A 288,358-nucleotide genomic window follows, 5' to 3' on the forward strand; every position below is an offset into this window, starting at 1 on the left:
ATCAACAGTGTTATAAGAACACAAAGCAACAGGCACGGATTTCTACATTTTCCTCTTTATTGATTTTATTTCTCAAAAAATATATACGCTGACACTGCTGTGATAAAACAAAAGATGCAATAAATCAGGCCCTTCGTCAAATCAATAACTTTTCATATTTGAAAGGACTTCTTCAGAAATACCATTTAGTCTCCTACCCAGCTTGGACAGAGTGAGAGCTAGTTTTTGTTTTTGATGTTGTTTTTCCAGTCCAGATTCTCTTTAGGGAAAACCTACAGGGAGTCTCTTCCGGGGAAAGAGACAGGAGGTCCTTCTTAAATCTTTGGAAGACTTCCTTCTATGGGTTATAACTGTCCCACTTCCGGCCTTGGAATCACTTTCAACAATGCCTGCTCCCCAAATCCTCCGTCACCACGCCTTTTAAAAGGCTCCCCAATTTGTCTTTGTCTTCCTCCCTCCTCTTCAATGATGATGAATGCAAGTCCCTGTTGCTGAGTACCTATTTCTCTAACTTTCCCCCAAACTGTGCCCTGCTTAATCAGTTTTGCACACCGAGGCTGCTTTCGTCATGAACTCCCCTCCCAAGACCCTACAGGAAACTCTATGGCTTGTGGCCGCAAGCCCAAATTCTTCTGTTGAGCTGTCAAGGTCCTTCATTCTGTTCCCATGACACTTCACCCATCTTATTTTTGACTCCCCTCTACTAACAACCTGTGTTTTGTCAGAAAGACCTTCTGCCTATTCTGCCGCATTCCTATCCTAATCCTACTGAGTCATGCCAACTGTTTATCTATTTGTGCTGCTCCCCACATTTAAAATTTCATTTCCTCATCGTGACATATTCAAATGCTGAGGCTCAAAGTCCAGTTCAACTGTTATCTCCTCAAGGAAGTATTCTCTGAGCGTGCCAACCTTCATTTTTCTCCTCTGAATTCTGAGAGTGCGCTTAACATCCACACCCCAGGACTCCTCTGGCTTGATCAGATGCTATTGTTTTTTCTCTCTGTCGTTGCTTTGAGTAAGTTAGCACTACGGTCCAAACGCCCCCTTAAGCTCTTCAATTACAGTAAAACTGCACACCACACGTCAGTATAATTTTCACAGGAAAGGACACTTAACAGGAGCTCAGAAAGTTCTTAATGCTTGACATACAATCCACAGATCCATAATTTAGACCTAATATAATTGATTCTCCTCAGTATGCAAAATCTGTCCTCATAGGAGACTTTCTGAAATTTTGTATTAGAACAGAAAGAACGTTTTTCTGGAGAGAAGCCCTCATGGACAGGAATTCGGCTGTCTAGTGTTCTGGAACATTCTTCTGATATGTCCACAAAAGCATACATTACCTAGGGAATTTTCTCCCCACCACGGCAATATTGAAGAACAAGAGTTGAGATCTTCTGTAACTCAATGGTGATGATATTCACTGGTGAATATCATCTCTTTTGCCTGTGATTATTTCCAATTCTACCCTAAGTACTACAGAGCCAGAGCAGTGATACATGGGGTCAATACTTGCTCAATTATTAATAGATTTGGGGGAAAAAAATCCTCACGAAAACACTAACTACGCTGTGCTATGAAAACGGCCAAAGGCCTGGAAGGTCAGAGTGGCTCTGCCCCGCATTCAAGTTTTCTGGCCACTTTGCTGGAGATTCTCCCTTTGATGAGCTTTTTACAGAATATCTGTGTACAGCTCTTAAAATAGCGATCCCAGGGGCAAAAGGAATATTTGGTTGGAAATGAGAGGCTAAACCTCTTCGTAGCTTTTCTGCTTTCTTTTGGAAACTTTTTCATTTAAATAAACAAATTAGACATTCTGAAATTCAAAGGCCCATACAATGAAAGCAGTCTCTGTTCATGATGGATGAGTCTGATGTTTAAAAAGAAGGCAAAAAAATGCAAAACAAGCTGCCACCCCTAGTTACAGAAGAAATAGATCACAGGTGACACTGGCTTCCCTTCCATCTGTGGGAGTTAAGGAATGCATTCAGAAAAGAATACATTTCACTCCAGGTATAACTGGTGGGAGGCTTCTGGGCTATGTTTTGTGTTATTCTTTTGAGAACATGTATACACCCCCTGAAATTCTAGCTCTTTAGAATATTTTTCAGCCCCAAACTCAAAACCAAGCTCGGATTTATTTATTATCACTAACTACCACATTTGTAATGTGTTTTCTAAATCCCCAGGCCCTAAAAGACAATGGTGGGTCACTTTGTTGAACACTCAAGTGTTTTAAGGGTAAAGAAGTCTTGCCGCGTTGCTTTTGAGTTCTGGAAATGGGTTAATTGTTTATTCGCCGCATCTGAGGAATGCAAAGGGGCACCTGGGTGGCTCAGTCAGTTAAGTGTCTGACCCTGGATTTCTGCTCGGGTCATGAGCTCACGGTTCGTGAGTTGGAGCCCTGTGTCGGGCTCTGCGCTGGCCGTGCAGAGCCTACTAGTGATTTTCTCTCTCTCTCCCTCTCTTTCTGCTCCTCCCCTGCGCCTCTCTCTCAAAATAAATAAATTAAAAAAAAAAAAAAGAATATGTAGGTCTGTAGGCTGCATATGTCTAGGTTACTGGTCTGAGATAGTGGTATTTGTGGCTAGTTCAGGGTGGGGTAGCACAGACACAGAGTGTATACAAAGACCTCCCTAGGGTAGTTGTTTACCCTCCCAAATACTCTGACATTATCTCAGGTGGACTGTGGCAGCTTCTAGCAAATTCTGAGTTGATGTCTTCACTTCCTGTCATCTACCCCTAGTAGGGTTGCAAGTAGGGCCTGGAGAACTGCCGCCATCTTTAAATAATCTTTACTTCTCCAGCCAGCCCATCTACTGCCAGATTGAACCTCCTAAAGACAATTTCTAACCAGCTGCTGCAAGATCAACCCCCCAGCCCTCCACTTCTATCAAATCCATATTGCCTACAAAAGCATTCGGGAGCCTCAACCATCTGACCCCGGGCCAATCTCACTTTGACTAGCTTAAGGGGAAATTACATTAGCATCACCTTACCACTGGCTGGCTTTCTAGATGCCCTGGGTTTTTATGTTCTCCTGTCTCTACTTTTTTTTTTTTTTTTTTTTCCTGGCTATTGTGCTGGAAGTTTTAGATTCAGATTCTGCTGCCAGCCTCTTAGGTACGGGAAAAACAGCATATTTGAAGGGAGACACGTGAATTTATTCAGGGATGGGAGTTTGTTCTGTTAGCAAGGGATTTCAACCTCAGCACTAATGATATTTCAGGCTGGATACTTCTTTGTGATGGAAAATTACCGTGGGCATAGTAGGGCATTTAGCAGTATCCCTGGCCTCTGCCGACTAAATGCTAGAAGCTACCCCTTCCCAAAGTGGTGACAATTAAAAATGTTTCCAGACACGGCCCAGTGCTACCCCTATTTTATTTCCAAGGCAGGGAAAAAAAATCAACCTACTAAGAATCACTATTAGAAATTTAAGAGACATATTATGTCCGCATAACTGTCCTAATACCTTGAACACAATTTTCTAAAAGGACATAGTTCCTGCCTCAAGGGCCTTATGAACTAGGGGGCAGACAGATATGTAAGGAACTCCCTGTAAAACATGTCCAAAACAAACGAATGTTGTGAAAGAAGCATAAACTCAAGGTTTGAGCCGTTAGAGGCACAGAAAGAAGGAGCCATCCAGATTTGGAGAGTGGAGGTTGCAATGCATGGAAAGGACAAAGAGACATTGGCCTCAGCCATCTGTCTGGAGATCAGAAAGGCAGCCTTTGGCTCCTGGCTAGCTCACCATTGAAAGCCAATTTCAATACAGTTGTCGCTAAGGGAAGATTTTCCGGAGACTGAACAGGTGAAAGTTTTTGCAGAGGAATTGAACTCTAAAAGAAGCAAGGGCAGAGAGGAAGAATGGAAATGGAAGGGTCCAGGAGAAATGTCAGACTTTGTAGAATCGTCATATTTTAAATTCCTTAACTCTTGTGTGAAAGCGATCATCCCTGCCCATTCTGGTAGTCCCTTTTGCTTTGCTTTCCTTTTCACTATTTCTCCTTCCTACAAAATGGTTTTTATATGCTCACAGTTCAGGTTCCTGAAGCCATTGATACAATCACGCCTTCCCCCAACACGCGCGTGCGCACACACACACACACACACGCCCCTTGAGGTTATCAGAGTGAATCTAAATTACTGAAACCTTCAGGTGAGCCATAGTGGTGGCCTTTCCTATTTTGTCACAGGCAAGGAGACAATCAACACTGAGTGTGCAGAGTGAGGACAGTTGGAAACTCAGTTTTAATGTGACTCCTCTATCCTTATCTATAAGAAATTGGAGAGGTAGTCAGTTTAACAATGGGGGCTAAAATACACTTGCGAGTGCATAGCAATGTATCTGGTTGTCAGGTGGGGATTAAAGAACAGGAAGCTGGAGAACATGCCATAATTGACAGGGCCCAGCCCAGGGTTTTTGAGGTCATGGCTACATGATACCAGCCTTTTATCCCACCCTGCTCAGAGAATGCAGAAAAAGCCAGGAAGGATGGAGCTAGTGTGATGCAAAACACAATCACTGTAAATATCTCAGCATGCGTCTTGCTGACAGTGGGAAGTCCAGCTCTGGAAGAAACACTGTCAGCAGTAGTATCTATTTATGTGAAGGATTAAGCTAGAAAATGCTTATTCTTGTTGATATTTTTAGTAGTTCTCTGAGAAATCTGAAACTGTTTTCTATATGCTTTTTTGCTTGTTTGGACTTTCATACTTATAACTGATTCTATCGAATGCATCCATAAGGTTTAGATTGAACAACAGACTTTTAATATCTAAATTAAATAGCAGTTGGGTGGTTAGAAATATTGGGGGGGGGGGCGGAATCCTGCCTCAAATGTTAGGAAACCTGAGTTTGAAACTCAGATATATCAACTATTAGATACTTGACCTTGACAAAGTCACGATTCTTATTTGTAATACTCAAGTATCATTCTTGTGGTCGTACTTCTCACAATTTCTATGAAGGTAAGATAAATTGATATATGTGAAAACATTTGGGAACTTTATGGCTAGAAAGGAAGGAGCCCACACGGTTCAATATTCTATTTTAAAGGCTTGACCAACTCAAAACACTCTTTTTTTTCAGCTTTATTGAAGTATAATCAACAAATAAAGCTACAATATATTTGAGGTGTACAATGTGATGATGCGATATACATATCCATTGTGAAAAGGTCCTCCCCATCAAGTTAATTAACACATTGACCCATCCATCACCTACCTCACATATTTACTTTTTTTTTTTCTTGGTGAGAAATTTAAATTCCACTTTCTTAGCAGAATTCAATTAGAAAATACGGTATTGTAAACCATGGCCACCAATGTTATACACTGGATCCTCAGACTTTATTCATATTATAACTGGAAGTTTGTGCCCTTTTACCAGCCTCTCCCCATTTCCCTCACCCCCCACCTGCCAAACACTTTTTAGTCTTTGTATCTGTGAATTCAATTTTTTAAAAACATTCCACATTTAAGTCATAGCATGCAGTATTTATCTTTCTCTATCTGGCTTATTTCACTTAGCATAATGTTCTCCAGGTTCATCCGCATTGCCATAAATGACAGGATTTTCTTCTTTTTTTAAGGCTAAATAATATTCCATTACACACACATCACATCCCCTTGACCCCGTTCATTTACTGGTGGACACTTACATTGTTACCATACCCTGGCTATTGTGAATAATACAGCAATGAACAGAAGAGTACAGATACCTCTTTCAGATGATGTCCACATCAAACGAAAAATCTCCTCAGCAAAGGAAACCATTAACAAAATGAACAGACAACCTATGGATTGGGAGAAAATATTTGTAGACCCAATATCTGATAAGGGGTTAATCTCCAAAACATATAAGGAATTCATAGCAATTGAAAGCAAAAGCAAAACAAAACAGAATACAGTTAATAAATGGGTAAAAACTTGAAGAAACATTTTTCCAAAGAAGACATACAGATGGCCAACAAGTACATAAAAAGGTGCTCAACATCCATCGTCATCAAAACCACCATGAGATACCACCTCACACCTCTTGAGATGGCGATTATCAAAAAGGCAAGCGATACCAAGTGTTCATGACGATGGGGATTAAAGGGATCCTTGTGCAGGTGGGATTGCAAATGGGTGCAGCCAATGTGGAAATCAATATGGAGGACCCTCAAGAAATTAAAAATAGAGCTATCATGTGAATCAGCAGTACCACTGCTGGGTATGCATCCAAAAGAATCAAAACTCTTTATAGTGAGATGAGAAATCTTTCTGACAGAGAAACTCTATCCGGGTCAATGGCCATCCCGTTACACACTGTGCGTGTATTTTTAGGTTGTGGTTTTTATTCACCTTACTCTATTGTCTTCACCGTATTTCTTGGAGAGAAGAGTGGGTAAGCAACTTCCTTTTCATTTGCGAAAAGCCTGGTTAATAGCAAAAGTGTCACCTCCAACGCAGATCTGCAACTTGGCTGATGGATCTTCACCGATGGGTGAAGCCAGTCTACCTAAGTGAGACCCTTTGGGGAGACTTATTGTTAGTAGATGCTCATGTTTCATGTGTTTCCTTTAAAGGGTAAACAGTAGCTACAGAGCTAGGGTAGTAACCCCATTTAATATGACTGAAAGGGTCAGTTCTGACACAGTTTTGTTAAACTGTTTGCGCCCCAACGATTTTTGAGAGTAATCTCTTAGAGCATTTAAATTTTGAATAAGCATGGGGCGCCTGGGTGGCGCAGTCGGTTAAGCGTCCGACTTCAGCCAGGTCACGATCTCGCAGTCCGTGAGTTCGAGCCCCGCGTCAGGCTCTGGGCTGACGGCTCGGAGCCTGGAGCCTGTTTCCGATTCTGTGTCTCCCTCTCTCTCTGCCCCTCCCCCGTTCATGCTCTGTCTGTCTCTCTCTGTCCCAAAAATAAATAAAAAACGTTGAAAAAAAAAATTAAAAAAAAATTTTGAATAAGCAAACTTCAAAATTATATATTATTTACTCATAATAATAGGGGAAGGAGGCACAGAGTGACAAAACTGGTTTGTAACACCGTAACAACGGATTGGGGTTTTTTTTTTGTTTCTTTGCCTGATTGATTGAGTGTTGTAGTTGTTTATATTTTCTTATAAGTGACTGAGGACATTTTTTTTTCCATTTTACTTTCCCATCAAAGGAGATTCCTACCATCAACCAACAAGATCCAGATGTAATTTCACTGCTGAGCAAGACATCTCTGCCACCTGAATTCCTATTGATTAGCATCTGATTTTGTTTGTCAGCAAAAAGAAAACCTTATTCTTTAATGGCATGTTTCAGTACATAACCAGCGGGTGTACGTCAGGGGGAGGGTGCAGACGGAGGGGTGTCTTTCAAAAGCTGATGAAAATATATTAGCGTGTATAATCATTTTTGCTCGCAACCATATAAATAACATCCATAATCTTAAAGCAGCCAACATCTTGCCCTGAAAATGAAAAGAATAGTTGGCTTGATGTTCTTTGGAATTGGAAGCTATCATGGGTTGGGATGGAGGAGACACTTTGCTGGCTCTGGGATCAGTGTCACTGTCCATACACCTCATGGGTTCCTCCTCCCTGGAGGGCTCAGAGGGGCCATACACAAGCCAGGCATTCTCTCCAGATGGGAAGAATGACAACTTCTAATGACCGAGTGTATAGGTGTTTTGGGAGATAGGTTTCTCACCAGAATAGTCTGAAGGGGATTTTTTTTTTTTTTTTTTTTTTTGCAATCAGAGTAGACCTAAAGTATTATAAGCACACCAAGACAGATTCCAGTTGCAGAATATCTCAGCATTTACCGAGAAGATTTTCACATGTTATTTCGTTTGATCATGACTACAATCCCATGAGGTAATTATTATTATCTGTACTTGAAAACTGGAGAAAGAAATCAAGACCCGGAGTGACTCAATGACTCATCCAATATTCTACAACTTGTAAATACAACTTGTTATAGACTTAAGGTTTGAGCCCATGCTTATGGCCCTAAGTTCAGTGTTCTGTCCAATACAACAGGCTTTCTATCTGGTTTTACTAAGGGAATATATATATATATTTTTTTCTTTTGGAGAGAGAGCACGCAAGCTGGGGCAGAGAGAGAGAGAGAGAGAGAGAGAGAGAGATCTTTAGGCAGGCTCTGCACTCAGCACAGAGCCCAACAAGGGGTTGGATCCCATGACCCTGGGATCATGACCTGAGCTGAAATCAAAAGTTGGCTACTCAACTGACTGAGCCACTCAGGCACCCCAAGGGAATATATTTTCTACACTTTTCAGGAAAAACCTTAATTTCCCATGGGTAAGATTTTTTTTTCTCTTAATGAGGACGTTTTATCACTCATCATATAAAATTTCAATAATTTATGAATGCAAATAATATATTACTTAAGCATCATAAGGAAAAAGCATAAGGAGTCATTGTTAATATTACAACTAACCCATACACAGCTGTTACTTAAAAAGCTTGATTTCTTTGTCAAATGGATATGCTTCTGTCATATTAACCTGTGTGTCCTTACATGACAGGGAAGCAAAAAGGTGCACAAAATACTTAAGTAATATAGAAAAAAAATTCCAGGAATGACTTCAACGAAATAGATGTTCTTTTTTTTTTTAATTTTTTTTTTAACGTTTATTTATTTTTGAGACAGAGAGAGACAGAGCATGAATGGGGGAGGGTCAGAGAGAGGGAGACACAAAATCTGAAACAGGCTCCAGGCTCTGAGCTGTCAGCACAGAGCCCGACGCGGGGCTCGAACTCACGGAGCGCGAGATCATGACCTGAGCCGAAGTCGGCCGCTTCACCGACTGAGCCACCCAGGCGCCCCGATGAAATAGATGTTCTTAAGTGATTGACCAAAGACCTCTCAAGGGTTCTTTTCAACTCCCCATGCAGTTGAGGGTATTTCCAGTCAATTGTAGCCCTGGAGGAATGAAGAGGCCAGAACGCCCACACAGGGCTAAAATAAAATACAGAGTAACAAGAGGAAAATAGAGAAATTGGCATCAAAATGTGGGACCATCCAGGCTGTACAAGTGCGAGATTTCTGACAGACCCCACCTGCTCTCAAGTGGTAGTAAGAATTTAGTTAGCTGAATATCAGCAAGCTATCTCCTTCAAGCCAATGAAATCCTATTTCATATAGCCTATCAGGAAGCACAGTTCAATAGGGAAAAGATTTTTGTCACAGAATTTTTACAAATGGAATTTTAACTCTGACAGCATGCAGGAGACTCTCATCTTGGCTCTTCAACCCGACTCCTACTCAGATAATCTTTCCCAATAATCGGGTCACTTACTGTCCATTAAGACGATATCCTCTTAACAAATTCAGACATCTCCAAGCCACACCCGTTCTCTGTAGCTCCTGCTGGAATTTCACAGTGCCCTGCCCATGATCTCGAATGATCTGCCTTTCTTGGCCTGTTCCCTCAGAGACCCTATTTCACTAGATACCCTTCTCCTGCTGCCCACCCCACTAGTCACGTGCCTAGCTTACACTTTTTCATTTTTTGACTCCTTCTTCCCATATCCTTGCCTCTGCATCTAATGTTTTCTCCCTCTACTTTGCCCCTGAAGTTGATGTCTTGCTGGCTTTAAGGCAGCATAAACATGGTGGCAAAGCACCTGTGGCAGTTTCAAAGAGGTGGCTAATTAAAATTTTCAAGTGTCTTCTCTTGATTTAAAGAATCAGCTAAGGTTCTGGGTGTAATATTGATAGCAGGGAAGTTCTTCCTAATTAGAAAACCAAGAAGTTATATATATATATGTATATGTTACTATATGTATGTATTTGTATAAATATAAAAATAAAAATAAATATGAAACAAAAATATATATATACTTCTCTGTATAATTATAATGTATACATATAATAAAGTTAGAGTGGAATACAGAGAAGGGAAAAGGGAGAGATAGAGAGAGCTACATTAGGTACCTAGGAAGGTATTAAAAAACAGAGTATAAAAAAGATCTTTCCCTAGAAGATCACTCAGTCTTACTGACTTGCACTTCAGTATTATGTTTTGAACTTTTTTCCATATAAATTTCATGTTTGTATTTCCGTGAAGCCCTCATTGAAAATGTTATTATACACCTCAAATGTGTCTCCTACTAATACAATATGAAAAATATTTTTGGCATGGAGTCTTGGGAATAAAAACAAAATAAAATACAAATTTTCTTTTTTTTCTTTTTTTTTTAATTTTTAATGTTTATTTATTTTTTCGGGGTGGGGGGAGGGGTAGAGAGAGAGGGAGACACAGAATCCGAAGCAGGCTCCGGGCTCTGAGCTGTCAGCACAGAGCCCGATGTGGGGTTCGAACTCACAAACTGTGAGATCATGACCTGAGCTGAAGTTGGATGCTCAACTGGCTGAGCCACCCAGGCGCCTCTAAAATAAAAATTTTCTAAAGACAACCGCCAATTTATGTAACCTGTCACGTCTCCATCTTCAATTTGGCTGTTAGGATGCATAGACCCAAATATTGTGATTAATTACAACACACATTTACACTATGGTTAGCATATGTGTGTCCTCTTTTTCACAACTGTGTTTTCCTCTTTTTTTTATTTATTTGTTTATTTTGAGAGAGAGAGAGCACATGCACGCGCACAGCATGAGTGTGGGAGGGCAGAGAGAGAGGGGGGGGAGAAAGAGAATTCCAAGCAGGCTCCCTGCTGTCAGCATACAGAACCCCGACTCTACTCGGGGCTCAATCTCACAAATCACGAGATCATGACTTTAGCCGAAATTAAGAACTCAGATGCTTAACCATCGGTGCTACCCAGGCACTCCTGTCTTTTTCTTTATTTCAAGCAGCTTAAAATCACTTTCAGAGGAATCAAAGTATAACTAAATTGAATAAATGGATTGAAAGTGTGCCTTCAAGGAGAAGAAAAATATCAATTAAGGGAAAGCGTTTATTACGGGATGAGTATGTATATATTGAGAAAATGTAGATATAGTACATTATAAAAATGGAAGGAGAACAGAGAGAAGCAAAGCTTTTAATTGTTAGCAATAATTATATTGGTGGTGATAGTATGAACATTATTACTTAGAGACCATGTATGTGACGTGGAATAAAGGTAATGAATAATTACGGAATGTTCTCTTTCTATAACCTTCAGTGTCCAAGGGAACCAGGTCGTTTGGTGTGGAAGAAGAAAAACATGTATGAAGAGGTTAAGTGAAAAATCTCTGTAGTTTTCCATTTGAAATGGAATTGAATTCAATAGAATTCCAATCCAAAATCCCGGCAGAATTTTTTTTGAGGAAATTGATAAGCTAATTCTAATGCATTTCCATTTGAACTGGAATTGAATTCAATAGAATTCCAATCCAAAATCCCAGCACAATTTTTTTTGAGGAAATTGATAAGCTAATTTTCAAATGCATGTGGTAATACAAAGGAACGAAAATAGAACAATTTTGAAAAAGAGTAAAGTTAGACAACTTACATTACTTGATTTCAAGACTTACTCTGAGCTATAGTAATCAAGCCAGTGCAGTAATAGCAAAAGGAGAACGGTGTTATATCAGAGGAGTGGAATAGAATCCAGAAATAAGCACACATATATATGGATTAATTGATCCTTTTCAAAGTTGAAAAGGTAATTCAGTGCAGAAAGGATAGTTTTTTTCAGCAGACGCTGTCAGAACAATTGGATACCCATGTACAAATACAAACCGTGATCCGTATCTTACTCCATATATAAAAAATTTACTCGTGGTCACTTCGGCAGCACATATACTAAAATTGGAACGATACAGAGATGATTAGCATGGCCCCTGTGCAAGGATGACATGCAGATTCGTGAAGCTTCCATATTTTTACAAATAATCCAGTGACGAAATGGGCAGAAGACATGAATAGACACTTCTCCAAAGAAGACATCCAGATGGCCAATAGGCACATGAAAAGATGCTCAACATCGCTCTTCATCAGGGAAATACAAGTCAAAACCACACTCAGATATCACCTCACGCCGGTCAGAGTGGCTAAAATGAACAAATCAGGAGACTATAGATGCTGGCGAGGATGTGGAGAAACGGGAACCCCCTTGCACTGGTGGTGGGAAAGCAAACTGGTGCAGCTGCTCTGGAAAACAGTGTGGGGGTTCCTCAAAAAATTAAAAATAGATCTATCCTATGACCCAGCAATAGCACTGCTAGGAATTGACCCAAGGGATACAGGAGTGCTGATGCATAGGGGCAATTGTACCCCAATATTCATGGCAGCACTTTCAACAATAGCCAAATTATGGAAAGAGCTTAAATGTCCATCAACCTGATGAATGGATAAAGAAATTGTGGTTTATATACACAAAGGAATACTACTTGGCAATGAGAAAGAATGAAATATGGCCTTTTGAAGCAACGTGGATGGGACTGGAGAGTGTGATGCTAAGTGAAATAAGTCATACAGAGAGAGACAGATACCATATGTTTTCACTCTTATGTGGATCCTGAGAAACTTAACAGAAGACCATGGGGGAGGGGAAGGGGGAAAAAAGTTACAGAGAGGGAAGGAGGCAAACCATAAGAGACTCTTAAAAACTGAGAAATAAACTGAGGGTTGATGAGGGGTGGGGGAGAGGGGAAAGTGGGTGACGGGCATTGAGGAGGGCACCTGTTGGGATGAGCCCTGGGTGTTGTATGGAAACCAATTTGACAATAAATTTCATATTAAAAAAATTTACTCAAAACAGATCATAGACTCCATGTGAAATCTAAAACTGTAAAAGTTCTAGAAGGAAGCAAAGGAGAAAAATCTTGGTTCTGCCGTGTCTTTATAGCCCCTCCAGAAATGAGGGAGATTTTAGTCTATTTATATCGTCTCCTGAAATTCGCTGGATGTCGGATCCACAGGTAGAAGGAAATGGTGTTTCTGGGGGCACCTTGTGACTGTGGGGACCCTGTGGTCTAAAATAGTTCCAGAGTGCTTCAGCTTTTATGACCCAGCTGCGGCAGGTGTAATATAGCCGTTGATTTGGCACAGTGGAGAACATCATATATTCTCTAGCTTTTCCCATTTGTGCAAATGGCCCTACTGGGCCTAAACGGCCATTTGGATGGAGCCAGCCTACTTTCTGTCCTGTGAGTGAGAGGGAAGAGTTCCTCTTGCCCCATGATGGAAGAAACGTGTGGCGTTCCTCACTCCCTTTCTCGCCGATGATTTGTTTTGCAGCCTCTCCCCTGGTAGCGTCCTGCAGCATCTGTTCCTTGTCTTTGCTGTGTATATGTCTCCTTTTTATCTTGGCAGACAAGGCAATTTCTTTGAAATAAAGGCCCCTTCTCTGTAGCAAGTGACCTTGAGACATTCGGCGCTATCATTTCCCAGCTGTATTAGTGACTCCAAATTCAATTTCAAGGTTCTTGAAAGCTTTCCCTTGTCCACCTTGTGCTCACTTGCCTTCGTTTAAGTGTCCTCCAAGGCAATTGCTTTGGGATCCTTGTATCCATTTTAGCATGTGTCTAACTTAGCCAAAGAGAATGGCAGCAAGCGTGGCTTCAATGCCTGGGGCCTGGCAGCGATCAGGGCATCACAGTTGGGGCCTCTGTCATGTCTTTGGATGCTGTGAATAGCCAGTAATGAGAAGAGAGGGAAATGTCAGGCTAGGACCTCAGGGTCCAGATCATGCAAATCACTTAACAATATATAGTTGAGACTCAATTACTCACAGTATATGGGACTATGAGTGCTTTTCCAACAGTCAACTTGAATAATAAGCAATTATAAGCATATTTTAAAATGCAGATGCTTGCTTCTGATTGATGGGTGGGATGGTGTACATGGTGATGCCATTGAAACAGGCTATTTATGGTTGTCATCAATTATGTTGGTGTTCGTCAAGGAACAGCCTTCTGAAACTTAGCTTCCTCGTTTGTAAAATTTATGTCTAAGGCATTTTTCAAATCAGGCCTGCTGGGCCACCTGCTTAGTGAGTATTCAGAAATATATTTGATTCAGTTGTCCATGATTTCTCATCTTTTGTCCCATAAATCCTATCCAAAAACAAACAAACAAACAAAAAAAAAACAAACCAGAGAAATGTGTTCCATCTCTAGTGCTCAAGATCGTTGAGTGGTTTTGGCTGCCTGAGTTGTGAAGGATTCTGAAACTGCACTTGGGATCACCTAGGCACAGGATGGAGGTGATCCCAATTATATTCTCACTTCCCACGTCTGGTCCATTTTACCCCTCTCCTCCATCTTTCTCCCTCTTGGTAGAGTTCAGATTTCCTGAATGAAAGCTATCCCCCCGCCTCCCCTCTGGTAACCAGCAGTTGGCTCTCCAAAGTTAAGAGTCTGTTTCTTGGCTTTCCTCTCTCTCTCTTCTTTTTCCTCTTTGCTCCTTTGTTTTGTTTCCTAAATTCCACATATGAGTGACATCATATGGTATTTGTCTTTCTCTGACTGACCTAAGCAGAATACTCTCTATCTTAGCAGAATACTCTCTATCTCCATCCATGTCATTGCAAATGGAAGGATTTTATTGTTTAGGGCTGAATAATATCCCATTGTGTGTGTGTGTGTGTGTGTGTGTGTGTGTGTGCGCGCGCGCGCGTATATACATACATACATACAAACATACATATACCACATCTTCTTTATCCATTCACCAATCCACGGACACTTGGTCTGTTTCCATGATTTGGCTATTGTAAATAATGTTGCTATAAACATCGAGATGCATATATCCCTTTAAGTTAGTGATATTTTATTCTTTGGGGAAAGGTCTAGTAGTGCAATTGCTGGATTGTAGGGTGGGTCTGTTTTTAACTTTTTGAGGAAACTCCATACCATTTTCCACCGTGGCTGCACCAGTTTGCATTCCCATCAACCGTGCAGGAGGGTTCCTCTTTCACCACACCCTCGCCAACACCTGTTGCTTCTCGTATTTTTGACTTTAGCCACTCTGACAGGTGTGAAGGGATACCTTACTGCGGTTTTGATTTGCATTTCCCTGACGAGGAGTGATACTGAGCATCTTTTCATGTGTCTATTGGCCATCTCTGTCTTCTTTGGAAAAAGTCTGTTCATTTCGTCTGTGGGAGGGGAGGGTTTCGGTATTCCCTAGACAAATACACAGGGTGGGTGTTGGGTGGACGAAGGTGAAATGGAGCAGTGAGTCCTAAGGCATCCCAGGCTGGTATAGGCTTGGCCCTACACTTCTCCGTCCCTATGCCTTCCAGGGTTTATTCTATCCCATTCTAGTAGCTCTGCTAGTAAGGGTGGGGAAGAGACCTATTTCCAGATGTCAAGATACCTCAGGGTTATGGGTAAGTTCCTAAACTTACCTTTAAATATGGAGATTACTAAAAAATAAGGCAGACCCCATTATGAGGTTCTTCAAAGAGTCTTGCGAAACATTGATATGTGTCATGAGAAAGTATCTATATGTATTTTCACACCTAAATAAGCAATTCCCTTTAGCTGTGGGTCCAGTGTCTGAAATTAAGCAAAGTGCAGAGCAGACGGTCAATAAATACCACTGAATGGATACGATTATTCAATATTGGTGATATTTTTAAATGTTATTTTCTTAGAGTCATAGAATTTCAGAAATTCAAGAGGGCTTGGGGTTTATCCCGCCCAGAGCCTTTATTTTTAAGTTAAAAAAAACTCAGAGAGCGAATCTTGTTTGTAGGTCTTGATAGCATAACACGAATTTACTGTTGACTCTGAACAACACAAGGGTTTAGGGGTGCCGATACCGTGTGCGGTCAAAAATCCATAAAAATGACTGCTTGAAGGGATATCCTAAGTGTAACAATCCTATCACTTCAATATATTTGGTATATAAAAGTCAGAAGCGCTGGAATGAAGGCATTAGTGAGTTATTTTTGTTTAAACTCTCTGCATTTTCCCTAGAGATTCTGCCTTCTGTCAAGATTAAGTTGCCCAGGCCTTAATATTTGTTGTGAAATAAATGGCTTTGATCTCGCAGATGCCATGGAGACAGAGGGTGGAAGAGCCCCATTACTCAGGAAGAAAACAAATTTCATGGGCTGTAGGCATACATTCTGCATGTCAAGCCAGATACAGTAGTCATTCTCAAAACAGAAATGAAGGACCCGCAGAGAAATGGCTTCCCTAAGAGGCAGTTCATCATGGAAAGCATGACAGATCAACCTCCACATGGTCAAACTGGGCTTTACTGATTCGAGGCCAATCTGTCCGGGGAACCGTGAGACGTTCATGTGTACCACCAGCTTTCTTCTTAGACACATTTCTGTGCGTCAACGAGGCGCAGCTATCTAAGGCCAGAACCAGATCTTTTCCTTTCCCCCCAGCCTGGGATACAGTGAGTACTCAACAGAAGAGTTCAGAATGAACCGATCTATAACAAAGAGAACCACAGTCTCGGCCGGTGGTTCTCAACCGAGGCCAATTTGACAAGGCCTGGAGATATTTTTTAGTTGTTGCAACTCAGAGCAAGGAGGTTATGGGCTATTAGTGTCCAGTGAGAGGGGCCCGAGGATGCCACTAATATCCCACAATGTGCAGGACAGGGCCACAGCAAAAACGTATCTGGTCCAAATTGCCAATAGGGCTGAGGTTCGGAAACTCTGGCGGGGGCCATTATAAGGACAAAGTTGTTTCTCACCTTCTTAGCTCTTCTCTCCACTGAAGGTAGCTCCACGTGCTTAACACCCAATTCCGCACAGAGGAGAGTGGGTGATTTCTCAGGCTGGTGAGACCTGGCTGAGGACCTGGGAATGAGAAGACCAGCCCTTCCTTACCCCTTTTGAGGATGATCAGCCCACAGGCTCCTGCTCTGTTTCTCCACACCACAAGCTTCCTAGTTCAGACCCCAAGAAAGCCTGCCCAGCCTGGGCCTGAGGGAATGAGTCCAACTTGGCATTTCAGTATCAGGGGGCCCATTGTTCTTCCTGACTTAACACACGTCATAAACCTCGCACTTGATTCAGAATTCAGACGGGAAAAAAACCAGTCTATGGCCATCCCAGTTTCCCCACTAAATCATGTTTGCTATTCATTAAGACGTGTGAGTTGTTCCATTAGGAATATCCTGTGCTATTCCATCCTGGAAAATTGTGGGTATTTTCTCAGTGGACACTCCCTTCCAGGTACAGGCCCTGCTCAGACAGGTGCAGTGAAACACTCTCGCTGCCAGGAAAAGACCCTTAAATTATTTGGAAGCACAGGGCTTGAAGGTATGTTTGAAGTCATTGTCCAGCCAGCCCTGCTGTGACAGTGTCCTCACAGACATAAGCCACAGGGAAGTGAAGTTTTCTGATTAATGACTGGATGGGTTGGGCGAAGTAGAGACTATGGCCCTCAGGGACAAGGTGGTGATATTCTCTCAGGCTACACAGATACAGAGGGTGGCAGAGAACCAACCTTTTCTAGGACGTGGCCGTGCACGTCCTCGCTGTACTGACAGCAGAGGGTGTAACTTTTCAGGACACGATCTAGGCCTGAGAGATTTTGTTCACTCTATCACTCTTCTATAATAATGAGACTTACAAAAAAAAAAAAAGCATCTGAAAATGCTCCCACCAAAAAGGGCAGAGAAAAACGACTCTAGTGATTTTGAATTCTCACAGCTCGGTTCCCCGAAGACACATTTGTTTTTATTTTTAGTGCTTTCCCTATAGCATCATTGATTATATCTGATTCATAATTAACTTAGAAAATATGAGGAAGGCTTGCGATTTCCATTTAACACTTAGATTTAGGAAAGAGAATACCGATGATTTTGTTTGCTTATGTGAGTATATCTCAGTGAACTTGGAGCAGACATCAGTTTTACGTTACCCTTTCTACCACATGGAATAAAAACAGACCAATTTATTCTGTAGGAAGTCTTCCCCTAGTCATTACTGTTAATTTGTTTTGCAGCTTCCGTTCTTTCTTTCAGTTGGTAAGACTAAGCTAGGATTGGGGCGCCTGGGTAGCTCAGTCGGTTAAGCGTCCGACTTGGGCTCAGGTCATGATCTCGCGACCCGTGGGTTCGAGCCCCGTGTCGGGCTCTGTGCTGATGGCTCAGAGCCTGGAGCCTGTTTCGGATTCTGTGTCTCCCTCTTTCTCTGACCCTCCCCTGTTCATGCTCTCTCTCTCTTTCTGTCTCAAAAATAAATAAATGTTAAAAAAATTTTTTTAAAAAGATAAAGCTAGCATCATCAACGTCCCCAGCGTCATCAGGACCACGGTCACAGCTCTTATTACTTGAGTACCTACTTTGTATCCCACATTGTGCTGGGTTCTTTACGCAGCATCTCTTCAAAACCTTACAATAATCCCATGCAATGGGCATTTTATTCTAGATTTTACAGATAAGGAAATGGAATCTCAGAGACGTTACGTAGTTTGCTCAAGGTCACATTACTATGAGGGACGGAGTCAGATTCAATTGAGGTTTGTCTGACGCTCGTATGGGGAATCCAGGCACAGGATCATCTCAGTCAGGCACAGAGCGATTCAACCAGTATCAGTTTTTGAATGCCCTGTGCCAGCCACAGCGAGGAATAATCAGATGGCAACTGCAAAGTAGCCTGGCCTCAAGGAATGCCATGAACAAGGAGGTGGAGGATAGCAGGTATGGCAGTCACTAGCAATGTTTCTCGAAGTTTTTACCAATGGGGCAGAAAAGATGACTGAAGTACTGTGTTAAGTTCTACAATATGTATCACATTCTTCTCCACAGTATATCCATGCTGTATTAACATAAAAATACATTTAAGAACTGCTTACCATTGACTAGGGGTGCCTTGGTGGCTCGGTCGGTTAGGCGTCTGACTTCCACCTAGGTCATGATCCCGCGAGTTCAAACCCCACTGCAGACTGTGTGCTGACAGCTCAGAGCCTGGAGCCTGTTTCAGATTCTGTGTCTCCCTCCTTCCCTCTCTCTCTCTCTCTCTTTCTCTCTCTCTGCCCCTCTCCTACTTGCACCCTGTCTCTCTCTCTCTCAAATATAAATAAACACTAAAAAAAAAAAAAAAGGTTTTTAATTACTTACCATTGACTAGAAAGGGTGGTCCCAGGAGATGGAGAATTTTCTCCTTGTGATTTCAGGTACCCTTGGCACATCGCACAGCAGTCAAGTTCTATATGGTGAGTCATCAAAATGGACACCCAGGAGAACAGATCATTTTGAACACAGGCAGACTTGCGACTGATATTTCAGTTCAAAGGCAGTCTTGCAGGAGTTTTCTCTCAGCATTTTTATTCTATCCCAGGTCAACTGATTAGACGAGGCCCACCCACGTTAGAGCAATCTACTTTACTCAAATTTATCTTTTTAAAAGTTTTTTTTAACGTTTATTTATTTTGGAGAGAAAGAGACAGAGCATGAGTGGGAGAGGGGCAGAGAAAGAGGGAGACACAGAATTGGAAGCAGGCGCCAGGCTTTGAGCTGTCAGCACAGAGTCCAACGTGGGGCTCGAACTCACGAGCAGTGAGATCATGACCTGAGCTGAAGTCTGACATTCAACTGACTTGAGCCACCCAGGCGCCCCTGCTTTCCTCAAAATTAAATGTTAACCTCATCCAGAAACACCCTCAAGGATAAAACACCCAGAATAATATTTGATCAAATATCTGTCCACCTCATGGTCTAATCAAGTTGACACATAAAATTAACAATCACAAAGCAAAACAAAAAAAAAAAGCAAATTGACAATCACAAAGCACAACAAAAAAAAAAATGAAAATAAAAAATGAAAAATATCAAAATATCTTAAAATAAAAGCCGATTAACAATCACAAAGCAAAACAAAAAAATGAAAATAAAAAATGAAAAATATCAAGATATCTTAAAATAATAAAAGCTTTCATTTTTTTAAAAGTGAAAAAAAAAATATCTGTAGATTAAGAGAAAGTAAATCTGGACCTGATATAGATAATAAGATCCCGGACTTGGAGCTTGATGCTATGATTGGATAAGAGTTTGGAGGTCTTGGGATGGGGGTGGGTGTATTTTTCAAGGAGAAGGGACGTGAATAATCGTGATGAGTGTGGACAGTACTAGGTTAAATGATTAGCTTCAGCTTTTCACTCCCTTCTGCATCCATATTGCCATATGACTTTGTAGCTCTTTCAAGTAGACTCAAAGGACCCCCTCTGCTCCCTGTCTTTGGCCTTGACCATCGGCCTTTTCTTTAGCAATGGGATATTCACAAATATGACACAAACAGAGGCCTGAAATCTGCTCTTGCTGATGACCGGCACGCTGCCCGTACCTTCACACCAGCCCCAGCTGAACCCAGCGTCAGTCACTTGACTCAACTGATCTTCAAAGATACGAATGAGAATCATACAGAGATAGTGTCACGTCTTCGAGGCATAAGACCGAGTGCTTCTGTGGTGTGCCCTGTGCTAGCTACTGCCACGAGTAATGGCAGCTACAGGGTTCCTTCCAGATTGTTGTTAGCCATTGAATTTTGGGCCACCTAGTTTCGCAGAAAGCTAACTGATCCTACTAAGTTAAAATACTGTTCTTTTATTCCATAAATATAGGAGTACATACTCCATATCAGGAACATCTGGGAAATGGTTGTAAATAAGATGGACGTGTTACCTGCTCTCCAAGAGCTTATAGTCATGAATCTGTCGTTCTTTGTGTGAAAGAGAAAAAGAATTCTTCCACGTTGAAAATAATCGCCCTCCACTATCTACTGCTTTTAAAATTCAACTCAGGTCTTGGAAGTATTCATGGTCATAACGATTCGGGAAAAGGCTACGGTTCCAGAAACTAGACAATGTGCAGAGTTTTGGCGTTTTGGTTTTGTTTTCGTTTTCTGCAAATCAGAGCAGTATAATCGGGAAATACGTTGGCTGAATGTGATAAATAGCACAGTGGGTTTCTGGGCGTATAAATCTGAGTGTGTGTGAGTGTGTGTGTGTGTGTGTGTGTGTGCATATGCATATAGAGAATCTCAATAAGTGGCATCATCTACTAATTTATTCAACTGGAAAACCTGTGTTACCTCTGACTCGTCTTTTCCCCAATGTTCCTAAATGTTCCTGGAATATGTGAATGTCTCTCTCATAGTGTCATCCTAACCAAGTCATTACCATCTGCTCCTGGATTATGAGACAATAGCGTATTACCAGGTCTCTCTGTCTTTGCTCAGTCTGCTGTCCTTGTTCCTTCTGCACCAGAGAGATTTATTAAAACTGTGAAACCGGCCTTTCACTCCCTTGCATTGATGCCTTTTGATGTTTTCCTATTCCTGGAGAACGAGGTCCAAGTTTCCTAAGACACAAAACAAGACCTTTCCTTATCTCACCTTTGCTACCTCACTTCCTACTACTCTCCCCTTCAGACCCATCCACCAGGAAGTAGACACATCGTTAGGATGGGAATTGGTTGGTGCTGCCTCTTGGCATCCTGTAAGGACACGTCCGCAAATGCTGTGCCTTAGGAATCTCAGGTGCCTCACTTCCTCGAGGGATCTCCACCTTGCCCTGCATGCTGTGTGACGTGTTCCACTCCTTGGCTCCTACTATTTCCCTTGCCAGAATATCATTCTCACCTTCCTTTTCCCATCAACACGCATTCGTATATTTTAGACTTGCCTTCACCTGGCATTTTGGGGGAAGCATTCCTTGACCCCCAGGTAGTGGGAGTTTACTCATAGCCTCTATGCTCCCATAGGGGGTTTACTTCTATTTTAGTTCTTAGCTTTATCAGGTCACAACTGTTTATTTACCCCGCCCCTTGACTCGAAAATCTCTTAAGATGGAATATTTTGTCCCTCATCTTTGTAGCATACAATGCTAGGCCAGTCATTCTTCAAACTCTCCCTCTCCCTAGTCTCCCATACGTAACCCATCACTAAATTATGTGGCCGTTACCCCCAAACATTTTTCAAGCCCGGCTACGTTTGTTCATCTCCATCCAAACCACAAAGCTAATATCATGTCTTACCTGCACCGTTATAGTAGCTTCTTACTGGCCTTCTTGTGTGCCGTAGCACACCCTCACCCCCACCGCACCCCCCTCATTCATTTTTTCATCGTAGCCAAGGTAATCATCTTTGCAAAATGCAAATGCGATCTTATGCCTCCAAACTTTAAAGGCTTCTTATTATTCTTAGGACGAGACTCATATCCTCAGATTGCCCTAAAGCACCCCCTGCATGGTCTGGCCACGTTTGACCTCGACAGCTAATCGCACGGAACTTGTGCCATTGTTTTTTTAGAGTCCAGGTTTCTTTCAGTTCTAAAACATTCCGTGCAGTCCTCTAACGAATGGTCTGGACACAGGTAGGTCTCACTGCTTGGAATGTTTTACCCGCTCCATTATTTCACCAAATTAACAGTTCCTCTTCCTCAGGTGAGTCCAGGAGTCACTAATCCAAGCCTTCTTGATGACTCAATCTAGGTCAAGCTCTCTGCTATTCATTTCCTAGTTCTATGTTCCATTCCTTCAAAATAGTCCTCTCAGTTCATATGTTTCATGTTTCCAGGCAATTGTTTTTGTTTAACGGCATCTAATTTTCTTGGTGCTCAGAAAAAAAACAAAAACATTTTATTATAGAAATTTTCAAGCACGCACAAAGTAGAGAAAATATAATGCACCGCATTTCTTCCTCCTGCTTTAACAATTAACAACCTATGCATCTTTTATCTCTTCTGTCTTTTATACTGCCCTACTTCCTCCCCAAATATCATAACTTGCCCTTAAATCCCTTAGTCTATATCTCTGGACAATAAAAACCGTTTTTTAAAAAACCCACAAAACACTTTCACACTCTCACACTGCCAAAAATTAACGAGTGTCCTAAAATCATCAGCTAGCCTGTCAGTGTTCAAATACTGTATAAGATTTTGATTTAAGTTTTGACTTCCCATCATATCGGAGACAGAAACAATCAGTCTGCCACACTGCTTGCCACATAGCAGACAGTCAAAATATAGCTGAGTAAGTGACTGACTGAATGAATTATTACTTAATGAACTGGACACCGGAGTTCAAGGAGACCTGGGGAGCAAGACCGGAAAATGGCCAGTTAACTATGCATCTACCACTTTCCTTACTCCATCTGGGCCAGACCTCCTCTTCAGGTGGCATTCTTGGGTCTTGGGGCAAGATGGTACACTGTCACGAGGGATTTTCCTTTTTTCCTTCCCCTTGTTCCCTTTCCCGGTCCCAAAGAGCACTGGACGCCTACAAGTGCCCACTAGTCAACCGGGCTGAACTGGGCATGGCAGGGGTTGGTGTTTGATCAGGAGGCTTCGTGTTTCTGCGCAGACACTCGATCACTGGCTGAGTGTGCTATGAAGTACCCCAAGGTTTATGTGATGTCACCACTGGGGAAGAGAGCTGTTAGAGTCAGATTTGATCAAAGGGAAAGCAAACCTTTGATGCTTGTTACTTCTATTTTCTTTTCTTTTTAAAATACGCAGTTGATATGATATTTTTACACAAATAGTACTTAACCTTAGTTGCAATGTTTCACTCTTTTGTGAGAAGTTTTCTATGTTATTATAAACCCTTTGCATTATCTTTTACTCCATAATATTCCATGAAGTGGCATTTCCAAACTTTATTCAGCGAATATTTCAGTTGCTTCCAATTCTGAACTATTATAAATAATGATTTGATAAACAACTTTGTACGCAAAGCTTTTTCTGCATCAAATTTTCTTAGGGTAGATTCCCAGAAGTAGAATGACTAGGTCAAAGAATACAAACAATTTAAAAGTTTATGTATGCACATTACCAAATTGCTTAGAAAGCATGTTGTTTGCTTATAACATTAGTTTGCCTTTAAATTTAATTTAATTTTGAAGTAACTTTTATTATTTTTCTATTGCCTAGATGGTGCATATTCATTATAGGAAAAACTAGACAACACAGATATGTAGCAAGAAGGAAGCAAAGAGCATGAACTACTCCAGTACTCAGAGTTAACCCCAGTATCTTACTGCATAGACTTCCAGATCTTTCTTTATGCATAGAAACAATGAGATTATGTTTTGCATATATATCATTCGGCTCTATAAAGTCTCAAGGAAGAAACATCATAGATGACTATTGATAACAAGGATATGTTTCAGGGGTAACACAGGGTCCTGGATGGTGAGGGAAGTCAAATCGAGAAGCAGACCAGGGCTTTCTCTTTGTACATCTAATCCCAGTTCAGTAAATGCTTTTAGCATTTTTACTTCCTGAAAAAGAGATTCAGTTGGGCTTTTTGGTGTCCTCCAGATAGAACACTTGTTTTTCTTTCCCCAAAACTTTATTATTATTTTTTTTTTAAATAAACCACCCAGTGCTCACCCCCACAAGTATCCTCCTTAATGCCGTTCACTCATTTGGCCCATCCCCCCACCCACCTCTCCTCCAGCAACCCTCAGTTCGTTCCCTGTATTTAAGAGTCTCTTATGGATTGTTTCCATCTCTGTTTTTATCTTACTCTATTTTCCCTTCCCTCCTCCTATCTTCATCTGTTCTGTTTCTTAAATTCCACATATGAGTGAAATCATATGATACTTGTCTTTCTCTGACTGACTTATTTCACTTAGCATAATACATTCTAGTTCCAACCACGTTGTTTCAAATGGCAAGATTTCATTTTTTTGGATCACTGAGTAATATTCCACTGTATATCTACACCACATCTCTTTCTCCACTCATCAGTTGATGGACATTTGGGCTCTTTCCATACTTTGGCTATTGTCAATAGTGCTGCTATAAACATTAGGGTACCTGTGCCCTTTCGAATCAGCATTTTTGTCTCCTTTGGATAAATACCTAGTAGTGCAACTGCTGGGTCATAGGGTAGTTCTATTTTAACTTTTTGAGGAACCTCCATACTGTTTTCCGGAGTGGCTTCACCAGTTTGCATTCCCACCAACAGTGCAAAAGGGTTCGTCTTTCCAGATGGAACACTTCTGCCTCACTGTTGGGGAGTGCTCACCTCAAGCCATCTCTAAGCAGCTGTGTTCTCTCATACCCATATCCATTTATCTTGTGCTCTTGTATGGAGCCTTCCATCAACTGTGGAGAGAGTTGCGTGACTGGTTCTTCTCCCATCAGGCAATTTATGATGCAAATAACTAAGTCAAGCCACTTTTCTGGAAGTGCAGGATCTCCGGAGGATGTCCATTTTTGAACTGTCATTCATATTGGTGTCAGTATAATATAACACTAAACGTCAACCCTGGCTTCTAGCCTTCTATGGGAGGAGTGTGCCGGATATGAATGATCCAGTCCCTTGCAACTGGATACGAGGCTGCTTCCAAATTGGGGCCATAGATTTTTAATAACAGAGAATCTTTGTAAACAAATTCTTTTTGGTTTCTTTCTATCCTATAAATGTTTGTCCATCTCTTTGATTTTAACCCTTATAAGTCATTTCTTTTCTTCTGCTTTTTTTTAAATTTACTTAGAGAAAGAGAGAGAGAGAGAGAGAGAGAGAGAGAGAGAAGAGAGTGGGGAGGGGCAAAGGGAGAAGAAGAGAGAGAATCCCATGCAGGCTCCTTGCTGTCCATGCAGAGCTCAATGTGGGGCTCAATGTCACGAACCATGAGATCATGACCCGAGCCCAAATCAAGAGTTCATAAATAGCAAACTCAGCCACCCAGGCACCCTTGCTGTCATTTTTAAAAAAATTGAAGTATGGTTGTACGTCATGTTATTTTAGGTGTATATCTTAAACTAATGTAAAGTTTTTGTTTTTAAATTAGAAAGTTTGGCCTATTCACATGGATTTTAATAAGCAAACATATATTATCTGTTTTCTTTTTAAAATGAACCTCTCTTTTTAAATACAGCAATTTATATAAACAAAAAAAAATAAATTCACCCATTTCTCTCACCCTTACTTTCTGTCTATGTGGTTTGTTGTTTCCTTGTGCATCCTTGATTATGTTGTTCCTTTTAATCTTATTTATTATGTCACTTGAGTTTTACTTGGAAATAATACAGTCTCTGATTTGGAAGAATACATTTCATTTTTCTGCTAGCTATCTTTAAAAAAAATCTATGCTTCCCTAAAAAATGAGAAGTAGAACCTTCTAATGTTTCTCCTAGAGGCTCATACATTTAGAAAAAATGTAATTCTTCTGCCTCTTGAACTTACCAACCAGATTTTTATAGGAATAAACTGATCATGATGTGTAAATAAGCACATTTTATTCCTCCTTACTCAAGAAATTCAAGAAAATGTAAAATCCCAAGAATTTTAATGTCTTCACTAAGTTTTATAGTGAATCATTACTTCTACATAAGTTATGATGTGTTGACTTTATTTATCATCATCATTTTATATACCTTCCTTATTCTTTAGTGCATTATTTTTATTAACTTATTAGTCAGCTCTAGTGTTTCTTCACTTAATTTGATTAGTAAAGCTACGCGGCTACTATATTTTCTCAAGGCTTGCTCGTCTCAGAATACGAGGATTTCTTGGTTTGATTTTATAGTATCTGAACGGTTTTTCTGTACTAGTCAGTCAGCTACCTGTGGCCCCACTTCCTTCTAGAATTAAACTTTTATGGAAACCCAGTCTTCTCTGGCCGTACTTCTCCCCCTTTTCATGACTCAGTGTTAGAAGGAATTATATTGATCCTATTATGTATTCGATCATTTCGAGAGATTGGTTTCTCTTTCTTATTAGTGGGTTCCACAGAGGCATGTAATCTCTTTCCTCAGGTTGGTCCTTCAGAGTCTTTTAACACCTTGTGATTTTTTTTTCTGCATTACTAATTTATGAATCTGAGTGTGGATGCATGAGTATATATCAGCGTGGGGTGGAGGTTGTCTTTATAGATCCAGTTCTAGGAGCTTAGATGGCTTCCCTCATAGAGTCTGTAAGACTCAGATAAGGGGAAAAGGAGCATTTACGTGTGTAGTATGTGTTTCTGTTCGTTATTGTGCCATTTTGTTTGTGTATGTGTGCAGTTATGTCTTTGAATCGGTGTTTAAGTTATGTATACAGATGAAATGATCCTACAGTTGGAGGCAGACCTGTCAGGACCTATTATTAAGATGTAGGGGTTTTTTCCCCTCATTTTTTTTTTTTTTTACGAGAGAGAGAGGAGCAGAGGGAGTGAAAGAATCCCCAAGTAAGCTCCATGCTCAGTGCAGAGCCCGACGCAGGCCTTGACCCCACGACCATGAGATTATGACCTGAGCTGAAATCAAGAGTCAGATGTTCAACCGACTGAGCCACTCAGAGGAGCCCCTCCTCCATGCTTTTGTGGCATTCTGAGCTCTTCTGGGGGCACTCTTCTGAATCTTTTCTCTCATTCTGTCTTCTAGCTAAGCTGTTTCCACATCAACTTTATGTTGTTACAGACTTAAACTTATTTTTTTTTCCAATTTTTTAATGTTTATTCATTTTTGAGAGAGACAGAGAAACAGAGTGTGAGCAGGGGAGGGACAGACAGAGAGAGGGAGACACAGAATCTGAAGCAGGCCCCGGGCTCCGAGCTGTCGAGAGGTCAGCACAGAGCCTGTCGCAGGGCTCAAACCCATGAGAAGCGAGATCATGGCCTGAGCCGAAGTTGGACGTTTAACCGACTGAGCCACCCAGGCGCCCCTAGATTTAAACCTATTAATCTTCCAATAAAAACATAACTAACTTTCTTATCTTGCTTAGGAAGGTCCCCTTCACTTCAACGTTTAACAAATATTTGCCTATATTTTCCTCTGATATTTAAAAAAAAATTTTTTTTTTTAATGTTTATTTTTGGCAGACAGAGAGACAGAGCATGAGCGGGGGAGGGGCAGACAGAGAGGGAGACACAGACTTGGAAGCAGGCTCCGGGCTCTGAGCTGGCAGCACAGAGCCCAAAGCGGGGCTCGAACCCACAGACCGTGAGATCATGATCTGGGCCGAAGTCGGACGCTCAATTGACTGAACCACCCAGGCGCCCCGTGGGGAACTATTTACCTTTGAGAGAGAGAGAGAGACAGAGAGACAGAGAGAGCAGGGGAGGAACAGAGACAGAGGGAGACCCAGAATCCGAAGCAGGCCCCAGGCTCCGAGATTTCAGCACGGAACCCGACGCGGGGCTCGAACTCACAGACCGAGAGATCGTGACCTGAGCCGAAGTCGGAAGCTCAACCGACTGAGCCACCCAGGCGCCCCCCCCCGCCTCTGGTATTTTAAATTTACACAGATATTCAAGCCTTCTCTGAGTTATTTTTGTGTATCTTATGAGATGGAAGCCCTTCATTAGTTTCTCTCAGACAGCTAGCCAGTTGTTTCCATGCTGTATTGAATAATCCTTCCTTTTTCCATTGGCCTGTGGTGTTACCTCTGCCCATATACATCTCCATATGGACATGCCTTTATTTCTGTGCTTGAGATTTCAGTGATACCTAATGATATCTAGATTTCAATGAAATATTTTGCTGATGAGATGCCCGCATCAAACTCTTGATTATACTTGCTTTTAATGCAGAGAATTATTAAGTTTTCTTGTAAAGTAAAGCTAGTCTTCTGGGACACCTAGGCGGCTCAGTTGTTAAGCATCCGACTCTTGATTTCGGTTCAGGTGGTGATCCCAGGGTCGTGGGATCAAGCCCTGCACTGGGCTCCAAGCTGAGCATGGAACCTGCTTGAGATTCTCTCTCTTGGGGCCCCTGGGTGGGTCAGTCAGTTAAGTGACTTCAAAGCGACTTTGGCTTGGGTCATGATCTCACGGTTTGTGAGTTCAAACCCCGCGTTGGGCTCTGTATTGACAGCTCAGAGCCTGGAGCCTGCTTCGGATTCTGTCTCCCTCTCCCTCTGCCCCTCCCCTGCTTGCACTCTGTCTCTGTCTGTCTCTCTCTCTCTCTCAAAATAAATAACCATTAAAATAAGTAAAAAAAAAAGAGATTCTCTCCCTCTCCCTCCACCCTTGCCGCTCTTCCCCACTTGTGGCAGTCTCTGTCTCTCTCTAAAATTAAAAAAAGAAAAAAACTTCTCTCCCTATTTTAAAAAGCAAAAAATAAAGTAAAGCTAGGTTTTTTTTTTTTACAAAAATTCATTTTTATTTATTTATTTTTTTTTAATTTTTTTTTTTCAACGTTTTTAATTTATTTTTGGGACAGAGACAGACAGAGCATGAACGGGGGAGGGGCAGAGAGAGAGGGAGACACAGAAGCGGAAACAGGCTCCAGGCTCCGAGCCATCAGCCCAGAGCCCGACGCGGGGCTCGAACTCATGGACCGCGAGATCGTGACCTGGCTGAAGTCGGACGCTTCACCGACTGCGCCACCCAGGCGCCCCAAACATTCATTTTTAATATGGGATTTATTATCATTATTCAGCCAAATTTTACTCTACATATTGCATCATTTTTTCATATGTTGTCTTTCTCCATCTTAAGTTCTTGATCTGACTCATTTTTCATGAAGCGGAAGTAATTCCCCGGTCTTTAGCAAGAATTCTTTGGCGGTATACTTTCTGAAGTTCCACCTATCTGAAAATATTCTCCCTCCCTCCACAGGTGAAGGACATCCTCACTGGTTACAGAAATCTTGGGATTCACAAGTTTATGCTTCCAGCTTCCAGGTTTACAAATACGTGATATGTTTACAAATCTGGCATGTCTCTGATTTTCTTTTTTATGTAACCTTGTTTTCTTTCTTTCTCTCTTTCTCTTCCTTCCTTCCTCTTTCTTTCTTTCTTTCTTTCTTTCTTTCTTTCTTTCTTTCTTTCTTTCTTTCTTCTTCCTTTCCCTTTCTGCCTACAAAGAGGGTCAGATCTGGCCAGCTGCTTCTTTCTGTAAATAAAGTTTTATTGGGACCCAGCTACAACCATCCATTTCCGCATTGTCTAACGACCGCACAGGCAACAAGGCACAGTTGAATGGTCGCCACAGGGACCATATGGTCCACAAAACCTAAACTATTTACAATCTGGCCCTCTACAGGAAAAATTTGCTGACTCCTTTCTTTAACCTAACTCACGGAACAGACCTCGCAGAACAGATCTCCAGTGATGGCATTTCAGACCCGACCCAACTGCGACGTGATGGACTTTTTGGAGCTTGGCGATCTTAGGGCGGTGCTTCTCACCCCACGCCCAAATATGGGAGACCAAGCTTGTAAACCCTCCTCTGAAAGGGTGAACAAGCCAGACATCTGATGCCCAGATGGGTCTGTACCAAGTGTAATTCCAAGCAGCCTGCAGGTGCCAATTTCATTCTCTGGGAGTGAGGTGGGCGCCAGGCAGAGAGAAGAGGATGACCTTTCTGAATGGCTTTATAAATTCCGTGGCAGATCCAGCTGTCGCGTTATCGAAGCTGCTTATTGCCTGAGAGCAACACTTCCTTCAGGGCAGTGCAATCTTGCTAGTGGAAGACGTTTAATTTATAAGCAGTCTAATTTCATTTTCTCTGTTTGGACAATCTGTAATTTGGTGCTAGACAGAAGCCCTTCGAAGAGCTTTGTTGTCTTAGCTGACAATTACATGGCTTTAAGTTGCCCCAGCTCAGAGGCCCGGCACTCACACTTACGTGGCAGATTTATGTTCTTTTTTTCCTTTAGGTGCTATTTCCAATCAGCACTTGGGCGATAGCAATTTAGGCAGACAAGGTAGCTCGTCTAATTCTACTTATGCCAAATTATGTTCGGTACAAGGGAGCAGAACATTTTAAGTCATAGAATCCAAAATCTACAGATTCTTTTAGAGCTCCTAATTGGGGAAGGTAACATATTCAGGAACACCCTGGGACTCTGGCAGAGCTAATTCGTCTCACCAGAAGGAGCAATTATTATCAAAGACCAGTGTGCCTGGCTCACTCCACATAGGACCAGGCTCACAGAAAGGAATCAGGCTTTTTTAGAATACTGCATTATTCTAAATTTGCTTTCTGTTCCATCTACGAGAATTTAACTTTCGTAAACCACAGAGCAAGCAACACAAGTTTCAAGACCATTCTAGAGTTCACTGTGTTCATATGTGTCTAGAAATAGTCCAACAGTCTTAGCAGAGGGAAAAATCAAACCCATCTGTTTTGGAGACTCAAAAAAGCTCTCCTTTTCCATCACTCAGTGTTTTGAATTGAGCTCTGGAAAAGCAAGTTCATATGGGTCAAGTCAGGCACTGCAAGGTCCTTATTTCTTCTCTGTCTAGCAAACACTGGCATAGCACTTGCTGGACTGACAGGCTCTGTGGTAAGCACTTGAAAAGTTAAACTTTTAATCTTCACAATAGCCCTATTAGAACAGGTAGTATTATTAAAATCCACTTTGATGAGAACACAGAGACATGAAGCGGTTAAATAATTTGTCCAGGATCATGGAAATAGGAAAAGCCAGGAACAGGATTTATACTCAACAAGCCTGGATCGCAAAGCCCAAGATTTCATCCACTCAACCCACGCTGCCATCGTGCCCTCTCCACCGGCATCGCCAGCCACAAGAGAGAACTACTCAAGTCTCATGGCTTCCGGGAAGCATCCTTGACTCACCCTGAGCCACCAACGGCAAGCTCTCCCACCACAGAACTCCTACAGCATTTATCTGCTTCTCCAAACCTCCACTGAGGATACTTGTCTTGGAAATAACATTTCAGAGGTATGCTATAAATCTTACATTCTAAATTTCTTGGGGAGAGTGTGAGCTCAGCACTGTGCTCACTGAATACTTAGTACTGACTTCTGCATTGATCCCTATTGTTCTTAGAATAATTGAGACCCTGTGGATATTTTATTTACTAAAAATGGAGGTGTCCTTTTAAGGTGAGTTGTACGGGAGGCGGATTGCTGGATAGCATTACAGCTGTCTCCCAGCGAGATGAAGAGCTCTCACTCAGTCCATGGTGATCTGAGGGCTGTGGCCCCCACTATTTTTGAGTGGACATTTGTAGTTCTTATTCTCTGTTGATAAACCAAATTCCACAGTTTATAATAATCTTTCCCCTCCCTAGCATGAACTAAAATTGCACGTGTTCAAGGTTGGTGTATGAAAAGAAAGTCACTTAGCTATAGAGAGACTTGCTCATCAACCAGTTTTCCTTTCAATGCAGCATGGTGGTCTCTCTTTTTTTCACAATATGACTGCATTTAACTCCCACAGCCTGTGATGTAATCATTATTGGGACCACTTTGCAGAAGAGAAAACTGAGAACACTAATTGTGTGGTGGTTATTCGCAAATACTACTTTGAGACTCGCGAAGATCTCGGGATCCAATTCTGGAGACTACCAAGATTTTCTTGCAGTTAGCAACCTATAGACTGATTCTGTCTTGAAAAGACCACACCTTTTCAAACACATTGATGGCAGTGGAACTTTCTGTAAAACGAAATGTACACGGAACCAAAACACAAAGCAAACAAACAAACAAAAAAAGGCAGAGCTCCTCAACTTGGCCTCTAGGACTTTATAGGTCTGAAAAGTACTGCTATAGGTCAAGGATAGCTAAGGGTTTTCTGTGTTATTGGTTAGAAAGGATACAGGCAGGAGCAGGGAGTGGGCAGACTGCATTTTTGATAGCTTTGTGAGTATGTACCTTTTGATTTTCATTGAATACTTTCACATGCAAAGGTGCCAAGAGCAGAATTTGTTGAAGTTGCTTAGAATTCCACTTAGATTGTTACTTAAACATCGATTTAGTTCTACTCAAAGCAGATTTTTTACAAAGCAGAGACATGAATTCATACTCTCTTATTTCACTGGGAGGACATTTTCATATGAATTAATGGTAGTCTGAAGGATCTCTGTCTACCAGGATGGCTCCATACGTTCATAGTTTGAAATACCTTTTCATCTCCTTGGCTCCAAACATTTCACTAAGACTGATGGAAAGCAGAAAGGGGGCAGAAGGGTAGCAATGAATAGAGCTGAAATCCCTGTCCTGATGGGTTCCATTGCTGGAAGCTAACAGTAGTAGCTGAGAGTGCAACTTAGGAAGGGTAGTAGGGACTAAAATAACAAAATGGAGAATTAAAACTCAGTGCCCAAAGATAAGAGTTGGGTTTTAACAAGGTTTGCAGACTTGTTAAAATAGACCAAGGGGGGTTGGGGGTTGAAATGCTGCCCAAATGAGTTCTGGGCTTAGGGCTTTAAAAGAAGCTGTGTAGTAGTTATTTGCAAATACTACTTTGAGACTCATGAAGATCTCAGGACCCAATTCTGGAGACTATCAAGATTTTCTTGTAGTTAGCAACTTATAGATTGATTCTGTCATAGACCACACCTTTTCAAACACATTGATGGCAGTGGAACTTGGGTGCCTAGGTGGCTCCGTCCATTGAATGATTCGATTTTGGCTCAGGTCATGATCTTGTGGTTCATGAGTTCGAGCCCCACACCGGGCTCTGTGATGATAGCTCAGAGCCTGGAGCCTGCTTCAGATTCTGTGTCTCCCTCTTTCTCTGCTCCTCCTCTGCTGTCTCTCTCTCTCTCTCTCTCTCAAAAATAAATAAACATTAAAAAACAGTTTAAAGGAAGCTGTGTCCTGACATTTGTACAAACAACCAGCAATGAGGCAGCTCATGGCACTGGATCTGTGACATCTCGATGCCACTGCAGAACAGGTACTCCTAATTGCATAGTAAGGCATGTTTTGAAATCAGAGACAAAATGCCTCAGTGCAGAAAAGTCAAAATTATGAAAGTGATAAAGGCATAGAAATAGAAAAACAAAAATAAAACAGAAATTAACATTTCCCTGAAAATGAACCTGCAAAGCCGACTTTCATGCTGAAGAAGAAAACTAATGCTATGAAAGACAATAATATTGACAGAGGTTTTCTATTCTGTTCCATGAGTTTCTCAGTCCCTCTCTTTGCCAATATCAAACGCTCTTGATTATATGTTTTACCATATGTATACATTTTACCATATAGGACAAGTTCCCAATCTCTTACTATTTTTCTTCAAAATTGTGTTGGTTTTGACCCTTAGCTATTCCGTCGTACTTACTAGATAAGCTTGCCACATTCCATTCCAATCATGTTGGGATACTTATTGGAATTGAATGGAATTTAGAAAGCATTTATATTTTTACAAAGATATAAATGAGATTTGCTTACATATGAAGCTGGACTATTTATGAGGCTATTCAAGTCTTTCTGTAAATGCTTTGTAATTTTCTTCGAAAAGTTCTTGGACATATAGTTTTTTTTTGCTATTGTGAATTAGACTTTAAACATAACATTATAGATTAGTTGCTACTGTTGTGTACTTTACCTTACATGAATGACCACTGAGTTGACAAAGAATTCTTGGGAGCTGTAACAGAGACTAGGAGACGATGAACTAATATGGTCATAGTGCCAAGGAGAAAAAAATGGCCAACTTAGAATTTTATGTTCTGCTAGACTGACATTCAAAAGAGAAAAATAAAAGAGATGCTCTTCAGAGTACAAAGGCTATGAGAATTTACCACCTACAGATCCCTGCCAAAATACAGATTAAAAATTATGGCTTATTTTAGCAGAAAAAAAATAACCCAGTGAAAAAGTGGAGGAAGCAAAACCATAGGAGATTGGTAGATTGGTTTTTTTTCCTTATTGTTCTTCAGCTTCATTATCATGTTTCTAGGTGTGGATTTATCTACATTTATCCTGCTGAATATGCAAAATATACTTTGTTCTGAGATCCTTTCTTTTCTTAATTCTGGAAAATTCTCAGTTATTATCCTTCCACATTTTCTCTTTTTTTTTCTTTGAAACTTTTTTTAGAGTACCCTAGAAAATGCAAACATGCTATATTTTTGGCAGATGTCATTCCTTTGCCTTCTCCTTTTAAGCGTCTTTGACATGGTCACTTTAAAATTCTTTATCAGACAGTTTCTCAAAATTGGTTTAATTTGGAGTGAATCAATAAAATAAAGACAAATGACCAGATAGTGAAACGGGCAAAGGTTATATGCAAAATAAATAAATAAATAAATAAATAAATCACAGGATAAGAAATCTAAATGGCCAAATAAACATACAAATGTTTGCTCTCATTATAAAAATAATGAAAACACTCACATAGCATTTACTGATGCCAAGCACCATTCTAAACCCTTTATCTTAACTCATTAAAACGTCAAAAACTCCTATTTTTTGATGAAAAGGGAACATAGAAATGGAAAGACTAAGTAACCTGCTTAAAGATAAACATGGGGTAGTGACCTGGGATAAACCCAGGCAGAATGGTTGGCTTAGAGCTGTGCTATCCAATATGGTAGCCATGAGCTATGTGTAGTTATCTAATTCAAATTAAAATTAGTCAACATTAAATAAAATAAAACATTCAGGTCCTCCATTGCACTGGCTACATTTCAAGTGCTCAGTAGCCACATGTGGCTACATGCTTTACCATACTGGAAGGAGCAGGTATAGACAATTTCCATGATGCAGCATCACTGAGAAGGGAAACTGAACCTCAGTTTTTCTTCCTGCCAAGTAAGACTGCTTATGGGCTTTACTTTCTTAAATTTTTACAATGTGAAATATACATTTATATTCTTCTCTGAGCCTTCTACTCCTTTCTATTCCTCCCCATGTGGACTAATGAAATTAACTAGGCAGCCTCTGCCAGATTTGATGACAAAGTCCGTTTCTCTACAGTAGACATGAGCCCAGGGATTCAGGGGAGCTGTGTGATGCCTAAGCTCCCACTTCTGGCATTTCAGGATAAAGTCTCATCATCTGGTACCTGAGGCGTCTCTTACTTTCAACCTGTAAGAGCCTACTAAACTTAGAATACTTGGTCTTCCATTTCAAGCTGGTGCTCACACATTCACTACTCATTATTTTTAAAAATGTTAAATATATATATATTTATATTAAAAGAAAATATTAAAAAACATAAACTGTTGTCAATTCTGGTTATTCAGAACCTAGATGTTTGTTATATTATGTTTCGTACCGCTCTGTAATTTGTAAATTTTCCCTTCAGAAAATAAATATTATGAGAAAAATGTTGTAATACCCATTTTACAGATATGACTCACGAGCCCCCAGAGAAATCAAATAACCCACGCAAAGTCATAAAGCAAATAAGTGATTTGAGAAATGGGGTCTCACCTGGGCGCCTGGGTGGCTCAGTCGGTTGGGCATCTGGCTTCGGCTCAGGTCACGATCTCACAGTCCGTGAGTTCGAGCCTTGCACTGGGCTCTGTGCTGACAGCTCAGAGCCTGAAGCCTGCTTTGGGTTCTGTGTCTCCCTCTCCCTCTGCCTCTCTCTCTCTCGCCCTCTCTCAAAATAAATAAACGTTAAAAAATAAAGGGTTCTTACCTTTCTCAGAGCCAAATTAGCTAGCTACCCCACAACTGAAAGCTCCTAGAGTCAGTAATTTATTTCTTCTTTGCTGCCACGTAGAAATAGCCTGGTTTTACTCTGCCTTTGGAGAGCCTGGAAAAAAGGAAATGCATGATTTCCTCTGGGACTGAAAGGTGATGGGTCTCTCAGAGGACAAGTGCCTCATGATGGGCTGGTGCATGGTAGTCACACTGTAAAGATTTGTTGGGTTGAACTAAACCGAACTAAATTCAATTGAACTGAGCTCAAAGAAGAGGGGTGGGGATTCCCCTTCCCGAACATCTTGGGTGAAACAGCAATCACTTCTCCAAGGCTGGTAGAATCCAGGCATCCACAAGTACAATGTAGCTACAGTGTTTATAGCTGAGGTGAGTTATGCCTGTTGAGTAAACCAGTCATCTTTCTAATTTCATAAACAGCGATGGAACTCAGGAAAAAGAAAGAAAAGACTCAGGACGATTTGTCACTGAAAATTTATTTCCCTGGTTTTGCTTCTGTTTTTGTTTTACTAATAACTTCTTTACATCTGGGAACAAATGTGTCAAAGCATTTATTAGAATGGATTCTTTCATTTTGTTCAAAACAACTTGAGGAAATATTTTTTAGATGTCTAGAAAAGACATCGTAGGTAACTTTGGAATTAGCATCAGAAAATCCTTTCTTTTATTACAATCTTCCAGTATTTGCTGGTTTGTCCTTCACTCTCTATGTACATGTTGCCTTTAACATGTCACTTTGCCAGGTGACAACTGCCCTAAAGAGGCCAGGTTCCCACAGCAATATGTCAGAAACGATAAGCTTTTTTTTTTTTTTTTCGTTGCACACAGCTAAACTAGGACTTTTAAACATGAAGCTTTCCAGTCTATTACATGCTTACAAACCTTTGTTTTGCTGTCACTCGGGGGGAAAAAGTGTACAAATCAATTGGGCCAGGGTTGGTTTTTTTTTCTTTGAATTAACTAGTGAAACCTTTTTCTTCTCTATTCCTTTTACTTACACGACTTGTAGTGTCTTAATTCCTACTAATGGTTCCAGCCAACTGTACCGCGTGGTCCTCCAAGTTGCAGGAGGCACAATGCTTTGGGATCAAATCAATCATAGCTCTACAAACGAGAACAAACTACGGAACTCATGCTAAAATAGCAAAGCAAATTGTCCCTACTTTTAATAATGCAGCTTTGCGCACGGAGCACATAATGGCCTTTAAATTAAGAAATTAGTTACATTTCCTTGATAGCTCACATTCTTATTAGCATGATTGGCATGCTTTCTTGGCCTCCGTCTAATTATTCATAAAATGTCATCTTATACGAGAGGTCTCATTCCCCATTTAATTTTTCAGTTTTTTAAAAAATATTATTATTATTACTAGCATTGTTATTATCGGCAGCATTATTAAATGGCATATGCCCAGTTTTTGTGTAAAAGGAAGAAAAAGAAATGAAAAGATCTTTTCTGTGAGATGGAAACTGGTAATTACGCTCCGCTAAGCACATCACGGACGCCCAGCTGGCACAATTAAAGAAATAGCTGATCAGTTACAGTTATTGATTCTGCTAACATGTTTGTTCACGGTTGCTTCTTGTCTAATTAGTTTTTTCTGCTTTCTTAGTCTAAAAGCATACCTTTCCAGATAGGGCTATTTTCAAACATTAGTGAGCAAGACTTCCTTCGGTGGCCTTCTAGGGTTTGTTTGTTTGTTTGTTTGTTTCTTTGACACGCACAGTTGGCGTATTCATTTGTTCATTCGGCAATGAAAACTAGACTTTTCTCTGAATTCCTTCTTGAATTTCAAACCTGGATTTTACATGCTTCTCCTTTTAAATGCATATCCGCGTCGCGTTGCTACAGCCACGTTTGAAGCTGTTGTCATCGCCCATGACGTGCGACTAGGGCCGCTGCGCAAACCGGGACAAACTGAAAACACCTCCAAGATGTCGCGGGTCCTATTTGGCGAGGCTTGGGGGAAACGATTATTCTGTCTTCTGCCAAAAGGAAATCTCTAACTCACTGTAATTTCCATTTCCTTAACGTGGACTCTACCGGAACAGCGAAAATGTTTTCGCTGTTAACAAACCGCAGGCAACCTGCGTCAATTTCCAGGAACAAAAGCTCACGGTCTGGGTCCCGGAAAACTGACCCACCGAACGCAGCGCTGCGGCAGGAGCGAGGGCTTGCGGTAGAGACGCGCTGCCTTTGTCAAAGTTGCGGAAGTAGAGCCTGAAAACACGACACCAGATGCTGGTGTGAAACGGAGGCAGAGCGTCCCTGGCCCAGCAGAGTCGTTTACCAATAAATCCCGCCCTGACTCTGTGGTCCTGCTCTGTAGAAATGGCAGCTGTCACGAAGCCCAGGGACGCTGGTGTGCCGTCAACGTTTTAATCACTTCATGGGCACGAAAAAAAAAAATGTTGCTCTTTTTTTAAGACTGCTATTTTTTCTTTTTTCAAGACTGCTATTTTTTCTTTTTTCCCAATGCAAAGTTTAGGAGCAAATGCGTTTGTTTACCTAAGCATTAAAATTGAGACAGAAAAAAAGTTGAGTCTTTCGGTAAGAATTCCTACTCTCTGGGTAAAATAGGATGAGACCCATCCATTTTCATCTGGTGTTTTTACTGGTAATTGCTGATTTAGTTGGTCCTGTTGCTATAAACCTTTCAAACCATGGAGGATGAGCCAATTTTCCTTCTTCAACAAAAGAGCATCTTGCAGATTATAATATTCCATTAACTTTACAGTTTTTTAGCACCACATCGAGGCCTTGGGACACTTTGATTCAAACGATAGAAAATTAATTTTCACTTTTTTATTACATTTGCCATGGAACCCTACTGATGACATTGCTGCTGTGGCATAAAAATGACACAAGAAATTATGAATTTTATTTCCTTCAGGGAAAAGAAAGCGGACAATTAAAAGCTTTACCGTTCCCTGTATCCATCCTCAAAGTTCACAGAAGACTGACATTTGGGGGTGGGGGGAAAGAAAAGGAAAATGCAAGACAAGACAAAAGAAAGAAGGAAAATACGAAAAATGTTAAGCTTTTACAAGTTCTGTTCAAATCATTAGATTTGGGTGTAACACATGATATCGAGTAAGAATAAGAATGAATTATAGCAACTCAAATAGAAAAAAAAATCCTACAACAGAGGCAGACTTTAAACATGGTAATGAAACCCAACTATGGCTCTTGGGGCAAACCCAGCCCACTACCTGCTTTCCTAAATAAAGTTTTATTGAAACGCAGTCGCATTCAACCTCCATTTACGTACTATCTAGGTTGCTTTTGCATTAAAATAGCAGTCCTGGAGCACCTGGGTGACTCAGTCGATTAAGCAGCCAACTTCGGCTCAGGTCATGATCTCGCGGTCCGTGAGTTCGAGGCCCACGTCAGGCTCTGTGCTGACAGCTCAGAGCCTGGAGCCTGCTTCGGATTCTGTGTCTCCCTCTCTCTGACCCTCCCCTGTTCATGCTCTGTCTCTCTCTGTCTCAAAAATAAATAAACGTTAAAAAAAAAAATTAAAAAAAAAAAAATAGCAGTCCTTAGTAGCCAGGACAGAGAATATGGCCCTCAAAGCCTAAAATAGTTACTATCTGCTTTGTACAGAAAATGTTTGCCAACTTTGGGCATTTTATCCTTTAAAAAGATAACAGAAATAATGTAGGAACTCCCTTGTTTGTTAGTTCTTTTTTTCTGGCACAAAAATAATCAGTTTAGTTGTTGTTGTTGTAATGATTTATAATTCCAGGTCCTTTCCGAAAGGGAATCCCAAAGGAAATCCAGTGAGAATCAAAGTCTAAAGGAAAACTGGAACTTTGGAGCACTCTTCAAGAAATAAATGTGCTGCTACAGTTCATTTACTCAGATATTTAGAAGGCACTGAGCCAAATAGGAGATCCTGTCTGCACACTTTTTATTCAGTGTATTACAAATCGGTAATTTGTGGAGCCCGCTTGGGATTCTTTCTTTCCCTCTCTCTCTCTCTCTCTCTCTCTCTCTCTCTCTCTGACCCTCCCTCGCTTGCTCACTCTCTCAAAATAAATAAATAAACTTAAAAAAAATTAAACAAAACAAAACCCGAAAAAAGAAATCGGTAATGCTTTAGCTTCCGTAATGTTGCTCAAAGTCGCTCGTTTCCCTACTAATTTTTTCCATAGCTTCTGTCACTATCTGGCTTACCTCCTTTACATCTGTTTAACTCCATCGCCTCCACTGAGCCACAGAGTTCATGTCCCACTATTCTGTCCCTCAGGATCAGTTTACCTTTTTCATCACCAGCCCCTATAAATCTCTGCCTCCCCGTTTCCCACCCTCATTTCTACCTCAAGCATTTAGTCATTGGAGACTCTCTTCTTCCCATTCAAAACTCTTTCAAAAAGGGAGGGTCCACACTGAGGTCACTAGGGTATGGGAACCGATCAGATGAAGACCACTCTCCCTCTGTGCAAACTTGCTTGATTTTTATCATAGGAGATACAGCAACGGCACCTATCAATACTTCAAGCTTCTGAGAGTGGGAAACCCACCCTGGGGGATATCGTTTCTAGAGGGCAGTCTGTGACGGTCGGGGTGAGGCGTGGCCTCTGAACCTGAGGCTTGGATCATCGTCTTTACGCTGCTGAAGGTATGTGACCAAGCTTCTGCCCACATCTAAGACTTCTGGCCAACCATGTGCTTTCTCCACTATGCTTGCTCTGAGCCCACCATGTCCCTTCATTAGGTGGCATCGGGGACCAAATTCTCCAATAAATTGCGAATTCCCTGAGGGCAACGGGTGTTTCACACTCACCACTGTATCTCCAGCACGTGGCACAACGTTGGGTCTGAAACCCAGGCTCACTGAATATTTGAATACGTGAGCATATTCTGCTGCACGAAATGCCCCCATAACTGTCCTCTTGACTCAGAGTAAAAGCCAAAGTCCTCACCAGGGTCCCCAGGTCCCAACATGGTCTGGTTCTCATTTTCTTTCATTTTCTTTCTGACTCACCCTTTGCTCTGTCCTCGAGTGACTCAGTTTTTCTTGCTGCCACCTCAGGGCCTTTGTACGTCTTGTTTCTTCTGTCCGGTCATACCCATGGCTTACCACCTTCATTTCTTTCGAGTTTCCCCTCAAATGGCATTCTTTCCCGTAACCCTCCGTCCTCTTAAGCCTGCTTTATTTTTTTTTCCCCACATACTTGTCACCTTCTAAGATGATACATAATATGCCTTCTTATTTTTCTTGCTTTGTACCTCTCTCCATTAAAACATGAACTCCACAAAAGCAGGGGATTTATCGGTGTTCCTTGTGATTGTCTTCCCAGGACGTAGGACAGAGCCTAGGACACAGCGGGCACTCGGTGAGTCTTTTTTGAATGAATTTTTTTCAAGCATGTGAGCAAGCAGCATTCCTCCCTCCATCTTCCCACCTTGACTCTGCGTTGTAAATACGCACAATGGCTAACTTATAAAAATGTGCTTCTTTCCTTGCTCCCCACCGCCCCCCTCCCACACACTGTGTTTTCTATTCCATGAGCTTCATTTCACCTTCGGCTGAAATCTTCTCAAATTAAAACACACAAACAACACAACACCTTATTCCACAACAACAACAACAAACACCTTATTCCTCCCATCCCCAACTCCATATGCATTAAGACCCTTGTTACAACGGACTCCTTCAAACCCACGCAGTATCACTGCCCTGCTGCTTGAAAAACCACAGGATCTACACCCCAAGTGGTCGTCTTGGCCCATCCCACCGGGTCCCAGATGGCCCAGATTTTCCAGACAGCAAATCTAATATATGTGGAGTCAACAGGCCACGGTGTCCTATGCCTACAGAGGAGAGAACCTCTACAGAGTGATCATCATATATCTGGATGACTCCGTGCTCTTTCCACGTACTATCCAGTGTGCAAAACGGATATTCACGGAAAAATTAATTCTTTTATTTCTGCAATTTTGAATGTGTAAATATTTTTTTAAAACTTGTTTAATGTTATTTATTTTTGAGAGAAAGAGAGAGAGAGACAGAGCGCAAGCAGGGGAGGGGCAGAGAGTGAGGGAGACACAGAATCTGAAGCAGGCTCTGGGCTCCGAGCTGCCGGCACAGAGCCCGACATGGGGCTCGGACCCACAAATGGCGAGATCGTGACCTGAGCCGAAGTCAGACGTTTAACGGACTGAGCCACCCAGGCGCCCCAATTTTTAAATATTTTTTAATGTTTATTTTATTTTTGAGAGACAGAGAGACAGAGCGCGAGCAGGGGATGGGTAGAGAGAGAGAGAGAGAGAGAGAGAGGGAGAGAGACAGAATCAGAAGCAGGCTCCAGGCTCTGAGCTATCAGCACAGGGCCCGAAGTGGGCTTGAACTCATAAACTGTGAGATCATGACCTGAGCCGAAGTCGGAGGCTTAACCAACTGAGCCACCCAGGCAACCCTGCAATTTTTGATTTTCAAGCAAAATTACAGTGTGTGCTTTTCCGTAACAAAATATAAGATGTGGCATTCCCTGAATAAGCTTTGAGTCTCATAGTCGATAGGTAATTTTAAATTGAATTAAGCTAATTCAGCTCTTATTTATGATATCAACTTATTTATTTTTCAGTTGGGGAAAAAAAATATGACCACCTTACCAGGGTGGCTGATGATTAAAAAAAAAAAAAAAAAACCACAAAAGCATAAATGATTAAAAGGTGATGGGAGCTTCCTCTGGGGAGTGTGGGAACTGAAATCTGCATTAGGGTCTGGGGTGACTGTGCCCACTGCCCTCCCGCAGAATCTGTCCCTTTGTCGCACTTCTGTATCTGCTTTTGTTTCCTTCTACTGCAACCTTACTGTTGTCCTGCCTTCCCTGCCCTTATATCCCCTCCGCTGCTCCAAATACCCTTCTCATCAGCTGGTCCGTGATGGCAGGACAGGTGAGGCACAATGATGAAGGCAAAGGAGGAGGACGGTTGGCCCTAATTCCACCGTCACAGCCGTGAACCAGTGTCCCCATCCCCGCCTTCCCTGCTGTCCACCACCACAGTGCCTTCTCATCTCAGTCCTGGTTCCCTCCTTTTCCCCCGTGTCTGCTCCCGGTGTCTCAGGATGCCTCTCATACTACACGTCTCATTCCAGAGTTCCTACCATGGTTCTGTATTCAGAGAGTAAGGAGTTTTTAACGCAAGCCATGGATCTCCTTTGGCCATAGGAGCCCCACCCCCAACCTCAGTAGCTTCAGACCTACAACCAACACATGCAAGCTGAATGGCGTGAGAAGAAACCTCTGCTCTCACTTGCAGGCCTGCGGTAAAGAATAGGAGTGTTCCCCATATTCACCTTGGCCCTAGTAATGCACTTCCCCCCAGGGACGTTGTCATGCCCGGTGACTGGAGCGTTCAGTACCATAGAGCAGAAGAGCCTCAGTAAGTACGTGAGAATGGGGATAGGTGGATCGTGGCCACACCCAGCCACCAAGTTCAGAAGGGAAGAGAGAAACTTCGCAACCGTTGGAAGCTTTTTCTTTAGCTTTACTGAAATATAATTGACATATAGTATTGTGTTCGTTTAAGGTGTATGTGTGATAATTTGACACACGTATCTATCGTGAGATTAGTACCACCGTAGGGTTAGATGTCTCCTCCATCACTCACATAACTACTGTGTGTGTGTGTGTGTGTGTGTGTGTGTGTGTTGTGATAAAAAGCATTTAAGGGGCGCTTGGGTGGTGCAGTGGGTCAAGTGCCTGACTCTTGAGCTTGGCTACGGGTCATGATCTCAGGGTTTGTGAGTTCGAGCCCCGCATTGGGTTCTGCACTGACGGTGCAGAGCCCGCTTGGGATTCCATCTCCCTTTCTCTCTGTCCCTCCCCTGCTTGTGTTTTCTCTCCAAACAAATAAGTAAACATTAAATTTTTTTTTTAAACTTTAAGGTTTACTCTCAGCAATTTTCAAGTACATAGTACAGTATTGTTAACTATAATCACGACGCTGTGCGTTAGATCCCCAGAACTTACTCGTGTTGTAACTGGAAGTTTAAGCCCTTTGACCAACATCTATTGACCAACACCTATTTGACCAACACCTATTTCCCCATTTCCCCCACCATGCAGGCATGGCAGCTACCATTCTACTCTGTTTCCGTGTTTGGATTTTTAGATTCCACATATAAGTGAGATCATATAGTATTTGTCTCTCTCTGTGGTCACAAATGGTAGGATTCCCTCCTTTTTTACGGCTGAATAATATTCTTGATGGAGGTGTTATCACTGTTAGCTTCCTTCTTGGAACTGTTCTTGCTGTATCCTCTACGTTTTGATGGATGGTGTTTTCAATTTTGTGTGTTTCCAGATATGTTTTGGTTTCCCTTCTGATTTCTTCTTTGACTCATTCGTTGTGCAAGAGTGTATTGTTTACGTCACACCTGTTGCGAATTTTCCAGTTTCCCTGCTGTTATTGATTTCTACTTTCATACCAATGTAGTCAGGAAAGATACTTGACATGACTTCAATCTTCTTAAATTTGCGAACACTTGTTTTGCTAACACTCTGTTCTAGAGTGCTCCATATGCACTTGAGAAGAATATGTATTCTTCTGCGGTTGGATTCACATATCTTTTTATCTTTTTGTGCACTTTCACTTTGAGCTTGTGTGTGTGTCCTAGAAGTTAAAATGATGGGAGAGTTTAATCCATACGTTTAGAATAATTATTGATAGGTATGGGCTTATCAGTGTGATTTTTTAAATTAATTTATTTTTGAAAGAAAGAGAGAGAGAGAGAGAGAGAGAGAGAGAGAGAAAGGACAGAGGAGAAAGAGAGGGAAAGGGGCAGAGAAAGGGAGAGAGAGAATCCAAAGCAGACTATGCACTGTCAGTCCAAAGCCCAACACACCAACCATGAGATTGTAACCTGAACTGAAATCAAGAGTTGGACACTCAACCGACTGAGCCACCCAGGCACCCTTTACCAATGTGATCTTATTAATTATTTTCTGACCCGTGTTCCTTCCTTCCTATATTGATGTCTTTCTTTGAGAATTGATATTTTCCATGATGGTATGTTTTGATTCTCTTCTTTTTATCTTTTGTGCATCCACTATATATTTTTTTGCTTTGTGGTTACTATGAGGCTTGCATAAAACATCGTAACAGATATAGCTCTCTATTTTATGTTCATAACAACTTTGATCACATACGAAAGCAAAGCAAAGCAAAACAAAACAAAACAAAACAAAACAAAACAAAACGAAAACCACTACCCACTTACTCCATTCTTTTATGTAGTTTATGTCAGAATTTCCTTCTTTTTGTATCACATACTCATTGAAAATTATTGTTGCTATCGTTATTTTTAATACTCTTATTCTTTAATCTTTATGCTTGAGTTAAGCAGTTAGCACATCCAACATATTACAGTATTAAAGTATCCTGAATTTGATTATATACTTCCCCTTACTGCTATAACGTTTCTGCTGAGAAATCTGCTGATAGCTTTCTGGGAGTTTCTTTGTAAGTTGCAAGCTTCTTTTTCTCTTGCTTCTTTAAAGATTGCCTCTTTGTCTTTGATTGTTGACAGTTTTGCTGTACGTATCTTGGAGAAGATCTCTTTAAGTTAGTTTTTGGTGAGCTTATGAGCCTTGTGAACTTGGACGTTGAAATCTCTCCCCAAATTTGGGAAATTCATAGCCATTTTATCTTTAAATAAGCTTTCTTCCCCTTTCTCTCTTTCTTTGTCTTCTGGAAATCCAATAATTTGCAGATTGTTTCTTTAGAAGGTTTCCTATAGACCACAGATGCTTTCTTCACTCCTTTTTCATCCTTTTCTCTTTGTTGTCTTCTTGGGTAATTTTAAAGGTCCTGTCCTCTAATTCACAGATTCTTTCTTCTGTTTGAACCACATGGCTATTGATGCTGTCTACTGCATTTTTCTGTATTTTATTCATTGTAATCTTCAGCTCCAGAATTTCCATTTGGTCCTTTTTCACAATTTCTTTTTGTTAAACTTCTCCTTTGGTTCATGTATTCTTTTCCTGATTTCATTTCATAGTCTTGCTCTGTTTTCTTGTAGATCATTGAGCTATTTTGAATCCTTGATGGGGTAAATCACAGATCTCCAAGGCGTTAGAGTCGGTTCCTAGAAAACTTATCGTGTCCCTCTGTATTGCTAGGTTTCCTTGACTTTTTATGGGCTTTGAAGTCTTGCCTTGCTATCTTCACTTTTGAAGTGGCACTCACCTCCTCCAGTCTTTGCTGACTGACTTCAGGAGAGACATACCTCCCATCAGCACTGCTAGGGATCCTGAGACTCTCAGACCTTCTACAGATATAACTGTTCCACACTTCTTGCTCTCTTACGGCAGAATTCTTACATTTGTATGCCCTCTCTAGATCCTGCAGGGCCAAGCCATATGTCCATACCCTCTGTTTTGGTTTTCCAAGGAGATTCTCTCCCAGGCCCACAGATTCAGACTGGCTTTCTGTACATGCTTATTAGCCGCCTGCAAAATCTCACTCCTGCTGCCCTCTGGAGCATGCACAGGCAATCCACCACAGAGTGAAGGCAGGTGTGTGGATGAGGCACATGGAATGCTGTGGGTGCCAGTGGGCCAGGTGGGGGTATCTGCGGGCAAGACATCACCGGTGGCTCATAGACAGGCCTCCTGATTGAGTCCTGATGTGCTCAGAATGATCCTTGTCCCCTACATATGTTTTGTTCTGAGTCCCAGGTGCTGTTCCTCCAGTCTGTCATGTTGCCTAGCCATGCAGCTCATGACTCAGTGCTCTGGATGTGGCAAGAGGGAAATGGGCCCCTTTGGCAGGGTCCCACAAGGCTAGGGAAGCCAGGAACTCACTCACATGCCATCATTTTCCCCCACAGAAGAAATCAAGGCTCTCTTGTCATCAAGCTATACTTCTCTGGGGGAGGAGGAATGCAGGAAAGTTAAACATTTGCTCTCACCCTCTCCAAGGCATCCAATCTTATTATTTTTCTTTTCTACAATGGCATGCTAGAACTTTTGTGCTGGGCTCTGGGACTTCCACAAAACCTCTCTCCTCTGTGAGTGATTATCTCCAGGGAGTGTCAGACCATGGTTGGGAGGGGCGGGAGCCAGTCTTTGGGGCACTTTGGGTCCACAACCAAGACTGAAGTCTATATGCCTATTACCTGATGCATAGGTGGGTGAGAATTCTCCCAGGTCCCTTGATGTATGGCTGCTGACAGAACTAAAGTAACATGGGGCTGTAGTCAAGCCCTTGGAGGTACAGAACTGTTTGCTGGTCTAGTGCTGGGACCATGGTTGACAAGTCAGCTACCTAAGTGCAGATCTGTCTTCTAAAAACAGCTCTCCTCATTTGTCGACTACACCGGGTTTCCCAGTCTCCTATCTGGATCCCTCAGCTCCCGCAAAAACACTTTTGCCCATGGATCAATGCCAAATTGTTGCTGTTGAGGGCAAGACATGAATGAGGGATATCTTATTTGGCCCATGCCACTCTCTGGGAACTTTAAAAGTTGTCAAAAATGTACAGCCCAGTTGAAAACTGTCAGCCTGAATTCCATGATAAAACTTCCTTTACCTTTGGTTAAGCTTCATCTGTGTAGATATTTACACTCCAACAGGTAACTAATCTACCTTCCATACCAGTTTGGCCTAAACTACGTCCTCCAAATTCTAATGTCGAAATCTTAATCCCAAGTACCTCAGAATGTGACTATATTTAGAGATAAGATCTCTAAAGGTGTCATTAAGTTAAAATGAGGTCACTAAGGTGGGCTCTAATTAGACATGACTTGTATCCTCATAACAAGAAGAGAAGGACACAGATACACATAGAGGGGAGACCACATAAAGACACACAGAGAAGATGGCCAACTACAAGCCAAGGAGGGAGGCCTCTAGATAAAAAACAAAACAAAACAAAACAAAACCAACTCTGCTGTGCTGATCCCTTGATCTCTGGAATTGGGAGAAAACAAATTCTTGTGGTTTAAGCCACTTAGTCCATGGTAGTTATTACAGGAGCCCTTTTAAACGAATACAACACCCTCCTATACACTGTCAGTGGTTTGCAAATGACATGGCCCTAAGTGACAATTTAAATACGTCTAACTTTGTTTCCATGTGAATATTTTGTGCAAACTCTTAATCCATTAGGGAAACACTTTTGAAATGCTTTCTCTGTTGAGGACTGCTACCTAGAAGGGATATCAAGTGCTTTTCAGATCCCATTTTTGTAATTTTAAAGACATACACTAGAGGTACCTACCTGAGAAATCTTTCTAATTTCTAAATTCAGGGATTAGAGATCTGTCAATTCTGGCAGTGGCAGAGACTGCTATCGTTCTTTCTCCCCTTCTTCCACTATAATAGAGGCTTTAGAGAGGCAAAGCCAGCACCAAACTAAGAGTGTATATCCCAGTAAGGAAGGTTTGGCCATAAAGCTAAGATCTGGCTAATGAGATGTGACTTGAAATATATATCCTTTGAGACATATCAAGAGAGTAGAAAAAAAACATGCCCTTCTTTTCCTTACTTTTACCCTTGAGTCCAAGTGGAGAAATGGTGATGAGTGGAAATGATGACTACCTTGGGGACAAAAGCAATGCCTGCAGGATCGCAGATATTGAGATGGAAGAAGTTTGGTCCCCAACACAGCCGAGCTACTCAACATCCTGAGCTGTTCAGACTGCTATGTGAGAAAGATATAATTTCTACCACCTTTAAGCCACTGCATTTTGGAATTCTTATTATAGTAAACTAGATTGTATCTTGACTAATACAAGGGGAACTGTGAAAGAAGAAAGCAGGTAAAGATCTGGAAAAAAGTGCAAGTTCCTCACGTATATGATTTATCCCTGCATTAATAGTTAAAATCCATACTTTTCTACAAATCAATAAGGAAAAGACAGATGACCAGGTAGGAAAAAGGAGCAAGTTACTTGAAAAGGCGCTTCCCAAAGAAGCTATCCATATGGACCACAAACATGTGCAAGGGTGTTCCGTCTCATTAGTTATGAAAAACAATACTACCTCGAGACCTCTGGAATGGCTAAAATCAAAACCATTGGTGACACCAGGTGTTGGTGAAGATGTGAAGAAACTGGAATTTCCTATGTTGTTTGCTGATGGGAGGGTAAATGGAGCAGTCATTCTGAAAACCATTTGGCAGGTGTTTACCGCCAAGAGTTGATCGCGTCCCACCACTTATAACACCTAAAGAAATGTGTACGTGTATTTCCCAAAAGATATCTAGTAGAATGTTCATAACAGCATTGTTCATCCCAGCCCCAAATTGGAAACATGCGAATGTCTCCCAGTAATAGAGTAGATGAATAAATCGTGGCATATGCATACAATGGAATAGCATACGGAAATTATACCAGACAAGCCACTGCTACACAAAGCAATATGGATAAATATTGCAAATGTGTTGTTGAGTCACAGGAGCCCGTACACACAAGTAGAGAAACTCTCTGACCTAGGGCTTCCGGCCAATGAGAATCCTGGGTTCTAGTAAATCCTGGCCCGTTCTTCTCTGTTTGCTTCCTGATTCCTTCGTGACATCAACACACAAACACAACTTGAATGAGGATATTCAGGACTTAAAACAAAGACATATTCTTCTTCCTAATCTAGGCTAGCCAATTAAAATAGAAGGAAAGGCTAACTGATACATGATCATAAAAGGGTAAAACTTCAGAAGTAGGAATTTATAAGACGGGAACGCATGAGTTTTAGATTACAAAGCAAAGGGCATAAATTTCCAGTATCTGAGTGCATTACTTGAAGCTGAGATTCATCAAGGAAGGGTTGTAATTGACTGACAAGAGGTGAGATGGGCAGAGAAAAGCGTTGGTAATAGGAATAGAGAAGAAAGCCCTTATTAAAAAGTCATCTGAGGGGCACCTGGGTGCATCAGTCAGTTGAGCATCCGACTTCAGCTCAGGTCATGATCACATGGTTTGTGAGTTTGAGCCCTGCATCTGGCTCGTTGTTGTCAGCACAGAGCCCACTTCGGATCTTCTCTCCCCACCCCCCCCCCCAATCTCTCTGCCTCTTCCCTGCTTGTTCTCTCTCTCTCTCTCTCAAAAATAAATCTTTTTTTAAAAAAAGAAGTAATCTGAATATGGAGTACCTGGGTGGCTCAGTCAGCTAAGCGTCCAACTTCAACTGAGGTCATAATTTCATGGTTCCTGAGTTCAAGCCCCACATCGGGCTCTCTGCCATCAGCACAGAGCATGCTTGGGATCCTCTGTTGCCCTCTCTTACTGTCTCTCCCCTGCTGGCACATGCTTCTCTCTCTCTCTCTCTCTCTCTCTCTCTCTCTCTCTCTCTCTCTCTCTGTGTCTCAAAAATAAATAAACACTAAAAAAGAAAAAAGATGTAATCTGAATATATGGCAGAAAGAGGCTGTGTTTAGAAAACTAGGCTTTGGAGCCAGCCAGCTCCAGGTTCAAATCAGAGCAATTTCCTATGCGTGTAACTTTGGGCAAATTAGCTCTCTAAGCCCCCATTTGCAAAATGGGAGAATGTTTGTTTCCACCTTCCAGTGATTTGGGGAGGATTAATGACTCCACAGAGCACCTGGCATGTACATAATGCTCTGTTAATTTAAGGTCTAATTATTTCTATAATTACTGAAATTTTACTATTATTATTAACACATGCACAGTTTAGGAGGGATATCGTCATTAAACTATATGATTCTTCATAATTCTGGCTTACATGGTTTATAAAGTGCTCCTATGCTCAATATCACTGAACCTTGGGAAGACTTCATATTTAGAAGATTTACTAACCGAGAGTCGTTGTCCTTAAAACATTTTCACAGGCCATATTCTGATTGTCCTTGTCTACACATACGTTGTGAGTGCCCTTTAGAGGTCCCCAGTCTTAATATGCAAATATAAAACTGAAAAATGCCATTTAGCCTTTGTTTATCATATCATATGGTTGTTTGAGGCTCCTTATGTCTCTGTGACTCTATGCCACACACACTAATTGAAAAGAAAAGCAAGGATAGTTACCCGCATCATTCAAAGAGCAAACATTTGCTGGAAATAATTAAAAGAAAAACTTTCTTGAATTACGTTTTCTATGATACAGCTCACCAAGGAGCTGTTCAACTTAGCAATTTCTTCTATTCGTGCCCCTTTTCTATGCCTTCTAACTCTGCCTTTACTTGCTTTCATAAAATGATATTTAGCGTTTGCATAAATGGGCCTCTAAAATATGGAAATCTTGTTTATAGACATGGCCTTGTAGAGAAATACCTGAGCTAATGCTCCCAGTCAACTGTTATTAGGAACAAAGAGCTCTCTGGCTTGCTACAAATTGGAATTCCTAATCTTACCCCCAAAGAAAGGTGTACGTTCTTTATGGCAGTCTGAATTTATAGACTGTTTTGGATTCTCACATTTGTATAGTCATTTGCATAGAACAGAAAACATATTACATAACAAGTCAGTCAAGCTAAATTATAGGCAGTTCTTTTCAATCAGGCCACTGCAGTTCTGCGTTGCTCAGTTCAGCTCCCGGCTCCCACTGTTCAAATGTTGCCATGGTGACCAATTTTTGTCATGTATATTCCCAGATCCCATGCGGCCTCCTTATTCATAGCACTTTGCCATCACTACAGCGACCGCTAGCTGCTGTCTTATTATCTAATCTCCCCTTAGTAATACATATCACCTTTAAACTACCTGGGTGAATTCTTGAAACCTGAGTATAAATGATATGTTACAGAAACCAGAAAATAAATTCACATTAGATAACGTTATAATGATAATAACAAATAAATAAGACTCCTTAAGCCAGCCATAAGCAGGGGCTTTGTGAATTCACTCCCTTACCATTGCCTCGCTGTGTCACCGTCCATGTCACTGGAGCACCCATCTGATTCTTTCACGACAAATGGAATAACAAGATTGCAGAACTGTTGAGCTGAATTTGATCAACCATGTTGCAATTCGTCTGACTGTTGAGCTTTTTGCTGTTATGACAGCTGAAAAACACAAATTATCAGCATATTGGAAGAAGAAGCCGAGAGGTGCAGAGAGAGTCTAATTTATCCACATGCCTAAAAAGACAAGGTCGTCTGGCTAAACCAAATGTCACCCCTTTTTCCTTTTTAAATATTGTAGGCTGACTGTCTTTCGAGTAAAAACACAACCTTAAAAAGAATCACAAGAAACCAGATCAAAGACATAAATAGAACAAAATATGCACAAGAGATCTCCTCCAAGATCAAAGATGTGAACGGAATTGCCATGAATAAGAAGTGTAGAGCTCACCAGAACAGAATGTCTTCAGCATACATAGAATTCTACCAAAAAGAGAAAGAAGAAGAAGAAGAAGAAGGAGAAGAAGAAGAGGAGGAGGAGGGGAAGGGAGAAAAAAAGTCTCTGGGAAATCAGGCCCTCTGCAAAGCAAGTAAGATGTCTTTATTTTTCCCTTTGCAGTAAGCAGAATTTCTATGTCGTTTCACTGAAATGACCGAATACAGAGCAGTGTAATCTGAAGGAAGGAAGCATAAGAGACCCTTTCCTTTCTGGGGGCTAAGCATCTTTCATGTTGTTTTTTTTTTTTTCTTTTTTCTGTCAAAATCCACTCCCAAAACTTCAATCTTTAAATGTGTTTCACTGTAAATCAACCCGGTACAGAGAGTTTTCAAGGGTGTGAAATATTGAGGTAGTAACATTCGAGAGAGCAGCTTTGCTTGTGAAAATGAAGTAATTAATTTAATGCATATGGGAAAAAAGAAAAAAAAAAGTAAAGGGAGTTCCCTTTATTAAATATTTATCACTGGAGCCCTGGTGGATGCCACTCAGAAAAGCAATCATTAGAGATGGGACATTGATTGAAGTGAATATTAAGTAGCACTCTACACTAAATAACGGTTGCTGATTTCTTGGAAGAAAAGTTCTTGGGCTTCTTAGCTACTTCTCTTTGAGTGTCTTACAGCATGTGCTTAATTTTAAGTAATTCAGTCTTTTAAAAATGTGTCTCTGTCCCTGACCTTATAGAACTTTCATCTCATTCAAGTCAATGAACCCAACTCTTTTCTACCCTCTGTAGGCACAGGGTGCAGGAGAAAGAGGGACAGGGAGCTTGAAACAGTGAGGGAGAGCGGCTAGTTATCCGAATGCAAACTCATGCCTGCAGAAGGAGGAAAAATAACAAATTAATAATCCATGATTCTATTTAGCCTACTAGGGGGAGGACAAATTTATGATTCAAGGTAAACTTTGATCAGATATGTTAGCGCTGAAGGTAAATTTTCTGAACTTGATTCTTTAAAGCAAAAAAAATTCACGAGGCAATATATTTCCTAATGATATTTAGTCTGAAATATGTACATTAACATATACATTCTTTTTTACCCTTAGAAGATAAATATAATAATTGCAAATATATTTTTTAAGTAGGCTTTCCACTCAACATGGGGCTTGAACTCACGACCCTGAGATCAAGACCCACATGCTTTACTGATGGAGCCAGCCCGGTGCCCCCCTTTTTAAAAAACTCATGCGATTTTGGAGCAATCTCTTTCTATGAGGCTCCTGTCCCCAACAAATGTGCCTGAATTCATGTTGAGACAATTTCTTATACTGTCGTATCATTGCAAAGAGCAGGATTTTCATATTATTCTAGATCCTGAGTATCATCGGACTTCTATTCTGACTAAAGTCTTTACATGCCTTGTACTCCTGAAGAAGTAATTCTCTTCCTGCAGTATCTGGAATTTCTAAGAGGACTCCTTCCTCCCTCCATCTAGGCACGTTAACGTGACTATGGGCAGGCTGTTTTGGAGGAATTTGATTGACTCCATGGGCAGGGACGTTAGACATGCCAGGATAAGGTTTTTTAAAAAATGGACGCTGTCTCACAGCCAAAAAGTACAATGTTATATTGACAGTTTGGGGCCCTTTTCTTCACAAGCAGCAAAGTGGTCTGGTAAAATGGAATAGCATTCCTTTGAGTGATGCTCACTTTAGAGTAGTGGTTCTTAACCAGAGGCAATCTTCCCTCCCTCACCAGGGGATACCTGGCAATGCTTGGAAGCATTTTTGATTGTCACAATAGGGTGAGGTGCTCTGGTGGCATCACGGAGGTGGAGACCAGAGACAACGCTTAACGTCCCGCAATGCAGTTCCCATGACTTATCCTTGGATTTCATGGGAACATTTTTACCAAGAGATGAAGTTTATGCTTTCCTTAAGGGCAACCAAATCACAATTTTTCTCAGGTAACCATCATGTATTCATGATCCATTTACAGCAACGGTGCTTATGATGCTTCCAATTCATGTATTGAAATTTTAAACTTTTATTAATATTCAGCTTGAGGTTTGAATTCATAATTTAGCACCCTGGCTTAAGCCTATACGTTTTGTTGGAATGAAGTGATTCTCCACCCTGTTGTTTCTCTTTCGCATCCCTCTCGCGATTAGGGTCTGACGCCCAGAAATGGCTTGGCAGCTTTACAGACAACACTTCCACACTTTTCCATACGTGGGAACTTTTGGGACATGATACGTGATTGCCTTGGAAATTATTTGATGTTGACGAATTAGGTCCTTTCCAAAAAAGAGAAGTGATTTTCAGCCACCTTGAGGCGCCATTTTCTCCTGTTACACAAAGCTAGACTTCTGGCGATCTTCTCAGAAAGCTCAAATAGTTTTCTTGAATGAGGGACTCGCTATGGTGGGGATTCCCGAAAAAAATAATACGCTCTTTTCTAGTCTTTTTGACTCATAGAGTCCTGCTGGTTCAAGTCAGAATTCTAGATGATTTGAAGTTGATAAAGGAGGCTTAGAGCTTATCTGTGCAGCCATCCCGTTAGAATGCAGCACCTTCTTGTAGATGTTTCGTACTTCGGTGGAGGAAATGGCCCTGGACGCCATTATGGTGCCAGAAACCAGCACTGATCCACACATTGTGGCCGGATCCACAGCACAGTAGGTCACCAAGTCGTTTGGTGACGTGCAACGTATTCGTCACTGGTCATTGATTTCTAAGAATTCTAATGAAAAAGGATCAAGCAAGTTGGTTATTTGAAAACTTCCTTTTACCAGTTGTGAGGCTGCCCTTGAGCTTTAGGCTACCTTCCTTTAGCAATGTTCTATAATCTTCGGTTTTCATACAATTAGTCAAAGATATGTGTTGAGTATCCACCGCCAAATATATATGTAAAGTCTATATTTTTGCTAGGCTTATCTCTGGTTGTCGAAGTATTCTCTTGAAAAGCAAAACGACAAAAAAACTACACAACTTTTTACTTTTCTCAAAGTCAGTGCTTTCCAAAATGTCCTCAGCATAAAAATGATGTGAATTGCTTATTAAAAGAAAAGACACTTCATTCCACCCAGACCTCTCTGGGAAGACCCTAAAAATCTATATTTTTGAATAGCACCCAGGGAGCCATATGATTTGGTAATTTGGGAGACAGTGCCATAGGAGAACGCACATATTTGGAAACCACAAAAGACACCATATTAAATTATAAATGGATTGAGTAGCTGCCCTTCAAAAGGTTGTGTGATGCATATACAATACTTCGGCAAGTGTCTGTATCATTTCACAAGGTGAGCCTTCCAAAGCCATTAGCCTTTTCAGCCACTTGTATTTAGTATATCCTTTCATCTTTTTACTTCGGTGTTTGACCACATTCCTGTCTCTTTTTCACTAACTCTCCTATTTTGGTTCCTTTCTTCCCTCTCCTTTTAACTGAGTGTGCCTCCTGATACTGACTTTCCCAAGAGTCCTTTAATTCTTTATCTGTGCACACAGGAGCCCTTCCTGGGAATTCTAGCATTCCGTTGATAACTATCAAGGTACGCTCCTTGATCCTACTCTCTAGACCCAATTAACCTGGAACCTGGAGCCTGAGACTGATTATTTAAAATTTATCTACAATTTCCAGGCATCCGTGTGGCTTTCACCCTCCAGAACTAATGTCACTTCAATCCACAAATATTTAAATGCTAGTTGGGAGTGTTCCATTTGAGTGGTCTAAACCACCCACACGTTGCACCTGACGTGGGGGATATGTTGAACCTGAGAGCACCCAGATGACATATTGACTTCTTTCTACGATTCAGAAGGAATCCCTGTGCTCATTCGCTGGCTTATCCATAACTACAGCTTGTATTCTCTTTTATAGAATGCTTGGAACAATTGTAAGAAAAGAACAGGAAAGACTGTGTGCATAACCAATCTGTTCCTTTCTACATTACTCATCCTCGCAGACTCTCTTAAGTAAAAAAAATATTTGCTGCATCAATGAGACATGCAGTCTATGTCATTGAGCTAAAGAAAGAAAGAAGCAGCTATTACTCTCGACTCTATCAACTCATGTACGTTTCACTTCTGCATCTAATATGAATACTGTTGGGCTGAATTTTGCACTTGAGAGATCACTCCACCTTTTGTCGGGAGTTCATGCGTGTATACAGATGGCTTTACGCACAAAGAGAATATGTTTGTCTCTCAGACGAAGACGCGAATTCTGAAGTGGGTGGAAAACACACTCGTGTGTATTTTGTCTACCGAGTCTCTCCGTCTAGACCTTAATGAGTTCTATCCGCGGCACCTCTGGAAATTCCGAAATGGCCACAGTCGCTACCAGTCCTCTGGTGTTAACAGAGGTCAAAGTGCCCAAAGACATCATTTCAAGTCTTAATTGAATGCTAGCAACTGAACCATGAGCAGGATCCCTGAAGAATGGTCAAGTCCTCTGTGGGCTTCACACAATGGGAATGTGTGGGTAGATGCCATCTGTAGCTCCGGGGTGGGGAAACAAAAGGGCATTTGAAGAAGAGGGGATTGCTTACAGATATGATATAATGGGAAAGATCTGAAAGTCATCCATCATGCCCGTGACACACATCACACCCAACAACAGCCAAAAGCCACGAGATGTCACACACCGCCTGCAGCGTGTCAGGCCTTCTGGCATCAGCACTTTTGTGCACCCTGCCACCTGCCCTCTCTGGCTGTGCTGCGTGGGGAGGCCCAAGAATGCCTCTGCCCGCCCCCCACCCCAACGTTTGCTAACGCGGCTTTAGCCTCACAGGCACCCCCCACCCCCCGGGCGCTCGGGACACATTCATCCCGTGACAGGGAGTGACAATCAGAGCCGAACAGGGATGCCAACGCTACCGGATGTTGCCGAAGCTCCTAAATTGGGTTAGCCCAACCACGCTGCTCTGAGACGGTCAGAACAAGGTGGCCCAGGCGGGGACACAGGGCCGCTCGGAAGCTCCCCTGCGGACAGCGGCTCAGCGGCACGGAGATTAGGCCGAAGCTTCCCTCCGCTTCTTTCCGTTTTCCGTACAGGGCTTGCTTGAAAGTAATCATCTCGGAATATCAAATGCAGACTGGGTTAAGATGAGCAAGAAAAATATATAAGCTATGTTTTCGCATCACTGTGTGACAGCAACCTGTCACATCCAAGGGTTGTTCTTTAATTTTAAAGGAACACATGGCGTGCACACACACACACACACACACACACACGCACGCACACAAAACATCAGAACGAGTTGTAATTAAATTTGTATTACGTTCTCTGGCTTTCACTTCTGTGGACTCTTTTTATCTCATCTTCCCAATGAAATGGCAGGGTCTCCAAGTGCAGGGGCCGTGGGTAATGGTGCCCTTTGGCCCTCACGGGGCTTAAGTCAATATTAGACACACACTAGTTGCTCGATGGCTAATCAGTCGGTTTCAAACGGGTTTGTTGTGGCTTTTGTTTGTAATATTTCCAAAGGCTAAAGAAGAACACTGAAGACAGCACGCAGCGTGAAAAAAAAAAAAAAAACACACCAAGGTGGGAAATTATTAGCTGGGACCAGGTTAAAGAAATATAAAGCCAAGCAGTTACATTTTATCACTTGAATGGAGGATATTACTGGCCTGAAATTCCTAGGCTTGTTCACAATGATTTTACAGGCTAATATCCTAAATATTGTGCCAACATTTCACGTTCTAGGCTTGTTTATGCCCCAGTATAAATAGCCCACTTGCGGTGCATTTAGGTGTCTCTGTTACTAATTCATAGTGACCCATAAAAACTACAATAAAGGACAGTTCTCCAGAGCAATAACTTGTTGGGGTGCAAAATAATTGGGACACTGGGACTCTTGCTGACTGAATGGGTTGTAGTGTTTGGAAACAACCTTAGGAAAATAGCAACCATACCCTGAAGCCAGCCCTTCAACTTTATCTGGGAAAATCCATATAATTTGGGCATCGCGTACTGTTTTCACCCCTATTCCAATATCCTTTGAATATGTCCAGATCTTTCTAGATCTTATCTAATCGTGTTTCTTCTAACATCTTGTGAATCTTTACCATACATGCAAGGAGAGTTCATTTATATTGAGGTCAGGTAATTGTATCCATTCCTTGAATATATTCTCTTGTTTGAGTTCCAGAACTTGGTACCATTTCAATGTGGTATTGCATCCAAAACAACTTATATTTTGGGCACTGATGCGATAAAAATATTGCATATTTATCATGTGTAGTCGTTGTCAAGAGGACCTGATGGCAATGACAGATTCTTACTCTGTTTGATGGCAACTTTCCATTGAACTCCAATTTATAAATTGTGGACGAAAATGTGGGGTGGGAGAAGTAACAGAACTAAATCAAGCACGTGATTGTCAGTAATTCTTACGAACAAGTTGATGTGTTGAACACACCGAAGGCAGCGTGTCTGACCCAATTCTTAAACTACAGGTCAAACCAAAAATATGAACCTGAGCACAGAAAGGATTTCCTTAATGTATATTTCCTATAAATAATGTTTCCTTGTTAGATTTAATCTATAATTGAAGTAACTAGATTCACTGTAAACAAGAGGTTGTGGTAAAAGGAATTAATCAGTATTTTAAATATCTGTGCCTTTCTTGTTGGGATGAGCACTGGGTGTTGTATGTAAGCCAATTTGACAATAAATTATATTAAAAAAAATCTGTGCCTTTTTGATCAGGCACCTGGAGACTGACATTCCAGGTTTTCTGCATAGAGAAAATGAATAGATTCATATATATATATATATATATATATATATATATATATATTCATTACGCATACAACGAGAAGATATTCCATCTAGGCATGTATCACCTTATCTGAGTGGCCTTCCCTGATATCTTATTCCTGTAGCAGCCATGGTCCCCCACTTCTGGCTGCGACTCCCCTTATCATTTATGACGTTACGTGATTTGCACATTTGCCTTGTTCTCCCTCTCCCCCCCACTGGTTTACCTCTAGGGCGACAGAGACTTTGCTACTTTGGTCCCTACAGGATTCCTAGCACTGCACAGTGTCAGTGCCTGACCCTCAAAAAGTACGTGCAAACGTTTGAATATGTATGAAATACACGTGTTCTTTTAGAAGCAGATGAATGAAGGACACCAAGACGGCTACGCGTGTGTGTGATTAGGATCTTAGAGTGTCAGTTGTAATATAAAATATTTCATTCAAATTGAGCGCTTCACCCAGAATGGTTTAGTAGGCATCGCACAAATAATCTTTTTCAGTAAAGCATTTTCAATAAGTGCTTTTTTGGAGAGCAAATGAAAAGGGAGTGTGAAAGAAGGTTAGAGACAAAACATAGCAAAGCTTTATGATTAACATTTCTGAGATCCTTAAGGTAGTAATCCATAACTCAAGAAATGAAGGCCCATAAAATCAGTTAAATGAAACCACGTTCGGTATGTTGTATTCGATACTTAGATTTTCTGCATTTTAATGTTTCTTTATTTTTTGAGAGAGACACACAGCACAAGTGGGGGAGGGACAGAGAGAGAAGGAGACACAGAATCCGAAGCACGCTCCAGTCTCCCAGCTGTCAGCACAGAGCCTGATGCGGGGCTTGAACTCATAAGCTGTGAGATCATGACCTGAGCCGAAGTCGGGCGCTCAACCGACTGAGCCACCCAGGCGCCCCGATTTTCTGAATTTTATATAATGTTTATGTTTGCCAGAAAGGATACATTATTTATGTTTATGTTAGGTGTGCTGATGGTAAGTAACTACAGTGATGAATGGGGAGATTTTCCTAATCACAGAGAGTAGCATATAAACCGTTTTAAAAGTTTCCAAGAATGTGCATAATTTTAGAATAATTTATAATAAATTAAAAACAATGTACAAATCTTGTATGCGGCAAGCACCTTTAATTCTTGTTAGCTCTAAATGTGTGGATAGATGGAAATGTTAATAAAAAAAGGAAGTAAGTTCCGTAATAAAAGATTTAGGCTGTTGAAAAGTTTTTCTTCTAGGAGACTTGAGATGATACTTGGGACAAACTCGACAAAAATGGGGGGGATTCCAAGAACTTAAGAATTTACACTTCTTGCCAATTGTCTAAGATATTTCCCTTCAGCTTACTACTAACCACCATGGGTGCCTGACTTCAAAAACCAAATAACTCAGACATTTGGCAGGAGACCAAATTTATCAGTACCGTACCCAAGGATAATGTGTTTTGAACATTGTGTACAATGTAATTCTAGAATTCTCTCCTTGAGAGAAGACCGAAAAAGCATGATATTTATGTTCTAGCTCTTGCCTTTCTGTAAGGAAAATTATTTATTTGTTTTTTGCAAAAATTAATAGACATTTACATGAGTCAAACAGCAAAAAGTCCCAAAGGTATGTTGCCAATAACCCCCTTCCCTTACAAAGTTTTTTGGAGTTGGTTCCCCAGTTTCACCAAGAAGCAAATTTGTATTGTTTTTCGTTTTACATCTTGGTCTTGGGAGTTTCGAGGAACAGGTGTTTATAGGCCAATGTTCATCCCAGAAGTTAAGGATCAAACTAAGGCCCGTGATTTTTTTCCCCAATACATTGACCTTTCCATTGTATTCAATGGCACCTGCCTGCCTGCCTGATGGAAAACTTTTCTCTATGATTTTGTATCTGAAAAAGGGAAATTCTTTCATCAATCTCGCCCTTCTCCCCCACCCCAGGTACATTGGTTCTCCTGTAGTCATCAGCACCAAAGCTCTTTAAAGACTAAGCCAGATTCATCACCACTATCTCTTCTACGCACTCTTTGATTTTGTGAAATCCCATTTCTACACCACGACCATCACCCCCCATACACACACACACACACACACACACACACACATACACAGATTTCAGTGTAATTTCTCTTTCCAGAATCACTGTGACCCGCACGACATCCTAATCAACAGTGTCTAACACGCTGGCAGCTCCCCAGGCTCTCCCTCCCTCCCCCCCGCCCCCCCCAGCCCTCCCCCCCCTCCGCCCCCCCCAGCCCTCCCCCCCCCCCTCCGCCTCCAAGCAGCTCCTTCCTTGGGGATTCTCTTCTTGCTCAACCTGGCTTCCTTCTCCTGGCCTTAAGATACTCCTTGTTCCCTTCATTGGTATTCTTTCTTCTTTCCTTTCTTGTTTATTCTAGAGCCTCTGCCTTTTATTTTATTTTGCATGTCTGTCTGCCTGTATTTTGTATGTATTGTCTCTTTGTTTTAAACCTTCTCTTCAGATATCCTGTCCACTGTTGCTTCTTTGCAAGATAATACAAACCATCTTCCCTTTGGGCTCTTATCTCTCCCTGGAATTTCAATTAAGGCACTCCCCAGGGCTCCTGGGTATTTTACCTGATTGTCCCACCACTACCTCAAAGTCCACTAACCTCCCGTTCTGTTTCCTAAATCAGTGCAGGTTCCGAACGGAGGGTGATTTCGCTTGCTGCCTCCTTTCTCCCCCAGAACACTGCAGGCAACATTTAGCAATGTCTGCAGACATTGCCACACTGAGCAGGGGTGCTGCGGGCCTCTAAGTGGGTAGAGACCAAGGGTGATGCTAAACATCCTGCAGGGCACAGGACAGTGCCACAGCAAAGAATTTTCTGGCCCCAAAGATGAATAGCATCCAGGCTGAAACTCTGTCCTCATTTATCACAGAAAGGAGGACTTTTCTGTCACCTACTCGCTTTGGCAGAATGAACTGGATTTAATCCTGGGTTGTCCTTCTTTTCTGCTTTCTTCATGCTGCTCACTCCATTTAATATCCAGAGTCTCACTTGGGTTTTTTCCTTGGAAATTTCTGTCCAGTGATTATTTCCTTGATTCCTACTACTGCTGTCCTTACATGCGTGCACTTGGGTAAAAATATATACGCTTCACTGGTCTCAGTAGCTCAAGTTTCTTCTCCCTCCCATCCTGACATGCTGCTGCTAAATTAAATGCCTTCAGATACTGTTTTCCTCACATCAGCCATGTTCAATGGCACCTTTCTGGAGCCTCGCTCTTTTAGGATTCTTTGGCAGTTGGACCCTTACCACACCTCCCTCCTATAGGCCATATGCGAACCTTCCATTCTGGCCAAGTTGGCCTACTCATTTCATTTCTGTCCTAAATGTCATAACCAAGTCAATAATTCCACTACGTTAGTTGTTCTTTTCGATAACAAAATAGTTGATTAGTTACCCTCATTAATAAAAATTGGTTTATTGTTTTGAAGTTTCCATGGCAGACATCTTGGAATATATCTAAGGCTTCTGGAACCAAGCTAACTGGGAATCAGGTCTTGTCCCTGTCGCTTGCGAGGTTGGGCCAGTAACCACATTTCATCACCCGTAAAATGGGCTAGCAAGAATGCCTGGCACATAGGGTTGCTGCATAATTTAGAATAGTCCCCAGTATCTAATAAGCACTAGATAATTATTCACTCTTATTCCAAAAGAAAAGTGTTATATTATTTCCTTCATAAACCCACATTTGAAGACTAAGCTAGACTCATCATCACTATCTCTTCACCACCATTTACCCACTCTGATTTTGTGAAATCTCATTGCTACACCACGACCATCACCCCCCGCGCGCGCACAGACACACACACACACACACACACACACACACTTCAATGTAATTTCTCTTTCCATCATATTACTGATGCAGCGTGTTAATAATATTGTTGTCACTACTGGTGTGATAGCTAAAGCCACGCACCCTCCAATGCACTAAATTGTTTGATCAGTTGTGGAGAATTTTCCAGAAATACCATCCACCAGATATTTAAGTGTCTTGTTTTTCTGAGAGGCCCCGAAAGATTCTGGAAACATGAAAACGGCTACCAGATGCAAAACCTCAATATACTCACTATTCCCATATCCGAGACGTTCTCCTTGTTGCCAGGGTTATCGAGTTTCTGAAGTTCAGTATTCAACTTGTTCACTATTAATTAATATGGGGCTCTGATCTACTTGGGGAAACTGTAAAAAGCAATTAAGAGCAAACCAGACCCAAGAATAAAGCATCGGCTTTCTTTCTCCTTTTTATCTTTTCCCAGAGTTTCAATGTTTTTCGGGGTAGCTCCCCCTGGGTGGGTTGGGAGGCAGAACAATTCGTAAGAATTTATTTTGAAATCGGTGGGGCTGACGGAATCTGCGTTCCTCCCTAAACCCTGTGCCTGCCTTGTAAAGTTGCTGTTGTCAATCCCGTTCTTTCCTCTCCTTCCCCTGGGTGGTCTCTCTCCCCTGAGTGATGGTAGGAAGCGGGGAAAGCCAAACAAATGGGGCAACGTGGATGTGTAACCACACGACATTATTGCCTGGTGTAGAGGCTCCCGACAGCCATTCTCTTTTGCAACTGGACTCCTTCCTTCTTGCGATCCCTTCCATGCAGTCCCAGGCTCTCCCCAGCTCCTCTCTCAACCACCACCCCCTTAAGTGGAGCTCGCAGAACAAGTGAGGATCTGCCTGTAATTACTGCTTAATTCATTTGCATGTGGATGTTCTCATTATAATGTCATTAGCATGGGGAGGGAGTCTGGTTGCCAGAGCAACCAGGAGTGGGGCAGGTGCAGTTCAGCCTCAAATGGATTCTCGGTTCTGTTCGGTCAAACTCCACCTGTATTCCTGGCTCTTATCGCTCTGGTGGTTGCCAGAATGAAAACATTCCGCAGCTTTCCCCTCTTTATTTTGGCTGTGTCTCTGGAATTTCTTGGTAACCTGTTCTGCCTGGTTTTTACTGAGAACTCCCTTCATTTTAACTAGCCATGCTCCGGGACTTAAGCTCCTAGTCTTTGCTGCCCAGGGCAGTAGCTGTTCCCGCATGTAGTTTTGAGCCCTTTAAACCGGATCAATCAGAACTGAGGCGTGCTGTAGGCGTCCTATATACAAAGGTCGTCAAAGACAATACAAAAAAAAAAAAAAAAAAAGAGTGTAAATTAGCCCCATACATTTCTTAATTTTGAGTACCTATTGAAATGGAAAGATTTCAGATACGTGGGGTTACATTAAAAATATATATAATTAAAGTTCATTTTACCTAGCTCTTTTTATTTTAAAAGTTCAGCGCCAAAACATTTCAGGTAACAGAGGTGTCTCACATATATGGTCTATATTATATTTGTATGGGCAGCCCTGTCCTTGATCATAGATTCCTCTTCCAGGTCTTTGACAAATACTGCCTCCTTGATCTTTACATAATTTACAATAGCAGTCATCCCATGCAAAACTTCCAGCCTGAATTCTTTCTGGAAGGCCAAGCAATTTGTTTATTTTAGCTATCATTTCACGAATGCTCTTAGAGGTGAAGGGATTCTATTTTCTCAGCAGGATTTTCCTCTTCAAGCCACGCTGATAAATGGTTAACCGGGTTCTGCAGGAGTCTTTCCTTGCAGGTCACTGCTTCACAGAACATCAGATAGAGAAAAACCCCAGTTGTAAGAAAGTTTCCTTTCTCACATTGACAAGAAATCTGTTTCCTTGTAAAAGCTACCCGCTGATCTCATTTCTGCCCTTGGAACAAAATAGAGTAAAGGTTCTCCTCTTCCACATGACAGCCCTCCATTTCCTTGAAGACAGCTGTCATGGTCTGCTAAGCTAAGCTTCTCTTTGTTAAACATGACCCACTCTCCTCAACAATTTCTCACAAGTCATGGCCTCAAGGCTCAAGCATCCTTGCTGCCCTCCTCCGGATTTTGGTCATTTGTCAACGTCCCTGTAAAAATGTGGAATCCAAAAAAGCACATCCAGCTCCAGATGTGGTACACGCTACGTAGAAGACAGTAGGACTGTACCTTCCATCGCTTCATCTGGACGCGGGAACTTGGTTTATTTAGCCCCAAGATTGCGTTTGTTTTATCACCTCTTCTCCTTCATGGCGGACACGTGTTGAGCTTTCCATCCACCATACCTAACAGATCTTTTCTTCACATAAACTGGTATGAAGTCATAATTTTTTTTTTATCACAGACTTATAGAATTGATTTTTAAAAATCTAAACCCAAGGCTTTATGTTGATCTCAGTAAATTTCACGTTGGGGCTTTCTTCCACTGTTTCAGTAGACCGAGATCATTTAAAACCGGATTCCTGCTCCGTAAATTAGCTGTTCTCACTTGTGTACCCAAGACATGGTAAGCTGGCTTCTGATTTCATCTTAATCACTGATAAATGTGTTAAATTGGACAGAGCCATCTTGTCCATTACGATATGAGAAATCCTGTGAACTATCTTTCTAAAATAAAGATACACTGTGGTGTTATCTGATCAAACTATTCCACCAGAAAAGAAGAGTCGTCAACACAATTTATTGTGTACCTACTATGCGCCAGAAGTTTGTGAGGCACTGAGGTGTGACTTGAGTTTAGTGAAACAATTCTAGTTTTTAAAAGTTTTTAAAAGTTACTTATTTAGAGGGGGTGGAAGGGGAGAGAGGGAACCTCAGGCAGGCTCCACACTCTCAGTGCGGAGCCAGATGTGGGGATCAAACTCACTAACTGTGAGATCACGACCTTAGCAGAAATCAAGAGTTGGTTACAAGTCTGTTACAAGAGTTGGATGCTCATCCGACTGAGCCACCCAGGCACCCCTAATGAAACAATTCTAATGCCTAGCGATCCTCTCTTCCATCCCTATATGTTCCCAAGTTGTATTTTTAACAACTTGTTAGGACTGTTAGGATATTTTGCCAGAGATCATTGTTAATCTTACTGGTTTTTCATTTTTGTAGTCTAGCCTTTTCACTTTGCAAATAGCAGAATGCCATAGGTCGCTTGACACTTTTTTCGTATCCCATTCATTCTCAGGGTGTCTTAAAGATGATCGACCATGACTCCACAATCATACCTGTAAGTTATTTTGTTTTTCAGGGGAAGAACTGAATGGCACTCGAAGATTTATAGTTACTTGAAGTTGCTCTCTCTTTTCTTTTCCCCTGTCCTGGGGAGGCTATCTGCTTTCATTATCACTGTAGCCGAGCACCTAACACAAGGCGTAAATGTTGGCTGCTTAAATTTTCAATCTTTGTTCCTTCCTTTTCCATTTTGAAAGCCTATCTCTTCATTTCAGCGAAAAAGAAAGAAAATTAAGCTAACTAGGTCTTTTGTCTTCTCTTTTGTTATGAATATTAAAACATCTTTCCTCAGGCATGACCAACAAATCTGTCTCTTATTCATTTTCCAAAGGCAAAAGGTACACCTCTTCTATTTTTAATGTTTATTTATTTATTTTTGAGAGAGAGAGAGAGAGAGAGAGAGTACGTGCATGTGAGTGGGGGAGGGGCAGAGAGAGAGGGAGACAGAATTCCAAGCAGACTCCTCGCTGTCAGGGCAAAGCCGGACGTGGGCCTGGAACCCAGGCACCTTGAGATCATGACCTGAGATGAAGTCTGACGCTCAAGGACTGAGCCACCCAGACGCCCCACCTCTTTTTTTTTTTTTTTTTTTTTTTTAATGTGGAATTTTCGTGAAGATAATGACACTAGATTCCAAGAGGCTCTCTTGGTTTCTATTCCTGGGTTTACTAGTGGATCATCTAGAGGTTTTGTAAACTTCTTTTCCCCTTTTGTACTATGTTGCTAACTTACAAAGTTGTGAAAACGTGGTCAATGAAAATGAACCCTTTATCAAAATCATCATCAGATTTCTACAGAAACAAATTTCCGATTTAGGGCTGATCCTTTATTTTTTTGTGTTTGTAGCTTCTGAAGATGCTTACAAGCTCTTGACGTTAACACGCTTTATTGAATGGACCGATAAAATCTAATTAAACTCATTATGCACTTAATTCCAAGCTCAGTGTTTACGTCATTACCTGTATTTTGTATATTGTACATGCCGCAGCGGTTGGCAAAAGTTGTATGGCGAGAATGGTCTAATGTCACACGTGGAACTCTTGTAGAGTGACGCTACAGGGTCCCAGAGGAAAAGTTCTAACATAGGTGCTTTTGGAGAAGAGGATGATCACTCGTTACTATCTATGTTGCCAAAAGGTAAGTGATTATGTATAATTGGATGAATCTTGAAAGGTACTGTAACCTATGAGTTCAGTGTTCTGCATCTATAAATGTTACATCCACACTTGGATTGTATCTACTCCCGTAATGAGAAGGCAAAGTCTGAAAGAATTTGATTAATTCAGTCAAAATTATCATATCAATCATTGGGGTATTTTAGAAGAAAGTTTTAAGTGCCCGAATTATGGAAATAATTACTTTATTTCTCCATTCCCTTTTACTTTGTGCATATGAAAAGATAATCTGATAGACTACTTTTTTTTTTTCTTTTCTCCTTAGAAAAAGACAGCATTTAAAATTAGGAACCACCCAATATAATCTCTGAAAACCTGGCACAATTTTGCATCTGGCTTCTTTTGATAAAGATTATCTTCTCATTTTTGCAGTAATTTTTCCAAAGCAGAGAGCATCTTTTTCCACAATTATTTGTCAGTATAATGCAGATTAAAAACTGAAGCATAATATTGTAGATTCTTTCCTTCTAGCATTGCAAAAACGGCCTTGAATTGAATTGGATTATACTGGCTTACTTAACTCTGTTAAAATCAGTAAACATAAAAGAAACTAGATACTGATGTTAATTTTACTCATGTCTCAGGTTTACAATAACCTCAAATTATTTTGTTTGATTTTGTTTCTCCACCAATAATTTAGTTTAATTTATCACTATACAAAATCTGAATAGGTTATCAAAGTATTGAAATATATAGTTCTCTCAGGAAACCTGTGATTCTGAGATTGTCCTTGTTTTTGTACTCAGCGGAAGATTTTGTACAACCTGCAAGAAAATTTTCTAACCAAAAGATAGCAATGGATTGACTAATTAAAAATGCATCCATCTGTTGCCTTGCTTTTTGAAACATGCAGATCTGAGTGGGCTGTTTTATTTATGAAGACCCTCTAACTCTGAGAGTTATGAATTCATAAGCTTGCATTCATAAACACAATAAAAGGTTAACACGATAACAGAAGTTAACTACATGGAACATTTCATATATTTCTCTCACACGCTTGAGTTTTTAAATGTGTCATTTTGGAAAACGGAGCTTTTTAATGTAAAATCCAAAATAGGTTTTAAGTATTCTCCTTACAGAATTTGTACAGAAATTAAAAGGATTTACACACAGAAACATTAAGTTTCATACAACCCACTCAATGTTTGCTTTGTTCATGAATAGTAGATAATTATTTGGAAGTGATTGAATATGAAGCTTTATTCTTCCCCAAGGAAAAAGTGTGGAAGTTGCTAGAACTGAGATCATATTATTTTAGAGTTGAAAGGAACCATCTTGATGATCTAGATTGGAAACCGAGGCTCACAGGGAGGCAACACTTCTCCAACATCCAACAGTCCAGGACTTTTGCTTTCTAATATGGCATTCCTTTTATTGTTTGACATGTGTTTGCAGCCCCTTTAGCTAAATCGTTTGATTTCCATACTCTGCTTTTTTATATCATAAACAGAATCCACATTCCACGAATTAAGAATTGGTCATCTGTGTTTGAGAAAGAGCCGTTTTGACTGATATCTATATTTCCATGTAAATTTCAGGTCTAGGAGAAAAAGTTATGGCTCATACTTTGTGACAGTCAGGCAAAAAAGCAGTTTGCGCATGTGCACACACATTCTGCAATAGAAGAAGACTAATGTACAGATTATCTAAATCTAAAAACAGATTAATATCTACAAGAGATGGGACATGGGAGGAAGGCAATCCATTATGGACCACCAGTGAGTCCAACTCTGAATTTAAGACTAGTAACAAATCAAAATATAATCATAGGCAGAGAAATAGTTGTCAGGCTCTTTAAAAACATCTCCTAAGGGCGCCTGGGTGGCTTAATCAGTTGAGCGTCCAACTTCGGCTCAGATCACGATCTTAAGGTTCATAGGTTCGAGCCCCATGTCAGGCTCTCTACTGACAGCTCCGAGCCTGGAGCCTGCTTTAGATTCTGTGTCTCCCTCTCTCTCTGCTCCGCGCCCCCCTCCCTGCTCATGCTCTCTCTTTCTCTCTCAGAAATAATAAACATTAAAAAATATAAAAAAATCCTCTGGACAATTAAATTGTAAAAATATAGTGGAATTAAAAAAAAATGGCTTACCACAATTATTTAGCCCCTCACTCACTGAACACCAAATTAAGATACAATACTATTAACAAAAAAACAATTATTTTGTGCCTGGTCCTCTGTTTATGGCAGTAGGTGGAGTATCTCACTTATTCCCTATAACGATCCCGAAGTAGGCACAATTATTAACCCCACTTTACAGATTAAGAAACTGAGACTCTCACTAGGGCATGTATTTCTCTACTAGAATGTGGAAAATGTAGACAGAATGATTCTGTTTGAGATGAAGAGCAGAAAACATGAGAGCTGAGATGAGGTTGAATGCCAGATGGACAGTTAGTGTCCTTTAAGTAAATGGCACCTTCTCTTGCTTTAGCTATAAAGTGCATCATTTAAATTTGGGTCTCAGTGATGTTAGAAATCACATGCCATTGTCAATCAAATGGTCAAAACCTCCCATGTCGAGTCTGTATATGGCTTTGCTACACCATACCATGAAGAAATAGATTTTTGTGCAATGCCTAATTCTGACAATATTTTCAAAAGGTCAATGAATTCTAAGTTAACTTTGACTTCCGGAAAAAAGTGAGAACAAGGGGAAATGACTTTAAAGCATCAGTTTCTCTAAATCTCATCTTAATCAGCAATTCGAATCTTCTAAACCATCTAACTTTTAAGCGTACTTGCTAACACATAGCTAAGCTATTTGCGTTTGTTTGGGGTTTTATTCCTCTCTTTGTTGAGGGCAAATAATCCGCTGGCAAAAAAGGCAATGTTAGTGGCTTTTGGGGACAATCTTCAAGCTCCTAAAATCAAAAGTTGACTGCGGAGACAATGGGGAATGTAATTAGATACTCTGTTTACAGAAGTGGGCATATTTGTCCAATATGGTACAACATAAGGCCATTCATTTTGGTGTGGCAACAAGCAAGTAATTGTGTGAAAATCTACATTTATTCCCCAAATGGCTATAATGAATGGGCCTCATAAGGAGAGTCAATGCAAATCTCACGTGGTCACACAAAAGAAGCAAACCTTCAAAAGTTTTGGGGAAGTTTTTACCATCAGCTAGCTCAATTTTATTTCATAGATTAATTATACCCTGATTTAATTATGAATACACATATAGAAAAACACCCCTCCATGCACAGTATGACTACCTACTGAAATTCATCTTTTATGGTTATTACTTCCAAATTAAATACACTGAACATAAAAGGAAAAATGTATGCTTTTCTATGGTGAAGAAAGAATTAAGGAGAAATTCAATATTAGGGACTTAAAAGAGAAAATCAATAACTTATTTTGAGGTTTAAAGAAGCAATTTTATACAGATGCCGATTTTTAAGGAGTTTATTTTTTTCCTTAACAATCCACCGTCCTTCCCCCCTTCCCCATATAAATTGCTTTTATTTTGAGTTAGAAGGTGAGATAGGATCACACGAAGGTCTGTTCTTTAGGGATAATGACCTTAGTGGAGTACCAAGAGTCTTTCTGGGTTTGTGTGAGTTCGTGCACACACATGTACGTGTGTGTGTGTGTGTGTGTGTGTGTGTGTGTGTGTGTGTGTGATATTTGTACAGATAACCTCCTGGTACGCTTCATATTGAAATATACCAAATCAACCCAAACTGAATTCTAAAGACCAATATTATTTTGGGCATCATCTTACTAAGAAGACAATTTACTAAAAGCTTTCTTTCTACCTGCAACCAAGTGTAATTTATTGGGGGTTTCCAGAGCTTTAAAATATTAATTCCCAGTATTACTTCATTTGTTCTCACCGATTTCATCATTTTGAAACTTGATCAACCGTCAAAAAAGTTGAACTCTAAGTGATATTACATTTAAATTATGCATGTGTATTTTATCAGAACATGAAGAGCAAAACACATTACAGAATGATATACAGGTAAATTATCCTTGAAAAAGATCTATGTAAACTGAGAACAATCAATAATAAGGCTTTGATTTTAAAAGTTAAAGGCTGCTCTCTTTGCCACTCTTCTGCTGTGTGTGTATATAATTTCCCAGAATTCTTTACATTTAAACTGGTTTTGTTTTTTATACTAAGTACCAGAGAGTCACTGATTTTGAAGATTAACTGTGTTCAGGCAAAAAAGGAAAAAAAAGAAAAGAAAAAAGAAAAATCACAAAATTGTTTTCTTGGTAATTATTGGCTTTACACTTGATAGGTTTAAGGCACTGGTGAATCAAACATTTGCCGAACATTCCCCATGGATTTGCCAAGCATCTGTGTTAACATCCCAAATAAACTCCAGGGTTATAAAGTTATTGACTCAGGTTTATTGGTTATACTCTTGCCTCTGAACAACTGCGGCTTATCTTCTGCCTGCTAGAAGACAAACCCAAATGTTACAAGCAGCAATGCTCCCAGACAGCAAAACAATTTATATGTAGGATGGGAAATTCTAATATTCAAATTTATATCATCACACTTTTTAGTTTTATATCTTCTTACCTCCAATAAAACAAAAATAAGAACACATTAAAAGTAGAACTTGAATGTAGCTAGTACAAAAAGTAAAATGTAATACATGACGATGTTGTACGATGTTACAGTGTATAAAATATTTTGGAAGACATACACCTTAGTGGAAACAGAGGCAACTATATTTCATTTCTCGAGACAAGGTGAAAATTAATCTGTTTACTTTTAGAGAATGTCAGGGCTCCCAGTGATTTTAACATAAACCTGGAACATTTTGTTTAAAGATCCTGCAACTTCAGCGGATTGAGAAAATGATGTCAAATTTAAGAGACTCTTATAACCAGAATGCCGATGGCACCAAATAAAAACAGAGTAATTAAAATAAGGCCCTCATCTTAATTCAGGCTCTCTTTCTAGAGATCAAAATTTGAATTTGTGCTAATGATCTATCTGGCTTTTCAGGGAAGTAATCTGCTGTACAAATAGAAATGTCTCCAAAGTGTGGCTTTGTATTATAGGATGCGACCTCCTCCCAATATTAAGACGTTAAACGGTGCAGGATGCAATCCACACGAAGCCATATGCAGAACGTTCCTCCAGCTACTCTCCAATTAGCAAAAATAAATATACCCAGGCAATTTTTATGCAGAGATGTCAGTACTTACAAGTCGGCTAAGAATCGGTCAATCCAAGACGGGGAAGCTAGACACATGTGATCAGTCACACTAGGAGAGAAACTAGGTCTATTCTTGGATTCCGACCCCTGATAAAATTCAGCAAGGGTGCTTTATTCTTTGCATCAACAAGCCTTGGAATGCTTGCCCTCCCAGGGTGCTTTCACATCACGTTGGTGCTGGGCTACAGATGTGGGGGTTTGGTATATGTGTTTGTATTTTTGCGTGTGTTTGAGAAAGCCTTTTCTGAAGGGCTGTGGGCCAAAACTCCCCCACTGGTACTTTGCCACCCCCAGTTTTCCAAGAAGAATTGGTTATATCCCCCCCCCCCCCAACCCTTTTCTATCTAAATGTGGTGCTGGGCCTCAGGAGGCCTTGGTGCACAAAGCTTCCATCGAAGACTGTCACTTGACTGACAGCAAAAAGGTTGCAGGAAGATGGACAGCTGGGTGTAGGTGGACATGGGAAAAAAAAGACAGCCGAACAGATTAAATCAGAACACAGCAAGAGCAAGGTTCTAAATCACAGACCTGTCCAGACAGAGAAGGCTGTAGGAGTTTTAAAACCAGCTAATCTTATTTTTAATCGAAGTCAGGTTTTTGAAACAGCACCCAAGTTTATAAATAAATCTGCAACACATAAATACATATTGTAAAGGGGCACAAGAAGTAAATTGCTGAAGACAGCTGGAAGTGGAGAGGCCCAAAGCATCCTAAATTGTCCTATTACTTTTGCAGCGGTTTCTGCAATGCAAATTTAGATTCGTGTGTCGCTTCACCAGGGTGGCCTGCTAAGCGGTGTGGACACAAGGAGGCATTTATCAAAGTATTTTAAACGATAACAATCCGAGGGAAAACTGTAAAAGTTTCAGATTAGAGCATAATGAGAGGAAATGGGGCCCAGCTTTACTGAGCTGCAGTCAATTGATCATTTGATGCAAGAGACTTGATTGATTTCCTGCCAATGTTCAATTACCTCTATAAGTGTCCAATGTAATATAAATAGGCCGGTTGAAATTGCAGAGATAGGACCTCACTCGTAAAGTTAAAATATGTTGGAATCTCCCTCATAACCACCTGTGCATGTTTTGATTCAAAAAAAAAAATTCTAATGTTTATTTATTTTTGAGAGCGAGAAAGAGAGAGAAGAGAGGGAGGGAACAAGCACATGAGAGGAGGAGGGGAAGAAAGAAGGAGACACAAAATCTGGAAGCGGGCTCCAGACTCCGAGCTGTCAGCACAGAGCCCAAGGCGGGCCTTGAACTCCCAAGCCGTGAGATCATAACCTGAGCTGAAGTCGGTGCTTCACCAACTGAGCCACCCAGGGGCTCCTGAACTGATATACTTTAGATGTCACTTTGAGTCAAATGATCCACTACTAACTGAATTCTTTTTACCCCCCTGCTTCAAATAAAACTCATTTTTTGTCTGAATTTACCCCAGTCTATTTGTGCAGATAGAGTCAAGGTCTAAGAAAGGGTGGTCCTACCTATAACTTAGGGGCAGAGGGCTGCTTAGTACGTTTAAAGTTGTGTGATGCAGGTTTATGCATACACTCCTGAGCTGGCATTTATTTTATAGACATTCTTCATTGTTTTCAACATTAGACATCCAGAATGCCCCCAAATAACGCTACCTGAACCGAACCCTGTTCATGAATCTCACCCTTGTATTTCTTTATATAGGGAATGTATTTGTGTTCCATTGATTTTAATAAGGTTTCATTAATTTACAGTGGAATTCCCATAGTATGTGATGCAGAAAAGAGCATATGCTATGTTTTCTCGGAGTGTTGACGGAGTTTCCTCTTAGCCCCTTTGCATAAACAGTCAAGAGGCCTAATCTTTTTTAAAGGAAAGACTTTCCCTATTTACGGTTTGGCATAAATGATTGGGTTACAAAAATGATACATAAATATAATTTCAAAAGTAACATTTCCTCTATAAATACACTTTTAAGTTTCCATTATCTGAGCAAGCATTTACAGGATTTATGTTGTACATAAGGAAATGCATTATGTGTCATTTTAGACGTTGTCAGAATATTCGGAGATCTTTGGAAATTATAAAACAAATGTTTGGGACATAAAATACTCTGTAAATGCTTTAGACTATCACGGGGAAAAGAAAAGTTAGGTTTCCAAACTTACATTCTCATTATGCAGTAAATCATAAAGTATGTTCATGGTTATGTTCTTTTTCCTACAACATTTCATTGCAATTACACATTGTTTTTCAGGGGGGGAAAAAAAGAGGGCTGTTACAGGACTTCCATAAATTGGTTCTCTAACTAGATAATTATTTCTCTGGTAAAAATGGCTTTAAAAAATTGTACCAGTTTCTGTTATCCACGTATATATTATCATTAATATTTCATCATAAAACAACTATGATTTCAAGCGTTTTCAATGATCATAAATCAATATAACTATTAAATATCGAAGTATTTAATCACTGTAACTTGAAGCCTTATGTTGGCATTTTGAGTTACACTGAGTGGACACCATTTCATAGGTGTTCTTTGAAGGTTTCCAAGTAAACGGCATTTTCTGTTTCTTTGCGAGCAAGGATTTCATGCAAAATACAAAGTAAAATAGTTTCAATGTTTAACTCCTGTTCCCAATGCAGCCAAAACCCGATGCAAATGATCTCCTCCAAATTCTCTTGAACAAAGGTTCATTTTCTCCACAAAATGTTCAGTTCTTGGGATCGAGAGCTGTCCCAGGACTGAACTGAGTGTCTTTCTCTCTCTCCACCACCCTTTTAGGAGTCCTGAGGATGACAGAATGTTCCTGATGGTATCCGCTCAGCCCCCACATCCCCATGTGGTAGGTATCACGCATCATCAGGGCTGAGAAGAAACCTCTGTTGACAAATGTTTGTTAAAGCTGTATTAGACTTCGGGTCCAGTGCCAAAGTTTCAGAAAAGCCTTCTTCCTGGAGAACTCCTTGTCTGTTTCCTTCTCAGTGACTCAGAAAGGCCTTTTTCTGTGTCCTGCCCTCACTCTTCTGACTGGTCAGGACCTGAGCTCTGGGGCCATTTTTCTCACTCAGGTGTTAAGGGCTCACAAGAGTCCTGCCTTCTTATTTGCATCAGAGTTAACATCAAAGTCTCGGTATCAAAGGATGAAATCTCCAAAAGGGTTTTCTGGGAGCTTTAGGAGGCCCACCAAATGTTGTTTCAGGATACCTTATTTCAGGCGGTAGCTTGTGGTCAGGAGTGCCTTCTTGGCTATGTCATCAGACAGAGCATCGGTTATTCATGATCGCAGATATTTTGATTTGGTGGTGGGCGTTGGGTTCCCCACACCTGTTTCACTTAATTGTTTTTGAAACGATTAAATTTGGAGATAAGTGTAATCCTTAGGCTCAAATCCAACTGTACCATCTAGGAATGTGGGTTGAATGTGAGCTGTAACAAATCAACAAGGAAAGAAAGGAAGAACTGAGAAGTTATTCCACTCCCGGCTCCAGGAGGTGTTGAAATACAACACTCCCCTCTCAGGGAGCCTAAGATGTAAATCACAATGCCTACTTTCCTCACGGAAGGGGAGCTTCAAGCTGAATAAATGATTGCCCACTTAACAACATTAAATTATTAATATTAAATTGATGATATAACATGATTCATATTAAGTTATTAACTATGAAAAAGTTATTAGTAAAATATTATTTGAGAGTAATAATAACTGTCTACCGCACGTGAGAGACCACACCGGGTACTCTACAAAATTCACTCAATTTTTAGAAGAATCACATAACCTAGATGCAATTCACACATGAGAAAACCATGTCTCAGAGAGGTTAAATGCCTTTCCCTAAGACACACAGCTACTAACAGATCAGCTAGAGGTCTGTCTTGAAAACCCTGCTTCTGGCAATGACAGGGAGTCATTGCAGTACTGGTGGGGGGGGTCCCTGGATAAAAAGACTGATGCCCAGGGGCGACTGGGTGGCTCACTCAATTAAGCATCAACTCCTGATTTCAGCTCGGATCATGATCTCAGGGATCATGAGCGAAGCCCCGTGTCGGGCTCTACGCTGACAGCTCAGAGACTGCTTGGGATTTTCTCTCTCCCTCTCTCTTTGCCCCTATCCCCCTTGTGCGCTTCCTCTCTCTTTCTCTCTCTCTCTCTCCCTCCCTCTCTCAAAAATAAATAAACATTAAAAAAAAGTGATATCCAAGGAGGTCCAACAAAACTAGCTTTAAAGAAATCTGGCAGTGTTCAGTAAAAGGCCGAGTGGATTCATCTTCTTGGTGTTATCCTCTCTCTAGCGTTTATGTATTTTTGTCTTTGCTTACTTGTCCAGAGGTCAAAGGTCCTTTTGTTACCACTTTGGTGAAATCCGCCCCTCCACTTAGAGGTGGAAACTCTGGGATACTTGGCACTTTTTTAAAAGGTCTTTGCAAATTAAAAAGTAGCTCAAGTCTTTGTGGTATAGGCACTGTACAGGAGGGAAAAAATGTATCCAAATTTTTGAAATACTGGATCACTATATTCATCACGCTTATAAGCACATATATTTTGACATGTCTTTTAATGGGTTCAAAATACTCTCGAATTCTTTTTTATTTTTTAATTTTTTAATTTTTTAATTTTAGAGACAGCATGAGTGGGGAAGAGGGGCAGAGGGGGAGAGAGAGAGAGAGAGAGAGAGAGAGAGAGAGAGAGAGAGAATCTCAAACAGGTTAAATACTCAGCACTGAGCCCCATGCGAGGCTTAATCCCCCCCACCCTGGGATCACAACCTGGGCCAAAATCAAGAGTCAGATGCCGAATTGACTGAGCCACCCAGACACCCCAATACTCTTGAATTCTTACAGCATTTAGGAGGCTTGTTTTATTCTAAAGCCTAGCGAATTTATTTTAAAAGATGGTAGTTTTAGGTACTTTTTGAGATTATGGTATTCTTTTGTATGCTCCTAACCCCAGTGGATTATTGATTTGTTGAAAATTCTTGTGTCTTCCAGTAAAGTGGTTCCAGGCTGACGACAGACTGGACCATCATCTCTTATTCCACTTTTGCCCGATTTGGGGGCAGGAATCATGCCTCTTAGGTTAGAGACCTTTTCCTCTAAGTAGAGGCAGTGAACAGACTCTTCCGCGGTTCATTTCTGATATTCATGCCAGAAATTCTTTACAGAGGAAGGTACAGTTCAGTTTTCCAAGATAGCATTTCCCACTTCTTGGTCTTTCAGGTTACTGGGTTGCTTTGGGGTCTGAAAAAGGAAAATGAGAAGAAAAAAAGGGGGAGTCACTGAATGTACCCCAGCAAACGGAGCCTCGCTTTCAGGCAGTCGGGGCTGGAAAGACCATGTTCAAAATTCAGTGCACGTATCCCAGGAGGAGAAAAACGGTGCGTGTTCTAGAAATGTTACTGTTTTTAGGAAGGCAGGCAGTCCATTCTCCATTCCAACCACAGGTACACGCAAAACGAAAACTAACTAAAACTTAAACTCTTGCGGAGAGGCAGAGGCAACCGGCAACTGTTGTTTCAAAACGTTAATCGCTCTTTCCTCTTTCCAGTGGCTGTGCCAAATGGCCGGGACCAAATTCACCTTTCTTTTTCTATAAAACCCAGGGAAACACAACAAAGCATCTAGAAGTGAATCCCTTAAAGGGACTCCGTGTAGTTGTTTAAATAATTGATACATACACATAAGGGTACATCCTCCCGTCTGCATCTCCCCCCCCCCCCTTACTTGCGTGAAAACAGTAGCTACAATAACTGACATCCACGTCCTCAGACTGTGACATTGCGGGTCTTTCACCGAGAAGCCAAAATACCTGGGGCCCGTGCAAGCTGTCCCTCTAGGCCACCCACCCGCACAGCTGCGGCCCTCGGCCTCGCCCAGCGTGCTCAAATAAAACTTGCCCATCTCCTCAGCCCGCTGCGGAGTTTGCAAGGGTGCAGCTCTCCAGCCACCGAGGAGACACGATGCGCTGCGGTGGCCGACGACCCGAAACCGCAGCCGGGACCCCCTCGTTCCTCCACACCGCCCTCCCCTCCCCCCCTTGTTTGATCTAGGATTCCTTTTTATGTTTTTCAGGGACAGAAGCGACTCCAGCAACCTTGGGGGTGTTGGTTATGAGTTTCTCCTTGAAACGCGTTCTGATTCCATTTTCCGTAACCCAGCTGGCGAGAAGCACGGCCCCTGGGTCCTCGGCACCCCGGCCGGCCACCACACCGCAGGAGCGGTCGGGGTGCGCGGGACGTGGGCGGGCGGTTGAAAAGACAGCCCGCGGACACACCTCCACCCCGCGGGTTGCAGGTTGCGGGTCTTTGTCGGCTCGCCTTTCCGCGGGGGCCGCGCACTCCCGCGCCTGGCCGGCAGGTGGCGCGGTTGCCTCATGATGAGCCGCTGCCTGCGCGGGGAAAGGCCTGCCACCTCCCCGCGCTCGCCCACCCGCTGGGACCCAGGCTCCGGAGAAAATCCCGGTCCTACCCTGGAGGTTGACAGAGGAGGCGCGGCCTGGGGGAGGGAAGAAGGAGGCTTCAACGGGAACCGGGGTCCCTTTAAAGGTCCGGAGGAACGCACCGAGTCGCGTCGGGGGGCCCGTCCCGGGGCCGCCCGCTGCGTTACAGTCGCCGGGCGGCGCTCGGATGGTTGCGCCCGCAGCCGGGACATCTGGGAACAGACCGAGGCCCAAAAGTGGGGCCTGCGTTCCCCCAAAGGTCGACAGTGACACGGGCGGGCCGGGGCAGGGGCAGCTGCGAGGATTTGCGCCGCCTCTGCAGCCCTCCACCGGCCCCCGGGCGCGGAGAGCGGTGCGGAGCAGCTGCCGGCAGCCGTCGGAGCGCAGAGCTGCAGCGGCCGCGCCAGGCAGCCTCCGCGTCCCCACCTGCGTGGTCTGGGCAGCAGCAGGCACCCCCGCTCCCGCTTGAAGCCCTTCGCTTGTGCCCCGGCGCTCCGGACTGACCAGGCCTGGTCCCAGGGACGACCCCCGGGTAACACGCAGTCGGTTCCCTGCAGCTCAGGCCAGGCCCTCCCCGGGCGTCCTGCGGCGATGGGAAGTCCTGTCCCGGCCAGGGCGAGACCCGCTGCGTGAACGCCAGGTGCAACCAGAGGGCTCTTCTCCGTTGCTCAGAAGTCACTGGTTCCGTCTCTGGAGACGGTGACTGAGCCTTGCCTCCCGCCGGGAGCTGCCCTGGACGTTGGGGACCGATCGGGTCTCTGCTGTCCAGGCAGCTGGGGAACCAGGGAAGAGAGAGATAATCAAGCCACAGAACTCCCCCAAAGAGCATTCATCTGGAGACGCGCCGTAAAGACACAAACGGGGCAGGGTAGCAGAGGGTGCCAGGGGCTGTGCGCCAGCCCGGGCGCTCGAGACGCGAACACTCCGACCCTCAGAAAAAAGCGACAGCAAATCGGCAGGGTCAACTTTATACTTATTTTATTGCAGTAAAAGAACCTTTTCCTCCATCTCAAACCGCCCGTGGCGGGGGGAGAGGGGGTTGCCAATCTTCATCGGATCCCCCCCACCGCGCCCCCCACCCCCAGTCGATTCAGTTTTCGGAGCTCCTTCCATTGCTCAGGGGCTGGAACCCTGAGGCGACGTCCAGGGACCAGGCCGTCTCCCTCCGGCGGGGGCGCGAACCTGGCAGAGCTGGGGCCCCGAGGCCCCGGGAGACAGCGCGCCCCGCGGAGCCCGGAGGGGGCGGGGCCTAGGGGCGGGCTCTGCTCAGTGGGGCGGGGCCGGGCCGCCCCGTCTGCGCCACTATTGGCCGCGGGCCCCGGACTGGCGGCTGAACGTCACGGGCTGGGCCCACCCCCTTGGCAATGTCTTCAGCCTGCTGCACTCCTAACTTAAGCATTTATTCCACTGGGATAGAAGCGGCAGGAGCAGCGTTGGCACCGGCGAACCATGGCTGGGATTTTCTATTTCGTCCTCTTTTCGTTTCTCTTTGGGATTTGCGACGCTGTCACCGGTTCCAGGGTGTACCCCGCGAATGAAGGTAAGAGCGAGGCGGTCCTTCTGCGGTCCCGGGCAGAGAGGTGGATCTGCGGGCGAATGATCCCCGGGAGCGCGAGGCCGGAGGGGGTGAGGGGATCCTGGCGTGAGTGGCGCACCCCCACTTCGGAGAAGGGGACCAGGACGAGGGGATCCGCGAGGAGGAGGGGGGAAGCTGCCGGGCAGCCTGCCCCGGGAGGTGACCGTGCATTCGGCGGAGCTACCCAAGTTTGTAGCGAAAGGACAAAGTTTATCAGCATCCGCCAGCGAGGCGAGCTCCAGGCGCCCCCGGGGATACACGGGAGCTAACGCCAGGATTGGGAAAAAAAAAAAAAAAAAAAAAAAAATGGACCTACCACCGTTCCCAAACCATCCCCGGTCAAGGGGGGACGCAAGCCTGGAACCAAGTGAGTGCTTGGTGCTCCAGGGTTCTTGCGAAAGCCTTGGAGCTCAGGTTTCTGCAAAGTTTCCCGAGCCCTGGGCTTCTCAGGACCCGGCTGCGGGGCCTCAGCTGCACAGCGGTCGTGGCGCCGCTCGCAGGTCGCCAGTGACCTGATTTCTGTAGCGCCCGGCGTCAGACACCTTTCTCCCCGCTGGGCCGCGCGCTCCGGGTGCGCGATCGCTGGCCTAAGGGTGCCCATGCTCTTCAGATAACCCCGCAGACCCCGGGAGCCCGCTGGCAAGTTAAACGTACTAGTTTTCGGGTTTTGCCCCCAGAACTATACACTGGGTTAGTTTGGATGGAATGTGCGAGACCGACCGGACCCGTCTGGGTGTATTTTCCGCGCGTCTCTTCGGACGTGCTGGAAAGATTGTATCCGTGTAGGAGAGGTGGAGGTTGATCATTTAGTTTCTGATGATCTCAGAGAAAGGCGAATTGAATGCGTGTGTGTGTGTGTGTGTGTGTGTGTGTGTTTGCGCGCGCGCACAAATGCGTGTGTGTGGGTGCGCGGGTGCCCGCGTGGACGCGGACGATTGTGTGTGCCTATACGTGAGTGTCCTGATTGTGTGCGCCTGTGTTCGGTGCTGCTTGTGTTCAAGTCAGCGTGCATCTAGCCTTGCACCCGTCTTGTCGACTCTTGCACACACATCCCCGCCCCCCCGCTGCCTCCCCCAGCCATCTATCCATCCATCCATCCATCCATCTATTCATCCGTACATCTCTCCAGAATCCGTCCACGCGTCCCTGCGCAATCTATCATTTTTCCTGTTCCGAAGGAGGGAGCCAAAAACCAACTTAGCCTTGGCTGGGCATCCGGTACCCAGGAGCTCGCCAGACGGAGGCGAGGTTCGGAGAGATTCGCACACCTGCCGGCAGACACTGTTTGGAGGAAAGGAGCGCCCTCCCACCCTCCCGATCTCCTCCCTTCTTCCTTACTGGCTTCTGGTGCCATCGTGGTCGCTGAGGCCCCTCCATCCCCAGGGTCATTCCTTTTAGGGGAAGCATGGATCTCGCTTTCTCTTGACTACTTCGCACACTTGTTAGGACGTCCCTCAAGACCTCTCTGGCACCAGACGTAACAGAGATTTTTTTTTTCTTTTTTCTTTCCTCTTTTTTTTTTTTTCTTTTTCTTTACCCTTTCCTTGTTTTTTCTTTTGGAGGCAAAACTTGGGAGCGCTAGACAAAAACGGTGTTGATGGAGCTGTAGACTGATGTAGAAGGAAGGGGGGTGGTATCTCCCCTCCCCCCTCCGGCCGCTCCTCCCCCTTAAAAATTAATTCATTTTGTTGCTTTTTATTCCCATCACGTTTCCTTTTCTCCCTTTTACCCTCCCTTTCTACTCCCTCCCTTTTTTTGTAAATTGGGTCTTATTGTTCCCTTTGTGTCCCTAATCCACCTTACATAAATCCAAATGGATGTAGCGGGCTTTTCTCTAGGGACCCAGAAGAGGGAATGAGGAGGGGGGGGGGCGCAACTCCGGGCGGGAGCGACCCAGGGCAGGGCTCTACATTTTAAAATAATTAAGAGACCCTAGGAATTCTGGCTCCTCGGGAAAACCGGGAGAACGCGCTGATTTGAAGCCCTTTGACTTGGGGATGAAACAGGGAAGGTGGGCAGAATTCAGGGGCCTGGCGGTGAGATGGTGAATCGGAGGGCCCAGGAGCAAGGTTGCGGGCTCCCTATTCCCACCCCTCCCCCAGCCTAAAGAGCCAGTCTCACTGATCAAATTAATAACCCAGGGGTTCCTTTGAGATGGGCCTTTCGACCCCCAGGCCTGCAGATCTCGGTGGGAAAGGGAATGTGGAGAGGTTAAGAATCCATTGTGTCCTTTTCAGTGTCCTCGGTGCCTAGGACAGTTCCAGCCTGGGTAGGGTGTAGCAGCTCTGTGGCCTTCCCACCCCCGCATCCCCCACCCTCTTAGGTGCAGCACAAGGACACTAAATCTGTTAGACAGCACTCCCTCACCTAAAATTCAAACCAGTGATGTCCTTCTAGGCTGAGGTGAAGTCTCTGCTTGTCCTCCAAAAGACCTGGGGAAGAGAATATTCCAGTGTGTTTGCATTTTAATTCTACAGGTCTGCCATTACCCCTCTCTGAAACTTCCATATTTAAAAAAAAAAAAGGAGCGGATACCACATCCGGGGCCTCTGTCTTTGGTGGGGGAGGGAGAAAAGAAATGATAGAGCCTTTTCATGACCCTTTGAGTACTCTCTGTTAGAATTCACTTGACGATGAGTTATGTGGTCATCTGAAACTTGCAAAAACAAATAACTCTAGTTGATACCAGACAGAGATGAATGCAGGTTTTGCTCTGGAGTGTAACTGCCCTACATAGATATATTTATTTTTTGAATTGTACTTGAGATTCTCTATTCATCCTTTTTCGAAAATGAATCAACTCAGTCCTGGGATGGAATTTTAAACGCTAAGCAAGTTAAATAAATAAGAACGTGCAGATTTAAAGAGGGGAGAAGATCAAGTAAGTAATGATTATTTACATAAGTGAGACCAAGTTTAGGTTTTGATCAGAGTTGGATATGCACACCCTCAGCACATATGGAAACGCTCAGGCAAATGGTTTTTGTAGTATTGGGTTTTTTTGCCATTGGAAATTAATCCATTTTTTTTTCTTTGTTTTCTTGCAGTTACCTTATTGGATTCCAGGTCTGTTCAGGGAGAACTTGGGTGGATAGCGAGCCCTCTGGAAGGAGGGGTAAGTTCCGAGTTGCTCTCTGATCCAAAGGGTAAAAAGGAGTGATTAGCAACTTTCTGAGAGTCCTAATGGCTTGATTCTTGTTGATTGTGGTGAGGGGGTCAGATTTCCACCATGGCCTATGAAGTGAATTACGCTTTGTTGGAGAAATCCTATACTCCCTTTGGATGGCTCTGTCATAGAAGAAGTAGAAACCAAAAGGGCAGAAAGGGGTTTCAAAATTAGGAGATTGGTGGAGGCATAGACTTAGATGCCTATTTAAAACTAAAATACCCTCAAGAAATACAATCCAGGGACCAAATTAGAATTCGTGCCTATTAATGTGATGGCCGTGAAGTCCTGACAGGGTTCATTTTAGAGCAATTGTTCTGTTTCCAGATGAGGAAAATGCATAAGTAAAGATACCAGGGAGAAAACATTTTCTGATTGCAGCAGGTACAGGTTTAGTTCTATGTGTAAGCAACAGGGCGGGGGTGGGGGTGGGGGGTGATGGGGATGGTCCTTACCTTGCTATCTGCAGCTCTCTTGCACACAAAGAGAAAGACCTATGAACTTGTGCCAGAGGCACAATATATGCAGAAACAAACAAACAAATGAACGAACCAAAACAACAACAACAACAACAAGCTTTTGAATTGTTGGTGCTGAATGTGGAAAGTTTAAATATTTGGAATCTTGAATCTTTGGGAAAGGGGAAGCTAGAAGATAAAGTATGAGAGAGTTAATCACTGTTCATTTCTTCTCAAATTTGCCATCCCAGCCTCCTGAAGATTTAAGACCACAGTTAGGTCAATGGCCACATCTTTCCCCCCTCCGCCCTTCAGAACAGGTCAGAATGCATCAGCTTTGGAAAGAAATCCATTTAGCATGTTAACTCTGGCTTCTGCCAAATTTAAAGTAATTCTCAAATCCTTTAAAAATTAAGTAGATCATTCTACTTTTATATGCTTGATAATCTATGACAGAGTCAGTTGATTAAAAACAATGGAGGTGAAAGAGAGGGAGTGTTTAGCAGGCGAAGGCCCTAAGGCCAGCTCCCGGTATGGTGCCTCACACCACCTGTCCATTGAATCAACAATAAAGGATGAAAAAAGTAAAGATTCACAGAAACTTGTAAAAGGTGGGCTTCAAAAATAAGGCAAGAAAGTAGTAAAGCAAATGGAGACTCTTAGGCGGTCTTTTTCCAAAAGAGGTCGTGTAATCCACATGAAATAAACCGGAGGTCGCCTTGCCTTCCTGTTTATCCGCCTGAACTTGACTGCACTTGGTTGGATCTCTGCTGAAAAATTCTAGTCGGGCCTCAAAACCATTTTTTTAAAGGGAGGGAGAATGATTGGCAGGCCTCTGGCAGTGTAGACAGGCTGTATTCACTGCTGATTGCAGGCAATTGCCCTCATCCTTTGAATGCGAAGAAAGGTACAGCTTTATCTTGTGAGAGTCAGCCTCTTGTTAATCCTATACCCTGGAAAGGTCACTGATTCAGGGAGGCTTTCCCATGCTGTACCAGGAGGATAGCTCTGTAGGTTGACTGTATTAGAACAAAACTGAGGATGGAACGCATCAGTACTTTGAAAATTTAATGAGCCTTATTTTCTTACTGGCCACTCTCAAGTTTGAAGGGAGAAGGCATCGAATATGATTTTGGACCTGCCTTGCTACACTAAATATACATGTGATCTGTTTAAAAGCAAGGAATGACACATTTCTGAGTACAGCCTATGGTCTATCTAGTTTCTGGAAAGCTTTTACCGCAACTTAATATGCTGTAGACATCCCACATCCTGCACCCACCCCCCAACTGCTGAAAGAACACCTGCTCACTTTTTCTAAACACAAAACTTCTTTCGGTCGTCTTGAAGTCTCTTAAAATAATACTGTGCGTATATAGCTGATTGTGTACAACCCAGAACTTTTTATGGACCTAATGTGGACTTCTGAATGCAGAATGTAGTTGTTGTTTGTTTTTTTTTTCCCCCTCTCCTTAAGTATTAGCGGTGTAACATTTTAGATATTATTGCAAGGGGCTGGAAATGACATTTTGTTTATGTATAATAGAATTAGTCATTCCAAAATATATAGTAGCCATTGAGAGATTATGTGCCGAATTATAAAGTCTCATTAATCTGTAGATCTTGTAATTTAAGAAGACTTTTTCAGGCTTAGAATGAAGGTATGAATTGGATTATCTACCAAGTATGGATGGATTGGCTTTAAAAAGTTCTTTCTGGGGCGCCTGGGTGGCGCAGTTGGTTAAGCGTCCGACTTCATCCAGGTCACGATCTCACGGTCCGTGAGTTCGAGCCCCGCGTCAGGCTCTGGGCTGATGGCTCGGAGCCTGGAGCCTGTTTCCGATTCTGTGTCTCCCTCTCTCTCTGCCCCTCCCCCATTCATGCTGTGTCTCTCTCTGTCCAAAAATAAATAAAAAACGTTGAAAAAAAAAAAGTTAAAAAAAAAAAAAGTTCTTTCTAGCTAAACATAAAAGCACATTTGTATCTTTTGGTTATTCTGAAATTTCTACCTGTAGGGAGAACGGCTTATATCTTTCTTGGCTGGAAATTCGGGATCACGGTTTGGTCAATAAGTGTTGTCCTCTATTTGTTGTTATTGTTATTTTTAAACAGGAAGGGAAAACTTAACAATACCACAAAGTCAGATATGAAATATAGTCAGAGACAACTCCCTGTTCTCTTTTTTTCTGTAAGAACAACTAAGCAGAACATAGAATAATTGAAAGGAATGGCTCCTGATGGCAACATTGTAGCAAAAACCTAATTTCTTGGCAGCGGCCCTTTAAAGGAGTATATTGAGTTTCTGATACTGATTGTAAAATACAAAACTAAGGCCGAGATTTGTCATTGTTCTGGTGAATTGATCAATGTGTTTAGACAATTAAGGTCAGGCTGGAAAATTCACATTAGACCCAAACTATCCTGTATGAACTCTATGGAGATATCCCTGTGTGCTTTCATTTACATTGATAAATGTGTTTTTCCATATTCCCTTTGTTCTGAGATGAGAAGCATGCTGAGTAGGGTTTTTTTGAAGGTGGAGATCTATTTTTGGATTTACATGAATTTCCCCAAATAAGTAAATTACTGGTGATTTATTGCTTAGCGGATAAAAAGAAATTTTAATCACCACAGGGCACTTATCCCTCCCCGTTCCAACTTTCATAATGGTCGCAGATGAAAGGGATACAGAATTTTATGCAGTGTGGCCCTTCACAGAGTAACATTTCCATCCATTAATAGTTTTCCAATGCACAGATGGAAAACCCGTTAAAAGATACATTATGGTTGTACGTACTTCATTGGATTGAATGGAGCTTTAAGTGGAGCTATTATGGAATATGAATTTTTTTTAAACTATCTTTTTTTCTTCTAATTATATTCATGTGTTAGATACTTAAGCTGATTTATACCAGATCTATATAAATGCATCACTGTAGATATTAGGGAAGAATTGGAGGCTTCCTGCTAGCCCTCTAGGAGCCCCCAATCTTGTTACTCTTAGGATTATTTTTAAAAGCTGTGGCAAGAGTGCAATTACGACTCTAGTCACAGTGAGTTCAGACTGTCCCACCAGTAGAATCTTTATGTGAGGAAGTCGATTGCAAAGAAAACCCTAAAAGCCTTCTTTAATTTTCTTGGGCTTTCAATCATAGATACCACCTACTATTTTATTTTCAATGTCCTCAGAATATTTGGAAGAGGCATATGTGCGTTCTTGTTTCCTTACGGGTATGTGTTTTAAAAATAGGAATATGTATATAAAAATCAGAGTATACATAATTCATTGAATCCATTGCTCTGGAAAGGTGTCTCATTGTTATGAATGACAGTGGATTTGAGAAATCCAACCATAAAGTTTGCTCTCTGTCTTCCCAGGATTACCAAAACCAGAAGAGTGAGATTTTCTTTACCTCTTTAAAGAATAGGGACGGTGCCAAAAAAAAAAAAAAAAAAAATCGACTGACATTTTTTTTTTTAGGTATTAGAGAGCAAAGTTCTGACAGGAGCACCACTAATTAACTGATAATTGTCTTCCTTTGGCAAGCTTCTTTCTTCCTGCTCTTAATTTGCAGGTCTCTGCTCAGTTGTTGAAACAATACACATACTAGTTTTTCATTTATGAGTAAATTTGAACTGTTGCCACTTGAAATTGTAGCTGTTGTAATAGGTGAATTTGAGGTTGTTGGACCACCACAAGGAACTGCTAGTGAACTCATAAGCAATAAATCTACCAATGCCTCTGGATTTTAGGCAAAAGAATGAAACAACCACAACACACACACACACACACACACACACACACACACACAAACCAGAAAACAAAAAATAAAAAAAATACTTCCCCAATAAAATGTTGTCTTGTCTCCCATAAGACGTTTCATTAGTGAGGGTTGATGCTCAGGAGTTTGCTTCCTCACTGGAACAAAAATCATCACTGTCCTGCGAGGGTAAAACGGAATTGACAAATCACAGTATGATGACATTTTGTAATTGATACATTTCCTCTGGATCTTTGCAGTGGGAGGAAGTGAGTATAATGGATGAAAAAAATACACCAATCCGAACCTACCAAGTGTGCAATGTGATGGAACCCAGTCAGAATAACTGGCTACGAACTGATTGGATCACCCGAGAAGGGGCTCAGAGGGTGTACATTGAGATCAAGTTCACCTTGAGAGACTGCAACAGTCTTCCGGGTGTCATGGGGACTTGCAAGGAGACGTTTAACCTGTACTACTATGAATCGGACAATGACAAAGAGCGTTTCATCCGAGAGAGCCAGTTTGCCAAGATTGACACCATTGCGGCCGACGAGAGCTTCACCCAAGTGGACATTGGTGACAGAATCATGAAGCTGAACACTGAGATCCGGGATGTAGGGCCACTGAGCAAAAAAGGGTTTTACCTGGCTTTTCAGGATGTGGGGGCCTGCATTGCCCTGGTGTCGGTCCGCGTGTTCTATAAGAAGTGTCCGCTCACCGTTCGCAACCTGGCCCAATTTCCAGACACCATCACAGGGGCTGATACGTCTTCCCTGGTGGAAGTTCGAGGCTCCTGTGTCAACAACTCAGAAGAAAAGGATGTGCCAAAAATGTACTGTGGGGCAGATGGTGAGTGGCTGGTACCCATTGGCAACTGCCTATGCAATGCTGGGCATGAAGAGTGGAATGGAGAATGCCAAGGTAAGGAGAGCCATATTGTACTTTTCATTAGGGCTTAGTGCACGTAATTAAATCAGAGATGAGACTAAATGGAGTAAAGCCAGTAATTAGCAGCCCCTGTGGGATGTGGTGGGACAGAGGGGTCTAATGAGTAAGTGCTATAGCTCCAGGTGGCAAGGCTAAGACATTTCTAATACTGACAAAATAAATGATGCTGTGTAATCAGCAGAAGGCCAAACACATTTGCTAACAGGCACTTAGATCTGAACTGGCTTGATGTGCCCTCTGAAATGTAAATGAACAAGTGGAAGAAACAGACTCGATTGATCTTTACTTTAAGCAGGCAGACACGTTTTCAAGCCATAGTTTTGCTGTCTACAGACCTGGGAAAATGGCAGCAATGGTTAAATATCTCTCGTCGCGTATGTATGTACAGGAACGACTTAACTGTGACATTAGGATTGCATTCTTGCAATTCCCTCCCACTGATTAAAATCGAGCTGTGTGAAGAAAGTCCAGTTTTTCCTGTCTCATGGGCCAGTGTAGACGAGTGGAGTGGAGTATAGACAAAATGGAGTGACAAGGTTTCAAGTACACTCTGTTCCACCGAGCACCCATTGATAGGGTCTGCAAGTGACATTAATCTTGATGAAAGACCTCTTGATTTCCCCGAGGAGGTGATAAAGAGCTAATGAGAGGCTTACTTGATCTGTATGGTCGGAAGCCATAGTAAATTGTGATCCATTTTGGTTATTGAGTTTTTGAAGAAATCGAGACTTTTTTCTATCACGTTAATTACTACTTATCATATTACCAAGACGATTTTCTTTGCTGAAGTTTAGTGTATGCAATTCTTCCTTCCCTTATTTCTCCTTCCTGGGGTGTTTTTGTAAAAGAGTTTTCTTTGCAGCGGCTTTGTTTCTGAGCAGGGGGATGAAAAAAGTTCATATTTAGATGGATTGCTCATGTTGTGTGTGGATTAAGGCTTAAAAAACTCAGTCATGCCTAGTGTTGTTATTTTTGCTTGATGTTTTATTTTTAGTGGTTATCAATAGTCTGCTGCCACCAATCTTATGGTTACTGCTAAACAGTGTAACTCTGGTCCCGACTATGGAACGGATCCGATTAATCTTTTCTCAGGGTGACTGTTGAGCTGTAGACTGATTGCCACATGGTTCATCTGATTTGGTGATTAAAGACCCCGCAATAACTGACTGCCAAACAATTTGTCTGGCATTTCAACCATCTTAATGACAGGGTGGGATTAGCCATGGGACAATCCACTTGACTGACTGGAAATCAACAGTTATAACCTCAAGAAAGTTGCATTTTTGGTAATTTGATGTCATAGGTTATGCATTTTTCCCCTTTATACTTTATGCTGTTTTAAAGTGGCACTCCTGCTTTGCTAGTTATTTCTAGGAGCAGCTAACAAGGAATGTTGTAAATCCATCGTAAATAAAACAATGAAGGCTGGCTACCTTTTCTATTGACCCAGAGTGAAAAGGTAAACTTGTAAATTTGAAAACTTTTAGGTTGGTTGTTAAAGTTGTTTGTTTGTTTACAACGATTAATTTCTCGGTCACTGTGTTGGCTCTTGACTTAGCAGCTACTAGATCGGCTCTACCAAATTGAAACCCTGAAGTATATTCTGGTAGGAGTATTAGAACATATATGAGAGCATTGTTATTGGCACCTAGATTGCAATCATCATAGCAGGAACAGTGACGTGAACAGGACAATGACACCGCATCACATCTAGAGTAAATTATTCTGCCTCTTCGATTTTTGTAACACAGGACTTGCATGCCTTCCCATGTCAAGATTCTTATATATATTTAAAAGAAAACAAAACAAAACACCGTTGTCTTCCATTTCCTGCTCTGGCATTAGGAATCTCTGTATCTAATGTCATTGATTTTCAATTGTCACAGAGCCCAGTAACTCATACATTGCTACCCTGTGAAAGTCCTTGACAGTTTTACAGCCCAAATTAGAAGAAGAAGAGAAAAAGATGGAGGGGGAAGTGAATGTAAAGGCAATTGAACATTTTAGTGGTTTGCTTTATGGAAATAATCTTGGGAATCCAGTTAATCATATGGTTCATGGAAAGGGTGGGGCTCGGTGTTTTAGGTCCAGTCCATTTCTAAGCAAACTGTTCCTAACACAAGGCCAGATATTTAATGGAAGGGGAGGTGGAGGCCTTCTTTTTTTTTTTTTTTTTCCTTTTGAATCTTTATTGTTTTCACTCTGGTATTTTCTTTGCTGCTCATAAAATGATTAACTCTTTCAAGAAGACATTTTTGACCAAAATCTTGCACGTTGTTTGTTTGTTTGTTTTTAATACCACCAGGGAGGACTTGCTGATGAATTTAGGGAGGAAGGAAAAACTTGAATGGCAAGATTCTTCAGATCCAAACTTGAGTGAAACTTTTTAAAGATGACTCAAGCCCGTAAAAATCTTAACAGTAATAAAAATAGTCGTCTCCATCCTTGACGTCATTACTGGGACGCATCCAGGTAGAGCAGAAAGAGCACTGAGACAAAGAAATGTGTCTCAGTGTGGTCACTTAACGGTGTGACCTTGAGCCCGTTTCTTAAGCCCTCTGAGCTTTGTTTCTTCATCTGTAAAATGGGTTGACGATAACTCTACTTAGCTTGTAGTCCTCGACGAGGACACAGTGATGTAGGAGTAGTAAAAGTCACCTTTTAGACCATAAAACATTAAGCCCATGTTAATGCTAGCAAGTTTTTGATCACTTGCTCTTCCCAAAGCTGTGGACGTTTAAGGGTATTGAGTTGGAAAAGTAAAAGAGAAACTCAATCTCCCAGCCACTCGGGGACGTCAAGGCTAAAGATAGGAAGGAAGCAGGGCCCTTGCCTTAACCAACAATAATGTGTATTTTCACACTTCATGTTGAAAATGATATCTGGAGGGTGTCATTTGATCTCTCCCCTGCAGGAAAGAGAGCTGTCCTTTGAGTGAGAGGAAAGTGATTTGGGGGCGGGACAAGAAAGACCAGGCTTGCAAAGAGAGCTTTAGGAGGGATATAAAGGGGGAACTGGCAGTCTTCAGAACTCTGGCAACAGGTTCCTCCCCAATTGTCTTTCCAGTGGGCCTACTGTTGCAGGCCCACTAAAGCAGGTGAAAGGTCACCCGCTTCCTCATCCATCTTCCCTGGGGTCCAGGGGGTCAGAGTGAAGACGGATTCAGGTCTTACATGTTTGACAAAGGATCCTTGGACAAAAATGGCCGGGGGGGGGGTGCCCGGGGGGTGCTGTTGTTTGAATCTAAGCCTCGTCATCTGCCGGAGTCCTCAAGGGACTTTGGGAACAGAACGACACTTCCTCTTGGCGTTCTTACCCCCAAGCAGTCCATGCTCATGGAGTCCTCCAGGGACGCTGGGGACAGTTGGGGACAGAACGACACTTCCTCCTCCGGGAGAACCTACCCCTGGCTGGCTTCAGCAGTGGTGTGAACTTGCCTCGTGATTGGCCGCAGAGGACAAGTAAGTTCTAGTTTGTCTGGTGGCCGGGTCTCCTCAGGCTGTTGGAAGAAGGAAAAGAAAATATACACCTTGGACCACCCCCCACCTCCCCGCAGAGCCCCACATGTACCCCCCCATTGAGGAAATGGTCCAGATGTTTTATACCTTTGTCTGCATTCCTTCAGAAACATTAAGCAGAGGAAGAGAGGAGAGGATTCTTTATTAATATAGTCTTTGCTTAATTAAAAAGCTGAAAAATGAAAGGAAAGTCACAGATTTACTCTTTGTGAAATATTAATGAGAGATATTTTAGAGAGTATATATAAAAATAATACTAATAAAAAAAGTCTTTTTTTTTTTTTTTCTGGAGTCACTCTTAAAGTCAAAGAATCACAACTGTGACAAAGTTAAACTACATAGGAATCAAGCCTTGCTGAAATACACGGTTTTGCTGTAGGTTGTTTGGGTTCATATATATCTATCTAGGACCTCTATTATCTGTTATTAAAATGTGATGCCTTCGTATCAGCAAAAGGGATCATTAAAAGCTCTTCTGAGAGACAGCAAGATAGAAACGCTTTGATGGCCCTAACAGAAATATTTCAGATTTGTGCTCTGAAAAGTGGGAGAGAGTTATGTTAACAAAAAAAAAAAAAAAAAAAAAAAAAAAAAAAAAAGACAACGAAGAAGAAATTACTTTGCTTTCTTACTATGCTGTAGAAAGAGTTTAGGAGAAAGAGGTATGGGAAAGGAAGCATTACGAATATAGTTCAGAGAAATGTTGCTCCATATCCTTTCCACCTTTGAAATTTTTCTTCTACCTTTGAATCAGGTCTTTAAGAATCAATTACTTGAATCACATGGCTGCTTTTATCTTCAGCTTTGAAGCCTGGCTGTGATCACTGAAAGACGCAATTCTTTATATAAAAGAGCAGGGTTTAATTATTGTCCTCTTTCTGTGATACTTTTTCTTAAATCTTCCCTTCTTCGTGTGACCAGGGTTCTTTTGTAAGTGTGAAATCATGGAGTGGTCTCTATTTTGGGCTCACCGGAGCATCACATAGGAAATTATCTCAGTTAGGGACTTTTGAATCTGCTATTTCAGAGTTGATGACTTATTTTAGCCTCACCGAGCTTTCTCGTACCTTTCAAAAAAAAATGAATTAAGACATCGTTATTCTGTTAAGACTTGAGTCTTTGGAAAAAAAAAAGACTGTGCAAATGGCTTTTCAGTTACTACTGTGTAAAACAGAGGTGGTCCTGCGAGAAGTTTGACTTTCTTATCATTGAACTTTGCTACTCGGGGTTTTGGGTTTGCTTTTTCGTTTTGTCATTTAATTGAAGAATGTAACATTACCAAAGAACTATATGCCTCAAACTCTTCAACTTTTTATGAGTGACCACTCTTTATAATTTGGCAGGCAGCCCAAATGTCATCTATCTTCATGTATTTACAAAATTAACAGAAATAGAATCATACCCTCAATTATCATCTTGTTTTTTACGACGCTTGACTATTTATCATGGACATTACTCCGTGTTAGAGGATATGACTTCTCTTCATCCTTCATGATGGATAATTAACATTCTGAAGTATGAACATCCGACATTATACGTAATTTTTCCCTTGTTGATAGATATTTGGGATTTGAGTTTTTCCCGGTAATATTTTTGTGGCATAACCAGACAAGTGACACCAGTAATGAATACGGAACATAGTGGGATCTCATTAAATGTTCATTGAATGAATGAGTTCCTTAGTTCCACCCAAGGAACTGTGGCCTGCTTCATATTAAATGCTTAGTTGGTGGAGTAATGTTTCATGGGGTCAGCATGCTGTATCAAAATCTTTGCATGTGACTAAATGTATTAATGAGGTCCTTGTTCATAATTCCTACTTCAGTTGGGTCTTCTCTTTTCATCGTGTTTATGAATCGTCTCTATGCCTGAACATTCACAAATCTCTGCAGCTCATGGGTTAACATAATTCTTAGTATAAAATGGCTAAGACCTGGTTTTGGAGTTTGAGACTTGGGTTTAGTTTCTAATGGTGCTACTTAACCAGTTGTGTGATCACGGACATTAACTTGACCTCCAGTTCACGTTTGCAAATTGGCGGCAACGGTATGTTACTATGTACGATATGCACCCGTAAGCATGTTTGGAGAAAAGGGTTTCATGCAGCGTCTAGAATCATTAAGCACTTGGTCAGGGGAAGCTGTTACTGTTAATTTTATTGTTGTTAGATACAAATGGGTTGAAGGGATGGGTTATTTGACCAGTGTCTGTCCAACACTGAAAGCAATTCATTTAGGTTCCAGAGTAGAAGTTTGTTTTTGTTTCTCTTTGGCGGGGGAGGGGGGGAGGATGTCACATAAGCAAGGGTAGGAGGTGACATGAAATGATGCATCTTACGTGCATTGATTTAGATCCTCTGTTCCTCCCATCATTGTACCAGGGTAGTGGTTCTCAAAGTATGTTCTAGCTGGATTCCCCAAGACCCTTTCTTGTAATCTGCAGGGTCAAAACTTTCTTAATTAATACTGAACTATCATTTGCCTTTTACCTCTTTTTCTTTCATGAGTGGAGTTTTCTAGAGGCTTTTCTATATGTGATAGATATTGAATTGAATGCAGTGGCAAATATGAGAGTCCAGCTGTCCATGTTAAAGAAATTTGCAAAACAAACAAATAAATAAATAAATGTAAAACAGTGTCACTCTCATCACTAATTTCGTTTTGGGGAAATATAGTTACTTTTTCATTAACATGTAATTTGCGTAAACATGGTTTAAAAACCATTTTCTTTAACTTTTTTTTTTAATGCTTATTTATTCTTGAGAGGGAGGGGGACAGAGCACAAGTGAGGGAGGGGCAGAGAAAGAGGGAAACACAGAATCCTAAACAGGCTCCAGGCTCTGAGCTATCAGCACAGAGCCTGACCGGGGCTCGAACTCACCAACCGGGAGATCATGACTGGAGCCGAAGTCAGAAGCCCAAATGACTGAGCCACCCAGGCTCCCCGGTTTTTAGAATGGATTAAGAAATAATTTTCAAGTCCCTCAATTTCAATTTCTATCGATAGCTTTAAGTCGTGCAAACAAGAGCATTTTGGCATCCTCAATATTTTTAGAAGTGTGAAGGGGTCGTGAGACGATCAGCCGTTTAGTTTCCCTGACAGTATGTAGAATGCACCCTTCTGCCTTGCTGCAGACACGTTGAAAATGAAAAGGAAATAGGAAAGTTCTGAAAGCTTCCAGAATCTGCGAGATGAAGGTAGCTTAGAAGAATGGCCTTTTATTTATTCAACCCTTTAGATGTTTCTATCAACTTAGACAGCAATTTGTAGCTTTTAGCCCTTTAAAGCTGCTTATCTGTGTCCAATAAGGTGGCTCAGCGCTCTTTAGTTTTATTGTCCTTGTGAGGAGGCACGATTAATGAAGGCCTCAGCTGTCCCCTGGACCCGGAGAGACTGTGGGGCATAAAACCTTTCTCATTGTGGGCCTTACAGCTGGTACCTCTGAGCTGTTTTGGGGGGAGGAGAGCAGGTGAGGTCACCCAGTTCCATGATCTGACGGGTAATTAATAGTCCCATGACTAAATGGACATTTTATGAATATTCAGGGTCTGTTTCGGCCTCTTGGGAAACAATCCTGTCGGAACCGCTTACAACTCCCTTTGGAGCCGCCGAGGGTTTTGTGGGTGAATGCGGGTCGTCAGCTGTCGGCCCAGGGTTGCTTTTCCAGGCTGCCCAGTCTTCATTTGCATTTTCTGTATGCGCCCTCATGCAAAACAGCACACCCATTTCCCCCCTCTCACAAAGGCGGTGAGGGCTTCCTTTGGAAACTCCAGCCGAAATCTCCTTCTGTTTATGCAGAACCCACTGATTTAGACACCATGCAAATGAATTCGGTTTTGATTTGAATGCTTCCAGAGATTGGGGGCGGGGGCAGAGAGTGCACTGTTTGCACTGGGCTCTTTCTATGCTCCCCTCCCCCGCCCAGGGTGGCTGCTTCTCACTCCCCGGCCCCTTGCCCCTTGCAAAACAACCCGGCTCCTGCTGCTCATTTTTTTTTTTTCTGACCTTTGGAAAGTAACCTAGTGTTGGTGAAGCCTTTAGCTTGTCTGTGTAGTGACAGCTTCAGCTGGAATCTTGCCGTTCTTTCTGAGTGCACAATTCAGATTATGCTAGGAATGTTTAGAAGTGTCCCAACAAAGGGCTGGAAAAAAAATTGTAAAGTAAAAAGATAAAATTCTTTGAAAAGCAATTGTCAGATCTCAGGAAGTTCCAGAAATAGGCTTTAGGTCACTGGTGGGCTGGAATCCATTCATTCCTTCAACAAATAGACACTGAAGGCATATAACTTGCAGACCACTGTTGGTATTTTCATCTGTTTCTACATAGATGAATGAGTCCATCAGGCTTTGTACCTAGAGTCGCAATTAAAATCCCATGTCTGATTTTATCTTCAACTTGTCCCAGATAAGTTTCCTTACAAGGTGTATTGACTGTGTTCTGTTCCGTATTTCATATGTGCATTCACGGGGGGTTGAATGTCGCCTGTCCAATTCCTGTCTTCCCATCCCACCCAGTGTCTCCAAACTGACTTAACCTTTGCTTTATTCTCCTAGAAGGGCAATGCAAGCACCTTGCGTGTATAACCCAACGAGCTTCACCCTGCTTGAAAGCAGCACTATCTTCCGTAGGCTGTGATCATATGCATCCTGTAAAGTAGAAGAAGAGGACTTTGCATGAAATGTTTTTGAAGTTCAATTAGTTGTGAGTTCGAGCTAATTTCACAGGGCAGAAAACGGGCATAGCCAGACTTCGCAGTGCAATTAAGTGGAGGCAGGGTCAGCTAAAACAACATCGAAATATGGAAGAGCTTTGGTTGAGCTCCACATGGTCTGACAAAGTTTGATGATGCCGTTCAAAGTCCATTTGGGATGGATTATTAGGATTAAAGAACAGCAGAAGGCTCTGTACTTCGTGTGTTCTCTGGTGTCATTAGTGGATGAGAAAATTCAGCTGCTTATCTGGCTCTTGTTTCTAAGGATGGATTTAAACAGACCCACACTTCTTAAAGGTGATCTTACTAACCTCTTCTTAATAAGTTACAGATCCCAAATTGCTCAAAATCCTTAAAATACCATTTGAAGTGAGTTGATTGATAATTATCATTTCCCCTACGTGTACAGATATTTTCCGCAGCAGTACAAAGCTAAAGTACAGTTTCTTAATTACCCAGATAATCCTGTTTGCTTGTATTTTTAAACTATGAAGTGCTGGGTAATTATTCAATTCTTAATAGAAGGCAAATGGCAATGTAAACAATAATTAGGATGTTAGACAGACTAATGCGCTTCAAAGCAAATTGGATTTTTTTCATACTGTTCAGCATGATGTCCCATAAAGCTAACAATTTAGAAGCAAGACAGAAAAGGTTCCATTTTGTTCATATTTTATGGCGTTATCTCTTCACGGCTTGTTTTTGTGAATAGCAGTTTGCCCCAATGAAGCTGGCTGTGCCCACGCCAAATGTTTCCGTAACAATCGCTTCCCTGCTGTTTGACATTTGGCTGTGTTCTCCCAGGGCTCCAGATTGGTCCTTTGTCTGCTTCAGATCCCAGGGGTCAGAGGTTAACAGAATACTGATTTCCTCCCATAATACCATGGCAGGTAAATATGGGCCAACCTCATGATCAGTTAAGACACAGCTCAGTGAGGAATGCTTTTCTCATGGGCTTTTGTCCTGAAGAACTTCCCTGATTTAAGACGCCAAGTTTCCCAGCTATCGTTTTCCACAGCGGATCCTTCATCAGGAGCACCGCCGCCTTTTATGTGGCATTTTCCATTGATAACCATTCACAACTCAACAATGTATCCCCAGAAATACCTGACCTGGAAACTATGAGCAAATCATCGCGTTCAATGAATTAATTTCACAAACTTAATATGGTAACACTTTGCGGTCGTGTCTTGTCGTCTTATCTGCACTGCATGTTTCATTGATGAAATAATGAACTGATAACAAAGACTGTAGCCAAAGATACTTTAATAATGGTGCTATTATTCCCTCCGCCTTTTTCTTGTCTGGCCCTAATGGAGTGTCACCGGTTAGAGGTGTAATTAAATGAACGATCAATTTTATTTTCCATTTTTATCATGTATGGAGACATCCAAGCATTCACCAATATAATGTTATTAATGTTTTACATCAGTTTAATGATAAAAGTCCTATTTCTTTTTCTCCCAAGGATTCATGCGGGCTATACGATAGACTACTTCTTAACTGGTTGTGATGCACACACAGGCTTTAGAAGTTTAAAATCTGTTTTTAAACTTCCAAACTTTTTGTTACCATCAATGAGTTTTAGACCACCTTTCCATATATGACCTATCCCATTTCTTTTTTTTTTTTTAATGTTTACTTATTTTTGACAGAGGGAGACAGAGCAAGAGCAGGGGAGGGGCAGAGAAAGAGGGGAGACACAGAACCTGAAGCAGGCTCGAAGCTCTGAGCGGTCAGCACAGAGCCCAACACGGGGCTCGAACTCACAGACCGCGAGATCATGACCTGAGCAGAAGTCAGACGCTCAACTGACTGAGCCACCCATAAGCCCCTGACCTATCCCATTTCTAATTGGCCAGCCTCCTTCATGTTGCACTGTGAACTTGAGGCTTGGGCTCATTTGTTTTCAGTTCTAAATGTCTGAAAAAGACATCTCCACTTTGAGAAAACGGTTTCCTTTTGAAGGGTCCAGCTTGGCAATGACTGTAGCAGCCCCCAGGCAAGTTAGCATGTTAAAAGAATGGATCAATACCTTTCTGGCTCCTCCACCCTTCTTACTCTCCTCCAAGGGGGAAGAGTTTTGAAGAACCCTGGGAGGCCCTTGACAGATATGCCAGGAGATTTCAAGAGGATCGTTCATTGCTGAGTTGGGAACATTGACAGCTTGATCTAGTGCCCAGACTGATTCTTCGCTGGTCATTTGAAAACGGATGCAGGAGGAATTGACAGCTTCGGGAAAGCTGTAGCAGTTCATGTAATTATGGAGAGGATTAGAAGAGAAGTGTTGGGAGAAATGACAGAGAAGTAAGGGCACGAGTTGACCGGACTCACCTTTGGCCAACCGTTAGAGCACTGCCTTTTGTAACATTTAGCCTGCGTGTAGAGGAGCCATTTATATAGATTTGTTTTCTTTTTTTAAAGGTTGTGCAAATCTATGCGTACAAAAAAAAAAAAAAAGCGACTGATTTTTGAGAGTGGACTGGTAGGTAATTAACAGCACAATGCTTCCAGTACTTAAGATGCAAAGGTGGCTAATTAACTAATGGGAGAAATTGAGATGTCATTACTCTGTTTTCTAAGGAGGTGCCAACAGAGAGGTACAGCCTAAAGTAAAACTTGAACGTTCAAGTTTCCATTTGCAAAGTTGTCTTTGGGAACTCCCGGTCTGTATCCTAGACTTTTTGTCTTTGTTTTTCATTTGTATGTTATTTTATTTGCTTATTTATTTATTTTAACATACGGTGTTTTATTAGTTTCAGGTTTACGGCGCGGTAATTCAGCAATTCTGTATCCTAGGGTTTTAAATTAATGGTGATGCAAGACTCCAGTAAACCAATATAAAAGTGTGGTTTTATGTGAAAGGAACTCATGTTGATGGGAAAATGAGAACGTTATCTTTGCATGAATGAAAAGAAGCATTAAAAAAAAAAAAAAAAAAGGTTGGAAACACGCCGCCAGAGAGTCACAAACGGTCTTACATTCTGGAAGTTCTCCACAGGGCGGAAAGGGCTACTGTACTTAGCTAAAATAAACCAAGTACATAATTTTTCCTAATCTTTATGACGGACTCTGGGACTCTCCTTCACAAAACCTTGTAGCTATGACTATGTCAGTAATGTGTAAATGGGTACTTGATACGGTAAGAATCTTGCACTACGATTTCACATTTCAGCAGTTGTTCTGGAATTGTTTTGGTTCTGCTTTTTTGTTTTTTTTTTTTTTAAGTTCATTGTTAGATCTTTTCTTTTTCTTCTCCTAGGGAGACGTAAAGTCATTCTTTTGCAACTTTAAAAAATAGGTATCCTCAAAAGGAAGCCCTCCCTGAGGAAAGGGTTGTTGACTTCTGCTATGGATAATGACTGAAAAACACAAACCTATTGAGTTTTTCCAATATTTTCCATTAGGTCTTCTTGCTGGTTATCACTGATCTACAGGAAAGCTATTGATTTTTGTATGTTTATCTTCCATCCAATCTTTTTATTGAACTGTCTTGTGAATACTAATAGGTTTTCAGTTAATTCTCTAGAGTTTTCTAGAGAACTAATAGTTTTGACTGCGTGAAATTATATAGTTTTTCTTTTTTTCTAAACATGAAACCCCTTATTTCTGACTTTTATCTTATGACATCGGTCAGAATTTTCAGGCCAGTAATAAATGATAGTATCAGTTGTGGCTGTCTTTATTTTATGCCCAATTTCAGTGAGCATCATTTACGAATGCTATGGGATATTTTTTTTCTTAATATCCTATTCCCAATATTGAAACACTTCTTAAAAAGAAGGAATTTTAAATGTGGTTAAATTACTTCGAGTATCACTTTTAGTTATGTGGCTTTTTTGACTTGTTGTGTTTATAAGATTAACTATATTCAGCTTTTCTGAAAATGGTCCATAAATTCTCTTTGCATTTGTGGGGGGAACAAACCTATTAGGTGGCAGTAAATTTTGATAAAAAGCTTTTTGAATTCCATTTTTTAATTGAAAATGGTGGATAAGAGCCAAAGCTTTGGAATAAGAATTTAATTTTAATCTCAGCTTTTTTGGGGGCGCCTGGGTGGCTCAGTCGGTTGAGCGTCCAACTTTGGCTCCTGTCATGATCTCGCCGTCTCTGAGTTCGAGCCCCGCCTCAGGCTCTGGGCTGATGGCTCGGGAGCCTGGAGCCTGCTTTAGATGCTGCGTCTCCCTCTCTCTCTGCCCCTCCCCTGTTCATGCTCTGTCCCTCTCTGTCTCAAAAATAAATAAACATTAAAAAAAATTAGTCTCAGCTTTTTCACTTACAATGTGACTATGGGCTAGCTACTTTAGCTTCCGTTTTCTCCTCTGTTGTATGGGGATGATGATACCTACCCCACGGGTATACTTAGGATTAAATAATATGCATAACGTGTGGGACAATGTACATAAGTTTCACTTGGGAGATGGTATCTATTCAGTGGTCAATAAAATGTGGAAAGTTTTATTATTAGTTTATCTTGAATCTTTAGGAAATATCCAACTGCTATTAGCCTATATATTCTCTCTCCTTGTTTCTCTCTCTTTCCAACTATATGTCATTCTTTCTCTCTCTCATCTTATTCTTTTTCATTGTTATTTTTTTTTAAGTTTTATTTATTTATTTTGAGAGAGAGAAAGCACAAGCAGGGGAGGGGCAGAGAAAGGGGGAGAGGGAGAATCCCAAGCAGGCTCCACATTGTTAGCGTGGAGCCAGACTCAGGGCTCGAACTCACGAACTGTGACATCATGACTTGAGCTGAAACCAAGAGTCAGATGCTTAAACTGACTGAGCCCCCCAGGCGCCCCTCTCTCTTATTTTATTCTTAGCAGGTTTTGGTATTATAGTCGATTCATAAAGTTAATTTTGATAGTTTTCCATTTTTTATTGGCATCGCAGAAAGTTAATGTGTGTGAGAATTAGCTTTTCTCTGCGAGTTTGAAACCTTTCACCATTAAGGCTGGCTCTCGACTGTGCTCTTATGATTTGGGCACTTTTCTGTATATTTGCTAGAATTCAATAAAAAGTGCGACAACCCCATAAAGGAAGCCGGCTCTGGGACTTTGTTCGATTGTCTTTCAAATCACATGGATGGCTTTTCAACCCTAACAGAATAGACATCCTCTTTGACTTTGATTCGGGCCTTTCCCAGCCTCCGTTGACTTTAGGAAGAAAGCAAAGACGTCACGTTGCTCTCATCCCTAATTTCATTATTGAGCTTTTGTGTTACTTGTGCAGATCTTAAATGTATAAGGTGAAGAGAACGGGGTCGTTAAACCTAGAGTTAGTGCAGTGGCATGGTTGAGCCACTCATTAATCAGGAGCCTGGCTGTGAAGGAGAATCTAGCTGAGAAAATATTTAATATCCCATTGGGGAAAGCTGCATTTCACTGTGGGCCAATGTGGCTGCGGCCCCTCTGAGCTGTGGTACTTTGCTCCCCTTTTTTATTGAGAGAGAAAGACAGAACGTGAAATGACAGACCCACTGTTACAGGAACATCTGGTGTCCCTCAGAGCCACAACTTTGACATAATCATTTGTAAATATTTTCTATCGGTTTTGAGGAAGGGCAAGTTTCATTTTTCATTTAACCAAGCAGACAAATTATTTTGTAGGCTGCAACAGGCAGAACGAAGGCCAGAGGACAGATGTTGCCTCGATAGAAGGAAGAACTATCTAGTAATTTGAACTAGGCAGGAGTGGAGTACGATGTCTTTGGAGGCGATGAGCTCCATATCTTCGGACGTGTTCGCACTGGCTTGATGACCCCAAGGCATCTAACAAGTTAGAGACTAGAGACCCTGTGTTTCTCAGAAGGGACACCGTTGTCCTTCTGGGCAGGACAGTTTCTTCCTTGAGTACTCCATCAAGCGTTGCAGGTCTGTCCTGTGCCCACTGGGCAAGCATGTTACTCAGCATTTGGTATCCTGAGTCGTCCCCAGGCATGAAATGCCTGTGGCGTCCTTTGTCCCTGTGACAGGCCCAAACCTCCCCTCATATTTCCAAATACCCTGAGCATGCATACTAATCTCAGTTGGAAACTTCTGGACCAGACTAGAAGATCTAAGATTCTAAGATGTTTGGACATTTGGTACCCTGCTTTAAATATTTCCTTTAGGGTAAGTAACCGGGGTCTAGGATCTCGTAGCAGAAAGATGGAAAAGCTTTTCAAAGAATACTTGCTATTAACCTCTCTGCTTTAATTTTTCTTCAGTTTAACTGAACACCATAACGTCTTAAAATCACTATAACGTTTTCCCAGTAGGCACCAATTAAAAGAGATGGGGAATGTCTTTTGGAAGAAATTACTAACACTTTATAAAAGCATCCATAGCAATGACCAGCAACCAAGTGCTCTACTAGGTTTAATTTATGAAGTCCCAGAACAGCCTTAAAAGGCTATTTGTTATTGTTATTATGCCCATTTTACAGCTGGGAAAGCTGAGGCATGGGAAGGTGCCTGAGGTCACGTAGACTACCCAAGCCGATTTGAAATCAGACAGACTGGCTGTAGCCTCCACACTTGCCAACTCTCCACCATACTTTCCCTACGTAAGGACTGTTAGAAAGAAGGGAAACTATCCCCAAGTTAACAGTATGGGATCACCTTCTATTCTAACAAGGTAAGAAGAATATTTAAAATGCCTGGGTTATAGACTTATGTAAACAGTGCCCTGTGTTTACTCCCAAGATTGTCAAACATTCATCTGCCAATGGGTGGCCTTTGTGTTATTCGAAGGGCCCTACAAAGAGCAAATTGTGACTTTGCAGTTATTAAGGCTGAAGACCTTGCCACAGAGCGTGTTACTGAGCGAATTGTGCTTATTTTGACTCTATCACAGCAGCGAGCAGAGTTATAAGTATAGACCCAAGTTTACACAAGACAGAGCATCATCTCATCCTAACAGGAGCACAGCCCATGCAAATGAGAGCTTTTTGACTTCTGAAATGCTGTATAATAAATCCAGGGAGATTTACAAGGAAAATCAACCTGCAGAGGAGGGTGAACTTTTAATTATATAGATGTTGGGCACGTGCATGTCAGCCGGTGTAGGCAGAGTATTTACTTGTGAATGTGTGCAGCAAAAAAATGGCAATGAAAGCATGCAGGAGGCAATACCTTTCTATAAGAAAGGGGAAAGAGGAAAAAAAGATGGGGAAACAATTGCAAATGGTGGCATAGTGTTTCCACCCCCCCCCCAACATACCTTATCTTGGACACATTCCAAGACCCCCAGTGGATGCCTGAAACAGCAGATAGTACCAAACCCTATATATACTATGCTTTTTTTCCCCTATACATACCTACCTATGACAAAGTTTAATTTATAAATTAGACTCGGCAAGAGATTAACAACATAACTAATAATAAAACAGAACAATTATTGGGGTGCCTGGGTGGCGCCGTCGGTGGAGCGTCCGACTTCAGCCAGGTCACGACCTCGCGGTCCGTGCGTTCGAGCCCCGCGTCGGGCTCTGGGCCGATGGCTCGGAGCCTGGAGCCTGTTTCCGATGCTGTGTGTCTCCCTCTCTCTCTCTGCCCCTTCCGCGTTCATGCTCTGTCTCTCTCTGTCCCCAAAATAAATAAAAAACGTTGAAAAAAAAATTAAAAAAAAAAAATAAAACAGAACAATTATAACAATATGCCGTAATGAAAGTTGGGGGAATGTGGTCGGTCTCTCAAAAATCTTAATGCACTGTACTCAGCCTTCATCGAGTGATGGTGTGAGATGATCAATGCCTACACAACGAGATGAAATGAGGCGAGTGATGTAGGCACTGTGATGCAGCGTTAGGCTGCTACTGACCTTCTTATGACAGAAGGGAAATCGTCGGCTTCTGGACGGTGGTTGACTATGGGTAACTGAAACCACAGAAAGTGAACCGGGGGTAAGGGGGACTCCTGGGGGACTCCTGTATTTGTCAATTCCTTTAGCCCCCCCAGCAACATCCACTGACCCCCTACTGTGCTGCTACCTTGTGCTTTCAGTGGAAATGGCTCACCTTTCAGCACCTAAAAGCAGTTACATCCTGAATTGTTATGTAACTCACAAAAAATCTTGTTTCTTTTTCCCTTTCTTTCTCTTTTTCTCTCTCTTTCTCTCTCTCTCTCTTTCTCTCTCTTTCTCTCTCTCTCTTTCTTTTTTTAGATCAAGCCATTTAGAATCAGGTGTTCTCTTGCTTGCAATGCAGCCCTAATTAGTAAAGGAGGTCATTACTTTAGCATGGCGATTACTTTAACATACTAGTTTTCTCTGCACAAACATCACACGTAGAAAACATAATGTGTTTGCCCAGGCTGAGTAGTTGCCTACCCAAAAGCTTTCTTTATAGTCCTTTAAGCAACAGAAACATCTTGGATGGCTCGTGGTCCTCCCTTCTTATCCTGATGGCATGATGCACTAGGTTGGATTCTGTTGCTGAGAAAGACAAAGAGAAACCATGTTCCATACAGTTGCTTAATGAAGTGGGACATCTGTCTTCCTAAGAGTGGAGAACGTTCGGGGCTCCTGGGTGGCTCAGTTGGTTAAGCATCTGACTCTTGATTTCGGCTCAGGTCATGATCTTGCGGTTTGTGAAATCCAGCCCCACCTTGGGGGCAGCGCGGAGCTTGCTTGGGATTCTTTCTTTCCCTCTCTTTCTGCCCCTCACCCACCTCCCCCCCAGATAATTAAATAAACATTAAAAAAAAGGAGTGGGAAATGTTCAAGCTGTAAAGACCTTAGGAATCTCATTTTTAGATCATGCTTCTCATTTTACAGATGAAGAAACTGAGGCTCAAATTAATAAAGTATATAATAGATGAATAAGGACAGGCTCCTGAAGTCTGACATTGTAGAGTCCTGCCTTTTTGTCCCGCTAAAGGGAGTATAAAACTCAGAAAAGATGTGAGCCACCAAAGCTACTCCTCCGTTTCGAGAAAAGATCAAACTTCGTCCTGGATTGCATTCATTGGGGTTTCAGCAAACTGTTTCCCCCCATATAAAGTTGGCCTTCTTGGATATACTATTCCTCTCTCTGTCCACATCAGGACATACTGAACTCTCCATGCTTTCTACGCACTGCTTCCTTCACGAAAGAGTTCACAGTCTGAGGGAGCAGGCGGCTTTGTAAAACTGTTTATAATCTTTGATAAGTGAAAAAAGCCCGGTGAGGTCCTGGAGGAGGGAAGGCTGAATATCATTGCAGAGGAGGTGTGAAGGAATGTTTTTGGAAAATTAAACAGAGTATTGAGCAGCAGAGGATTTCAACTGCAAACATTTCTTAAGCATCTACTGGGGCCAGGCAATGGGAGGCGAAAATTCATATGGCATGAAACCCCCTCATGGATACAGCGACCAGTGGGAGGAGTTTTGTGAAAGGGAAAATTTTGAGTAACTTCTAAGTTTTAGGCTTGGTCCTTCAGTGCATGGTGATTTCATTCTGGGATAAAAAAAAAAAAAAATCCTAGAGGATGTGGTTATGGTTTTAAAGATTTTTTTAAGTTTAGTTTTTTATTTTGAGAAAGAGAGAACGAAGGCATAAGGGGGGGAGGGACAGATAGAGAGGAAGAGAGAGAATCCCAAGCAGGCCCCGCACTGCCGGCTCAGAGCTCAACGTGGGGCTGGAACTCACGACCGTGGGTGAGATGGTGAGATCATGCCCTGAGCCAAGCTCAAGAGTCAGACGCTTAACCGACTGAGCCACCCAGGCGCCCCAAGGATGTGGTAATTTTTAAGGGAGGGTGGCTTGGTGTGGCAGGATGAAGCCTTAGTTTATACTCGTGGAGGGATGAATGGATGAAAGTGTTGGTCCAAGAAAGGAGGACAATCACATTTTTCTTTGCTTTTCAATTCTGAATTTGACTTTGTAGAAAAACAGCTTTTCGGAGGCTTTTGTTTCATACCCTTTGGGAAATACCTTAGGCTGCTTGGGTTGCCGTGAGAGAATACCATCAACAAGGAGTCTTAAACAACAGAAATGGATTTTCTTACAGTACTAGAGGCCAGAAGTCCGAGATGAAGGTACCGTCAGGGTTGATTCTCTTCCTGGCTGTAGACAGTCGCCTTTTCTTTGTGTCCTCACATGGCCTTTGTGTGTGTGTGTGTGTGTGTGTGTGTGTGTGTGTGTGTTGGGCAAGAGATTCTCTTAAAGGATACCAGTCTTGTGGGATTAGGGCCTCGCCCTTATGACCTCATTTAACCTTAATTATCTCCCTAAAGACCTATCTCCAAATATAGTCACGCTAGGGGTTCGGGCTTCCACATATGAATCCTTAGAGGACACTTTTCATTCCATCACAGGAGATGAAACATGTCTCCAGCCTGTTCTGTAAAACACATGTGACCATGTGGCAGTCTGTTACAATGTTTCTGTCACCTTGTCTCAGAGTTTATTTTATATATCCATCTATGCCTATGTGGATTTCTCCGGAAAACAATGCAGCTTGGTGGCCTAGAACTAGGGACCTAGTGACCAGGGTTCTATGGTTACAAATCAAGTAATCTCTCCAAGCCCTTGTATTCCTCATCCATGAAATGAAAATACTGTTACTTTGAATTTTGCAGTGTAATTCATATGATCCATATATAGTATGTGTTACATTTATTATACATGTATTATGTCTTTGGTTAAAGAATATAGTAATTTTTAAAATTTTAGCTGATTGGTACTTCACCAGACTCTGACATAGCTTTCTCATGAATTGTGTGCTGGCTTTATTATGTGCATAGCTGTCAGGTATAGCATAGAAAACACCACTTACTGGGGTGTCTAAATATGGTTTTAAGCCATGTTCAAGGGAACTGATGAATCACAGGTTATCAAAGTCGGGAAAAAAAATCGCAAGAAATCCACAAGTTGTTTGCAGAAAAAAGCAGTAACATAAGCAAGTAAAAAAAAAAAAAAAAGACTGGCAACATCGTCTATAATGTCGCCACATGAGAATCATGCTTTAGCATTTTAGTTCCTATGCTTTCAGACTTTTTTTTTTGATATCTACAGCATATACACACACTAAGATTTATTGATCATGTAGCATGACCATTAAATCCTTCCAGATCAAGAAAGAAGAGTTTTCTCTTGCTTGGACATAGGACAGTTTCTTCAGCCAGCTGCCTACTTGAGTTGGACATGTGTTGCTTTCTGTTTGGTGCTTTTGGATACCATCGCCCTGAATATCATCACAGCAAAATCTCAAAATCGAGCCTGAATTATTTTCTCATAATCGTTGGTTTGAAACACTGTGCAGTTTTAAGGGTTTTGACACCTCGTGAAAAAGGCTCAGATTTGAGATGCTGCTTACCTGAGCTTGAAACAAACAGTGAGGAATGGGGCACCTCTAGGGACATTATATGTTAATTTCCAAGCAAAACTCATTATCAGAAGTGGGAGATAGCTTTACTTATTCCACTTGCCTGTGAGAAAACTTTTTTTTTTTTTTTGCCTACAAAGCCTTTCTTTTCATGCTAAAAATCAATTACTTCTGCTTGTTTTAAACAAATGTGGGATTCTTTGTCTACCTGTGACAGCTGTTGGCAGTTACCGTTTAATGTAAAGGATAACCTTTCATATAAAGGATTATATAGTTTAGTCACCAGATGCAAATTATTGCCTATAAATCTACTGTAAGTTTTTTCTTCTCCTCGCTAAGGAGCATCATTGCTCTTAAAACCCAGAGAAATGCTGCCTTTCAAGAAGACATTGTTAAAGAGAGCTTGATGGAGCTGATTGTCTTTATGTAATCGCTTAGACAATGTTGCGTTACAGTTTTACAGAATGCCTTCAGGGTTTCACCGGCTGGAAAGGAAAAAGACTTCATGGACAGTGCGTGGACTGTAAAATACACACGTAGAAACCAGGAGTTCAAATCCCTGTAGGACTGGCTGATTTCCCCTTCTTTAGAAGTTAAATGCATTGATTGCTGTGTAATCAATTGTTTCTGTGACCTTAAAATTCATCTCATTACACTTCGGAGCTTGAACACCTTTAAACTAGGTCATCCAAGAGCCTCTGCTAGCATTCCTGCAGTTATCTCCGGGGACCCACTTTTTCACTATGAAATATTAATTATCCAGTTCAATTTTGCACCTTCCCCATTTTGAAACAAACGAAGCACCTTGCAAGTTATTTTTCCAGTTGCGTGGACGGAATATGGAAACTGTTTCATCGGTTCTTTCCCACCTTCTCCTAATCCTCTTGGCCTTCTCTTTCTCAGTGAGAGGATCCTACACATGTTGGCCCTAATCTGGAGGAACTTGCCATTTGGAAATAGCGCTGAGTCTCCACGGACAATGAAACCATGAATGCGTTTCTTCGGACCTAACACATTCATTCTGCTTCCTGCAGCTAACCTCTTAGCAATATGAAATATAGAGCCATGTTCCTATTGTTTTTTCTACTGAATGAATTAGCACATCTTATTCACGAAACCATTACTGTTCATTGTAGAGCGTTTCGAAAATGCAGAGATACATTTTCACACGCCGAGTAAACTTGAAGTCCTATTCGGGAATATCCTGGTATCTGTCCTCTCTGGCTTCACGCTGGACATGTCTAAAGACAGAATGATTTTATTCTGCTTACGTGGTGGGACTTGTCTTTTCCTCTCACCTGGCAGGGCAGACCAAGGAAGTGGTTCATTGCTGACCTCAGAATCACCTACTTGCCGGGTGGGGATTCATTTTGCTGCTGCAGACTGCATTCCTGTCTTGCTTGGGGTGAATATTGGCATCGGCATGCCTGTGGTGTTACGGCTTCCCACACACTTTATTGGCCCAGAAACTGTAACTACTCCTGTCTCTTTCCAGCTCAGCATTCCAGGCCCCTACTGGGACCGGCACCTTTGGCTGTAATCCCAAAATCCTCTATGAATGAGTCGGCCGTTCCCTTCCCCTAGGCTGCTGCCACCCTGTTTCCCAATCTCACAGAATCTTACTCTGAATAATCAGGAGCTTGAATGTGGATCGCCTACCTGACTTCCAATATGATACCTTCTTGGCTCCCCCCTGCCCCCCGCCCCCGCCGCCCCCAGCTGCTTCTGTTCTCTACCCTCTCGATCAGAGTCTTGAGAGTTTGACATTGTCCCAAATCAAGACTTGGCTTCCGCAAGATTTGGGACAGTAATTTGGCCCTACATCTGTTTCTGTACACTTAGTGCTTCTGGATTCCAGTTACCCCCTATCTCCTTCTGCCTATGTCGGTGAGGTTTCTACAAGCCTGGACAGCCAACCCATCAAAGATAAGCCGTTAAGCCCTCTGCCCCAGAAAGTGTTTAAGCCGAAACTAGAGGGAGTCTTTAGGAAGAGGAGCTTCAGCGAGTATCCTTCGCTGCAAAGGAAGACTGGAATAATGAACTCTGGTCCCTTATAATTTTAAGGTTATTATAATTCAATAGGACTTGCCCCTCCCACTCACAGATTCAACAAAAACTCTCTCGTTATTTCCCCCATCCTGTGCGGACCAGGACCGGTTGGTACACAGTTGGTGTTATGCCCACCGACTAGAAGACCAAGTTTTAAAAAGGTCAGATCAACACAAAAAGAGGAAGAATAATAAGGTGACCAAACATAACCTGTTTGGTAACTTCAGTTGCGTTGGGCAAATTCAACCACGGGTCACCTTCTGTCAGATGTGAAGACAACTGTGGAAAATGACTCTGTTCACTGACTACAGGTATCACTAGTTGGATGTGTATTTGCTTTGTCTTGCACGCAGAAACTTAAGTAATCCCAAGAGCGGCAGCTGGATGTTTTGCTGTGAACAGAGAGAATTTATGGAATTAAGAAAAGTGTCTTGTAAAAATAGACAAGCGCTAATAAATGAGGTAGTTTTGGGGCGTGATGACAAATCTGTCCTCCTCTACCTGCTCCCCTCCTCCGGACCTACCCGGCCTTCATTATAGACGCTGGATATACAATTACAGTAGGAGATGGATATACCGGAATTGTAAATATTACTAAACGTGAGAGCTGATCACAGATACTCGTACTTTGAAACAACTGGTCCTCACCTATGGCCCTTTAGGGAAAGGTGGTCCGAGCTCTTTCTAAACGGTTCCTCCACTGCATTCAGCTGCTGGGATTTTCCACGGTTCAACCTGCCCCGCATCCTGCCTGTCGTAGTGGAACACATTCCTCAAGGCACTGTCGAAGAAGCGCTTTCTTCTCCCTTGGAACTGTCTTTCGGAACACCAAAATACGTCGGTGGGTGTTTTGAGTACATTACGTCATGTAACTTATGTTTTCTTTTTTTTTTTTTTTTTTTAAATTTTTTTTTTTTTTAACGTTTATTTATTTTTGAGACAGAGACAGACAGAGCATGAACGGGGGAGGGGCAGAGAGAGAGGGAGACACAGAACTGGAAGCAGGCTCCAGGCTCCGAGCCATCAGCCCAGAGCCCGACGCGGGGCTCGAACTCACGGTCCGTGAGATCGTGACCTGAGCCGAAGTCGGATGCTCAACCAACTGAGCCACCCAGGCGCCCCGTAACTTATGTTTTCTATCGACACGTTCTGACTTTTCAGGGCACAGCGTATGACTTAGTAGATGAGCTCCCTGCACCTTATTAACAGTTTGACTTCAGGCAAGTCCATTTGTTGCTCTGTGCTTAGTTCACTCGCCTGTAAAACGTAGATCGTAACGATACCTAGCCTATCACGTTGTTGTGGAGACTGGACATGTAAACACTCTCAGAGCACCCGAATCATGCCTGGAACATGTAGTCACTCAAACATAATATTGGCTATTATTACTATTTATTACTCCTGGGTTGTTGTGGCCCTGTGTTCGGGGAACAACTCATATAACTACATATAGCTGTATACAGTTCAGTGCCAGAATCTTCGTTCTTCCAGGATAAATCTATATTCCATTTATCTTTGTGTCTTCTCTAGTGCCTGAAACAGTGTAGGTATGTAGGGGGTCCTATTTTGTCCAGGCACTCTGTATGTGAGTTTTGAAATGAATGAATAAATACATGTGGAAAGGAAAAAAAAATGTCATTGTGATTTTGTTTATTTATAAACAGTCCATTGATTTTTTGAAGCACAGTCAGAGCATGCATCATGCGTTTTCAGTAACAAACCAGTATTTGTCGCCGTCTTGTTACGATCCTGGAGATGTCGTCAATTTAAAGAGTGTAATTGAGGCTGAATTTTCCGTGGGTTTATTTACTAGATCAAAGAGTGACTTCAACTTTCAGGACTTATTTTATTTGCCAGCATAAACTCATGGGTTTCGTCAAGCGCCAAGAAAAGAAGTTAATCATCTGAATTATGTGGATTCTGGCAAATCACTCTTTCTTTCTTGGTGGGGGGGGGGAGGGGGAGGCTTTGAGCCTTTATCTCCCTTCAGCAAATCCAACTGATTTTATAATAGTAAGAATAAAACTCTAGTAATTAATCTAATAGCTCCAGGCTGCTAATCATTCCGGAAAAGTGACATTCCCCAGAATATACTGGTTACCCTTATTCCGTGTCGTTGATATATAATTCAATTGATTTTCACACTTTTTACATTCCAAAATGAAATACAGCTTTTCTCATGTCACCAGGTTGGAATTCTTTGACAAGGCATTAACATGCCAAAAATAATATTACACACAAGAATAATGCAGAGATAAATTACAGGTAGAGCTGTATCCCTAAGGAGATTTTCATTTGTGTCTTAGAACAGAAGACTTACAACCTTACCACACATCTATTTCATGCCAGTATGTTTTAGGCTCTGGTTCAATTCAATAAATAACTAATTTTGTGCTTGCTGTATGCCCAGTACTCAGTTTCACTGAGCAGAATGCTTGCACAAAAGTCTGTGTGAGTCTGGAGTGCAATTTTTTTTTTTTTTTTTTTTTTTTAAGAGCAAATACAGAGTCTTTCATGCAAATGAATCCCTGAAAGTGGTCACCTTGATGGTTTTCTAGAATCTTTACAGTGCCACCACGACTTTGGAACCTTTTTGGAACTGCCTTTTTCAAACGGTCTAATGCCTTCTTTTCAAACGTGCTTAGCATTGGGCAATTTTGCTTTTGAAGGTGGATTTAATTTTTGGAAATCGTAGACAGGGTTGTCGATCAGTGAAAAGATCAAGCGTGCCGTGTAATTTTGCTTTCTTTCGAATCAAGAACGAGGCATGATTGCAAAGTAACAAACTCTTTTCTTTTTTTTTTTATTTTTTTTTCAACGTTTTTTATTTATTTTTGGGACAGAGAGAGACAGAGCATGAACGGGGGAGGGGCAGAGAGAGAGGGAGACACAGAATTGGAAACAGGCTCCAGGCTCCGAGCCATCAGCCCAGATCCTGATGCGGGGCTCGAACTCACAGACCGCGAGATCGTGACCTGGCTGAAGTCGGACGCTTAGCCGACTGCGCCACCCAGGCGCCCCAACAAACTCTTTTCGAGAGTAACTTTTGACTTGCTTTGAACGCAGCTTCACAAGAAGTATATTTGGAAAGTTGGTGGCATCAGTGGAATCAGGATGTGGTAGGTCTGTGGCATTTTTAGATTTATCTGTCAACCACAATGCAATGTGCGTGAAGGCGGGGCCTCCTTGGTTCCCGCCGAATCCTCCCGGCCTAGAGCTGAGCCTGACGCGTCGTTGCTATTGAAATGTATGACCCAGTGAATGAAAGCGTGCATGAGTGTTCACAGCAGTTCACAAATGCGTGCAAAGGTTCGTGGCGTATAGTGGTCTATCTTTTTTTACTTTCTGGCATTAATTCAAATCATTTGTTGGGCTGCCTGGGTGGCTTCATCGATTAAGCGTCTGACTTTGGCTCAGGTCATGATCTCATGGTTCGTGGGTTCAAGCCCTGCGTGGGGCTCTGTGCTGACTGCTCAGAGCCTGGGGCCTGCTTCGGATTCTGTGCCTCCCTCTCTCTCTGCCCCTGCCCCGCTCACGCTCTGTCTCTATCCGTCAAAAATAACTAAACGTTAACAAAATTATAAATCATTTGTGTGGAGGTCACTGTGCACCTACCTGGCGAGAACTGGGGTCTCTACTAAGCATTTGACTTTCCGTATTTCCTTGTAGCCCCACAACCTGGTGAAGGGTTGACTGTTACTATCTTCTCATCAACGAGGAAATTTAGGCTCAGACAAGGAGAGCAATTTGCGCAAAGTTACAGTTAGTAAATGGAAAGTCTGGATTCAACCCGAGAAGTCTGGCTACTGACTTCACATCTTAACCAAGATTCTTTGCTTCCTTTCAGTGTATCTTTGTTTTTCTGATTTGATACATGTTCTCACATTTCAGTCATCGTAAACTGGGGATATAATAACCCCCTTTCAGAGATAAGGGAATTAGCCAAAATATGGCTTATAGAGTGATTTCTTAATTTCAGAATTAGTGGAAATTTGGGGACATAGCTTTCAAGAAAGTCACAGTTAGGGGCACCTGGGGGGCTCAGTTGGTTACGTCTCCGACTAGGGCTCAGGTCATGGTCTCACGGTTCGTGGGTTCAAGCCCCACCTTGAGCTCTGTGCTGACAGGTCAGAGCCTGGAGCCTGCTTCGGATTCTGTCTCCCTCGCTCCCTGCCCCTCCTGCACTTATGCTCTGTCTCTCTCTCTCTCTCTCTCTCAAAAATTAATAAACATTAAAAAACAATTAGGGACGCCTGAGTGGCTCAGTCCATTGAGCGTCCAACTTCGGCTCAGGTCATGATCTCACGGTCCGTGAGTTTGAGCCCCGCGTTGGGCTCTGTGCTGACAGCTCAGAGCCTGGAGCCTCCTTCGGATTCTGTGTCTCCCTGTCTCTCTGCCCCTCCCCCACTCATGCTCTGTCTCTCTCTCAAAAATAAATAAACATTAAAAAAATTTTTTAATTAAAAAAAAAAAGAAAGTCAAAGCTCTACTGTAAACCTTCTTACGGAAAGTACTCTGATGGTCAGACGTCAATAAAAGCGTAAGCACTAGAACATTTATTAAAAACAATTTCTCATCTGAAGTCCAAGCTCCCAGAAGGCTTACGCTCTGCCTGAGAAAGAGTCCTTCAGTGTGAAAAGACGTTGAGTTTCCAATTTCTTCTGAAAATATCCAGTTATCTGACCGTGGATAAATTCCTTAGCTTTCTCACATCAGTTTCCCCATCAAGAAAATAATTAACTGGGATAAGTCGTCTGCAAAATACCTTTTAGCTCTTCAGTGTCCAAACGTGTGAGAGGATAGTAAATCTTGTTTCCTTAGAGATTGGAAGGAACCATCCACGTTGACTGGAGTTATCTGGGAAGGCTTCCAAGCAAGAGAGGAACTCAATAAAATGTGGGTAAATAAAGAGGACGGAAGAGGAATGGGCGTCCCTGAGCCGGGAACAGTGTTGTCTTCCTCAGAGGCTGAGGAGACTGGATTTGGGGAAGACTTTGAAGGGGAGCGGAGGGGTTTGTTCTCTGGCTCTGGCTCATTCCTCAAATACTCATTGATTGCCTGCTCTCTTCTGGCTATTGAGAGCCATTGATCTCGGTAGAGTCTAGATATTTCATCCAACTGAAGGGAAGGTGCCACCGATAGCAAGATTTGTAATGTTTACCAAAATCTTTGTTCTGCCACTTTAGGTATGCAGAAGAAAGATAAGGAAACCCTCAGAGTAAAGTTGACCTGAAGGTTATGGCATCATTTAAGCAAAAGGGGAAAATAACAAATCAGCTGTTGGAAAAGTAAAAGAAAAAAAAAAAATGCTCTCGGTTTGGTGTGATTGATGCTTTATTACCTTGTAGATGGGTAGTTCAGGGCACTAAGCAAATGATGATGTTTATTTAGATTTGGAATTTGGAACTGTCCTAGAAGGTCGGCCCATGGTTGTTACTTTGCATAGTTGTAAGAAGGGCATAATACTCTGTGGAGGATGATGGCTTTTTGGGCTTTCCCCCTGATGATGAACCCCGAGTGTTCTCAAAACGAACCCTTGTTTTGTACGTTAGAATCATTTGGGGTGTTTGCTATAAATACACATTTTTTTTTTAGTTTTTTTTTTTTTTTTAATGTTTTTATGTATTTTTGAGACAGAGAGAGACAGAGCATGAGCAGGGGAGGGGTAGAGAGAGAGGGAACACAGAATCCAAAGCAGGCTCCAGGCTCTGAGCCGTCAGCACAGAGAGAGCCCGACGCGGGGCTCAAACTCACGGACTGTGAGTTCATGACCTGAGCCGAAGTCGGACGCTTAACCGACCGAGCCACCCAGGCGCCCCTATAAATACACATTTTTAAGGACTCAACACAAGAGTTTTGAGTTTGTGACCTGAATTTTTAACAAGCCCCCAGGTGGTTCTGGTAGGTGGAAGAATAGAATTTGGACTCCACTGTGAGCCCCTCTGCTCCCCACACCGAGAAGCATGGTTGACACGGAGGTGAAAGTGAGTTGCTGGCCCCCTTGCCACCAAGTACAAGATTGAAGGGAGGTAATCGTGTTGCTTGTTTCTGTTTAACTTGGTAGGAATAGAAAGGCCTGTGGATCCAAGAGAGTGCAGGACCAGCACCTATCTAGGCCAATCAGATCAATCCCAGACAGGTAGAATTCAGCCGGTTCCACGTATGTTTCGATTGGGTGCTCTGAATAACGTTCTTTCCAGTTAATTAAAAAACAAATAAAAATAAAACTCAGGTAGATGCTTAAGGGAGAAGCAGTTCTGTCTGCTGGAGCGACACGAGTGCTTCTTTTCTAAAAACTTGTTTTAATGTTTATTTAGTTTTAAGAGACAGAGAGCAAGCGGGAGAGGGGCAGAGAAAGAGGGAGACACAGAATCCGAAGCGGGCTCCAGGCTCTGAGCTGTCAGCACAGAGTCCGAGGTGGTTCTCGAACTCACAGACCGCGAGATCAGACAGAAGTAAGACAGGGGCGCTTAACTGTCTGATCCACCCAGGCACCCCAGGGCTTCTTTTCTATGGAAACTGTTTCTGGAGGGGAGGAGGAGTAATCTGTACAGATCCACAGAAGTAAAAGGCTATCCACTTGGGTTATAGGCATAAAATTATTGCAAATCAACTAAACAGTTATCAACTAAATAGCAGAAAAAAGAAGACCCAGGCAAATTATCAACTACTAAGACTTTCAGAGCGAACGCGGGGACTAGGGATTCTAGGGGAATCACGGCTTGTGGGTTGTTTGTTCTCTTCTCTCTAAAAACTGGGGAAATCCCTCCCCCCGCCACCCCCCCCCCCCCCCCACACTGTTGCCAAACCGGGGAGGAAGGTCGTTTCAGGCCCTCAGGCACCTGCAAGACGTAAATGTTCCAGGAGGGAGGTCCTTCCCAGTGTTAGAAGTCGGAGCTTTTGTAGATAAAAGGTATCAGAATTTTCTTGAGTTAAGCAAGCATTTGGTTAAAAAGAAACCTTGTTGGGAGCAGGGCTGGATGTAGATTATTAGCCAAGAAGACCAATAAATGGAAGTAGAATCCAGGCCAGCATCAGAGCTGGGAACGGAGCAATTTCCCAAGTCGCTTGTGGGTGGCTGGATCACCGGTGATGTGTTTATTTCTTGGAAGTCTGTTTTGCATAAATTCATTCTGTGGTAAGCGGGATGCAGGCTTTTCTCCTTGTGGGCCATTCTCAAATCTTCCTTTTAGTTATCCTTGTAAAGAAATTAGGTAAAATGGGGTCTGCTGCTATCCTTCAAGGGAAGCATTTGGACTGACGTTTGCCGTCGAGTCTCCGCTTTCCGGATTAGAGACTGAATAGTCAGCAGTAGAGAGCAGTGGGTGCCCTCCTTAGGACTCTTGTGAACGTACATTTTACTCACTTAGGGCGGAGACACATGTGGTGACACAGAGGTGTGGGAAAAGGCGGTCCCACCGAGGGGCTTTTGCCCTAACACCTCTGGGGTGGCTCTCACGTTGGCAGAGTCTGGAAAGTGATAGCCCTGTGGAAGGCTGTTCTGATTTTCGTAGAGGAGAGAGTGTCCCTCCCGACACCTACCTCAAAGGCATGTTTTTGACGTAGCTGTCACAAAACTAATTGCCAGGATGTGTTTGAAATCATACTGATTTTTTTTTTTTTTTTTTTTTTTGGAAGGGACACGGCCCCAGGTGCCATCGTTATTGCATATATTTTGAAACGCCATAACCTGGAACTCGTTCAGTGTGCTTTCCTCTGTGTCTGGAAGCTGTGTTGACTTTAGGAGTCACAGATGGGTGTAGACCGGGGTTTCAACATTTTTCTCTCAGGGACACACCTTTGAATTTATGCTCTGAACACAGTGTCTTCCTCCCTCAACCATCAACTCCCTTCGTCATGCGCACATCTGTATTCTTCACCGATACAGATGTGGGGGCAGGGAAAGGATTACCTCCATTTCCCCATTCCAGCGTTCTAACAAGGAGCCACAAGCAGGAAAGGAGAAACCAAGTCAAAGGCAGACCAGACCAGGCTCATGATTGGTGGTAACCCATTTCGAGCGCAAAGATGCCAGTATTTGGAGATGTAGAGGGTTGGGTCAGTAATGGGTTTATTATAATGCGTGCACATTGTTGAATGTAACTTTGTCATGGGTTCTACGCCAAGGTTGTTTGTGTGGCTCAGAGACATTTGACAACTTTGACATGACTACTTTGAGTGTTTGCTTATCCCCTGGAAGCTCACAAAATGGCTCAAAATGGTTCCTGGAGCAGGAACTGGAAATTAATATTCTACCCTTATAATAATGAGGGATTTAGTTCATTCATGCGCCTACTTAGCAAATTAAAGTGGCCAATAACTAGATTGTTAAATCTTTTTTTTTTTTAATTTTTTTTAACGTTTATTTATTTTTGAGACAGGGAGAAACAGAGCATGAATGGGAGAGGGTCAGAGAGAGAGGGAGACACAGAATCTGAAACAGGCTCCAGGCTCTGAGCTGTCAGCACAGAGCCCAACGCGGGGCTCAAACTCACGGACAGTGAGATCATGACCTGAGCCGAAGTCGGCCGCTTAACCGACTGAGCCACCCAGGCGCCCCAAGATTGTTAAATCTTAACTGTTCAGCTTTTCTTATCTTGCAATAGGATAAATAAATAAATAAGGTACTTCGTATATTATAATAAATAATCAAATAATTAATTTTTTTTGGAGAGAAACAGAGCACATGTTGGGGGGAGGGGCGGGGGAGAGAGAGAGAGAGAGAGAGAGAGAGAGAGAGAGAGAGAGAATCCTTACTGAGCTAGAGTTTGAGCTCTTAAGAGCTCCAATCAAGAGTCTGAGGATCAACCTACTAAGCCACCCAGGTGCCCCACAATAGGATAAATTTAAATATCTTTGTGACAGTTGATCCATGGTTGAAATTAACTTTGCAAACATCCCAGTGTATTTGCTTTGTCTCAGTCAGCCCCCTTCGAAAGAGCACCGGTCACTCCCTTGATGAAGTAAAGGGGTCAGTGATGCATTTAGAATTTCTCACTGCTGACGCATTTTCATTGGGAAATTCAGCACGTGGTATCTCTTCATTCATTTCTCCGTTCTTTCAAGCAAACATTTGTATTTGAAGTCTCTGAAAATCCAGCCATGACCTTTACCCAAAGAAAAATTCTGACTGGGTTTGAGTAGCTGTAATGTAAAAAATAAAATAGACATTTAGATAAAATATTTTTGTCTGTATCTAGAAACACAGCAATTGTTTAGCCCAGGTTTGGCATGACACAGATAGATGGATGTAACTTATCCTATTTATATTACCTTTGTTCTTAAAACAAAACAAAAATCGCTTTTCGTGCACATCAAAGAAGGAAAGGGATATCATCCAGAATCAGCCCTGAGTTGGAAGGCAAAAGGACTTATTTGTACAGGAAGTAAATTTGCATATTTTTCCTTTCTCTCGTGGTTCAGTCTTGAATTAGAATATCTTTTTGTTTTTCTACTTCCATTTGTGATTGCTATGAAATCCTTGCCTGAGGAGTGCCAGGAATTTTGTAAAAATTATAGACGGCAAAAGTTAGTCGAAAGAGGGTTTTGAGTCCCAGGCAAGCTGACTCTCAGCTCAAAAAGTACGTATGGCTTCTGCAAGCAGAAACAGGTCTAATGCTTTGAAGAATGTGAGAAATGATCAGTATTTTGGAGGCATTGAAGTGGTTAATCTATTAATCTATACTGGAGTAATAAATCTGCCCGTGTAAACATTTTCCAACTGGATTTTCATGTTTAGTTGATTTCAGAGAGGAAGTTTAAAAGTGTTTCTAATTTTGCCGTTTCAATACTAAGCATGGTCAGAAGCCCTTCTTGGACTTTTCTGGTAATTCTTCTTGCCTGACCTTGCTTTCTCGAGTGGTCTTAGGACATTGATTTGCTGCAATTGAAATAGTAGTATTCTTTTCTCTTTTTCTTAAATGCTTCTTTTTATTGAGGTATAAGTGACAACATTACATTAGTTTCAGGTATACAAAATAGTGGTTCGATATTTGAATTTTTTTTTTTCTAATGTTTATTTATTACTGAGAGACAGAGAGAGACAGAGCGTGAGCAGGGGAGGGGCAGAGGGAGGAGGAGACACAGAATTGGAAGCCGGCTCCAGGCTCTGCGCTGTGAGCACAGAGCCCGACGTGGGGCTCGAACTCGTCACCTGCGAGATCATGACCTGAGTGGAAGTCGGATGCTCAACCAAGTGTTGCAAAATGTGTTGCAAAATGATCACCACAATGAGTCCAGTTAACATCCGATTCTTTTCTCAACCTGACTCTAGCTGGGTGCACTGGGATGAACGAGTGACTGTAAATTAGCCTTAGTAAATTAATTCCCAGGCCCTTGAGGTGTCAACTGTGTCTTCAGCCACTTCCAGCCGGTATTTGAAGGACTTCCAGGGTACTTGGCATTGGGGGGGCAGGCGGCAGTGCTTAAAGAATCAGATTTACCCACCATACAGGGGAGTCGTGGAATCTGGGCAGAGGGGAGTATGTGCTGCCTTTTTTTCAAGTTCATTTATTTATTTTGAGACAGAGAGCAAGCAGGCGGGAGGGGCAGAGAGAGAACCCCAGGCAGGCTCTGCACTGACAGGTATGGGGCTCGAACCCACGAAACGTGGGATCATGACCTGAGCCCAAGTCAAGAGTGGACGCCTAACCGACTGAGCCACCCAAGCGCCCCAGGACGTGCTGCTTTTTGACAACAAAAGGAACTGCCTTCCTGCAGACCGCAATGTCCTGCGGTAATTCTTCCCTTCCTGGCTCCATGGGGCTGTGGACACACCCAGTGGGGCTGGAAAACAGAATTCCCTGTGTGTCCCGTTCCCGCATCATACACACCAAGCCGTCAGCCCACATATTCAAGGATTCCTAGCATAGCAGCCTTTCCTGCTGGTTGAGCTGTTCCACCGAAGGATGTGCAGGGTCCTCGTGTCCCCAGGTAGCCCCGCAGGGTTCTTCTGCTGGTGGCAGAATCACTCTAGTGCCATACCGGGCACAGGTAGGTGCCCAAACCTGAGTTTGCGAGCCCACCGTGGTAACCTGCTGCTACATTGTTCCATTCTAGAATTTGCTTCCCGATGGGCTCAAACGCTTCACGTTAGGACGTTAGGGAATGTCGACTGCCATCTCTTCTGTAATGGACAATGTTAAGACGAAGGCGATTGAAAGTAACAGTGTGATCACATCCTTTCTCTTCCTGTTCTGATGGGTGAGTCAGTCTCCTGGCCTTCGTGTTTACACAGATCCTCAATAACAAATAACAGCTGATGGCAACTTGCTGTGGCATGTACAATAAGGAAAGGAATTAAATTACGTCTTAAAAGACATGGCCTTGGTCCCCAATTTTTTTTTTTAAAGAGGAAGAAGGAAGGGAGGGAGGTAGCGAGGGCCTTGTGCTAATAACCAGTTTGGGCAACACTGGTCCCTCTTTCAAGCCTAATGAGGTCCCATTCCCCCAAGGATTTTGATTTATTACCTGTTCCTTCTGGCCTGTGTGCCTTTGGTGTTTATTATTTTGATATTCAGTTAGCATAACACTGGACATCATTTCACTTCCTGAATCCGTTTTTCTCCCCTTTCACGAGCTTGGTTTTGCGGTAGGTCGGATTTCCTCGTGTGAAAACAACACTCACATTAAAACACCTTTTCTGTTTCCAGTGCTCTGTCTTCACGTTGAGGAAAATATACTCGAGGGTTTGTCCAACTGAAGGAAAAAAAAAAAGGGCGCTCGATTTGGGTGTCAAAGCTCCAAGTGTCGCGCCTACAAACCTTTACCGTTCATGCCACGTTCAGGGACGTTACCGCAGAGCCATGAAACATTAAAATTTGCTCTAAGACTAGGCTTAAAGATAGCGTGTGATGATCTTGGAGATGAATTTGAGTCAGAGATTTGATACCGGGGGGGATCTCCGAGCGGTAGGTCAAAAAAATTAGCTCTGCCTACAGGATAATCAACTCCTCATCCCAGATCCAGAGACCGTCTGCAAACTTGTCTTAGAAGATAGGCATTCTCTGGTTGGCACAAGTCAGGGTGTTCAGAGGCGGAAAGGATTGCCGGCCCTCGGGGAGGGGTGGCTGTTTCCCAGAAGTCATGGTCCCCGTGTGGAGAGAGGGAGCCTTCTGGTCAGTTTCCCCTGTGCTCTGTGGATGGTGGTGACCGCCTTCACCCCCAGCTCCCCGTGGCTCCCTCGGACCCGGCAAAAGTGACCCTCGGTGACCGCTGTCCCTTTCTGTCCTTCCTCAAGAGACTCCTCATTTTAGTGTTTTCTTTGCTTAGTGATTTTTTAGATAATTTTCTCCTGCCAAAGCAGCAGAATATATACTAATTGCAGAAAATTTAGAAAGCATAAAGAAAGTACTGGCGTGGAGTGAACAAAATGACCCATGAGCTTATCACTCAGACAGAACCATTGTTAATATACTGTATATATTCTTGAGGTATCTCTTTTTCCTTTTTTTTTTTGGCAAATGAATAGAATTTTTTTTAAAATTTTTTTTTAATGTTTTTATTTATTTTTGCGACAGAGAGAGACAGAACATGAGCAGGGGAGGGCCAGAGAGAGAGGGAAGACACAGAATCGGAAGCAGGCTCCAGGCTCTGAGCTGTCAGCACAGAGCCCGACGCGGGGCTCGAACCCACAGACTGTGAGATCATGACCTGAGCCGAAGTCGGACGCTCAACTGACGAGCCACCCAGGCGCCCCTGAATAGAATTTTTTTAAACTCATTGTTTTTTGCTTTAAAAAAAAATTTTTTTTTTAATGTTTATTCATTTTTTGAGAGACAGAGCGTGAGTGGGGGAGGAGCAGAGAGAGAGGGAGACATAGAATCTGAAACAGGCTCCAGGCTCTGAGCTGTCAGCAAGGAGCCCGACACGGGGCTCAAACTCACAGACCGTGAGATCTGAGTTGAAGTCAGATGGATACTTAACCGACTGAGCCACCCAGGCGCCCCTGTTTGTGTTTTTGCTTTTTTAAAGAGAAAAGAGGGAGTGTGAGAGCTGGGGAGAGGAGCAGAGCGGGAGGGAGAGAGAGAATCCCAAGCAGGCTCTATGTTCAGCACAGAGCCCCACTCGGGGCTCGATCTCTTGACCCTGGGATCATGACCTGAGCCGAAATCAAGAGTTGGACGCTCAGCCGACCGGGCCACCCGGGCACCCCTGTACTGTCTGCTTTTAATTTATTTGAGACTGCATGTTCTTCTTTATTATTGATTTATTGATTTATCTGTGTGTGAGAGAGAGCATGTGCATGAGTAGGGTGTGCAGAGAGGGTAAGAGGGTGAGAAAGAGAGAGAGAGAGAGAGAGAGAGAGAGAGAGAGAGAGAGAGAGAGAGAGAATATCTTATGCAGGCTCCATGCTCGGCATGGAGCCCAACACGGGCTCGATCCCACAACTCTGTTGATCATGACCTGAGCCGAAATCGAGAGCTGGACGCTCAACCGACTGAGCCACCCAGGCGTCCCCGAGACTGGACATTCTAATTTGATTCTCTGTTTATTTCGGAGGGCTGTATCTGACAGAGGCTAAGAGCATGCCTTTAGTGACACGACTGCTTAAAACTATTTTAAATTCCGGGGTCTAGCACATATGGGGAAGGCACCAAAGAGCATAGGAGCAGCAAGCTAGATAGAAAAGGAAAGCCGTGAGAGGTGTGGCTGCCACCTCGGAGGGGGTGACACAGGAGCAGCACTGGATTTCTTCTAATCAGATCAGGTTCCTGCTCTGCTGGCTGGACAACCTCGCTGAAGCTGTTTCCTAATCCAGGAAATGGGAGAACTCCTACTTTTCTGCATTGTGTTGACGATTCAGTTTATTAAATGAGGTACTGTTTATGAAAGTGATCTGTCAATCAGCCCAGCAAGAAGCAGCTTAATAACATTATAATTGAAAAAGGTGTTCAGGTTTGACCTTGTGGGCTCGGGGGGGATATGGACAGAGTGAGCAAAGGTGGCTGGAAGCTGCATATGGGCAGGCAGGTAAAAACAAAGATTGTCTGTTTGATTTTTGTTGTTGTTGTTAATGCATCCATGTAGTTGATGTGTGCTTTCTGTTAAGGTGGTCATCCAGCCTGAAATTGGGATTATTTTATTTGCTATTTCATGCCGGGCGCTCTCTCTTCTTTAGCCTGTTTATTTTTAACTGGATGGGTACATTCTCCTCTAAAGCTAATATGTTTACTCTCTCACCTAAGAGACTCTTATCAGACATTTACTAGGGATTACAGGCTTCTATATCAGGAATCTTCCTGGATTTACACAAGAGTGAACAGGACAGGCATAGCTCTGTGTTTTAAACAACAGATAAGGTTTTGGAGAAGGGAGGGGAGGAGAAATGGGGAGTCCTGTTGGGTGGAGATGAGGCCTGGGCAAGATACATAAACAACTTTAATACGCGAAAGAATTTCTTTGTCTCTGCTCATGAGCCTCAGAAGCGGGAGGACTATTAAAAGGAAGGGTTGGGGCGCCTGGGTGGCTCGGTCGGTTAAGCGTCCGACTTCGGCTCAAGTCACGATCTCACGGTCCGTGAGTTCGAGCCCCACGTCGGGCTCTGGGCTGACTGCTCAGAGCCTGGAACCTGTTTCAGATTCTGTGTCTCCCTCTCTCTCTGCCCCTCCCCTGTTCATGCTCTGTCTCTCTGTCTCAAAAATAAATAAACGTTAAAAAAAAAATTAAAAAAAAAAAATAAAAGGAAGGGTTGGCAGGGCAGCACCGAGAACCCTGAAGTCGGACAGCCTCAGTGTAAACCCTGCCATACCTATTCCTTAGCCAGATGCCGGGCACCTCAACTTCACCTTTTTTGTGCTCCCATTTCCTCTTTGGTAAAAAGGTAATGAAAATAGTACCTGCCTCATAGGGCCGTTGTGGGGGCAATGTAAGCCATTAATATCTGCGGGACTGGGGCACCGGGGTGGTGCAGTCAGGTAAGCGTCCGACTCTTGACCTTGGCTCAAGGGTTCGAGCCCCCAGGCGGGCTCTGCGCTGATGGTATGGAGCCCGCTTGGGATCCTGTCTCTCCTTTTCTCTGCCCCTTCCCTGCTTGTATGTGCACGCGCGCGCGCACTCTCTCTCCAAAGAAATAAATACACTTAAAAAAACCATCTGCAGGACTGACCCGTGCCTACTTTGAGCGGAATCCTTATGTAGGGTTTGTGAAGGTGGTCCTGCGAAAGAATGGGCTTCTAGATATTATGACTCTGAGCAGACCCATGAGGATCTCTTGTCTGGGCTGGGGGCCACCACACCTGGCTGTAAATATCTAGGTGGGAATGAGGGTGGAGTGATACGGCTTCACATCATGCTATGACCCCTCCATCCCATGGGGCTGAGTCATTGTTCTAAATCTGGAGATTGTGAAGGTCTGTCCAGGGCAACTTTGGAAGAATGTGTCTATTCATTTCCGCTACCTCTTTCCAGGGTCATGTTTTGCATTTCTCCCTTTCTCTCTCTGTTTTCCCATGAGGCACCGGGCAGGTGCACATGGACGTTAGTCAGAGATGCTTGTCATGGAGGAATAGAACATATTTATTAATATAAATCCTTTGAACCAAGAGTAGTGGGCGGTGGTGAATTTACTGGACTTCCACACTGTTCTAGTTTATTCTTTTGTGTTGTTCTAAGACAGATTAGTAGACTGGACTTGAAGAACGCTTCTCAATTTAAACACATGTGTGTGTGTGTGTGTGTGTGTGTGTGTGAATTTTTCTTGACCGTGGACCCTAGTCCCTGAGCACCTAGAGGAAAGACAGATACTCGGGAGGCATGCTTGTGTTTTACGCCCTGGTTCTGGAATTATACTGCTTTGTCCAGACACTGATTCCAAAACCCAGTAGCCATGTGCTCTCAACCAGCTGATTGACCCTTCTTGCCTCAGTTTCCTTAGTTTAAAATAGAGGTAATGTATTTCCTCATTTGTAAGATCATCTGAAGTATTTATAAGAGTGTTAAGCGCTGAGCTATAACCATCCGATAAACATTAGCTGTAATTATTTTTGGGATGTGGTAAAGCTCACTTTGCCTCCTGCTTTGGCCATTTAACTGGTTGGCACCTTCGCTGGACCTTTGTTTTGTCGTGGTGAAAATCAAATAGGAAAAAGCAGGGTCTAATTCAGAGTTGCAGATGGGATCGTAGGCAATAGCCCGCCCTACTGGGGACACGGAGCCTGAAACTACTCAATAGGATTTTTCTTCCTTGCCCACCCCGAACCTCTTTTCTTGGCAACACCTTTTCAGGGAAATCCTTATTTCAGGAGGAACCCATTCTATGTGGAGGGTATAGGATCCACATTTACATTTCCCGGGGAGGACCTCAGGGCCACCTAATGGCAGTACATTTTGAGTGCTAGGCCAAGTCCTGTGTGGCCCGTCTCTCATTGGTCTTCACATAACGTCCCCATTTCCCCGAGGAGACACAACTGAGGGTTAAGTCCCCCACATCACTGTACAGGGCAGCTCCCTCGTGCCATTCCAGCCTGACGTCGGCCGCTGGCCTCACTGCCCCCGATGGAAGGCGGCTCAGGTGTCGCCAGTGAGCATCCCCATAGCTGGAACTAATGGAACTACACAGAAGACATATCCCTTCCTACCCCCTCCCCCCCCTACCCCCCCCCCCCCGCCCCGGGTCTTGTTTCACTTGAAAGCTCATTTAGTGAGCATATGATGATTCGTTTTCCTTCACAGCTCTAATATCCAGACCACGAGTCAGAAAATTAACCTTTTAACTTAATATATACGTGGTACATTGAGGCCGGTGCCGGTTTGCATCCGCCTAAGTGGTAAGTTTCAGGGGGCTTAATGGACGTCAGGGGGAGGGGGACCGATGGCGGCAAGCTTTGCCCTGAGGCCTTGGTGAATGCCGCCTCGCTTGACCGATCAGTCTAGTTGCCATCATCAATGTTTATCACATTCTTTTATGAGATAGAAATTTCTATCATGGGCATGTAATTTCGTGACTATTGAAAATCGTCAACTCTTTCAGAAGGTTATAAAATTATATATTTATGGATGTAGGAAATTTGCCCTCCTTTTTTTTTTTTTCCCCCCTCTCCCTAGCATTTATCCCAGGTAAATGAGACAAGAGATAAGCACCCTTTGGGGAACTTAAAGCGTTATAAAAATACATAAGGTTGTTATTTTAAAAACGGCATTCTCAACTCTGACTTGAACCAACACCTACCTTAAATATGAGCGTGTTTATTTTTAATTTATTGGCAGTAGCCATAAAATGCGATCTCATCAAATCTGGATTTTTGGATGCGAGTGAAGATCTCTTATGTGGTGACTGATCCGGGTGGTAGTAATCTGAATTGATACTTGAGATGTTGCAAGTATTCAGAAGTTTAAGTACAGATTTCTTTTTTTTTTTTAATTTTTAAAGTTTATTTATTTATTTTGAGAAAGAGAGAGAGTGCAGGCAGAGAGAGAGGGAGAGGAAGAATCCCAAGCAGACTCTACACCATCAGTACAGCGCTGGATCAGGGGCTCGAATCCCCATGCTGTGAGATCATGATCTGAACTGAAATCAAGAGTCAGACGCTTAACCCCGTGAGCCACCCAGACACCCCACAAGTTTCTTATATGTTGTGTCTTCTTGTCTTAAGTCAAGCCATCAGGATATACAGCTGGTCTTAAGCCAAATGGTTTTGAATTGCGCGGGTCCACTGACACGTGGAGTTTTTTCAATAAATACAGTACAGTGCTGTAAATATGTTTTCTCTTCCTTACGATTTTCTTAATTTATTTTTAATTTTTCAAAAATTTAGTTTGGAGAGAGAGAATGCATATGCGAGCAGGGGACTGGTGGAGGGTGAGGGAGAGAGAATCTTAAGCAGACTTCACGCCCAGCATGGAGCCCAACATGAGGCTTGATCCCACGACCCTGGGATTATCATGTGAGCTGAAATCAAGCCACCCAGGAGCTCCCCTTGTGATTTTCTTAATAACATTTTCTTCTCTCTAGCTTCTTTTATTGTAAGAATCCATAATACATATAACATACACCATATGTGTTAATTGACCTTTATGTTATTGGTAAGGTTACCAGTCAACAGTAGGATATCAGCAGTTACATTTTTAGGGCAGGGGGAGCAGTGCCCCCCCCCAACCCTCACGTTGTTCAAGGGTCAACTGTATTTAAAGTTTATGTAGATAATTGAGCCTTTGGGAAATTCTGAAAGGTCAGCATCTAGGACCGTATTTCCTTATCTTTTCTAGTTTTCCTTTCCATTTAACACAGGTAATGACAATTGTACTTCCCAGGTAATGTTCGTTCTCATATCAGACTGGTTATAAGCCTAACGTGGTGGGTCATAATGACTTCTAGATATACCACGAGTCAGCATGGACTAAACATTGCCCCGCACTTTCATTCTCGATTTGGCAAAAATACCTGCAAAGATAGGGAGGAAAGATCATTTAATTTACCACTTGCCTTATTGAGTATAGTGCATAGGTGATCATACTTTTTCTAGTTTCTCAAGGTTTGCTTTTCTTTCTTTTAGCCAGAAGCCTACCGTTGAGGTCCACTCGGGCAGAATCTGATGGGTTTCATGCTCCCCTGTGGATTGTGGAGTACGGATACTAAGGAGTGAGGGTGGTAACTGTCAAGGGGCAGAACACAGGAATGTCCAGAAGCCTCTTGCTCTAGAGTCATTCTCTTTGCCTCTGGCCTCCAGTCTACCACATAGTAAACATTTCACTGCCCTCTACAAGCCAAGCATTGTTTGGGTGTCTCATTTTTCTCAGTTGAAATGCATCTTATTTTTTATTGCCCCTTCAAAACACTTCTAACCACCTACCATTGTTTACATACTTTGAGTATTTCATTTTATTTTATTTTATTTTATTTTATTTTATTTTATTTTATTTTATTTTATTGTATGTATGTCTGTGTTATTCTCTTTCCCCACCAAATTGACAAGGAATTTTTATTTATTCCTAGCAACATAGAACACTCACTGATACACGCTAGATGTGTAAAAGTATTTATTCAGTAAGTTGGTTAATCCGTAAATTCACTGATTTAACTCACACTTCTTAGAGTTTGACCTCTCAAACTCTAAGTTAAAGTAGCAAAAGTGTGTTTCCGAGCCCCAGGAACTTTGCTGCTCATATTACTCAGGCTATTAACCAGGTTCTCAAATTCTAGATGGTCCTAGGCAGTTTTTTTAAAAAGTAATGGTTAGGATTTAATTTTTTTTTTTAATTTTTTTTTCAACGTTTTTTATTTATTTTTGGGACAGAGAGAGACAGAGCATGAACGGGGGAGGGGCAGAGAGAGAGGGAGACACAGAATTGGAAACAGGCTCCAGGCTCCGAGCCGTCAGCCCAGAGCCTGACGCGGGGCTCGAACTCACGGACCGCGAGATCGTGACCTGGCTGAAGTCGGACGCTTAACCGACTGCGCCACCCAGGCGCCCCAGGATTTAATTTTTATTATCACTTTTAATTTATAGCAAGGGGAGTAGTGGCTTCTAAGTAAAGATATTAAGAATGCGATTGAACTCTCAGAAGGGAAGATGCGAGGAAAATGGAACACGAGTAAATGAAGCGGGGAAAGACCCTGTTTGAACCATGTTCTTGGGTGGGTGTTTATTGGATATTTTGGGGGGGCGGGGTTAATTCCAGTAGCTTCCCTGAGCTTTATTGTAATAGCAGTCTGTCGTCTTTATATAATTTCTAGGTTAGTCATTGCCTAGGGGTTGTCAGCTAACTTTTGGATTCATTGTGGTTGATCAGCTGAACCATTCCCGCAGTTAAGCTTCTACCCGCACCACGTGTTCTCAAAGGTTACAAACACCTCTGACGTTGACAATCCCAGCCTCTTGCTAGACCTCATCCTCCCTGACACCTTCCTTGACTGTTTGAAATTCTAATTTTTTACTTCCTTCATGTTTCCTCCACGATGAATATATATAGCATTTGACCTGTGGCACTGGACACTGAAATTCTCAGGTGATTTGCATGCACGGTGGGTACAACTGACAGTGGCCGTGTCGAGAGCACACAGGGAGGGTTAAATGAGGTCCCATGTTTAAAGGGCAAGTTGGAGGTGAAGTTGGCTGCTTGAAGTTAGGCAAGTTTCTGGTGGTGCTCAGGAAATTCTAGTGTCCTTCTGACTCTTTGGTCTCCTGTATGCCTTGCCTTTGCAATTCCTTTTTCTCCAATTGCCTTTGAAATCTGGCATTTCTAATTCTTTCCTGAACTCTTTCTGAACCTGCAGCTCTTCCACTCCTGTGAGTTTTGTGTGCTTCCCGGATGTTTGTCACATCTCTGTCTCCAGTCGCACTGACCTCCACACCTGTCTTTCCAGTTGCTTCCTCGACATCTCAACGCAAACGTCTCAGAGTCAGTGACCGCCTAACTGACTCCACGCCCTTCCTTCCAAACCTGACTCCTCTTCCCTAGGCCCTGTTTTGGTTATAAATATCTCTACTCTCTCAGGCATTTGGCCTAGAGACCTTCAAACCAATTTCAGTCCAATTTTTGTGTATTCTGAGACATCTAATGGGAAGGGAGATACTGCTGTTGGTTTGGTGTTGGAGAGGACTTTCTTCCTTTCCTCATTCAAGGGCAAGTTGGAGGTGAAGTTGGCTGCTTGAAGTTAGGCAATAGCTGCTTGATTGACATTCACAGTAGGAGGTCACGGTCTGAGGGGATGAGAATAGGGAAGGAATTATTGCAAGATGTCCTTGGGTTAACACTGGGGACCAAGCCACACCTCACTGTGTGTGGAATGACCAGACTCCCACGATCTTTACTTTTCAACCACCTGCAGATACCATTAGGGCTCGTAAAATGCAAATAGATTTTTAAAGAGTCATTGAATACGTAGTAACCTTTTTCATTGTATAATATGTCAGATAATGCATACTGACAGTGCAACTCTCAGAATGTTAGGATGTCATATTATGAAACATGGATGCAAGGGTGATTGGCTTTCTTCCCTTCGTTCGGGCACCAGCACATAGGAAAAAAAAAAATCAGAGCTTACAGGAACTTTCAAACGTAAGATTTGGGGGAGAGAAATTGAAATTGGAAACCTTGAAGGGCGCCTGGGTGGCTCAGTCGGTTGGGCGTCCGACTTCGGCTCAGGTCATGATTTCACGGTTCGTGGGTTCGAGCCCCGTGTCGGGCTCTGTGCTGCCAGCTCGGAGCCTGGAGCTTGCTTCGGATTCTGTGTCTCCCTCTCTCTCTGCCCCTCCCCCACTCATGTTCTGTCTCTCTCTCTCTCTCCAAAATGAATAATAAACATTAAAAAATTAAAAAAAAAAAAAGAAACTGAAAACCTTGAAACACTTGAATAGTGAGTTTCGGATTCATACTTCCTGAAAACACATCTGTTATATTCAGGATAAGATACTAAGCTCTGTGTGTGTGTGTGTGTGTGTGTGTGTGTGTGTGTGTGTGATGTGACTATGTCTAGGATAAGTCTTATCCTCTGAGTTTATCAGTTGCTTGCTGGATCATAAGGGAAATAAATAAATGTGCAAATCAGCATAAAGGTGCTGTGTACGCAAAAATAAACTTGAGTTCTGATTCCTGAAAGCAGCAATGCTTGATAGAAGAGGCGATGGTTGGTTTTAGGCTTTGAAGAGAGGTTAAGATTTTCTTATTTGTAAGTGAGTGGGACTGCATGGACCATTCAAGTAACATCAGACGGTCCGCAGTCTGGTTTGATTGCGTGTAGGATATTTGAGGAACAAATTAACAAATTAGGGCAGGATGTTGGGGCTCTTGGGTTTCTGTACTCTTCTGTTTGACTTTCATGGTATATACAACGGGGCGCGTGAAAGATTTTAAACAGGCTCGTCACCATGAGCGTGAACATTATGTTTTAGTTATTATGTGAAAGGAGTATAGAAAAATTAGCCTTGGGGTGCCTGGGTTGCTTGGTTGAGCGTCCGACTCTTGATGTCCACTTAGGTCATGATCGCATGGGTCGTGGGTTCGAGCCCCACTGTCGGTCTGCATGCTGACAGTGCAGAACCTGCTTAGGATTCTCTCTCTCCCTCTCTCTCTCTGCCCCTTCCCAATGTGCTCTCTCTCTCTCTCTCTCTCCTTCAAAATAAATAAACTTAAAAAAATCTATAAAAATTAAGTCAAATTAATGGCGAGTAAAGACAAGGGGAGACGAAACAAAAGAGGTGAGGATAGAGAGAAAAACTGAGAAACGACAGAGGAAGAAACATAATCTTCCAAGAAATGGAAAAGGCATGACTGGGACTCTAGATTGTGCTGGAGGTAACCTGCTTTTGTTTATTCGGACTGTGAGTTTAAAATGTTCCCTTTGCCTTACATTTGAGAGGTTGATTTGGTGGTTCCCCCACTACGTACAGGTCTTTCAAAGTTCCGTTATCCATAAAACTTGACAAGGCTCCCTTCCTAAAGGACAGTTGTAGGACTAGCTTTGAGTGCCAGCAGGGGTAATACCTTCGGGGACCAGAGTCTCCTGGGGAGGATGCGTTTATAGCCGAACAGAAGAGAGAAGTTCTTTCGGATTAGCCTGAAGAACTGCAGAAAAGGGAATGAGTTTTCTCCATGTCAATTGTCCCTTCCTCTTCTCCTCTTCTCTCTTTCCCTCAGTCTTGCTTTCAGCCACCAGCTGTTTTCCACCTTATAGTGCTCTGGGATTAACTTCAGCTCTGCTGCCCATGACTCAAGGTCCAAACACCCCTTTCCAGAAACAATGCCTTACTTACAGTTACAGTGAGGAAATCTGTGTTACCTTTGTGGCCACAGGACCCGGATAATCTTAGTATTTACTAGTCTCAAAGCACAGATCTTGTTTTGTTATTTTCTACCCCTTTGATGCCTTCACAAATTTATGTAAAACTACATTTACAGGCACCCTAGCTGTTATACTGCACTATGATTTGTTGAAAACGTGGCTGCTTTGTTAGTAAAGGAACCTTTGCCAAGAGCATTGTGTGTGGGAGAGTGTGACTAACTAGGCAAAGGGACTTATCTCTTATCCTATCTGTCTCAGCTCTCCGGGCTGCCTTTGATATGACTTATTTCTTCCCCCACCAGCCCCAACCCCTCCAGCCTTTCCTGCTATCATTCCTCCCCAAGTTATTCATATCTAAATATTTTCGCTTTTCAGAACTAATCTGTTCTCTGGATTCATTTTCTGTTGGGTGATCTGAACCACGCTTTTCCTACTTCCCTGAGTGACGGGTACTCACAAACAGAGAGCATTAAAATCCTGCCTACCCTGCTCCTCTGCCCTCTAAACATTAGCAGCAGCCCTTCTTGCCTTCTCGTGTTAGGATCGTCTTGTTCCCCTTTTGGCAACTTTTCAACGGAGCCTGTAATGCTGCGAGGCTGTTTGAGGGGAAATCTCAATCCCAATGGCCAAGAAACACAGAAACAGGAAAGCGAACCCGAAAGGAGCTCTGTGAAGTCACGGCCAAGAGTTGGACTGGGCTGCCTTCTGGGTCCAAACTTCTAGAGGTGGTCATCAAAGTTCAGATGCTAAAGAAGCCATTTATTCATCCATCTATTCACTCTATAAACATATACCAAGCTGCTAACATTACAAGCTACTGTCCTCAGTATCAGAGCTCTCATAGTAAACAGGATGGGCATATTGGCTGCCGTTGAGCTCCAGGGGAAGATGTGTTCTATGGGGGAAATGGACAGTAAACCTCTAAATACACAGTTCATTACTTAATTACAGTTGTGCCGAAGGAGGGGGTATAAAGAGGGTCTGTAAGAGAGAGACATTCTCATGGGAAGTTTCCTCATTTCTTTTTTTTTTTTTTAACTTTTTAAAATTTTATTTTTGAGACAGAGAGAGACAGAGCATGAACGGGGGAGGGGCAGAGAGGGAGACACAGAATCTGAAGGGGGCTCCAGGCTCTGAGCCGTCAGCACAGAGCCCCATGCGGGGCTCGAACTCACGGAGCGCGAGATCATGACCTGAGCCGAAGTCGGCCGCTTAACCGACCGAGCCACCCAGGCACCCCATCCTCATTTCTTACAAGCTGAAGATACGGACCATTTTACACTGAAGAATAAGGACTGAGTTCCATGACCGTAGGGGTAATCAATGGAAATGGGCATGAATGGTACTGGATCTGAACAAATCTACTTTGATTTTTCAGCCTTCCTGGTAACCAGCCAGCTAGTCTCCCAATTAGGTCACCAGCAGTTCTGTGCGGAAACAGGAAAGCGAGGTCCTCACTTGCAAAACACCAGCTCACGGCCCACACCAAGAGCTACCGAATGTCAGCTGGGAACCTCATAAACTTCATCTACTTCTGCTGCTGTTGACAGGGTCTTGTCAGCTGCACTCTTGCTTCCGGTTTGAATCACGCTCAGGAATCTGACCCCTAGGCCGGCGGCTGTCAGTGGGTGCGGTCCTGTGGCCGCCATCCGGGTGTGGCCTGCCATAAGCGGCCTGAACGCCGGGCCTGGTGACCAGCTCCTAAAGGCTGTTGTGTTAGCAAATGCACGAGGTGCTTGGTAATGAACGGTGGAAGTGATGGCCCGGTCTGCTCAGGTGGACCTAGACATGACTCATATGGAAGGATGGAGCCAAGGGGAAACTCCAAAGTTCCTCCTTAGGTCATTTGTTTGGTGTCTTAAGTCCACTGCAAGGAACACCTTGTGACCGTGGGGAGAGCGAACTGAGCACCTCCGTGGCTTACTCGGAACCCAGCTATTAAGCCCAGCTCCACTGTCTCCCCCTCCCCTAGGTGACCATCACGTCTCTCGGGCCCCAGTAGCCTCCCTCGGGTCCCTGTTCCACCAGCAGTCAAACGATCTTTTGAACGTTTGCAGCAAACCGCGTTGCCGTGTTGAGAACAACCTTGAAACTGTGCGCTGAGTTTACGTCTTATAGTGCGGACCCCCCTGGACTCGGAACTTGGTCTCAGCGCTCTTGAAGCGTTGCCCAGAGACGGTGCTAGTCTTTCCATCCCTCTAATACCCACTCAGCACAGGGCCACCGCAACGTTTTCTTTTTCCTTGAATGCTTCTCCATGTAAAGTTTCACATGCGTTGACGCCCGTTTAGCTCAGCGCCCCACTCACTGGTCCCCTATGAAGGGCGGTTCCTCAACACCTGTTCTCAGCCCCTCCCCACCTCACGCTTCCACATCACACGTGTCGTTCTCCTGTTAAGTGACACCCTGCCACTCGAATGTCCGCAGCTGAAAGCACAGACCTTCTCAGTCCTCCTCCTGAGCCAGGTGCGTGTAAGTGATCGACAATATATGGAGACTGAGTGAACCCTGACACCAGAAAGAAAAGACATTTCTTTCCTCCATTCTCTTTTCTTTGACTTTAATAAGTGGCGAAAAGAACACAAGAGACCCTCAGAAATCTCTGCCAAGACAGGTAAAGAGAAGGTTCGCTAAAGAGTTGAGAGTTAGGGGGCGCCCGGGTGGCTCAGTCGATCGAGCATGCGATTCTTGACTTTGGCTCAGGTTGTGATCTCCAGGGGCGTGAGATCGAGCCCCGTGTTGGGCTCCATGCTGAGCTTCGAGCCTGCTTGGGATTTTCTCTCTCTCTCTCTCTCTCTCTCTCCCCCTGTGCCGATCTCCTCTGTGCTCTCTCTCTCTCTCTCTCTAAAACGAAGCGAAACGAAACAAAACAAAACAAAACAAAAAATTAATGAAAAAAAAAAAGTTCAATGTTATGAATTTATTGGAGGGAAAAAAAAGGTTGTTTGTGTGAGGCAGTAAATCAGACCCTTGCCCCTGGTTCTGCAGCTGGTAAGTGGCAGAGCTTAGATCCGGAGTTCCATGGATGAGCCTGCACCAGTCCCAGAAGGGAGAAGTCTGGTGTCCTTACAAGAAACCAAGGCCCGGGGTGGCTCAGTCGGTTAAGCGGCCGACTTCGGCTCAGGTCATGATCTCGCGGTTCGTGAGTTCGAGCCACGCGTCGGGTCCTGGGCTGACGGCTCAGAGCCTGGAGCCCGTTTCGGATTCTGTGTCTCCCTCTCTCTCTGCCCCTCCCCCGCTCATGCTCTGTCTCTCTCGCTCCCAAAAATGAATAAGTGTTAAAAATAAATAAATTTTAAGAAACCGAGGCCCGGAGATCTTAAGCTGGTAAATGTTGGGACCGGGATCCAGGTCGGCTGTCTCCAGAGCCTGGCCTCCTGGCAGGTGTGCTGTCTGCATTCACTTCCTGCACTTCTAGGTAAGCGTGGAGTGGATTCTTGGTTGTGTTTTTGACATACCATGTGTAACCTTGACATAGCCTTGAGGAAAAAGAGCTTCATTTTGTTCATGCAAATGATCATTCACCTGCCAATTTTTTTTAATGCCTTCCTCCCTTCCCCCCCTCCCCTGCCAGGCTGGGGAAGTATTTATGACTTCATCATTCTTTCTTTCTTTTTCTTTTTCTTTTTTTTTTTTTTCACCTCCCTTCGAATCCAAGCCTCCTTCAGGATGATTCAGCCTCAGGGCTAGGAAAAAAGTGTTTCATATCCTAATACGTAAAATGCAGGTCCTCTCTTGGTCACAGCATTCTAGACACAAAAGTGATTTACTTTTGATGGCTGCTTGGAAGGACTTGCTAATGATTTTTCATTGCTTTGTGCTATATAGGAAGGAAGAGTTATTAGCAAAGAGATTAAACCATTTTCGTATACCTAGATGGAGGTCTTGTAAATCGAATCCTAGAAAAAGTTTTCAATTTCCTATGCTGTACGTAGTCATGTTTGAAGGTTGGTCTAGAAGTTTGTTTTGGATGAGTAAAGGTTTTTGTACATCTGAGATGAGTTTAGTTTATGTTAGTGACAGACGTGGTTCTTTCGTGTTTGATAATCAGCGTGATTTGTCCTCCATATTTCTTCAAATGGGTCACCATTCACTTTCCTCCCATCTGTATTTTGCAAAGGAGGGGAAGTTCTACTTTTTCTTCCTTCATGACCCAACCCTGTGGGAACATGTCAGCATCATGGTCTCATTTTTGTTTGTATTAATTGTATTAATATCAATTTTCATCACGGTTGCTCACGTTTGATATCTGGGAGGAGACACAGACGCACGAGCAGATTATGACTTGGTATTTCCCCTGACATCCCTCTTTGTGATTTATAATTTATAACTGGGAAAGATTTACCGACCAAACTGATAATCCTTCCCAGCAAAAGATAAACACACTTGTTAAATCATCAGTGGACGTCAGATGCACTTGAAAGGGACGAAGAATTCACCTGCAAGCACTTTTGGCATCTTGCTCTTTCCCACGGATCCAGACTGATGACAGAGAAAGCTGAGGCTGCCAAAGCACTTTCCCCGGGAGCACCTCCCAGAGCCCCTGGGGGGTGGGACCAGCCCGACCTGCCCTGCCATCCTGAGGATCTAGAGATCAGCCCTTTGTGCTTTACCACAGGAGATCAAATGAAGGCACGGATGTGTGTGTCCTAGTGCTGTGGATCTGTGGAGTCCAGATCCGTGAATGCACAGGTCCCCTGACCCCATCTTGTTCATATGGTTCTTTAGGAAGCTCACCTGTAAACCCCCAACAAGGTACCAGGCCATCCTTGTCCAGGCAGGTGCATGTGGGCTCTCCAAGTCACCCTGCACATTCCTGCTAGCAATTGAAACTGATTTCTCAGGACGCGGGTCTGTCGACCGGATGTCTTCAGAAGGCATTGAATAAATGATCAAATGCTCCTCGCCTGCATGAGTGTAACTGAGTCAGTGGGAGAGAATGCGTGGGTTATACACTATTTTGTATAGTAGCAAACGCATCACTGTTATCTCATGTCTGGTTCTCCCATTCTTGCTCTCATCTCTTAGATTGCTACTATACTGCACCAAAAACAGACGGTGCAGATTCCCCATAAATTTCACTTGGTCTAGACTAGCACTCTTCTGGGAGCTCCTTGGGAATTTTTATTTTGTTCTCCTCAGACATAAGCAGTGTCGGAATGGTCAAACACATAGAATATTAAATGTTGGCCGATAGTTCTGAGAAATCATTAATCCACTACCTGCAGTGCCAAAAGCAGACGTTTAACCTGATCGTATCCGTTAGACATGAATCACTCTCTTTTTGTTAGGAGTACTCAGAATTCGAAAATTCTCTTTCAAAAATTCCCAGTCATGTTCAAAAGGCAAACAGCACAGGAACTCACGATCGAAACCCTCAGCAGAGCATCGTGAATGCCTTGCTAATAACTGACATGGGGAAGTCAGTCTTTTAAAGCTATTTTTTGTGTTGCTGTTTTTGAGATCCTCGGGCCCCATCAACATAACAAAAAGGAAGAAGGGGCGCCAAGCAGCTATCACCGTGCTGTTATCCCCGCGCGGCGGAAATCATGATTTGTGACAACCCGGGCTGTAAAGTCGTTGCAGTGACAATGACGAGCAACGCTGCTGAAGTTAATCAAATAATTATTTAACACGTGTTTCTCTTGATCTGGCCCTGCCTTCAGACCATATTTCATTCTTTCCCAGTCTTCTTTACCACCTTGACTTTTAAATGCAGCAAATGAGCACGTATAGGATGTACGTGGAGTTAATGAGGAAACCACTTCTGTCTCCAGTCGGGCTCTGAGCTCCCTCAAAAGAGAGTCCTTGTCGCAGTCAGCTTACTGGATGCCGGGAGCACCCGCTGCGGTTGGCAGTCACTGTCCTTTTTGAACTTCTGGGGTAGCTTCCTGGCTTAAACTCTTTCTCGGAGTATTCCACACAGGGGTCGCTTACTCTTTCAGATGCCATTTTTCTACTCCATTCCTTCCACAAGCAGATGGCCCGGGTTAGGTGCACAGGGAAGGACCCCATAGTAGTCTGCGGGCACTTCTGCTAGAGAACATTCCTTAAGATGTGAGAGTGAGCAGGGGCGCCTGGGCGGCTCAGTCGGTTGAGCGAACGACTTTGGCTCAGGTCGTGATCTCACGGTCGGTGGGTTCGAGCCCCGCGTCGGGCTCTGTGCTGGCAGCTCAGAGCCTGGAGCCTGTTTCCAGTTCTGTGTCTCCCCCTCTCTCTGCCCCTCCCCCATGCACACTCTGTCTCTCTCTGTCTCTTGAAAATAAATAAATGTTAAAAAAAAAAAAAAAAAGATGTGAGGGTGAGCAGTGGTCTGTTCTGTTCCTGAAGGCAACAGCTTCACATTTCTCTCAACTTTTATTTTTTATTTTTTATGAAATACATCTTATTTTCTTTTATTTGTGCTTTAGTATTTTTTTTTTTTTTACTTTTTCTTTATTTTTGAGAGAGAGAGAACGAGAGAAAAACAGCACGAGTGGGGGAGAGGCAGAGAAATAGGGAGGCACAGAATCTGAAGCAGGCTCCAGGCTCTGAGAGCCCGACGCGGGCTCGAACTCACAGACCGCGAGATGATGACCTGAGCCGAAGTCAGACGCTTAACTGACGGAGCCACCCAGGTGCCCCTTCTGTCACCTTTTAGAGCCTAGTACGTGTTCCATAAATATTCACTATCGTTATTACAGTTACTGTTACTCTGTAAAGGTTTAATAAATGTTTGCTAAAACATGAGTGGCCCAGTGAACAAATAAATGCACATGCTTCCTAGTGGGGCAGCTTTCTACATGTCGATGCTAATCACACAGACTCAGTATTAAATTCAGATGCGGTAGTGTTAGGTGTGGAAGATAAGACGGCTGCTTCCTTTATTCAGTGCCTTGACCTGGTATTTGTAATCAGTGGATATGTAATGAGCCACCACCAGTCTTTATGGACCCAAATATCAAAGGGTGAAAGAGACAATAGCAACTCATCAAAAAACCTGGCCCTCTCTGAAATGTCACGGGTAATCAAGTTCCATGTTAATGGCTTTAGATATGGATAGTACATCACTCTGAGTGATGTACTATCCACGGTGAGGATTGATAGTTTATATGGCAGGACTTAATCGAAATCTTTCCAAAGTATTCCCTTCAATTTTCAGTAATTTATGTTCAAATTCAAGGCAGAGATTAGGTGTTTTTAAAAACATGATTAAACGCTTTTTGCCTTTAGCTCATCTTAAAGTATTGTTTGTTCTTGATCGTCTTTCTTTATAGGGTGGTCATTTGTGTTTTTAGTAACCATCTGTTTCTTTTCTTCATACAGATTTTAACATATTAGAAAAGCCGATAAGCTTACATTTTGTCATAATCTTAAAATATTTTTAAGTCATTCAATTAAGTTCTGCTCCATATACGTGAACATTATGTCTTCAAATAGAATAGATAAATCGAAAACAAATATCAAATTAACATTTCTTCAATCTCGAAGTTTACTTACGAAAGTCATGGTCGTGGATATGTAAAATTTAGGTATGAGATAAAGGGAAAAAATACAAAATTTGTAGAGTTTAGGGATTAGATTGTTTCCCTGAGTTAACTGTTTTTCAAGTCAATGTTAAAATCCCTTACTTTTTTTTTCACATAGAAAATTTTCAGTGCCCTATGCGGAAGAAGAAGAACAAGGCTTAGAGTAAGTGTAGGCAATCTTTTATCTAACAAACTACACATTAAAAAAGAAATTATTCGGGGTGCCTGGGTAGCTCAGTTGGTTAAGCATCCCACTTCAGCTCAGGTCATGATCTCATGGTTGGTGGGTTCAAGCCCCGCGTTGGGCTTTGTGCTGAGCCTGGAGCCTGGAACCTGCTTCGGATTCTGTGTGTGTGTCTCTCTCTCTGCCCCTCTCTCTGCCCCTCCCCCACTCATGCTCTGTTTCTGTCTCAAAAATAAATAAACATAAAAAAAAAAGAAATTATTGCAATTCCAGTAATAATCACAAATAGTAATTTGCTGTGCTGCCTTCTACTTTGAAATTGTCATCCCTTATCAAGCCGATGTAATTTGTTTCTAACAGTGCTCTATCGTGATCCATTACAAATTCATAGTAACTCTATCTTAGAATTGTCCTGATTCAATAAATAAAAGTTTCTAACGGCACTGTAATCAAACCTGGTAGCAACCTCGGGGTTTTTAGAACAAACGGAATAGATTATGTCTTTTTCAAAAGTCCCAAAGCCGCCCTTCACTTTATCTATCAGTCAAGTAACTTACATCTGTATTTGGAAGCCTGATTGCCTTTGTTGGAGCCTTTAAAAATTCCCCCACGAGGGAGAGCCCCAGGCGTACCAGCCGAAAGTTGCAGGTACAGAGATGACAGGCAGAAATCTTCATTCCCATCACTAACTTTACACAATAAGGAGGAGGGTTGTGTAGAGTTTCTGACAATGCAGTGAGGTCTTGTCAACGTGCGGAGTCTGCTAATTAATTCCAATGTTTAATCGAACTGTGTCTACTTCGGACCTTCTGTTGTTCAAGTTGACTCCCTCCAAATTCACCAAAAGAGAAATAGCTCCTTCCATAATTAGATTGTCTATTTCCCAGGCAAGCAGGGAAAATAATAAGTTATTTCTCCACTGCATTCTTCTTGTTTGCGTTCAATAATTTTTTATGGAGTTAATTTAAATTGAGCAAGCTTTATGTGAACTTCCTTCCAGAGGATTTACTGCATCTTACATGAAACCCGTCTACATCTGACATTTTAGAATTACCCACCTATTTATGAGATCATACTGCATTCTCTTCTTGAAAGAGCAACTCAATTTTCAGCATAGATTTTTCGTTCATTGTTTTTTCCTTCCATCTGTTTTTATGAAAGCTAGCTCCCAAGTCAGAGTGGAAACAATAGAAGGAGATGGAATGGAGAGAATGGGACAGGATTGTGGCTAGCTAGAAGAGAAGGTCTGGATCATAAACTATCAGTGGAAAGAAGAAACCTTGAATCCCCTCCCCCACCCCCACCCCCACCCCCCACCGGTAATCTATTTCATTCTAAAAATATGTTTACATATTTTTAATACAAAAGAAATTTTTACCTGATACCTGCGGTCACTAAATAAGCTGCAGACGCTATGAACTGGAACTCACTCTAAAGTTTTCTTTTTTAAAAAAAATTTTTTTTTTAATGTTTATTTATTTTTGAGACAGAGAGAGACAGAGCATGAACGGGGGAGGGTCAGAGAGAGGGAGACACAGAATCGGAAACGGGCTCCAGGCTCTGAGCTGTCAGCACAGAGCCCGACGCGGGGCTCGAGCTCACGGACCGCGAGATCATGACCCGAGCCGAAGTCGGCCGCCCAACCGACTGAGCCACCCAGGCGCCCCTCTAAAGTTTTCTATATCACGTTAGCAGGGGAAATGAAACAATTACGAGTAAGTTATCTTGCGATGATTTAGAAATTGTGTCCAGGACTATGTAAAATGCGTGGGTTATCCACACTGTCCTCAGTTGCAGGCCAGCCACATAACACTGCAGCCCTAACAAATCACCCTTTTAATGAGCAGCTAATACAGGCCAGACACCAAACTTCACCCCTATCCGTTGTCTTCATTTCATCATGACATCAGCCCCGCGCAGGAGAAAGTCGAAGTCCGAGGACTTAGTCTGTTCTAGTTCACATATCAAATAGATGGCAGGACTAAGAAGCGAATACGGGTCTAGAGGACTCTAGACCGAAGTGCTGGCCTTTCTCATTCTGTCCCCTGCTGCCCCTGCTGCAGACTCTTTTGGGGTCTAAAAAGAAGTCAGACAATGAGTAGAAATGTTAGAGAAAAAAGTAACCAGTGACTGGTTTCTGTACTACTTTTTGCTTTGGTCATTCTTTACTTTTACTTAACAATCTTTTTGTTGATGATTATGAAGCATCTCTGCCCTAAATATCTTAAGTTCCTGAAACGGATGTCCAGTCTATTCCTTTATAAACTTGATTGAGATAACCAAAATGAAATATTTTCCTTTTATCTGAAACTTTCTGTTTTAACCACCTCCCCTAAAGCCATTTCAAAATAATACCCTGGGGGTAGTGAGGACCCAAAGTCACTAAAATCAGGTCAGAGCCTTTACGATTCGTTCAGCTTTTATGTATTATTCAGGTGCTCAGTACAGGCTTGTACCTCGGCATGGATGGGACAAACTTGATTCCCATCTGGCCTTTCAGAACGAGAACCGCTGTCTTTCAGAAAGTGTTTTCTCCAGTGTATATTAAAAAAATCTCTATATAATTGTTCCATTATTTAATCACTTAAAAAACAAAACACAACACTTGGTTTTGCCATCGTGAATGTAGTATCCAGATAACAGAAGAGTGTTCTGAAATCAAATAAACAGGAATTAAACATGCCATTTAATAGTTTTGAAGCACAATGTCAAAAGAAAGGGGCGATTCATAGTACAGGTATTAGGGGACAATTACTTATTGGAGACAGTGCTAGTTTAGTAAGTGTCCTTTAGATTTTTGGATTAATCCATTTTTTTTTTAAAGATTTAAAAAAAATTTTAAGTAATCACTACACCCAGCGTGGGGCTGGCACTCACCACCCTGAGATCAAGAGTCCCATGCTCTACTGACTGAGCCATCCAGGCGTGTCGGATTAATCCATTTTTTATGAAAACATTCTACAAAAGGATCTGTTCTATAATGTTGGGGTTTATTACAAAGTGCAATTATACTGGTTTGAAGAATAATTTCGATTTCCTATGGAAGTCTTTCATTCTTTCAGTTTCAAAAAATGTCACATTTCTGGCACATTCTCTCCCACCCCCCAAACCCAATTACTCTCCCCCTGATAATAATGAGGCCCAGTTGTCATTCCTTGTAGCGTTTGGGTCCTAGAAAAAGGATGAGATGGTTTTACCTAATTTGAGATGAACTGTCCTTTGACATTGTTACTGAGAGATGGGTCTGTTTGTTTACTGTTGGGCAGTGATTTTCTTTTTTTCCTTTTAATTTTTTTTTTAATGTTTATTTATTTTTGAGACAGAGAGGGACAGAGCATGAGCAGGGAAGGGGCAGAGAGAGAGGGAGACACAGAATGTAAAGCAGGCTCCAGGCTCCGAGCTGTCAGCACAGAGCCCGACGCGGGGCTCGAACTCACGAACTGTGAGATCGTGACCTGAGCCGAAGTCGGACGCTTAACCGACTGAGCCACCCAGGCGCCCCTGGGCAGTGGTTTTCAAAGTGTGGTGCCCGGACCACAGTGTCATCAACCTGGAAATTTGTAGGAAATGCAAATTCTCGGGCCCCATCAAACAATCCAAAACTTGGACTGGAGTCCAGCAATTAATCTTTATACGAGACCTGCAAATCATTCTGGTGGATGTTAAAGTCTGAGAGTGACTGCTCCCGGGAATAGAAGCTGGGCATCCTTGCCAAATTTGGCCTACTTTAGTTTTATTTGTGCTATGATTTTAGCGGCACAAAGAGCAAAGGTGAGTGTCATTCTTTTATTGTGTAGAGGAAAACAATTTGAGCTCAGGATTCCCAGGAAATAAAACCTGAAAACAATAGAAAGTGAAAGTCAATCAGAATGTCTAATTGCAAAAATGTATAGCATCTAAGAGATACTGTCCCCCAAATCAGGTTAAACGTCATTTAACCAAGGGAATCATTTTATTTTTATTTTATTTTTATTTTTTTTTCAATATATGAAATTTATTGTCAAATTGGTTTCCATACAACACCCAGTGCTCATCCCAAAAGGTGCCCTCCTCAATACCCATCCCCCACCCTCCCCTCCCTCCCACCCCCCATCAACCCTCAGTTTGTTCTCAGTTTTTAATAGTCTCTTATGCTTTGGCTCTCTCCCACTCTAACCTCTTTTTTTTTTTTTTTTTATCAAGGGAATCATTTTAAAAGTGGATTTAGTTAATACTACTACTGAGTCAGGTCAGTCTTCCAGGAAGGTGGTTGATGGAAAGTTTATTCTTCTTCTGCAGCAATAGTAACAAAGGGTTTTTTATGAAGCTTCACCATTCAGAACTAACGGAGGCCCTGTAGGGTAACAGAGACCACAGAACCTTGGATTCCAGACCTAGTCCTGGAATGCTCTAGAAGGAACTACCATCGAAGATGAGTATGTTGGACTAGATCAAGTGTCAGCAAAGCAGTGCCCTCAGGCCTACCACCTGTTTTTGTATGGTCTGAGAGCCAAAAATGTTTTTTACAGATGACATTTGCAATCAATTCCATAATAGGGGACACTGTCTTTGATACCTAAGTAAGTGAAATGTTATCTTTCCAGATAAGAATTTCATTCTTGGGACGCCTGGGTGGCTCAAGCCATTAAGCATCCCACTTTGGCTCAGGTCACGATCTTAGAGTTCATGAGTTCGAGCCCCGCATCGGGCTCTATACGGACAGCTCAGAGCCTGGAGCCTGCTTCTGATTCTCTGTCTTCTTCTCTCTCTGCCTCTAGCCTGCTCACCCTCTGTCGCTCTCTTAAAACGAAACCTTAAAAAAAAAGAATTTCATCCTTACCAACAGTAAATCTGTATTTTTTAAAAAATGACTTAATTATTACTATTTTATTTTGAATCCCATTAATAAAAAAATAAAGAAAATGTGTTAGAATTTTATCTTGCAATAGAAATACCTTCTTGATATTCTTAATCTTCCCCTTGGCCTGCAAAACCTAAATTATGTGCTGTTTGGCTCTTTACAGAAATGTTTGCCAATCCCTGGACCAGTTGATTTTTAAGGTTCCTTCAAAAAACTCAAATGTTCAGTTACTCTCAGTGCGTATCAGTAAAACCAGTGTTGAGCTGTGTTTTCCTCTTCGGGAGTGAAATCTGATCAGATGGGCCCCCAAACAGAGCCCCATATCTCTCGCCGTCCTCCCCCATGAGCGCATTAATTCAGTCCACACCGCCTAGGTTAGAAAATCAACCCTGCTTGGGACAAATCCTTAACTTTGTTTGCCTCAGTTTTCCCATCTATGCAGTGGGAAAACAGTTCATGCTCAGGGCTTTCCCGAAGATGGCTGGGGCTTGCGTTGTTATAAACACCGCAAAGCGGAAACCTTATTTGACAGATTGTTTTCCTTTCCCATCAATTTTTCTTACATCATTCATATAATAGTCTAGCAAGTAAACGGTTAATCAGAGAACTGAGTTTGATAATGCCCTTTAAAAGTGACTCTGATATTTCTCAGGTAGATTTCCTAAACCCACCAGACCTCCTACTGTGGAGCCAGTCAGTACGCCGAGGGCAGTGTCCCCATAGAACCTATTTGGAAGTGTGTGCGGAATAGCATGCCTACACGAAGAGGCTGGAGGGACCCATGGGCTCTCCCCAGCGCCATCTGTTCCCTGGAGACTAGTTTGCGTATAAGGTTCAAGTTTCCTGGGCGCCTTGGTGGCTCAGTGGGTTGGCTCGGGTGGTGATCTCGCTGTTAGTTAAGTTCCAGCCCTTGGTGAGTTCGCCTCTGCCTTGGGCTCTCAGTGCAGAACCCACTGGGGATCCCCTTTCTCCCTCTCTCTCTCTCCCTCTCACTCTCCCTCTCTCTCTCTCTCTGACTCTGTCTCTCTCCCAAAAATGAATAAACTTAAAACAAAACAAGACAAAACAAAACAAAAAGCCAAGGTTCAAATTTCCCCCAGAGAGCCACTGCTAAAATTTCAGCCTTGACCTTCAGGACACTCTGTATTAAAATGCAAATTTGTTACCTAGGAAGGTAATTTTTAACCCTTTTGTGCCTATTTATGAGTACTTGAGCCAAAATTAGGTTTTTCAAATTAGCTAGGTGCCTGAGAGCAGCGCTTAAATAGAAACTGACCCGATTCTCTGATTCTCTGAGGTGGGCTTAGGCTAAGCCTTATAAAGGTGCTGGGGTGACTGTGACGCGTGCCCCAGCACTTTCTGCGCTCAGCCTTTACGAGAGTCCCTGTGCGCATGCGTGCAGCCACAGGCGCCTTACTATGAGGGACTTTGAGAGTAGCACTGTCCAACAGAAACAGATTGCAAGCCTCTCAGATAATTTCAAGTTTAGTAGCCACATGAAAAAAAAAAAAAGGTGAGATCCACCATGCGAAATTAATTTTAATGGTACATTTTTCTGACTTGCTATACCCCCCTGCATTATTGCTTCAATATGTAATCAATATAAAAACTATTCATAAGAGACTTTGCTTTTTCGGCCCTAAGCCTTTGGCATCCAGCGTGTATTTAACACTTAGAGCCTGCTTTGGACCAGATCAGTAGCTGCCTATGGCCTAAAGCCGTCGTACCGGCCAGTGCAGCGCTGAGAGCCTTTAGAAACTGCTTCGCAGGTTGCAGAGCATAGCACTGGTTGTGAAAACAACCCCTGGATGGTCTGGGGGCACAAGTGGAAGCTGGGACCATCCTCAGTTCTTTCGTACTCTGTTCCATCTGTGTCGGATTTTTGCTGACGGTCAGTGTTCACCCTGTGTAACCGCATAACAGCTTTCATCAGCACACCAGCCAGGGTTAGATACTGACTTCCACTTAATTGTGTGACCTCAGGCAAGTTACTTGCAACCCTCAGTTTCTTCACCTGCAAAACGCAAATAGTGATAAAGTCTCAAGCTCAACGGATCCTTGTGAGGGTGAAATGAAACGATGCCTATGAACACCTTAAGTGCTTGATGTATCATCACAGGTGCTGTTACTGTTAGATATTCTTAACAACCAGAATGGTTTCAAAATGAACTGTGAAGACAGTCTTCATTTCTCTGAGAAGGGGGAAAACGACCACCCCATCTATATACAATGGTTTTAAAGAGGGGGTTTAACTAGCTCCTTGAATTTGGCATTGCACCTCGTGGCAATCATCTGTGCACCGAGAAATCCTGACGGTACTGCATCATCTTAAGAACATTTTGGTTTTGTGTTCCACCGGAAATTATGATGTGTAAGTATTCCACAGGGAAACTTCTGTAGAAGACTATCCTTAACATGCAACCTGTTATGGCACTGGGTGAGCCAATGAAAGAAAAGAAGAGAGTTTTGCTTTCTCTTCTTGTCCTCACTTGTCTTCTCCTTTTGTTTAGAGTCAGCAGAAAGAGCTCATTACAGCAAAACTAAAGGAAGTGAATTCAGAGTTTTCACTGCACACGTGGACTCCTCCTCCCACAATGACGTATCTGAAAGGCCAAATAAGGCGCTCCTTCCTGACCGTACTCCAGCAAGGGGGCAGAAGGAATTACACGGGCTCTTGGGTGTAGAGTGTACAATTCGACTCACTCCTAACTTGCTTCCCAAGCCCCGGCCATAAAAAAAAATACAGTGGAATAGTTCTCACCTCTGGGAGAATGAAGGAAAAGCACAACACATGTCAATGCTTGTTAGACCACATACACCTTTCGTGGGGATTTTGTTTGGAATGAAAGATGTAGTGACATTTTTAAAATGCAAACAGGTGGTGAATAAATATGGGATCTGCTTCCACATTCATGCACCAAATGCTAGACGACCGTGAACCACAAGAGCAAAGAAACGTACCTAACCATCAATTTACTAGGTCATTTTGAACGTAGGCAGCACAGTGGCCGCGTGCATGAAAAGCCACTCCTGTATTTTGAGAGAGCCTTTCTAAGAATGCTGGAACATTAATAACATGGTCTTAATGCAGTTGAAGACAAAGGAATGTGTTAAGGGCGGCAAGAGTGGCCGAGAATAGCACAACGACAATGTGGTATTTTTCCCTTGCGCTTGTAAAAGCAAGAGGAAAAGAGAGTAAAAATAGTCAGTGCGTTTAAAAAACGACAGCCCTCAATTTTCCAAATGGGTATAAAACTCCGTATGCCACAAATGAATTCACATACACCTAACTCTTGCTAACGCATTCCTACCAGCTTCAAGGAAACGGAGACAAACTATAAACTCGCGATCTCATTGTTCCCTGAAATTAACATAAATATACAACTAATTTTTGAACTTTAGGAAATTCAAGACATCCTCTCATTTGACTTCTGTGAACTCTGAGTTTAATTTTTTAACTGGAAGTAGTCTGATCAGAATAGAAGTTGACGAAATAGCAATAGTCTGTTTTTCTCTTCCTTACAACTTTCTCGACGTGCTGTTTTTGTGTTGCGGTGAATAAATCACAGGCCAATTTTTCTTGTCACTCTTCCACTTCCATTGTGAGTTTTTAGGTGTTGCCGCCTGATGAAGTGGAGGTGCATAAGGATCATCAAGAACATGGAGAATTAAAAAAAATTTTTTTTTTTTTTTAATTTTTTCAACGTTTTTTATTTATTTTTGGGACAGAGAGAGACAGAGCATGAACGGGGGAGGGGCAGAGAGAGAGGGAGACACAGAATCAGAAACAGGCTCCAGGCTCCGAGCCGTCAGCCCAGAGCCCGACGCGGGGCTCGAACTCACGGACCGCGAGATCGTGACCTGGCTGAAGTCGGACGCTTAACCGACTGCGCCACCCAGGCTCCCCCCCAAAAATTTTTTTTTAATGTTACTTAGTTTTGGGAGAGAGAGAGGGAGAAAGAGAGAGAGAGACAGAGACAGAGAGAGAGAGAAAACAACCAGGGGAGGGGCAGAGAGAGTGGGAGACAGAGAATCAGAAACAGGCTCCAGGCTCTGAAGCTGTCAGCACAGAACCTGATGCAGGGCTCGAACTCACGAAACCACGAGATCACGACCCGAGCCCAAGTCCCACCCTTAACTGACGGAGCCACCCAGGCGCGCCAGGAACATGGAGGATTTCAATCCACTCTCCAGATGCGGAAAAATAAAGCAATTTATGCCTTCTCCTCAGTCCTAGCTCTACCAAGCCTGGCACCACGTTTCCACAACTGGCCTTTGTTGGCTGTGACTCAGTAACCCCCAGGACCCAGTGGATTTGTTTCTGAGTTCCGGGACTCGCTGTGTTTGATGTGGGAAGGGCAAGCTTGACCCTCAGTGCATCTTTCTCCCCAAGCTGGTGTTTCTGATTTTAGTCGAAACCCTAGGGCCATCTTAAGCATGACCAAAAAGCACCTTGCATATTGAACCATCCCTAATTATGTGATGGGTATAGACTTGAGACACATAAATCTCAGTCATCGGAGCAACCTGTTTTTCTAAGATTCTCCGGTCCAGTGAGAGACGAAAGCAAATAAGGGAGAGATTGATCTCCTAGTGCTTTTTATTGTCGGTGCTCCACACATCATAAAGTTTTGGCTTGTTAAAGGAAATTCCATAAACAACTTCAGTTAATAATAGTGAAATAACCGTGTGCCTTTCTGGAGCTTCTGCTAAACTCCCTTTCCGCTTGCCATTACCAGAGCATGATTAAGAAAATACCAACAGGCTGTTCAAAGGGGAGGAATAGACTCCAACTGGGAGCCGTACAGATGCTTGAGGGATGAGTAATGAGACAAGGGAACGTGGCCATATCTCCTCAGAGAATCACGCAGTTGTGCGGATCTCTTTTTTTTTGTCTCCTCATTCGAGTGAAACCCGCTGGGTTTCTGGCGTGGTCCGTCTCCTTTCGTGGCCAGGCTGATGGCAAATGCCTAACGGGTTCTTCTCCCAGCTGGTATTTTTGATAGTTTAGGAACATCTTAAGGACGAGATAAATGGACAACATTGAAAGCAAATCGTACTGGAAAGGTGGTGGGTATCTGTCACCTTTTTTTTTTTAAGCCTCTGGTTGCCCGAAACAACTTTATTTTTCATGGCTTTGTCGCTGTGGGTTTACTACTGATGGTGTTGGTCAATTTTTATTCCAAGTGGAGACAGATTTGGGAGGTGATGGTGAAGGGCAGAGGGGAGAAACAGAGGGGGGGGGGGAGCAAGGCCCTATTAATTATTTTTTATTGTGAGGTTTCCCAGAATTATAGAGATTTTCCACATTAGGAAAAGCTGCCATTGGTGTCAGTGTGATGTTTGCGAAGATGAAGTCATGGAAAGCATGTCAGGTGCATAAAGAACTATATGGCCCATGTTCTCTGCAGCAGCCACTTAGGGTGTGTGAGCATAGGGAGGCAGGGGGGTGTTGAAAAAATAGAGAGAGGGAAAAACAAGAGGGTTTTATTAATCTGAAAATGAACATAAAATATCGGCTGATCTTAAAAAAAAAAAAAAAAATCTTAGTGTGTTATAGTCCAGAATCTATGGTCGGTACTTTATATTACTTTCCCTTGAAATCGTGACCCATGTCTTACCAACTCTTTTCTTTTATGCCTCGTTGCCTTTGTTGGCCTTTTGCTTTGGTGCCCTCTGTACCGGTAATTAGGAAATCATCACCGATAATTTTTCTGTGAGCGTTTGGATACGCTTCCGACTGTTGGTTCAAGACCACGCTCTCAGATTCCGTAGCATGTAGCCAAGAGCGTAGGTTTGGGGGAGAGAACACTTGCGTCCAAGCTGGTCCCTGACCTTTACCTGACGCGTGGTCTGCCACCAAGAATGGACTTTTCAAAGCCAGCATCCCAAATTTCCAAGGGAGGGCTGATAACAGTACGTGTGTGCAAGCTGTTCATCGGGATTGGACACCATCCTGCATGTAAGCAGCGTACCTGCACGCAAGAAGCCTTGCAGGAAACATACCTGCAATTTGACGGATACCGCTGGTTTTAAGAAAATGTCTCCCGTCGGGCTCCTTGCCACCTGGCCGGGAATGTAATGACCTTTGAAGAATGACTGTAACCGATTAATGTTTTTCGTTGCTTTACCTGCGTCTCAAGCCAGGTGATCACTAGCGATTCACAGAAACGTCCCCCTCCTGCTGGGTCAAGGAGGTGACGTTTCGCTCTGCTCTGTTAGTGGTGGCTTATATTGGTGTGTGTTTCCTTCTTTCCCGTAGCCTGCAAAATTGGCTATTACAAGGCCCTCTCCACGGATGCCACCTGTGCCAAGTGCCCGCCCCACAGCTACTCTGTCTGGGAAGGAGCCACATCGTGCACCTGTGACCGAGGCTTTTTCAGAGCCGACAACGACGCGGCCGCTATGCCCTGCACCCGTAAGTTGCGTGCTTCTGTCTCGTTTCTTCGATGCCAACGGCTGCCGTTCCCGCCTGGCTGGGTCTTCTCCCAAGATGACCAGGCAGGGGGCAGGTTAGATGGACTGTGAAATCTTTTGTTACTCAAAGCAGGAGGAATGCTTATGAAAAGGAAGGATCCGTCTCGCTGTCCGGGTCGCCTTCAAAACGCACAGCTGACCACAGGCCACTTTCTGGAGCAGTGATGGAGCTCTCAGGGGTTGTCCGGCAGTGCGATTAGAGCTGAGATTGGAATTTATACATGGCTCCTACCGTCTCCTTCGGGAGTCTTGGGGAAGCCTGACAGCTGCGGGGGAGACAGGTCCCGGGCAGGGTTCCGGGGACGGGATCACGTGTGGGCTGTGGTTTCAGTTTGGGCACTGAGGTCATGGCTTGCATTGTCATTACCCTTCTTCCCTCTTTCCTCATAGTTTTGTGTTCATAACATTTAGGCCCGGGTCCTAATAAATGCCTGTTTAATGATAGGCACTCAATACATGCCGGGCTAATGAATGGATGGGGTTGGCCCCTTGGTATGCAGAGGAACAGAGGAGGCTGTTCTCCCACTTTCTGTGGACCGAGCTGCTAGTGTTGCCATTGCTTCCACCAGCACTGTGGGCTTCGCAGACCCTGCCGTGGCTGTGACCTTGACCAGAATAAGCAGCGGGGGGGGGGGGGGGGGGGGGGCGGGCAGGCGTTCCACTCATGGTGCTTCCATCGCGTGAGTCAGTGTGTCGAGGGACAGAGCCAGGCACGCAGGGTTCGCACATGTTCTGTCTTTGTTTCCAACATCCCTCCCTCCCCACAGTTAAGAGCAGGTTGACAGTTTAGTCTCCTAAGTTTCGTCTCCGGTTCCTCATCTGTAGAATGGAGTTAAAAATAGTACCTCCGTCATTGTTGTTGGTATTTAGCACCGTCCTGTGGGCCATGTTAGCATAGAAATGCAAAAAGGTGACGCTACTCAGTATATTTTAGCTTTTACTGTGTTTATGGCTGTTACTGTTTTGTTCCCTATTACAAATTCCATCTTGGCTGGCCTGGAGCCAACATCCCTCCAGATAGAAGTATTTTCTGGCTGTGAGGCCATTGTCTGGTTAAGTCAAGTATCAGCCTTAAAAGGAGTGGGAAGAGATTCCAGATCCATCCTAAATTTGGACTGAGATTACCGGACCCTCCAGAGTTTCTTTTATAAACGACGGCAGCAAGAACCATTTCACAGAGGCGCCTGAGTGGCTCAGTCAGTTGAACGTCTGACTTGCTTTCGGCTTAGGTCATGATCCAGTGTCGGGCTCTGGGCTGAACGTGGAGCCTGCTTGAGATTCTATCTCTCCTTCTCCCTCTGCCCCTCCCCTGCTCACACACGTGAGCTTCCTCTCTCTATCTCTCTGTCTCTCAAAAAAAAAAATAATAACAAGAAGAACGGGGTGCCTGGGTGGTTCAGTCGGTTAAGCATCTGACTCTGGATTTCAGCTCTGGTTATGATCTTATGGTTCTGTGAGTTCAAGCCCTGCACTGAGCTCTGCGCTGGCAGTGTGGAGCCTCCTTGGGGTTCTGTCTCTCTTTCCCTCTCTCTCTCTGCCCCTCCCCAGCTTGCCCTCTCTTCTCTCTCTCAAAGTAAATAAATAAAAAACAAAACAAAACAAAAAAAACAAGAAGAATCATTTTATGATACCCAGGTAATGTATCAGACACTTTCAATACACCTCATCACAGGGCTCATAGTAAACCAAATCTATAAAATAGGCATTATTTTCAGTTTATGCACGACGTAATTGCCAGCTCAGAGATGTTAAGAAGGAGCCCAGGACCCCACCCCAGCTTGGTGCACAACCAGAAGACTGACATTTTTCTTATCACAGGCAGGCTCTCTTGCCCACTCCCCCCTGGGGTCGAACTCAAACTCCCTCTTGAGGGAAGGAGAATACGAGGGCCAGCCTTGGGTGTAAGCGTAAATGGGCAAAGACTTCCTCGTTTTCTTTTTGTGTTCCTTCCCTAGACTAAGTACTTTCTCTAGATGGCCATGATGTTTGATAAGCTCAAGTCCCAGGCTTTTTCTTTTTCCAACCTGAGTATCCTCATCCCGTGTTCCACTCTGTGGGATTAGGTAAACACTCCTCCTCTGACCACACCGGCTGCCAACAGTTCCCTGGGTGTGGGGTTTTAGGGCACCAGTACACTCAAAGGGCAGTATTGGGGCCAGACCATGTGATGGCTGCCTTCATGCAGTCTATCTTTCCATACAGATAGAGCCTTCCCCAGCCTGCAGCCCGACTGTGTTAAGAACCTCATAAAATTCATCTTTGATGGCAAGATGGTCTGGCTCTTGCCTCCAGGCATTTTCAGTCTCATGATTCCGATCTGTCACCAGCATTCTAGGACCATGGGCCCATCACGTAACTACTGCAGCTTCCTACATGGGAGCAGCTTAGGGAGACCCCAGAGGTCACCACCTGCCTGAGTTACTGGAATGCTTTCCCGTGTGTGTAAGTGTGGTAGCCGAGCCCTTGGAATTTTATGTTTGCGTAGGCATAAATTGTTGGCTGTATCTTGAGGATCCAAATGAGAAAAAGAAAATATGGGTTTTAGCAATTGGGGGGCATCAAAAAGTTTCAGAGCTAAAGTAACTTTTGCATTTGTCGGCGATTGCTTTCAATAACGTGAACAAAGGAACACTGGCAGCTTTTTGTGTCACTGATAAAAGACCCATGAAAATACCGACGCAATATGTGATCTTTTTCCCTCCGGTCCATCCTCTTAGTACTCCGCCTACACTTTACTGACTCAAGCTCTTTGTGTTATTCTAAGTTTATTGCGTCCCTCTGACTCGAGCTAGGAGGAAGCACGGTGCTGTTAACACCACAAAGTTCTGAGGTTGTTCAACCCCTCGACGCCGCTTACCCATCGGTCAGCTGGGATTCTCATGATCTGCCTGTCGGGTTGTTTTGAGAATTAAACAAGAAAATATTTGTAAAGGTCTGGCACATGGTAGGGATCTAACAAATGTTTGGTCCCTTCTTGGGTCCCCAGCTGGTCACTTCCTCCCCCAAACCACGTCCACACCACACTCCCAGCGCGTCTGACTGCCTCTCTATGGTGCTTTTCTCACTTGACCGTGCAATTGAATTGCCCAGTGGCCGCACTAGACTCCAGAATCTCTGGGGATAAGATTCAGGCATCAGCATTTTCAAAAGCTGCCCCCGTAATTGCATTGTAAACACAAAGTTGAGCCCACTTCTCTACAGAGTTTATTTTTAAGTGTTTTTTTTTTTTAATTTAATAAACATTAACTACATAAGACTCTGAAGACCTCCTTGGAGACAAGGATAATTGGGGGGGGGGGGGGTGACCATATTTTGCTAATAGGTTTACTAGTAAATTAAGCAGCAGAATTATAGTCTCTTCTACTTTACAGCTCACTTTAGATTTTTCCCTTCCTGCACTGTCCCATACTGTAGCCACTAGGCACATACGACTCTTTAAATTTAAAATTCAGTTTCCAATTTATGCTGTGCCATATTTCAAGGGCTCCCTAGCCGCATGGGGCCAGTGGTGACCATACTGGACAGCTCCTCTGTGGAGTATTTTTGCCATCGCAGAATGTCCTGGACGGCACTTAGTAGGCATTTCAATAGAGAAGACAGTGGGAGTTTCTCAAAGAACCTCCTGTTATCAAATAACCCACAGAATGAAGCCCTTCCCCCTTGCCTCGCCCCCCCCCCCCCCCCAGCTTTATCGGATTCTTTTGACAAGATGTGGGGGAGAGAAAGGAACATAAACATCAGGGATCCTTTCAAACCGACTCCAGCCTTTAATCAGTTCTTACCAGTTGGTTAAGCCAGGTGACAAAGCCAATTCCCTTGTGCTGACAGCCATGATAATCAGGCACCTTCTTTGTTCATTATGCTATCTTTAACTCCAGCATTCCCATGCAGCCCTGCATTTAGTGATCGCTCACTGTGACGGCACGCTAATGAAGAAATAAAACACACTATCTGAGCCTCATTCGTCTAGCCAAAGAGAGACTCTGCTCCACTGGTTTGTAAAATCAGGTTTTTGTTCACTCGGGGAACGATTAGACCAGGGGAACACAAGCAGCATCGGCTAATTTAGAAGGAAACACCTAAGAAGGTCTTCATACCATGCACGCTGCTTGAGAACTTCAAAGGATTAAATGGCCAATAAACACTATCTTTAGGAGTGCCTCTCTTGGCGCTTCCGGTTAAGGTTAGCATAAATGGCCGCCTGTGGGATAGGCTGTATTTCCGTGGAAGCATCACGAATATTTTCGAGAAAATAATCCACACCCCGGTTAGAACAGAGAGTTAGAAGCAATGCTTCTTAAATATCAATGCACGTAGGAAGCACCCGGAAGTCACTAGGGGTTAGCAGGAGAAGTCGGGCCTGATAGGCTGCATTTGTGACAAATTCCCAGCTATTGCTGGTCGGTGGACCATCTTCGGGTGGTAAGGATTTAGATCCTTCCTGATGGATGGCAGGAGACAGGAGGCCCTCTTTTCCGTGGCTGTAACTGTCAGGCCTATTCTTCAGCTCAGTGGTGACTCTAGGAAGATAATTTCAAGGGTGGGGGACATTCTCCCTTGATGGAAATTGAATCCTTCCTTTGTCTCCCAGAAGAAAACCCAACCTGGTTTGGAGTTACATCATCAAATACACTCACCATGGAGCTTTGTTTGTTTGTTTGTTTGTATTTTCTTCCACAGTCCCCCCCAGGTTACTGCCTCAGAGTGGAAATGTCAATGTTCACCTCAGACACGGGTATCAGTCAAGAAAGGTGACAGGGTTTTTGTGACTGCCAGCAACACAGACTCCCATACCTGTCTACACACAAGGATGCCGTTCAAGCTGATGAAGAAATTTTGATCTCGTGAATCATTTCTTAGAGGGAATTTGAATGTGATTTTTATTAAAGAGATACATGTCATTTAACTCGACTGATAACCAGCCCCTCCCCTCCAGATCTCTTTCACCTCCCTCTTACCTTTCTCTGTAGTCAGGAATGTGGTCTGACAGTCAGCAGTGGTGGGAGAAGGCAACTACATGCCTGTGCAGGAAGACTTTTGATTACCTTAGTTATTTAGTTGCTTGTTCAGTGATGATAGTGAGAAAGGTCTTTCCCTCCCTGGGAGACCGAACCTATATCATATTTAAGGCGACTTGCCAACCCCTTACTGTGTTGCAAAATGTACTAGACAAAAATGCCTTCTAGAAGAAGTAAATTGGCTTCGGATATCTGGGAAGGAAAAGCTAATTTGTTATTTTGCCACCTTGACTTCTGAACACCATTACCAGAATGGTTTTCTGTACGTTTCAGTTGGAAATCTGTCCTTGTGCTTTGGGGTGCTCTTTGTTTCACTTGTTGGATGAAACTTATTAGAGCCTCCTGATTGGAGCACTCTGTGAAATAAGAGATCATGATTTTGGATTGCCAACTTGAGGGGTCTTCACAAATCTGTCTCCAAGTCAACGGCCTTGAATGATTCAGTCAGCTGTGCCAAACAAACAAAGAGTGATTGATTGATCCTCAGACGTGGCCTAAAATACTCCACATTTGCAGCTTTTGAGACAATTTATACTGGAGGAGCTTAGAGCTAATGAGGGCAAATTTCCCAAGGTCTATGACGAAAGGTCCTGATTTGAAAACGCTGGTCTGCAGGCTTAGGTTATTGAGAAACTGAAATAGCTTAGCCCCAAACAGCGAACATCACTCACTTTGTTTCTACGTTTGCCTTTTCTAATTGAATGTAGTGCACCACTGTATTTCCTCCAGAAAGTGTATTGTTTTAAAATTACCATTTCAGGTCTATTACTCAAAGCCCTCACTTCTAATGCCTTCTGACAGTTATCAACATAATGAACCATAATGAAATGATGAGCAATTTTCAGTGGAAACCCAATGTGGATCCCAGTGGTGCTGTGTGACTGTGTTGTTAAAACTTGAATGCAAATTAAAATAACATCGTCCTTACTTGTTTCCAAGGTCAGGAGAAGAGAGACCCTTTTTTTTTCTTTTTTAAGCGCTTTAATTTTGGAAATCTCACATCCATTTTCAAACAAGCCCTTGAAGGTGCCACTGATGTTCGGTTCAGTTCTCTGCCCCAAAGATTTACATGCTTAACAGTCTGGCTAAGGGATTTGGGGAGGGATGTCTAGCATGAGTCTTTGATGTATAAACCATAGCATAAAAGGCAGCCTTCGGTTTTAAGTAAGCTACATTTTTTTCCCCCACCCAAAAGCATGTATCTTTTTGCTCTAGGGCTTCCAATAACTAACAATATAATGGTGGAAGGCAGGACATTCTATGAAATTGATCAATGAGAGTGTAGTCAGCGGTCGTGAAAGACCCGTTGGTTGTAGGAGTGAAAACAAAAGCCAAAGATTCCTACAGTTTCGTTAATAAGTGTTGCAGGAGATCCGTTCGTTGATCTCTGATCATATCCCAGTTTATCGGCCATGTAATCAATCATTTTTGTGAAGCTATTTTTACGGAAATTCTTGGATCTGAAATTTACAGGGGAATTTGTTGCTTCATGTCATTTATCGAATTTGTGGAATGAGAGTACAATTTCATGCTACATTCCGTTTGTCGCGGGATAAAAACTCAGATTGAGACACCAACTCTCCCGCTGCCAGATTCTGTGACAGGGACTTTAGTTCGCAACATATGGTCATGCCGCCTGGTAATCAGTTGTTAAGCCAATTAATATGCCTGTCCTCGGACCATACCCAACAGATAAGAACAATCAAAGAAATTTTGATGATTCGGATGCAGTCTTCAACAGGTAAATGAACCTGTTGGCTTATTTGGGTAGATCTCAGTGGTTCAGAGTCTGGTATTGGTAATGAGTAACCCACATCCTTGCCTCTCCCTTTCTGATTGCCTTTCGGCATTTTGACTACCAGTAGAGAAAAAAAGCACCTCTGGAGAGGCCAGGAGTGTGATTCTTGTCCAAAGACGATTAGGGCTACAGGGGGAAAGATCACCAAGTAGTGCTTATTGGAAGAGGATGGATGCATCCCAGTCTGACCACTTGCCATTGGGCTGTTTATAAAATTTGAAAAAGCTTCAGGATATTTAATAAGGATCAAGTGTCCTCTCCTCGAACTGTGTGTTTTAAAACAATGCTGTTTTAGCCTTCTCTTTCCCCTCCCGCCTACTTCTCATTTTATACAGATCAACAGTCCAATGTGGACATTGTATAGGGATTACTAGTACAACGTGGATTCAACTGGAACGTGCATAGGTTTGAGGAACACTGATGTGATATATGCCCAAGTGAACGACTTGAATAATCTCTGCCAATGCCATTTAGCCAGCTTATTGCAATTTTTCCACCACCATGAATGAGTAAGAGTGGCTTGTTATCAATCGAGCCCTGTCATTTCTGGATCGCATTTTTGACACTAGTCATGGAAGTCATACAGTGGTTGTGCCCAGCATGCTTCTGTGAAACAGGGTCAATTATACACTGTGCTGAGGTCCCCTGGGGTGAGAACTGGATACCTTCTTTGCTCTCAGTATTTTGATTTTCCTCCCATAGTTGACTCTTATTCTACACGTGATCTACAGCTCAACAGAAGATGAACTCAGAGAAGAGTTTCATTGCATCGATCTGATTGCCCCCCGCCCCTCGTGTGACCTTCTCCCTGCGCCCCCGCCCCCCTCACCCCAGGGAAAAAGCCTTTAACAGAAACTCCTAATTGCCCTCTTGAGTGGAAGTTAGGACCAGAGAGAGAGGTTAACTCAACGAAGACAAAAGCACCATCTAGGAAGTCATGGCAGCACATTTCAGCCTTAAGGACAGGCAACTAGAAGAAACGTGATTCTGGGAGGAAGTGAGAAAGTGAGGAATGGTCCACAAAAAGCTCAGAGTTGTGCTTTCTTTTTTCTTTTCTTTTTCTCCCCCCCCCCCCTTTGGATTGCTTGTATCTTTGTGACAGGGGCCATTATAGCCCCAGAATCAGACTTTCTGATCACAGTACCTTTGCGCATTTGGATCGTATTCATTTGGGTGACTTGCGAAACTTTTCTTATCTTCGGTTTGGTCATCAGATTGCCGAGGCTGATCGATGCCCTTTGTCAGATTTTATTATGAGGATGAAATAAGATAAAGTATGAAAAACCAGCTTGCAAGAAATGTAAATTAATTCACAGCCTGGCTACTTTTATTTATTTATTTAAAAAAAATTTTTAACGTTTATTTATTTTTGAAACAGAGACAGAGCATGAACAGGGGAGGGGCAGAGAGAGAGGGAGGCACAGAATCGGAAGCAGGCTCCAGGCTCTGAGCCATCAGCCCAGAGCCCAACGCGGGGCTCGAACTCACGAACTGTGAGATCGTGACCTGAGCTGAAGTTGGATACTTAACGGACTGAGCCACCCAGGTGCCCTTAGCCTGGCTACTTTTAAAGCGAACTGCTCAAAATTTTGAAGAAATGGAACAAAGCGCCTTGCTCTGTCTTTCTCACTGTGGCCTCCTCATGACTAATGGAGAGTTTCCTTTTAAAGCACTTGAGCCATAAACTAGTCGTCCTCAAATAAATAAACCGAAACCTCCGTGAGCCCAGTAAAGACAAAGGTGTCTGGAGAGGACGATGTGAGAATAGATATGCCAGAAAAAGAGGCAGGGGCAGAATTGCAGCAAGAAGTTACCTTGACAGGAAGCCAAGAATGTTTCACGGAGCAACAAGTGGTTGGTGCATCCAAATGGTTCTATTTGTTAATGACGGGCAGTTACGCTTTGGCTCTACTCATCGTTGAAACACAGAAACTGCACTGTTCATCTATCTCAGAAGAGGTGTCCCCGAACAGCAGTCTTTATGTAAACTGACCCACAGCCGCAGGGACTGAGAGAAAGCGATTAACAGTGGCAACATATACAACTGTCGGGGGGAGGAAGCCTGGGCTTCGTTTCAGGCAAAACTTACATACACCCCAACTGTTGACTCTGTGTTCTAGCCTGTCTTTCAGCCGGAGAGAGATTAACACGGGCTTATCTGAAGGGGTGGAAGGTTTTACGGCTAAGGCACTGAAGTATCATTGACAGTCCAAAAGTTGGACATGATTAATGAAGCCTTATGAAGTGGAACTCGAGACCCACGGCCCCTCTTCCTCAGAAGAGACGTCTTGTACTTGTTGCCTTGGCATTTTTGTAGGGTGACAGTCGCAGCATTTGAAGACATTGATCATTTAAGAGTCAGGCTTCTGCCCATGCTCCCGGGGGATGTTTCTTTCCACGTCCAGAATTAATTTCGTGGCTCAGGCGTGGAATTTTAAAATGGTGATTAAAAATCCGTTAAGTATTAGATGTCTGTGAGGGTTCTGGAAACCACTCTTGACGTGAGCCCAGCTACTTTGTTCTCCTATCAGCTATCTCCTTGCTTTGGCTGCAGGCTTGCATTTCAAACTTCTAGCCTGTGATTGCCTTTTTTTTTTTTTTTTTTTGGAATATCCTATTTTATTTTATTTTATTTATTTTAAGCAATGTGGTATTTTATTTATTTTTTTAATTTTTTTTATAGAGAAAGTGAGAGCACAGGAGGAGGGCAGAGGGAGAGAGAGAATCTTAAATAAGCTTCACGCTCAGTGCAGAGGGTGATGTGGGCTCAATCCCCTGACTCTGGGATCATGACCTGAGCCTAAATCAAGAGTCAGACACTCAACTGACTGAGCCAACCAAGTGCCCCTATTTTTTTTTTTTTTAATTTTAGAGGGGAAGGGTGAGAAATGCAGAAGGAGAAAGAGAATTTTAAGCAGGCTCCACACTCAGTGCAGAGCCCAATGTGGGGCTTGATCCCACACCGTGGGATCATGACCTGAACAAAAATCAAGAGTCGACGCTCAACCAACAGAGCCATCCATACACCCCTGGAATATGCTTTTGCAACATACACCAGTGCTGTAGTGGTGACACCTTTGATGAGTGAGCTGGACTGGGTTCAGGAACCGTCATTAATTCGTTTATTTATTCAGTAGATACTTAATGAATATCTATTAATAAATTTGGCACCTTCCTAAGGGCCGGGGATACTCTCATGAACCAGAAAAAAATATTTCTGTTCTAATTGGAATATGAATAATAAATAGGATGATCAAAAATTCTCACAAGAAGGAAAAAGATGATGTGATAGAATGCAGTGGAGGAAACGGAAGCGTTTCATTTTGCGTGGAGGGAGAAGGGAGGAGGGAGGACCTGAGCTGGGCCCCCTGAGGGGTAAGGAGGCAGCTATTGGAAAAGCCAGGGGAGAGAATTGCAGGTGGAACTACCAAGTCTAAAACATATGAGCTGCGTGTCTCGAGTTGTGCTAATAATGGGAATTTTCAACTTGACTTTTTCCCCCTAGCCTTACAATCTGTTAGCATTTTAACAATTGTTATAAGACATTGCGGATTTTGGGTTTATATAGCATATTATACCTTGCATCCATATAGATTTATAAACCTTCGGCAGAACACACTTCTAGCTGCAGTGGTGACAGTATCCTTTTTGGTTTCCAACTTTTTCTGACGTTCCAATTGCTACCTCTAACATTGAAAAAAAAAAGCATTTTATCTGGCTTGTGGGTTGGGGGTGGGGTACGTAGAGAGCACTTAGCTTGACATTGACTTTCCTTGGGATGGTTTACACCAAGCTCCTCCTTCGCATCGGAGGCATTTATGACTTTAGGTTCAGTGTTGGCTGATCCCTTTTCAATGACTTATTAATAAGTAAGGCTCATACAGATTTCATGTGGATATGTTAACATTGGGTTCTCCTACATGGGGCTACTTTAAATCCTGACGTAAGCCAGTGTGTTCGCTAAACTACTCGGGAATTATACTTTTGCCTAATGCACAGGAGAGAAGAACTAAGATTTGTAGAGTTACTAGAATGTTCTTTTATACTTGGAATGTTGCCCTTCTTGAATGTCACATTCACTCAACTTCTCTAGATAGAGTATGCTTTATTTCTGGAAGGTTGTCTTTTCCCAGAAGAGAGTACATGATGGGTTAAGGGAGATCAAGATTCCTTTTATGATATAATATGATATGATATTTTATTATATGATATGATAGTCCTTTGCTTTTGCTATAATTTGGCTAAGGTTTCTTTGGGACTTCATATTGTCAAACTCCTGTCAACCAAATGCAACCTGACATCCCACTAGAAAATAATAATTACCCATTGTAGCACCTTTCACAAGTACCTGCTGTGCAATCGAGAAAGTATTTCACACCAGCGAAGCAAATGGATGTTCATTCAATTTATTCACAGTGGCAGGAAATACCGTGGCCATTGCTTTCAGAGCACCGAGAAACTCAAGAAATAGGCCATAATATTGCACATATTTTATTTCTTCCTGAGTCCATGAAGGTAGATGTAACTTCAACCTTAGCAGCCAGGGCTGTAGGAAGATATAAATCAGGGGTTCTTGGACTGAGCTCCCTAGAGAGTTTCAGGGTATGTTTGAAGTCCCTAGCATTAATGTGCCAAATTGTGAGGATTCTAACGAGCATCTTTTTGAAGGGAGGGTGCACTTCTCCCAACAATCTCTTTGTAGCCGGGGCTGGTAAACTACGGCCCGAAGGCTGAATTCACCTGCCCCGGTTTTTGAAAATAAAATTTTCTTGAGATGCAGTCACATCCATTTGTTTAGGTGATGTCTATGGCTGTTTTCGAGGTACAGTGAAAACTTGAGTAGTAGCTACAGAGAACGAGTGGCCCATAAAACCTGAAATACTGACTAGCTATCTGGTCCTTTACAGAGAAAGTTTTGTTGAATACTGTTGTAATGGATTTGTAAGTTAAAGATTATTGCATTTGACCTTTGGTCCTGGTAGCAGAGTTATTATCTATGCCACTAACCTATATTTCAAACACGAAGGACATTCTAAACATGAGACGTTTAAAAGAGTTTAACATTCTAGCTCCATTCGTGGAGGGTCTTATATACATGAATTCCAAAGAAGTTAAAAAAAAATGTAAAGGAAGTACATTTATTTCCCCTTACTGACACTCCAGCATTTGATTTGTATTTAAAAATGTCTTAATGTTGATGGTCAACATAAAATGTACAGGAAACTGTGGTTCTACAAAGGCTACTAAGGAAAATGCCAGCCTACCTTTGAAAATGTAAAACTTAACTTTCTTCAGGTATAAAATTGCCCACGGCTTCTGAACCAAATAAACCATCGGCTGGAACCAAGATGGAGAAGGAAAGTCGTAATAACCAGTCCTAAATGAACAAAACTTTGATTGAGGGAGCTCACATATTTTTTTTTTTAATTTATCTTTTTAAGATTTTGTTTTTAAGTGATCTCTACACTCAACGTGGGCTTCGAACTTACAACCCCTGAGATCAAGAGTTGCATGATCTACCGGGCCAGCCAGGCACCCCATGGAGTCCACATTTTAAGCTCCCAGCCATGCTGGGCTGGTAATGGAGATATAAAAAATGAGAGTGAGTCCAGGGCCTGCACTATACCTCCTCCTGCTCACATCATCTGTATTTAGCTTCCTTTAGTCTTTTCCTTCCCCCTGATTTCCTGCCCTTTCCTTCTTCAGGTATCCAGGAAAGCATCAAACTGAGTCTGATTTGTCTTTCCCTTTGTCTTCTAGAGCAGGCAACAAACAATAAGCATGTGAATGAGTCCACAATCCCTCCCAACGGAAGTAATCACTAAGATATGATATACAGCCCAACTTCCTTTTTGCAAAGTATTTTTAAAGTGTAGAACAGGGGGACTTGAATTAAACGAGGTATATTGAGATACCCCTCTCCAGGGCTTACTGCTAATGAGTCTTCTGTGTGTAAGAACTGACTCCCAGCTTTAGCTCAGGGAGGGCTGTATTAATTCACACCCTGTAGGGAGGGGGCCTCAGGTGCATTGCAGGACTTTGTTAGTTTGCCATCCAGCCATTCATTCATTCGTCAACTCCTCAAACGTTTACTGTGCTTATTCTGAAGTGGGAATCAGAGTAGTAGACACTGGGAAATGATGACGACATCAGCTCTCTTGGGGAGTACATAGACCGGTGATAGAAACAGATAACGCAGCGTATGTCTGAACAGCAAGACCCCATCACATGGTCCAAAGTTAGACAGAGAAATAAATGTGACCTGTACGGTGGGACGATGCCATAAGCAAGATTGCTGCCAGTACTACATAAAGGCTAGTAGTGGGTAGTTTTGGAAAGGATAAAAGGACAAGACCCTGTAACGTATAATGACCTATAAGCTACCTGAGGCTAGGTACTTAGTAGGTGCCATCTCAATATGGAGACTAGAAAATTTAAACAAAGAGTATGATTACCGTGTTTTGTTACAGATCTCATATTTGTAATTGGAGACTTGCTTGCAAGTTGACCTGTTTCTGGTGAGACAGGCAAAATCCCTTGTCAGAAACTTAATGGTTCCCAAATATCCAGATACACTACTTACTTTACGTAAACAGAAGACAAGATCATCTGAGTTACATTTTTTTTTTTTTTTCCCCTCCTGGATGCCTTGTATTTACTGAGACAGCCCATGTTACTCAGAACGCTATTTTCTTTTCATTATAGCCATCTCTACAGTTAATTGTGTTAAGGTGCTGCTATTAACATTAGGTATTACTGTTGGATCTGGATGGACTTTTGGGTTGTATTAAAGCATATACTTTCTTGTCTTGAGAATACTTTCTTTTCTGAGGAAAAGAGGGCACCTCCTTATAAATGGAAATATACTTACCATCTTTCAATGGACATGAGTTTAAAAAAAAAGGAAAGAAAGAAAACCACGATCCTGCAAACAAAATACAACCACCGTTATGATTTTAATTTATAAAGCATGCACTCTTTCCCAGGCCTTTGCAGAACACCGTGATTATCGTACTGGGTGGGCATTTTTCTATCTGCCACCCCCCCCCCCCAGAAAAACCCACAGAATAAAACTCTACCATAGTCCAATTTTTAAGCCCATATAACATCACTCCCTACGGCAGCAAAACAAAACATATGCAGTACAATTCACCAAACCATTCATGGAGGCATCATTGAACTTGAACTTGCCTAGTCCTCTGTCTTCCCGTTAGCATCCACCGCAGGGTCTTTAAGAATCGTTGCCCAAAGAAGCCTGTTCCAGGCCACCACTTGTTTGGGGCCCAGCCCTCCATTTTGAAATCCTGCAGCATCTTTTTTTTTTTTTGTTTTTTTGTTTTTGTTTTTGTTTTTCTTTCTTTCCCATGGGGCAGTGTTATATCTCTGAGTCCTGTGACCATTTAGTTTTCTGCTCCATTTCTTCTCTGTTTAGACACTGCCATGCCCCGTCCTACATACTAATTACTGACTTTTTGCTTCTGCATTGCTTGATTCATTGTGTCACATTTTCCCATGTGAAAGTGGATCAGGAACCTTGGCAAGGTGGTTAATGGATTTAAGAGTCAGTCGTATTTAACCCTGGAAGTCATAGCAAAATAAGAACCAGTGGCTGACCCATTTTATAAACCAAGCTGTGGTAAGTTTTAGCTGCAGACTACTAGTGGATTTCACCATGGTGGCAAGCATCCATAAAATTTGAACAGGATAGAGGACACACCCTCCCTTTTTACCTTTACCTCTTAAACTTTGGCCGAAACTACTGCTTTTGTTGTTATTACACCTCTATGGGGAGCCACATAACGGAGTGGAAATAACCCCGGAGTGGGAGTTAGGACTTTTGGATTTTAGTCCGACTCTGTCACTAATGAAATTGCATGGAATTTCAGTGTCGTCAGGTCCACATACTGGATCTCAATTCCCTCGTCTTTTTAAAATGAGGTTATTTGTTTGGCCAAATCATCTTTAACTTCCTGTCTGTCTCTGTTCACGTATTCAGAAACCACTTATTTACCTTCATTATATTCCAGTCACTAAGCTAAGGACCATAGCTATAAATATGAAACCTAAGCAAGAAAGAAATTCGTATTTTCCTTCTGCAGACTTCTGTGGGGGTACTCTTACTTTTAAGAACAAATTTTACGACACTGGAAGGGGCCTAGATCTCAAAATTAAGAGAGGCTGTTGATAATTAGTCTCGAGGGGGAGATTGGGAAGCCCTGGATTAACCCTTTTTCAGCATTACCACCAAGATCCTTTAGCAATCCAACAGCATGAGCTGAGTAATAAATATTGGGTATGACTCCTTATTAGTAGGTTGCCTCGTTTGATTTTGTCCCCGTGGTTACTTTGGAACAACGCAGTCCATTGTGGTTGACTAGATAAAGCTTCTTCCCGGTTCACACAGGCCTCCAGTTAACTTCCTTTTCCTGAGGAACATGGTCACATTTCCCTTAAAGCAGTTCATCGCAAATACATTAGAATAGATAGAGTGAGCCAGAAACCTGAAATCTCCATTAAAACTCACTCTGGTTCTTTTCTTGGAAGACCAAAATGGGGAAGAGAAAGGAAGAGAGGACTTTCCACACGTCCCTTTGAGGAGGTGTTTTGCATCAGAGTGGGGCAGATATCTTTCCAGCCTTTGGTACTGGCTCAGTCCAGGAATATCCCCTCCCTTCTCCCACCCAGATTCTTCTCCTTGAAGGCAGTTTGCGTTGCAACTCTTTGGCACGTAAAGACTAATCTCCGGCAAGAAACAAGAGGGTTCGTCATGGCTCGCTAGTCTTATTATTATTATTATTATTTTTTATTGCTATCTTTAAAACCAACCACTATGTTGTTTGCGGTCAGTTGTTCTGTTTCCAAACAGCCGCCACTACCGTTCATGTTTCACAAACTCTTTGATGTCAGTGGGAATGAGTCAGCTCAAAAGGGCCTGGGCCAGCCTTGGCTAGCTGAAGGGCAGGACGTGGGGCCTGAGAGCCTTTGCACGATCCCTGCCGCAAGTTGGGATCTCCCAACGACCCTACCTTTGACATCGCTGCAACCAGGTTACACGAGTTCCTTCTAATTACCTATGACGAGCTTAACTCCCAACTGCCCGTGCTGGGCTGGAGAGGCGTGTCTATACGATTCGGTTAATTTTATTCCGCATGGAGGACGCGCTGTACTTAGGAATCCCGATTTCTCTTCAGAAGTGGCACCTACCTCTTACTCTACCAGGGTCCCACACTAGCCCTGGGAACTTGAATCACGCTCATATGTGCCTGTTTGCAGATGGTGAGATAAAAACCAGATAAGTTCTACTTTTTCTGCCGCTTCAAAGAGAAGCCTGGACTTGGAGCGTGTTTGATGTCAATGTCGAGATGCACGCCGTCTCAGGACAGCAGTCGGTGTTACCGATGTAGCAGCTTTCTTTCACGGCGTGCTTTTTTTTTAAAGATTTTTCTTTTTTTTTTTTTTCCCTCGCTGGCTTGATTGGCTTTCTGCTTTCTTTGCCACATGGGCCCACCTTACTCCCCATCGCTGCAGAGAATACTAGAAACTCACAGAGATTCCAAAAGGATAGTTTAAGTTCTTGGTGTGATAATGTATGTGTGTGTGTGTGTTATTATTTTTTTTTCCTTCTCCAGGCCCACCATCTGCTCCCCTCAACTTGATCTCAAACGTCAATGAGACATCCGTGAACTTGGAATGGAGCAGCCCTCAGAACACAGGTGGTCGCCAGGACATCTCCTACAATGTGGTGTGCAAGAGATGTGGGGCTGGTGATTCCAGCAAGTGCCGACCCTGTGGAAGTGGGGTCCACTATACCCCCCAGCAGAACGGCCTGAAGACCACCAAAGTTTCCATCACTGACCTCCTGGCTCACACCAATTACACATTCGAAATCTGGGCCGTGAATGGGGTGTCCAAGTATAACCCCAGCCCGGACCAGTCGGTGTCTGTCACCGTGACAACCAACCAAGCAGGTAGGAATCCGATCTACTTTATGGTATGATATAAATAGAGAGAGGGGGCGCTCGGCTGGCTCGGTCGGTTGAGTGTCTGACTTTGGCTCGGGTTGTGATATCGTAGTCCGTGGGTTTGAGCCCCTCATCGGGCTGTGTGCTGACACCTCAGAGCCTGGAGCCTGCTTCCGATTCTGTGTCTCCCTCTCTCTCTGCCCGTTCCCCATTCTCTCTCTCTCCCTCTCTCTCACAAATAAAAAAAATTTCAAAAGTTTAAAAAATAAAAAATAAATAAATGTACAGAGATAAAGGGCTTATGGAGGTATCCATGAATTAACTTAGACTTAATTCTACAATTAAACTGGAACCCCATGGATCTGATTATAAACCTGCGAGCTGCCTTGTAATACAAAAGATTCTTAGAAGAATGATCATTCGTTCCACCAATACTGTTTTGGACACCCAACTGCATAGCATGCCCTATGCTAAGTGGTGACGATCACATGAGATTAAAAGACGCTGTCTGATTGAAAGGGGATGACAGTCGGTGAGATGGGTCACTCCATGCTGGACTTCTCTTGTCAGGGATTCATATCAGCCATTTTGATCACAAGGCCCATGGTTGGACATCAGAGCATTTAACAGATTATTTTGGCTTATAAAATTGCTTTTTTTTTTTTTTTTTTTTAAATTTTTTTTTCAACGTTTTTTATTTATTTTTGGGACAGAGAGAGACAGAGCATGAACGGGGGAGGGGCAGAGAAAGAGGGAGACACAGAATCGGAAACAGGCTCCAGGCTCCGAGCCATCAGCCCAGAGCCTGACGCGGGGCTCGAACTCACGGACCGCGAGATCGTGACCTGGCTGAAGTCGGACGCTTAACCGACTGCGCCACCCAGGCGCCCCATAAAATTGCTTTTTACCAATGCAGAGCACCATAGTGGCATGTGCTGTCTTTTCCAACAAAAGCATCAGGGGCTATGTTTTGATCTTGTTTGAATTAAAAAAAAAAAAAAATGTATACCGACCTCTACTAGAGTCATCAGGTAAATCTGTGGATGGTGAAGAGATTAATGGGCAGCTCTCTCTGTGTGGTTTGGCAGAATTTTCCTCAAAATACATAGTAGGTTTGCAGCCCCTTTGCTAGGTGAATCCATAATTGACACGTGGGGGGAGAGTGCATTTACCCCATTTTCGGCATCACTTTCCTCTTCTAATTCAGCCGACTTGAAGACATTCTCTGTTCATGAAGAGTTTCTGCTGAGTTCATTGCAGAACTGTTACAAAGTCTCGAATATCTATAAAATGTTTCAAAGAGCAAAGCCGAATCTGGGTTTGTAAATTGCAGCTCCTGACCCACTGGTTCCCGCTCATCCCTTGCAAACGTTTTCACGCTTTCTCCAACTGATTTTCCATCCTGGGTCTCTGCCACCTGCTTCACATTGCTGGCTCCCTGTTATTTATTTCTGGTGAGTTAAAGGGGAATAAGAAAAAAAAAAAAAAAAGAGCGATAGCTTATCCTTTCATGAGGCCCTTAAGAACAACAAACTTCGCCCGAAAAGGATTGTAAATTGCCAAGCAGTCCTATCACCTCTTACTGTACTTCCCTCTCAAATGAATGTTTCAGTAAGTGCACTCAATAGTTAAGTAAAATATATCTGTATTAATTGATCCTGTAGTGAAAAGTATTCCAGGGTCCCACTCCAAAGCCATTATTTTTCCCCTTGCCCTGAACTCTCTAGAATAAATACAAAGTTACGACTCGGGTGGGGGTTTTAAACTGGGGCTCGAATGGCGAATCTTACCGGAAAGTAGCTTCAAGTGTACAGATGTGACCCGTCTTGTAAAATACGTGGTGTGAACAGATCGTCTGGTTTTGCTCTGGTCTTTTATTTCTGCGCTTTCGGGTGTTGAACACGGTTAGTGGTGATCCGCTTTATTTTTCTACAAAGACTGGTGTGATTTAGGAGGTTTTGATAGCATCGCAAGTACTCTGTCTTTGCCAGCTTTTTATTGGTTCTTTTTTGGAAATATTGCCCGTGGATCCTGGGGAACATATTGGTGCTACTGCTGTCTCTGAGTTAGACGGGGCCAGCCTCTCTGCGCCCGCTGGGGAATCTGGTTTATGATTCAATCAATATTCTTATGTTCGGCCTGACGTCCGTGTCCTCAGACACGTCGCTACTTTGTGTTCTTAACTGATTTAAAAGTAAGAAGGGACTTTTTGAGGCCTCAGCTGTACAAGGTGAAGTCATTCTCTTTGGCCGAGAATAGCCATTGGGAGACATGCTGAGGACAGGCTTGGCTCCCACAGATTTTGTAGGGGGACCCTTATGACTCTCTGTATACGTAAGAATGCGGGCCAAGGGATTATGTCAGCTCCTACCAGGCCAGAAGGCCCAAGGAGTGCAAAGAAGGCAGGCTAAAAAGCCTCCGAAAGAAGAAAACGTGCAAAAACAATACGAGAGAGGGAGGGGAAGAAAGTCTAAGTTTTATTAAAAATGTAGGTGTAATTCTTTTCGATCTAGCAGAAGGGGGTGGGGGGAACGGAGGATTCCTCTGACACAGTGAGGTTTTCTCTGCTGTGGTGAGCAGACCCGCCGGGCGGTTTGCTGAACAGGACAAACTTCCAGCTCCCTCTTTTAATTTTCATGACGGGTAATGCTGGGAAGCTGTTCAAAATTAAAAATAAATCTTTCAATAAGGAGACCTCCTATGTGGCCAGCCAGAAAGCTTTCACTTAGCAGAGAGTTGTGTATGTGCGAAGCACTGCCTCATTACAGGATCTGGAGTTCCCTAATTCGATATCAGCGGAATAGTTTATCTTTGATTAACAAACCCTTTCTTCATAGTAGGGCAAATTAATAACGCAGGCCAAAATTCTGGGTGAATGTGGCAACCGTAGACTCTATCAAACCTCCCCTAAGCGTATTTACGTACACACAATTATATTGTAATTGCAGTCATTCCTATCATTTCATTAAACTCAATTCCTTAGGGACCCCTGTAGGCAATGATGGCTCATTCTGTAAGGAATCCATAGAATAAATGCATATTAGCATTTACCACCTGAAAGCCCCAGTTTAGGGGCTCGCCTGTTCTGCCTTGTTTTCACAGGGTTCTTTCTCTCATCAGTTCCTTATTCAACAAACACTACAGGCCTTCCTTAGATACCTGGTTTTGTCACCAGGACCTCTGAGACGCTCAGAGCTGAACAGGTTCAGGAAGGTGGCCTGACTCACCCGAGGTAACGTCAGGGCCAGTACCTGAAACCAGCGAGCACCCTCCCTGCTCCTGAAAGGACAAAGTTGCTTTCTTTTACCATTATTGGATAATTAATAGCATCCCTGTATCCAGCCTGGCATTCTCCCCTTTTAGGCGACCAGTATCTGGGCACCAGAAAGGTAGGTCTGACCGGCCTTTGATCCTTTAGTTGTGGAATGTGGTGTGAATGGGCTGGTGTTCTCACATGGTTATTTAAATCATTCTCACCCAGGTCCTATTGTTGGGGTCTTAAGAAGTAACTAACAAGATGCTCTTCCTCCCCTCCTGAATTCAAACCCAATTGACACTGGGGACCAGACCCCTGGAGCTCAGGATGTCAGCTTTATTGCCGACCATCTGATTGAAGGATGTGAGCTTTATTTCCGGGGCCAAAAGGGCTGGCTCTTAAAGACACTTGCCCAGTGTCACCCAGAGATGGTCTGGCTCAGCTGGCTGACGGCAGGCTCCCTGAAGGATCAAGCCTGTGCCCCCGAGGTTGTCCACTCTGTGCAGGTGGGAGGGTGTCAGACAGCAGATTTCCGTGAGAGAATTCATCCCCACCCCCACCCCATGCCAAGAGTGGGAAGGAGAAGCCGGGAAGAGGGTGAGGGTGGGAAGCTCCCTCGGGAGTCCCCCGGTAGGAGAAGAACAGACCAGGAAAAGACAACTCCTCCCTCCCGACACTTCCCTGCATTACAGTCCAAAAGGAACAAAGTGAGATTCCCTGGGAAAACTGAACCTGTCCCTTCCTCCGTCAAACATCCTGTGGCAACTGTTACGTGTTTTGTTTAGGAGAAGATGGTTCTGGTGTTTATGAAAAGGGAATACGAAGACGGCCGGGTGATTTGTTTTCTAAATGGCTTTCCTTTGGTTTACTTTTACTCAAGTGGACCATCTCGGGCAAATGAATACAGGATGTGTCGCCAGGAGAGAGAGAGGCTGTAGAAAGGAAACAAGGGTTTTTCCTTTTCCTGGCCAAGCAACCGAGCTGTGAACCTTTTTGCAAAAAAACATGCTGAAATGGCAGCCAGCAGTAGATCTGAAGATCTCAGAGTCAGCTTGCACCGTTTCACACACCCCCCCCCGAAGCCCCCCACCCCTGTCTTTCAGTTCTGCGGCCGAATGGTACTCAAGGTTGTTTCGTCTGTTGTTCATTGTTAGGAACTGCTATGGGTAATATTCATTCCCTCCTAACCCCCAGTTGCACCTGGGACGGTGAGCTGTGGCACGTTTATTTATTTGATTGTTTCTTTGTTTCTTTAAGTATAAACTCTACACCCAACACGGGGCTCAAACTCACGACGCCCCGACCGAGGTCAAGAGTCTTTATGCTCTACAGACTGAGCCGGCCAGGCGCCCCAGTGATCACACCTCTGATTTTTCCTTTGCATGAGATACTCTTCTAAATCCTTGACGATGAAATGGCATCTGGTAACCTCTTGTCAGCACAGCTGCAGTGTCCCTGTGACAAACATCTTTAACACACTGAGTTTGGAGGAGTTCAGATATTTGGTGGATTGCATAATTATTTGAACCTAGCTGATCTCTAAGATCTTTTCTAATTCCAAAAGTCTGTGATTCCGAGAATATAGCCATGAGTTATGGGCATGAAGAAGTCGGGCTTATTCCCACAGGATGTTCGGGAATGGGCTCCCAAGGCAATTCCAAGGATGGGGGAAATTCCAAAAAATGCTTCCGCAGAATCAGCAGGGTGCACCTGAATCCTGCCTTCTCTCTACCCCTCCAAACTCACACCTACCAAGGTATTTCCTTGGAAGGGCAACACAGTAAGCTAGCTGCCTCTCGAGTATGGTTCTTCCATACGCCGCCCTGGACATTTGGCAATGCCTGGAGATCTTTCTGGCTGTCACGGGTGGGAGTGCCATTACAGTTCGTGGGTGAAAGCCAGGGATGCTGCTAAGCACCCCATCATGCGTAGGACCGCCCTCACGATGAAGAATTATCTAGTTCGAAATGCCCATGGTGCCAAGACGGAAAAACGCTAGTGATATACATTTGAAAAGGAAATTTCATGACTTCATAGAAATTCCGACTTTCCAAGGGTTCCATCGCCAGCCTGTCTCTGCTTGGTTCCACTGCTCCATGCCAGGAACATAATCCTTCCAACGCTGCTCTTAGAGGGTTATAAACAGCCCTTTGGGGGCCCTTGTGAAAGAATCCCAGTTGCCTTGCCATTGCATGAACTGGTGCTCCTTGTCATACTAGCCTTGTTCTCTAGGATGGACAATCAAGAAGACCGAAAAGGCAAAACAGAAACAAAAACAAAACCCACCACATCACCAATAAAATGACAGGACACCTCGACGTTAATGCCACCGCACAGTCCATAGCAGATACTCAAGTCCTGTTTGTCACTTAACACGTTTATTTATAGCCAAAAACAATCAATGAATTCTTTCTCGAGTAGTGATAAATTTAATAAAACCAAAATAATGAGTAGAGAAAAGAAAATAACTGAGTACAAGAGGCATACTGTCTTTTATGACTCAACTGGCAAGTTCCCATTCTTTCTTTCTCTGTCATCTTTTAATTAGACAGATTATGTTATTTGAGTAGGATAATGGAGAACGGTGGGAATTCTCATCCCCACTGGGTATAATTGCTACCTGTCTTCTACCTGGTAAGGGGGAGGCTTCAAGGACACGGTGGGAGAAACAGGAACATCTTAGAGCAATTGAGCTAGGAAATGTGCTCCAGGAATGGTGGCGCCAGACTTTGTGGGGTCTGAGGCTTAGACAATTTTTGTGCGATTTCAAGCACAAAAATCAAGCGCAAATATCAAATGAAGGACAGAGCTTTGGAAAGGACCTGTGCAAACTTCTTTCGCTTCAGTGTGTATAATTCTGCCCCCGACTAGGGTGACATGAACACAGATGTCAGGTAATGGGGCCATTGTGGGATGGCAACCAAGGGTAGGAAGGAATAGGAAGAAGGGAGAGACATCAGGAAGGCCAGTTTGGTCTGGTGTGAAAAGGCCTTGGAGAGCAAAGTCGTTCTGGAATGGTGCTGGCCACAGTTAGGCGTGAGGGGCAGCATGGGAGTGGCCTCAAGTGTGGTTCGCAATCAAAGTAACAGGCAGAAAGCACACCCCTGGCGACTTGGAGAATGGTGATGGAATATTAAGCCAAATAGGACGTGACCAGAATCGACGCTTTTCTGTAAGTTTGAGAAGTGAGAGGAGCAAGGGGGAAGTTCTGTTGATATTTTTGAAGCACAGATGTCTGACTTTTCTGTTAGTGCCCTTGAGGTTGGCAAACCAAAACCCAGGGGCCAAATCTCCATCGTCTCCCAGGTGGTGTATATAACCCACTAAAAATGGTTTTTCTATTTCAAAAGGGTTGAAAATAACCAAAAGAAGAAGAATATTTTGCAACACTGGGAAATTATATAAAATTCAATTTTCTGTGTTCGTAAAGAAGTTTTGCAGGAACGAAGCCCCACTCATTCGTTGGCGGACTGTCTGAGACGGCTTTCACGGGGCAAGAGCAGGGCTGGGTAGTTTCAAGAGAGGGAGTGGCCCATACCGCGTGTATATTAACCATCTCACTCTTTGTGGGAAAAGGTTTGCCGATTCCTGCTCTGGAGTACTAAATCGAGAAAGAGGACCAGTCAGGAAGGAGGTTGAGAAGGTGTTGACATGCTGGTGTCATTTGTCAGAAACCACCCTGGTCAAGGTTGTGGTGGATTAACATTGAGATTAATCTCACATTCGAGACAATTTTCCTAATTGGCAAGACCCCTTCCATTTGGGGTCTTGGTTTGGGCTCCATAAACAAGATCTCAGGGAATCAGGTAGAATTTCAAGCATACCTTCACTCTCCTGTACCACAGACCTTTTTCCCAGTGACCCTTAGGTTTAAATGTATAATGTAGAACCTGCTTGAGTGTTCTGATCAGGCGATGTTCAGTTTTCTCGAAAATATGCATTCTGAGCACTGTTGGGTTGCTAGATGCTGACAGCGGTTTCCTTCTTAAATAGTCATAGACGCTGTCTTATACCTTGGCCCTTCGTGGAGATGATCTCTCATTTGCCTTTGATCTCTTGTAAATCATGTTCTATTTTTCTTACTCCTAAGAAAGAGGAAAAACACGCAATGAAACTAGTTGAATGTTAAGTCGGAAATCTTTCTGAAGACCCATTTTTAAAATTCTTTAAACAAGCTGTAGAGCAATTCTGTTGAGAGATTTTGCTGGGAAGTTGTTTGCGAGTCCTCGGTGGTTGGTATGTAATCCTTAGGACTTCTGAGTGGAAGCTGGTTAGAGTCCTTTCTGTGCATGAGTAATTACAGGCCCGAACCAGGCACACAATGGGCTTCAGAGAAGCCGGGCTATGGTTTTCTCATTAACAGCCCGGATCCTCCTATGGGCTCCTGGTTTACATCACAATGCCTAGGAAATGTACATTTTATTTTTTTATTAAAAAAAAATTTTTTTTTTTAATGCTTATTTGTTTTTGAGACAGAGAGGGACAGAGCATGAATGGGGGAAGGTCAGAGAGAGGGAGACACAGAATCTGAAACAGGCTGCAGGCTCTGAGCTGTCAGCACAGAGCCCGACGCGGGGCTCGAACTCACGGACTGTGAGATCATGACTTGAGCCGAAGTGGGATGTTTAACTGACTGAGCCACCCAGGTGCCCAGGAAATGTACATTTTAAAACATGCAGCACATTTTTATTTTTTTTAAGAAAGGGAACAGTCGCTTGATTCTAATGTTATACATAAAATAATTTCATGTCTATTGAATATTGTTGCCGCCTTTATAATTATTAAACATACTCACTAATTGTGATCATAATTAACAATAAAACAAACTTGGGGCGCCTGGGTGGCTCAGTCCGTTGGGCATCCGGCTTCGGCTCAGGTCATGATCTCACGGTCCGTGAGTTCGAGCCCCGTGTCGGGCTCTGTGCTGACAGCTCAGAGCCTGGAGCCTGCTTCGGATCTGTGTCTCCCTTTCTCTCTCGTACCTCTGTCTCTGTCTCTTAAAAAATGAATAAATGTTAAAAAAAATTTAAAGAGAGGATAAAACAAACCAGGAGATGTATAGTGGTACACAGCTTCTTTTGTGTGGCACCAGGGTCCATGAATTTATACTAAGGGTGGGTGCCACAAGTCCTGATGGGGAGAAAGAAAAATAAAAGAACCTACTAAATTATCCAGCTTCCAGGCTGACTGAACAGCATAGACAAATAGTGTGTATTGAGCCTACTAGTAATTACTGTATATATAAAAATTGCATTGCATTTTAAAAAAGGTATTGGTACAGTTGACCCTCAGACACTGCAGGGGTGAAGGACATCAACCCCTATACTGTCAAATGTCCACATACAACTTTTGACTCCCCAGAAGTTGACTACTAATAGCCTACTGGTGGCCAGAAGCCTTCCAATAACATAAACAAGCGATTAACACTTATTTTGTCTGTTATGTATCTTATATGCTATACTCTTACGATAAAGTAAGCTAGGGAAAAGTAAATGTTATTAAGGAATTCATAAGGAAGGGAAGATACATTTATAGGACAGTCTTGTATGGAAAACAATCCACATGTAAGTGAACCTTCTCAGTTCAAACCCATGCTGTTCAACAGTCAACTGGTTTCCCTCTAAGAAAATGAAAGTTTTATTTACACCCAAGACTGAGGACACCTTTTTTCCCCACGCCCATCCCTTCACTCTTACATAAATGTCCATATTCACATACACGTGTTTGTGTGTGTGTGTGTGTGTGTGTGTGTGTGTGTGTGAAGGGAAATCCATTCTCCGGCATTCACCCTAAACACTTGACGTCCTCATTCTGATTCGTTTTTCATTTCTCAGTGCTGTGCTTATTACTTCGAACACGAATACCGCCTTTGCACCCTCTGGAGAAGCCATCAAGAGATTTGAAAAATAAGTTCCTGGCTGAGATGAGAAATGAACAGCGCAGGACTAGCCAAGGTTTTAGGTGGGCTTCTACATTGATGAGGTATCACTCCAACTGGCTCAATTAATGACTACCTCCTCCGAGGAGCTAGGAGAGACCCTAGAGTCTAGTTTGCATTGAACATTAATAAAAAGATCCAGAGAAACTTTATCAAACCTCCCATTAGCCCCCTACTAATATCTTTAAAGGGTTTTTTCCTTTAAACACCAGGAAAACCAAGAGCTGTGCTGCAGGACTAATCTTGCATGGAAAGATCTTAAATCTACAGGGACTCATTAAAATGTGTGTCCAGATTACCCCCGCCGTACAGAGCCTTCTCCGCACATCAGTGTCTGCATGCTGTTTTCACGTGGGTGTACAGCAAGAGAGTATTCCAGATGTTGTCTTCAGGTGAAGACTTGGGAAGATTTTCTTTTTCTTTCTTTCTTTTTTTAGGTTTTACATTTTAATCTGTCAAGATAAGCAAGCCTTAACTCTATCCATCAGTGTTAAAAATAGCTTTAAAAAAAAATTCATTTATTTTGAGAGACAGACAGAGAGAGCACAAGTGGGGAAGGGGCAGAGTGAGAGAATCCCGAGCAGGCTCTGCATTGCCAGCACAAAGCCCGAAGTGGGGCTCAAACCCATGAAGCTGTGAGATCGTGACCCGGGCCGAAACCGAGAGTCAGACGCTTAACTGTCTGAGCCACCCGGGCGCCCTAAAAATAGCTCTTTTTAAAAAGGTCTTCCCCCAGCATCCACCTTTTGCGCCCAACACACACAGGCGTACTTCTTCCTCCTTGGCCTGTGCCTGAAGAATGAAAAAGATTCCATGGGCTGCCCCAGAACCACAGTGACAGAAAAGAGAGGTGTGTCACACATCAGTGTGGCCACTTCCCTAGGGACCACCCTGGCTTCGTTGGAAAATGTCACTAATGATTGGATCTCATGTGTGAAGACTGGTACCCGGAGCGCTGTGGGAATTTGGCTGATCGGTCAGCAAAATGGCCATCAATACAGGCACAGAACTGAAGAAACAGAACCTTGCATTAAATTCCTTCTTCCTCTATTCTGATAAGTTGGTCAGCTCGTGCTAAAGGAACTCTTTGTGGCTCTCCTGAACCATCTGGGTTTTTTTTTGTTTTTTGTTTTTGTGTTTTTGTTTTTTGTTTTTGTTTTTGTTTTTTAATTACAAGGCACGAGGACTACCTTTCTAAAACCCAATCTACCCAAAATATCTTCTGGGCAAATGACAATGATTTGAAATATCTGTTTTATTTTGTGATCCCTCTTGGACGGAGAGGGAGAGGGAGGAAGGAGAGGGTGGGCCACTTCTTTTTGCCTGGCATCTTCCAAATGATAAGCTCTGTGTATGAATTTCTCAGGCAGTGTGATGCTCACTGTCAAAAAAAAAAGCCTCTTTAATGAAGGCTCTGGGGTGGATGATTTTTAAAAACTTCTTATCTAGGAACCTTTTGATGGTGATGTGTGCATCCCAACAAGACAAAAATGTGACTGCGACTTCTCAGTGGGTATTAAATAGGGACTGCCACCAATGAGCTCACTTGGGTGAGATCCATCGATTAGCACAAGCACTGAATGGGGCAAGCTCACGATGGCTCCCCGGAGGGTTGCTATTTTCTAGATAACGTACTGCAAGCCATCAATCTGCCTCTTGAATCAACCCTAATTTATTTTTTTAGCATACGAGGGTGTATTTTGAGCATAGAAAGTGTCCAGGTGGGCAGAGAGCACAGCTTCCACATTCCTGCATCAAAGCCAGAGGCACACATACAAACAGGCTAGAGATTTTGAATATGCAACTAGCTGAAAGCTTATTCAAGTGTTCCCTCCACTTTCCAAGATGATCAACGACCATTTTTTTTTTTCCATCTGAAAAATTGACATGATCTGAAGAGTTGTTGGTGTAGCCCTTATTTGCACGGAAACTCACTGAATCCTACAGGGCTCTAGCAGAGCCCGATTTGGGGAATCTTCCCAGGAGGACGCTTTAGGAGACTTGAGAATTCGCGAAACTAACATCAGCTCGTTTCTCCCCATTTTAACATCGGGGCGGTGATTATCATTACAGTATGTAATTGGGATTCTTGTTGCTTTGTTTTCCACCGAAAGCAGGGAGTACAAACATGGCAGAATAGCAGCCTGTGACAATTAGTGTCATAGAACTTAAAAAGCATAAATTGTGTTCGCAGCCCTCATCGCAGACACCAATGGCGAGTAGCCATCTAATTCAGGTGTGGCTCGAAGAGGCTGGTGACATATTTAAAGAATCTTTGTGTAATATAAGAGGGTATTGTCTGGGGAAGAATGACAGACGAGAAGCCCTTTAAATCTCACTGTAAACTCTTCAAGAGTATAACCTTCATTGTACGCGTGCTTCGGATGATGGCTTTTTCTCTTTCTCTCCATCCTCTCTCTTCCCTTCCTGTTTCGGAAGGACATGAATAGTTTCGGGAAAGTGCCTGGAGTGTGCTGGTGCCCTGCTCCACTGTCTTTCTTGGAGACCATGCTGTGGGACTCTTTCTAGGTGATGTGTTGTTCTAATGAGGTCCTTTTGGGATTTACAGATTGACTCCTGGGTGGGGCCAGTAATACTGAATTTCACACCTCAGCAAGTTCTGTTAAAGAGGGGTCCCGGTGAGATGCTGTGAAACCTCCTAGTTAAAAAAGAAGAAGAGAAGAAAGAAAACAAAATTCAAGCCCTGAAACAATGAGAGATTTCCTAATTCATTCTTTGTTATTCTTTAAGACCGCAAAAGTTATCTTGAATTCTCAGACACAGATCCCGTTGGAGACATCTATTGGCCTTAATCACATTTTAAAATTGAATAGGTCCGCTGTTTCAGCTTCGGTCTTATAATGCCTGTAGGAGTTTAAACTATCTGGCACATACAATTTAGTTTCTGGCTGATACCCCAATATTTAAAAAAAAACAAAAACATTAATTCTATGGTTGCAAATTCCCAAGCTTAAAATTCCTTCTCATAAATTATGCTCCTTTCTCTAACCTCGATCATAGCTTTTATGACAATTGCCAAAAAGATAGGGTTTCAAATATGAGGGCTGTAAGAATATCATTTCGTGGCCCTAGTTTTGAGAGCATAGCATGTGGTGACCATTTGTGTATGAAGCATTTTCCAAATGTGCTGGTTGTAATTTAACCCAAAGGTCTCTGTCGCTTCTCTCCACTTACCAGTCACTTTGTGCTTGTCTCTGTAGCGACCGAGAAACTGGGCAGGAAAGATCTGGCTACAAGGAAACAAAGCTTTCCCTAAGTAGTACTAAAAACCAGCTCCTCAGCATTCATTCTATGGCTTATGGATATTGGCCCCTGAATATTTGATTTCCCTGTATTCAGACCTTTCCCAGACTTCCGTGTATGAAGCCAACTGGGAATAAAATGGAGAGTCTCAGGGTTGGATTTCTTCCCGTATCTCTCTCCCTCCCTCCCTCTCAATCTCTGTCTCTCAATCTCTCTGTCTCTTCCACCTGCAACACTCTACTTTATCATCCATGGCCATCATTTCTCATCATTTAGCCCTCGTTGTTTAAGCCAAGCAACATTTGGACTTGGAAAAATTCCAAGTAGCACAGAACACATAGATTCGCGACCAAAATTGTATTGAAATGTACCCTCTGCCTATCTATCTTACCCTGTCAGTGATAATCTGTAGCTTATAATTTCATGCTCCACTTTATTCTTTGTCAAATATTTTTCATTTGTGTGTGTGTGTGTGTGTGTGTTTGTGTGTGTGTGTGTGTGTGTTTGTTCCTGCTCTGTCCATGTGTTTTGAACTGCAATTAGAGAAAAGGACATTGAGTTATTACCCAGTAGTTTTGGATTTTAAAATGACCATGGTTGGTGAGGATGCTTACTATTTAAGGAGCTAATATCCTCAATTTTAGATTACCATAGCTTGCTTTTTTTTTTTTTTTTTTTTTTTTAGCAGCTCATGTGGTCTTTTTAAATGACCATTAGGAAAAATAGGTATCCTATTCCAATTGTATATGTGCTGGGGAATTGGATGGCTCAGGAGATGACTAATGGGACTCTAGACCTTTCCGTCTTTAGGTCACCTCCTTGAATCTGGACTACATCATAAGTGGTCCAAGTCCTGACCATCTGGCAGCCATTGAGTGGCTGTGGTAATGAAATTGGTCTCAGTCCAGGTCTTAGTCGACAGGTGTTCACATCGTAAGTGACACTAATTGACTTCCTACTCTTTCAATTTGGAAGACGGTGGACTGTCACTGAGCCGGTGATGGGGAAGGAGTTATTCATGATATATTCAGAGTCCAGCGAAAGCCAAGGAATTCAGGGCCTTGAGCTGGCACCAACCTGGCACCTCACAAATATTGTACTTGTCTCTTATGGGTTCCATTAGCCTCAGAAATTAAAAAAAAAAAAAAAAGTAGCAATCTAATTTCAAAAGATTTACAATAACTCAGAATGGCTAATGCTGCTTTTCTGTAGGTCTAGGAACCTCGTCTGTTGAGGCTTTTCTCTTCCTCTCGTATTATGGTGATTGGATGCCTCCTATGAAGATTCTATGTAAGGAAGAAAGAAAGAAAATTGCATTCTGGGCCTCTATGATAATATCAGGCAGACTCTTTGTTTCTATTCTTTCAATTTTTTCTTTGTTTTGGGGTTGATCACCAGGTCACCCAGTCGTAACACATGCTATGGAGAATGTGGTAAGTCTGTCTTCAACGCTCTTGTGAAATGAAGACCAAGGTGGAGAAGTAACTTTGAGACCTTTTATTAACAATATATTTCAGTACACAGGGTTCCGAGGCTTCATCCAGCACATACTCTTTCCATTGTTCCAGGTGTCTGAGTCCAGAATAAGCTACCGTTTATTCACTCTCACTCGGGGCCTTGACCTGAGGGTAATTTGGCCTGACTTGGAGGCCAGGTATTATTCGTATTATTAGGAGCACTAGCATGACTAGTAGTGATGCTAATTAGTACTGGTAGTACTAGGAGTAGTAAAATTTTATTCCCTGAAGTTTATCGAATAACTTTTTTTTTTTTTTTAACTACACACATTATTTGGATGTCCCCGTAGCAAGGGGCAAAGAAAGCCACACTCCTGAATCAGTTATCGCACTTACAAAGTCAAGATGACAACAGTCACAGTGGATCTGTTTATTGAAACAGACGACTCTTTTGGTGGAATGATCAATGTCTTACCTCTTTCTGAAAGGCTTTCCAGGGGTAGGAAATCATCGGGCATCTGATATAAAGTAATGAACAAGGCCTTCTATTGGTCAGTTTCTGGAGCAGGCTTTTAAGCATGTCTGCCTGTAAATGTAGAAACCTGAGTGTGGAAAGTAAAAGGCGAGAGCAAAAGATTTACTGGGCGCATCTATCTTCCTGGCTTTTAGAGTCTTTGTGATTAATACATCTTTAATAGGGGACTGATCTAGATGCTTCGCATGTCAGAAAGCTGAATGTTACAGCATTGTCTCCTTGGTTCCAAACACAGCAGGACGATTAGCAGCTGTCTGAGTAACAAAGACAACCTGAAGCCCAGAGCACAGCTTTTATTTTCCAGATTTGGAAGGCTCGAAGCTCTCCAAGAGCCGAGTTGACAGCTCGAGGAACAGAAGCCTTGATTCAGAGCAGCTAACCCTTTGCTACTCTCTATGCTGTATTTCTGCTCAGCAGAACAGAACCTTTCCTTTCCACCATCCTCCGGATTCCAGAATAAGTTTGGCAGACGTTGTTGGGCATGGAGGGGCTCACGTTGCCCAAGGCTCGTCCTCCTGTCTCATCAAGACACATCCAGACTCATTGCAACTAAGAGCTTTTCCTTGATACTTTTCAACCTCCTGAGAAGCAGTGAGAAGGTTCATCTTCCTAGCGGCATTCAGAGAAAACAAAATATCGAATTTTTTACTCTTGCTAAACTTTGCCCATTCCCTTATCTTAAAACGGTTGCCTTGCTCAGGCAAATTCTTACAAATTGCCTTCCAGTAGAAAGACTTGTTTTTCTATTTGCCTCAAACTGGCATTCGTACTTAACAGGAAATACACACTGAATCCTGCCATGTTTCTGTTGGCAAATGTTGGGCTACCCTTATTGGAACCTGCCAACAAGTTTCTTAGTAAGCAAATAGAAAGTAAAACAAGTCACTGTCAGAGGAAACAGAATACACACTTGAACTACAGCAGAGACACTCGGTGCCCCTAAGCCATCCCGTTATTCTGGGGGATACGTGCCTCGGTTCCAAGTTGAGCTTTTACTCACTTGTGATTCTACAACTAGTGGTATGGCTATACAGGTAGTAATGCTAATTTAAGATGGTAATTTTTATTTTATTTTATTTTTTATGTTTTTAATGTTTATTTCTTTTTGAGGGGGAGAGAGAGCGCGAGCAGGAGAGGGGAAGACAGAGAGGGAGACACAGAATCCGAAGCAGCCTCCAGGCTCTAAGCTGTCAGCGCAGGGCCCGACCCGGGGCTCGAACTTGGGAACCACGAGATCAGGCGCCCCTAAGATAATAATTTTTAGGAAGTAAGGGGTGCCTGGGTGGCTCAGTCGGTTAGGCATCCGACTTCAGCTCAGGTCATGATCCCGTGGTTTGTGAGTTCCAGGCTCACGTCGGGCTCTGTGCTGACAGCTGATCTTCTGTCTCCCTCTCTCTCTGCCCCTCGTGCACGTGCAGGCAGGCTTTCTCTCTCTCTCTCTCTCTCTCTCTCTCTCTCTCAAAAATAAATAAACCTTAAAAAATAGTAAAACAAGCATTTAATTAATACATTTTCTTTACTATAGAAAGCAGGGATTGCTGTACGGCTCAAATATGAAACAGAACGATTAACTCGTTACAAAAGTCCTAAGTTGCAAAAACTTAGATCTTTCATGACACCTTTAGACCTTTACCCCAAAGATTAACTAAACATTTTGGATGGGTCTAGTATTAATTTTCGTATTTCATCCCTGATACCCTTAGTTAACGCTTTTCTTTGTCTTTTATAGCCTTTTGATTATGAAATATACACACATACAGAAGAGTGGATGAAACATAAACATATAGTCAATGAATTATCCCAAAGCGAACACCTGTGCCGCCATAAACCAGGGCAAAGAATAGAATGTCGCCAACCTTCCACAGGCTTGCCCCGTACTCCCTCCACCTTCCCTAGCTTCACATACTGTTGTTTTATTTTGCAATTGAATTTTTCCATTTTAGACAATTCTTCCCTTAGCCCTCTAAGTAGTTCTCTTATGAGGTGATCCATCTGTAAAAGCTTTAAGCTTTGTCTAGACAAAGAGGTCATGTCTAAATTACCTCTGGATTTCTGGCAAGCAGGAATGCACATCGGTGGCCCTGTACCTGACTGACGTAGAGCAGACCTAAGATTTGCTCTGTTGCTGACGCTGCTGCAGGACAGCAAGCCATTTAACGTTCAGATCTCTCATTTCTTACCAGTGCAAGGAGGGGAGAGACCAGAGGCCTTTTGTGGCTCAGGGATTGAAAACTGTGGGCTCCGGGACCAGACTTGTGAATTCACCGTTTATATGCTGTCACTTGGGGCAAGCTCTTCAAACCCTCTGTGCCTTCGTTTCCTGATCTGTAAAAGGAGAACAATAATACCTGCCTCATAGGGTTTTCGTGAGGGTGATAGGATTAACTTATTCAAGGCCTTTGAGACAGTGCTGGGCACATAGTAGTTACTCAATAAATGCTCACTTGTTGAGCGTGTGTTTACAGGCGCGTGATACGGTAGGAGGATTGTATGCTTTTGAGGCAGGCACTCTTGGGCTTAAAAATTTCATTTTTAGCGCTGGTCTGATCACCGAACTTCCATGTATTACCTAAGTTTGCAGATATGCATTCAAAGGGGATAATTATAAGCGCTTCCGAGGAGATGCAAGCATGAAGCGATGTTACCGTTGTGCCCAAGGGCCTCACCGAGGAGACCAGTATTTGCTCATTTGCCCATTCTTCTCTGTTTTCCTCCAATTCACGTGGCCCAGGCCACACCAGCTGGTCACTAGGCAACGGAGAGGAACCCTTTTCTGAAAAGAAAACTCAACCGAGCCATCTGGAGAACACCACTGTCTTTCCCCGTTTAACGTTAAGACGAGCTCAGCGGAATCTTTGAGCCCAGGAATGTGGGACTCTGCTGAATCCACTCACGGGTAAAAGACCCGTGGCCGATCGTGTCCCTGCAAACCTGCATCTTCTATTCCGGGCAGGGCCGACCTCAGGGCCGCGCTCGCCAGAGGAGTGTGTCGATATCTGCTCACGGTGCATGCTCATAGGTGCATCCCCAAGAGGGGACCTGAAGGCCATTCAGGCAGCTTTAGACCACCGCTCAATCTTCTGTAGCCAGAATACACTACACTTTAGTTAGTTATTATATGAAAACGGTATTCGAAAAATGCCTTTTTTTTCTTTTTGCCAAATGGCTACACTTTACCTGAATGAATATCTGCTGTAACCCCAAATGTCAGTGAGTAGGTTAACTGACATTTAAAATTATTTCTTAGGGGCGCCTGGGTGGCTCTGTCGGTTAAGCGTCCGACTTCGGCTCAGGTCATGATCTCCCGGTCCCTGAGTTTGGGCCCCACGTCGGGCTCTGTGCTGACAGCTCGCAGCCTGGAGCCTGCTTTTCGATTCTGTGTCTCCCTCTCTCTCTGACCCTTTCCCATTCATGCTCTGTCCCTGTCTCAAAAATAAATAAACATTAAAATTATTTCTTGCCCAAGTTACATCCAGCGGGTGGTGATGAGGGAGGGGTTGGTGGGAGAGCTTTCAAGACGGACGTGGGCATCAACATCCAGCGGGCAGACTGTAAGTTAGAGAGGATGGAGGAACCAAAGACGCGGGCCTAGAAGAGGAATAGTCACTTAAACCCACATTCCCTTGCTGAAATTCAGTCACGTGAGCCATCTGACATGTAAGGGAAATGTAGCCCGTCTGAGCAGCTCCATCCCAGAACAGTTATTTATTCTTTTTTAAAAAGTTTTTGAAATTTATTTATTTTGAGAGACAGGGAGAGTGAGCAGGGGAAGGAGAGAGAGAGAGAGGGAGGGAGGAAGGGAGAGAGAATCCCAACCAGGCACTATCAGTGCAGAGCCTGATGCAGGGGTTGAACTCACGAACCGTGAGATCATGACCTGAGCTGAAACCAAGAGTCGGACGCTTAACCGACTGAGCCCCCCAGGCGCCCCCAGAAACAGTTATTTAGGGGAGGGGGGCTCTCGTCTTTTGGGCAGTTAGCCACAGAGGTTAATCCCAACACCTTCACCTTTCTTCTGCAGATACTTAACACGAAAGGGAAGAATATCACATTCCATCATTTAAAATATGGTTAATAGCTCCCTATAAAAGGTTTTTCTAAGATCACCTGCCACCCATTCCTCTGGAAAACTAAGTAAAGTAAGAGTCTGAGCTTAATGTTTTGTAAAGTCTTACTCTTGGATCACTTAGTGAAAGCACCAGGAGTCTCCCAAAATGAGATTCTGAAAATCGTTGTAAGCATGGGTCTGTTGTATCTTTTGGTAAGTGTGGTGCCCTGCTTTACTTTATACAGTATTTGTTTAAAATAGACTCTTTGTACTGACCTTGGAAAGAAACCACCTTCTGGAAAAAAAATGCACCCCTCATATATTTTAAGTGTATGCTTAATTAATATTAATACATCCATATTTAAATATAAATGAGCTTCATTTAATCCAGAGTCTTCTAAAGGCTTCAATCGAGAATTTGGTTCTAGATCTTTTGTTGAATAGGAAAATAATTCAGTATCGATTTTGGAATCATCAACTTTTTTGGTACCTTTTTTTTTTTAATTTCTTTGATATTTTTTTATTTCTGAGACAGAGAGAGACAGAGCATGAGTGGGGGAGACGCAGAGAGAGAGGGAGACACAGAATCCGAAGCAGGCTCCAGGCTCTGAGCTGTCAGCACAGAGCCCGACGCGGGGCTCGAACTCACAAACCATGAGATCGTGACCTGAAACGAAGTCGGTCGCTCAACCGACTGAGCCACCCAGGCGCCCCTTGGTACCTTTAAAAAAAAAACAAAACAATTTTACAGATTTATTTCTTGACTATGATAGAATGTGCTTAGGTGCTTATTAATGGCACAGCAGCTAAAAGCTGTGGGGTGCAGAGTGGCGTTCTTACATTGGTGATGTATCGAGGAGGGTGGACAGGAATGCAGTCTTAATGACTTTTACCTAAAAAATAACCGAGGGCTAACCCAGCTGGTTGAGTGTATTGCAAACGAAATCATGTGTATATGAAAACACTGCGGGCGCCTGGGTGGCTCAGGACCATTCCATTCTTGCATAGTCTCAAGTTCCTGAGCTCGAGCCCCACATAGGGTTGTGCGCTGAGGGCACTGGATTCTGAGTCTCCTCTCTGCTCCTCCCCGGCTTGTGCTCTCTCTCTCTCTCTATCTCTTTCAAAGGAAATGAAAAAACTTAAAAAAAATAAAATAAAATGAAACACGGCACACCGCAGTGATAATAGTAAAAAAACAAAAACAAAAACAAAATTACAGTGTTGTTCAATGCCATTGGTCGTACAAAGCTCAGAGGAGAAATCCTTCCCTCCCTTTGGTGGGATGTGAAGAAAGCAATTAATATTAGCACGAGAGTTCTTAGCATTGCTGTGACGACAAAACCCTTAATCACAAGGATATCATTAGTGTTCTGGAGCATTTAATTTTGATGCCTGACAGCGTTTTAAAATGCACAAACCTTTGATAAAGAGCAAATCAGAGCTGCAGTGTTGAAATGAGAAAGAAAGGGGGGAACAAAAACCACCTTAAGCTCCAAGTAATTAAATTTAAATATGCCATTTGCATTAAGCAGAGATATGTATAAACTTCGGGTTTATTTTTCCTATCCGTGAAAGACCCCTTGAGTAAACATCATCCCTTTACATTCAGATCCTGGGGAGGGGGAACCCCGCTGTGGTTAAGAAGTCCTTTTCCCTCTAAGCACTGGGCATTGTTGTACCACTGACATCCTTGGCTTTTGGTTTCTTGACTTTCATAAAAGGCTGTTTTCACTCTTCCTTGCCTGCAGGCTGGAGACCTTTCACTGCATCTGTTTATTTCCTGCCTTCCTCCCTCCGCCCTCCTAATTTGGGCCAGTAGTGAAATGCAGTCGATCTCTTTCAGTGCTTTCACCCTCCCCCCCCCCCCCCCCCCACTCCAAGTCCTCGGAACTGTTTTTAAGAACTGTTTTTAATTCATCGCTCCTGATACTGGACCCAAGGAAACAGTTTGATGGCCCGCAGTGATTCACAGCAACTCCTTCCTGCCTTTCTTTGCTCCTTATCTTTTTTTTTTTTCTCCTCTCCATCCTATTTGGGTGTCAGAAGTACCAAACTGCTGCAGTAAAATGACTTGTAGGTGTTTAATGGCAAGTCATTGAGGAAGCGAATAAAAGAAAATTGTAGCACTCGCGTCGGTGGGAAGCAAGGAGAACTGCTGAGCTTTGAACCAAAGAAAGTTAAATTTGCCATTTGCTTAAAAAGGAGCCTCCTCTGTTTGACATCAAAGCATCTCCTGTAATTCTTCCTTGTGAAATGTACCACCGTTAGAGAGTCATGATAGAGCCTCCGAATCTGTGCTGTTTCTGTCTATCAAAAACACACAAGGAGATAAAACCCACATGTGCTTTCTGCGTGCATGGGGCCAGGTCTCCCACCAAGCGTAACCACAGGTACATAGCAAATGGGGATTCTATTCAGAAAGCATTCTCAGTTTCCCAGGGATATGTGGAATTCTGAATACAGAATTATTTGAAGGGGGGCGGTGATAATTTATGTTGGCTTTCTAGTAGAAAGCTCAGATCATTCAACTTTCAAGCTTTGGTGAGTTTTTTTTTTTTTTCTTTCTTTCATCCTCAATGGTTTTTGGTCCATCTTTAAAAAAATGATATTTTACTACCATTTTACTTGTTTTCCATTTTACTTGTTTTCAATGAGTGTGCGGAAAGATATCTGTTCCACATGCTTAATGTTGCTGCCCTTAACCTGATTACATAGGGTTCTGTACTCTATTACCCTGACACTTCATCAGTGATGTCCTTTTGGTGGGATTTTGGGGATCCACGTAGTACCTAATGGCTTCTTCTGGCAAGGATGGACTTTGTTTACATTAGCGCATCTTTGGAGATAACTCTGGTCTTACAAAACAAGAGAGATGCTTAGGGCCCTTTCTGGATTCAGGATTATGACTTGGTGGGAGAGATTTCACCACCACGGTACCTTTGTGGTTAGGAGAACTATTTACATACCCTCCGGATATAGAGGTGAAATCCAGAGAGGACTGTCAACACCTCCGTCAACCAAAAGAACAAATCCCTCAAAATGCTGTCTGTAACAGGTGCAGTGAAATCTAGTTTTAATGTCAACTCACATTTGAATGACATTTTACAACCTGTGTGCTTGAAAGAAGTTCAGAAGCATCTCATATCTCTTAGAAAACAGAGACCCCTTTTATAATTAGAATTGTCCTTTGCTTTAGTCCTAATTGTCAATAGCTTAGTTAACTTAAATAGCAGAACCAGACCCACAAAAGGTCATCTGAAACAGGTGCAGATAAAAAGTTGTTTTAGGAATGACTTACTTCTGGTACTTTATATTTAGAAAACATTTCAGTGTCTACAAAGATTTTTTTAAGCTCTATTTTCACAATTAGTTCACTTTTATTCGTTTGACAAATTTATAGAGCACTCACTGTGTGCCAGACACGGTCTTGAATAGTTTGGATATAGATATGAACAAGGGAAAGCTCTACTTTTGTGGAGTGTACATTCTCGTAACTCACATGCTCTATCTGAGAGGAAGGTGGCTCAGAAATGGGAGAATGGAGTGAAGGAAGTTTGAGCGACTTGCCCAAGACGGCAGCTGGTAAATTTCAAACCCAGAATTTTGCCCCCAATCCTTCTAGAAGTCATTGGTCTTCCCACCAAATTAGTAAAGCAAAGAATACTTGTAAGTATATGAATCAAATATATTTTCATCTTTATCTCATTTCACATGTCCTAGATGAGCCCTCCGTGCTCACAGAGTCAGAGTGCTAAGTGTTTTCTTGAAATTTCCAGTCATATTTGGAGCAGGTACACCTCTATTCAGCCATCTTTCACCTTTCTGCCTCTTGTTTGTCCCTCCGAATCTTGACCGTGTTTCACCAACCTTACTCCAAATCCTTCCAGAGTTCTTTCTGCAATTTGCAATGCCCTCCTGCCTATTCTGGCTTCTCATCTCAGCCACTATCTTTATTTAGCCAGATAGCGCTTAACTGTCTAAACATAAATGCCTCCTTAGCTCTTTGGATTTTAAGTTCTTCGAGCAGAGGCTTAAAGGGCATTTGTCGAATGACTGAACGGTTATGTCAGCGCGATTTGTAAGCGAAAAGGAAAGGAAATAGAGAATATGGTTTGGATTAAAAACTACTGAATACCCTTGAGATTAATAGGATGTGGTCTCAGGTGACAGACAGCATCTCAGGACAGGAAAGTGGACATCTGTCGGTCATTGGAAATACTGCTCCTAACACTTGAAAATTAAGGACTTAATTGAATTAAGTCACAAACCTTTCTTTCAAACTACCCCAGAGTAGTTCTTGCCTTTGTGATGTTCACATCCATCAGTCATCTTTCTCAACCATGTTACTGTTGATTAGCATGACCAGCTGTCCTAGTTGTGTGTTATTCCAAAATTCTAGCCACGGAAGAATTCTTCCTTATGTCCGGGGGCACAAAACTTTCCTTAAAGCAAACATCTGTTTTATGAGGGAAGTCTGTGGGTAGGTAGGACTGCTTCCAACCTAAGACGTGTCTTTTTCTTCAGCTGAGGATACTTTCATCAGCCTTCCGCTTCCTCCCGACTTTTCCTCTGACTCTTCAGCAGGTGTATTGCGTGTCTAAAGCCACAGTGGGATAAGGAAGCGCCCACCTCACCTCGTACTTCTCTCTGTCACTATGGGAGAATCTGGAAAAGAAGAGGTTACCAAGAACTGTCTCCTCTTGAGTTCTAGAAAATGGGTGTCTTCTCTGTGAGACTATCATAAAAATTTCCTTTGGCTCCTGGGTGGCTCAGTCAGCTGGGCGTCGGACTTCGGCTCAGATCATGATCTGCGGTCTGTGAGTTCGAGCCCCGCACCGGGCTCTGTGCTGACAGCTCAGAGCCTGGAGCCTGCTTCGGATTCTGGGTCTTCCTGTCTCTCTGCCTCTCTCTCTCTTTCTCTCTCTCTCTCTCTCAAAATAAATAAACTTAAAAAACAAGCTGATGGATAAGATGGGTCTTAATTTGATACCAAGGACTGGATTTGATTCCGATTTGTCTGCCCCTTCCTAGCTTTTCCTTGTTCTCTTGGTGCTCACTAAGTATGTGCTTAGTGGATGAGTTAGTCAGTACTGAGGAAAAACTATGTGTCCACGGTTTTCAGAATGTAAGCCAGAGAACTGAGAGGCAAGCAGGACCTTTTTTCTGCTTGGTGTTTTATTTTATTTTTTTAAGTTTATTATTTTTTTAATTTATTTTAAGAGAGAAAGAGAAAGAATGAGGGAGGGAGGGGGAGAGAGGGAGAGAGAGAGAGAGAGAGAGAGAGAGAGAGAGAGAGAGAGAGAATCCCAATCAGGCTCTGCACTGACAGCACGGAGCCTGACATGGAGCTCAAACAGACGAACCTTGAGATCGTGACCCGACCTGACACCAGCAGTGGACACTCAACTGACTTGAGTCACCCAGCCACCCCCTGCTTGGTGTTTTTATGTTGACCCAAATTTCCCCTATGGTGAGGGGCCCTCTTTGGAACTAAGGCACCGATTTGTTATCTTTGAGGGAGGAGAGTGTTCAATCTGTTATTCTATTAGGAGATCGTCTTGCAAATTTGTTAGCAGAGGACAGAGCCCTGGGGTGTCTGGACCCGGGATCCGAAACCTTTCTAATTGAGAAGGACTCGACAGGATTTACCAAAATGTGGAAACATCCCAATGGTGGCGTCAGAGATCATGCTAGTGAAAGTCCACGTGGACCATTCTGTAATACTGAGTTGCCCTGTGTGAAAGTTTGTTTCTTCCCAGTTCTCTCTCAGTGCTCCAGTGACTCCAAGGCCAGAATCTCAACCTGGTGCGGGGATTATCCTTAATGCGTCTCTCACCCGGGGCTAATCTCTATTTTTGGTAAGGCACGGAGAGGAGGCAAGAATGTCCAGCCAACCTTGATAGCATTGTTTATTTCCATATTCACTTTTATGGCTACCCACTATTAACTGCCAGTGATAACAAGATTTCATGTATATCGGGAATGGGGCTTTCTTTTTAAGTACATCTCGAGTCAATAGAGGGTGTTGGCTCAAGAAAAATATCGCTGAAAGCACAGTACCCGTTGCAGAGGGATGCGGCAGCAGCTACGTGGACGGCATGAGAAAACGAGCTCGGGGACCATTGGGGTAGGAGAACGATCGGGAAGTGCCATTGCCAACTGCCTCATCTGGGGAAGCGAGCTGCAGCCGGGCCCACGTGGCAGGCGATGGCTTCCAGATGTGGAGTTGGAGGCTGGATTGGAAGCAGGGTAGGAAGGGCCAGGGAAGAACCCCCTACGTGGCTTACCACGTGGCGCGGCTCCAGATTGCCTCTTTCCTCCAGAGCGGCAGTGCGGTGAAGCCCAGAGTTTTCCAGACTGGCGTTCTTTGTGCCAGCGAAGGTAAGACGCTCTCCTCCGGGGAAGGAAGGGCTGCCCTGTTAGACTGCTGTGCGGTTGCACGTTTTAGTTGGTGTATTTCCTCAATCTCACTTGGCGACGGAATGCCTTTGTCGCTGCGGCCTGGTACACAGGCTTTCCTGAACACGCCCGTTCAGAAAGACTGCAGACATGACAGCCACACGGCATAATACCTTTCGGGAATTAGAAGGACGCTGCATTTCTCTTTCTGTCTCGTTTTCTCCCGTTTTTACGACAGCCGAGTCAGAGCGCGCACTGTTGGTGTATTTGCACATTTGTGCGCACGGATTCTCCGCCTCGAGCCGCATTAGGGATATTCTATTAGTGCACGTGATTGCGCTGTGAACTCCCTGCCTGCGATGTGGTGAGCACTTCGGTTGCGTGCATATTCCCCTTCAGAAACCCTGCCGCCCCAACTTCTAAAATGGGAATCAGGTTCATGGCCCACGTGCAGCAGTTTAGCGGTAACCCAACCAGAGAGAAACCCAGCTCAGTTCGTCAGTGCGCCCCAAGGGCAGCCGGGCAATGCTTTCCCGAGGAATCTGCCACTTATCAGGATCTGACCCAGGCCGTTTCTGAGAGAAAGTCCATTTTATAACTTTACGATCCCCCCCCGCCCCCCCCCCCCCCCCACCGCTTTCTTTCTAAAGTCCTTGCTTTTCTGTTTCACTTTCCAATCCCGAACAGCGGAGTTTAAAGAGCCCCTTTTTATGGAGTGTATGCTAAAGTGCTCTGTTAGGCAATGTATTTATTACCTGGAGTGAAATAGCTTTTCACAGCCGGGCAGCTTTCTTAGCCTTCTTGCCATCTCCGTATTTCAGAGAGTCACTCCTGGCATTTTGCGGGACAATGGTTCCGTGTCAACCGGGAAGGAGCGAGAGAGAGAGAGCGGGAAAACGTGCGTGTGCGTCTGTGTGTGTTGGGGGAGGGAAGCCTAATGCCGCTAATGAGCACATTTCCGGTTTTCATTTTCTTCAGATGTTCAGTGGCTTCCATATGGCTGCGGCACACAGCTCTCTGTTCATCCAGTTGGGTATTGTTACTAACCTTGGGGTTGCCTTTGATGGAGGACATGTGTATCCACTGTATCTCTCACTTGTGTTTATGCCTGAGATTCAGTCTGGAATAGCTTCGGGGGAGAAGGAGAGGGAGAGAGAAATAGGGCAGGGTGGGTGCGTGTGCCCGCGCGCGCGTGGGGACGCGCACGCGCCCTCTTGAAGCACCCCTAGGGGAGATGCCAGGCTGCCCAATCCAGGCCTCCGGAGAGGTGCTCCCTGCTGGATTAACTTGAGCTGGAAGGTTCCCTTGTGGGATGATGGCATCTCCGGTTGCTTTCCTTTCCATCAAGATACCTGTCAGATATGGTCAAGCGTGTTTGAAGTTAGCCCCAGTTCATTTTTAGTGACAATTTATTTTCACTTGTTCTCTTGTTTCCTCCGAGTTAGGGTTTGGCAGTCGTGTGTGTGCTGGGAAAGAGTAGGACACTATGATGTTGTTCCCCAGGGGCCATTGTTTGATGTCTGTTTTCGCGTTTTCCCCCGATTTGGTAACAAACAAGAATATGCATTCAATTTGGGAAGACCCCCCCTAATCTCTGGTTGTACAGACCAGCTTTGTTAGGTAAGATTACAGATTTCATGAATGCCCCTCTTCTCCCTGTAATGGCACATTTGTGTCATTGTCAGTCACAGCAGAGCTCGACAACAGTGGGCTGGAGATGTGACCGTCACAAGGAAGAAGAGGGCAGCCTGGTTTTAAAGATCTCCAAATACCCCCTCCCCCCCCCCCCCCCCCCGACAACACACCCAGTAGAGGACCGTTTTTGTGTCTGTTTTCGGGGAATGAAGAAAGTTTGCTACTCAACAGGCAAAAGCAAGATCTCAGCTTCTGTAAAAATAGCTGCAAAACGTCACACATGTGCAGAGAGAACATCGTCGCTTTATTTGGGTTCATCATAATTTGCATCATCGTGCCACACTGCAAACGTAGCTACAATGGAGCAGTACTTTTATCTATATTGGAAAGGATATAGATTCTTTGCATTTCCTACAGTACTCCGGGAAGAGTTGCAAATTCTCCTGCTGGTATAAAATTAAAGATCTGTAAGATGACTCTGGAGGTGGGCTGAGGTGCAGTTTTACTCAGCTCAAGAGGAGCTCTTCCAGTGCCTTTCCTGGCTTGCCAAAATGAAGAAGCAGGAGGCGTTCTCTGTACCTCCAGGCTTTTGTGAGACGTGGCTGCAAGCTCTGTGGAGGTGACGCCACAGGCCTGTGGACCGACCAGCCTCTTACTTCAGAGGTTACCTTTCTAAGACAAACCATATGCCACAGTATTGAAGAGAACCATACGACTGGTACGCCTTTGTCCTGGGATGGAGTGAAACGGGGACCGGGGGGGTGTGGGGGGGGAACGACAAGACAATCCTTGACACTCTTCTTAAGTAGAATGAAATTATTGATTGAGACCGCCATTTTCTTCCCCGTTAAAGCAACATGTCTCTTGTTTTCGCTTGTTTGTTTGTTTTCCCAATAGCACCATCATCCATAGCTTTGGTCCAGGCTAAAGAAGTTACAAGGTACAGTGTTGCTCTGGCTTGGCTGGAACCAGATAGACCCAACGGGGTGATCTTGGAGTATGAAGTCAAGTATTACGAGAAGGTATTACTTGGATGAGCAAGCTTCCTTCCTTCCTTCTTTCTCTTCCTTCCCTCCCTCCCTCCCTCCCTTTCTCCCTTCCCTCCTTTCTTCCTTTGTCTCTCTAGTTTTTAGCCAGTTGTAAATGCTGAGTACCAGTGAATTTCAAGACCAAATGCATTTTGTTCCCTAATCGAATCCAATTATGAATTTTATGTATTAAATCCGTTATCTTGAAAAATAGGAAAAATACATTGTGTTCTAATATAACCATTTTTTTTTCTTTCGAGTAATGGGAATCAAGATAGCGAAGAAGTTCTTATATATAAGCCTTCTATCAGTGAGAGTGACTCATAAAAGTCGAAATAATGATCTGTTTAAGTAGATCACTGCTATTCAGAATCAAGGTGTGGGTTTTGATGACTTTTAATAGAAAATCGGGGAAGGAAAATTACATTTTTCAGCCTCTTAAAGTTATAGAAAGACATTATTTTTACAAATAACTTGTCTCTCATAAAGGACAGGATTCTGAAGAGAGCTATTTGCATTCACGATTGTCTAGAAAATGAACAATTGACTTCTCTTTCTTTTTAAAGATAATCACTTATTGGCTTCCTTATTAAAAGCAGAAAAGGGACAGGATTTATTTTTCACTGAAACCAGATTACAACATTTTTGACATTTTCTAGACAGAAAATAGAAAAAAACAAGAGAACTTCTTACAGCTATTTCTCTTAAATTGTCAACTGTGGAGTGAGAAAAGCCACCAACCATCGTCTGATGTTCTTTTCAAAAAAGATTATAAGTAAAGGTCTGGATATGGTCAGCGTCAATGGTGATCATACCTGAACTCCACGTGTCTTTCCACATCCAACATGTAACAGTGGTACTTCCCACATCAAAGAGAATATAAGGTTTAGAGAGTTTATCAATCTCTACTTTCAACTTCTGAGTGCCCTGGCCTGGTTCCTTTAAAATTGGGCCTAGAATAGGTGAGGGATTTATTTAGCACCTTCCCCAATTTTATCGTCCCCATGATGCAGGATCAGAATGAGCGAAGCTACCGGATCGTCCGGACGGCTGCCAGAAACACGGATATCAAAGGCCTGAATCCTCTGACTTCCTACGTGTTCCATGTACGAGCCAGGACAGCAGCCGGCTATGGAGACTTCAGTGAGCCCCTAGAGGTCACGACCAACACAGGTATCAGCTGCTGAGGCCCTTTTTCACAGTCTAGGTGAAATCACATTACAGTGAAATCCAAGGAGCTGTACCTCATTTTTGGTCAGGCACACATTCTGTTGCAACGAACACTGCTTGGAAATAAGATGTCTGTAACTTGGAAAATCCCATGCTATTTAGAAAAGAGCATTTTTCGTATTATCTAACCTGTCTTTTTGTATGATTGAAAATGTTTTCTTCTTCTTCTTTATTTTTTTATTTTTTTTATTTTGAGTCTTCTATAAATGATGAAAGACGGGGCTGCTAAGTAGACCGATTGAGCCTTGCATAGCTCTCTTACATTAAGATAGGAAGTTTTCTCCCTGGGAAGAGTAAAGAAGGGGCCCTTTCCCCCCACCCCTTTTATTTCTTTCTAGGAATCTGTTTTAACCAAGTCAGGTCGGTTTTTTTTTAAAAGCCTCTTTGGACCAATATATCAAATCTTTCAACATTGTGAGTTGGACCATCTAATTGATTGAATGGAAAATGTTAACAAAGGACATGCCCGATGAATAAGCAGTTTCCATAAGATGGCTCCCCCTATGTAATTAACCAACCAAAGTTGAGCTTACTTGAGAAGGAGACGGTAGAGAAGAATTTTCAACGTCAGTTCTCGAAAGTAATTTTATTCACAAGTTGTGAAATAAAATATGAATATAAAAACAGAAGAGGAAGTACTCTAGAATTGAATCTGAAGGGGTATGACATTTTGGGGGGATATTCCTGGAAGGCTTCAAAGAGGACATGACTTTTGGGCTGGGCAACAGTAAGCAGGGTTTTGATAGATTTGGGGTGAGGGGTGGGTAAGTATTCAAAACTGCTTGTCGGTTTTGAAATTTCCAAGTGTGCTTCTCACTAAGGAACGCATCAGATCATTACATAAGCGTTAGGGCTGAAACTAGAAACGGAAAGAAGAAAAAACAACGGGCGGTAATGTTTACCAGGGGATTTAAGAAGAATCTTCCGGTTGAAGTTCTTCATGCAGTTATACAGAGAACGTCTTCATCCCATTAAAGCTCTCTTAGAAATCCCATTGTGTAAGCACTTACCGAAGGGCAAGAGAGGCTCTGCGCGGTCCACATGGCTTCAGCACTTTGGAACTCGAGCCCCAGGCAGACAGACGTTCTAGCTCCTCGGACCTTCCCAGAGGTGATTGTTGTGTCACTGTCTTTGCCAGTGCCCTCCCGGATCATCGGAGATGGGGCTAACTCCACAGTCCTCCTGGTCTCCGTCTCAGGCAGTGTGGTGCTGGTGGTCATTCTCATTGCGGCTTTTGTCATCAGCAGGAGGTAAGCACTTAAGCCACTCACTGCCCACCCCACCCCCCATCTCGGGTTTTTATGAGGGAGCTTTTTGTCTCCTCCCCACAAAGCCGGGGCTTTTGATTAACATCATAAACAGGGCATGTGCGGTGGCCAGCTCCTTGCTCTTGGCTTTGATCTCCCCACGTCCCTGCTGGAGCTGTTGGCTGTGACTGGTGGCAGCTGAGAGTCCTGGAAAGACCCAGCTAATTCCTGGAAACCCAGCCGAGAAGCAAGCCAATGAGAGATTTCTAGATACTCTGAGCTGTAAGGTGTTACATTTATACCTCTCTTAAGCTCGGACTTAACTGCCAAAGGCAAAAAAGAAACCGTATAAAACGTGGGTCCAAAATTTGAGCCCTACCATTGGTCAGCTCTATTACTTAAACTCTTTCCGTCTTTTTTTCCCCTTTTATAAAGTAGGGCTAGAGGATCTTAGAAGATCTGCCCGTAAGAGTTACTGACAGAATTTTGATGGGTAAAGTAGAGAAGTCAGCACACAGTAGGTGCTTCAACGTGAGTTCGGTGAATAATAATTGCAACCAAAGCAAATAATTGGGCTCCGCGTGCAATCTTCCTTCAGGAAAGGCCATCAACAAGGAGAACCGTTAAGCATGCTGTGGGCATTGCACTGTTTTTGGAGATCAATCTGAAACAGCAGATTACTTATTCTTCTGTGAAAGTCTACAAACTAACTTGATACTTGAAAAACAATCTAGAAAAGAGAGGGAGAAATGAAGATGACCAGGCAGCCGATGTTTTTGATTATTGCGCTCCCCAGAGGCTCTCGAGGGATGCGGGGGGGGTGGGGGGGGGAAGGGACGGCCACTTAGCTCCAATGTGTGCCCACTTCTAGGCTTCTCCAACCTTCACTCCCCTATGCTGTCCACCATTTCACAAGGTGGAGCTTTTGGCAAAACAAATTTAAAAAATTAAAAAAAAAAAAGCAGAACCTGGGGATGTCAAAAACGATCATCTTAAACATAACCGCTTTCATGTAATAGAAGAGGAAAATGATCTCAGAAAGGCGCAGTACTGGTCTAGGATCATTGCGTTGCCTTAATAGGAGACCCACTGTTGGCTTACCCAGCAGCCATGCTCGGCTCCCTGGCTAGGGTCTGTTGTATCCTGTCTCTCTCTGCCTCTGCTGTTGGTGAACTAACCCGGTGATATCACGACAATGCCTCTGGCCGTTGCCACTGGCCTGAGCAAGCCATGGTGCTTTTTTCTCACTTTGTGATACTTTATAATTAGGGTGATGACTGTATATCCTAATTTGCCCGGATGGTCTCAGTTGTCACATGTATTTATTAATATCATGCCTCCTCTCCCACTGTCCCGAATGTCCGGTATTGTAGAAATGAATCACGGTCACTCTCCTACAGTATGGAACAAGAACTCATCGTGAGCAGGCACCACCTACATTTGTCATTGTGTTTGTTCTTTTCGGTGCCAAGTCCATAGCAGCATGTTTGATTAGAGCCGTGAGTTCCATCCCGAAGAACCACGAACCACTTACTCCTTTTGCTCTGTTACACACATGAAACATACATAGACGTGCCTGTCGCACCCATATATTGCTATATCTCAGTCTTTGGAAACTTCAATTTGGCCTAAACAGAATTTGACTTTTATTCTCTAAGATTTTTTTAAAAAAATGTTTATTTTTGAGAGAGAGAGAGAGCATGCAAGCAGGGGAAGGGGGATCTGAAGCAGGCTCTGCACTGGGCAGCAGCCAGTCCAACGCTGGGCTCTAACTCACAGACCGCGCGATCATGACCTGAGCCAAAGTCGGACGCTCAACCGACTGAGCCACCCGAGTGCCCCCAGAATTTGAATTCCAGATGGACTTACCTTTTCTGGCATTTGATTGTGGAAGTCAATCAGGATGAACCTCTTGCTTGTCCATTGCCTTTGGGTCTTGCGTATGTCCACATGGCGGGCACGCAAACACACGGGCAACTGTGTGCAATAGTCTATATCCATTTCTGATGGTGGGATGGGGGGGGTTTATGAAAATCACATGGGCTCTTGCTTTCATTATCACACATTTCCGCCTCTGAAAATTTGACGGTGCATCGCAATAATTTTTAGCAGAAAGGAAAGACATTTAAAAGTCTCAAACTACGAAAAAATTCTTAATTTCCTCCACCTCAAAATAACATTTGGCTAAAATTCAGCACCATGTGATGCTCGGAACCATCTGAGAGGATACTCGTTTGCAGAAAGTGGGTCTTGTCTTGTGTCTCAACCTCCTCTTTGATGTTGATGGGAGCCTTCGTCTATGCGACCAGTGTTTCTTTAGCGTTACCTTTGTCTTTTCAAGTTACCTTAACGATACCAATGCAACGGGAATATTTAGGAAGAAGTCACCCCATCTTAAGTTTCTTCCGGATGTTCTGCTTTGACGAAAAGAAAGGAAAAGCGCATGAAAATGTCATGCAGGAAGACAGGCTTATTAAAAGCTTGGAGCTATAGAACATAGAATCGCAAACTTGATGACTTGGTTTCCGTGCTGCCTTTATTGATCATTTTATTCTTTAGGACAGAATGGATAGGAGGATGCATCGGATTTCCAATTATGAGTCCCCACCTTCGAGAATTGAGCCTGTCGAGTTACCCAGCGATGATTCTTGTCCCTTCTCCCCCATTAAAAAAAAAATGTCACTTCCCAAGGCTGATAAACACTGCTTGGTGATTGGTCCTCAATGGATCACTTTTTAGAAAATGAAATGTCAACCCCTTGCCCTCCTATTGATTCTTCTTTAGTGTCGGCCATAAAGCTGTCACGGGAAAGCCGCCTGGAGCCAGGTAGCTGACAGGCTTTGCACCCACTGATGCACACTCAGCTGCTTGTCCTCCGCACGCAAGCTGTGTGTTCTGTCACGCCGCAGTACAGATGTTTCAATGCGACAAGAACAGGTGAAGAGGGAGGAGACGGGTAGTGCGGACAGAAGTCTGGTCCGTGCTTTCAGTGCGAAAGGTGGTAAGCGGCACCCCCAAATGATCTCGCCGACCAGTCTGGAAACCAACCCATGGAATATCCTGGCTGGGAAATGATAGGGCTGCTGCTTAACGTTTTAGAGCCACAGAATGTTGATGGCGGAGTCAGTGCCAGAGACGGAGAGACCCCCTTTTAAGGTGATCCCCCTCCAACGGAGGCCCACATGATGCCATGTGAGATTTTTTTTTTTTAAGAAGTAGAGGGCAGGGACCCACACAGCAAGAAAAGTTTCAGCCCTTCTGATCACCTCAAAGAAAAATCTGTCTGGTGCTAATTTGTCATTGAGGAAAGAGGAAACGGCCTCAGGCTCACAGCTGGTATCTTGCTAGAATTTTTTTTTTTTCTTGATAGCAATTGTTTCATTTACTATATTTCTTTTCTACTGAGAAGCCTGAGCTGTAGGCGAGCCAGGGTAATCTCCATTTCTTTCTCAATGAGAAGATCCCCTTTTTCCTTTCGGCCAACTTGCGTGTATAAACCATTCAGGGAGCTCAGGGAAAGCATCAAACTCCCACATTTATAAACTTTATTTACATATTTGAAATGATACGCCGAGTATGTTGGCTTAAGACGTATGTTTTTACCACCCACGTGATCTTAAGCTAATTACCTTACATTTTTTTAGAAGCGTCTACGGTCCGTGTGCCCTTCGGCCCTTGAGTTGTAATTAGAAGACTGTGTCAGCTTTGTGGGCACACGCTGTCCTTGCTGCGGGGCCGTTTACGTGCCGTTCGCCTTGTATCTATGCGATGCTGTCCCTAGAAAGTTTATCCCAAACCACACGTGTGCGTTCTCTCAGAAGCATGACACCGTGTCCCCATACTGCTGCAGGTATTTATTTGTGGTCTCCGCAGTGGAACCACTTTATTGCTAGCTAAAGTGATTTTTGAAAGGACTGTTAACAATGACATCATAAAATGCAGCGAGAAGGTCATAACCTCCGGGACTGATGATGGAATGTGTTACGTTTCTCTGATCCCTGCTCCTTTATTCGTGTCTTCATCAGGTTATCCCAAATACTATTAATCTGGGTTGCTTTAGGCCAGTGTGCCCTTCCCCCAAATAATATTTGATTATTCGAGAAAAAACTTCTCAGAAGGGGCTAGAATACAAGATGAGTCTCTCCTTTCTCTTTTGGTGATCAGAGGCAAGTATTGCCTGATAACCAGGCATGGAGGTTTTTATACTGACTTTCTAATGATGGCTGGTTCTACTGGGTTATTGTTATGTCCATTCATATTGGGGTATACTGACTGTCCCCTTTTTATTAGAATTAAAGAAAAAAACAAGTGAATTGATTTTAAGAAAATAAATGAGGTGGTTGCAGCAAGATTTCTGAAAACATATATACCCGTGGCTCTGGTACAAGAAACTACTTAATTCTAACACTGGCATCTTCTGTATTAGGGTCTCGAGGCCTGGCGAGGAGGTTAAACAATTAACTAAACCAAGGTCCCACAGCTACTTAGTCGCCTGATCAGGACAGGAATCCATCTTCCCTGGCTTCCAATACTGGCATAGATTATTTTCATGTCCTCTGAACTGAAAAAAACTGACCTACGTCAAAAGCCCACGCGGATGGCCCGAGCGGACCCCGATTTCAGGAGTCTCGGGGCTGATGGGAGCAGTCGCAGTCTGTGAATTAATGTGCACGCCTAACGCACACCGTAAAGTCAGACTTGGCACGTTGATTTTGTCTTCGAATGAAGACTACGATTTTCCACTTTGGAGCTAACTGTTCGCGTAATGCTGAGCCAGTTCCCATTCCGTCTGTATCTATCTTGCCTGGTGTCCTAATTGGAATATTATGATCACATAAGAATGAATGCACTCAAATGTTAGCCTCAATTGGCTCTGATGGAGTCATGTAAATTCATACAATGAGGGGGCAGATGGTACTCTGGGAACATTTCTAAACAACTTGCGTGCAATTGTACGGTTCAATTCCAACCATTTCAAAATGTTGCTCATGAAGAACATTTAGACATCATTTGGTGCAAGAACAATGACAGCTTAAGGAAGGGGAAAAAGAAGGATGGCCTCTATGAATCTTCATGGGTGATGCCATTAAATGCTGCAAAGGGTCCTCCTGGAGCCGTGCTGGTTATTACATTGCTTTATCTTCTTTAATCTGCACTTTAGCTGAATAAATTACTTACCTTTTACTAATTAGTTTTGGAACAGTGAACCACATCAATCAAATCCATCCACTTGATCAGGGAAGTTAGTATTTTAATAAAAGCAGGGTTTTCCTGTGCTGGGCCCCTGCCACGCTCCCCCTCCAAGGTTTTGTTTGTTTTATTGAATAGTCAAGGTGCCAGAAGGACACATTGGTTGGGAGGGCAGTGCTTGGGGCTCACGCTGTTCCTCAACAATGCCTGCTAATACCCTGATTCCGCCCCCCTTTTGACAGAGGGCTGGGGAGGGCTCAGCTCTGCCTCCCAGCTCCACCTGAAGGGGAGGCTTTCCTCTCCCTCCTGCAGATGAAAGGTCCCGGCTTCCTTCTGGAGCATTCACTAACAAACCCCTCCCCCCCCCACCCCACCCTGTTACAATCAGATTGCCCAAATCCCAGGAATTAGAAAATCTTCAGCAACAAAGGATTCCTTCTGCCATTCAGGTGATCGGCCTTGGATGTCAGTTTAGAGTTAGCACTTCTTTAGGCTGTGTGGTTTCCTCCAGCCTGGCCAACCCAACTTCAGCGGGCTTTCCTGGAACACTAACGTACACTTTGTCCAACCCTGAGCCAAGGAAAAAGAGTCATCAGGTGACAAAGATGGATCCTGACTTGGGCATTTCCATTTCCAGTGTATCATGGAAAAGCTAATCAGGCTACCATTCGTCTTTGAACAGTAATTTCTTGTGTTTCTTTCCCAGCATTTTCTGGACTCCTCGGGGGTTCTCTCCTCCAAGGAACACTGCAAGTCAAGAAGTTTCTTTAAGACTACACTTTCCCCTCTAATTTACTTCCTCCTTCTATGTTTAGAAGTCTGAGGAGGGGGTGGGCGTGGCCACCTTATAATTAATGATCCCTGCCATTTTGCATTTCCTCTGGCTTTGCACATATTTAATGGAGGTGCTTGATGTAAAACAGATAACTGCACTCCTGGACAGCTGGAGGCCGTTGTTTCTATTGGGATATTTCAGGGTCTTTTTGACCGACTCGCTGGCCATTTAAAGTTGGTACCAAAGCTCTCCTCTGCTCTATGCATTGTTTTGCTTCTTTAAAGGAAAGACATTCAAATCAGTATTGGAAATCTTAAGTGGTTCGAGAGATACACTTGTAATTTTAGATCATGCTTTTAGGGACGCTGATAAGATACAATCGCACAGACTGGCAGGACCCTATCACACCCCTGGGACCTCGCCACGCGTTTCCCTGACATAAAATCTTGTTTTCATAGTCCCTGACCTAACACTTCTATTTCCTTTAAAAGGGGAAGGGGGTGGGGAGGGGCCGAGGGGACTACATCTCCCATCCAGACGCTTGGTTTCGGGACATTTCGACGTGTTGTGTTTCCTTGATGAAGCAATGGCTTTTCAAAGCAGTGGAATCCAACTTAAGTGGATATACTGATATAAAATACAGTATTACTTACAATAACTCTCATCAGATATCTTGATATAACTTCATCTCCACTACGAGGGGCATGTGAAATAGTGAGAGGATCAGGGGAGACGCACTCCTGTCCTTGCTAAGAGGGTTGTGGGTGAATCACTTGCCCCATGTGCTGTGGAACTGAGCATGTCTGTCTGGCTGCCTACTTCCCTGGGGTTGTCGTGAAGATAGGATTCAATAATAGACACGATGGCTCTTTAAAAAGTTGAAAGCAAAGTAAAAATGCAAGAATTCTACACGCTTGGCAGTTAACTCTAGTGACTGAGGTCTCTGTTTACCAAGCTGCTTCCTGCTTTGTAAACAGTTAGGGGAGGGGACGATAATGTGTCCGGAACACTCTGAAAAGTGAAATGCGGTGTACAAGTGGAAGGTGGTGTTACTTGCAGGGAAATGACAACACACAGAGAGACATCTGCAGGCCCTGAGGGCCCGATCGCAGAGCTGGATCCTGCACCAAGGACAATCAGGAGCTGATGGGGGACCGTGATGGGACTGCATCTCCGGTTATCCAGTTCGGCCCCGTTAGGTTCTCTGCTGTTCTCTCTTTTACACGATCATCCCACCCTTCTCTACTTGCTCAAAGTTCAGGGGTTCAGGGGTCCAGACTCTGATAGGACCACACTGCCGAGATGCTTTATGGCCTCAGTTTCCTCATTGTAAGAAATCTGGACTTACCTTGTCTGTAAAGGTCCTAGAAACTAGGAGATGATTATAAACTCCAGTGAACTCCAGTGCACTTTACATTTGGGACAGAAACACAAATGCACACATCTTATTCACTTATTTGACCTCATCGTCCCCCAAACTTTAGAAATCCGTTGTACCAACTGAGTTGAGCTTTTGATTCATTTCAGTGATATACACACATACACATATATATACACACATGCATGCATATAAAACGTATCAAAATTATTGATTCAAGATTTATACGTATTCAAGATTTCTGACTCCCAAGACTTTTGTAACACCCAAAGCTCATTTCTTTAGGACATTTAGAGCAGAATACCAAATGTGAGACCGTACGCCATTTTTTTGGAAAGAGATTTCGGCTACAAATGGAAACTTCTCGTTTTTACTCTTTCAAGTTTCCTACAAACTCTTAAGGAACGTGATCAAGTAGAAAGTGCAAATATTTACCTTTTAAATTTTCATTAATAATTTAGGAGTTTGTAAGCAGCATCTGAAACCAATAACCACAAAAGTATTGTTTTAAGAATATCATATAATATGATAATGAGGTTTTTGTCAATAACCACAAAACTATTGTTTTAAGAATATCATATAATATGATAATGAGTTTTTCTGGTAGTGGTTTTTGTGGTTGTAGCAACAGGACTTACTATTACTTATCACATACTGAACATTATCGCCATTTGATTTGTGCATAATTCACCCATGGAAACTTATTTTACTTTGGAATATGTATGGGAAAACTAGCCAATAAACTTATCATCTATCTTCAATAAAAGAAATTGATTCTGGAGATTTGAAATTATATTATAAAATATTTGTTTTATCACCTTAGTTTCTAACATTGTGGGTAAGAGCAGAGACTCTGGGGGCACCTGTTTAGTGCAGTTGGTTAAACGTCCAACTCTTGATTTTGGTTCAAGTCATGATCTCACATTGGTGACATCAAGTTCTGCTGAGGGCTCCACGGCCCTCAGCTTAAGATTGTCTCTCTCCCCTCCCCCACTAATGATTTCTCTCTCTCTCTCAAAAAAAAAGACAGAGACACAATCAGTTCTGATTGTGTTTGAAACCATTATTCACCAGCAAACTTTCCATAAACCTCGGTTTACTTGCCTGTGAAATGTGCACAGCATTTTTATCTGCCTGACTTCTATATAGTATGGTAGCAAAGAACTTATCTTGTGGCTTACTACTTTTGAAAATAATGGTGTGTGTGTTTTTTTTAATTTTTAATAGACGGAGTAAATACAGTAAAGCTAAACAAGAAGCAGATGAAGAGAAACATTTGAATCAAGGTACAAAAATTGAATTAATACATTTTATTTTTAAACTCTGTCTCGTGTTTTCAGTTTAGAAATGCCTGCATTAAATTCATGTGGCTATCGGTATTATAGTTCTTTCATAGAATTATCTAAGTAACGTACTTATTTCCCCCTGAAATAAGTGATTTGGGATTGTTTCGAGTGAGGTTAAAGATGGGGGTTGGGGAAATTTCCTTTCGATTCTTCTTATTCCTTATTTTACTGTCTACCCTGAAAAAGTATCAGTCTTGCTGGTCATTTGTGTAGCTGGGTGACAAGGCTTAACAGGTGACAATTTTTCTCATCTTTGTAAGATACAGTTTTTGGAGAGGAAAAGAACAAGGAACGAACAGTAATCGCTCTACCCCCAACAATATGTGCTGTGGCATTCAGGACTACTAATATCTCTTTAGTGGGTTCTGCTTATTCGGGGGTGGAAGAATAAATTCAGAGAACTGGCCCTAGAATGACTTGACGAGATAGAAGGTTCCTAAGATCCAATAGAACGTTTTGAGATGATGGCGTTGTCCTCTACCTGCCCTGTCCAACACATTAGCCAGTAGCCACGTGCACTATTGAATACTTGAAAAGTAGCAAGTGTGAATGAGGAAGCACATTTTTAATTTCTTTGATTTTAAGTAATTTACATGTAAATAGCAAGGTGTGGCTAATAAGTGCCCTATTGGACAGCAGCACAGGGAGGTGGAAGGAAGAGACAAACTAGGGGTAGGAAGAATCATCTTGAGAAAGATTTTCTTGGCTACAGCATATAAAACAATAAAGGCTATGGAATGTCTGACAACCTTCCATTTAGTCACCTTATTTTCTTTCTAAAACCATATTTTTAAAATTTGCATGTGGTATATATATTTTTAAAAAACATGACTTTTTTTTTTTTTTAATTTAAATGAGATGATGAGGACAAGACTGATAGTTCTGGAAAATCAAGGAGATTAGGCCAACCAGTGCCGTACACCCTTTCTGTGCCCCAAAGCCCTAAGAGCTCTGGCAGGGAAAGGAGAGGTCCCAGTAATTACTGATGCTTCTTGTCCCAGCAGCCCTGAATTTCGGCTGCGAGTTGTCTGTGGGGTTTGGCTGAATGACACTTCCTGATATTCCAACCATTCACAACTAGGCTATAACGTTTTCTCCAACTGCAGCTTTCGGATGACCTTCAGTGTCTTTACTTACAACACCTTCTTCCCAAAGCAGAATAAATGTGGAAGCCCAATACAGAGTGTATATTCTCCAGTCAGCTAGCTAGCATTGTCCCTCTTATCTATTTTAACCTAGCTTTCATCTTCATTTGTTAATTATCGGTCACGTGCTTAATTGGTCCAGATATTGGGCACCGTGTAAACATGGCCGATTAAGAAAGGAAGTTCCCATTATCTTCCCTGAGCAAATATAGGTGCAGATGGTGGGTGGGACACGAGCCACCGATTTGCACAAAGGTATTCAGCTAACACATTCCAAATTTTTTTGTAGAGATTCTCTTTTCCTCCATGGGATGGGTTGTTTTTAAAATTTCCTCCTTGAAGGGTGAAGACATTCCAGGAAGTCCGTAGAGCTGTGGCCTCTTAAAGTAGCTAACAATTCTTTGTTTACCCACTAATGAAAACCAGAGCAAGAGTTTAAACATCTCTGTATGTCTATTGCTAAGTATGTTTGTCATGCTAAGAAAACTTCCTCTGCGAAATAGTTTCAGACGCGGACAACTTAAGTTCGTTAGTGGTTTCTGAGAAGTATTCTGCCAACCTGTCACGTGTTTATTACTTAGGTGTTAGAACTTACGTGGACCCCTTTACCTATGAAGATCCCAACCAAGCAGTTCGAGAATTTGCCAAAGAAATTGACGCATCCTGCATTAAGATTGAAAAAGTCATAGGAGTTGGTAGGTGTTTGAGTGTCTCTCTAATAAGCAAGCCTATTTTCTTTGTGGATATTAAATATACCTATGCGGATTATACAAACGTGTACGAACATATCGCGTGTACAGGTATATATGTAAATAGCTGTGTACGTGAAATTCCCTTGATCTATGTAAAACATTAGAGTGCCTGGCATGTAAGTAGCACGCAACAAATGTTAGCTCTTACTTTCATCTTGAATGTGTTTCTGGCCCATCGTTGATTCGTTTTCTCTCCCAAAGGTGAATTTGGTGAAGTATGCAGTGGGCGTCTCAAAGTGCCTGGCAAGAGAGAGATCTGTGTGGCCATCAAGACCCTGAAAGCTGGTTATACAGATAAACAGAGGAGAGACTTCCTGAGTGAGGCCAGCATCATGGGACAGTTTGACCACCCGAATATAATTCACTTGGAAGGCGTTGTCACCAAATGTACGTGGGGCGCTCCTTTTACAAAGCCAAGTTAGAAGTTCCTGGCAAATGAAACACACATTTTCTTTCCAGGGAAATGACAGATGGAGCAGACCCACTGATTGCTAATGGGAGGAAATCAGCGCAGGACAAGTCATTAATCTTGCAGTCAGCTCTCAATGGGTCTATGGTTTAGGCTGATACCCTATTTCCAAGGCAGCTTGTGTGAGATCTTAGGGAAATTAATATTGCAGATTTTTGGTATGCCTCGCCATCTTTCAAACCTTTGCTAGACCAAACTGATTGTCACAGGGTAGGCGCAAGCAGATGGTAAGCAAAATAAAATTTAAGTACTTTTCGTATGAAACACAACAAAAGCTCGCCACGCCTCGTGCTCGAACCTTCAGTTCCAGATGCAGGGAGTGAATCTTGGAAGTCTATTTACAGCAACACCTGGTTGAACCTTCCTTTTTCAGCCCATTAGCATTCGCGGAGCCTGCGAACCACGCTTCAGTTAAAATACGACCCAGTGCAACAGATGCGTTTTGTGAAGCAAACCCTGAATACATCTGTAAGGCTGGCTAAGACCCATTTTTAAGGCACCACATGGACAGTGAGCTGAAGCGGTTACTACTGAAGGGTGGCTCTGTTCCAGGAGCCGCAGTACCTACTATTTCATTACACAGCAAAGATCTTATAAGCCCCGGGGCTGTGTCTCCAGGAAGGCCAAGGTTCCTCTCACTTGATTCAAGGTGCCTGTGAGAAGCACCCTCAGTGAACACGTGCAGAGTGGGTAAAAGGGAGCCGTGGGGAGAGAAGAGTAGGTTAAGAGAGTAAAACTTTGGCCATTAGCTCTGGGGTAGAGCAGAAAGTAAGACCCAAGAGCACATCATCTTTTAAGAAGAGACAATAAGGAGGTTCCTAAAAAGTGAGAGAAAGTGTGCCTTCATTCAGAGGTCCTCCTCAAGCTTAAACGTCCATCAGAATTCTGGAAAACGTGTTCAAACAGTTTCCTGGAGCAGGTTTTATTCCTCAGGTGGGGTGGGGCCCATGCGTTCACATTTCTAAAGATCTGGAAGGTGAGGCAAAGGCTTCAGGACCCCGGACTTGGAGACTGCCGTGTCCACACCACTGCTAGGAAAGCATGTGGTCGTGACCAGTTAGTTGCTCACGATTTCAGTTTCCTCGTCTACAAAATAGAGATAGAAAATAGAACTTGCCAAAGAAGGTTATTTTGGATGAAAGACTTCCCGTGTTTAGCATAATGCTCGCCAAATTTAAACAACAGAAAACTTCCCTCAGTGTTAAATGGTAACGCTATGTCTTAAGAAGTACACCTTTCCCCATCATCAGAATCCCTCAAAAACGGAACCTTGGAGCCAAGGGTATATGATTTCCCACCTAAGGCGAAGGCTATGATTAGCACAGAATACCTCTCTTTGCTTTTTAAGATTAGTTTTACAGACAGGATATTTTTCTGTTGCCCGTTGGCCTTCAGAGCTGCCCAGAGCCCTTCACTACCTTAATTGAAAGATAACATTCTGTTTAAATACTTCTGCAGGGGTCCAGTTTCTCAAAAGGAGGCTCTGTTCAGCTTGGGGTGTTTTTCCGGCTGCAGACAGTGATTTTCGTAGCACCTCTGCGGAAGAGAGAAGAACCAGGGGATCTCTGTATTAAAGTCCCACCGCGCCTCTAAAACCCATAGCTATTACAGCTGTAACTGTTATAAACGACTGGATGCATTTGCATAATGCAGTTGTCACTGAGTGAAAATGATTTAAAATTTCCACCAGAGGAATTGGCCCCTTCCCCCACTCCACCCCCCTACCCCCCCCCCCCATGTCCCTGCCTGTTTCAGGGGAGGAACCACCTTCCCTCCGTGAGCCCAGCTGAGCCCCATTTTATAAGCCCCTCTGCTTACGGAGACATTCATCTTTATTTCTCTTGGAAAGCTCATAAAGATTCTGACAAATGGATACTTTTAATAAACAGAAGAAGGAATGTAGAAAAATCGTGAAGACCTGCCAACAATCAGAGGAGGGAGGCGCGAGGGCACAAAGGTGATGCGGGAGCGTGTGAATTCATTACCAGCAGTTACTTGAAGAACTTTTTTTTTTTTTTTTTTTTTTTTTTTTTTTTTTTAAATTTTTTTTTTAACGTTTATCTATTTTTGAGACAGAGAGAGAGACACAGCATGAACAGGGGAGGGGCAGAGAGAGAGGGAGACACAGAATCGGAAGCAGGCTCCAGGCTCTGAGCCATCAGCCCAGAGCCCGACGCGGGGCTCGAACTCGCAGACCGCGAGATCGTGACCTGAGCTGAAGTCGGATGCTTAACCGACTGAGCCACCCAGGCGCCCCTTGAAGAACTTTTTAAACTGATGGGGAGATGATACATTCCCTCCACCACCCCTCCGCCCGCAACTCTCTTCTGGGGCTTCTACTCTCTTGTCCACACCTCCAGAGGGATCTGGTGAGGTAGAAGTAGGTGTTAATGCAAGAGAGTCTATCTCACTCATTGGTTGACGAAGTATCTTTTGATTGAGTTGGGTTCATTACCACTCACTTGGATGCATTTGGTCTGTCTGTGGCCGCAGATGTAGAGGGTAAATGAATCTAAGACAGAGAGCTTCGGGGCACCTGGGTGGCTCAGTGGGTTAAGCATCGACTCTTGATTTCGGCTCAGGTCATGACCTCAGGGTTTGTGGGATCGAGTCCCCCACCGGGCTCAAGCACCGAGCCTGCCTAGGAGTCTCTCTCTCTGCCTCTCCCCACACCCTCTGTATTTTCTCTCTCTCTCTCTGTCAGAATAAATTAATAAAATTAACTTATTACAAATTTATTTAATAATTTATAAAATAAGTAAAGCAAAGAGCTTCCTATTTATTATATTGAGGGAGGACAGAAAAGGTGTTCAGAGACGACTCCCTCCAGCTGAGGGGAAAGACCAGAAGTGGTTTTCCTCACCCTTTGATCGAAGCCACGACTTGCCCTTTTTCTGCCAGATTTCTTTCATTCATCACTGAAAATAAACTCTCCATGGTATCATTTCCTCATCCAAAAGTTTTACCTCGGAAAGATTGCTTAGACATGATACCAAAAACACAATAAAAAAAAAAAAATGATTGGGGTTCCTGGATGGCTTAATTTCATCTCAGGTCATGATCTCAGGGTTGGTGAGTTTGAGCCTCCCGTCAGGCTCTATACTGTCTGTGAGGAGCCTGCTTGGGATTCTCTGTCTCCCTCTCATCCTGCCCCTCTTCCCTTCTCTCTCTTATAAGTTTAATAAGTAAATAAACTTTAAGGTAAAAACATTAAAAATAAGTGATTTTAAAAAATGATAACTTGGACTGTTATGAGATTGAAAATTTCTGTTCTTCCTAATTTTTGCCTCTGAAATAAAGACATTTCCCCCCTCTGCACATCAGAAGAGAGTGTATTCTGGGTGGGAAAGGTATTAAGTTAGGATGGTTACAGGAACTTTCCAGCAGTGACCTACCCCAGTCCATTTTCCCTGACTGAATGTCTAAGTCCAAACCGTCCACAAGTATAGCAATGAAAGTGAAGATTTTTGATTTATCAAACGAGCATTTTATTTTCCTCCCGGAGAATCTTTTATGTTCTCTTTGCTTTAACCTTTCCTTTAGTACAATATTGAGGATTTACGTCCCCACCCCAATTCCCTCCCACAAACACTATTTAAAAAGAAGGAGTTTCAGATCTTGAGTCCATTGCCAGCCATGAAGAAACTAAAGAATGATTCTTATTTCCTAAGTTCCTCAGAAAGAAAACTAAAGTAAAATAAAAGTATTGTCCCCCCCCCTTCTCCCAAACCTTAAATTCATTTTATTCTCTTTGCTAAAAACAAACACACACACACACACACACACACACACAAACAGGTGAAGGGGGAGCAAGGATATTCTAGTGCTGAATTAACTTGTCTCCGTTGAAATAATTTCCTGCAGCTCTTCTCTGATTTTTGTTTTTTGTTGTTGTTGTTGTTGCTGTTGTTGCTGCTGCTGAAGTTGTCCGCTTAAAGGACCAAATAGGATAATTTTTTTATAGATAGGAAAGGGAAAAGAAAGGAGATACCTCCCGATCTGAGTAAGGTGGCGTTGGGGCGGGGGTGGGGGAGGGGTGGGGAGGAGAGGGGTTAATATTGTGCATGCTTGAGCTTTAAGATGTGTCTGAGTAATGAAGTATCCTGCGTAGTTACTGCTCTTAGAAACTTGAGTTTCTCTAAATAAGTAAAAAAGTTTCTCTGTCCATTGATTCCTTTGGCATCACACAAGTGGCTCTTCTGGGGACAAAATAAATTAATTATCCTAAAGATTTTTTTCGCCTTTAAACAGGCCGGCCCATTTATCTTCTTCCCCTTTTGCTCGAGAGAGCAATTATCCATTCATGTGCTCCCTGGATACCGGAGGCCACTTTAGTTAAAGACCTTGTCAACAGGCCACCCAAAGGGTTAACCTTCCAGATGGAATTTAAACCTACCCGTCCTTTTAATATTTCATTCCTAGCTCCCCACAGCTGAGGCATAAGCTTGGCTTGTTTTAATTAAATTAGATCGCACAAGACAGGTGTCTTGGCAGTAAAATTGTGCACAGCCCATTTTTATCTCATTAACTGCAGTGCTCATCAAGGGTTTGTGTTTTTCTTTCTGAAAACTCTAGGTAAACCAGTAATGATCATAACAGAGTACATGGAGAATGGCTCCTTGGATGCATTCCTCAGGGTACGTGACTACTTTATATTAAACCCAAGAATGTCGGTATTTAGAAAACTCTAACAGACTCCTTGTGTCCATTCTGTTTAGTTGTATTCATGGAATTTTTTAATGGGGCAAGGGAAGAAGAGGAGAAATAGAGAATGATGTGATTTTTAAAGGCTATTAAATAATCCATGTTCAATGAGGGTGGTATTTGATTTATTCTTGCATTGTGGGGCTATGTGAGCCGTAGATTCATTACAGTTGGATAATTTCCATCTACCACAGGAAGCAAACCCAGTTCTTAGGATACACTCTACTAGTGAATTAGTGACTTCGGTCAGAAAGGTCCGGAAATAGTGTGGCATTTCACTGCATGCTTGATACAGAAATCAAAAAAGATCTAAGTAATAATAAATGCTTTGGTGAAAATTAATTTGGCCTAATGCTAATGAGATTTTTCCTCATTCCTTTCCTATGCAGAAGAATGATGGCAGATTTACTGTCATTCAGCTGGTGGGCATGCTTCGTGGCATTGGGTCCGGGATGAAGTATTTATCGGATATGAGCTACGTGCATCGAGATCTGGCTGCCCGGAATATTCTGGTAAATAGCAACTTGGTCTGCAAAGTGTCTGATTTTGGCATGTCCCGAGTACTTGAGGATGATCCGGAAGCAGCTTACACCACCAGGGTAAGGAGGATTTGCGACCTCTGGGTTTTGAGTCTGATGAAACTGTTCCTCTTTTCTCACTTTGATGTTTAAGCCCTTTGTGATTTTGTAAGTTTCCTCATCCTTCAGAGCCTCTTCATATCCACGCATTCATTTTCAAGCTGTATTTCTGAGAGGGATTTTGAAACCGCCTTAAGATGTGTGACTGCTTTAAAAACTGCAAACTAGAGCTTTGAGTAATTATTGTATTTATTACACTTAATTTTTCTTCTTTTCCTTCCTTCCTTCCTTCCTTCTTGTTTTCGATTTTCCATTTGATTCTTTTCTATTATTAAAAAGTCTTCTTATTTTAAACAAGGTAGAGCAGTGTTTCTAGTTGGTTGGCCACTGAGTCTGAGGATGTGTATACAGCATTTATAAATCATTTACACTGTGCAAGGAGTTTTCAACTTTAATGGCCTTTGTTTTACTCCTGGTAGATAGGCCGGATTAGGGCACAGTTAAGAGTTATCAGTATACAGTTAATGGCTATCCTCTCTTAGCTGGACAATCTGAGTATAAGATACTAATGGAAGAAACAGAATCCTAAAAGTGTTTGGCCATTAGGGCTGGGCACTGCTGAAATCAACGGAAAGCAGACATTTTCCTCCTTTGATGCTCACTTTGCATTTACAATCCTAAGCATTGTTTTTGTTTGTTTGGTTGGTTGGTGGGTGGGTGGGTTTCTTTTTTTTCCCTGGTAGTGTTCTATGGCCGTGGCTCTAGCTTTGAATCTTACACATATATCCACTTTTGAATTCTAAGTCCATTCGGGGCGCCTGGGTGGCGCAGTCGGTTAAGCGTCCGACTTCAGCCAGGTCATGATCTCGCGGTCCGTGAGTTCGAGCCCCGCGTCAGGCTCTGGGCTGATGGCTCGGAGCCTGGAGCCTGTTTCCGATTCTGTGTCTCCCTCTCTCTCTGCCCCTCCCCCGTTCATGCTCTGTCTCTCTCTGTCCCAAAAATAAATAAAAAACGTTGAAAAAAAAAAAAAATTTTGAATTCTAAGTCCATTCATGTAAGAAAGAATGTATCTTTGTGAATACTGAAGATCTTGTATTTTTACCAGTTATTTGGAGAGGAAGATTAAAGGAGGCTTTGAGAATGATACATTTACGTAGATTAAACCTTAGCCAACTAGTTAAGGAAGCTGGAAGGCAGCACAAGCGTCCTTCTGTATAGAACAAGTAGAAATGTAACACGCTGGGTTTTCAGTGTTTCAGTCACACTGCAGTGAATCAATGTAATTTCTAGTACTGTTTAGTGTCTTGTTTAGTAGCCCCAGTAAAGCAAGCTTTCAAATGATGTTCTCTGGAACCGCTGGAGTCTCAAGTTAAGTTGTGTTAATTTCCCCAGATGGAACCTTAGGCAATTTGAAACTTGATTAAAAACACCTTTCACCTAAGTGTAATAACCAAACAATAGACATTTGGGGCAAAGAAAAAAAAAAATCAAGCACCAATTTTAAACTTTTTCTGGGTAATAGTCAGTTCCTTTGCCACGTTTGCAGGTGCCCTCCTTCCATTAAAGTCAGTAATGACATTAGCATCTGCTACTTGTCTTCCTCTAAGAGCCTGTGTAATGTATTATCTTCTAACCATGTTAAGCATCTTTCTCATGCTATATAAAAGTAGGATGGCAGTGTGGAGGATAGAAAATTTCGTATTTAACTTCCTTAGTTCATGACTCCAGAAGCAATGTTAAATATCGCCATTGTGCTGCTGGGTGAGAGAATTCAGCAAGAAGTCAAAGTGAGCGTCAGCTACGCATCCACTGATATACCGTAATAACATATGCATGTTGTAAATCCTGCGATTTCCTTTCTCCTACAATATCGCCTGAAGCAGAACTCAAATAGGTAGGCTCTTTAAAAAATAATTAAACAGATTACTTGTTCACTTCCCTGTGACCAAAGAAAACACATGAGAAGTGTCTCAACTTAGAAGACTAGTTAAAATAAACAAGTCTCTTATTATTGTTTGGAGAGCTATCTCAGGAATGCTGTTGTCCTGCTTGGCAAACAGTAAGAACATTCAGGGACTAAAATGGCACATCAGTGATGTACTTAGGGAATAACTTATGGCTCGAATGTTCACAGGGTGGCAAGATTCCTATCCGGTGGACCGCGCCAGAAGCAATTGCCTATCGTAAATTCACATCAGCGAGTGATGTATGGAGCTATGGAATCGTTATGTGGGAAGTTATGTCATATGGAGAGAGACCCTACTGGGATATGTCCAATCAAGACGTGAGTCTTTATGTTCTGAAATATATGTCTCTGCATTGAGATTCAGGAAGGATTGCATCAGTGTATGATGGAGTAGGCTTGAGCTTGAAATGATACATGAAACTCAAGATTCTCAATACAAATGTGTGTAATAATCTAGTTAAACCTCACAGTCATGGATTTCAAGGGCCAAAATTACGTCGCCTAAATGGGGGTAGTATGAGAGACCAACTCAGATCTATATTTTTATCTCTAAATTTATAGATTTATATTCGATAGCTTTATCCTTTACGTGATTAATGCTCCAATCCACAGTGGCATACAATTCTACTTTGATTTCTAGGAAAATACAAGGATATATGAAAAACGCAAATTTCACATGTGAAAAAATGGACACCAAGGGTTTATCTGAAGAGAACTAGTGAATATTTTAAAGCTGGCATAGTTGTAATTAGAGCTTGCCCCTTGAGGACTCTAAAATAAAGCTTCACTAAATGACCCTTTGTAAATTATGCACATCCCTTTAAATGTGCCATCTGGACTACTTCGTAAGGGAGTATCCACAATGCCTGCAATTTCAGAAAAGCATTCAATAATGACACTAATAAGATTCCAGAGTAATAGAATTTAATTACAAACATCTCCAGTGAAAAAGAAGGAAAAAAACAAAAAAGCAAAAAACTTGGACCAAGGGGTCTTCCCAGAACACTTGTTAGTTATACGTGTGAAGTAAAATATTAGCACACAGGGCTGACAAAGGCGTGGCCTTCAATTTCTCAGTAAAAATTACAGCTTAGAAAAAAATCTCCTTTTCAAAAATTTTCTCTGATGTGGAATGCTACCTGACCATCTGCTTTGTCCTGAAACAGCAAGAAGTTGCACAGCCTTGGCTATTAGGTGAAGAACTCGAGAAATCGGATGCTGGTTGCCTTATCGATAAAATAATGGTCAGAGCAATAGAGAAACTAACGCACTCCACGGCGAGGGGCGCAAAAAAGAATTCGCTAGCCAGATTAAGAGGAGTGATGGTGTTGACATTGTGTTATCTGTTAAGTTATACAGAAAAGTTCATAGCAGATAGGAAGAAGGCCAGCAGCTAGCATAACTAGTAGGTAATTGCAGGCTGGAAAAAACTACAGAAGTGAGGGGTGTGTAATGTGTTGTTTGATGTGATTGTGCTACAGACACCTTCCTGTACCTACCTTGTAACAACATTTGTTTTTGGATTAGAGACTTGACGGAAGGACAAAAACAACCTAAATGAGCAAGTAATGCATACCTTGACTCCTTTAACGATGTGATACTTAAACTCTCTTTCAGTTGGCGGTCGTGACCAAATGCTCAGAAGAGCAGCGACTCTCAAGATCCTGTCTGTTTCCCTGCCCTGAATATTTTCAGACCCACGGTTTTGGCAGTTTCTATATTACGTTAAAATAACTTTTATTGTTTTAAACTTTGCAGTTGTCTGGTTTTCTCCGCGAGGAGCATTTGAAGCCATTTCTCTCCCGCAGATCATGTCGACCTGTCGTTCCCGCGTGTTTGTCTCCATTGGGTTCTGCGTAGGACAGGAATCGATAGGAAATGTAACCAGGAAATCACTTTCATGAGTAGAATTCATTTGGCATATGGTGAATGGACTCAAAATAACTGTCGCAAATATGGCAAACTTACCAAGTTTTTTGTTTGTTTTACTCTTCAGCCCCCCCAAAAGCATTCAGCAGTAAACTGAGAAAATATGCTTTGTTAACCCACAAGCCATCTTCCAAGCTGGCAGTGGAGAGGGAGCTAATGAAAGAGTATTAAGCAGTCTGAGGGTTCATAACAAATTGTGTTATCCTGGCGTTAGCCCAATATTTCTCTCCTTCTCATCAATTCAATGTAAAATGTTGTCATCAAGTCTAGAGTCAACACCATGCACCTGGGAAGATAAAAGGAAGTCAGAAGATCAAACTGACTTCATGTAATTGCCAGAAATAAAGAGACTAATGTTTAGTAAGATAGCATGTAGAAGTCTACTCTAGGAGGAGTAGTAAATAATACGAATACAACAGGATGTTGGCAAAAATACGCGGGAGAAAAAGGATCAGGGGGCTTAATAAATCACAAGAGGACTGTCAAACTGTGTGCCAGCTGAAAAGACAATAATCATACTGATGCATAGAAACTGGACCCAGCTGAATTAACTGTTTGCTGTGGGAGGCCAGTTGTTGAACAGGAAATATAAACCCCACTGTGGGGTGAATCCAGCGTGGCCACTGAGATGGCTAGAGCTCTGGGTGTTTCATTAGCAGCTACCCATTTTGATAGAAACCAAACGAAACTGATTTAAAATGAATAAAACTTTTTAAAAAATCTCCAGACCAAAAAAAAAAAAAAAAAAAGACTTAGAATTTCATCGGATTCCCATAAATGATGCTAATGTGTAGCCAAGAAATTATTAAATACTCCCCCTCCTTAAATTTGGCATGAGTCCTATGATATTACATTACTGGGATTCATACCCTAAAGATGGGGGGCTTTGCAAAAGGCCGATAAGAAAACTACTGTAATACCTGTGAAGACAGATGCAAAAATTTTGAATTAGAAGAAAGACTGTTAGAGAGTTAACTCATGTCTTATTAAGCAGGGAGAACTCTGGGCAATGAGACAATTACCGTCTACCATTATAACTTCTTTCCTTAGATGTGGAGAGGTCCCCTTCAGAATGTGAATGCTCGAAAAGAATTTTTTTCTTTTTTGATTTTCTTTGCTACTACTTTTTTTTTTTTAATCCACTTACTAACACCTTTTAACAGGGCCAACTGTCAGACAACTGAGACCCAAGAATGTGATGTAACGTTGGTATATTGGTGTATTTTGGTTTTCCAAAAGGAAAAATGGTTGGCCATGTGGAGGGTTTGAGGAGAGTGCTATTTTAGAGAGAGGGAGTGTCTTCTGGATTGGGAGGTCTGGAAGGAGGGCTCCTGTACTGACTGACCCATGAGCTGTCTGTGCAAGAGGATACAGACTTAAAATGATACAATGAGACGTTCATCTTGGACGCAACTATGAATGCTTCTGAAGGAAGATCTGTAAGGCGAGGCTAGAGTGTCCTTCGTTACGAGGGCTCAGAGGATGCTGGATAGCAGGAGGAGGAGGGCGGTCACCATGTGATCTCCGAGAGCCAGCCCAACACCAGGCTGTTGATCTGATTGTGTTCTAACCACTTCAGAATACTGATGCATTCTTCACTTTAGAATTTCAGATTGGCATTGCCTGTCATCTGAGAACAGCTCATGGCAACAGCTGGCTTCCCTGTCCCGTTGCCAGCAACACTCAGGTCCAGCTTTGGCTTCTGCAAAGAAATTGGTGCTGTTCCCATGCTCGAGCTTGCCGGCAGCTGAACGTCCAGGGGATCTTGTGGGTCAGGAGGATGGACCTCTGACAGCAGCTTCCCCTGGCCGCTTAATATATAGTGTTCTGTTTTCTCTGATAGGTGATTAAAGCCATCGAGGAAGGCTACCGGCTACCTCCTCCAATGGACTGCCCCATTGCACTCCATCAACTGATGCTAGACTGCTGGCAGAAGGAGAGAAGTGATAGGCCGAAATTTGGGCAGATTGTCAACATGTTGGACAAACTCATCCGCAACCCCAACAGCTTGAAGAGGACGGGGACCGAGAGCTCCAGGTCGGCCATGCCTTCTTAATAGTGATGTATGATATAATACATTAGAGGTGGCAGGCGAGCGGTGGCTCACTTTTAATTTCTGCCTTTTAGTCAGAGGCCACTGCACAGCTCTCTGCAGCCTGGGTGGCTTCTGTCTCAGTTAATGGAGTATTTATGGTAGTTTTGTTCACCATTTCGCAGAGCCTAACACCTGTCGGGCCTCAAAAAGTAGTACGAAAACAAACCTAAAAACAATTAAAAAACCCAGCAACAAATGGCTAAAGTGCTTACTTTATTATGCTGGACCTGAACATTTAGGAAGAAAGATAAAATGTACTTTGGGAAGACATTCAGGTCACTAGATGCTATACTTGGGGAAGGGAAAGGAACACTGGATTAGTAAAAAATGAGGAATAGAGGACAGCTCTTCATGCACTGTTTTTAAATTTTTTGTTTAACATTTATTTATTTTTGAGAGACAGAGAGAGATAGAGCATGAGCGGGGGAGGGGCAGAGAGAGAGAAGGAGACACAGAATCTGAAGCAGGCTCCAGGCTCCGAGCTGTCAGCACAGAGCCCGATACGGGGCTCGAACCCACAAACTGGGGGATCGTGACCTGAGCCAAAGTCGGATGCTCAACCGACTGAGCCACCCAGGCGCCCCTCTTTAGGCACTGTTTTAGGTTGACTTCTAAAGGGTTATAGGCGCATACAAGCTTACAAAGCACAAAATTCATTCGGTTTCAGTTCCTAACATTTCTCTTTACTGAGTCTTTCAAGAGTAGAAGGAAGCAGGACCAAAATAGAAACTGATCGAGTTGCAAAGCATATGGCTGAATGTTTGAGAAGGGTTTTAAAAATGAATATAATTGAACCATCTGTAAAATAGGTAGTTGTTCCATTGGAAAGGGCAAAAGGAAGAAGCGTGATCAGTCCAGAAAGAAGATCCCAGATACTCCCGAGTGCTCTTAATTCAATAGGAACTTTTCAACCTGAAGACGGAGCCTCTCTGGTGTTAAGATTCCGGATACCTCGATAGCGGTCCCACCCCAAAGAGTATAGACCGCCCTTGGTAGTTAAATGATTTAAATGAAGACTAGCATAAGATAATCAGCTGCTTCGAGCCTGCAAGAAGTAAGGTATCTACTCACCTCCAAATCTGCAATTCTCCAAGGCTCCTCTTTCATCATGACGCTGAGTTAAAAATTGGAGGATATTTTTTTTCCCACAATGTCCAAGACCTTCCAGTCTCGGTCAGTGCAGGGAGCTCCCCCTCCAGTCTTCTGCAGACTTAGCCTAATGGTTGCGGAAGAGAAAGTATATACGCTGATTATTTCAATGCACGAAGAATCTGGAACAAGCAGCAGAGACACCCTCTGTTCTCTTCTGGGCTTTCAGATCCCTTGGCATTTGCCACAGCCCGAGTTTAATGATCAAGCTCTTCTGAAAGAACACTTAGGATGGCCTAAGTTCACAACTTATTTCTGCCACTTGATAGCCAAGTGACCTAAAAAAAAAAAAAAAAAAAAAAAAATTTTTTTCCCCTAGCATCTCCAGGCTACTTTTTGTTCTTCAATTCTCCGATATCCAGATCAATTCTGGCCTCTTCTATTCCAAGGTGAATTTCCTCCAGCTTTTAGGTCTCCAGCTCCGGATCCCATGAATTTTGTCTGAAGGTCCTAAGGCTGGTTCATTGGTATTTGGTGCTTCTGCTGGCATAAACTCTTCGGCCACTGATATTGCATAATGTGTGCTTTGTACAATTATGCAGAACAAATTGAGAACAGAGTTATTGGATATACTTTTTAGAATTCTAAATTCTTCTCATTGATGGTACTTCGGTAGCTTTGATGCTGATTACTGCTTGCTGATAATGGGATGTAGTATAACATTGTATGTGATTCAGCACAAAATTAGGCAGATGTCATGGTGTTCCACAGAGAGCACAAAGACTTCCAGAGCAAGCTTGCACATAATCCTTAGAGTTCATTGATAGTGAATGAGGTTATTTTCATCCTAAGGTCATTTTGACCTTGTCGGGTACCTAGAGCCTACATGTTGCCCTATTCATGCTCTAGGCTTAAAGTTAGAAACGCAAACTATTGGTCTTGTCTAATGATGAATATTATTGATAAACATGAACACTAATGTCTAAAATTCTATGTGATGTTACTTGTTATTGGGGGAAGAGTTAAATCTTGATTATTCTTGTCATAAAAATTCACACAATTTTACTCAGAAAATTAGACTTAATTGAAATAACGGACATAAAAATTCACAGTGGCAAGCTACGATTTGGACGCAAAACTGATTGATAAAACAAGTCTTGTTTAAAATAGTTACATAAGAAAGAATTTGTGCAAACCAAAATAACAGGTAAAAATTATAAAATAAACAATGGAATTAGATTAATTTTGTCATGCAGAAAATTAATCAAGGCATTATACCGACTTAATTTTGTTTTCACAAGAGAATATATTCTTTTTGGCTAAAAATTCAGTAATGATGATATTCCTATTCAAACATTTCTATTTAAGCAACGCAGCCTCAGGAGGAAAATTAGGTCAGAATGTGAAGATCAACCCCATTCTATAATTTCTAGGGAAACGGGAGCTCCAGGAAATATAATAAACAAGTAGCCGTGTTCCTCTACAGGTGATTAAAGGTGGTATAAAATACCTGGTGAAGGTCTACCCAATAATTATTAAGTAGTTTGATGACAAAGAGGACTATGTTTCTCTTGACAATAATTATTGTATTATCAGTATCACGAGGAATGGCAAAATTCCCGCCTTGAACTGTAGTCACTCTTGACAATGACCTAACGTAAGACACCTGGCCTGAGAAATGCGTAAACTAAGAAATAAGTTCATAAAAAGTGCCTAGAGTTCATTGAAATGATTATTTAAGAGCCCCAGCAAGGGAAGACGAGAAGCGCATTCCGTAATCCACGCGGTGATCAAAGTGGCCATTCTTCCTTCCCGTCTTGGCACACGTGGTGGTCAGGCATGGGCTGATTAAAGAGGGCATTAACTCCCTGCTGTCCCCAAGTTTGTTTGAATGCACTGAGCCTGCCTTGCAGACCTGGCTGGGCGCACGCTGGACTTGAACTCTTGCTGTTTTCTCCGCTCCATCAAGTCTGGCGAGTTGCAAGCTCACAGTGTTTTGTTTTTTTTTTTTGTTTTTTTGTTTTACTCCTACTTCACTAGGGTTTGCATAGCTGCTGTCCTGAGGTATGTAATAGTGCTGGCAGGAATTTCCCTCTTCCTGCAAAGACTCAACGGGTATCAGCCACAAGGTCTCCCCCAATCTTTCCCCCCAGGCTGAGATGTGAAAAGACTGGGATGATCCTTAGTATCCCAAGAGGTCCCCATGAAACAAATGTGGGAAGTGGAATCAAGGGCAGAGAGGGCGATTGATACATGTTTTAGTGACTTTGTGAGATGAGGGGCAAAAAAAAAAAAAAAAAAAAAATCACACGATGACATTTGACAACAGGCAGTCCTCTAAAAAGCCCGTCCTTGGCATTTCAATGCCAAGTATCTTAGGCAATCTGACTTCTGAGTCTTGCTGTCTCGCTGATGGTTCTCGTCTGTCCACACTTTCTCGTTCCACCGCCAGACCTAACACCGCCTTGTTGGATCCGAGCTCTCCCGAATTCTCCACCGTGGTATCCGTTGGCGACTGGCTCCAGGCCATTAAAATGGACCGGTATAAGGATAACTTCACGGCTGCCGGCTATACCACACTAGAGGCTGTAGTACACATGAACCAGGAGTAAGTACTCAGCGATGTAACACCAAAGGGTAAATCTAGATTTAATAGTATTTGCCGTTCTTGCTTTGAGCTGCATTATCATCCTACTCATTAAAAAAAAAAAAGAAGAAAGAAAGAAAGAAAGAAAAAAACTGGAATGCCTTTCATTTTGATCGCGTGTAATTTTTGCACAGCCTCTCGAGCACCTACATTGTTGCATTAAATCGCTTAATTAGACATTAGAACATACCTGCCTTGTTGTGCCGTATGAGCTGTGGCTGATTCCAATGTGTGTCTGCATGAAGCCCCGAAACGAGATTCTCGGCCCTCATGCCTTTTTCTCTCCCTCTCACTTCTCCCCCTACATCCAGTGACCTGGCAAGAATCGGCATCACAGCCGTCACACATCAGAATAAGATTCTGAGCAGCGTCCAGGCGATGAGAACCCAAATGCAGCAGATACACGGCCGAATGGTTCCTGTCTGAGCCAGCGCTGTCGAATAAACTCAGAACTCTTGAAATTAGTTTACCTCATCCATGCACTTTAATTGAAGAACTGCACTTTTTTTAACTCCGTCTTCGCCCTCTGAAATGAAAGGAAAAGTGAAATACCTGCAGCGTCGCCCGGTGTACAGATTTTGCTGAGATCGCGGGGCTTACGGAAATGACAGACCGTCGCTTGAATCGAGACCTGGAACCCATTGTGTCTCAGAAGTACTCCGTCCGTCACCAGTTTGTAAAATACACGTACCTGTATAAATAGAACACCACCTCCGGGTTTTGATGAGTCTTTGCTGACAGACACTGAGCTTCTCTGAGACATCCTTGATCCTCTCTCCATTTGGAATTACAACTACAGTATTTTGTTTGTGGTGTAAATGACCGTCCTCTTGCTCTCACCGGAATGAATACCATGCCCAGGAACATTTGGGAAGGACTCAGTCGTAGCTTCTAAGGCTTGGTTCTTACCACGGAAAACAACCTAGGTGAAGACCGCGTAGCTCATCGGGCCACCTGGTGGCTTATGGTGACCTGAAAGTCATCATAAGGGGCTGGAAAGAAAAGGAAAGTGGATTTTAAAAAATAAAAATAATAAGAATGATAATAATAAAACCCAAACACCTCCCCCTCACTGGACAAACAAGGTCTGTTTCTTTGGGCCTGAGGCTGCGCCATATAAAGTCGTATTTTGGGACTCTACAAACTTCTTGTAACTACCTTATGGATAGTGGACCGTGACAATCTTGAATAGGGAACTTTCACACTTCCCTCCTTTAAAGAAGCAAACCCAGACCTACAAGGTAAGGCAAAAGAATCCGCAATGGATCTTTCTCCAGTGAAAACTCTTTTTTTTTTTTTTTTTTTCCTTTTAACTCGATCCAACTTGAAACACCAACCAACAAATATTCTTTCATGACTGTCAGGCAGTTAGGGGTTCTTTCAGGATGTTAGTCCTCTCTTGACTGTGGGAGTAGAGACCGGTATGGAAGCCAGTAGGTTCTTCCCTGTTGTTCCTTCGGGAAGAAGTGAAATAGGAACCATATGAAGTCAGGTTTGGGAACATGGCACCTAGACCCCCGCTGGCTCTCTCTCACACTGAGTTCCTTTTACCCTTTGGTGCCCGTCATTCAGGCCACAAACACTTCCTGTCTTTGGGGTGCCAAGTAATCACCTCTAATCTGGGATCATGCCTCATTCTTTGGAGACTTTGCTGCAGTTGAGAAATCCTGGAAGGTCCGTCCATTATTCTTATTTTCTGCCCTGCTCCTGTAGCCCCGGCACCAGACAGGGTCAGCCAGGGAGGATTTACCTCGAAGTCAGGAGTGAGACTTGGAACTTACCTTGATGTCCTCGCTATTAGAATGTGACCTACCGGAAAACATGGCTTCTCATCCGTAAAGGCCGTGAGCCTTAGATCCTTCTATTTTAATCCCGGAATTTTCCTCGTGAAACGTGAATTAAATGGCTTTGTTTATTGTCAGAAACAAACGACCTAACTCTTTTTGCCTGGACAGATTTTAACTTCTTAAATGCTTCCATTTGCACTACTTTTAAACAAAAACTTGGTTGATTTTAACGACCTTCCTCCCCCCGCCCCCCCACCCTTGGTTTTATGCTGAAAGCTATTTCTTATAGAGCAAAAGGCATGTTCAATCTGATGCTGTCAAATCATGACAGTTTAGTAAAAACCTTTTTGCGACGCTGGTTGTAAAAGCTTTTCTCTTCAGAAGGAATGTGAAATTTCTTTCTTTCTTTCTTTCTTTTTAAACTACTCCAACAATTTCTGTTTTATCACTTTTGCTGAACCCTAAGAGTTCTGGATATTCATGTTCAAAGTTGACAATGTAGGTGGGGTTTTTTGCTTGCTGTAAAAAAAATAAAAAACATGTATATGTTTATTTTTTTCCTTCAGGGAATCTGTGGAGTGTTTTGTTTTCAATCTCCACGGTGCAATTGAAATAAGATGGCATTATGACATTATCTTATAAGTCAAAAGAGTGTTTCCTTTCATACACTGAATAATTAGAAGTCTTGCTTTCTTCGAGGCAGCAGCTTAAGACTTGAGCTATTTTTTCTAAATGCTGAACATACTCAAAGCAGAACGTTTCTTAAGAGAGAACGTGTCAGCTCTAAGATACCCTAACGAGTTAATGCTGGACACTGTGCGGCCGTCGTCGCGTTGTTTTCTCAGCACGTGTCTGTGTACGTGAACTCATCAGGCAAGGATTGCAAGGTGGGACGTGAAATCTTACGACGTTCAAAGGTTGCCTTCTGAATCTTCATTTTAACACAGCGTAAGAGGTAGAGTCCAGGCCAGTGGAAAGGCCAACAGAGGGCTTTCCGAGTGCCCACAATATCCGGTAGCTGTAAAAGTGAAACCTCACTGCTTCTGCGAAGTTACACATTCTAGAAGAGAAACAGGAGGACAGTGGGAAGGTTGCATTGTTTCCCAGGGCACGGAGCCAGGCTCTGGCGTCCAGACAGCTACGGATTTGAAAGCCAGCTGAGATGTTGACACTGGGAAATTCACTCCATGTTTCTTTATAACTGAGATCCTCCACCTGTAAATTAGAGATGATGATACTTCAATAATAACACCTTTCCTAACACACGGCGTTGTCGTAAGCGTACGTGACACGCTCTTATGCAGAACGCGCTGGACTTCACGGAAGGAAGGTGCACTCTTCCTCCTCCAAGGTTTTCCGAGTGCTACTCATCCCTCTTTCACTCGGGAACCCAAATGTTGCATTGCAACATGCTGGAGTGAGGTGAAATGAAGTTCAGTGGTAGGAGCCGTGCCCGCGAAGCTGCTTCACCTTAAATGGATTCGTGAGAATGTGATTTAAACGTGTGTCTGTACAAAAGGTACACCTACCTTTGTAGACCTACCAAATACTCCTTTGTCACTTAGCCTTGAAATTTGTGACATTGTTTTATAATTGAAAAAAAAAAAATGAAACGCACAAGTCAGATCCCGTTGTAACGAATGGAACTGGATGGTAAAGACACTTCGATGCCTTCATAACGGATTCAGAGGAACAATGCTTTGTTTATTTAGATGCAGTGAAAGTCACATCTTTCCCTCATGATGCCACATAGACCACATGCTTTGGTCTTTGTCCAAACACTTCCCCATGATAAAGAGGTTGTCTCCATTCAAAGGAGCTAACGTTTATTTTTCTCCACCCTAGAATATTCTGGCATCAGCTAGATACAATCCTTCATATTTCCTACCCTTGTCACTTCAAACATCCAACCCTTTTCACATACACAGTGAGTCCCCAAATAGCCCACTTCCTATTACAAACTATTTTCATAACATGTATTTATATCCAGGCATTTAGTGAAGAAGAGGGTTGGGGAACTGAAAGGGAACAAAGGTGTTTTGGGACTCCTTTTTCTCCTCTAAGAGTGGAATTTCTAGCAGTACAACAAAATCACCTTCCAAAAGTGTGCCTATCCATATGGTGTTGGTTGTGTTCCAACAGTCTTAAGGTCATACTCCTGTTCTCCTTGTCCTGCATGTAAATACATGCCTGCCTGATTAAGTCTCTGCACAGTCAGGTTTCAGGAACTACATTTGATAGACGTACTAATTTCCAGAGAAGACACAGTTGGAAAAGTAGATCCAAATCCTTCTCTTTCTTTCTTTCCCCCCCCATAATTGTCAAAATGAATGATGTTGACAAGAGGCTTCTTGCAGGGAGGGCTTGCTAGTTATAACCGTACCCACATGTATAATTTTAAGTTGCTTAAGAAGTAATCTCTCTCTGAGTATTTTATAAGAAAACTTTATTTCTCTCTCTCCAAATAGACTAAAGTGTTCTCTACAAGACCAAATCATGGCTATTGACCTCAAAGAAACTAACCTGGATTTATATCTCACACACGACAAACACGCATAGGTACAAAACCAGCATGTAAATGATTGGTTTAATAAAACGAGCTAAACTGTCTTTGAAGATACGTTCCGGCCTTAATCCTTGCTCTCTCAATACCTGAGGTCATTCGCTGCCAAACATGGCCGTTGTGGTGGAAGACACAGTCCCCAAAGCTACCTTGATTGTCAATTGTCACAAAAGAAAGAAGAGGAACTGCTTATTCGAGTTTGTGTTGATAATTGTGAGGACAGTGGAGAGCCACGATGATTCCATTGCATCGTGCTGATCTGCCCAGTGCTAGACTGATGGGGCAGTCGTGACTGATTAGTTCTTGGTGGGCTTGAGCCCCCAAAACCTTTCTCACTGGCACACCAAATGTTTCCCTGTGCCACGGCCCAAAGGGTCCCTCTCTGTGCCTGGTCCATGCAACTCATATGAATCCTTTACCAGATACTCTCCTTCATTAGAAGTTCCTTTGTAAGAAAAACGTTCAGTGATTTTTATTTCTTCGTTTGCATTTTTGCCAATCATGTCGTTGAATAATGGCGGATCGTGGTGTTTCCAGATCTGTTGCCACGACACACAATTTCCCTCTTTGGAAATACTGGGAGCTAGTATCCGGGGCTTTACCTGTAGCACAGTTTGCCTTTCACATCATTTTACCTTTCTCCTCTTACACAAATGAATCATCACAAGTCAGAATTTTCATCTCACAGAGGCTGTTTGCACAGTGGATAAGGCATGGCTATAGCCTCAGACTGTGTGGGTTCGAATCCCCGCTTTGCTCCTTCACCATGTGTGACATGACCATGAGCAGATTGCTCGGCTCTGCTGCGATTCAACGGCCTCATCCATGTGATAGGAGGAAGACTAGTCCCTTCCCCCAGTTGTTATAATTGAGCTACTAATAAACACTTTTGTTATTGTTGTTACTATAGTGGTCCTGTTTCAGAGGAGGAAAGCAGGAATTCATGCTCTCCCTCCTGAGCTGCTTCTTACTGAGCCACACCGACCCTTACGTGCTTTGTTCTTGCCCGTAACCTTGGCTGACAACCGGCTGGCCGTATTGGTTGATGTTTTGTCTAAAATCTTGCTCCTTTCTCTACAGGGAGTAGATTCTGCTATCTTGGCCTCACAGCCCTTCCTGTCTATCACAAAGCCCACAGAAGAAAACAGAACACGCCCTCCTCAGTCCCTTCGAGATGTGTTTCTTCTGCTTCCCCTCTGCCAGTTCTGGAGCAAAGACCCTGATGAAACAACACCCGTACCTGAAAAGAACAAATGGCTGACGTTCCGATCTCCTTTCCCAGTGAAAGAAACAGCAAATGTGCGAGGCTCAGCACCTGTTCTCCCGTTGCACTGAGGAACGGACTGCCTCGCAGCACCAACTCCGCAGAGCCCTTGTTCCTAAACTCCTTGTGGTTTTATTTATATGTATTTCCGTATCTCATTCCTGTGCGTCACTGCTGCATTGGTGCGGCAGCAAGTGACCCAAGGCTACAGGTCTTACGACGGACACCAGGTTGGGTGCCACTACGCAAAACAAAGCCAGTTCCCATGAGCTGCCTATGATATGCATTGCTGAAGTCACATTTTACCCAGGGTGTGCCATTGCAGTGATATAAATATATTTTTTTCCTAGACTAAATATGAGCTGACTATCTCTTTTGATGTGTGTACATAGGTGTGAGTGTGCGTGTGCGCGGGTGTGTGTGCACGCGTGAGCGTCTAACCTCATGCTTAGACCTGCCTGCGAATGTTGTGGAATGCTACACCCGGAGAGGGCTGGCTTTTCCACCAGTCCTGAGATTACGAGCCACGTGCGACAGTGGGCCTGGAGACCGCACCCGTCCCCTTAGAAAGACAGCCCGGAAGTGTTCAATGCCCTGTATCTAGAAGTGTGTTTCGTAACTGCCACACTAACCTTAATAAGTAATTCGACAGCTTTGGATGGAGGCATTTTCACCTTAGCAGGGGGGTAATTTTAGAATATAAATCCATGCGGGTGACGACCCATCGTCGAGATCATTAATGTGGACTGAACTTCCCATCTGAATCACCAATTTCTTGATGGAGAGAGAGAGAAGGGGATGGAATTTGTCTGGTGACCTCAAGTGGAATAGAAGTAGCCTTTGTTTTCCTGCATAAATGGACTCGTTGAATGCGAACAAATATATGCAACCCATGCGCTTTCGGAGATGAACGTAGACGCGTGTGTCAGCTTTGAGATGATGTGTCCCGGATTAATACTTTGTCTCTCAATGTCACAGAAAAATACATGCCAGTGACTCTTGAGGTTGGCATAGTTGGGATTAAATGTCCTCAAGTGATTTCGGGTTCCCAGTTTAGAGGATGAGTTCTACAATTAATTCATATGCAGCTAACTCCTATGGCCCTTAGCCTTCTGGAATCTGAGGTCCAGTGTGTGAAGATTCAGTTCTGATAGGACACGTGTACCAAACTCCAGCCAACATACTGCCATTTTTTCATAATCTGAGTGGCTGCCTTGCGTATTCTCAGCTACGGTTGCAGAAACTGTGGCCATTTACATAAGCTATAACATCAAATCAGGGAAAAATGGGAAAAAAAAAAAAAGATTCCGAACCCTATGCTATTGAAGAAGTAGAGAAAATCATCAATAAATATTTATTACATTCTGACAGGGTGTGTGGCATTGTATTCGCATAGCTATGCCAGAGTGACAAAGTGAATTCACCCCTTTTCGGGGACTTTACTATATTTTTAAAGGGATGTGCCTATGCATTGATGCCTGAAAAATATGTATAAAGAAATGAGGTTGAATCTCTGAGCTGGTCATCTTTCCCCAGAGGTCAGGGCAGGAGGCCAACTTCAGGGACTGGATTAGCCCCATAAGTGAGTGCTGGCCTAGTGAGTTCAGATGCTGAATCTTGCTCAGATCTTCCATTAGGGCAGCATTAAGCTGTTCCCCTGCACCAAATCGAGTAGCTTCACCATGTGTCTGCCGGCCCCAAATTATTTTTAACAGTCATGGATGAAACGTTCTGGTGTGTTCAAAGAGTTATTTTGGAGACAGGTTGTGTTCACGACACTACTGGTGTGTATGTTTTGAGAACTCTCGTATTCGATCTGTGAAGGATATGTGTATTAATCCATACACGCTTATAGCCTCAATGTTGGTCCGAAGACACGCAAATTCTGACCAGTCAAGGAAAGTTCTAGAAGCAATATTTTCACTTAACATTCTCCAAACATCAAGCGTTGATACACACTGAAGAGTGCATTTATTTTTTGTATCACTCCAAGTATGTTGGAATATGCAAGGACTGTGGTTAAAATTAGAATGTATAAGGCCTATTATAATTTAGTTCATACCATAAAGGAAATTAACAGAACATTGCTTGGTTCATACATGTTCCAAAATTTGAGCGCTCTCTTGAGTTAGACATAGATTTTTCTATTTTGTTTTATTTTGTCAAGGTATTTTTCTTCCCTTCATGAACTTTAGGTACACATAACTTATGTCATTTATTTATGGTCTTTTATACCTAGTTTGTAAAATTGTAAAATAGCAAACTAAATGCAAAGAGTTTGCATTTGAAAATAATAAAGTAGTTGCCGTATACAGACCTGGAATCTAGTTGTCTCTTTTCAATAATTTGCCAACATGCATGCTGTTTCTAAATCCATGAATTCTTGGTTGTCCTTTGGTTAGCCCACAAGATCTTAAGTTCCAGTTGAGTGTGCTTAGAGGATAAAAAACGTTGACTTCCACATGGCCCTGGCCCTTGAGAACCACACATTAGCAAATCGGACTTAGGTTCTATGAGTTTTGCACCTATCCCAATGTAGTTAAGACAATGAAGTTTGGTTGGAATTTAGTGTCCCCTCCTACCGTGCAATCTAGGGTGAATTTCTTAACTTCCTGGGCCCATTTTCTTGTTTGTAGAGTGGCAGTTATAATATCACAAACTTTTATAAAGACTAAATATATTAGAACGTTAGCACAGTGTCTAACCAGATGATCTAGCCAGAGCTCAGCAAATGGTAATTACAGTAGTCCTCCTTTCATCTGTGGTCTCAGTGACCAACGGTCCACCATGGCCTGGGCACAGATGACCCAACTTCTGGTGTAGCATCAGGAGGTCAATGGTAACTTAATATTATGTCAGTGCCTGTGTCATTCAGCTCACTTCGTCACCTAGGTATTTTATAATCTCAACATCATCACAAGAAGAAGGGTGAGTATACTACAGTAAGATACTTCGAGAGAGGGCGCCTGGGTGGCTCAGCCGATTGAGCGGCCGACTTCGGCTCAGGTCACGATCTCACAGTTCGTGGGTTCGAGCCCCGCGTCGGGCTCTGTGCTGACGGCTCGGAGCCTGGAGCCTGCTTCGGATTCTGTGTCTCCCTCTCTCTCTCTGGCCCTCCCCCGCTCATGTTCTGTCTCTCTCTCTCCCCAAAATAAATAAACACTAAAAGAAAAAAATTTATTAGAAAACAAGATATTTTGAGAGAATGAGAGACCATATCCATATAACTCTTGTTACTGTATATATAATGTCATTCTATTTTAGTATTAGTTATTGTTAATATCTTACTGTGCCTTATTTATAAATTAAACTTTTAGGGACCTGGGTGGCTCAGTCAGTTGAGCGTCCAACTTTTGATGTCAGCTGTGGTCATGATCTCACGGTTGGTGAGACTGAGCCTCTTGTTAGGCTCTGCGCTGACAGCATGAAGCCTGCTAGGGATTCTCTCGCTCTCTCTCTCCCTCTCTCCCTCCCCCTCCCTCTGTCTCTCCCCCGTTTGTTCGTGTTCCCTCTCTCTCAAAATAAATAAATAAACATTTAAAAAACTTTCTCATAGGCCTGTATGCATCAGAAAGAAAAACATCATAGATATGGAGTTTGATGTTATCTATGGTTTCAGATGTCCACTGGGGGTTCTCAGAATGTATCTCCCATGGATAAGAGGGGACTACAGTAGTCTCAAGAGCATTTTTAGTGATATAACCTGTCTTCTGTAACATCCTCAGTTCTATACCCTCTCTAACGTCTTTGCTACTGATCCAAGTGACCAGCTACCCATCCTTACCACAAGCTTTTATTCCTGGATCCTTGAGAGTGCATTGGGGTCCAAGAGTATCCCTAAAAGATGGTCCCAATGTTAATAGTGACATGTCTATGTGTGTTTTCATGGGGAGAAAGCCCATCAATTTCATCAACTTCTACATGAATGTGGCATACAAAAATAATAAGGGCCATGGTTTTAAGGGTGAATGCTCTCCTCATTACACCATTTCATTAAACAAACTATCAATTGGCTGAGCCCCTGTTAATTGAAAATCAGTCCCAAGACTTATTACAATGTATTAATGAAAGCCCTTAAGAGCAGCTGGCTTCAGAGAACGAGAGCATGCTGTTTAGTGTTATCAGAGACATTTTAAAACAGATCTTGAAATAAAAAGAATCTGGGGTATGTAAAACAGGTTATTTTGTGTTTCTTTCTTAGTTAAGTATCTCTCGAGATTCAGCTGTATTAACATGTAGTCAATAAGATATTTGTGAGACTGACTGGGCTTGGTATTTTCTGTCCCACTTGTTTAACAAGACAGAAAGTCAACTGTATTGGAAATATATCTATATCTATAAATATATGGAGAGAGACGTTTTACGGGGACTCGGCTCATGGATTTATGAAAAGCTGAGAAGTTCCATGATCTGCAAACTGGAGACCCAGGGAATTCAGTAGGGTAGCTCCGTTCAACTCCAACAGCCTAAGCACCAGCCACACCAAAGGCGTAAATCCCAATCTGTGGGCAGGAAAAGATGAGATGTTCTATCTCAGAGAGTTAAGGCAGAAAACAAGAGGGGAATGCTGCCTTTCTCTGCCTATCATTCTATCCAGGCCCTCAACATATTGGATGATGCCCACCCACACCGGACAGGGCATTCTATTGAATCTGCCAATTTAAGTTCTATTCTCAACCAGAAACACCCTCACAGACACATCCAGAAATAATGTTTAATTTGGACCCCCCCACCCCCCCCATGACCAGTCAGGTGGACACGTAATTAGCCATCTCAGTGACCCATATTCTCCCCTAGGTTTTCTAGAATGAGCTGGCAGAATGGTATCAAAATTGCCACATGTCACCTGAAAAATAATTTTGAGATTGATTTCAGTGTCGTGTCATATGAGACGTTTGTATTATTTAGCGTCATGAAGGCTAGCTTCTGTAATAAATGGCCCCAGATTTTCAGGGCTTAACACACTCCAGTGTTGTTTCTAGCAAACATCATCATAGCCTGATGAGGATCCAGAGGATCTTTCTGGCAACTTTGCAAACAGTGACGTGGATCCAAGCTCCTTTCCTGCTATGAGGCTGCCATTTCAATCTGTGGCATCTAAGGACACCACCTAAGAGAATGTAGATGATTGTTGTATGGCCAGGCTTGGAAAGGGCTTGTATTTCTACTTCTCTTATCTTATTGGCCAAAACATCACATGGGCCTAAGCTACTGTTTGGAGGCCAGAAATAAGAATCTTGTGTGCACAGGAAGAGGAATTAAATCAGCTGAGCAGCTAGCCAGTCTCTACCACAAGTACAAAGGAGCACCGTGCACCAACGGGAGGTCAGGGAAGGCTTCCTGGGGAAGTCAAGTGCACCTATAAGCGTTGTTTGATTTTCTCCCATAAATGTGTCTAATGCTCATTTCCCCAGAAATGCAGAGAAGCGTGAGCAATGTTCAGACTTGCCATCACATTTGCCTTCTTGTCCTCGTCTACCCAGATACTTCAGCGATAACATTTTTCTTTCTATAACACAGATCGCTATGCTTTCTCCAGTCACAGCCTTCTGTTTATATACAAAAGTTTCTGCCTTTTCAGGTTTTTAATTGCCTTAGCCACTCAGTGCTCCTAGGATGAGGCAAGGGGGTGGGGAACATAGAAAAACCCCTAATCCTGGGCAAGCGATTTGCAGCATTATTTTTCCTCTGAATAACGATACAACTAGATACAACTAGAATGTGCAAAACCATAACACCTGAACCCCTGGACATTGATCGGATGGGCAAGACCTTAATTAAAGTCCTTCCTGAAGCATCCTAAGAACTGGAGCTAAAGCTCAGGCTTACAGGGTTCCATCCCCTTTAGTATTTTTGAACACTTACCTACATGCCAGACATGGATTATGCTCTGTTTCAATGCAACTGCCTGTGTCTGAGATGTAGGGCTTCATGCGTTCATTTCATGGTTGAAAAATACTAACGTCCAGATCGGTCAGACAATTAGTTCAAGGCCACCTTGCTGATAGGGCTGGAATTTGGGATTTAAACACAAGTAGTTGGACTCCAGCAATTTGCTTGTAACTTCTACATCACCCTGACCCAGGTATGATAAACTCAATCCGATTGAGCAGCTTTCCAGGCGGGTATGTTCCAGCTTGATATTGATGCCACAAGCCATTGTTAGCAGGTAAGCGTGCCTTCTTCTTTTAAAATATTTATTTATTTTGAGAGAGGGAGAGAGAGTGAGAGAGAGAGAGAGAGAGAGATAATGCAAGTAGAAGAGGGGCAGAGAGAGGGGGGAAGACAATCCTGAGCAGGCTTCACGCTGTTAGCACAGAGCCTGACCCAGAGCTCGAACTCACAGACCATGAAATCATGACCTGAGCTGAAACCAAGCGTCCGGTGCTTAACCGACTGAGCCACTCAGGCGCCCCCCCTTGGTGCCAGTACATTCTTTCGTAAGCACTGTTTTCCCCTTCTGTTGCCAGGTGACTTATTTTTGATCGGTTTGTCATGTTGATTTTTTTTTTTTCTTTTGGTAAGCTCTAGTTGAAAGAAACTGTAACTGAAATACAGTGTTCACCTTACGCACTGTGTTTTGTAAGAATTGATCTCCAAAGTCTACTGTTCACTTAAAAGCAGAGTGTCGTCTATTATCACTAAAATACGACTAGCTGAAACGGAGTGGGGGAGGAGGTAGTGATTTTCTGTAATCATCACGTTTGTGTTCCAGGCATAAAAATCATGGACGGTGGCACTTCTCAAGAGCCATTCTTCACTTTGATGACAGTGTGTGACAGAGAGGCTGACCATTAACCAAATAGAAACAAAAGACGGCCCCACGCACAAGAGAAAAATGAACGAAAGTGGAGCCTGAGCAGCACGTAATCACAAAGTACGCAGATTTAACATGAACTCCACCTTGGCTGCCCACTCCCTCTGGCGACCTTGAGCAAATCACTTCATCTCCCCGAAACTGAGTTTACTCACCTTTGAAACGAGAGGAAGAATTCTCTACTTGGTCAGGGTCTTGCAAGAATTCAGTGTCATCAATTCTGTAAGAAGCAGGAGCTGCAAACATGGGTGTCTACGCAAGCCAGTTAGGTCACGCGAATGTCGGTGCAGTCCAAATGTACCACGAGAGTATATGGTTTTTTTTTGTTTTTTTTTAATTTTTTAATGTTTGTTTATTTTTGAGCAAGAAAGAGAGCCAGAGCACGAGCCGGGGAGGGGCAGAGAGAGAGGGAGACACAGAATGCAAAGCAGGCTCCAGCCTCCGAATGGTCAGCACAGAGCCCAACGCGGGGCTCGAACTCACGAACCGTGAGATCGTGACCTGAGCCAAAATGGGACGCTTTACCCACTGAGCCACCCAGGTGCCCTGAGAAAAAAACGCATATTTTGATAAAACATTAGACGGGTAAGACGTTCACGAATATTATTCAGTGGATGGTACAGGTTGGGGCAAGAAGGGTTCTACAGCCAATTAAGATGGGGAAACCGTGATGCATCCCATCACCCTCTTTTGGAGATTCATAAAGCACATTGGCACATTGAGGGCTTTGAGAAGTCCTGCTGTGGAGAAACTGGTTTTGCCAATTTAACGTAGCATTTTCCAAACACATTTGAAAACAAAACCCCTCTTCATGTCTTGTTGGAACGAAGTCCTCTGTCTATCCTTTGGGATTTCAGATGAGGACTAAAGGAGAGAAAAGCAAAGGGATGCACCCCCTGAAGTACAGATTTTAGCTCAAGTTTCCTGATCCCCAACCCACCACGCATTCTACCTTCACCACCCAAGGCACACTCCAAGTACGTGCTTGCACCGGACTCATGACCAGGGCTGACTTCTTCTAGTCCTAGTAAAGAACCAAAGAGCTTTTGGCAAAGCAAAAATGCACAACACGCTTCAGTCACCAACCTAAGACGTGTAGCTACACTGTGGGCTCTGGCCTCAGTTAGTTCACCCTTCCCTTTGGAGGAAGTGCCTTCAGCCATGGACGGCTCCCCGTTGAATGGGTAATAGACCCCTGACATATCTTGTTTCTGGCGATCGCCCTGAACATAATTCTTTGTTTACAGTGCTGTTGTAGAAAACTTGATGAATACTTAGGAGAAAATAGAATTAGGACCTAAGGACCCAGTTAAAATCAACTTAGTAGAACATAGTCATTGCTTTGTGTAGAGCTGGAAAAGATAGCCATGAGAGAAAGTGGCTTAAACATACACCAGAGAAACTATATATTATACACATAATATGTAAGAGGCAATTATGGCCTAGTAATCTGCAGTATGTCACTACCTAGCAATCAGATTGACGGATTCTAATGAGACCCATGTTGTTTGTAATCAGACTGGCATTGCTTATTCAGAGCTCTATTCCGTAAGATGCACTTTTAAATGGCTCAGATTGCACCAGATGCTATAAGAAATAGCGTTCCGTTTTATTCCATTACCAGCATTTTTCCCTCTTCCAATTAGCATAATTTAAAATCAGCCCGAGGCAAAATGTGCCGGGCTGAAAAGTTGCGAAGAAGTTCAAGAAATACTTGAAAGGAAAAAGGCAAAAAGACACACATGCACAACAATTTTTTTTTTTTTTTTAAATTTGGGCAAAAGAACATTACAATGAATAGACCTCTTATTCTTTCAATTGCTCAGAATTTATTTCTGTGACTTATGGAAATACTAGAATCTCTCAGGGGGCTAATTGCCCTGGAGGTCGCTCTTGCTTATGCATTATCTTGTGGATGACAGAATCACCACCTCATTTACCATTCAGTCAAGGTTTAATTGAGTTCATTTTGTTTTTCCCCTCCTCAAAATGGCCAGGAACTTAGAGAATCAAAACAAATTTTCATTTGCAAAATGAGAAGATCCTTGTAAATTGCCTCTTTATAAGTTAGGTCCCGACTGTTTATAAAATATATGAAGTTAAAACTTAGGCTAACGTACTACACAATTTTCCCTGATGTCATCTGCCGCGATAGTAAAAGCAGAGCTAGCTTGTTAAATAAGGATAGGCATCTGATGTTAAAAGACTCATTTTTTAATGATTTGCCTCCCCGGGGGCAACTTCCTCATAATGAGGTATAAACTCCCCAGGTATAAACTCCGGTAGTTCGCATGGCATTCACTCCCCCTGGGGTCTCCTCCTGATAGCACCTAACAGATATCTGTTGAGGATCCAGGTTTTCTCTTGGTGTCATTAGGGTGGGACTGACCCATCCCTAGCTACATTATACTCGTGGGTCTGAACCAGAGTAAACCTCTGAACCAATGGCTGCTCCAGAGAGGTCCATTCAGGGTGAAACTTGAGACTTCTTACCCATAGTATGGGAAGCAATCCTTTTTGAACTGCCCCCCCCCCCCCACACACACACATGAACAAAAAAGGGCAACTTTTGCTCTGGCAGCCATTTTGGAATCATGAGATCTCCAACTAATGAAGACACATAGATGAAGAGAATCTCAAAGAAACAGAGCCGTATCCAAGGGTGTACTGGAGCCGGTTTGTACCCACCAGCTCCCGAGAGCTGATTGTTAAAGTTGTAGGATGCGTGTGAGGCGCCTGGCCGGCTCAGTCAGTAGAGCATGTGAGCTCAAGCCTCCCGTTGGGCATAGAGCTTGCACCTGGCCACTGTGGTAGTGTTTACACCATAATCATGGGCAAACACTGAAAGTGAGGGCTGCTGTTTCTTTTTCTCCTTCTCTCTTTCCTCCTTTTTCTTCCTCCTCCTCCTCCTTCCTTTCTCCCCCCAAGAGCTGGTTGTCAAACATTTCCCAGCTTTCCACTAGCTGTGCCTCTGACTGAACCGTGCCTGAGGCTTGGCCTGCTTCTGCGCTTTTCCTATCGGAAGCCCAGAAATCTCCTCCATTGTTTACGTCAGTTTGACCCAGAGGATTTTTGTGACTGTTAACCCAAACCATAACCCACCATTGTCTGCAACCTTCTCCGTAACAAAAGTCTTAATGAAGACTTTGCCAAGGACCAAGAACTCTGCTAAGTGTGAATCTGCTTCGCTCAAACAAACCATCCGCTTGCACAGAGAAGATGCCTTGATGGTTTCTAACACACCCGTGAAGAGACTAAACCTTGGAGTACAAGTGTCACTTATCCAAGTTTCAAAGAGACCTATTTACAATTTTCCAGATACACCAAGGCTTGCCACACTTCAGTGCCTTACCTATGCTGTTTCCTCTCTTTATATACCTTGTCGACCTAGTTAATGCCTACTCGTTTTTCAGGATCCTGAGTCAGCGCCTAATGGAGTACTTCTTTATCCTATGAGTCTGAGTCACTAAGTCACTTCTCCTATCACCCCTTGCCTACCTTGTCTAGAGTGCTTTTAGCAATGCAGAGTGCTTATTGATTTTCTTGTCGGTTCCCCTACTAGTCTATACGATCCACAGAATCTTGGAAATAATAGAAAAAAATCTTTAATTTTCTTGTCTATATCTTCATGCATTAGGCATGCCTGCCACATTATAGGTTCTCAATCACTGCTGGCCGGGTTACTTGCATGGATGAATTAACAAAGCCTCATGATTTGTTTTTACTACATTGAAATTCAAGGAAAGAAGAAATACTCTGTCATTACCCTTAGTACATATCCTCACGCTAAATATGTGAATCATCCAAAAGCTATTAAAACTCCTTGACCTCTTGGTTTTCTTCATTTTTTCTCATCTTGAGTATCGTCACCTTTATCACCATGAATCGTCTGCCCGGGTGTCGGGCAAATGGAAGAGCGTGTTGAGGGCTGTTAGAAAGATGATTGGGTTTTGTATCAAATAGACAGGATACGAATTCCAGTTCCGCTCTCTACTGCCTAAGTCTTAAGCAAATTACATGCTTTCCTCATATGTAAAATAGGAATGGTCTAACATTTAAGGTCGCCACGTGGACGTAAATCATTGGTACATGGCCAGGTGCATGGTAATAGGCACTTAAGAAATGGTAGCTCTTTACTTTCATGTCGTACAAGCTTAGCCATATTTTGCTTTATTTTTTTCCTAAGAACTATCACTTGAGATTTAGTATCTGATGTCCGTTTACTTCGTTTGGATGTTTCAAACTAGCGTTTCATCCTACTAATCCAACTGTGATTAACAATAGCCACAAACACTGCTCTATACCCCCATGAGGACTGGAGGCAAAAACAGTTTTTTCAAGCTGAAACCCTATCACTTACAGGTTTCTAAGAAGTTTCTTATTTTCAGGGTCAGGCTATGATTTGTCTTTGGATCCCTTCAATCTGTTTCCCTTTTTATTAGATCCATGCACACCCACCCGCACACACACACACAGAGCACCGAAACTTGCTCACAGGAAATCAGAACGTGAGGCCAGACCATGACAGAAATGATATACAAATTGCCATATTTTCGTGTTTTAATTTGGAAGACATACTTTGGGGAAGGAAAAAAAAAACTGGGCTAGTCTTAGCAACTGGGAGTGAGTGACTCTTGTCCTACATGTGGTGTTGAAATTGAATATGCCAGACTTTGGGAAATATCCTTTGGACTCTCGTGAATGCCACGTCTGAACTATGACACCAGGTCACATGCATCGGGTGGCAACTTTGCCCTGGATGGAAGGTTGATCACTGTCAGTCCTCCTGAAAGGAGGAAGTTCCAGGGCTGGACAGAAGCTCCCCCTGGGACTAGCAGAGAGGACATTTTCTTCCTTAAGGCCTTAAGTGGTGAAATAAAGTTGAGCCATGGGAGTGTTTAGAGTATTTGAGTGGTGAGAAGGATTGGGTCGCTGCACAAAGAAACAAGCTGGAGACAGGCAGAGTGTTGACCAAATTAAGGAGATCTAATGAGAAATCTGGGAACGGGGATGGTTGCGGTTGGGAGTTATTCCCTGTCACCCTAAACTTCAATTCATTTGGGGTAAACCACATCTTCCCTAATCCTTTTCCAACTGTGATATGGGGAATTGGGTGAGCCGTAAGTTCACTGTTAGACCAGGGAGGAGGCAGTAGGGTTTGTTGTGAAAAGTACCTGCCCAGAAGAGGTGTGCTATCATGAGTATTTCAGCAGCACAGGAAAACCAAAAGGAACCTGGAAGATTTGTTCTGGATGACACGGGAGACAGGATGCTGGGAAACACTTAGAAAACTTCGAGAAGGCTATTAACCAGGAGTCGGCTGGGAAGAGATGAGATCCACCTGCCTCCAAAGATGATGCTCTTCCTAAAATACTATCGTGCTTCTTGAAGAACAGAGCTGGAGAGGGATGCGGTTCACTGGTTGACTTCCTACAGCATGTCCACAAAGCAGACCTGTGAAAACATTGCCTTTTCTTCGTTTCCGAGCTCTTTTGGTATAAGATGCCCATCGTTATTGTTATCTGTCCAACCGCCTTGATGGAGGAGTGGGACGTAAGGGAAATTTGTATTTTCATGAGAACCAGTAACATTTCACACCTTAAGTAAGACTTTTAACTCTCTGATCGATGACCTGAAATTGATTTTCCCCTAGCTATTCACCAACATGATAGGAAATCTACTTAGTGTAATAGGTACTCTCTGCTTGATGTTGTTGGAAAATAATACCGTGCAGTTTAGAAGATACTAGATCTAGCCCGAACTCTGCTACAAAGAGCTATGTAAGTGGGAATATGTCACTCCTGACTCTTTGTTCTAAAACCAGGACTTGGACTTCCCAATCTTTACTATCTTCCAGCTCAAAAAGGCAGTATATGTTTTAAATGTCTTGGTTCCTAGATATGAGTTTCTGAAGGCAAGAGTGTTTATATACAGTCACAGAAAAGAAGGGCAGCACTGATATTTAGCAGATTCCCTGGTACTGTTGTGGCAGTTGTTATGATATTTAAGTACTTTCAGGTTATCTGGTGCATGGTTCGTGTTCTAAGACACCCTGACTGGTCCCTGTTGCCTGAGCTGTCCCAATTATCACCCATGCAGCCCTGCAATCACTGAATGCATGTATTTCATAGAAATTTATTTTTTGAAAGGTTTAAAAATATCTTCACACATATAAAGCAATAAAAATTCTGAATAGAGACTTGGGCCATAAAAAACAAAACAAAACAAACAAACAAACAAATCACTGATGATAGAAAGATAGAGAGCAAGACAGAGAGAGGAAAGAAAGATCACCACCCAACCAACCCAAAGCTTGACCGGAAAACTTAACGCCGTACTAGTCGTGGATGGTCTCTTATGTCATTCTGTGTCTTTTCTTTCTTTTTTCTCCCTCCTTCCTTTTTCCTTCTTCTTCTTTTTTTTCATCGGAGACTTCAAGGGAAGAAATTTCTATTTTTAGATTTTTCCTGAACCTGTTACCTAGGATTGTCAATAGAACAGAGCTTTGACTAGTTAGATATCTTTTATCAAGAAATTAGATTTCCAGTACTTTGAGAATGGAAACACACGGAAAGAAGAAAAACATTTCTTGTGCCATTAAGTGAACTCAAAGTGCTTCTTTTATTCTTTCCTCTATGCTAAAATGAACAAAATATTCTGTGGTATTTTGGATGGGAGAGAGAGTGGGACACTCACAATGCAAGGTATTTTACTGATCCACAGCCAGTGCTCCTTGCAAAAGGTAATCTAATAATCCTCTATTCCATTTAAGGCCTATAGGAGCTCGTACCTTTCTAGACATTTTAAATGATTTGTCCAATGACCCTGCAAGACCTTCTGATCCAAGCACTGTTATCACTCGTGCTCGATGGAAATTTCGGCGGGCCGAAGTCGACGGAGATCTTGGATGCTAACATATGCCCTGCTGGTGTGTGATTTTCTTTTTTATCTGCCAGCCACCTTGTCCAAAAGGGTCCCCCCAAGTCGCAAGCCCATGTCTGGGAGAGTTTGTTCTTCCGATTGACGCAAGTAACTTTCAGAAAGCTCTAGGAGGTTCTTTGAGGATCTATTGCTATTCTTGACAGAGTTTTGTAGTTGATTGCTTTGAAGCCCACTTATCTTGCCTAGCTGATTGAAGATGTTGCTGATGTGCTTTTTTAATTAGTTCGTGAAGTGGGTGGAGTTGGAGCAAAGTCAATTTCATCTTGCTAAAATCCAATCAATGCTAGTTGACTGAATGACTTTAGTTTATTTAGCTGATTGACCCTGGACTTCTTCAGAAGTTGTTTTCTCTTATTTTCAATTTTGATGATTAAAAAAATGATTTAATTACAGAAGTCACTTCTATGTCACTTAATATGTTGGCATGGAATTTACCCCCCCTTCCACCTTACGTATAACTCATAAGGCGCACTGTGAAGTCCTGCCGAATTCCATAATATTTGCTGTTCCCCACTGTAAAAAAAACGACACGCTTTCGTCTGTGGATTTTTCATTTCTTTACTGTGCAGACAACTATTTATTGAAGGAAAAGATTGCTCAGTCCTTTGCAAAATATTTACAATGTGCTCACTTTTGTTGAGATTCACTTTAGGGTTTTTTTTGTAAGGCCGTGTTTTGCAAATCCTTTCACTGGTTACACTTTTTCTTCTTGAAGGAATGAATAGAAAAACAGAGGTTCCCATTTATTTGGAGAAGAATTATTGTGACTGCCTGCCTGGGCATCAAGCTGAAACGCTTACAAAACCACTTCACATCCCAGACAACAACCAACCAAATTTTGTTTCTGTCAAAATAATAGAAACAAATGGTTCCAAAGCAGGATGCTGCTTGTAAACATTTTCATCAGAATCAAGCACTGTGGCTGTTAAAATTCATCTAAATTAAATGTGTGTTTCTGAAACAAATGCCTTCTTTGTGAAAGATTTGCCAGCAAAGATACCTCTAACCCTGCAGGGTGAGGTCACATATATGAAAATCCTATGATTCATGAGAGCCTAATTAAACAGAGAAAACTCTAGTAAACTTCTCTCTATAGGAAAGGTGCTTTTTTAAGGTGGTAGTGAAAAGTTGTTCTGAAGTTTTAAATCCAAATGTTATTTTAAAGAAATTCTACAAGCTGACTCACAAAGAACAAGGACAGCTAAGTATCAAATGTACCAAGATACCTGACTTGAGTCCCAAACTGGACTTAGGTCCTTCTTTCATTTTGATTACTTTGGTCCTGGAGTGTCTGAAGGGGACAGAGCGTGTGCCAAAACATTGGAAGGGACAGATTAGTGTCTACCCACCCCCCTGGCACCCCTGAGAGACTAACTTTCAGATCACAGAAGAAGTTATAAACTGGCTATTGCCACATAAGATCTGCATACGTGCCACTGTAAAATGCCACTCACATTTCAAGCTTCCGTGTGTGTCATACACACTAACATCCTTTTAACAAAAACACGTTACATGACTGAGCTCAAGAGCCAGAGGTAGGGACGTACCTTCCATCCACCATGAGGTCAAAGCAAGCCACATGGCGGAGATGAACATCAACGGGTAGGGGGCATATTCTCCTGTCATGAGGGAGGGGGAAGTGCGTAAATTTTTCCTGAACAGTATTGTCATCTACCACAGGTGGTAAAGCCGGAAAGTAAAAGACACGTGTTCATGAAATATTTATGAGTTTCAGGGTCCAAACAGTGCCATAGATTATCGTGCAGCTTTGGTACTCCTAGCGTTTAGAGAAGCCATCAGTGGAGACCTGATGTGTGGTGAAGCAGTATTTCTCTTCTTGGGGTCTCTTGCCTACAGTCAGGGACCAGTTACCTCGGTACAATGCTGGAGCAGGGGAGCAGGAGAGCACTTAATGCTGAGGACACATGAGATGTTACTACCCCTGGGGAATCCGAAAAACACCTGGGTAGGGGAGAGTTTCAGGGGTGCTCAGTGCCTGAACAAGCAGGATAATTGGTACAGATTAATTTGTATTCATTGCCTTTGAACGGTGTGTTCCATAGATCACGTGGGAGATTGGATCCATTTTCTAGGTAGTTCTAAAATAGAGCCCCACAGAAGTCATATCCATATTGTGAAGATGAAAAGAACATGTTTGGCCTGAAACGACATGTTTAGATCTAAGACAGACTAGAAAGCTTATTTTTAGACACATAATGAAATGGGTATGTGCATCCACTGGGGGTTTTAGTCAACAAACAATTGAACAATTTTAAACAACGGAAGAAGTTTGAAAGTACGCAATATAGTTTTGTCGTCTTATCCTAAAAAGATACACAGCTTCTATTTGTAAAAGGAACTCATGATCCTACCTGCTCCTTCACCTGCCATCCTCTCCCTACGAACACATAACATATGCACATTGTCGCATCACAGTATGTAAAAATATGAACGTGGGATCTTTGCTATTCTCCCTTCGAAAGGTGGAGTATAATTTTCCTCCTTTGCAGTGTACAATGGAGTTAATGACCTGTTTTCTAACAATATAGAAGTAGCAGTGTGTGTCTTCTGAGACTCAGTCATAAAAGGTATTGCGGCTTCCTCTTCTTCTCACCATTGGATTCTTTCCTTTGGACAAAGTCAGTTGCCCTTGGTGAAGACAGACAGCATATGAAGAGGTCCCTTGGTGAGGAACTGAAGACTCTTGCCGGCAGCCATGTGGTTGAGCCAACTTAGAAGCAGATCCTATAGCCCCAGTCAAGCCTTCAGATGACCATGGTCTTGACTACAGTTTCATCAGAGACTCTGAGGCAGAAATACCCACCTCTCTCTGATTGTGATCCATAGAACCTGTGTGATCCACAGAATCTAACTGGGTAAAAAAGAATGTAAGCCCATTACATTAGGGGGACTGATAGGTGTGTTAAAGTCAATAGAGTGGAAGTCCCAATAAAGATCAAAGAATTGTTGGAATGGGAAGGTGTTAGAATATGTGAATTAGAAAGACAGAGCAGATGTTCAGAGAGTACAATGCTTCAAGTCAAGATAGTGGAAGTAATATAATTTTGGATATGGAGATTATGAGATCTAGGTTGTTAAGATCATGAGAGTTGATGGCTAAGGTGAAGTGAAGGAAAGATTGTTGGAAATGAGAAGCTGAAGTGATGAATGGATTATCTCGTTAGATGTTGAAGCTGCCAAGAGTGATGACAGGGGCAGGATTAATTTTGGCAAGAAAGGCAGTGAGCTGGGTGCTAATATTTTCAATATATGTGGAGGCCTAATTGAATACTTATTACACGAGTAAAACAAGGAGGGTTAGTTGATGGTGCTACCTGATAGATGTGGCTCAAAGGAGTCTGTGTATTTGAAGAAGAAGGGATGAGAAATTATGTGGAAATAACCAAGAGAAGCAAGTAAAATAACACCACATGTCCAGGCCCTAGGGTAATAGGGAGCCATAGAAAAACATTGTTGTTGGTAGTGAGGGCTGTTGGAGAAGTAGTGCTATTAGACAATGGCCAGATTCCATTAGAGAGAGAAGGAAAAAGAACCTCTGCCCTTGGAGTAAATGTTGTGATGAAGGGAATTTGGCTCATAACAGCCTCTAAGTTCCAGATATAAGAGTGGAAGGGTTTGAGAGGCAGAGAAGTGGTGGCAGACTGGGTCAGATGAGGAGATTGTGAGGCTACAGAGACATAAAAGCCCAAGTAACGATGGAATCCAGAAGTCCTAACCTTCTGGAAGTGGCTGAGGTAAGCAGAAATTTAAAGCATGATTGGATGAGCTGTGGTGGCTTTTTCTATGAAGGTGATTAACAAACTCTGCTCGTAGCCTTTTCTTAGAATTGTTCTTGGTCAAGATGGACTTAACAGATATATTCAGAACATTTCACCCTGAAGCAGCAAAATATACATTCTCTCCAGTCCACATGGAAGGTTCTCCAGAATCGATCACATGCTGGGACACAAATCAGCCCTCAACGAGTACAAAAAGATTGAGATCACACTGTGCATATTTTCAGACAACAGCACTATGAAACTCGAAATCAACAACAAGAAAAGATTTGGAAAGATAATAAATACTTGGAGACTAAAGAACACCCTACTAAAGAATGAATGAGCTAACCAAGAAGTTAAAGGGGAAATTAAAAAGTGCGGGGAAGCCAAGGAAACTCTGGAACAGAGCAAAGGCAGTCATAAGAGGGAAGTTATAACAATCCAGGCCTTCCCAAAGAAGGAAGGAAGGTCTCAGATACACAACCTAACCTTACACCTTGAAGAGCTAGAAAAAGAACAGCAAATAAAACCCCAAACAAGCAGAAGACAGGAAATAATAAAGATCAGAGCAGAAATCAATGCTATCAAAACAAACAAACAACAACAACAACAACAAAACCACAATAGAACAGATCGATGAAACCAGAAGCTGGTTCTTTGAAAGAATTAACAAAATTGATAAAGCACTAGCCAGTTTGATCAAAAAGAAAAAGGAAAGGACCCACATAAATAAAATCAAGAATGAAAGAGGAGAGATCACAACCAACACAGCAGAAACAAAAACAATAATAAGAGAGGAGTATGAGCAATTATACACCAATAAAATGGGCAATCTGGGAGAAATGGACAAATTCCTAGAAATATATAAACTACCAAAACTGAAACAGGAAGAAATAGAAAATTTGAACAGACCCGTAACCAGTAGAGAAACTGAATTAATAATTAAAAAACTCCCCCAAAACAAGAGTCCAGGGCCAGATGGCTTTCCAGGGGAATTCTACCAAACATTTAAGGAAGAATTAACACCTATCCTCTTGAAGCTGTTCCAAAAAATGGAAATGGAAGGAAAACTTCCAAACTCTTTCTATGAAGCCAGCATTACCTTGGTTCTAAAACCAGACAAAGACCCCACTAAAAAAGAGAACTATAGACCAATTTCCCTGATGATTATGGATACAAAAATCCTCAGCAAGATATTAGCCAACCGGATCCAACAATACATTAAAAAAAATTATTCACCATGACCAAGTGGAATTTATACCTGGGATGCAGGGGTTGGTTCAATATCCGCAAAACAATCAATGTGATTCATCACATCAATAAAAGAAAGGACAAGAACCACATGATCCTCTCAAGAGATGCAGAGAAAGCATTTGACAAAATACAGCATACTTTCTTGATAAAATCCCTCAAGGAAGTAGGGGTAGAAGGAGCATACCTCAAGATCATAAAAACCATATATGAATGACCCAACGCTAATATCATCCTCAATGGGGAAAAGCTGAGAGCTTTCCCCCTAAGGCCAGGAACAAGACAGGGATGTCCACTCTCACCACTGTTATTCAACATAGTATTGGAAGTCTTAACCTCAGCAATCAGACAACACAAAGAAATAAAAGGTATCCAAATTGGCCAAGAGGAGGTCAAACTTTCACGCTTCGCAGATGACATGATACTGTATACGGAAAACCCAAAAGATTCCACCAAAAAACGTCTAGAACTGATCCATGGATTCAGCAGTAGCAGGATATAAAGTCAATGCACAGAAATTGGCTGCATTCTTATACACCAATAATGAAGCAACAGAAAGAGAAATCAAGGAATCGATCCCATTTACAATTGCACCAAAAGCCATAAAATGCCTAAGAATAAATCTAACCAAAGAGGTGAAAAATCTATACACTGAAAACTATAGAAAGCTTATGAAAGAAATTGAAGAAGACACACACACACACAAATGGAAAAAGATTCCATGCTCCTGGATAGGAAGAACAAATATTGTTAAAATGTCAATACTACCCAAAGCAATCTACATATTCAATGCAATCCCTATCAAAAACCACCAGAATTCTTCACAGAACTAGAAAAAACAACCCTACAATTTGTATGGAAACATAAAAGACCCTAAATAGCCAAAGCAATCTTGAAAAAGAAAACCAAAGCAGGAGGCATCACAATCCAGGACTTCAAGTTGTACTGCAAAGCCGTAATCATCAAGACTGTATGGTATTGGCACAAGAACAGACACTCAGATCAATGGAACAGAATAGAGAACCCAGAAATGGACCCACAAACATATGGCCAACTAATCTTTGACAGAGCAGGAAACAATATCCAATGGAATAAAGACAGTCTCTTCAGCAAGTGGTGCCAGGAAAACTGCACAGCAACATGTAGAAAAATGAACCTGGACCACTTTCTTACACCACAGACAAAAATAAACTCAAAATGGATGAAAGAGCTCAATGTAAGACAGGAAGCCATCGAAATCCACGAGGAGAAAGCAGGCAAGAACCTGCTTGACCTCGGCCGCAGCAACTTCTTACCAACCTGTTTCCGGAGGCAAGGGAAACAAAAGCAAAAATGAAGTATTGGGACCTCATCAAAATAAAAAGCTTCTGCACAGCTAAAGAAACAATCAGCAAAACTAAAAGGCAACCAACAGAATGGGAGAAGATATTTGCAAACGACATATCAGATAAAGGATTAGTATCCAAAATCTATAAAGAACTTGCCAAACTCAACACCCAAAAAACAAATAATCCAGTGAAGAAATGGGCAAAAGACATGAATAGACACTTCTCCAAAGAAGACCTTCAGATGGCCAACCGACACATGAAAAACTGCTCAACGCCATTCATCATCAGGGAAATACAAATCAAAACCACAATCAGATGCCACCTCACACCTGTCAGAATGGCTAACATGAACAACTCAGGCAACAACAGATGTTGGAGAGGATGCGGAGAAAGAGGATCCCTTTTGCACTGTTGGTGGCAATGCAAGCTGGTGCAGCCACTCTGGAAAATAGTATGGAGGTTCCTCACAAAACTAAAAATAGAACTAGCCTCCAACCCCGCAATTGCACTGCTAGGCATTTGCCCAAGGGATACAGGTGTGCTGTTTCGAAGGGGCACATTCACCCCAATGTTTATAGCAGCACTACCGACAATAGCCAAAGTATGGAAAGAGCCCCAATGTCCATTGATGGATGAATGGATAAAGAAGATGTGATATATCTATATCTATATCTATATCTATATCTATATCTATATCTATATCTATATCTGCATAATGGAATATTACTCGGCAAGCAAAAAGAATGAAATCTTGCCATTTGCAACTATGTGGATGGAACTAGAGGGTATTATGCTAAGAAAATTAGTCAGAGAAAGACAAATATCATATGACTTCACTCATACGAGGACTTTAAGAGACAAAACAGAGGAACATAAGGGAAGGGAAGCAAAAATAATATAAAAACAGGGAGGGGGGACAAACCATAAGAGACTCTGAAATATAGAGAAAAAACAGAGGGTTCCTGGAGGGGTTGTGGGGGGGGGGGGTGGGAAGGGGGAGGGGCTAAATGGATCAGGGGCACTAAGGAATCTATTCCTGAAATTAGTGTTGCACTATTTGCTAACTAACTTGGATGTTAATTAAAGAAACAAATTAAATAGAAATTAAAAAAAAAAGTGCTTGGTCAGTTTGTAGGAGGTATGTTTGGTGGTATGTTTGCAGGAGAGGCCATCTTACTAGGAGCACGTGGAGCTTCATGGGCCTCCCTGAGTCCTGCTTAGAGTGGTGCAAGGGGTTACAGAAGACACTCTAGAGGAATGGATGCCACCGCCCAAATGACAGGACATCCATCCACTTTTGGAGATGTCCAGAACACTCTGGAAGTCCTGCTGAAATTCTAGCTTGCTGAGTACTAACTCCCTGCCCTGTTGATAGATCAAAATGCCACCTATCCTCAGGGCTCAAAATAGCAGAGTCCATAAAATCTTGCTTCACCCCTGCTCACTACTTGATAAGGAAAGAACAACTGCGTCAAAGCTCAATATTTTATATATAACTCCTTCTTTTCCCTCATAATTAGTTTCCTTTTAAATTAATTTTGGGATGCCTAGGTGGTTCAGTCAGTTGATCGTCCAACTCAGGTCATGATCCCAGGGTCATGGGATCGAGGCCCACGCTGGGCTCCGTGCGGAGCACGTAGTCTGCTTGAGATTCTTCCTGTCTCCCTCTTCCCTTCCCCTCCGCTTGCACACACGCTCTCAGAGAAAGAAATTAAAAATAAACAAAAATAAATGGGTTTCAAAAGCTAAAGTCGTTTTCCTACAAGCCTTCAATTATGATGAAGCACAGTGAGTGGATTCAATGTTTGAATGGCTTCTGGAGGCCAGACTGCGCTTTTTCACCTGTGGTTGAAAAGGCTGGTGGAAGGGCCTTGGGGATCTGAGCACAGGAGTGGAAATCATGAGGCAGTCATCCTCACTGTCTCTGAAGTGTCCCGTAGGCCTGGCATGGCGCTCGATCTTCCTCTGCATGTTTCCTAGTTTATCATCTCTCTGGAGTGCCTCGCGGAATAAATAATTAATGGTTGCAAAGCATGAAACCTAAAGTGCTATGGAAACAGAAAAGCAGCAGAAAGGGACTCTCCTTGTTGGTTGCTCAACTCCAGTACTTGGCAGAGCAGTTCTTGAAACATGACCCCACGCAGGCTCCAACCTGGCCAGGCTGGAAGTGAGCTAAACTACCCCAGTGCCTAGCATTAGGCTTGACCCTTCACCTAACTCCCTGACACCCCCCCAGCCTCCCTTCCCTTTCCCCATCCAGCCAAGAGAAAAATAGCTGTGATTCAGCGGGATCATGTTGATGTGGTTTAATTTCATGCACTTCATTCTTTCATCTATCCATTTGACATTTATCGTACACCTGCTCTGTCTGCGCTCTATACTTACCTAAGCTGGTTACAAAGGTGGAGGGGTCCCAGTCTGAGGCTAAGCTGAATGATTGGCCTGGCGCCCACATATCCGAGCACCTGGGAGAACGAGTGGGGCAGGAGACTTGCCAAAAAAAGCCCAAGAAACCTTGGAAGTGGAGGAAGACCAGGAGAAGGACAAGCCTGACCTAGAAACAAAGGTTTTGACCTCTGTCTCCAGCTTAGACTTTGTTGTATCTGGTCTAGATTTTAGTAATATCGTACATCCAGTATGATAGGTCTCAGTAATATGTGTGTTCAGTAACATGATCTCTCTTTCTGTTCTGTAATGTGGATTTCTGGTTTTCAGTAATATCTGAAAGATCGTTCTTTGTAAAATATCATGGCCTGGGCAGCACAACTTTTTATGACATCCCCAACATATCTGATACCTGGAGCGCATTACTTCTTTGTTCTCCCCGGTTCAAAAAAATATTTTCTGTAATAATGAACGCGTCATTTTCTTGATTTGTTCTTTTTGCTTGAAAAACAATTGAAAAAGAAACGTCACCTTAGTGCTAATATTAAAATTCGACAAATTATTTAATATGCGAACTAAAATTTGTACCCACGAGGCAAAGCTTGCTATTTGCACTGTATTTCATCGCTTTTAGGTACCAGACACAAAAGAATCTAAGGGATCACATAGAATGACAGCGTTGAAGCAGCTCAAATTCTATCTCTGCATCTTTCCAAGCACGATGTGGTCATTAATTTGAGCCTACTGGTTAAATGCAGACATATTTAGTATTTAGGAAATCGCAGACACAAACCGCACCCAACGTGAACTGGACCGATTTCAAAGGATTCTCAGCTCTTCAAATGAAATTGTATGGTTGAGTGTGTGTTTTTGGAGGGCGATTTTACAGCTGGGAGTTCTCTGAATTAACTTTCATGTAGAGTACCATGTTTATTAAAATATAAGTAACAGCACTTGCTAATTTTGAAGCCTATGGGATTATCGCTCTTGTGGCCGAATCTCGATTTAGGCTCCGGTCATGATCTCGTGGTTGTGAGACTGAGCCCCGCCTCGGGGTTTGTGCTGATAGTATGGAGCCTGCTTGGGACTCTCTCTCCCTCTCTGTCTGTCTCTCACCCACTCTCTCTCTTTCTCTAGCTTTTTTTCTCTCTCTAAAAGTAAATAAATAGTCTTAAAAAAAAAAAAAAAAAAGAACTGCCAGGGCCCAGTGATAATAAAGTACAGGTCGACCTTTTAGATAGCTTTATTTTTAATTCTCCACAGGCAATGCATCCCCGTACTGCCTTTACCTAAGGTGAACCACTGCCATTTCCTACCGTTCCTGCCCCATTACTATTCTGGAATATTTTAGGACATGGCAAAATGCAGACAGAGGGAGGGAGATTCCCGTTTGTTCACAGGCAACTCCTTAGATGCTGCTTAGATGACTCCAGCAGGTGCCTGACAGGTGGTGACTGTGGTGGACAGAGGAGGTGGTACCCAGAGGGAGGGCCGGGTTGTCCACAGACATTAGTAGGGCCATGGGGCTTGCCAGAAAGAGTGACATTGGTAGTGATTCACAGAGGTGCTTTGCATGCACCAGAGGGAGTGGTTTGCAGAGGTAAGAGTCTATGCCAGCAGATTAGGGCAAGAGTCAGCACTCAGATACACCCGCGGGTGGGTAAGAGAGAAAGATGATGTGCCCTCAATGACCACACAGTCTCGTAGGGCAAAAATCTAGTTCTAGTCGTACCCTATCTAGTATGATAGCATGCACCATAATACAGAATAATATAGTTTTCTTTAATACGGTGTATAATCTGATAAGCAGAACGCTAGACAGGTGAGTGTGGTATGTTTGCGAAAGTTTCCTGGGAGAAAGAAAGAAAGAAACAAACAAACACCTGAACTGATTGTTGAAATAGGAGGAGGGGTTGGTGACCTCTAAGACTAAATTTGTCCTGTCAGGACTTCAGATGTGACTCTGGGGCAGGTAAGATATTTGGGAGTGGGTGTGCTCCCAAGGGTCTCCTTAAATTAAGCAGCCTCGCAACGCTCGCTCAAGATTTGTTGAACATTCACAACGTGCCAAGTACAATAGTCACCGGGTTCTACTCATTACCTATTTGTACCCTCAATGCAGTCCCAAGGTGTGGGTGCTGTCACCATTCCCATTTTACCAAGGGGGGGGGGGGTGACTGAGGCTTTTGGCAGCCAAGTAACTTGCCAAAGGTCATAAACCAAGTTACAGAGATAGGATTTGAACGCAAACAGTCTGACCTCAGAGTCTAGGATTGAATTTTTCTTTTTTTTTTTCCTTTATTTTTAATTTTTGTTTGTTTGTTTATTACTTTTGAGAGAGAGAGAGAGAGAGAGAGAGGAGGGTAGGGGCAGAGAGTGGAAGACACAGAATCCCCAGCAGGCTCCAGGCTCTGAGCTGTCAGCGCAGAGCCCGGCATGGGGCTCGAACTCACAAACCGCAAGATCATGAGCTGAGCTGAAGTCGGACGCTTAACCGACTGAGCCACCCTGGCGCCCTAGGATTCAATTTCTCAATTGCCCCCTGCGGGCATTCAGCTGAGCTGCGGTTGGCGAAGACGAGGGTGATCGTCGGCGAGCACCCCTCTGGGTAAGATTCAGGCTCTGTGTGTGAATTCCATCTCTGCCGCTTCTTGACGGTACGATCTTGGCTAAGTCGTTTGTCCTTTCCGAGCCCAGCTTTCTCCTCCATAACATGGGGCGGTTAAGACCTAGGTCTCAGAATTGTTCGGAAGAAGTCAGCACGTAGGTGAAACAGCAGGTGAAACATAGTAGGCATTTCACCTGCTAGCCTGATACGTGTCAACTGAGTTAAGGAAGCGGGGCACCCCACAACTTGTTGCCGAAGAAAACTTGGCATCCGATTTTCTTCTTCTACAGTGGCATATTTTGAATCCTAAGTAAAAGACCCCAGGATCACTATTCATTTTAAACAACAAACACCTGTCATTGCCCAAATTAGAAACACTTGCAGAATCGTGCTGCAAAATATTTATAAATTCGTAAGTGTGTTTTCATTGGTGCTAAGTAAAATGAATTCAGCTGTAGTTTTTCACTTTAAGGGAACGATGTCTTCATTCTTTTCTCCCTAATTGTAACGGCCGAATATTGGATTTGTGAAAGCAAATGTACAGGACTTGTGATAAAGGGAAGTTTGGGGGTGAGAAGGCAAGGCAGGTCGAGGTGTGGGGGAGAGATGGCTTAATGTTAGGCTTTTCACATTTCAGATGGAACTGAGACAAAGACAATATATCTTTATTTTCCCTTGTAACTCCTACCCGCAGTGGGACACTCACTATCTACTTTGGGAGGTGTGTTTTCCTTTTAATTTGGTAATATAAGTCTGAAGGTATTCCACGCACTTACTCATCATGCTTTTTTTTTTTTTTTCTTCTAGAGTCTGAGGGAAAATCACGGCATAACGACAGTTTTATCTAAAAAAATAAATAATACAGTTCTACTTCCGCTAGTTCTGGCTTTTTAAAAATTGTATCCCTGACCCAATTTCCTACCAGACTTAATTTTTTTATGTTTATTTATTTATTTATTTATTAAAAAAAATTTTTTTTAAATGTTTATTTATTTTTGAGACAGAGAGAGACAGAGCATGAACGGGGGAGGGTCAGAGAGAGAGGGAGACACAGAATCCGAAGGAGGCTCCGGGCTCCGAGCTGTCAGCACAGAGCCGGATGCTGCGGGGCTCGAACTCACGGACCGCGAGATCGTGACCTGAGCTGAAGTCGGACGCTTAACCGACTGAGCCACCCAGGCGCCCCTATGTTTATTTATTTTTGAAAGAGAGACAGAGTGAGGGTGGGGAAGGGACGGAGAGAGAGGGAGACACAGAATCCGAAGCAGGCTCCAGGCTCTGAGCTGTCAGCACAGAGCCCGACATGGGGCTCGGACTCACAGACCGTGAGATCGTGACCTGAGCCCACGTCAGACGCTGAACCGACTGAGCCACCCAGGAGCCCCAGTTTCCTACCAGACTTTTAAACATTACGGCTTTGAGTGCTATTTCCATCTAATCTAGCAAAATTTCTTAGTGGGAGCGTTGTAAACCAACAACAGTCAGGTCGACTTCAACCTGTAAACGTTTTGCTCGGTGTTTAAAAACTTTCAAGAAAATATATTTTTTTTAAACTGGAATATTTCACATAAAATCTGGATTTTTGTGTTTTCCTGACAAAAATGGAACACGGGGCCAACTAGTCTTGCTGTACCCGGGGCAGGGTTCTCAGTTCCGGCTTGCCACCCACCCCATTGTGGAAATAATGTGCGGACACATACTCACTTGCCCCCAACCTCCTAGGGGATAATCTTCTAGCCAGTTCCGAGGGCCAGCCAGCTTCATGAGTGGGTGACCTGTGCAGTCACATGGTCCGACTCTCAGGACAGGCTTGAGTTGGGATGAATGCTTTGCTATTCTGTCTTGAAACTGGTCATAATTTGGGGCGCCTGGGTGGCTCAGTCGGTTAAGCGTCCGACTTTGGCTCAGGTCATGATCTCGCAGTTCGTGAGTTCGAGCCCTGCATCGGGCTCTGTGCTGACAGCTCGGAGCCTGGAGCCTGCTTCACATTCTGTGTCTCCCTCTCTCTCTGCCCCTTCCCTGCTCATTCTGTGTCTCTCTCTGCCTCAAAAATGAATAAACATTAAAAAAAAAGAAATTGGTCATAATTTTACCTTTGAATTTGTGCTTTGTAAGTGAATGCAATTGGGCGTGTGGGTGAGCAGAGCGAGAAGGGCCATGTGACCTCACAGGTCACACACCCATGTGTGTGAGCAGAGGAAATACACCAGTTGGGGGCATGTATGGGCTCAGGTGGATGGGCAGGGAAGGGTAGCAGGTGACACGCACGCTGAGCAGTTGGCTCGGCCACCCGGTGCACACGTGCACGCCTGGGGCAGTCCAGGGCACCATGGGTCCCCAAGGAGGCAACAGAATGCGTCAACAGCCAACTTGATTATATATAACCAGCACAGGACTACTGGCATGCATTCAGCCAACTTCATCAGTAAATTAAGACAAAATAAGAGCACATGTGTGGACATTGCAATAAAGCATGTCAAGGAGTTATTCTTGAAAGAGTTTAGAACCTGTGGGTTTGAAAAACCGCTGTGCCATTGCAAAGCAAATAGCCACAGGCTTAGAAACTGAAATTAAACTTAAAAACTATCACCTTCGATAAAAAAAAGAGCACTCTTTCCATATGAAGCTTTGGATTAACCAGAGAAAACAATTTCAAGATGAGTATTTCCTTGTAATTGAAGATACAGTGATATAATGCATAAATAGCCACTTGAATTACATACAAACCATGAAGCCGCTCTGGGTTTCTCATATGACCTCTGCACGTTATGTAAAATGACAGAGGAAACATCAGAATGCCTTTGTATAAATTCACACTTACAGCTAAATTTGAACTTACGTAAAACCTATTTGTATGAAGAGTTACATCTTTTTAGAAAAATTGTTTCTCAAGAATCATTAGCTCTAAATGTACAAAAATTTGTATTTCAAAATAACTTATCAAAAATTTCGCCCAATACTGTCACAGTCTATAAAATGATGCCCTTAATAGTTATTGGTGACACATCACCGCAAGATCCTCCTCAGGGTTAAAAATGGTCAAAAATCAGTTGCTGTCTTTCATCTGGCAAGACTGGTTACTTTCAATTATATTGACTGAAAGTGAATTTGTTAAAAGTATAAATTTGACGGATCTAATAAAGTGAATCAATGAAGACAGCCAGAAAAATTTTTAGGATCACTCCAGATATCATGTTAACATTTGATAAAGTTTTGACTTTTTTCGGATTATTATTTATTATATAAAATATGATACAAATTATTTTGCATTTTGCAAATTGATATTGTTATTCATGTATTAATACTACCACTCATTATGTTTCATAGGAGTAAAATAGTTTTAAAGATAAAAACGTAATTGTTGTCGTCTCTTACACAGCATTTCCCCTCCTGCTTTATGAACAAGAGCCCCGCATTTTCATTTTGCACAGGTCCCAGAAATAATGTAGTTGGTCTTGCCCGTGACATTTGACGTACCGCCCTCAGGAGTAGAAACGAAACAAGCACAACAACAAGGAAAAACAGTCGGAAGACCCAGTTTCAGAGCCCAGCTCTGGGACATTCTGTAAGACATATTGTTTGTGTTTTCAATATACCGAAGGCAAAAACGGTGGCGAGGCTGTTACAGAATAAAGAAGACTAACGCTAACACAACAAACAGAAGTAACACAGAAACACGGATTGAATCTTGGATGGGAAGAAAAGTCTAACGAAAATTTGGGGAATGAACTTGCATATGGACTTGACGATAGGTGATGTCACTTCTTTGACATGTCATTTATTGTGATAACGGTATTGTGGCCATTCGGGGGATGTCCTGCCATTGGGGAATACATCGATTTTTAGGAGTCAGGTGTTATGACGATTCTCAAATGGTTAAGTGGATCTAGCTTAGCGACGTGCTTGTGTGTTTTGTCTTATTTCATTTTTTTTCTGAAGGTTTGAAGCTTTTCACGTAGAAAAAAAACTGGAGAAAATAAACAAATGCCAGAGCACAAAAGAGCTTTCTAGGAAGTCGGGAATGTCATATATTTCGACATGGGGGATTGTTGCAAAGATGTCTTTAATTTCTAAGATTCCGCCCAGCTCTTCACTTATAATCTCTGTACCCTTTGGTATGTATGCCGTTTGTCCGTTCAAATGATTTAAAACGCTGCTTTATAATTGAGCAAGAAAACACCCAGATGTGATGCATTGGGTGTGAAACACCCAAATATACTGCAGAGTGAACATATGCCAGTGCTCAGGGTGTTTTGAGGGTGAGGGTTTTGCCAATTAATCAGATGATCAGTTGCCTTTTGTTTGTTTTGCACGTCAGTTTCCAAACTTTGCATTCATATTTTACATCAAAAGCTCAGTAGGGAAGAGGAGCAGGAATTCTAGGAGGAAAATTAATCAGAGACGTCAGCCGGGTGGAGCCGGGTGTCGTGCCGCTTGACGGTGATACAATTCTGAGCGTCTTCCCTGAGGAAAAGAATGCAAAGTTAGGCCTGAAAATAGATGATTGAGGAAGGGTCTAGGAAGCGAGGGCTCAGGAATTGAGCTTCTTGGTCTTCATGAGAAATCCGCTTCTGTTTTTTCCCATTATTTTAAGTTGCAACAAAGGAAAGACTCAGTTAGTCTTGATTATTCCTGTTTCAAGGATTGCTGTATTTACTATATTTGCGTTGCTTCTCCAGGGCACCTCCAATGACAGGTCTTATTTTTTTCATGACTCGCGGAGTAAGTTTGCTTGATATTCTAAACAATAGCAGGGCGCCTGGGTGGCTCAGTCGGTTGGGCGACCGACTTCGGCTCAGGTCATGATGTCGCAGTCCGTGAGTTCGAGCCCCACGTCGGGCTCTGTGCTGACAGCTCAGAGCCTGGAGCCTGTTTTGGATTCTGTGTCTCCCTCTCTCTCCGACCCTTCCCCGTCCATGCTCTCTCTCTGTCTCAAAAATAAATAAATGTAGAAAAAAAATTAAAAAAAAATAAACAACAGCTAGAAGAGAAGCACTAATCTATAGACTAGTATGGAAAAGAAAGGATTAGTAGAGTCTCTGAGATGCTCCTCCCTGAAATGACATAAAACAATACACACTCCGTTATCGTTGCCAAATTCAGAGCCTAATACATGTGCCAGATATCCCGGAGTAGCTCACAAGTAACCCAACTGAGCTTCGTTCAGTCTTCCCAATGCCTCCTGAGATGGGAGTTACTACGCCCATTTCGTAGCTAAAAACATGTTCCCTGAGTTCAACCAGACAGAAGCGCCTGAGCTAGAATTTACATTAGGGTTTTGTGGGGTGGCGCCCGGGTGGTTTAGTCATTCAAGCGTCTGACTTTGGCTCAGGTCATGATCCCACGGTGCGTGATTTCGAGCCTGGCGTCGGGCTCTATGCTGACAACTCAGAGCCTGGAGCCTGCTTGGGCTTCTGCGTCTCCCTCTCTCTCCGCTCCTCCCCCGCTTGCGCTCTGTCTCTCTCTGTCTCTCAAAAATGAATACACGTTAAAAAAAAAAAAAGTCAGGATTTTGTGCTTCTGAGGCCTACGCAGTAACCATTATACTGTACTGGCCAACTGGTGTCACTCATTTCACAAGAAGGGACAGACACATGATTGCTGTCTTAAGTTCAGAGGTCTGGTGTCAGGGTCTCATGCCTCTCGTAAGAGACGAAAGACAGAATAGTTGAATTTCAAAGCAGAGAACGTAGAGCAGCGAGGCAAAAAAAATAAGCTCAACCCAGCTACAGGGCTGAGGTTCCTACGGGACTGAGGCTCCCACTCCTACCAAGGTCAGTCCTTCCCACTCAGCTCCTGTAACTCTCCAAAACGCCCAAACAAGAAAATGGTATATTTCATGAATAGGAAAAATGCATCTGGCTGATGCACGTTTGGGTTTGTTTTTTTTCTTACCTTCATTTTCATACTTGAGTCATGAAATTCATGCCATTTCTCAGTTCCTTTTCCTAATTAAATTATTTTTCTCTTACTCCGGCCAACCAGGACAGTTTAGCGACAGAAACATTTTGGCTTTTGGAAACAGCACGTTTCGCTCCGTTTTAGAGAGTCTCTGCGAAATTCATGTTGCAAAGGCAATCAGCTTCTCTCCCTTTCTTTTCAAAGAACTGACAAACATGCATAAATAAATTAAAAAAATCTCAAGATGTCGCTTATAAATTAACATATCCAGGGTCAGATGTTTTTCTGTAAAAAAAAAAAAAAAATCATATGGAAAGCGTATGCACTCTTCCTGCTTTGTATAAACTCCAAAGCAGCGTCAATCAGCCTGTCTTGATTTGGTATCAGTCCCCAGGATTGTGGCTGGCAAAGCTGAAACAAGTTTCAAGACCAGTTAAAAAGGGAAAATCACTGGTAGATTAAAAAAAAAAAAAAAAGTTCCTCTTTTGAAGGCAACAGCTGAGAGCATTTGGTACAACCAGGCAACCCTCCCATGGCCAAGGGCCTTGATAGTCATTAGGCCTCTCTTTGTGGCATGAAAACCTTCTGCCTTCATTTAGCGACACTGTCCATGGACCGGTTTTCTGCGGTACACAAAACAGATATGTTTTTCTTACAGGTCTGGGAAAACAAGTCTTGTCTTTCATTATAAAGACAAGTTTATTGATGTTGAGACAAATGGAGTCCACTTCCACTTGTGTTTGAATTCCTAGCTTGGGGCTGAGGCTATCTGGGCAGAAGTGTGGATTCACTATTGGCTGCTAGTTCAGACCTGATTCTTTGGAGTTAAGACTTCTAATAACTCAAAGCATAGAGCAAATAAGAAGTCCTTCCATTTTTGGTAAACGGTTTTCAAATTTCGAGAGGAGTGGGTGGAGGGCAGCTATTCAGTCACCAATTGAAAAAAAAAATGTGGTGTTGGAAATACACGTAGTATTTATTCTCTCTCCCACTCTCTCCTTTTGGAAGGATTCCAGCTCCGTGTTTGGTGAGAGTAAAGAACAAAATCCTTTTGGATTACCACTTTGAGCCACATTATGACGGGCAGAAATGAAGTTTCTTGAGAATCATCCTTCCGTGTGCCTCTCAGAGGATACCTTAACCAACCTATTCTTGGGAACCTGGACAAGGCACTCCCCCATCCAGGATGCAGCCAAGATGCCTCATAGGCCAGGCCAAGAGTTCTTTGGAGGGGGGGTGGGATGTGTGTCTTGTCCCAGGATAAAAATCTTTTGAGGGTCAATTTCACAGGTTTCTCTCAGGTTTATGAAGGCCCGTTGCAGATGCCAAGGTAAAAGGCCCGGCGATTCAGTAGTCATTCGCTGCAGCTGACAGAAAAAGAACTCTATAATACTGTGTTATCTTTCTTTACAACTATTATGCCAATGCAACGGTAGTGACTAACATAAACACAGAAAATTTACACTCCATTTAGTAGAAACCACGGCCTCAACATGAGCCTATGGCTTCTCCCTAACCAAATCCAGTCATTATTCCACAAATATTTGTTCGATGTGCCAACGTGAAGAAAACTGACTTAAAGTTTGGCTTGAAACTTTGCCCCCGTGACCAACCGGCTTCATCAGAGGTAACGATGAGCCGTGATAGATGCTAAACATTGAGTACAAGAAGCAGATGTTGGGAGCAGAGAGGACCGACGCTTACAAATAAACAGTGACTAATTAACCCTCGGTGATTTAGAGTAGGCCACCTGGCTAGTTTCAAGGTTATGAAATGGAGGCAGAGGGGGACGTAAAAGCATGAGTTCAACAATCTGAAAGAGCTAAGCACAGGATTTCATCGGGGGAGCCATCTTACGGTTGACAAACGAGGCTTGGAAATGATGCAGAGACACCAGGGGCTGGCGCGTAAGCGTAAAAATGGTGCCATGAAGCTGTGCGTGTCGCTGTCTTGGCTTGTCTGCTGCGCAGGTAAACGATTACAGGTAATTAATTACCAGTCAGTAATTATTACCAATTAAAGGGTAGTCATTACCAATCGGTCGACCACAGAAAGAGACCTGTCTTTGGAGTTTCAGAAGAGAGCTGGCGGAAGGAGCCTTGAAGACCCCTTCGTAGAACTCTCACCCACCCACCTCCACGTTTATAGATAGAAACGGGGATTCAGGAAGTATTTGCCTAAAGTCACTCAGAATCCTTGTCTGTTTAATTCTTCTTTTAGAATCTGATAATACAGACCTACTACAACTTGGCACGAATGAAAAGGGGAAACGTCTGTGCGCAAAGCCTCCGGCACAGATCCCATAAATATTTGTGGAAGTGTACTTATCCTGGATTTTCCCAGGGTTATATTTGGTAATCTTTTTGATAGATTATATTCAGGTATACAATTATATGACATAAATGGGATAAAGAAACAGGGGAAATGCATGGGGGAGTAGTTCTTTGCAACGCTTCTAAAATCTTCAACTCAGATTCTGACCATGGAAATGTAAGAGAAACGCTGTGATTTTCCAAAAAGGAGCCCCCCCCCCAAAAAAAAAGAAAAAAGAAAATTGTAGTCATAACACTGAAAATGATAGAATGGGTCCTGCAGAAGTTTTTAACAATGTGACCAATTAAAAACGCACTCTCTAGTAAGTAGGAAAACTAGATACCATTTACCAATGTGGGTTGTTCGGGGCAGTATGGTAGCGGGTTAGGTTATCTTGTAGGAATGCCGGCATATGATATCCGCCCCAGATAGACAGATGAACCGCGGATCTAGTTCACTCATCTTACGTAATTTTATTACAAAAATAATAATAAAGAAGGTATAGAAAAGCAAAGCCTCTTATCTCCAAAATGAGATTAGGTCTAATTCCACATATTTTCTAAAGACCATGCCAACACTTTTCTTCCCGGATGTTAATACATTGATTTATGTTTTCCGGTTTTCAATCAGTTAGATGGACAGATTCATTCAGAAAAATGTAGAAGGATTAAGTCATGGATTGAAGGAATCGTCGAACGGGTGAAGGTTTGTGCTTACAGCCAAGTAATACTTACAGAGTAGCATTAACATTATCTGACTTTCCAGTAGTTTTATTTAATGAACTGTTGACCAAGTGTATGTAATTAAGGATGGTCTCATGAAGATAGGCTGATCCAAGATTTGTTCCCAAATGTGTCTTTCTGATGTATTATTGCCTCTAGCTACTGAGAGGTGGAAAATACGAGTGAATGAATAACTGACAGTGGCAGCCTATCAGAAGACTTTCTAATGGAAAATTTCCCTCTGAACTTTAAATCAAAGTACATTTCATTGTGTATCACCAAACTTCACACCCGGGAATTGTATACACATATCATAAAGTGCGTCATCATCTGGGTCCATGACAGTTGTGTCTCCACAAGCCAAGAGTTTTATAATAATTTTAAATTTGTACATGTAGTTGGTTAGTATTTTTCTCTTTCAGAAACCTTTCCCTCTAATTACTCGTATCACCAGGAAGAAATAGAGCAAAGTGTTACATCAAATAAAGTGGTGAGATCCAATTCAATTAAGTACACATTAAGTAACGACTATGTACAAGGCCCTGTGCCAAGTTTCCAAATGTACCAGGAATTTTGAGTCTGGTCGTTTTCATGGACTTTGTTTATATAGCTCTTGGGATCCTGATCCTGGGAATGTCCAAGTCTAGTCCAGCTTTCTCTCTTAAAATTCATGAAGAAAAAAGTAGCCCTGGGGCGCCTGGGTGGCTCAGTCGGTTGAGTGTCCGACTTCGGCTCAGGTCATGATCTCGCGGTTTGTGGGTTCGAGCCCCGTGTCAGGCTCTGTGCTGACAGCTCGGAGCCTGGAGCCTGCTTTGGATTCTGTGTTTCCCCCTCTCTGCCCTTCCACTTGTCATGCTCTGTCTCTGTCTCTGTCTCTCTCTCAAAAATAAATAAACATAAAAAAATTTAAAAAAGAAAGAAAGAAAGAAAGAAAGAAAGAAAGAAAAAGTACACACTGAGAATGGTGTGTAGTGTATTCCAAGGATTCTGGGGGACCTGCAGGAAATCAAGGCAGCATCAGCAGCCTGCTGCCCCAGTAGACAGGAGTGGTTGAAGGGCTTTGCAGACACACGTCACACTGAACTTGAATCTCTCTTTTACTAGGAAACAACAAAGTATAAAACAAAAAGTTTACACTCAAGATCCTGAGAAAACTTCTTAAACCACTGCCCCTTCACCATCTAAATGTAATCCATATGTATGCTGTCTACGTGAGATAATTGTTCCAAACATTCTCCAGGAGACAATAACAGACGAAATATGGAACCATTAGTAACCCAAGATTGAAGCATCATGGTGCTAGGTGAGGTGGGATTGATGTGAATATAAAAGAAGAGAATAGAGAGGAATTTGACACTGACGGGAGAGCAGAGAAAAAGCAGAGTCTCTATTATAAAGAGTTTGGGACCAAGGTTATTTTAAGAGTCTCCCAGCTAGTTTCCTTTCGTTCTGTTTTATGCTCTCCAAGCCATCCTAGCTGTCGAGTTGTCCCTCTCTGAAACTATTTTTTAATTGTGTGTTATTTGCAGGCTTGACAACCTCCAACGGGTGCAGTGAACACACTTTCTCTGCAACACCCCACGTGTGTCCTCATCACCAAACTTCTGCAAAGCTCACCTCTTCCCCAGGGCTCTTGGTCCATTTCTAGGCTACCCCAAGCCCACTTTAAAAGACTGCATAACCAAGGAACTGGATCCAGAACCAGGTTTAGTTACTTCCTGGCTTGTCCCTCAGCCCCACCCTTCTCATAACTCTAGTCCCCTCCACCCTCTCTACCTTGGCAGTTTTCACAACGAATCCTTGCACTGAAATCCCCAATTATACCCTCTTGCCATTCCCATTGATTATTAGCCTACAAGGGTTCAGTCCCCAAATCAGATATTGCAAAGGCAAGTTTGACCTTCTAGTGCTTAGCTATTTTTGTAACCCTATCATAGGGTACATTGTCAACAAGTATGGAGATGTATTTGTTAGGCATCTCCTTCGGATGGCAAGCCTGGGTATATATGATAATTCGTAGGTGAATTACCTTACTGGGACAATCCAGTTCTGCTTCTTAAAAAAAATACTATACACACACCTGAATCAACATGGCCGATCCCTGGCCAATAGGGTGTTGCTCCAAAGTAGGTGATTCATTGTCTATTAACCACTTACTTACTATTCCTTCGGAAATAGGAATTGCATCTACACTCAGCTTGGAACCACCAAGAATGGGGAAAAGGAAAGACAGATGCCGAAGGAATGGGTGTAATGTTCCTTATAGCATAGACTCTTTAGCACTAGAACAAAACAGAGAGTCAGAAGACATAGTTTGTAGTAAGAGTAGAAAATAGAAACCCAAAAAGAGAAAACAATTTTTGTTAAAGGAGGATGATGAGACACTGTTACATACCAATTAGAATGACTAAGCGCAAACAAACAAAAATACTAAAAAGAACAGATGCTGGTGAGGTTGAGGAACAACAGGAACTCTCCTATTGTGAGAAAATGCAAAATGGTACGGCCACCTTGGAAAGCGGCTTTTTAAAAAAGCCACTTTAAAAAAAAAAAGTGGTAAGAAGATGGGCGGAAAAGCATATCTAGCACAAACTACTCTTTGTTTAGAGCTCAAGCATAATTTTTACGAATAAAGATAACTTTATTTATCTGTGATAAAGTTAAAGATACACTTACCGTATCCATTGGCATCCCATTCTTAGGTATTTACCTAAGGGAAGTTAAAACTTAGGTTCACACAAGAACCTGCACATGAGCAGAGCTACAGAGCTATAGAGCTCTATTCTTCATCATCAAAACCTGGGAAAAACCCAAATGTCTTTCTTTTTTTTTTTTTTTTTTTTTTAATTTTTTTTTTCAACGTTTTTTATTTATTTTTGGGACAGAGAGAGACAGAGCATGAATGGGGGAGGGGCAGAGAGAGAGGGAGACACAGAATCGGAAACAGGCTCCAGGCTCCGAGCCATCAGCCCAGAGCCCGACGTGGGGCTCGAACCCACGGACCGCGAGATCGTGACCTGGCTGAAGTCGGACGCTTAACCGACTGCGCAACCCAGGCGCCCCAAAACCCAAATGTCTTTCAATGGGTGAATAAATGATCCATGGTGCATCAAAATAATGGAAAACTAGTTGGCAATAAAACAGAATGACCTACTGCTTCATGAGGCAGCGTGGCTGGATCTCGATAGCATTATGCTACGTGAAAGAAGGCGATTTCAAAAGATTACGTGAAAAGTCGCAAAAAAACAAAACTGTCATGGCAGAAGACAGATCAGAGGTTGCCAGGGAAGAGAGATGGAGAAAGAAGTGATCAGTCAGGGACAGTAGGAGGGGATTTGGGGCTTGCTGGAACTGTTCAGTGTTTACATAAATCTATAGAGGTGTTAAAATTCATAGAATTCTACATCCAAGTCAACTTTACTGTATGTTGATTAAAAATTATTTATTTTATTTTATTATTTTTTTAAGCTTACTTATTTTGAGAGAGAGAGAGAGAGAGAGCACAAGCTGAGGAGGGGCAGAGAGAAAGAGAGACAGAATCCCAAGCAAGCTCTGTGCGCATCAGCACAAAGCCCGATGTGGGGCTTGAACTCACAGACCATGAGATCACGACGTGAGCTGAGATCAAGAGTCAGACGCTTAACTGTGTCACCCAGGCGCCCCTAAAAATTAAAGCTTTAAAAAAGTGGCAAGAAGATGCGCAGAAAAGAGTATCTAACACAAACCACTCTTTGTTTAAAACTGAAGCGTAATTTTTACAAAAGAAACCAGCGCAAAAGGATTTTTCATAGCTGCACAAAGAAGCCACAGAAACTACTGAATGCCTACCAGATGAGCTAGCAGGAATTTACTGTTTTATTTTTCAAGTTTGAATAATCTGATCTGCAGAACAGAGAATTACATGAGGAATTTATGTTTATATTATGATAGAAACCACAGAGAAGCCACATTTCCCCCCTTGCATATTTATTGTTTGGAAAAGAGGTTTTACGAAAATGTGGGCCTATAAAAAATATTTTCTGAGGACAGTTGAAAGTTTAAATCAACATGTTATCTTTAGAAATGACATTTGCTGATGAAGAACCATTGGCTTCCTTTAATAGGTGACTCTCCCTACCTTTTATGACATTGAGCATGGTTGTCATGGACAGACACCAGAGCAAAGTGAGGCAAATTCTTTTTATTTTGCTTCTCTCTTTGGCCTTAGCCGTTCATGCCTATCACTCCTGAGAATTCAGGGGCTTAATAAGCAATCAAGGGACAGTTTTGTTGCTTATATGATGGGATGGGATTTTGTGAACTAGGCATTTCAAATATTCATCGGTCTACATAATAAGGTAATTCCTTTATCATTTTTGTATGGCATCACCTTTTTTCTCTGTGTGTATGGATGTGCTTTTACAATTAGGTCACAGAGGTGCCTGGGTGGGCTCCGTTAGAGAAGCATCTGACTCTTGATTTCCGCTCTGGTCACGATCTCACAGTATGTGAGATTGAGCCCCGCATTGGGCTTTGTGTTGACAGAGTGTTAAAAAGCTTGTGTCTCAAAAATAAATAAAAATAAACTTAAAAAATTATAATTAGGCTACAAATGTACCAGATCTGTATTTTCACTTAATACCAAGAGTCTGCGCTTTGTGATTTTTTTTTTCTTGACACAGAGGAGTAATTTATTTACTAAAATAGCTTCATTTGTTGTTTATTTAGCAATCTAATGCTCTCGTACAGAGCTGGCATTTCAGTTCTAAGGCTGTGCTCTCATTTTCTGAAATCTGTTGTTGCTTCTGTATTCGTGCGTCACTTCTAAAACCAGGTACCATTGTTATGAACGTGACATAACAAAACAAAGATATCTGTGGAAGCATATAAAGACCTAGAATAGGAGGCAGCCAACTAGGGCCCGTGGGCTGGCTGCCTGTTTGTATCAATAAAGTTTTATTGGAACAGAGCCACACCTATTTGTTTATATATTATCATTGTGTAATTCGTGGTACAATGGCAGAGTTGAGTGGAGACCAGATGGCACACAAAGCCAAAAATATTTACCAATCTGTTTTTTTTTTTTTTTTTTTTTTTTTTTTACAGAAAAATGTGTGTGGTGCCCCAGACAGAACTATCTCAGCCAGTGCTTCATTGATGTTATGACAAATTTGATCTAAAACACTGAAAAATCTCAAGTTATATTTAAATGAAACCCCGGCTTATCGTTTTTGAAAACACCTCGGGAGGGCATTAAATGGAATTTGAAATGAAGCCAGGGACAAATCCACTGAGATAGTGCTTATCAACGCCCGAATGTGGAAAAGGCAGGGCTGAGTCCCCACAATGAAATCCACAGGTAGTACTCACAAAACTGTTAAACATCAACGCTCCCTGCTATGCCCAGCCTTGCTGAAGTGATGGGAAAAGCATAACCAGAAGAATGAGCATTGAGTAATGAGCGTCCTAGGTACCACCTAATCTGGAAGATACATAGATTTTTTAAATCTTAAATCCTAGTTTATCTTTAAAAGCAAAACACAACCTTCTATCTCGGAGGCGTAAATTGGAGACTATTAACGAAAGGAATTTCGGGCCTTTAAAATAGCCACTCAGAGTTGAGTCTTCAGGATTTCCTTTGTTGAGTGGATTTGTATAACAGGCAACAGGAAAAAAAAAAAAAAAACAACAACAAAAAACCAAACAGAAACAAAAACAAAACAATACAAATGGAACCAGTTTACCCACCCTTCTCTATTTGGGATTATGAATGCCTTACACTGACTTTAATATCCAGTTTTCATTGGTTATAAAACCTCACCTGATTGATGTCGAGAGATATAGCATATTTAAGCATCTCGTTCCCTTAACATTTCTGAGGTCTCCTAAGTTTGCCCATAAAGTCTGTACATCAACCCTGGGCATTGCTGCCCCAGCAAGCTGCAATATTCAGCCCCAGTTCCCTGCACCCCAACATGGACGATGCTATGAATTTGTCTCACTGAGGCAAGACTTACCTTCTCTCATCGTGTTGCTGCTGCCATTGTTATATGGGATGTTTGGGAGACCCAGAGAATCTTCCTCCGGCCCCCATCCCGGGTAGCTGCCAGGGTGACTGCACCAGGCCGGGCTCTCAGACCACCTGCACACTGTATCGAGAACATTTCTTTGTTTTCTTCCCATGATCCTCAGGTCTTCGTGTTGTATCTGGCAGATGTATCCCCTCCTGCCCTTGCATTGAGGTTACTCCTGGGGCCTCTCTTTTCTTCTCTATAATCTGGTGCCAGTCAGGGTTATTCTATGAACTCAGAGATGCCTGTTTGAACCTGTCATGAGAACAGATGTTGCCTTATGGAACATAGACATAGGAAAAAACTTCCGATATTTGGAGTGCTTGGTGTTCACCATCTGAGATGTTGGAAAAATTAACGTAAAATTTTCTTCCCCTTCCCTCAGTTTTCACTGGACTATTGTCCCGATAGAGCATTGCTCGCTCATGTATTGAAAAATGTAAATTTATATTCATAAATATATATCAGAAATCTTTAAATGTATAAGACTTATCCCATGAATCAATTGCCTGCCAAAGGACAACTGTAAGGTTGATAGTCTATCTGCTATATTCTGTTATACTATTTCATCCTTAATTGGTTTTTTTCTCATTCTTAATTGTTTTTTGATGGCTTTTCTTCCCATCACTGACACACATCGCCCTCTTTCTCTTTTTCTTCCTTTTCTCTGGCTCTTTCCATCTGCCTCTCCTTCCTTTTCCTCACTTGTCTCTCTTGCATAGCTTTGTGCCTGAAACTAGGTCATGCGACTGTCAAGATGTCAGCTGCAAATTTAGTTCTCAATTCCCTGTCTTTAAACCACTTTATACTTTGGGGATGATTTGCTCTTCTTTGTGGTGAGATGGAACAATTTGAATACCCTTTGCACATGAGTTTTTCTTTGTCTCTACCTGCTTACAGGGCTTCTTATCAGTCATTAAGAACTGCTTACGTTGGTATTACACCGGCTTGCATTGGTATTCACACATAACAAGATCTGGGTTGGGTTGAAAACCTCCAGGTTTTCATATATATATTTTTTTAAAGACGGAGAGAAAAGCACCTTACGAAAGGAACATGAAGTTAATTTTTGTCACCGCATTTATGAAATCGTTCCACTAACCAAATAGAGCCTACTTCTTACAAATGCAATTATGGTTATGCCTCGTTGAGGGAAAAGATTTTTAAATATTAAAAATAAAATGAGCCACAGAAAACTCAAACGTCCTCCCTTAGGAACAAATAGTAAAATCTGGTGTTCATTAAAATACTTGAATGTTAATGGAAGAGAAAAATGTAAGCCCCGTGTCTCTATGTCTTTGGACCAAGACAGTGTGGTTTCTCAGTTTTCTCAAGGCCTGGCCAATTTAGGATATGGTGAGACTCTTTGGAGACAGGAAATGTGAGGTTGGATGAAGAGTAAAAATGGGTGAAATGGCTTGGGGTTTTCTTGCAAGGTACATCTCCTTGACCTTCCCCATGAGGGGTACTGTCAGGCACAAGGAGCCAAAAACCCTTGCTTGTTTCCCCTCTGTTGCTGGAGATCTCACTGCCACCAAAGTGAGGGAAAAGGTCTACAAAAACAAGCAAACAAAAAGACAAAACAAGACAAGACCAAATGCGGAGACTTTAGAGGACCCATGGATCTCAAAAGGTAGAAAAGTCAAGAGCATCATAAAGAAAGTGACCCTTCTTCTCTCCACCCCCCGACATCTTTCCCAGTTCTTTTGTGTTCTTGCTCTCACTTCCAGCTAGACCCTCAGCCAGAGCAGGACAGTCCAGAGATCTTTGCTGGATGTTTTTTCCCACTTCAATTGGCCATAACATTTCACCAATGAGAGTCGTTTTTGCTACAGGGTTCCCTCCTTTGATACATCTTGATTTTATTTTGGATGCAGATGACTCCTGGAAGATCAAAAGTATGTCAGCTGTTACTTCTCCAGAAGAAACTGACTCAGATTGCCTCCCCAGAAGTCCTAGATAAGACCAGCTGTGCTAAAGAAATGAGACCACCAGTCGGAGGGGACTTGTTGGAGAGGACTCTTGGTGGAGGGAGACAAAGTAGGACAGCAGGATCTAAGTAGGTAACAGAATCTAGGGCTTAGGGCAGCTGGCTGGCTCTGGGTATCTAGAGGGGTCTAGAGAGAGAGAGGGGAAACAAACAAACAAAAAAAGGCAGGTGGGAAGCTGTCAATGTCAGGTTTGGGTGGGTTATTTGACACGTTTGCCCCTGGCCATGAAAAGGAGGAAAATCCTCAGCCTGATGGCCTGAAGGAAAAAAAACTGGAAAAGTTTTCTGAAAGGCAGTCAGCATCCATCCAAATTTCTGACTTGCTAATTAGGTGTGAGCCAATGATCACTTCATTTTGTGTTTGTTGAAGTATTTGTTGCCAGTTCTCTACCCTTTTAAACTGATGTATGTGTGTGCAGCCTCTGGCACATATTATGTGCTAAGTAAATGATAGGCATCATCATTACTAGTACACGTTTTTTGAAAAAATCAGAAATGATCTCTTATTAATGTATATAAAAAGTAATTATTATTTTTTTTCAGTATGGAGCATATGAGGAGAGTATCCAATCTCAAGAAGTAATTGGGAGATAAGATATACATAAGTAAAATGACTACTCTTTTTTAATGTTAGTTTATTTTTGAGAGAGAGAGAGAGAGAGAGCTCCGAGCACAAGCGAGGGAGGGGCAGAGAGAGAGGGAGACACAGCATCAGAAGCAGGCTCCAGGCACAGATCCCCACACAGGCTCAAACTCATGAACTGTGAGATCATGACCTGACCCAAATTCAAATGCTTACCAACTGAGCCACCCAGGCGCCCCCTGATTACTCTTTTATTATAGAAATAGCAATAGACAGAAATGTACCTGTTAATAATACAAGTTTTCCAAAAAGGGAGTCATCCTAAGCTGATATGTTCTATTCTCTCTCTCTTTTTAAATTTTATGAAATACATACTGGAGATAGTTCAATGTCGATAAATAGACATACATCACTTTTAATGGCTGAAACATTTTGTTTTATAAAGTTGCACATTTAATAAATCAATTTTTGATATATTCTTAGGACATTTCTAAGTTTTTTTTTTAATTAGTTATAAACATGCTGTAATAAACTTCTAAGTTCTATATTTTTTTTTTTAATTTTTTTTTCAACATTTTTAATTTATTTTGGGACAGAGAGAGACAGAGCATGAACGGGGGAGGGGCAGAGAGAGAGGGAGACACAGAATTGGAAACAGGCTCCAGGCTCCGAGCCATCAGCCCAGAGCCTGACGCGGGGCTCGAACTCACGGACCGTGAGATCGTGACCTGGCTGAAGTCGGACGCTTAACCGACTGCGCCACCCAGGCGCCCCTAAGTTCTATATTTTTGATCTAAAGACCTGGTAATGGGCAAGACTTTTACAAATATTATGCCAAAGGCCAAATCATGAAGAAAAAGTCTAAATTTCTTTACCAAAACCAATAAACAAACAAACAGAATCATACTACTGAAAAAAGGACTCAATCTTGTATAGAAATTTAAAAGATAAATGACAGACTGGAACTGTTTCAACATTCGTAAAAGTCTATATCCTCAAGGTACAGGGAACATTCATGAAGCACAGATAGGACCATCCTAATGGAAATACAGGAAAAGGCAGGTAGTAAAAAATCAAGTGGCCAATGATGAGATGCCTTCTTTTTGCCAAAGATCAAACTGATTGTTATTCTAAAAATAATTTTTAGGGTCACTGAAGGGAAATGAATGCTTTTAACATGTTGCCCTTTTGTCTTTCTACAGGTTTTCCATATGATTGCAGCTCTCTTCGTCTTTAAACATCACCTACATTCCAACTACTCCCAATTATGTACATATTTTCTCGGGCTTCAGATTCATACACACCTCTCCCTACTTGAGTTCTTCACTTCATTATCTGAAAAACACGTCAAAATTTACATATCCACAGAGCCCTTTTAATTGTCTTTTCAGGCCTGGTCCTTTCCCGGTCTTTATTCATCCCGGTCTCAGAGTAGAATTATTCTTGATCCCTTCCTTTTTCCTCCCCACCCTCGGTATCACCAAGTGCTCTCAGCACCCGCTCCAAGTACATCTTTAGTCCAACCACTCCTCTCCAGTCCCATCGGGACAGGATGGCTGTCATCCAACTCACCATCCACTCCTTCCTGAATTACAGCAGGAGTTTCCTAATTGCTCCTTTCAACTTTTTCTCCCCCTCCCCACTGATTTTCCACTTTTCAAATGGTAATAGATACTTTTCAAATGTAAATAGATCACTCTTCTTCCATGCTCGAAACTCTTGAACGGCTTTTCATTACTTTTCTATGAAGTTCAAACACACGGTGCCCAGAAGCGCACACAGTAGGCACACACTATACACAGATATATGGAATGATTACTAAGGTCCTCTATGGTGTGACCACTACCCATTGCTGGAAACTTACTTTGGGGCAATCTTTTGCCTTCTGCCTCTCTCCTCTTCCACCTTCCCTCAGGGTCCTCGAATGTGCCAAGTTCTTGCCCGGGGCAGGAACATGGGACCTCCAGTTCCCCTCTTCCTGGAATGCTCTTGCCCCACTTTCACAGGGCCGCCTCCTCCTTGTCATTTAGGACACAGGCTATGGGCACTACCTCCTTGTACGTCTTTTCCTGAATACCTTGTCTAGAGTAGATTCACCCCGTGATTCTCTCTCATACTGCCCCGCATTGTTTTCCTCCACGTGACTTCTCAGAGTTGGTACTTTTGTGTCTAATTGTGAAGTGATTTGATCACGAGGCCTTCAGGCAGTGATCACGACCGTATTTGGTTCACGACTGCATTTTTCATGCTTCCGTAATAGTCCAGATTATGAGCCAAGAAAGAAGGAGGGACAGACTTTGGGGGAAGAGGGCAGAGTAGGAGGACCCTAAGTGTACCTGGCCTCACGGATGCAACTAGACAACGTTCCCATCAGTGGTAAATAACGCGGAAAATGGCCCAAAGACTGGCAGGGAAGACTGTCCACAACGAAATGTAGAAGAGAGGCCACATGGGAGAGGGTAGGAAGGGCAGAGATGCAGTAGAAAACCAAACCCCTTGGGGCTGGCTGCTGGAGGGAGGGAGCCACAGGGGCAGAAGGGAGAGAAACAGACTATGACACCAGGGGACCTGCCCAGGAAAGACAAATCTCCATAGTATTTGGGTTTGAAAGCCGGAGCTCTAAATTTCGTGAGTTCTTACAAGGAGTAGGACTTACAATCTGGAACTTTAAAAATCACTCACCTTGGCACTGAGGGAGCTGGGAGGGCAGGAGGAAACTGAGCACCTCCCACCCCCACTTAAAGAGACAGCACAACAAACATCCCCTCAGATACACAGCATAGCAGCAGCAGTCTGCAGAACACCTAGGGGGGCATAGGGGAGGGAGATTGGTCTACTCATCTCAGAGCATGTACTGGAGGGGCAGGGATCCTTGGGAGACTTCTCCAGAAACGAGGCAGCTGGCATTTTCCTCTTCCACCCTGCCAGTCTAAACACATAGAACCAGGGCAGTGCTCACACTCCCTGCCTAACTTCCTAACAATATGCCCCGCCCTCGGAGGTCCCCTTCAGACACACCCCCTCCAGCCAGGCCCTCTTCCAGGTCCCCTCCCACAGCCGATGGTCACAAACCCTACAAAGACACTGCCAGCCCCACCCCTAAGGGGAGTCTTACTCCAAAGTGACTCTTGCCCCGGGGAGAGGGGAAGGTAACCACACACACCAGTCTGACTGCAAGCTCAGCAGTGGGCTGGGGGCAGACAGCTGGTCTGACTGCAGGCCCCACCCATCAACAAAACCTTCACAGGGACACGCCTTGCAGTTTGGTGCTGCTTCATCTCTGGCAAATGGCTGGTCTGGCATGATTCAAGCCCAAGGTGGCCCCCCGACTGGCCCACTAACGACACAGGGGCCAAACCCCGCCCACCGCAGGCAGAGAGGAAAACAGCAGCTCAGCCAACCACAGTAGGCCGCACACCACACGCACAGGAGACACCCTGGAAGGGCCAGCTTCCGGCGAGCAGGGGACACTGCACGGCAGGGCGTTACAGGGCCTCTCCTTCAGAAGGCCACTACTTTCAAGAGCAAGAGACACAAATGACCTTCCTAACGCAGAAACAGGCACAGAGTGTGAGGCACAAGGAGGAGATGGAAGGATCGTTCTCAAATGAAAGAACAGGACGAAATCACAGCAAGAAACCTAAGTGAAATGGAGACAAGTAATAGGCCTGTGGGAGAATTTAAGGCAGTGATTATAAAGATAGTCACAAGACTTGAGAAAAGGGTGGAGGACCTCAGTGAGACCCTTTCCAAAGAGATAGAAGACATTAAAAAAAAAAAAAAAACAGTCAGAGATAAAGAACGTAATAAATCAAATTAAAAATACACCGGATAAAATGAATAGCAGACCAGAAGAAGTGGAAGAACAGATCATTAATCTGGAGGACACAGTAATGGAAAGCAATCAAGCTGAACAGGTGAGAGAAAAAATAATGCCAAATGAAACACAGACTTGGGGAACTGAGTGACACTGTTAAACATAATACCATTTGCATTACAGGGATCCCAGAGAGGAGAAGAGAGAGAAAAGGGGGCAGAATATTTATTTGAAGAAATAATAGCTGAAAACTTCCCAAACCTGGGGAAGGAGACAGAAATCTACAAACAGGAGGCACAGAGAGCCCTCCTGAAAAATTAACCCAAGGAGATCCACACCAAGGCATATAGTAATTAACATGGCAAAAAGTAGAGATAAAGAGAGAATTTCAAAAGCAACAAGAGAAAAGAAACCGGTTTCACGCAAGGAAAATCCCATAAAGCAATCAGCTGATTTATCAGCAGAATCTTTGCAGGCCAGAAGGGAGGGGCATAATATATTCAAAGTACTGAAAGGGAAAAAACCCGCAGCAAAGAATATTCAGCAAGGGTATCATTCAGAATAGAAGGAGAGATAAAGAATTTCCTAGACAGCTAAAAGTTAAAGGAATTTGTGGTCGCTACACCAGCCCTACAAGAAATGTTAAAGGACTCTTTGAGTGGAAAGGAAAGCCTATGAGTAGGAGTAAGAAAAATATGGAGCGTAAAAACAGTGAAAATAAGTGTACATATAAAAATCAGCCAAGAGACTCATAAAATGAAAGGATGGAAAGCATAACATCATATACCTAAAACATGGAGGGGGGAGAGGATTAAAGAATGGGTTCAAACTTAAGCAATCATCAAACTAATACAGACTGATATATACAGAAGCTGCTATATACAAGCTGAATGCTAATCACAAATCAAAAACCAGCAACAGGTATGCAAAACATAAAGAGTAAGCAATCTAAATATATCACGAAGACACCCAAACAATCCATGAAAGAGAGCAAGAGAAGAAAGGATCAGAGTGAAACTACAAAACAACCACAAAACAAGTAACAAAATGGCAATAATATATATCTACTTTGAATGTATATAGATTAAATGCTGCAATCGAAAGACGTAGGGTGATGGAGGGGGGTAAAAGAGAAGGCCCATCTATGTGCTGTCTACAAGAAACTCCTTTCAGGCCTAAAGACACCTGTAGATTGAAAGCGAGAGGAGAGAAACATTTATCATGCAAAGAGATGTCAAAAGACAACCAAGGCAACAATACTTATATCAGACAAAATAGACTTAAAAAAAAAAAAAAAGACTACAGCAAGAGACAAAGAAGGACACTATACGGTGATAAGGGGGCAATCCAACAAGAAGATGTAACAATTATAAATATTTGTGCACCTAATGTGGAGACACGCAAATACATGAAGCAGCTAATAACAAACATAAAGGAAGTAATCCTACTTCCTTTATGTTAATAAAGTGCAATGACAGTAGGGGACTTGAATACCCCACTTACATTACTGGATAAATCGTCCAAGTGGGAAATCAATACAGAAACAGTCACTTTGAATGAGACGTTGCACCCGATAAATCTAACAGATACACTCAGAACGTTCCATCCTAAAACATCAGAATACATATTCTTTTCATGTGCACATGGAACGTTCTCCAGAATAGATCACATATTAGGCCACAAAACAAGTCTTACTAAATTCAAAAAGACTGAGGTCATACCATATATCTTTTCTGACCACAATACTGTGAAACTAAAAATCAACCACGAGAAAAAAATCTGAAAAGAGCACACATACATGGAGGTTAAATCACATGTTACTAAATGGCATGGAATGGATCCACCAAGAAATCAAAGAGGAAATAAAAAATGCATGGAGGCAAATGAAAATGATAACACAATGGTCCAGAATCTTTAGGATGTAGCAAGAGTGGTTCAAAGAGGGAAGTATATAGCAATACAAGCCTACATAAAAAGTCAAGAAAAATCTCAAATAAACAACCTAACTTTTCATGTAAAGGATCTAGAAAAAGAAAAACAAACCAAACCCAAGTCCAGGAGAAGAAAGGAAATAATAAAAGTTTAGAGCAGAAATAAACAGAATAGAAACAAACAAACAAAAAACCCCAATAGATCAATGAAACCAGGAGCTAGTTCTTTGAAAAGATCGACAAAATTGATAAGCCTTTAGCCAGATTCATGAGAGAGAGAGAGAGAACTTGAATAAACAAAGTCAGAAATGAAAGAGGAGAAATAACAACTGCTACCACAGAAATACAAAAGATTGTAAGAGAATATTATGAAAAATTATATGCCGACAAATTGGACAACCTAGAAGAAATGGATAAATTCCTGGAAACATATAACTTCCCAAAACTGAATCAGGAAGAAATTGAAAATTTAAACAGACAGAGGAGCAGCAATGAAATTGAATCAGTAATCAAAAAACTCCCAACAAACAAAGGTCCAAGAACAGATGGCTTCACAGGTGAATTCTACCTAACATTTAAGGAAGAGTTAATACCTATTCTTTTCAAACTATTCCAAAAAAATAAAAGAGGAAGGAAAGCTTCCAAATTCATTCTATGAGGCCAGAATTATCTTTATGCCCAAACAAGATATAGACACTACAAAAAAAAAAAAAAAGAGAACTACAGGTGAATATCCCTGATAAACATAGTTGCAAAAATCCTCAATAAAAGACTAGCAAACAGAATCAATAATACATTAAAGAAATCACTCGGCACAATCAAGTGTAATTTATTTTGGGGATCCAAGAGTGGTTCAATGTTCACAAATAATTCGTGTGACACATCACATCAACAAGAGGAAGGATTGGGGCGCCTGGGTGGCGCAGTCGGTTAAGCGTCCGACTTCAGCCAGGTCACGATCTCGCGGTCCGTGAGTTCGAGCCCCGCGTCAGGCTCTGGGCTGATGGCTCGGAGCCTGGAGCCTGTTTCTGATTCTGTGTCTCCCTCTCTCTCTGCCCCTCCCCCGTTCATGCTCTGTCTCTCTCTGTCCCAAAAATAAAAAAAAATAAAAAAAAAAAAAACAAGAGGAAGGATAAAAACTATATGATCATTTCAATAAATGCAGAGAAAGCATTTGACAAAGTACAACATCCATTCATGATAAAAAAAAAAAACCCTCAACAAAGTAGGTGTAGAGGGAGCGTATCTTAATATAATAAAGTCCATTTATGAAAAACCTACAGCTAACATCATCCTCAATGGTAAAAACCTGAGAGCTTTTCTCCTAAGGTCAGGAACAAGACAGGGATGCCCACCGTAACCACTTTTATTCAACATAGTACTAGAAGTCCTGGCCATAGTAACCAGACAAGAAAAAGAAATAAAAGGCATCCAAATTGGTAGGAAAAAGCAAAACTTCCACTATTTGGAGAAGACATGCTATTGCATACAGAAAACCCTAAAGGCTACTATAACTGACAAATGAATTCAGTAAGATCGCAGAATACACAATCAATATAAGAAATCCATTGCATTTCTATATACTAATAGTGAAGCAGCAGAAAGAGAAATTAAGAAAACAGTCCCATATAGAATTGCACCAAAAATAATAAAATGCCTCGGAATAAACTTAACCAAGGAGGTGAAAGATCTGAAGGCTGAAAACTATAAAACAGTGATGAGAGAAATTAAAGATGATACAGACAAATGGCAAGAGACTCCATGCTCATGGATTGGAAGAAGCAATATTGTTAAAATGGCCATGCTACCCAAAGCATTGAATCTACAGATTTAATTCAATCCTTATCAAAGTACCAACAGCATATTTTACAGAACTAGAACAAACAAACAAACAAACAACCCTTAAAATCCATACGGAACCATACAAGACCCCCAATAGCCAGAGCAATCTTGAAAAAGAAAAACAAAACTGGAGGTGTCACAATCCCAGATTTCAAGTTGTATTACAAAGTTGTAGTAATCAAAATAGTATGGTACTGGCACAAAAATAGACACCTCGATCAACAGAACAGAATACAGAGCCCAGAAATAAACCCATGATTATATGGTCAATCAATCTTTGACAAAGGAGGCAAGAATATGCAGTGGGAAAAAGACAGTCTCTTCAACAAATGGTGTTGGGAAAACTGGGCAACTACATGCAGAAGAATGAAATGGGACCACTGTCTTACACCATACAGAAAAAGAAACTCAAAATGGATTAAAGACATAAATATGAGACCTGAAACCATAAAAATCCTAGAAAAGGGAGACAAAAGAAAAAACAAACTATTAAGACGACACTCAAAAAAAAAAAAAAAAAAAGGTTCTGCACGCAAAGGTAACAATCAACAAAACTGAGAGATAGTTTTATTGAATGGGAGAAGATATTTGAAAATGATACAGCCGATAAAGGGCCAGTATTCAGAATATATAAAGAACTTACAGGGGCACCTAGGTGGCTCAGTCGGTTGAGCGTCCAACTGTTGATTTTGGCTCAGGTCATGATCCTAGGGTCATGGGATTGAGCCTTGCACTGGGCTCTGTGCTGCTTAGGATTCTCTCTCTCTCTCTCTCTCTCTCTCTCTCTCTGCCCCTCTCCCCAACTCATGTGCTCTCTCTCTGTCTGTCTCTAAAATTAAAAAAAAAAAAAAAAAAGAACTTATACAACTCAACACTAAAAAAACCCAAAAAACAAATAATGCAATTAAAAATGTGTAGAAGACATGAATAGGCATTTCTCCAAAGATCTACAGATGGTCCACAGACACATGAAAAATTGCTCAACATTACTTATCATCAGGAAAAGGCAAATACAAACCACAATGAGATATTAGTTCACACCTGTCAGAATGGCTAAAATAAAAACACGGGAAAGAAACAAGTGTTGATGAGGATGTGGAGGAAAAAAGCACTGTTGGTGGGAATGCAAACTGGTGCAGCCACTCTGGAAAACAGTATGGAGGTTCCTCAAAAAATTAAAATTAGAACTACCCTACGACCCAGCAATTGCACTGCTAGGTATTTATCCGAAGAATATGAAAACACTAATTCAAATAGATGTATGCACTCCTATGTTTATTGCAACATTACTTACAAAAGCCAAAATATCGAAGCGCCCAACTGTCCACTGAGAGATGAATGATATGGGAGTGTGTACGTGTGTGTGACCGAATATTATTTGGCCATAAAAAAGAATGAAATCTTGTCATTTGTAACAACATGGGTGGAGCTAGAGAGTATAATGCTAAGTAAACTAAGTCAGAGAAAGACAAATACCATATGATTCTACTCATATGTGGAATTTAAGATATAAAACAAATGAACAAAGAAAAGAATAGAGATAAACCAAAAAATAGACTCTTAACCGTGGAGACTCTTAACTGGTGGTCACCGGAGGGGAGGGGGGCTGGGGGGCAGGGGTGAAATAGGTGAAAGGGATTAAGAGTACACTTATCCCTGGGGCGCCTGGGTGGCTCAGTCGGTTAAGCGTCCAACTTCCACTCAGGTCATGATCTCATGGTCCGTGAGTTCGAGCCCCACGTCAGGCTCTGTGCTGACAGCTCAGAGCCTGGAGCCTGCTTCGGATTCTGTGTCTCCCTCTCTCCCTGACCCTCCCCCATTCATGCTCTGTCTCTCTCTGTCTCAAAAATAAACACTAAAAAAAAAAAAAAAAAAAAAGAGTACACTTATCCCCACCAGCACTGAGTATCATATAGGAGTGTTGAATCACTATATTGCACGCCTGGAATTCACATAACACTGCGTGGTAACTATACTGGATTTAAAATCAAATTTAAAAATAGAATAAAAAAAAGAAAGAAGGACCCAAATCATACAAGCTATCCAGTTTGCTGGCACCGTTTTACTTTTCCTCCGGTTGTAGAATTAGTTTTTAATATATTTTTGAAATGCTTATTTATTTTCGAGAGACAGAGCGTGCGAGCAGGGGAGGTGCAGAGAGAGAGGCAGAATCCCAAGCAGGCTCCAGACTCCGAGCTGTCAGCACAGAGCCCGACGGACGGTGGGGCTCGAACCCACGAACAGTGCGATCACGACCTGAGCGGAGGTTTGGACGCAGAGCCGACTGAGCCACCCCGGTACTCCCGGTGGTAAAATTATTAATAGCACGTGTCCCTGTGCGGATGACAGATCACGTGGTCACTCACATCTGTCCGGCCTGGCTGGTAGCAGTTTGCTGGCCTCCACTCCCCCCCTTTCCTCCTCATTTAGTGCCCGCGACTCGCTCTCTGCGCTGTAATACCTAGGTTCTCCCCTAAGGTAGCTGACTCCCGCCGGTTCCCCAATCATCTGCTCGGGTGAATCCACTTTTGAGCCGGGTGAGAGCCCAGCCGCGGCAGGAGAGAACTGTGGGGTGCCAGGACTCAGGGCTCAGTATCCGTGGCCCTGCGTTACTCGGACACAGACGCCCCTTGGCCCCTGCGCTCACGGAGAGGAGGGCTCATCACCGTTTCCGGCAGCCGCTCGGATCCTGATTCTCTTTCGTCTGGGCTCTTCCACAGTTGACTAGCCTCGGAGATGCTTCTGAAACCTCAGGCTGAGCAAATGCACTCCCCACTCCCTTGCCCGTGGGAGCTGCTGCGTGTCTTCAATGGGGCTGATTTATTTCATTCTGTCAAGCCCTTACAGGGAGGGCACGTGTCCTTGAGCTGCCCCTTGGCTTCCTGCCTTCCCTGCCCCCCCCCCCTCACCCCCTCCCCCTGCTCAGTTTGTGGTTTTGAAATGATAATGAGCTGTTGGTTTTCTTCCCCCGGTTTGTAGATTCTTGTTTCTAGGGGTGAATAGTGGGTCTCCTGATTCATCATCTTAGAAAGATGAATGCTGGGTGTCCTTAGGATACAACATCATCTCGCCTGCCTCCTTGCTCCAACATAACCATCAGCGGATAGAAGCTGGGCAGCCTGGATTTATTATTCGCTGCATTCAATCAGGCACAGAACAGCATGTAGAGAACGTCAGTGCGGCGCAGCTCAAGGTGAATTTCTTTCTCCTCAAGGCAATGACACGAAAGGTCCCTAGGGGCAGCCCCTCGCAGCCCCCGCTTGATTGTACTTTTTTTTTCATAAATGAGCTTTCAGGGGAGCCTCGGGCTCCGTTGGGAAAGAGAGTCTGGACTAGTGACGGGGCTGGATACTGTCACCCCCCCCCCCCCCCCCCGTGCTCTCTTCCCCGGACAGCCCTGGACTGAATGCATTATTTACAGCAAGTGCAACCCAGAAACAGTGCAGTGCTTGACTTTCAGGCTTATCCTTCAAAAGAGGGGAGCTGAAGGCAGTTCCCTTTCCAAAGGTGGGGAGTGAGACCTGCATATTCAGCTCACAGTCTGTGCTAGGTGGACTTCCTTTTGCTTAAGGTTCCATCCAGCTGCCTCCATCCACGACGCTAAGCGCGGGCACTTGCCAAGATGGCTGCCTTCTGTGGTTGGGGGGCTGGCCAGAGGGGTGAGAGGGAGCAGTCCCAGGCCCAGCGGGCAGTGGTGGTTTGGAACTGGCACTCAGAGGAAACTGGAGGTTTTCTGGGAGGTCAGCAGCGCAGCCCGAAAAAGAATTTCGGAATGTCTGATGTTTCACTTTTCTAGCCACGCCAGTCTCTTGTTTGTTGTTGTTTCTTTTATCGCTGACCGGCGGTGCCAGTGGAATGATCTCCTAAGTCTTAGGTTAACTAAAGTATAAGAGGGGCCCAGACCTTCATAAATCAATTTGAAAAGAAGAAACCTTTGCAATGTGGATGCATGGTATTTTAAGTGGAAGTGATGTGTACTATCGAGGGCCATTCGTAGAAAAAACTTAGATTCCTGAAGTAACCCTTGACAATATGGTTGAACTAGGAACTGAGGGGTCTCGCCCCCCTGCGTAAGGCTTTGGCTCCCTAGACCACCTCTTTCCCTCACCCCCTCACCTGGGAAAGCCTTTGTGGCGGAAAGAGCTCCCCGGAGCACGGCTACTGGCCTCACGGCCCTACCGCATCTGTGACCAGGTGGTGGGGGAGGCCAAGTCGGATGGGGCAGGAGGAAAAGGATGACACAGGACCAGATGCTCCACGCCTTTCTTTCTCTCCTCCATTTCCATCCCCGTTCCTTGACTCGAGTCACCCCCTGGAATTCTCTTTGGGCTCCGGCAGGGCAGTGACGTGAATGACGGAAATGAAGAGGGCCCAGGGCCCCCCTGCTCTGCCCTTCATGAAGGGGTGGCTTCTGCTGGGCAAGAGAAGGCTCTGAGTGTTGCAATCCAGCTCATCTAGAAATCATGAGGAAGAAGGGCTCTCCACACTTCTTTTGAGGCTCCTTCCTTTAGACACCATCGTGGCTTTGTCTTGGCTGAAATTCAAAGAAATCTCCAAACTGAAGTAGGAAGCACTTTAAATCACTTTGCAACCCACAGCTTGTCTCTCCTGGTTATATAAGTTTATTGTATTATTTTTAGAATGTTTGCTTAAACAGTGTGCAGAGCCGGCCTAGGAAGCTAGCTGAAACTTTTATTAGAACATATCTATGTCTTCTATCACTGGGGTCCACTGGCAGGAGGCTAAAAGTAGCCCACCCAGCCCTTTCCTCCACCAGAGGGATCATTTATTTGCCAGAAGAAGAGAGAAAACAGAAACTCCCCCCTTCACCCTGGATTCCTTCTGGAACTGAGTGAACGCTTTGCTTCGGAAATAAGAATTCTTTGCCTCTAAATGGGGGGGCCAGTGAGTAGTTGGCAACTTCAGTCGTCTCTGTGCAGCTGAAGTTGGCATGAACGTTCCCATCAGGCCACACAATTGCTCGAAAATGTTAGCATCTTAACCATCGCTTGTATGGCGTGGCTGGAACGTCCCACATTTGGTATTTGAGTTTCTTTTTAATAAGTTCCCCTCCCTGCCCCTCCGGTGGCATCATGTGCCACTGTTCCAGAACTTTCAGCCCCAGAGTCATCTCTTCAGTGCCCCACAGCATCCCTGGTGTTTGTCCGTCGTTTTGAGCATATTCCTCTTTCTGCTAAAATGTCTGCCTCTTGCCATAGACCAGTCTGGTCCTGCTCATCATCCAAGAGCCCGCCACCACACTCCCCTCCCCTGCCCTCACTGCTGAGGCTCCCACCACCTTTCCATGCTCCTGCAATGCTCTCAGTCCACACAGCTCTTTCCGACACTTGGCAAATAAGAGTCTCACACCGTTATTTATCTTTTTATGTGAGCAAATTTTTATTTTCTTCGTATCTTGAAAAGTGAGAATAGTGAGAGGAGCTTTCAGTCTCTGTATCTGCTACCACCATGGACACGTAGCAGGGACTTTGTTCGTGTTTAATGATTGATTTAAGGATCCCTGCTCTAGTCCTACGGGGTGAGTTCACCATTCTTACCACCTCTACTGGGACCATCCAACCCAGAGGCAGAGTTCTCTAGGGTTTCTGTAAAGTATTGTTTGATAAGCATTTTGCTAAAATGCTTGCAGGGGGAGGTAGTGGGTATTGTGAAGAGGAAGGTCACCTTTGTGGTTTGAAAAAAAAAGAAGTTGCCTTGTACAATGTCCCTCCTGAGTCACAAGACCCTTGAACATATGAAACGTGTTGAAAAATCCTACAATAAAGAAAACTTTTGTTTTCTTGAACTTACCATGTACTAAATTTATTTTACCATAAAACTCTTTCGTCCCTTCCTCCTTTTCTCCTTCCTCCCTCCCTCCCCCATTCCTTCTTTCCTTCCTTCCTTCCTTCCTTCCTTCCTTCCTTCCTTCCTTCCTTCTTCCTTCCTTCCCCCTCTCTCTCTTCCTTCCTTTCTCTCTCTCTTCTTCCTTTTCTTTCTCCCTCCCTTCCTCCCTTCCTTTCTCCCTTCCTCCCTTCCTTTCTCCCTCCCTTCCTTTCTCTCTCTTCCTTCATTCCTTTCCTTTCCTTTCCTTTTCTCTCTCCCTCCATCTTTCTCTCTCCCTTCCTTCCTCCCTTCTTCCCTCCTTTCCTTCCTTCCTCTCTCTCTCTCCCTTTCCCTCTCTCTCCTTCCCTCTCCCTCTATTTCTCTTTCTTTCTTTCTTTCTTTCTTTCTTTCTTTCTTTCTTTCTTCCCCTTAGAAGTAATAACATTTAGGGGCGCCTGGGTGGCGCAGTCGGTTAAGCGTCCGACTTCAGCCAGGTCACGATCTCGCGGTCTGTGAGTTCGAGCCCCGCGTCAGGCTCTGGGCTGATGGCTCGGAGCCTGGAGCCTGTTTCCAATTCTGTGTGTCTCCCTCTCTCTCTGCCCCTTCCCCGTTCATGCTCTGTCTCTCTCTGTCCCAAAAATAAATAAAAAACGTTGAAAAAAAAAAAAAAAAAAAAAAAAAAAAAAAAAAAAAAAAAAAAAGAAGTAATAACATTTAGCATCCAGACACGCTTGATGTCTTAGTCAGCTCTGGCTTCTGTAACAAGGTATAGACCAGGTGGCTCAAACAACATTTATTTCTCACAACTCTGGAGTCTGCAAGCCTGAGATTGGTGCGCCAACATGGTTGGGTTTGGGGTGAGGGTCCTCTTCCTGGTGTGTAGACAGCCAACTTCTCATTGTGTCCTCACATGGCACAGAGACAGAAGGGCAGCCCTGGCCTTTCTTCCTCTTCTTCTTTTTTTTTTTTTTTTTAAATTTTTTTTTTCAACGTTTTTTATTTATTTTTGGGACAGAGAGAGACAGAGCATGAACGGGGGAGGGGCAGAGAGAGAGGGAGACACAGAATCGGAAACAGGCTCCAGGCTCCGAGCCATCAGCCCAGAGCCTGACGCGGGGCTCGAACTCACGGACCGCGAGATCGTGACCTGGCTGAAGTCGGACGCTCAACCGACTGCGCCACCCAGGCGCCCCTCTTCCTCTTCTTTTAAAGACACTAATTCCACCCTCATGACCTCACCGAAACCTAATCACTGCCCAGAGGCCCCTCCTCCAAATACCATCACCTGAAGGGTTAGGGCTTCCACATGTGAATTTGTGGGGGGCACAGACATTCCGTCTGTAGCACAAAATGTCTGTTGAACACAGTTTGAGAGTGACTTCTTCCTACCTGGCTTCCCAGATACGCTCCCTTTAAGACACGCTTGTGGTGCCTTATTTTCGTCTCTGACTCTGGTACCATCTCTCGGGTACAGGGATTCTGATACACTCCCAAGTATTTATTCTT

At 42.8% G+C, this 288,358-nt stretch overlaps 1 protein-coding gene and 1 non-coding gene across 10 annotated transcripts; both read left to right on the forward strand.

The window, feature by feature from the left end:
* The first annotated feature begins 11,749 nt into the window (after positions 1 to 11,749).
* Positions 11,750 to 11,856, forward strand: LOC131505771 (U6 spliceosomal RNA). The gene has a single exon (XR_009258547.1). It is a non-coding gene; the product is annotated as a U6 spliceosomal RNA (small nuclear RNA).
* A 67,527-nt stretch (positions 11,857 to 79,383) lies between these two features.
* EPHA4 (EPH receptor A4) lies at positions 79,384 to 233,090 on the forward strand. Of its 9 annotated transcripts, XR_009254917.1 has the most exons (19): positions 79,384 to 79,709; positions 80,486 to 80,609; positions 83,693 to 83,760; positions 88,291 to 88,954; positions 152,061 to 152,216; positions 168,721 to 169,059; positions 196,483 to 196,607; positions 197,627 to 197,786; positions 198,982 to 199,093; positions 207,661 to 207,719; positions 209,506 to 209,619; positions 209,878 to 210,063; positions 214,721 to 214,782; positions 215,239 to 215,448; positions 217,562 to 217,711; positions 221,166 to 221,359; positions 224,959 to 225,114; positions 225,465 to 226,394; positions 230,584 to 233,090. XR_009254917.1 is itself a non-coding variant. In XM_058703569.1 (17 exons), exons 1-17 carry the CDS (start codon positions 80,519 to 80,521, stop codon positions 230,588 to 230,590), a joined length of 2,853 nt encoding a protein of 950 aa, XP_058559552.1. In that variant the 5' UTR covers positions 79,384 to 80,518; the 3' UTR covers positions 230,591 to 233,090. The 9 variants fall into 9 exon arrangements, 5 of the variants coding, with proteins under 5 accessions (XP_058559552.1, XP_058559560.1, XP_058559569.1 ...); XR_009254916.1 differs by having other exon boundaries at positions 79,384 to 80,609; XR_009254924.1 differs by lacking the exon at positions 168,721 to 169,059 and having other exon boundaries at positions 79,384 to 80,609.
* Positions 233,091 to 288,358: the final 55,268 nt, after the last annotated feature.

This window comes from Neofelis nebulosa, chromosome 2, assembly GCF_028018385.1.
Source record: "Neofelis nebulosa isolate mNeoNeb1 chromosome 2, mNeoNeb1.pri, whole genome shotgun sequence".
Lineage (NCBI taxonomy): Eukaryota > Metazoa > Chordata > Mammalia > Carnivora > Felidae > Neofelis > Neofelis nebulosa.

Coding starts and splice junctions, on each gene's coding strand:
- EPHA4 (XM_058703569.1), top strand. CDS start 80,519: ATGGCTGGGATTTTCTATTTCGTCCTCTTTTCGTTTCTCTTTGGGATT. Junction 197,787..198,981: donor AGAGGTCACGACCAACACAG/GTATCAGCTGCT, acceptor TGTCTTTGCCAG/TGCCCTCCCGGATCATCGGA. Junction 217,712..221,165: donor GGGATATGTCCAATCAAGAC/GTGAGTCTTTAT, acceptor TTTCTCTGATAG/GTGATTAAAGCCATCGAGGA.